Below are 288,358 nucleotides of genomic sequence, written 5' to 3'. Positions count from 1 at the left end.
TTAACGGTGCCTCTCTGGGTGCATTGCTCAGTTGAGAGCAAGTGTTGCATTGGCACATGCATGACTCTTAAGTCATGCATGCGCCACCACACATGGGATCTGGCCACCACACATGGGATCTGGCTGTAGCTTTCATCATTACTATGCCTGGGTGGGTACTGTGTAGGTCGCGTGTGAACGTTTCCCTGCCTTTCTTAGGCAAAACCACACGATTACCCCACAAAAGCCTGTATGGATGTTTCATCTTTGCGCCGCTGGAACGGCTTGATCTCTTCATGCAGCTCCCGTGGAGGACACAGTTTTTTAACCAGCGACAGTAAAGGATCCTGACTGGTCCAGGTCCTGATCTGGGGGGCCGTAACGGGTGACTTTTCGTTTTCAAATGCATCCATCACCAAGAGCAAGTTTGCAGGCTGTGCCATTTACACCCCGGTGGTGGGCAATGGTAGTCAACTGAGAGCATCAGCGCAGTTCTCTGGGCCTGGTCTGTAGCAGATTACATAGTTGTATGCAGACAGCGTGAGCGTCCATCCTTGGATGCGGGCAAAGGCATTGTTGTTAATCCCTTTGCTCTCTAAAAATAGCGATATGAGCAGCTTATGGTCAGTTTCTAGCTCAAACTTGAGACCAAACAGATACTGGTGCATTTTCTTCACCCTGTAAATGCCGCCAGAGCTTCTTTTTCAATCATGCTGTAAGCCCTTTTGGCCTTGGACAAACTCCTGGATGCATAGGCAACCGGTTGCAATGTCCCCGATTTGTTAGCCTGTTGTAACACACACCCAACCCTGTATGGTGACGCATCGCAAACTAGCATAATCGTTTACAAGCGTTATACAGAACAAGCAGTTTGTTGGAACATAACAGATTTCTGGCTTTCTCAAAAGCAGCCTCTTGTGATTTCCCCCATACCCACATGTAGAGGTTCTAGCAAGGTGCTTAACCCGGGTAGGAAATTACTGAAATAGTTGAGGAGCCCCAGGAACGACCGCAGCTCCGTCACGTTCTGTGGTCTCGGCGCGTTCTTGATGGCCTCCGTTTTGGTGTCGGTGGGTCTGATGCCGTCTGCCGCGATTCTTCTTCCTAAGAATTCGACCTCTGGCGCCAGGAAAACACACTTCGAGCGTTTCAACCTGAGTCCCATGCAATCTAGTCGACTTAGAACCTCTTTCAGGTTCTGCAAGTGTTCGATGGTGTCCCGGTCTGTGACCAGTATGTTGTCCTGGAAGACTATGGTGCGCGGAACCGACTGTAGCAGGCTTTCCGTGTTCCATTGGAAAATTGCTGCGGCCGACGAATCCCAAACAGGCATCTATTGTAGATGAACAGACCTTGGTGCGTGTTGATGCAGGTGAGGCCTTTCGAAGATTCCGCCAGCTCCTGCGTCATGTAGGCCGAGGTCAGGTCCAACTTGGTGAACGTCTTTCCTCCAGCCAGGGTCGCAAATAGGTGTCCTGCCTTGGGTAACGGGTACTGGTCCTGCAGCGAAAAACGCTTAATCATTACTTTATAGTCCCCACAAATTCTGACCATGCCGTCACCTTTGAGAACTGGAACAATAGGACTGGCCCATTCGTTGAATTCCACCAGCGCGATGATGTCTTCTCGCTGCAGCCTGTCCAGCTCAATTTCCACTTTCTCTCGCATCATGTATGGCACCGCCCGTGCCTTGTGGTGGATGGGCGTGTACCGGGAATCAAGTGGATCTGCAGCTTCGTCCCCGAGAAACTTCCAATGCCTGGCTCAAACAACGACGGGAACCTGCTCAGAACCTGGGCACATGAGGCGTCGTCGACGGACGAAAGCGCTCGGATATTGTCCCAATTCCAGCAGATTTTTCCCAGCCAGCTTCTGCCGAACAGTGTGGGGCCACCTCCTGGCACAATCCATAGTGGGAGTTCGTGCACTGCTTCATCATAGGAGACTTTTACTTCTGCGCTGCCAATAACAGGGATCAGCTCTTTGGTGTAAATTCTTAGCTTGGTGTGAATGGGGCTAAGCTTGGGCCTGTGTGCCTTGTTGCACCATAGCCTGTCGAAGGCCTTTTTGCTCATGATAGACTGACTCACACCCGTGTCCAGTTCCATGGATACTGGAATTCGGTTCAGTTCAACTTTTAACATGATCGGTGGACATTTCACGGTAATGGTGTGTACCCCGTACACTTCTGCCTCCTCGGTTCGAGTCTCTAGTTCAGTCTGATCCACCATGGATCGATCTTCCTTTGCAACATGATGGTTTGCAGGGTTTGCAGCTCGTCTGCACATTCGCTGGAGGTGTCCCATTGTTCCACAGCCTTTTCACGCATAGTTTTTGAAGCAGCATTGATGGGCTCGATGATCACCTCCACAGCACCAACAAGGTGTTAACTGCCTCACATTAACGATTGATGGCGGACTCTGGGTCATCTGAGGTCATGCAGCTGCTGGCGTGTACGTTCTGACATATGCATTCCTGCCTGAAAACGACATTACTTTTTGTACAGTACTAGCCGAAACCTCTTTATGCTGCGAAATTTGTTTGGTGTTATTGCTGATGGACATAAATGCCTGGGCTATCATTATGGCTTTGCTCAGATTCAGTGTTTCAACAGTCAATAGTTTGCAAAGAATAACCTCATAGCCAGTGCCAAGCACAAAATAGTCTCTCAGCAGTTGCTCAAGGAATCCATCAAATTCGCAATGTCCTGCCTTAGTTCGGCGATGTAGCTCGCCACTTCCTGGCCTTCAGACCGTTGACACGTGTCGAACCGATACCTTGCCATCAAAACGCTTTCCTTCAGATTTAGGTTCTCTCGGACCAGCATACACAGGATTTGGTTGTTGGTTTCACCGGAGCTAGAAGATTCATCATGAGGCCATAAGTTGTTGCCCCACAGACGGTAAGGAGGATCGCCCTTCGTTTGGCAGCATTCTCGTCCCCTTCCAGCTCGTTGGCCATGAAGTATTGGTCGAGTCGCTCCACGAAGGCCTCCCAATCATCCCCTTCTGAAAATTTCTCCAGGATTCCAACAGTTCTTTGAATTTTCGTGTGGTTGTTCGTTATCTCCAATGGTTATGCTCATAATAAAATGATACAACTGAGTACTGTATACAATGGATAAGTGTGACCTTAGCTCCTTTAATTAAACTCCAGAGTGTTGGTACAGCATGGAAGACCTGCTTATATACAGTGCTCCCAAGGGATGCTGGGAACACTTGGGACTCCAACAGGTAGGCCCTTTGGTGATGGTATGATACAGGTTGCCAAGGGTTACATATATAATATCACGCCCTCCCAAAGTCAATAGTACACTTATTTACAGAGTGAGACGATCTGGGGCTTTTCGCTCCCTTGTCGATCGTCTCGGTACAAATGCAGGTGTGCGATGAGAATACGAATCCAACGCAAAGATGCAGCAAATTGTGGGCATCCTGGAGAAGTTCTCGGAGGGTGAGGACTGGGAAGCCTATGTCGAATGGCTAGACCAGTACTTTGTAGCCAACGAGCTGGACGGAGAAGGAAGTGCTGCAAAAAGGAGAGCGGTCCTCCTCGCAGGGCACCGACCTACAGCCTCATGAAGAATCTTCTGGCTCCGGTGGAACCCACAGATAAGTCGTATGAGGAGCTGTATACACTGGTTAGTTTACTGATTGTGGTTTCTTGCTTACCGATTGACATGTTGTACACTGACAATCTCTCTCTTTGAAGCCATGAAAACAGCCTCCCAGGGTGTGGCAAAGGTTACATGTAGTTTTTGCTGAGCTCGAAGGACAGAAATTGTTCATTGTGATAGGTATTCATTCGAAGTGGTTAGACGTGTTTCCGATGCGGATAATAACAAGAAGTAAAACACTAGACAATTTGCAAAGATTGTTTTCTTCATATGGCCTCCCAGAAGAAATTGTGTCTGATTATGGGCCACAATTTTATCAGAAGGAATTTGCACAGTTTATGAGCAGAAACAGTGTGAAACATACCAAAGTTCCAACATACCATCTTGCAGCAGTGTGCACAGTATAAATTGTCAAACGTGCCCTCATCAAGCAAATGTTGGATCCAAATGCAAAGAAATGGCAGTTGTCATTGGACCACAAATTGGCAAATTTTCACTTATCGGAATACTCCTCATAGCACTACTGGTAGAAAACCAGCAGAGTTGTTACTCAAATGACAGTCATTGTAGGGGAGGACGAAAACCCCCTCATTTTACCCAGAAGGAAAAGGGCTGTGGGATCAGTCTCTGCTGTGAATTGAAACCGATAACAGTTTGACCTTGGCAGAGCAGTGATTGGACAGGGGAGGACACCAGAGGGCCAATGGTGAGACAGAGTCAGCCCGAAGCATGGGGCTTTCAAGCCAATGGGAGAGCACTTGCTCGAAAACTGGGACTGACTCACAGCCATTATCGGACTATTGTCTTCCCCATGTTTACACTATGGAAGGAAATTATGCAGATCTTCAGAAAACTAGGGAACCCAAAACAAACCAAGGACCTACACAATGGCCAACCCAACTAACACCTACTCAAACCTTGAGTAGGTTAGAAAAACTGAATTGAAGGAAAATTATGCAGACCTTAGAAACCAGGGAACCCAAAACAACCCAAGGGCCTACACAATGGCTACAGGAGGCCAATGCAATCAACACCCATTCAAACCTTGAGTAGGTTAACATCAATGGGAAAAAAAAACCCTGCAATAATCTAAAACTGCTGCATTTTTCAAAATCACAAAATCCACCAATGAGAAGAATCGACTTCAGCAGGAGAAGCAGACTGGATAATCTGGCTATAAAAAGGGGTTTCTGACGTAGTGTGTGTTTTTTTTCCCTGCCCTCATCATCCAACAACCACAACCAGCAAGACTCTCGACACTGAAGGAAAACCAGTGTCCGAAGACACCGAAGATAGAAGAAACAAACCACTAGACTGTAGAAGGTACAGTAGTGAGTATAACCTCTGGTCCCCAGAACTCCCAACTCAGTTAGGCCAGGAAAGGTGGGAGGTTGGGCATTGTACTGCTAAACTTGTGTAAGGATTTTCGTTGTGTCCGTTTAGTGGGATTTAGGGGGATTGTTTTGTTGGTGTATTGTTGTTTGTTGAGATACACCTTGTCAAATAAATTCGAAGCCTTAAATTCCTCTTGGAATCACCTTGTCTCAGTTCTATTGTATTACATCTCCTGATTGTGAGTCTTATGTCAGAACAGTGTAAGGGAAGCTAGGAGCGCCTCGAAAACGCTCAACTGTGTGTCACAGGCTAGGGAAGAAGGGGTTAGGAGTGCTTGACACTCACAGGTGCCTCACAGGCTAGGCATAAGCTGTGGGGATGCACGAGTCTCAAAACCCCCTTCATAAGCTGTGGACACAGTCTCTCCAGGGGTGCTCTTGCAGCACTCAGGGTACCTCACAGGCCAGGCATAAGCTGTGAGGGCAGAAGCCCAGAGAGAGACACCCAAGGCACAACAACACTCCCTGTGAAAACCCCTTACATCATGGACTGGGTTCTCATTGTTAAAACCAAACTTGGCACTCAGCAGAAGGGAACCAATCAAGGCAGAAAGAGATTCATGATAAAGGTGGAGTAGGAGAGAGAAGTGTGCAGTTTAATCAGAAGGTTAGAGTGAAGAACCATCACCATAAATGGTTAAAGTGGCTACCAGGAAGTGTAGTGAAGATATGTGGCCCTCGCACATATTTGGTCAAGATGTTTGATCATGGAAAGATTAGGTTTGTTCATATCTTGCCTGAAGATTTGGAAGGAGTTGAAAGTTGGGATGAATCCATTTATTCTGATGAGTCAGATAGTCTTGTTACAAGTAGAGTACCGGTAGCAAATCCTACATCAGATGTACTAAAAACAAGTCCAAGAGGAAGTCAGAATTCAAGTCCGAGTCCGAGTGAGGCAGACAAACAGTCTGAAAGTGTAGTGAGTCCAAATGTGGATCAAGGTCAGCCCTTGGAGAAAAACTCTCCTGAGGCTCAGCCTAGAATGAGTCACAGTCCCACAACATCAGAAAGTTCTGTTCAAGAAAGAAAGTATCCTCTTTGAAACAGTAAACAAGTGGTTAAGTTTAATCTGTAAATATGGAAAATAAGTTCATATCTTTTGTTTGTGTTACAGAATTCTAAAGTGCAATTTGGAAACATAAAATGGCTTCCATTTGAAAACTGTATATCAAGAGTTGTGTATACCATGCAAGTCATGATTATTTTGTTATGATTAACTTCTTCAATAAGGAGGGAGAAGTGTTGTAGAGCCCTCTAGTGGACTACTTCCATTTTTCATTGTTGAAGATTTTAAAAATGTCAATTTTGTTTTATCTTTCCATTGTCTCTTTTTTTCTCTCTCTTAATTCAATCTTGCTTTCCCTCTCTTTATTTCTCTTTGTAGCTGATTTGACATTGAAATGATTCACTCTAATTTACACTTCCTTCTCAATCCTTATGCTGTTAATTTCACAATCCTTCAATCTGATTGGTTAAGGAGATACACAGTCGCTTTTCCTGTTCACTCAGGTCCCAGATGTCTGCTTTCCCTCGCTGTGTGGGTAACAGGGCATGCTTTCAGCAACTTGCCATTCCAAAAATGGACAAACAGAAATGGGCCAGTCTAACTAACAGCAGATGCCATTAGATTCACTCATACAGCAGATTATGGCCCAATATCCTTCCAGTTGATGTCGCTATGCAAAATCATGGTTGATTTTGTGCAGGGTATCCTGCCCTGCCCAACTTATTAGCCAAGCTCATTCAATCAAGAACCAACTAAATTGGGAACATTCCAACTCCCGTGATGCACAATGTGTTATAATCAGAGAGAAGTATGTGACTTTGGAAACAAGCCTTTCAGGTACATTCCAACTCCGATGACTCACAATATGTTACAATCAGAGAAAGAGGTATGTGAGTTTGGAAACACCTAAGCTTTAGGGTAGGGAGACAAAATAAGCTGAAATGTAATCTGGACTTGGATCAGTGTCTGTAAATTACTTTTTCTCTATGCAACTTCCAGTGAAGAGAGCAGGCAACTTTCTTAGCCCAAGTACTAGGAAGAGTGTCAACAGCTTGGGCATGGGATTGAGAGCTGTCGGGGCTTCTGTATGGGTGGCTGAGTCTAAAGAAGCAATTTTGGGTTGTGATGAAACGGTGAGTGTGTGCACCAACACCCTACGCAATGGGTTAGATTTTCCATTTTAAAAGTACACAGAATTTTTTGCAAATCTTTTGACAATCCATAACTTTTATGAGTATTTTTATGAGAATGAGATTGACATACAAAACAGGCACAAAATCAAATGTTTTGCTGAATGATGAAATTTTTTGAGGGAAGTGATTTGAACACAGAAGAGTTGCCCTTCTCTTCACCACTATTGCTCCATGGAAGTACAGGTGGGTTGAATTGGAAATAAGTGAGAAAAATATTTTTACCCTGCTCTCCTGAAGGCATTGACTCTGTGGGATAGATGCCAGATGCCCTATTTTTCCAGTGGTCATCATTACATGTGAAGTGGAGTATTTAAAATAAACACTCGACACTAGGTCTGGGTTCGAAGATTCAATTAGTCTTTATTTTGCACCAGTGGGGAGATGACCTGCTCTGGGTCTAACCAGGTCACTGTCCAACGATACGTAATGCATGGGGTGCACACATTTTCAATGAAATATCCACCTATAATGCTGAACATAAAATTGAATGGCTTACCCATAGCCATGGAACTGGACACTGGCGCTAGCCAATCCATCATGAGTAAAAAGATGTTTGAGAGACTGTGGTGCAACAAGGCATTCAGACCAGCCCTGAGCCCCATCCACACGAAACTGAGAATGTACACCAAAGTCCTGGGCAACGCCATGGTCAAGGTCACCTATGAGGACATGGTGCATGAACTGCCACTCTGGATTGTCCCGGGCGATGGCCCCACACTGCTTGGAAGGAGCTGGCTGGGCAAAATCCGCTGGAACTGGGATGACATCCGACCGCTATCACATGTCGATGAGGCCTCATGTACCCAGGTTCTTCACAAATTTCCTTCCCTTTTTGAGCAAGGCATTGGAAACTTTTTCCGGGGCGAAGGTGCGGATCCACTTGGTCCCAGAGGCACGACCCATTCACCACAAGGCGCGAGCGGTACTTCACATGATGAGGGAGAGAGTGGAATTCTCAGCACACAAGTGCCAGCAATGTTCATAAATTAACTGTGTTTGCGAGCAGAAGTGTACAGGGCAGAACCCACGAGTCTGCAACTGCCAGCAGGCCTCAGGTGACCCAGATGACTCAGAGTTCCCAACAAAGGATGAATGCAAGGAAATTCACACCTTGTTGGCGTTGTGGAGGCTGCAACACGAGGGCATCATCTCCCCACTGGAATTCAGTGAGTGGGCCAGCCCGTTTATTCCAGTACTCAAAAGTGATGGCACGGTCAGGATTTGCGGCGATTATAAAGTAACTATTAATCGTTTCTCGCTACCGGACCAATACCTGCTACCTAAGGCAGACGACCTATTTGCAACGCTGGCAGGAGGCAAGACATTCACCAAGCTCGACCTGACTTCGGCCTACATGATGCAGGAGCTGGAGGAGTCTTCGAAGGGCCTCACTTGCATCAACACGCACAAGGGACTGTTCATCTACAACAGATGGCTGTTTGGAATTCGGTTGGCTGTAGCGATCTTCCAGAGAAACATGGAGAGCCTACTCAAGTCGGTACCACACACAGTGGTCTTTCAGGACGACATATTGATCTCGGGTCGGGACACCGCCGAGCACCTACAAAACCTGCAGGAGGTCCTCCAGCGACAGAATCGTGCAGGGCTGCACCTGAAGAGGTCGAAATGCGTCTTCATGGCAACAGAAGTGGAGTTTTTGGGGAGAAAGATCGCGGTGGATGGCATTCGGCCCACAGATGCCAAGACAGAGGCTATCAAGAACGTGCCCAGGCCACAGAACGTCACGGAGCTGCGGTCGTTCCTGGGACTCCTCAACTATTTTGGTAACTTCCTACCGAGGTTAAGCACCCTCTTAGAGCCCCTACATGTGTTATTGCGCAAAAGTTAGAACTGGGTATGGGGAAAAAAACAAGTAATTGCTTTTGAGAAAGCCAGAAACATTTTATGCTCCAACAAGCTGCTTGTATTGTATAACCCGTCGAATTATAGAGTCGGGTGTGTATTACAACAAACTAACGTTGCGAGGAAGTTGCAACCTGTCGCCTATGCTTCCAGGAGCTTGTCTAAGGCCGAGAGGGCCTACAGCATGATTGAGAAAGAGGCATTAGCGTGTGTGTTCAGGGTAAAGAAAATGCATCAGTACCTGTTTGGCCTCAAATTTGAGCTGGAAACCGATCACAAGCCCCTCACATCCCTGTTTGCTGAAAACAAGGGGATAAATACTAATGCCTCAGCCCACATACAAAGGTGGGCACTCGCGCTATCAGTATATAACTATACCTTCCGCCACAGGCCAGGCTCCGAGAACTGTGCGGATGCTCTCAGTCGGCTACCATTGCCCACAACGGGGGTGGAAATGGCGCAGCCTGCAAACCTGTTGTTGGTGGCGCAGCCCGCAGACTTGTTGATGGTCATGGAAGCGTTTGAAAATTATAAATCACCTGTCACGGCCCGCCAGATTAGGACTTGGACCAGCCAAGATCCTCTGCTGTCCCTAGTAAAAAACTGTGTACTGCATTGGAGCTGGGCCAGCATCCCAGTTGAAATGCAAGAGCCAATCAAGCCGTTCCAGCGGCGAAAGGACGAGCTGTCCATTCAGGCTGACTGCCTGTTGTGGGGTAACCGCGTAGTGCTACCCAAAAAGGGCAGGGAGACGTTCATCTCAGATCTCCACAGCACACACCCGGGTATAATAATGATGAAAGCGATAGCCAGATCCCACGTGTGGTAGCCCGGTATCGACTCTGACTTAGAGTCCTGTGTATGGCAATGCAGCATATGTGCTCAGTTGAGCAACGCGCCCAGAGAGGCACCACTAAGTTTGTGGTCCTGACCCGCCAGACCATGGTCGAGGATCCATGTCGACTATGCGGGCCCATTTCTCGGAAAAATGTTCCTGGTGGTGGTGGATGCTTTTTCAAAATGGATTGAATGTGAAATAATGTCGGGAAGCACCGCCACCGCCACCATTGAAAGCCTAAGGGCCATGTTTGCCACCCACAGCCTGCCTGACATCCTGGTCAGTGACAACGGGCCATGTTTCACCAGTGCCAAATTTAAAGAGTTCATGACCCGCAATGGGATCAAACATGTCACCTCGGCCCTGATTAAACCAGCCTCCAATGAGCAGGCAGAGCGGGCAGTGCAAATCATCAAACAGAGCCTTAAAAAAGTCACAGAAGACTCACTCCAAACCCGCCTGTCCCAAGTACTGCTCAGCTACCGCACGAGACCCCACTCGCTCACAGGGGTGCCCCTGGCTGAGCTACTCATGAAAAGGACACTTAAAACCAGACTCTCGCTGGTTCACCCCAACCTGCATGATCAGGTAGAGAGCAGGCAGCAGCAACAAAATGTAAACGATGGTCGCTCCACTGTGTCATGGGAAATTGATCTGAATGACCCTGTGTATGTGCTAAACTATGGACATGGTCCCAAGTGGATTCCGGGCACTGTGATAGCTAAAGAAGGGAGTAGGGTGTTTGTAGTCAAACTAGACGATGGACAAATTTGCAGAAAGCACCTGGACCAAACGAGGCTGCGGTTCACAGACTGCCCTGAACAACCCACAGCAGACACCACCTTTTTCGAGCCCACAACACACACCCAAAGAATCAACGACACCACGCCGGACCAGGAAATCGAACCCATCACGCCCAACAGCCCAGCAAGGCCAGGCTCACCCAGCAGCCCTGCAGGGCCAACAACACGCCAGCCCAGTGAGGGCACAGCCAACACACCAGAACAGACATTTGTACCGAGGCGGTCCACCAGGGAAAGAAAGGCTCCCGACCGCCTCACCTTGTAAGTAGTTTTCACTTTGATTTGCGGGGGAGAGTGATGTTGTGTATCTGTAAAGCATAAGAACATAAGAACATAAGAATTAGGAACAGGAGTAGGCCATCTAGCCTCTCGAGCCTGCTCCGCCATTCAATAAGATCATGGCTGATCTGGTCGTGGACTCAGCTCCACTTACCCGCCCTCTCCCCGTAACCCTTAATTCCCTTATTGCTTAAAAATCTATCTATCTTTGACTTGAAAACATTCAATGAGCCAGCCTCAACTGCTTCCTTGGGCAGAGAATTCCACAGATTCACAACCCTCTGGGAGAAGAAATTCTTTCTCAACTCGGTTTTAAATTGGCTCCCCGTATTTTGAGGCTGTGCCCCCTAGTTCTAGTCTCCCCCACCAATGGAAACAACCTCCCTGCCTCTATCTTGTCTATCCCTTTCATGATTTTAAATGTTTCTATAAGATCACCCCTCATCCTTCTGAACTCCAAGGAGTAAAGACCCAGTCTACTCAATCTATCATCATAAGGTAACCCCCTCATTTCTCGAATCAGCCTAGTGAATCGTCTCTGTACCCCTTCCAAAGTTAGTATATCCTTCCTTAAGTAAGGTGACCAAAACTGCACGCAGTACTCCAGGTGCGGCCTTACCAATACCTTATACAGTTGCAGCAACACCTCCCTGCTTTTGTACTCCATCCCTCTCGCAATGAAGGCCAACATTCCATTCGCCTTCCTGATTACCTGCTGCACCTGCAAACTAACCTTTTGTGATCCATGCACAAGGACCCCCAGGTCCCTCTGCACCATAGCATGTTGTAATTTCTCCCCATTCAAATAATATTCCCTTTTACTGTTTTTTTTCCCAAGGTGGATGACCTCACACTTTCCGACATTGTATTCCATCTGCCAAACCTTAGCCCATTCGCTTAACCTATCCAAATCTCCTTGCAGCCTCTCTGAGTCCTCTACACAACCCGCTTTCCCACTAATCTTAGAGTCATCTGCAAATTTTGTTGCACTACACTCTGTCCCCTCTTCTAGGTCATCTATGTATATTGTAAACAGTTGTGGTCCCAGTACTGATCCCTGTGGCACACCACTAACCACTGATTTCCAACCGGAAAAGGACCCATATATCCCGACTCTCTGCTTTCTGTTAGCCAGCCAATTCCCTATCCATGCTAATACATTTCCTCTGACTCCGCGTACCTTTATCTTCTGCAGTAACCTTTTGTGTGGCACCTTATCGAATGCCTTTTGGAAATCTAAATACACCACATCCATCGGTACACCTCTATCCACCATGCTCGTTATATCCTCAAAGAATTCCAGTAAGTTAGTTAAACATGATTTCCCTTTCATGAATCCATGCTGCGTCTGCTTGATTGCACTATTCCTATCCAGATGTCCCGCTATTTCTTCCTTAATGATAGTTTCAAGCATTTTCCCCACTACAGATGTTAAACTAACCGGCCTGTAGTTACCTGCCTTTTGCCTGCCCCCTTTTTTAAACAGAGGCATTACATTAGCTGCTCTCCAATCCGCTGGTACCTCCCCAGAGTCCAGAGAATTTTGGTAGATTATAACAAATGCATCTGCTATAACTTCCACCATCTCTTTTAATACCCTGGGATGCATTTCATCAGGACCAGGGGACTTGTCTACCTTCAGTCCCATTAGTCTGTCCAGCACTACCTCCCTAGTGATAGTGATCATCTCAAGGTCCTCCCTTCCCACATTCCTATGACCAGCAATTTTTGGCATGGTTTTTGTGTCTTCCACTGTGAAGACGGAAGCGAAATAATTGTTTAAGGTCTCAGCCATTTCCACATTTCCCATTATTAAATCCCCCTTTTAGTCACTCTTTTCCATTTTATATATCAGTAAAAGCTTTTACTATCTGGTTTTATGTTTTGCGCAAGTTTACCTTCGTAATCTATCTTCCCTTTCTTTATTGCTTTTTTAGTCATTCTTTGCTGTTGCTTAAAATTTTCCCAATCCTCTAGTTTCCCACTAACCTTGGCCACCTTATACACATTGGTCTTTGATTTGATACTTTCCTTTATTTCCTTGGTTATCCACGGCTGGTTATCTCTTCTCTTGCCGCCCTTCTTTTTCACTGGAATATATTTTTGTTGCGCATTATGAAAGAGCTCCTTAAAAGTCCTCCACTGTTCCTCAATTGTGCCACCGTTTAGTCCTTATTTCCAGTCTACTTTAGCCAACTCTGCCCTCATCCCACTGTCGACCCTTTGTTTAAGCATAGTACGCTCGTTTCTGATACAACTTCATCATCCTCAATCTGTATTACAAATTCAACCATATTGTGATCACTCATTCCGAGAGGATCTTTTACGAGGAGATCGTTTATTTTTCCTGTCTCGTTACACAGGACCAGATCCAAAATGGCTTGCTCCCTTGTAGGCTCTGTTACATACTGTTCTAAGAAACAATCCCGTATGCATTCTATGAATTCCTCCTCCAGGCTACCCCCTTCGATTTGATTTGACCAATCGATATGTAGGTTAAAATCCCCCATAACTACTGCCGTTCCTTTTTCACATGCCTCCATTATTCCCTTGATTATTGCCCGCTCCACCATGAAGTTATTATTTGGGGTCCTATAAACTACGCCGACCAGTGACTTTTTCCCCTTACTATCTTTAATCTCCACCCACAATGATTGAACATTTTGTTCATTGGAGCCAATATCATCCCTCACAACTGCCCTGATATCATCCTTTATTAACAGAGCTACCCCACCTCCTTTCCCTTCTTGCCTATCTTTCTGAATCGTCAGATACCCCTGTATGTTTAATTCCCAGTCTTGGCCACCTTGCAACCATGTTTCTGTAATGGCCACCAAATCATACCCATTTGTAATGATTTGTGCCGTCAACTCATTTACTTTATTTCTAATGCTGCGTGCATTTAGGTAGAGTGTTTTCATCCTAGTTTTTAAACCATGATTTTTAGTTTTTACCCCTCCTGCAGCCCTTTTATATTCAGTGGCCCTTTTTGTTTCTTGCCTTTGGTTTCTCTGCCCTCCACTTTTACTCATCTCTTTTCTGTCTTTTGATTTTGTCTCCTTTTTGTTTCCCTCTGTCTCCCTGTATTGGTTCCCATCCCCCTGCCATATTAGTTTAACTCCTCACCAACAGCACTAGCAAACACTCCCCCTAGGATATTGGTTCCATTCCTGCCCAAGTGCAGACCATCCGGTTTGTACTGGTCCCACCTCCCCCAGAACCTGTTCCAATGCCCCACGAATTTGAATCCCTCCCTGCTGCACCACTGCTCAAGCCACGTATTCATCTGTGCTATCTTGCGATTCCTACTCTGAACATGCACTCCCATGTTCCGCCACCAGGGAGCTCATCCCTTGAAGTCCCAAGGGATCCCAGCATCCCTTGGGAGCACTGTATATAAGCCGGCCCCTAAGGCCTGTTCGTCACTCTAGAATGTCTTATTAAAGACTGAGGTCACTGTTACTTTAACCTCCCTGTATGCAGCTTCATCTGCGTTAGGAACACAATAATGAGAACTAAATATTCCTGGCTATAATGTATTCGGGAAGAATAGGGAGGGGAAAAAAGGTGCGTGGCAGTATTGATCAAAGATACTGTTACAGCGCTGGAAAGGGATGATGTGCCTGAGAGTTCAAACACAGAATCTATTTGGTTACAGTGAAGGAGCAGAAGAGGAGTTATTACACTACTGAGTGTGTACAACATACCACCAAACAGTGGGAAGGAGATAGAGGAACAAATCTGTAAACAAGTTGCAGAAAGATGTAAAATCAAAGTGAAAATGGGGACTTCAATTATCCTAATATAGACTGTCAAGGGCAAGGAGGGGAAGGATTTCCTGAAATATGTACAGGAGAACTTTCTTGATCAGTATGTTTCCAGCCCAACATGGACGGAAGTAGAGCTGAATCTAATGCTGAGGAATAAACTGGGGCATGGAGAATGTTTCAATGGCCGAGTATTTGGGAAGCAGTGAGCACAATATTATTAGGGTTTTGAGTCATTGTGAAAAGGGACAAGTAACAATCAATACACAACTGGAAGAGGGCTAATTTCAGTGAGTTGAAAAGGGATCTGGCCCAGGTGGATTGAATACAAAGATTGACAGGTAAAACAGTAAATGAGCAATGGGAGATCTTCGAGGAGGAGATAGCTCGGGTATAGATTAGACACATTGCAATGATGGTGAAAAGGAAGGGCATCAAACAGTAGAGCACCCTGGATGACTGAAAATACTGGCCGTGAAATTTGGCACCTTATCACTGGTAATTATGGCCATTTTATTATTTTTATTAAATGGCGTCGGCCTCACTTCCGCCATCTTGGTGAGGGTGATAGTGCGGGCGGTACATGTGTGCGCCAGCAGTATGCAGAGTAAGCAAATCGTGAGGTCAGGCAGGTTGGAACACTAATTTGACGCACGACCTGCCATTTTCAATGTCGACACTTCATTCAACACCCTCTCCTAAACACGCACAGCTGAACGTGCGTTTAGCTGCAAAAGGAACCCCCCACCAGCTGTACTTAAAGGGATACATCCAACTTGCAGGTAAGTTGATTATTGCTCTTGTACTGGCTCTTGCAGAGTTTGTATGAATACTGGGTTTCTGAAAGATTTCAAAAATTGTTACAGTGTGCAGGGACTGCCGCTGGACGTTGGGAAGGCATTGACTGCTACTGGAAGGCCTCTGAATACACCACTTGCTCCCAGTCATGGAGGCTCTAGTTGTAATCCCCCTCATACTGCAGCATGACAAGGAGATGGAGCAGAGGCAGCAAAGCTGCTCACAGAGGGAGGAGGAGGAGGAGGGGGAGGAGGGCTATCAGCAGGAGGCCTTACCCACCTCGGGTCTTCAGGGATCACTTCCCTTACCTGCACCTAAGCCAGGAGCAGTGTATTTGGCAGCTCTGCTTCACCAATAAGCTGCTGACAGAACTCTGCCACCTCTTGGAACCAGACCTGCAGCTTCAGAGCAGGGCAATGATGGCGCTGCCAGTGGTCCTCAAGGTGCCAGTGGCCCTGAATTTTTTCGCCAGCGGATCCTTCCACACTGGAACAGGCAACATCATAAACATCACTCAGTTCGCCATCCATCGCTGCATCCGAGAGGTCACGGAGACTCTGTACTCTAGTAGAGAGCGAGCACGCATGTGGCTTTACCAGGATATTGGGCTTCTCCATGGTGCAGGTTGCATCGACTGCGCACACATGGCTTTGCTGATGCCGCATCTCAATGGTGAGAGGTTTCGTAACTGCAAAGGGTACTGTTATGTATGTGAACCTCACCTGTGTATAAAACTTGCCACTAGAGGGCATACCTGTGGGAGATCTATGGGTCGCCTGTGTACCCTGGTGCAAGCAGGCATAAAAAGTAGTCCACCATGCTGCTGCCTCACTTTGGAGTTATTTTAAAGAGACCAAGTTCAAAATGGTTTGAGCTTACAACACAGTCTCGAGGAGTTATTTTGAACCTAACAACTGGCGACAAGTTACAGATCACGAACTTTCACGTGGAAATGGCTGCCGTTGGTATTCTTGAGAGATTCGTTGAGGATGAGGATTGGGAAGCCTTCGTTGAGCGCCTCAACCAGTACTTTGTGGCCAACGAATTGGACATGGCTGAAACAGAGATCAAGCGCAGGGCGATTCTCCTCACCGTATGTGGGTCATCGGTATTTGGCCTCCTTAAGAATTTGCTGGCACCGGTCAAACTAATGGACAAATCTTACGCAGAGCTGTGTACGCTGGCTAAGGAACACCTCAAGCTAAAGGAGAGCATCCTGATGGCCAGGTATCACTTTTACATGCACTGTCGCTCCGAGGGCCAGAACGTGGCAAGTTTTGTTGGCGACCTAAGACGCCTTGCGGGGCAGTGCGACTTTGTAGGATCCTTGGGGGAAATGTTGCGGGACTTCCTCGTGCTTGGAATTGGCCACGAGGTCATCCTTCGCAAACTGCTGTCTGCCGAATCCATAGATCTGAGCAGGGCCATCACGATAGCCCAAGCCTTCACATCCACGAGCGATAACACGAAACAGATATCTTCACAGAATCGAAGCTCACCGGCAAGTACTGTGCTTAAAATAATGCCTTCAGCAGGCAGGACTGTACATGGTAGGGCCCACATGACCACAGAGGCCAGGCCCAGGGTGACTCACAGGCCAGGCCCAGGGTGACTCAGAGGCCGCTGGGGAGTGCTAAAGTGAATCCATTAACACCATGCTGGCGCTGTGGGGACAGTCACAGAGCCCATCAATGTCAATTCAAGCACTACATGTGCAAGGGCTGTGGAACAATGGGGCACGTCCAGGGAATGTGCAAGTGACCTCGGACTCACCACGTGGCAAAGTCAGCAGAGAGCGACCGACCCAGCGCGGATCACACTGAACGAGCAGGAGAGGCAACTCAACCTGAGGATGAGGAGGAAAAGTATGGGGTACACATCTTCACCACCAAAAGCCCTCCGATAATGTTAAAAATTAAACTTAACGGCATTCCAATCTCCATGGAATTGGACACGGGGGCGAGTCAATCGATTATGAGCCAGAAGGCCTTTGAGAAACTGCGGAGTAACAAGGCACAGAGGCCAAAACTGAGCCCGATTCACACCACACTGTGCACTTACACCAAAGAACTCATACCTGTTATCGGTAGTGCGGCAGTGAAAGTAGCGTATGATGGAAGGGTGCATGATTTACCACTATGGATTGTGCCAGGCGATGGCCCAACGCTGTTCGGCAGGAGCTGGCTCGGCAAGATCCGGTGGAACTGGGACGACATCAAAACCCCGTGCGCCCAGATGCTAAACAAATTCCCGGCGTTATTTGAGCCAGGCATCGGCAACTTCACAGGCGCCAAAGTGCAGATCCATCTTGTTCCTGGGGCATGGCCCATTCCTGGGGCATGGCCCGAGCAGTCCCATATATTGTTGTGTATGAATAAAGAGTCTGACCAGATACTGTGAGCTCAAAGTAAAGTGTGACAGTCTTTTATTACAGGTCTCCAGAGTGCCTCTCCAGCCTGTGAGGCCTCCTTAAGTACAGGTGCTCCCAAGGAATTGTGGGATCACTTGGGACTCCAGGGAATGAGCCCTCTGGTGGTTAAACCAAGGTATTTACAGGTTTACATATATAACAACACTACCCCCCCCCCCCCACCCCCCCAAAGTCAATAGTGTAACTATTTACAAGGTGAGTCGATTGGGGCCTTTCTTTCCCTGGTTGATCATCTCGGTGCAAATACTGGTTTTGGTGAGTCATTTGTTGGACCCTCGCTGGGCTGCTGTGCAGCTGGCCTTGCTGGGCTGCCTGGTGTGGTGAGTCCTGCTGGGCTGCTGCGGGTGATGCGTTCTGCTTTGTGGTCAACCGCTGTGTCGGTTGCCACTGGTGTGTGTGTTGGGGGGTCAAAAATGGTAGGCTGTAATGGGGGTTGCTCTGGATAGTCCATGAATCTGAGTTTGGTTTGGTCCAAGTGTTTCCTGTAGGTGAGTCCATTTGAAAGTTTGACCCGAACACCCTACTCCCCTCTTTGGCCACGACAGTGCCAGGAAGCCACTTGGAACCTTGTCCATTGTTCAACACAAATACAACATCATAAATCTCAATTTTGCTTGACACATTTACGCTATCATGATATGTACTTTGTTGAAGCCGCCTGCTCTTTACCTGTTCATGTAGATCAGAGTGGACTAACGAGAGCCTTGTCTTAAGTGTCCTTTTCATGAGCAGTTCAGCGGGTGGGATCCCAGTGAGCGAGTGGGGTCTCGTGCGGTAACTAAGCAGGACTCGGGATAGACGAGTCTGCAGTGAGCCTTCAGTTACCTGCTTGATTGTTTGCACTGATCTCTAAGCCTGACCAGTGGCTGCTGGTTTGAACGGGGCAGATGTAACATGTTTGATCCCATTGCAGGTCATGAACTCTTTGAACTCGGCACTGGTGAAACACGGCCCGTTGTCACTCACAAGGACATCGGGCAGGCCGTACATGGCAAACATGGCCCGCAGGCTTTCAATAGTGGCAGCGCATGTGCTTGCCGACATTATCTCACATTCAATCCATTTGGAGTACATATCTACAACCACTAGGAACATTTTACCCAAGAACGGGTCTGCATAGTCGACATGGACACTGGACCACTGTTTGGAGGGCCAGGACCATAAACTTAGTGGCGCCTCCCTGGGTGCATCGCTTAACTGTGAACATGTATTACATTTGTGCACGCAGGACTCTAAGTCCGCATCGATACCGGGCCACCACACGTGGGATCTGGCTATCGCTTTCATCATTACAATGCTTGGGTGGGTACTGTGGAGATCACTAATGAAAGTGTCCCTGCCCTTTTTTGGCACCACTACCCGATTACCCCACAGAAGGTAGTCTGCCTGTATAGACATTTCATCTTTGCGCCGCTGGTAAGGCTTTATCTCTTCCTGCATTTCCAATGGGACACTGGACCAGCTCCCGTGAAGCACACAGTTTTTTTACTAAGAACAGTAAGGGGTCCTGGCTCGTCCAGGTTCTAATCTGTCGGGTGGTAACGAATGATTGCTCACTCTCAAATGCTTCCATTACCATGACCAAATCTGCGGGCTGTGCCATTTCCACATCTGTGGTGGATAATGGCAGCCTACTGAGAGCATCGGCACAGTTTTCTGTGCCTGGCCTGTGGCTGATGGCGTAGTTGTATGCAGACACTGTGAGCGCCCATCTCTGGATGCATTCATATTTATCCCCTTACTTTCAGAAAAGAGGAATATCAGTGGCTTATGGTCAGTTTCCAATTCAAATTTGAGCCCAAACAGATATTGATGTATTTTCTTTACCCCATGCTGTAGGCCCTCTCAGCCTTAGACAGACTTCTCGATGCATAAGCAACCGGTTGTAATTTCCCAGATTCATTAGCTTGTTGCAATACACACCCGACACCGTATGACGACGCATCACATGCTAGTACCAAACGCTTACATAGATCATACAACACAAGCAATTTGTTTGAGCATAACAGTTTTCTAGCTTTTAAAAAGGCATTTTTTTGGCTTTTACCCCATACCCATTCGTCTCCCTTATGCAGTAAGGCGTGCAGTGGTTCTAGCAGTGTGCTGAGACCCGGTAAGAAGTTACCAAAGTAATTCAGGAGTCCTAGAAACAACCGCAGCTTCGTCACGTTTTGTGGCCTCGGTGCGTTCTCGATTGCCTCCGTCTTCAAATCGGTGGGCCACAATTTTTCTCCCCAGGAACTCCGCTTCAGGCACCAGGAAAATGCACTTCGAGCGTTTTAACCAGAGCCCCACGCAATTAAGCCAACTAAGAACCTTCTCCAGGTTCTGCAGATGCTCGACTGTGTTCCGATATGTAACCAAGATGTCATCCTGGAAGACCACGGTGTGTGGGATCGACTTCAGTAAGCTTTCCATGTTTCTCTGGAATATCGCCGCGGCTGATCGAATCCCAAACGGGCATCTGTTATAAATGAAGAGACCTTTGTGCGTGTTGATGCAGGTGAGGCCCTTCGATGATTCCTCCAGCTCCTGCATCATGTAGGCCGAAGTCAAGTCCAGCTTCGTGAACATCTTTCCTCCCGCCAGCGTCGCAAAGAGGTCATCTGCTTTTGGTAGTGGGTATTGATCCTGCAGGGAGAAACGATTGATAGTTACTTTGTAATCACCACAGATTCTGACGGTGCCATCTCCCTTGAGGACTGGAACAATTGGACTGGCCCACTCATTGAATTCGATCGGCGAAATGATGCCCTCTCGTTGCAGCCGGTCCAGCTCGATCTCCACCCTCTCTCTCATCATGTACGGTACTGCTCTCGTCTTGTGATGGATGGGTCGCACCCCCGGAATCAAATGGATCTGCACTTTTGCTCCTTGAAACTTCCCGATGCCTGGTTCGAACAGTGAAGGGAACTTGTTTAGGACCTGGGCACACGAAGTGTCGTCGACTCGGACGTCGTCCCAGTTCCAGTGTATGTTCCACAGTCCTTGCAAACGTACCCTTTGAAACGGCATGAATGGAAACGATGATCACCCCCGCAGTGCCGACAAGGTGTTAATGGCCTAGCATTCATCAAGGTGTTAATGGCCTAGCATTCACCTTGATGGTGGACTCTGAGACATCTGCGGACGTGCAGCTGCAGGCATGTGAGGTCTGCCCTGTAAGTTACGATTCGAAAACACCATTACTTTGTTCACAGTACTTGTAGCAGCACTCGTGTGCTGAGAGATTTGCTTGGTATTGTCACTGGTGGCGATGAACACCTGGGCTATCGCTATGGCTTTATTCAAGGTTGGGGGTCTCTACAGTCAAAAGTTTGCGAAGTATTACTTCATGGCCAATGCCAAGAACAAAGAAGTCCCTGAGCATGTGCTCCAAATGTCCTTCAAATTCTCAATATCGTGCAAGGCATCTTAGCTCGGTGACATAGCTCGCCACTTCCTGGCCTTTAGACCTCTTGTACGTGTAGAATCGGTACCTCGCCATCAGAACGCTTTCCTTCAGATTAAGATGCTCTCGGACCAGTGTGCATAAGTCATCATACGATTTCTCTGTGGGTTTCGCTGGAGCAAGCAGATTTTTCATGAGACCATACGTTGGTGCCCTGCAAACGGTGAGGAGAATCGCCCTTCATTTAGCAGCGTTCGCTTCTCCTTCCAGCTCTTTGGCCACGAAGTATTGGTCGGGTTGCTTAACAAGGTTTCCCAATCGTTTCCCTCCGAAAATTTCTCCAGGATGCCCACTGTTCCCTGCATCGTTGCAGTGAGGTTCGTCATCTGTATCTCGTCACCAGTTGTTTGTGTATGAATAAAGAGTCTGACCAGATACTGTGAGCTCAAAGTAAAGTGTGACCTTAGTCTTTTATTACAGGTCTCCAGAGTGCCTCTCCAGCCTGTGAGGCCTCCTTAAGTGTGGGATCCCTTGGGGCTCCAGGGGATGAGTCCTCTGGTGGTTAAACAAGGTATTTACAGGTTTACATATATAACATATATGATGCGAGAGAAAGTCGAAATTGAGCTGGATAGACTTCAACGAGAGGGAATCATATCGGCAGTCGAGTTCAACGAGTGAGCCAGTCCAATTGTGCCGGTACTAGAGAGCGATGGGTCGGTCAGAGTCTGTGGGAACTACAAGGTGACGATCAACCGAGTCTCATTACAGGACCACTACCCGTTACCCAAAGCGGAGGACTTATTCGCAACACTAGCAGGGGGAAAGTCGTTAACCAAGCTAGACCTAACCTCCGCTTACATGACACAGGAGCTGGCTGAACCATCAAAGAAGTTGACATGCATCAACACGCACAAAGGACTGTTCGTGTACCACAGATGCCCCTTTGGGATTCGCTCAGTGGCGGCCATCTTCCAGAAGGACATGGAGAGTCTGCTGAAATCGATTCCATGCACAGTGGTGTTCCAAGACAATATCTTGATCACTGGTCGCAACACCACTAAACATTTGCACAACCTGGAAGAGCACTGGACAGAGTGGGACTCAGGCTGAAACGCTCCAAGTGTGTTTTCCTGGCGCCAGAGGTCGAATTTCTGGGGAGAAAGATTGCGGCGATGGCACCAGACCCACGGACTCCAAGACAGAGGCTATCAAGAATGTACCCAGACCACAGAATATGACGGAGCTGCGTTCGTTCCTGGGACTCCTCAACTACTTTGGTAATTTTCTACCGGGGTTGAGCACTTTCCTGGAACCCTTGCATTTGTTGCTATGCAAGGGTGACAACTGGGTTTGGGGTAAATCTCAAGAAACAGCCTTTAACAAGGCCAGAAACCTGCTATGCTCCAACAAGTTACTTGTATTGTATGACCCATGTAAACGCCTAGTATTAGCATGTGATGCGTCGTCGTACGGGGTCGGTTGTGTGTTACAGCAAGCAAATGTGTCAGGCAAACTGCAACCAGTTGCATATACATCCAGAAGTTTATCCAAGGCTGAAAGAGCCTACAGTATGGTTGAAAAAGAAGCGTTGGCTTGTGTATATGGGGTTAAGAAAATGCACCAATATCTATTTGGTCTCGGGTCTGAGTTCGAAACCGACCACAAACCGCTTACTTCACTGCTCTCAGAAAGCAAAGGTATCAGTACCAATGCTTCGTCCCGCATCCAAAGATGGGCACTAACATTGTCTGCATATGACTAAGTAATCCACTACAGACCAGGCACCGAGAACTGCGCTGACGCCCTCAGTCGGCTGCCATTGCCCACCACCGGGGTGGAAATGGCACAGCCCGCAGACTTGCTACTGGTAATGGATGCTTTTGAGAGCGAGGGGTCACCCGTCACGGCTCGCCAGATCAGGACCTGGACCAGCCAAGACCCCCTGTTATCACTAGTAAAAAGATGCATCCTCAATGGGAGCTGGTCGGGTGTTCCCAGGGAAATGCAAGATGAAATTAAGCCTTTTCAAGGACGAACTGTCAGTCCAGTCGGTTGCCTCCTATGGGGGAATCGCGTGATTTTGCCCAAAAAGGGGAGGGAAACGTTTATACGCAACCTACACAGTACCCACCCAGGGATAGTCATGACGAAGGCTATCGCCAGGTCGCATGTCTGGTGGCCCAGCATTGACTCCGAATTAGAGTACACCGATGCGACACTTGCTCACAGCTGAGCAACGTACCCAGGGAGGCCCCCCTGAGCCTGTGGTCATGGCACTCCAAACCCGTGGTCGAGGCCCCTTTCTAGAGAAGATGTTTCTAGTAGCAGTGGACGCTTACTCAAAATGGATTGAATGTATAATAATGTCATCGTATACATCCACTGCCACCATTGAAAGCCTCCGGGCCATGTTCGCCACCCATGGTTTGCCCGATGTCCTTGTCAGTGACAATGGACCATGTTTCACCAGCTCGGAATTCAACAAGTTCATGACCCGCAATGGCATCAAGCATGTCAGGTCTGCCCCATTTAAGCCCACATCCAATGGCCAAGCAGAACGGGCAGTCCAAACCATCAAGCAAAGCTTGAGACACGTAACGGATGTCTCCTTGCAGACCTGGTTATCTAGGGTCCTGCTCAGCTACCGGACGCGCCCCCACTCGCTCACCGGGGTTCACCCTACAGGATTATTAATGAAGAGAACGCTCAAAACCAGGCTCTCCTTAATCCACCCGGACCTCAATGATCACGTAGAAACCTGGCGGCACAGGCATAACGTGTACCATGATCACGCGGCGGCCTCGCGTGGCATTGAAGTCAATGACCCGGTGTTTGTTCTAAATCACGGTCATGGTCCCAAGTGGATTGCTGGCACTGTCTTAGCCAAGGAGGGGAATAGAGTGTTTGTTGTGAAATTGTTGAATGGGCAAACGTGCAGAAAGCACCTGGATCAGACCAAACTGCGATTCATGGACTACCAAGAACAGTTTGAAGAAGACCCTACCATTGATGATCCACCAACACACACCCAACCAGCAATTGACCTCGCTGTCAGCCACGAGAATGAACCCACCTTGCCCGACAGTCCAATCAGACCAGCCAAGCTGCCGTGCAGCGATGATCCAACCAATTCACCCATGCCAGGATGTCAACTCAGGCGATCGACCAGGGAACACAGACAGATCGCCTCAACCTGTAAATAACTTGTGCTCAAGACTTTGTGGGGAAGTGATGTTATGTATGTGAACCTCACCTGTTTGTAAGACTTGCCACTAGAGGGCACACTTGTGGGAGACCAATGGATCACCTGTGTACCCTGGTGCAAGCAGGTATAAAAGGCAGGCCACTACGCTGCTGCCTCACTTTGGAGTTATATTAAAGAGACCAAGGTCACAATGGTTTGAGCTTACAACACAGTCTCGTGGAGTTATTCTGAACCTTACAGGTACCACTCATTTAATGTGTAGTTGGTGTGCGACCACGCCCAGCCCATCATGCTGGTGAATGCTCGGTATCATATCCTGGCAGCAGTTATGATGCCTTCATCCTGCACCAGTCTGGTGTGTCCGCAATCTTCCAGCCACCACGTTAAACCCAAGGGTAGCTGCTCAGAGACCAGGACAATCTGCTCTGCACTTGGCTGATGACTCCCTAAAATGACTAAAAAGGGAACAGCAATAATCATGGGTGATTTTATCCTCCATATTGATTGGACAAATCAAATTGGTCAGGGTAGCCTTGAGGAGGAGTTCATAGAGTGCATAAGGGATGGGTTCCTTGAGCAGTATGTAACGGAACCAACTAGGGGGCAGGCTATTTTAGATCTGGTCCTGTGTAATGAGACAGGATTAATAAACAATCTCCTAGTAAAGGATCCCCTTCGAATGAGTGATCATAGCATGGTTGAATTTCAAACTCAGATGGAGGGCGAGAAAGTTGGATCTCAAATCATCTCAAACCAGCGTACTAAGCTTAAATAAAGGAGACCAAAAAGGTATGAGGGCAGAGTTGGGTAAAGTGGATTGGGAAAATAGATTAAAGTGTAGGACGGTTGACGAACAGTGGAGTACATTTAAGGAGATATTTCATAACTCTCAAGAAAAATATATTCCAGTGAGGAGGAAAGGGTGTAAGAGAAAAGATAGCCATCCGTGGCTAACTAAAGAAATAAAGGACAGTATCCAATTAAAAACAACGGCATACAAAATGGACAAAACTAGTGGTAGGATGGAAGATTGGGAAGCCTTTAAAAGCCAGCAAAGAATGACTAAAAAAATGATTAAGAAAGGGAAGATGGATTATGAAAGTAAACTAGCACGAAATATAAAAACAGATAGCAAGAGTTTCTATAGGTATAAAGAAAGAAAAAGAGTGGCTAAAATAAATGTTGGTCCCTTGGAGGACGAGACCAGGGAATTAGTAATGGGGAACACAGAGATGGCAGAAACTCTGAACAAATATTTTGTATCAGTCTTTACGGAAGAGGACACTAAAAATATCCCAACACTGGATCGTCAAGGAGCTATAGGGAGGGGAGGATAATCACTAAGGAGGTGGTAATCAGTAAGATAATGGGACTAAAGGCAGATAAATTCCCTGGACCTGATAGCTTGCATCCTAGGGTCTTAAGAGAAGTAGCGGCAGGGATAGTGGATGCATTGGTTGTAATTTACCAAAAGTCCCAGCAGCTTGGAAAACTGCAAATGTAACGCTCCTATTTAAAAAAGGAGGCAGACAAAAAGCAGGAAACTATAGACCAGTTAGCCTAACATCTGTGGTTGGGAAAATGTTGGAGTCCATAAAGAAGCAGTAGCAGGACATTTGGAAAAACATAATTCAGTCAGGCAGAGTTAGCATGGATTTATGAAGGGGAGGTCATGTTTGACAAATTTGCTGGAATTCTTTGAGGATGTAACGAACAGGGTGGATAAAGAGGGAACCAATGGATGTGGTGTATTTGGATTTCCAGAAGGCATTTGACAAGGTGCCACAGAAAAGGTTACTGTACAAGATAAAAGTTGACAGGGTTGGGGGCAATATATTAGCATGGATAGAGGATTGGCTAACTAACAGAAAACAGAGAGTCGGGATAAATGGTTCATTCTCGGGTTGGCAATCAGTAACTAGTGGAGTGCCGCAGGGATCAGTGCTGGAACCCCAACTATTTACAATCTATATTAATGACTTGGAAGAAGGGACCGAATGCAACGCAGCCAAGTTTGCTGACGTTAAAATATGGGAGGAAAAGCAATGTGTGAGGACACAAAAAATCTGCAAAAGGACATAGACAGGCTAAGTGAGTGGGCAAAAATTTGGCAGATGGAGTATAATGTTGGAAAGTGTGAGGTCATGCACTTTGGCAGAAAAAAATCAAAGAGCAAGTTATTATTTAAATGGAGAAAGATTGCAAAGTGCTGCAGTACAGCGGGACCTGGGGGTACTTGTGCATGAAACACAAAAGGATAGTATGCAGGTACAGCAAGTGATCAGAAAGGCCAATGGAATCTTGGCCTTTATTGCAAAGGGGATGGAGTTTAAAAGCAGGAAAGTCTTGCTATAGTTATACAGGGTATTGGTGAGACCACACCTGGAATACTGTATGTAGTGTCCCTGCACCTTACTACAAACTCACACGAGGCATAGATATATCGGACACGGTGACTCTGTGACCTTCACCTTTATTCCCAGGACAAAGGAGTGCTGACCCTGGGTGGGACCTCTCCTTTTATACCTGGAAACCCAGGTGAGGAGTGTCTCCTGCAAGTTCACCCCCTGTGGTCAGGGTGTGCATTTCTAGGGTAAAGGTACAGTGTACATGAGTTACAGTTACATGACTATGTCATTGCAAGATGGTTAAATACATGACATCACCTCCCCCCTTAAGTCTTTTTGTTTCAGAGGTTAAGCCTGTCAGGTGGTCGACGCTCTCTCGTGGAGCGCCACAGTTGTGGCTCTGGTGGCTGAGCCTCGGCATGCGTCTCTGTCACTTGAGCCTGTCCGGGCTGGCCGCAGGGACTGTGCATGCTGAGGACTGTCTTTGTTGCTTGTCCGTTGGCAGTAGTGTGGGTGCCATCTCATGCTCTTCGTCAGGTTCCTCCGTGTCTATGCTGAACCTTTTCTTTACTTGGTCCAAGTGTTTGCGGCATATCTGCCCATTGTTTAGTCGAACCATCATGACTCTATTTCCTTCTTTGCCAATTACGGTGCTCTCAAGCCACTTGGGTCCCAAAGCATGGTTAAGAACAAATACCGGGTCATCTATTTCTATATACCTCCCCCTTGAGTTTCAATCATGGAGCTCGGTTTGGGACTGGCGCTTGCCCTCAACAATGTCTGCCAGGGCTGGGTGAATGAGGGGCAGCCGCATCTTGAGGGACTCCTGTGAGCGAGTGCAGGCCGGATCTGTAGGCCAGCAGGAGGCGTGATAGACGGTACTGAAGGGAGGGTCCTTGGATGCGTAGCATGCCCTTTTATATGACTTGGACCGCCCGTTCCGCCTGGCCATTGGAAGCCGGCTTGAACGCCGCTGTCCGGACGAGCTTGATACCATTGCCCGACATAAACATGGGCCATTGTCGCTAACCAGGATGTCCGGCAAGCCATGGGTCTCGAAAACCATACACAGACTCTCCACGGTGATGGATGTCGTACGAGTTCAATATGATGCATTCAATCCACTTCGAGTATGCATCGACAACGATCAGGAACATTTTCCCCATGAATGGGCCTGCATAGTCTTCGTGAATACGTGACCATGGTCTGGTGGGCCAGGGCCACGGGCTGAGTGGGGCCTCCCTGGGGGCATTGCCCAGCTGGGCACACGTCGTGCACCTGCGAACCCAGTGTTCCAGGTCTGAGTCATACCCCAGCCACCATACACCTGACCGGACAATGGCCTTCATTAACACGATGCCAGGGTGCTCGCTGTGGAGTTCCCTGATGAACACTTCCCTTCCTTTCTGGGGCATGACTACCCAGCTGCCCCATAGCAGGCAGTCGGCTTGGATGGAGAGCTCATCCTTCCGTCTCTGAAACGGCCTGACTTCCTCGGGGCACGCCTTGTGTGCGGGTGCCCAATCCCCAGTCAGGACACATTTCTTTATCATGGATATGAGGGGGTCCCTGTTGGTCCAGAGTTTGATCTGGCGGGCTGTGATGGGGGAGCCCGCAGTGTCAAAAGCCTCAACGGCCATGACCATCTCGGCGCTCTGCTCCGATGCCCCCTCGGTGGTGGCCAGTGAGAGCCTGCTGAGCGCGTCAGTGCAATTTTCAGTGCCTGGCCGGTGCCGTATGGTGTAGTCATACGCAGCCAGCGTGAGGGCCCAGTGCTGTATGCGAGCTGACGCATTGGCGTTGATATCCTTGCTGTCGGACAACAAGGATGTTAACTGCTTGTGGTCCATCTCTAGCTCGAACTGTCTACCAAAAAGGTACTGGTGCATCTTTTTCACACCATACACACACGCGAGTGCTTTCTTCTCAACCATGCCGTGTCCACGCTCTGCCTGGGAGAGCAACCAGGAGGCGTAAGCCACCGGTTGGAGTCGGCAGTCATCGTTACCCTGCTGTAACACACACCCAACCCCGTAGGATGACGCATCGCATGGTAAGACCAGTTTTTTACAGAGGTCATACAAAGTCAACAGTTTGTTGGAACACAGCAGGTTCCTCCCCTTATTGAAAGCCCGTTTTTGACAGTCCCCCCAAAACCATTCACAACCTTTACACAGGAGCATGTGTAACGGCTCCAACAATGTGCTTAAGTTCGGCAGAAAGTTCCCAAAATAGTTCAAAAGTCCCAGGAATGATCGCAACTCCGATGTGTTGCCGGGCCTGGGCGCCCGGCGGATCACCTCCGTTTTTGATTCAGTGGGCCGGATCCCATCTGCGACAACCCTCCTGCCCAAAAACTCAACCTCTGGGGCCAAAAACACACACTTGGCCTTTTTCAGCCGCAAGCCTACCCGGTCCAATCGGCGTAGCACCTCCTCCAGGTTGTGGAGGTGTTCTTCAGTGTCTTGACCCATTATGAGAATGTTGTCTTGGAATACGATTGTTCCAGGAATGGATTTGAACAAGCTTTCCATGTTTCTCTGAAAGATGGCTGCTGCCGAACGAATGCCAAACGGACACCTGTTGTAGACAAATAATCCCTTGTGCGTCGTGATGGTGGTCAGAAGCTTGGATTCTTCAGCCAGTTCCTGAGTCAAGTAGGCCGAAGTGAGGTCCAGCTTCGTGAACAGCTTGCCACCTGCCAGTGTGGCAAAAAGGTCCTCCGCTCTCGGAAGCGGGTATTGGTCTTGCAGCGATACTCGGTTGATGGTGGCTTTGTAGTCACCACAAATCCTAAAAGAACCATCTGCTTTGAAGACCGGGACTATGGGACTTGCCCAGTCGTTGAATTCAACAGTGAAATTATGCCCTCTCTGAGCAGCCTGTCCAGTTCACATTCAATTTTCTCATGCATCACGTACGGCACCGCTTTGGCTTTGTGGTGCACTGGTCTGGCGTTCGGAGTGATGCGTATCACTACTTTAGTGCCCTTGAACGTTTCGACACCAGGTTGAAATAGTGACCTGAATTTTTGCAGGACCTGTAAGCATGAACTTCGCTCCACGGATGAAATAGCGTGCACATCCCTCCATTTCCAACTCATCTCGGCTAGCCAACTCCTCCCCAAAAGCACGGGGCCATTTCCCGGAACGATCCAGGGGGGCAGCCGGTTCTGTGATCCATTATGTGTTACCACTAAGTTTGCACTGCCCAGCACTGGGATGATCTCTTTGGTATACATCCGTAGCTGCGTCTCAATGCGTTCCAGTTTGGGCCTGCTAGCTCTGTGTGGCCATAGTCTCTCAAATTGTTGGGTGCTCATGAGTGACTGGCTAGCTCCCGTATCCAGCTTCATGTGCACCGGGATGCCATTCAGTAAGACTTTCATCATCATGGGTGGCGTTTTAGTGTATGAGCTGTGGACGTCAGCCACATGAACCCACTGAACTTCAGCATCTATGGCTTTACCCCAGGTCTCATCCTGCATTGCAGACCCCTTGTCTGGTTCCTCTGTCTCGCAGATTAGCCTCGCTACAGCCTTTTTGCACATCCTGGCCAAGTGTCCACTGACATTACAAATCCTACAGGTATATTGCTGGAACCTGCAGCTTTTCGCAGTATGTCTACCCCCGCACCTCCAGCATGAGCTGAGATTGAGATTGCTGTTAACAAAAGGGCTATTACCAGGCATTCCTCTCTGATTGCCCATTTGGCTGTTTCTAAGCACGCTGATGGTGGGTGTTAATGGTCCCATCGCGGGATGCATTGTTCCTCGAGATGGTGTGAATTGCCGATCCCCTTTCCATTGTTCTTGTTGCGGGCCCATCCTAGAGCCTGTTGCTGCCTGGGCGGTTTCAAATGGCCTTGCCTGCCTGTGGGGTCCCGAGCCGCATTCACCATGTTAACTCCCTGGTCCGTCACCACATTTGGACCAAGGCTGCGCGTGTAAATTAGCTTGGTCTCCTCTTCCCCTGCCATAAAGGTCTGAGCTATCAACGCCGCCCCTTCTAAAGTCAAGACCTTGGTCTTTATGAGCTTCCTGAAAATGCCAGCATGATTAATGTCCTCGATGAAAACGTCCCTTAACATCTCCCCCCTGCAGGCATCGGAGAACTTACAGAGACTGGCCAAGCGCCGCAGTTCCGCCACGAAGTCCGAGACATTTTGTCCCTCCCAACGCCGGTGAGAGTAGAACCGGTGCCGGGCCATGTCTACGCTACTCGCCGGCTTGAGATGCTCACTGATCAGCTGGCTGAGCTCTTCAAAGGACTTGTCCGCCGGCTTTTGGGGTGCGAGCAGGTCTTTCATCAGTGCATACGTCTGTGGTCCGCAGCTGGTCAGCCGCTGTCTCTTCCAGCCAGTCCTTTGTGACAAAGCTCTGCTGGAGTCTTTCCATGAAGTCGTCCCAGTCCTCACCCACACAGTAACGTTCCTCTGTGCCACCGGTGGCCATCCTCGTGGTTCGGTGATTCCCGTTTCTCGTCGCCAAATGTAGTGTCCCTGCACCTTACTACAAACTCACACGAGGCATAGATATATCAGACACGGTCACTCTGTGACCTTCACCTTTATTCCCAGGACCAAGGAGTGCTGACCCTGGGTGGGACCTCCCCTTTTATACCTGGAAACCCAGGTGAGGAGTGTCTCCCGCAAGTTCACCCCCAGTGGTCAAGGTGTGCATTTCTAGGGTAAAGGTACAGTGTACATGAGTTACAGTTACATGACTATGTCATTGCAAGATGGTTAAATACATGACACTGCATACAGTTTTGGTTTCCATATTTAAGAAAGGATATACTTGCTTTGAAGGAAGTTCAGAGAAGGTTTACTAGGTTGATTCCGGAGATGAGGAGGATGACTTATGAGGAAAGGTTGAGTAGGTTGGGCCTCTATTCATTGGAATTCAGAAAAATGAGGGGTGATCTTATCAAAACGTATAAGATTATGAGGGGGACTTGACAAGATGGATGCAGAGAGGATGTTTCCACTGATAGAGGAGACTAGAACTAGGGGGCATAATTTTAATAAGGGGCCGCCCATTTAAAACTGAGATGAGGAGGAATTTCTTCTCTCAGAGGGTTGTAAATCTGTGGAATTTGCTGCCTCAGGGAGCTGTGGGAGCTGGGACATTGAATAAATTTAAGACAGGGATTTCTTAACTGATAAGGGAATAAGTGGTTATGGTGAGCGGGCGGAGAAGTGGACCTGAGCCCATGATTGGATCAGCCATAATCATGTTAAATGGTGGAGCAGGCTCAAAGGGCCGTATGGCCTACTCCTGCCCCTATTTCTTATGTTCTTATGCTTCCTCCGCAACCCTACCACTCATTGGGTTATATAAGGAGAGCCATGCTGCCATCAGAAACGTCATTGAGCAGACCATCAGGGTGCTCAAGCAACGTTTCTACAGCCTTGACTGCTCAGGAGGAGCCCTCCAGTACTCGCCAGAGCAGGTATCCCAATTCATGGTGGTTTGCTGCAACCTCCACAACTTGGCCATCATGTGGACGCAGCCCTTGCCACCATGGGCACCACAACTACTTCAGGAGGAGGAAGCGGGAAGGGAAGAGGGAGAGAGGAGGCAGCCTGAAAATCCACATTCAGACTCCGTTTCCCCTGAATAAGACCCGAGATCCCCGTTGCTCAATACCACTCCATCTTACCATCCCCCTGTCAAGAAACATCACAGCATCCTGAAATGAAAGCCATCACAAAACAAACATTCCAAACATAATTTATAAATGATTCATTCCAATACAACACAACAAAGCGCACTAATCACCTTTGTGCATTCCCTTAGTGCCTATCTTTCGTGTGCCTTTGCCTGTCCTAGTGCTCCTACGCAGTGCTACCTCAGTGGCTGCAGAATGGCTGGTGGAATGCTGCTGACTTTCAGTTGGAGTGGCTGCAGAACGACCTCAAGCAGCTCTGGGCCAAGAAGGCACGGCTGTAGACTACACCACTCAGCATGGACGGCAACAATCTGGTCTGGCTGGCTGACAGGCAACAGCAAGGACACTGGTGAAGCGGCAGTGGAGGAAGTACATATCCTGTCATCTTGAGAGAGGACAGCAGGTTCGTGCTCCACGGAGCCACTGGCACTCCCCCAAGGCGGTACCATAGCAATCCTCGTAATCTGTTGGACGACAGATTGCTGGACTGCTATGACACCCTGCAAGCCACTTTCCACACTGGTAAACGCAGCCACAATGGCAGCAGTCTGAGCTTGCGTGGCAGAAAGCTGAGCCTGTATGACAGAAATCTGAGCTTCCACTGCAGCACTCAGACGTTGAGTCGCTGCTGCTCATGCTGCAATGGAAGCTGAGACATTGGCCATCAGATCCCTCATCATGATTGGGTCCACATGTGCTGTAAAGGAGTTGCCCATCGCTTCCATCCTGGAAATCATGGGTTCCAAGCTGCTTGACAGTGACAACATGCTCTCTGGCAGGCCTGCCAATACACCAAGCATTTCTGTATGCATGCCCATCACCCTTTTTCTGAAGGCCGCCCCATCGGAGTCCTTATCTGACTCCTCTACAGCATAACTCGTGTGCGACCTCACCCTCCAGGAAGCTGGCACCTGCACTTCCATTTCCTGTTGCCCTGGCTGCACCCACTCATGCCTAGTAGCCCACTTCTGTACCCCTCTAACGTACATACAGTGCCAGTTTCTGAGCTGGTGCCTGTAAAAGTCAGATCAAGTGACGGTGTCTCTTCTTCTCCATCACTCTCCCCTCGTTCTTTCTGCACTGGCTGTCTTGTGTTCTTGGGTGTCTGAAAGGAAAAAAGTATGAAGGTAGGGTTGTGGTGATGTGCATGCTTACACCAACAGCAGTTTGTAAGTGATTGTGGAATGAGGGGGAAGTGGTCGGCAAGAAGGAAGATTGGGTCTGAGCATATATTATCATCAATGGTTTCAGCCTCGCTGATCCCCACAGCCTCAGTGACAGCCCCTCTAATGATGTCTAGCAGTCTCCTCCAGCTGGGTCAGGATGCGCAGCCATGCCAGTCCCCGCCTGTTAGCTGCCGCTGCCTGCGGTTATGAGCCACCTTGGCTTGCAAGAGAGAGGGAAGTGTGTCACTGAGTGTGGTGCCATGTGTTTGGGTGATATACCTGTTGTGGTTAGATAGCTGGCAGTGTGTGCAAGCTGTGAGATGTGGGTGTAAGGCTTGCAACAATGGTAAGTGTGTGAGCGTGAGATGAAGCTATAATTGTGAGGTATGAGTTGTGATTGCTAGAGATTGTTGATGGGGAGTGATGAAGGTATGGTGCATTGAGCAGTGTATGAGGCTAGTGGTGCAGTTGGTGGGATATGCCATTTGAAGAGCCATTCACTAATCTTGACCACTCATGTGAGGTCATTAAGCTTCTTTTGGCACTGGATCCAGTTCCTGAGAGAAAGACTGTTGACAGTGACCACTTCAGCAATTTGCTCCCACTGCCTTCTTACAGTCAGTCTGGAGGGCCTTCTGAGGGCCTGTCTCCTCCTTTTGCCCAACTGCACTAAAGCCTCCAGTGCTGCATCTGAGATTCTAGGTGCCCTTTCTCTGCCCTGTTGAGCCACAGCTACCTTACACATGCATTTACAATAATTAAAATTAGGTGCTTAATTCAGAAAGCACCTCCCCTTTAAGAAATGCAGACGGTGTTTCAAACTGCAGGCTAGCTTTAAATAGAGATCACTTCCCTCGAAATTGGTTCGCCCTGCTGAGCACTCAGCCACCCAGCAACACTCTCAGCGCTGGTCTCAATGCTTCAATCATGTTAATTAGCAGACAGCACAAATGTCGCGCGCTACCAGCATTACTTTCAATGGACGCAGATAGATTGGACATCGCGATGCTCATGCCTGTTTTGAGGCCTTATTGAATTTTTAGCCCCTTAAGGTTAAAATGAAACAGGAAATGGAGGCTGATGATAAATTTCAGGTTCATAATACAATGGCCCAGATTTTGTGATAGGAATAGCGGTGAAGCTATCAGTCCTCACCGTTATTAAGGAGTAAATCGGACAGCAACTTCCGGTGCCCGCACATGCGCAGTTAAACACTCAAATCAGGAAGTTGCTTTCCAATTTGCCCTGCTCCTCCACAAGCTGTGCTACACCGGAACCTCACAGATAGATTCGGCATTAAAATACATTAAGGGTGTGAAGTTGTGGTACCCACTAGATACCCACTAGGGCTGATGTATTCAGGTGTAAGTGAATTGATAAAATGTTAAGTTTTAATTACTGTCAAACAACCTCTCTGACAATGAAAATTTAATTTTACAAGCATGGAGTATTATTCCTTCAGAATTTAATCATTGTTGGAGAAATAATTTCTTTAATGTTTTACTTTTTCTTTCAGTCTCTTAGCTCTCTCTCGCTTAATTCGTTCCCACTCTTTATTTCGCTTTCTGTACATGATTTTACATTGAACTAAATATTCTAATTTATACTTCCTGGTTTGGACTATGCGGGGGCGAAATTCAGTAATGCTCAGAGCATTACCAGATGGGAGGCAGGACTTCCTGCACCCGTCACGCGCTCCACTTTCTCTCGGCGGCGGGACTGGGGTGCTAACTGCAGGAATTTTCCAGCACCACACGACTCTCTGCGAAACGCTGGCCGGAGCACAGAGCCCTCCCCTTCTGTTAAGGGGGAGGGCACGCTGCGGACTCTGCGTCGGGGAGAAGGGACCACCACTGCACCATTGGGGAGTGGGGTGTCGTGGCAGCAGCCTGGCACAGAAGCGGAGTGCTGGGCTGCAACATTGTGGCACGGACCCCGCGATTTCAAGAGGGCAAGGCCATTTTAAAAAACAGCGGCACCACACCTCCTCTTTAATTTTCGCCCCACGAGCAAACTGAAGCCCGGTTCGCAACCCATAAGGCTAGCACGGACATCACCCGCGGCAGCCTCACAGGGTGCTACCGAATTTTCGCTCTGTGGTGAAAGCGGGTTGCTGCGCACGGTGATGACATCGTCACCGCCGGCGCAGCGGCCCAGGTCGCTACCGGCAGGAGTGGGGCGCTACTGTTTAGTGCCTCCGTTAACTCCCGCGGAAATTTTGTGAGAGCTGGTAGTGGCATCAGGCGAGAAGTCGCCTGCGGAGGTGAAAACAACGTAAATTTCTCCTCCTGTTGTCTCAGTGAAGATTCTTCAATCTGATTGGTGGAAGAGCTAACTGTTGCTTTCCCTGCTCCCACATGCCACAATCCCTGCAGTGAGCACTGCGCTGGAAAGAATCTCTAGCAAAGCCCATGGAAAGTCTGTGTGCAGAATGAACGGCGAGCCCTGTTCCTTCGGCGCTGACCGCAAAATCCGGGTCAATTTAGCAGTGACTACACTTCAAAATTACTTCATTGGCTGTAAAGTGCTTTGGGATGCGATGAAAGGCGCTATATGAATGCAATATTTCTTTTTTACAGGAGAGAATCAAGCAGAGTACAAAAGTGCAGAGGAGAACTGAAAAAGAAAAAAAAGAGGGGCAGAGAGAGTATACAAGAAAAGAATAGCGGGTAATAAAAGGGGACACTAAAGTTTTTTATAAACAATTAAAAAGTAAAAGGTTAGCCAAAGGAAGAGTGGGGTCAAATTAGGGACCGAAATGTAAATCTTCTTGTGGAAGCAGAGGGCTTGGCTGAGGGACTAAATGAATACTTTGCATCTGTCTTCACAAATGAAGAGGATAGTGCCAATGTCACAGTAAAGGAGGTAGTAGTGATAAAAATAGATAAATAGGAGGTATTTTAAATGTTGGCAGCATTCAAAGTAGAAAAGTCACCCAGTCCAGATGGGATGCATCCCAGGTTGCTGAGGGAAATAAGGGTGGAAATAGCAGAGTGTCTGGCCACAATCTTTCAATCCTCCTTGGATACGGGAGTGGTGCCAGAGGACTGGATGATTACAAATGTTACGCCGCTGTTCAAAAAAGCAGAGCGGGATAAACCAGATAACTACAGGTCAGTCAGCCTAACATTGGTGGGGAAAACATTCAGAGTACCATAATCCAGGACAAAATTAATTGCCACTTTGAAAAACAAGGGTTAATAAATGACAGCAAGCAGCGATTTGTTAAAGGCAAATCATGTCTGACAAACTTAATGAAGTAACGGAGTGGGTTGATGAGGGTAGTACGGTTGATTTGTATCTGGGCTTTCAAAAGGCGTTTGACAAACTACCACATAATAGACTGGTTAGCAATATTGAAGGTACAGTGCCAACGTGGATTCGAAATTGGCTAAGAGACGAAAAATCAGAGAGTAGTGGTGAATGGTTGTTTTTCCAGACTGGAGGAAAGTATACAGTGGTGTTCCCCAGGGGGCAATATTGAGACCAATGCTCTTTTTGATATTAGTGACCTGGATTTAGAAATAAATGTAATAATTTCAAAGTTTACAAATGGTACAAAACTCGGAAATGCAGTAAACAGTGAGGAAGAAAGTAGGAGACCTCAGGAGGGCGCAGACAGACTGGTGAAGTGGGCAGATGCACGGCAGATGAAATTTAATGCAGAGAAGTGTAAAGTGATGCATTTTAGATGGATGAATAAGGAGAGGCACTGACAACGAAATAATATAATTTGAAAAGGGCTGCAGGAATAGAAAGACCTGGTGATTCACGTACATTTGAAGGTGGCACGGCAAATAGTTAAGGTTGTTAAAAAAAGTATACGGGGTCCTGGGCTTTATAAATACAGGCATAGAGTACAAAAGCAAGGAAGTAATGCTCTATAAATCACTGGTTAGGCCTCATTTGGAGTAGTGTGTCCAATTCTGGGCACTGCACTTTAAGAAAGATGTCAAGGCCTCAGAGAGGGTGCAGAAAAGATTTACTAGAATGGTACTAGGGATGAGAGACTTCCGTTATGTGGAGAGCTTAGAGAAGCTATGATTGTTCTCCTTAGAGCAGAGTAAGTTAAGAGGGGTGTTCAAAATTATGAAGGGTTTTGACAGAGTAAATGAGGAGAAACTGTTTCAACTGGCAAGAAGTTTGGTAATCGGAGGACACTGATTAAAGTAAACTGGCAAAAGAATCAGGGGGAGATGAGGAGATCTTTTTTTGCACACAGCGAATTTTTATAATCTGGACTGCACTGCCTGAAAGGGTGAAAGAATCAGATTCAATAGTAACTTTCAAAAAGGATTTGGATATATGCTTGAAAAGGAAAAATTTGCAGGGGAAAGAGCAAGAGAGTGTGCTTAACTATGTCGGTTTTTCAAAGAGCCGGCACACAGAATGGCCTCCTTCTGTGCTGTATGATTCTAGGTGAGAAAAAAAATGATTAAAGCAAGAATGACAATCTTCTCCTTCTGCATGTAACAAGTTTGATTCTGTTATGTTCAGAATAAATCTACAGGACTGTAAGCTCAAACTGTTGTGACCTTGGTCTCTTTATTCAGATTCCAGAGTGGAGAAGCAGCATGGTGAATCACCTTTTATACCTGCTTGCCGCAGGGTGCACAGGTGACCCTTGGGTCTCCCATAGGTGTGCTGCCTAGTGGCAAGTCTTACATATTGGTGAGGTTTACATACATACATAACATCACTCCCCCCAAAGTCTTATGTACAAGTTATTTGCAAGTTGAGGCGATCTGGCGCCCTGCATCCCCAGGTCGATCGCCTGGGTTGAAGTCCTGACATGGTGGGTTCATCCTCGTGGTTGACCGTGTTACTGGGTCGCTGGGGGCCAGGTCCTTTCACAATGGTTCCTGGTCATCAGTAGTTCGCAGTTTGGTCTGGTCCAAATGCTTTCTGCGTTTGCCCAGTACATGGTTTCACAATCAAATGCTCCATTTTCATCACACACACTCCATTCCCCTCTTTGGCTAATATAGTGCTAGCGGCCCAACTGGGGCCCTGAACATGGTCTACATCATTTATTTTGATGTCGCTTGGAGGAGCCGTGCAACCATGGTACATTCTCTGCTGATAGCATATGGAAGGCTTGGTTCTGAGTGCTTCTGTCTGGTGACTGCATAGCATCCGGGATAGCCGGGTCTGTAGGGAGTCTACCGTGACACATGTGGTGCTTGGCTTTGTGATTTGTGCTGCCTACTCCGGATTATTGTCGCTGACCCTAAGGTCTGGCAAGCCCAGGATGGCCGATATGGCCTTGAGACGTTCAGTAGTGGCAGGAGGCTGCGTGGTCCTCGTGGTTGCTGGGCCATGGTATGGAGGCCCCAGACCAGTGACTGTGTGTAGCCTCCCTGCCTTTCTTTGCAACGTTGCAGGGTTGCTCCATAGGAGGCAATCTGATGGGATGAGCCTTTCGTCTTTGCGACGGATAAGCTGCAACATCGCGTCTAGCGGTTCACCATTGGCGGGCGGTAACATGGGATCCTGGCTAGTCCAGGTCCTAAACTGGGGGGCCGTTAGGGTTGACCTCTTGCTTTCTAGCACTTCCATGACAACGAGTAAGTCTGCAGGCTGCGGCGTTTCCACCCCGGTGGTGGGCAACGGTAGCCAACTGAGGGCATTAGCGCCGTTCTCAGTGCCTGGCCAGTGGCGGATCATGTTACAGTGCACAGACAGTGTTAGACATTCTCGAAACAACGCATCGATAATGGTGCCTCTGCTCTCCAAAATCTGTGAGATTGGCAGCTTGTCTGACTCGAGCACATATTGGGACACTCTTTGGTACGTCTCTTTTGTCCCGTGAATACAGGCTATTGCCTTGGTTAACTTACTGGATACATGTACAACCGGTTAGGGCTCGCCCGCTACTTTGGCTTGCTGCACAACACGCCCGACCCCGTGTGGTAACACATCACTTGCTACAAGTACTTTGTCAGATACATATTGGTTGGTGTTCGCCCGCTACTTTGGCTTGTTGTAAGGTACCCCCGACCCCGTGTGAGAGTACGTCATTGGCCGCGAAAGAACGCTCACATGGGTTACATAGTGCAAACAACTTGTTTGAACATAGTGGGTTCCTGGCCTTCTCAGCGGCCACCCCTTTACCTTTGCCCCAAACCCAGTCATCTTCCTTGCTGGGCAATACATGTCTCTGCTTCGTAGCAGCGACATCCCATGGTCTGGACGCTCTCTCATCCTGTGGTCTGGACGCACTTTCATCTTGTGGTCTAGACGTACTCTCATCTCGTGGTCTGGATGATCTTTCGTTCTGTGGTCTGGACGCACTCTTGTCCATGTCCGTGATGCTGACTGCCACGATCTTCCTCCCCAGGATAGATGCATTTGTATCGTTTCGGCTGGAGTCCCACTCTGCTTGGTCGACCTGGAGCCTCTTCCATCGTCGCGAAGGGGTCGTCGGCTTCGGGTGGTGGGTACCGCGCCTGTACCGCTGCTTGGTTGATCTTCACCTCCTCGTGGCCTGTGACTCGGGGATCAGCAAATGGATCTGCACTTCGATGCCTGGTTCAGCCGAAGGTGGGGCTTTGCTCAGCCTTTGAGCAAGGGAGATGTCGTTCGCCAGAGAAGGTACACAGAGGTCTTCCCAGTTCCATCGAATCTTCCCCATCCACCTTTTGCCAAGCAGCGTTGGCCCATCATCTGGAACAATCCACAGTGGTAAATCGTGCACCGCTCCCTCATGGGATACTCTTATGTCCGCACAACCAATAACTGGTATCAGTTCCTAGAAGTAGGTGCGCAGCTTTGCCTGAATCGGGATCAGCTTGGGTCGTTGTACTTTGTGGCCCCACAACCTTTTGAATGCCTTCTGGCTCATAACTGATTGACTCGCCCCCGTGTCTAATTCCATGGAGACTGGAGTGACATTGAGTTCAACTTTTAACATTATCGGAGGGCTTTTGGTGGTGAAGGTGTGTATCCCATATACTTCCTCTTCATCCTCAGGTTGAGTTGCCTCGCCTGCTCATTCAGCGTGATCCTCGCTGGATCGGTCGTCCTCACCTGACTTTGCCACGTGTGAGTCACAAGTCATTTGCACATTTGTTGGAGGTGCCCCATTGTTCCACAGCCCTTGCACACATAGTGACATTGATGAGCTCTATGACTGCCTCCACAGCACCAACATGGTGTTAATGGATACGCATTAACGCCGGACTCTGAGTCACTCTAGGCCTAGTTCTGGCCTCTGCAGTCATGTGTGCCCTGTCCTGTACAGTTCTGCCTGCTGAAAACATTATTTTATACACAGTATTTGCCGGTGAGCTTCGATTCTGTGAAGATATCTGTTTTGTGTTCTCGCTCGTGGATAGGAAGGCTTGGGCTATCGTGATGGCCTTGCTCAGATCTAGGGATTCGACAGTCAGCAGTTTGCGAAGAATGACCTCGTGGCCGATTCCAAGCACGAAAAAGTCCCGCAACATTTCCCCCAAAGATCCTACAAATTTGCACTGTCCCGAAAGGTGTCTTAGGTCGGCAACAAAACTCGCTGCGTTCTGGCCCTTGGAGCGATGGTGCGTGTAAAAGCGATACCTGGCCATTAAGATGCTCTCCTTCAGCTTGAGGTGTTCCAGAACCAGCGTACACGACTCTGTGTAAGTCTTGTCTGTTGGTTTGATGGGTGGCAGCAGATTTTTGAGGAGGCCATATTCGGAAGACCCACATACGGGGGTCAAGTTTCGGGCTGCGCCTTGGACGCCCATTTTTCGCGCCTTAAAGCACGACAAAAATCTACCTCGTAATTCTCGGGCTCCTCGCTGGTCCCTGGGAGTTTGGCGCGGCGTGCAGACAGCAGCGGGGGGGGCGGAGCCACAGGGTCACGCCGATTCTGCAAGTGGAGGGGGCGGGGCTAAGTCAAATGAGGGAACGTCGTGCCGGCAGCCCTGCGTGTGCGCGTTGGAGCGTGCGCGCATGCGCAGTAGCCCAGAAACATTGGCACTCATCCATTTTTAAAGGAACTTAAAGAAAAGTGCTGATTTGTCTCGTGGACCTCTGGAAAGGCTTGGGATTTAATTTTGGTGATTTTTTGGTGTCTGAAGGAATGCTTTTAGCAGCACTGTTGAATAAATCACCTGCTGAAATCAGTAAGTGCTGCTTTTCACTGCTAAACTTCCAGAACAGGTGCTGCATAGGTGCATGCAAATTAAGGACAGTGTTTTGAAAAATAAGAGTGACAATTCAATACAGCAATGGAACAACGCCCACTAAGAACAAAGAATTTCTTGCATGAGGAAGTGGCGATATTAGTCAACGTCATTGAGCAGAGATGGCAGGAGCTAGATACCAGCAACAGAGGTCGCATAAAAGTGCCACCTAAAGAAATGAAGAAACACTGAACCAAGTTGCAGAAGATTACTGCGCAGTGGTGCATACCATAAGATCTGGAAGCCAGTGTAAAAAGAAATGGCATGACCTTGGTCAAGTAGTTAGTGCAAGTAATATTTTCATTTTTTAATGTAATCGTAATTGTAACGTGACTATCTGTATGTCCCACCTTGCAGAAAGACGCACTCTGTAAAAAGTTATATTTCACTCTTTGCAGAAGAAATTGGCCCACAACAAAAGGGAAACAACTCGAACAGGAGGAGGCACGCCCAATCTGCATCCACTGACACCCTTGGAACAGAGGGTATCTGCTATGATAAGTCGTACATGAAGAAAAGCAATCAGTACAGCACAAGCTGGGCCCACACGCAAGGAAGAGGGTAAGTCCTGAAAATGCATCGTGGCCCTTGATATCAACCTGCTGCCAGGCCTGCTATGTGTGAGAGTACTCATGCCCCTCCCTTGCTGTTAAACATTTGACTGTTCTGATGTATTTTGCTGAACATGATGATGATGATGCTGCCAACACTGAGGATCCTGAAGATACAGAACAAGAACCAGTACAACCAGATGCGAACGATTCAGACTGGATGATGGCGGCGATGACTGAAATGTCTACAGGGGAGAGCTTCCAAATTAATGTTTATGAGCCCCCATTAAGGGGCATCAGAGTTTCAAACCCTAGCATAGGTTCTGGTTCCACCTTCCATGGTTTTGATTCCGATGTTGCGGGTCCCAGTGGTGCTGCTGGTGTAATGCAGCAGTTTACAGCCAGTGCACCACCGTCCGAGCCTGCGCTTCCCACTCGCATAGATTCTGGTTCCACCTTCCATGGTTTTGATTCCGACGTTGCGGGTCCCAGTGGTGCTGGTGATATAATGGAGCAGTTTACACCCATTCACCCACCATCCCAGCCCACGGCTCGCACTCGAGTACTGTCGTCTGGAACACCGAGCGTCCCACCTTCCCAGCCCGCGCCTCTCTCTCTCTAGTACTGCTGTCTGGAACACAAAGCGTCCCACCATCCAGCCCGCGCCTCTCTCTCTAGTACTGCTGTCTGGAACACAAAGCGTCCCACCATCCAGCCCGCGCCTCTCTCTCTAGTACTGCTGTCTGGAACACAAAGCGTCCCACCATCCAGCCCGCGCCTCTCTCTCTAGTACTGCTGTCTGGAACACAAAGCGTCCCACCATCCAGCCCGCGCCTCTCTCTCTAGTACTGCCGTCTGGAACACAAAGCGTCCCACCATCCAGCCCACGCCTCTCTCTCTAGTACTGCCGTCTGGAACACAGAGCGTCCCACCGTCCCAGTCCGTGCCTCGCTGTGTAGTGCTGCCGTTTGGAACACCGAGCGTCCCACCATCCCTGCCCTCGCTCCCAATGCAGTGGTGCCACGAGGCAGACCCAGGCAGAGGAGAAGGAGATTGGATACACACGCTCTCCTGAGATGCAGCGTGCAACAGATGTGGCTCAGGTTGTGGCATTGGGTATGGAGACCAATGAGCTTACCCGATCACTCATCGATAGCATCAGTGCAGTGGGTGATGAGGTGACAGTCCTAATGGGAGAAATAGCAGTAATGACACGGGAACTTAGGGAGGGAATGTCCGAGGGAGTGCAAGCGACGGCACAGGCCCTCATGGAGATAGCTGCTGCAATAAGGGCACACAGCCCCGCCAATCAAATGACACCCCCATGAAGAAGTGAACAGTCACTGAGATATGGATGAGAGATGGTTGCAGCCTTTCTTTGCTGCTTTTATTCTTGTTCTTGATGTAGCTGTAGTAGTGTTTTTCAAATTTAAATTGTTTTGTAAGTTTTGTAACTTTACAATTTATAAGTGATCTTAGGGTTTTTAAGTGATCTTATAGTGTAAATGCTCTCACATTTTGTATCTTATTTAATTTTGCACCTAAAAGTGATCTTGAAGTTTAAGTGATCTTAAGAGTGTAAGATTTTTCACATTGAAATTGTTCTGTAACTTTACAAGTTTATAAGTGATCTTAAAGTTTTTAAGTGATCTTAAGGGTCATATTAAAAAGTAAAGTTTGATACAACAAATATTTTATTACAGTGACGTTAACTTTTCAATAAAATATTTTTTCATTAAAACTGAATCATCTTCCATTAACACAACACAACGTAGGAACAACTGCAAAGAATAAACATGTCCATGTGTAACAGTGGTCGCAGAGCCCTCAGGCATCAGTAATTGAAGCGTTCACGGATGAGCTGCTGGCGCAGGGCTCGAGCAATCGTTAAAGAAGCACGATGGACGGCCCTCCTCCGACCTCGTGTTCCGGCATCAGGCACTTGCATGCTTTCCTGATCGTCATCATCATCCTCATACTGCTCTTCCAAAATACTATCATCAGGCACTGTGTTGTGTCCTTACACACTACTATAAATTCACACGAGGCACATTCTGCAGACAAGGTCACTCTGTGACCCTAACCTTTAGTCACAGGACCAGTAGTGGGGAAAATGTTGGAATCAATTATTAAGGATGACATAGCAGCGCATTTGGAAAGCAGTGACAGGATCGGTCCAAGTCAGCATGGATTTGTGAAAGGGAAATCATGCTTGACGAATCTTCTGAAATTTTTTGAGGATGTAACTAGTAGAGTGGACAAGGGAGAACCAGCGGATGTGGTGTATTTGAACTTTCAAAAGGCCTTTGACAAGGTCCCACATAAGAGATTGGTGTGCAAAATCAAAGCACGTGGTAATGGGGGTAATGTACTGGCGTGGATAGAGAATTGGTTGGCAGACAGGAAGCAGAGAGTCGGAATAAATGGGTCCTTTTCGAAATGGGAGGCAGTGACTAGTGGAGTGCCGCAGGGCTCAGTGCTGGGACCCCAACTCTTTACATTATACATTAATGATTTGGATGAAGGAATTTAGTGTAATATCTCTAAGTTTGCAGATGACACTAAACTGGGTGGTGGTGTGAGCTGTGAGGAGGATGCTAAGAGGCTACAGGGTGATTTGGACAGGTTAGGTGAGTGGGCAAATGCATGGCAGATGCAGTATAATGTGGATAAATGTGAGGTTATCCACTTTGGTGGCAAAAACACAAAGGCAGAATATTATCTGAATGGTGGCAGATTAGGAAAAGGGGAGGTGCAACGAGACCTGGATGTCATGGTTCATCAGTCATTGAAAGTTGGCATGCAGGTAGAGCAGGCGGTGAAGAAGGCAAATGGCATGTTGGCCTTCATAGCTAGGAGATTTGAGTATAGGAGCAGGGAGGTCTTACTGCAATTGTACAGGGCCTTGGTGAGGCCTCACCTGGAATATTGTGTTCAGTTTTGGTCTTCTAATCTGAGGAAGGACGTTCTTACCATTGAGGGAGAGCAGCGAAGGTTCACCAGACTGATTCCAGGGATGGCTGGACTGACATATGAGGAGAGACTGGATCAACTGGGCCTTTATACACTGGAGTTTAGAAGGGCGAGAGGGGATCTCATAGAAACGTACAAGATTCTAACGGGACGGGACAGGTTAGATGCGGGAAGAATGTTCCCGATGGTGGGTAAGTCCAGAACCAGGGGACACAGTCTTAGGATAAGGGGTAGGCCATTTAGGGCTGAGATGAGGAGGAACTTCTTCACTCAGAGAGTTGTTAACCTGTGGAATTTCCTGCCGCAGAGTCGTTGATGCCAGTTCATTGGATATATTCAAGAGGGAGTTAGATATGGCCCTTACGGCTAAAGGGATCAAGGGGTATGGAGAGAAAGCGGGAAAGGGGTACTGAGGTGAATAATCAGCCATGATCATATTGTATGGTGGTGCAGGCTCGAAGGGCCGAATGGCCTACTCCTGCACCTATTTTCTATGTTTTCTATGTTTCTAAGAAGTGATGACCCTGCGTGGGACCTCCCTTTATATACCTGGATGACCAGGTGAGGAGTGTCTCCCACAAGTTCACTCCCTGTGGTCAAGGTGTGCATTTATTAGGTGTATACAGTATGCAGTGCTGTTACATGAATGTTACAGTTACATGAAGGTTACATACATGACACACTGGACCCTCACGTGGGTCTTCTGGTTCCACTACCAGCTCCTGCTGCCTCATGATGGCTAAGTTATGGAGCATGCAGCACACAACAGTGAAGTGACCGACAATCTAAGGAGAGTGTTGCAAGTGGCCTCTGGAATGGTCCAGGCATCGGAAACGCTGTTTCAATATGCCAATGGTCCTCTCAATGATGCTGCGTGTCGCAGTGTGCGCCATGTTGTATTGACAGTCAGCTTCTTTCCGTGTCACACGTAGGGGCGTCATGAGCCAGGTGGTCAGGCCATACCCTTTGTCTCCCAGTAGCCAGCTCTGCCCTTCTGGCTGCTGCCTAAACATGTCAGATATAATGCTGTTGCGTAGGATGAACGCATCATGGGTGCTGCCAGGGTATCTCGCATCGACTGACATGATGCGCTGCTTGTCGTCACACACGAGCTGCACATTGATGGAGTGGAAACCTTTTCTATTCCTGTACTGCTCGGAATCCTCCACAGGTGCTCGCAAGGCGATGTGGGTACAATCAATACAGCCCTGTACCTTTGGGAAGCCAGCAATCCTGAAGAAGCCCACAGCCCCCTCATGGATCGCTTGTGCGGTCATTGGGAAATTGATGAAGTCATTCCTTTGCGCATACAGTGCAGCTGTGACCTGGTAAACGCAGGCATGTATTGCACATTGAGAGATGGCGCACACATCTCCAATTGTAGCCTGAAACGATCCCGAGGCATAGAAGGCAAGTGCAGCTGTTACCTTCACTTCAACAGACAGGGCAGTTGGCGTTTTGCTTCTGGGCTGCAAATCTGCTCTCAGCATATCACAGATCTCAACGACAACTTCTCTGCGGAAACGCAGCCTTTTGACACAATCAGCCTCGCACATATCTAGGTACGAGCGCTTGGCTCGATATTGTCGACGTGGGTAAGGTCTCCTGCCCATCAGCCTACGGGCTATGATGTTCCTGGTGCGGTGAGCTCTAATCAATTCTCTCCTATGCAGTGAACTGTGGCGAACCATCGCATAATCCGTGGTGTTGACAATGCAGCACCCATTTTGCAATTACAAATTTAAGTTTCAAACTGGCTATCTGGCTGCCTCTCCCTATCCCGTGGCCGAATGGCCTCAACTTCCCTCGCAGCTCGAAGGCTGCTTGCTGTGTCTTCGGCTGCCGTCAGCCACTGCCGCCGTCCCTGTCTCCTACATGGAAGGCCTGCCTGAAGCACCGCAGCTCGAAGGCTGCTGCTGCTTCACACAGGTAGGAATATTCAATATTTTGTATTTGCTTTGTTTATAATTTTTTATTCAGGATGGCTCTTTATTTGTTTAAGTAAGACTGTTGAATGCTTGTAAAATGTAATTACTTCCCTTTCCCCCACCTCCCCCTCCCCCCATTCCCTATAACCTAAGCTTGATTTCTAAAGTGTAGGCAAGGTTTTTCTGAGCGTGCAAAAATCTAGACTTACTCCATTCTAAGTTAGTTTGGAGTAAGTTTTCATTGCCTAAACTTTCAAAACAGGCGTAAGTGGCCGGACATGCCCCCTTTTGAAAAAAAAAACCTGTTCCAAAATGAAACTGTTCTAACTGACTAGAACTGGAGCAAATTAAATGCCGAGAATTGCAATTTCTAAGACACTCCATTCTAAATCAGTTGCTGCAAAAAAATTGGAGCAACTGAGGCCGAAACTTGACCCCACGGTGAGGAGAATCGCCCTGCACTTGATCGCCGTCTCAGCCTTGTCCAGTTCGTTGGCCACGAAGTACTGGTCGAGGCGCTCAATGAAGGCTTCCCAATCATCACCCTCAACAAATCTCTCAAGAATATCAACGGCTGCCATTACCGTGTGAAAGTTCGTGATCCGTTACTCGTCACCAATTTGTTATGTTCAGAATAAATCCACAGGACTGTATTGTAAGCTCAAACTGTTGTGACCTTGGTCTCTTTATTCAGAGTTCAGAGTGGAGAAGCAGCATGGTGAATTTCCTTTTATACCTGCTTGCCCCAGGGTGCACAGGTGACCCTTGGGTCGCCCATGGGTGTGCCCCCTAGTGGCAAGTCTTACATATTGGTGAGGTTTACATACATACATAACAGATTCCTAACACCAGATTATGGTTTGCAATTAATCTCACTTACAGACTGCAGCGGTTCAAGAAGACAGCTCACCACCACCTTCTCAAGGGCAATTAAGGATGGGCAATAAATGCTGGCTTTGCCAGCGACACTCATGAATGAATTAAAAAAAAAATCTTTAGACATACAGAGAAATAAACCATACTACTACACGTTCTTTCCCCAGGTAGAGACTTGTGAATATTGTTCCTTTTTACTTCTGATCTTCTCTATGAATTGTTGAAGAAAATCTTGAGATCTTATCATCTGCTTCTCACAAAACACTGTCATTGCTGATTGATTATGGCATGATGAGTGTTATTATGGAATGGCAAGTGTTATTGTGGACAAAACTTCCAGAAAGCAACTGATGCCAGCTTGTTTTTATCCCGTTCATCCATTGTTCCATCTCTTATCTCAAAACTGCCTTGGCTAACAGTTTCCTAAAGTGGCCATGAAAAGAAGTCAAGAAACACAAATCTTACACATCCTGTGTTTCAGCAAACAATTAAACCCACAGTGTCAGCTAAATTGTTCCCTGACCATGAACAAAGTTTTCTCATTTCATTAAGTAAAAATAAACCAAACACTTTAATCATATGAGATTAAACCAAAGCCTTATCCTAAGTATACATAACTAGGGTATCTTGTATGTTGGTTGTCAGGATCCACCACAAAATGAGTTTGGATAGTTTCAATTTAGTTCCCAGTTGATATGGATTTGCAAGACAAGTGTCCCTAATTTTGGACTATATGGTCACTAGGATAGGTGGTGTGAGAAGTAAAAATGTCATACTGGTGGAATATGCAGTAGGAGGTACTCTTACAAGATGAGGGTTGAAGTAATGTACAGGGAACATCACCAGAACACCTCACAACCAGCATATTAATATTGTTTTCATTGAATTTAATGATTACACCCGATTCTTATAATTTTAAAAAATCACCCAAGAAAGAATAGCAAACAACAGTGACCTGCTGTGGGTATGGTTAATATCTACTAACCATAACTAAAAAGGATTTCACTCATGAGTTTTCAAGTCGGCTCTCCCATGGGATAATCATCCCTTAATCTCATAGCCTTAAAATTTCTTATTTTTCTTCTTTGCTCCAAGGAAGCTAACCCGACTTCTTCAATCTATCTCCATAAAACTTTCCTGTGAATCACCCCTCTGAATTTTCCTAGCTACTCTTCTGTGCACTGTTCCCAGAACATTTGTAATTTCTCTTCAAAATAGGATGAAAACACAACATGATATGTGAAATTCAGCCCTTAATCTTTAAGAATTAAATTCATATTCAATGACCAGTTGAAGGAAATGGTTGACAATAAATATTATTGATTCTTTCAAAATCTTGTAAGAAACAAGATATTTATTTAAAGGATAACTTCATAATTGACAATCCAAGTTGAGCTATCAACAAATAGTTTGAGGATGTGAGACAGAAAAGCATAAAAGAATATTTCCTGGCTTATCAAAGTTTCAGCTGGTAATTCATAGGACAGTTTAACTGGTTCAGTATTCTGAATGCAGAATATCAATCCAGTATTTTATTAGCTGTAGAGCAATATACCAGAAGCTGCTATATTTTGAAGTTCAATATATAGACACATAACAGAAAATGAATAATGCTTTTGTCTGCTGTTGTGTAATGGTACCATCTGTAGCTGAGATTTAAGCCCATTTATTTCATGCTTTGCCAATTTCATTTCAAATTCATCTGAATGAATCCAGGAATGCTCACTTAGCAAATGGAACTTTGATTTAAATTTCTACACATTACTTGTATTGCCAAATTCATCTGACTGAGACGCCGATGAATGGTGACTTAGGGAATGGAACGTTCTTTTAAACTTCAACGCCTAGTTTCACATGATTCATTCAGACCTTGAACTGAAGTCATGTCTGAACATTGAGTGGGGAAAAGTCCAATTTCCAATCTTCTTACTTGATATTGAAAAAAAACAAGAACTAAAGAACTTGCAAGATGTAGAGGTTTCATGGATTTTCTTGCATTTATCCAAAGTCCAACAACTCAGAACAACTGTCATCAACCCCTGAAAGAACATAATTAAATTTCTACACGTTACTTGCATTTCAGCTATACTAACTACAATATTTAACATGCTGGTATGAAATTCCTTTGCCTACATTATGAACAGAGGCTTTAATCACTTATTTTAAATAACTTGGTCGATCAAGAAATTTAAAATGGTTTGTTTTCTTAGGAACTATAGGGGGTGAAATTAGGTACCTTTGCGCCTCTCATTGGCGCCACCCGATGGAGCGCAAATGGCTTTGCGACCGAGCATGGCAACTTCGACTCCCGCCATATTCGTTAGCGCTTGGTGCTAACAGGGCGGTAGTGAATTTCTCCCCCTATATTTCTACTGTTGTGACACTTAGGGCAAGAGTATGGTTTCTGCAGAACCACCAAATCAGCTTATTTTGCCAGCTTAGATATTTGTGTACAATTGCTGCTTTTCTAAGTGGTGCTGTTTAATTTAGAACATTTGAATTCAAATGGGACCAATAACTGATATGGTCACAGATACAGATACCATTTAACCCAGTTATTTCCTCTAAAGCCTCTATCATTAAGATGCCTGAAAGACTCAGGTGATTAGGACACGAAAACTTCTTTTAGCTCTACTGAATTTAAGCTCCAATGCCTAAACCATTAATAGGTGTATGCAATAGAAGCTTTTCTGGTTGATCATATGAAAAGCTGAGAAAAAATGTAAAAGCAGTAATTTGTTTAATGAATCCAGTTTTATCAAGATCAAACATCGATCTTGTATAGCGCTGAGCAAAGGTTTTCAGGCACTGTGAGGCAAGATTAATTTATTTGGAACAATTCAGGTAGATGTTGCTAAAAAGGATAAGGTTCTTATTGTATTGGGCAAAATGACAAAACTGAAGAAATAATAGCATGTTATCTTGAGATATAATATATAGAGTAAGTGAAATCATATTTTTGATTCATATTAAACAAGCTGTAGATCACAGTCTATTCACATCATAGCATTAACCAGCTTTAAAATGATAACTCCTTCATCTTGCAGAATGAGAATAGTGCACTCTGTTAAACTTCTTCATGAACTTCAAACATTTCCAAGTACAACTTTAACTTCCCAGATAATCACAGGGTCGTATATTCATATGGACAAAGATGGACAGGAAAAGACCCCCTAGTATATCCAACCTCTCTCACACAACTGCAATGCCTTGTGCATCACAGCATACACAGTCCCCACTGTAAGATTTCTAAATCTCTCTGGGCTTACATTTGACAGTGAGACGATTCTCTTTAAAACAATTGGAACAGTTTATTAAAAACACACACATGCAGTTAACAGCAGTCGTCAAATATCCTACAGATCGACCTTAATTACAACAGAGATACAATGAGGTTAAAATAAAGAGTGATACATGTTACGTCCCTTTGGCTGGCTGGTTTGAACACACGGCTCACTGTTTCAGCTGGTCTTAAAAAGGAATGTCTTCTCGTGCCGTGTGTCCAAAAGAGAGAGAGAAAAGTCTTTGGCTGAGTTCTTTTAAACCTCTCAAAGCCATTGTCCCTCCAAAAGCCCCACAATTGCATCCTGGCTCCAGGGCAGCTCCTTATTGGTTCTCCTCACACATGTGGCTGTCTGGCCTGGCTCAGACATCTCTTGATTAGATTAAATGCTTTTCCAATACACAAAACCCATCCGGCAACTTGTGGGGGCTTTCATTTTGTTTCTTTTGTTTCAAAACTCAGCCCATGCTGGCAACCTGTGGGCTTCCATTTTGTTTCAACACAAACAGGCCTTTCCGTACAATCTACACCTTCAACATTTATACATACAGAGAATCAATTAATAAACACTTTTATTCTGACAGAATCCCCACCTTGAGGAGGAACTATCCTTATTGACCCCTCATATAGTTTATCTCCTCAGGGTTTACATATTGAGAGGGAGAGAAAGAAAAATGGGTGGCCTGTCTTGGTCCCCACCTCGTAAGGTGTAGGGGATTTATTATTGTCCATTAATATCTCTAGTGGAGACTCTTCAGTGCACCGTCGCTTCTTGATGATTGATGATGTTCGTGAGTCAAGCTGCAGCTCCCGCTTTTCCATCTTCCCTCGGCTTCGATCTTGGCCAGTGCTGTCCTGACAATCGTGAGGATCCGTAACATGGTTTGTGGGAAACGAGATTAGTGCAGTATTTACTCTTTGGCAGTTTTTAACTGATTAATGTGAAACCATTTCTTGTACTTAACACCCTTCTTCCCCGGTAACGTAATCAAATAAACCGTGGGGTTCAATCAGTCTATAATCGTATGCGGTCCCCACCACCCGGGCTCAAAGGCAGCTTCTTCTTCCCATAATTTGGAATCATTACTGAGTCTTCCACCTCGTAGTCAAAGGGACATACTTTCTTGTCAAAGTACTTTTTAATTTGTCTTTTTGACCTCCCCAATTTGGTGGCCACAAATCGATTGATCTGATCGGTGTGATCTATCACTTGTTCCAGCTATTTGGAATTACATGATTTCATTGTCAGGGGACTCATCCCTGTTAGTGTTAGCCGGCCTAGTGTTCTCATGAGCCTCCCCATCATGGCCTGATATGGGGAGACCCCTGTTGTTCTATGAGGTGTGGACCTCATTGCCATTAAGCACATTGGCAGCATGTTAGCCCATTGAGTGGGGTGGTCCGCGCACAATTTTTTTAACATTAACTTGAGGGTCCTGTTCTCCCTTTCGACCTCTCTGGACGACTGGGGCTGGTGAGCAATATGTAAGTTGTGTTTTGTCCCCAACATTTCCTGCAGGTGGGTAAATATTTTATCAGTAAGGTGTGAACCTTGACTGCTGTCCACTTGTACTGGTACTCTCCACCTACAAAACACATGGTTCAATAGTGTTTTGGCTGCTGTGATTGCAGTGTTGGAGCGGCAGGGAAATGCTTTGATCCATTTAGTGAATTGATCCACCACCACTAGGGCATGCTGAAAATTGCCTTCCGCCTGTGGAAGTGGCCCAATGAAGTCGATCTGGAGGTGAGTCCATGGCTCTTGAGGTGGGGGTGCGCTTTCAAGCAAGGCTCGGTTAGTGCATGTGGGAGGATTGTGTTGCAGGCACAATAGGCATCGTGCCACGTATTGGTCGATTGTTTCCCTCATGGTAGGCCACCAAGCTGTGGATGCTACCTTATAGAAGGTTACCAGGGCCAAATAGTGCCCTGCTGTGGGGTGGGAGTGAAAGAGGGAGAGCAGTTCCTGACCCATCTCTGATGGAACACACACCACCGGGAAGGCATTTGGCTTTCTTTTGAACATCAGCAACTGCTCATCTGAGTATGGTATGGTATTGGGAGCCCAGGCTGTTGGTTGAGGAAGGGGTCTGCCTTCCTCGTGCCAGGCGCTTACAACAGCATATGGCCAGTATTGCTGCTGCAGGGATTTTAAATCTAGGTGATCTGTTGGAGAGGCCTTGCTAACAGCATTGCAGGGCTCAACAACTATATCCTCGATCTCCCCATCGATCGCAGCATCCTTGGCTACTCTGTCTGCTCTGGAATTTCCCTCACTATGTGGACCTCCTTTTCTATGGGCTGCTACCTTTCCTATGAAGCAGGACTGGGATCGCTGTTTAAGGTATGACCAGAGCAGGCATAACCAGGGCCCATGGATCAGGGCCTTACCGTCTATCGTACAATAGTCATTTTTGTGGTATAGGGGCAAGGAGAGCATGGTGTTTATAGCATAGGCACTATCAGACCAAATATTCACGGGTCTATCTGAGGTTTCCTTCACAGCAGTTAGAAGTGCGGCAATTTCTGCATATTGTGAAGACTGTCTGTTGCATCTTCGCTGGATGGTTCTTTCTGGCAACACTACAGCATATCCGGTGTGATGGGATCCTTCAATGTGATATGAGGACCCATCAATATTGATATCTGGGGCACCCTGTATGGGCTCTTTCTGCACAGGATGGGTCTCAAAGTTAATCAAGGGTAACGGACATTCATGTGGGTTCCCCTCATAGATCGGAAATTGTGGCAGCAAAGTGGTGGGTTTGGAAATTGTATCAATGTCTCTTTCCATAAATTCCAATGTCCATTTACTGAGGCGCTGTGAGGAAACTAGCGAATCTCCAGGTTTCATCACTAGTTTCAAAGGTGTGTGTCTGCTGTACAGGATTGTAGCCTGTAACCCAGTAATAAAAGTAAAGTGATGTACCGACCAGGAGACAGCCAGTAGGTGGCACTCACATGCAGTATACGTCTTTTCTGCCCCCTACAGGATTCGAGATGCATATGCAATGGGCTGAAGTCGATCAGCTCGCACTTGGCACAGAACTGCAGTGAGGCTTTGCTCTGTGGCCCCGATCTCCAAATGGAAGGGCTGTGTGTGGTCAGGAGGGATCAGACATGCGGCCTGTATCACTGCAGTTTTTAATTTAGCCACAGAGTGGGTGTGGGTATCAGTCCATGCCGGGCATATGTCATCACCCTGCAGTTTTATTAAATTATATAGGGGCTTTGCACATTCTGCAAAGCCTGGGATAAAGTTCCTTTGGTACCCCACCAAACCCAAGAATGATCGTAAGACTGTTTTTGAAGTGGGTAATGGCAGTCGCTGTATTATCTCCACCTTGTGAGAGTCGGGAGATGATCCCTCTGGAGAAATGGACACTCCGAGAACAGTGACCCGTTCTTTTACTAATTGAGCCTTACGGGGATTCACCTTTAGTCTCACCTGAGCCAACAATGTCAAAAGTTTATGCAAAAGGGGCAGATGCTCCTCCATGCTGTCGGTTGCCAGCAGTAGGTCGTCTATGTGCTGCAGCAAGCAGGCAGGGTGGGAAAAGTCTTTTAAAATTGCAGCCATTCTTTTGTGGAATATCGTGGGGGCATTGTGGAACCCCTGAGGCAAGCATCTCCAGGTGTAGCTCTGGTCCTCAAATGTGAATGTAAATTTGTACTGGTCTTCCCTTTTAACAGGGATACTCCAGAATCCATTGGTGATGTTGAGGGTCGAGAAGTACTTGGAACCAGCAGGAATTTGAGATAATACGGTAGGAGTTTCTCTTACTACCGGTGAGCAGGCTGGTGTTACAGAATTTAACTTTCTGTAATCAATAGTCAGTCGCCAGCTGCTATCAGGCTTTTTAACCGGCCATGTGGGTGAATTGGTCATGAAAGTACCTGGTCCTAAGAACACCCTGCTCGACTAGGGATTTTATGGTGTCTCGGATGGGGTGAGGTACTGTGTTATGTTCAGAATAAATCCACAGAACTGTATTGTAAGCTCAAACTGTTGCGACCTTGGTCTCTTTAATCAGACTCCAGAGTGGAGAAGCAGCATGGTGAATCTCCTTTTATACCTGCTTGCCCCAGGATGCACAGGTGACGCTTAGGTCTCCCACAGGTGTGCCCCCTAGTGGCAAGTCTTACATATTGGTGAGGTTTACATACATACATAATCTCACTCCCCTCCCAAAGTCTTATGTACAAGTTATTTGCAAGTTGAGGCGATCTGGGTCGATCGCCTGAGTTGAAGTCCTGGCATGGCTGGTTCAGCCTTGTGGTTGACAGCAAGATCGATTGTGTTAGTGGGTCACTGGGGGCCAGGCCCTTTCACAGTGGTTATCTGTAGTTCACAGTTTAGTCTGGTCCAACTGCTTTCTGCGCTTGTCCAGTACATGGTTTCACAATCATACGTTCCATTTTCATCACATACACTCCACTCCGCTCTTTGGCTGATACAGTACTAGCGGCTCATCTGGGGCCCTGAACATGGTCCACATCAGTTATTCTGATGTCGCATGTAGGAGCCGTGCGATCATGGTAAATTCTCTGCTGGTAGCATATGGAAGGCTTGGATCTGAGTGATTCTGTCTGGTGACTGCGTAGCACCCGGGATAGCCAGGTCTGGAGGGAGTCTACCGTGACACGTGTGGTGCTTGGCTTTGTGATTTGGGCTGCCCGCTCCGGACTATTGTCGCTGACCCTAAGGTCTGGCAAGCCCAAGATGGCCGATGTAGCCTTGAGACTTTCAGTAGTGGCGGGAGGCCGTGTGGTCCCCGTGGATCCTGGGCCATGGTATGGAGGCCCCGGACCACCGACTGTGTGTAGCCTCCCTGCCTTTCTTTGCAACATTGCAGGGTTGCCCCATCTGATGGGATGAGCCTTTCGTCTTTGCGACGGATAAGCTGCAACATCGCGTCTAGTGGTTCACCTTTGGCAGGCGGTAACGTGGGATCCTGGCTGGTCCAGGTCCTAAACTGGGGGACCATTACGGTTGATTCCTCGCTTTCTAGCACTTCCATGAAGAAGTAGGTCTGCAAACTGCGCCGTTTCCACCCCGTTGGTGGGCAACGGTAGCCAACTGAGGGCATTCTCAGTGCCTGGCCCGTGGCGGATCATGTTACAGTGCACAGATAGTGTTAGACATTCTCAAAACAGCGCATCGATAATGGTGCCTCTGCTCTCCCAAAACTGGGATGGGCAGCTTGTCTGACTCGAGCAAATATTGGGACACTCTTTGATACGTCTCTTTTGTCCCGTGTGCCCAGGCTACGGCCTTGGTTAACTTATTGGATACATGTACAACCGGTTGGGGCTCGCCCGCTACTTTGGCTTGCTGCACAACACGCCCGACCCCGTGTGGTAACACATCACTTGCTACGAATACTTTGTTGATACATATACAACTGGTTGGGGTTCACCCACTACTTTGGCTTGCTGTACAACACGCCTGACCCAGTGTGATAACACATCACTTGCTATAAGTACTTTGTCAGATACATATACGGCCGGTTGGTGTTCGCCCGCTACTTTTGACTTGTTGTAAGGTACCCGCCACCCCATATGATAGTACATCATTGGCCGCGAAAGAACGCTCACATGGGTTATACAGTGCAAACAACTTATTGGAACGTAGTGGGTTCCTGGCCTTCTCAGCGGCCGCCCCTTTACCTTTGCCCCAAACCCAGTCGTCTTCCTTGCTGGGCAACCCCTTTCCTCTGTTTCGTTGTGGCGACATCCCGTGGTCTGGACACTCTCTCGTCCCGTGGTCTGGATGCTCTCTCGTCCCGCGGTCTGGATGCTCTCTCGTCCCACGGTCTGGACGTACTCTCGTCCCGCGGTCTGGACGCACTCTCGTCCCGCGGTCTGGACGCATGCTCGTCCCGTGGTCTGGACGCACTCTCGTCCCGTGGTCTGGACGCACTCTCGTCCGTGTCCATGATGCCGAATGCTGCGATCTTCCTCCCCAGGGATTTTGCCTCTGGCGTCAGGAAGACGCATTCAGATCATTTTGACCAGAATCCCACTCTGCTTGGTCAACCTGGAGCCTCTTCCATCGTCGCGAAGCGGTAGTCGGCTTCGGGTGGTGGGTACCGCGCCTGTACCGCTGCTCGGTTGATCTTTATCTCCTCGTGGTCGTGATGAGCGGCCTGTGCCTCGGGGATCTGCAAATGGATCTGCACTTTGATGCCTGGTTCAGCTGAAGGTGGGGCTTTGCTCAGCCTTTGAGCAAGGGAGATGTCGTTCGCCGGAGAAGGTACGCAGAGGTCTTCCCAGTTCCATCGAATCTTCCCCATCTACCTTCTACCAAGCAGTGTTGGGCCATCACCTGAAACAATCCACAGTGGTAAATCGTGCACCGCTCCCTCATGGGATACTTTTATGTCCGCACTACCAATAACTGGTATCAATTCCTTGGTGTAGGTACACAGCTTTGCCTGAATCGGGATCAGCTTGGGTCATTGTGCTCTGTCGCCCCCACAGCCTCCAGAATGCCTTCTGGCTCATTACTGATTGACGCCCCCATGTCCAGTTCCATGGAGACTGGGGTGCAATTGAGTTTAACTTTTAACATTATCAGAGGGCTTTTGGTGGTGAAGGTGTGTTTCCCATATACTTCCTCTTCATCCTCAGGTTGAGTTGCCTCTCCTGCTCGTTCAGCATGATCCTCGCTGGATCGGTCGTCCTCTCCTGACTCTGCCATGTGGTGAGTCAGAGATCGTTTGCACATTCGCTGGAGGTGCCCCATTGTTCCACAGCCCTTGCAAACATAGGGCTTGAATCTACATTGATGAGATCTATGACTGCCCCCGCAGCGCCAACATGGTGCTAATGGATACGCATTCACGCCCCATGGCAGACTCTGAGCCACTCTAGGCCTAGGTCTGACCTCTGCAGTCATGTGGGCCCTGCCCTGTACAGTTCTGCCTGCTGAGAACATTATTTTATGCACAGTACTTGCCGGTGAGCTTCGATTCTGTGAAGATATCTGTTTTGTGTTCTCGCTCGTGGATAGGAAGGCTTGGGCTATCCTGATGGCATTGCTCAGATCTAGGTATTTGGCAATCAGCAGTTTGTAAAGAATGACCTCGTGGCCGATTCCAAGCACGAAAAAGTCCCGCAACATTTCCCCCAAAGATCCTGCAAATTCGCACTGTCCTGCAAGGTGTCTTAGGTCGGCGACAAAACTCACCGCGTTCTGGCCCTTGGCGATCGCTTTTATATGCACATTGCTCCAAGGAGAACGTGGCGAGTTTTGTCGCCGACCTAAGGTGCCATTAAGATGCTCTCCTTCGGCTGGAGGTGTTCCCAAACCAGCGTACACAGCTCTGTGTAAATCTTGTCTGTTGGTTTGACCGGTGCCAGCAGATTTTTAAAGAGGCCATATATCGAAGACCCACATACGGTGAGGAGAATCGCCCTGCGCTTAATCGCCGTCTCAGCCTTGTCCAGTTCATTGGCCACAAAGTACTGGTCGAGGCGCTCAATGAAGGCTTCCCAATCATCACCCTCAACAAATCTCTCAAGAATACCAATGGCAGCCATTACCACGTGAATGTTCGTGATTCTTTACTCGTCATCAGTTTGTTATGTTCAGAATAAATCCACATGACTGTATTGCAAGCTTAAACTGTTGTGACCTTGGTCTCTTTATTCAGACTCCTTGTGGAGAAGCTTCATGCTGAATCTTCTTTTATACCTGCTTGCTGCAGGGTGCACAGGTGATCCTTAGGTCTCCCATAGGTGTGCCCCCTAGTGGCAAGTCTTACATATTGGTGAGGTTTACATACATACATAACATACTGTTTACTGAATGAATGGGGGGGGGTCCCTCAATAGATTCCTCACCTGCCATTTTTCCACAGTCATGCTTGCACGTGTGTTCCCGAATTAATTTCACCACAGCTTCATTTTCGCTCCCCGGAGGGTCATACTTAGATGGCTTTAATAGCAAAAACCAAGTGAGCATCTGAAATTTCTATCCCCCCTGCCTTATCTCATCCAAATCCCAATCCCATCCAAACATAGTCCTGATTATAATCTATCACCGCGCCATACTGATCCAACACATCAGTCCCTAAAATTCCCCTTCCGTCGGGAGTGGTCATCAGCATAGGTGCTGGAACCTTACAGGTGAGGCCTCCCAACTGAAGTTCAGTGGCCTTCCCTGTACATGTGGTGGTTGTATCACCGTTAAACCTTTTAAGGGTCATACAGCCCTTGCCCGCCGCTGCATGGCATTCAGGGTATGGGGTGTGGATGATGGTAACAGCTGAGCCAGTATCGATAAGCATAAACTGCTGCCAGCCCCTTTTTAAGACAACAGGAACTACTGGTTTCCCACTACCATCACGTCGGAACCCCACTACCGACCAATCTTTGGGGGCTGAACCCTGTCATAGGGTCGATTCTGGAATGGGTCTCTCTAATGAGTGTGCATTGTCGATTACGTGCACCGGTAAATAATTTTGCATCCTCCCCATGGCAATTTGGGTTTGTATAAGGGTTATCAATTGATCCAATCATTGATCTGTCCCGGAGGGCTTGGATTCATCCCTCGGGAGGTATCTATGTGTTGCATCATGGTTCAGTGCTGGTCTGGGTCTGCTGCAGTCTTTTGTTAGGTGGCCTCCCTTCTTACAATTAAAGCACTGTCCCTTAAAGGGGTAGTTTCGAGACCCCTCTGTTGTGTATCTGTAAAGCATGCACTCCCATGTTCCGCCACCAGGGAGCTCATCCCCTGAAGTCCCAAGGGATCCCAGCATCCCTTGGAGCACTGTATATAAGCCAGCCCCTAAGGCCTCTTCCTCACTCTGGAGTGTCTTATTAAAGACTGAGGTCACAGTTACTTTAACCTCCCTGTGTGCAGCCTCTCCTGTGTTAGGAACACAATACCTCCACCATTGACATTGGTTTATTTGCAGTGGGTGGTGACTTCCCCTTGAACTGGTCTTTTGCCACCTCCCAGGGTATTTGAGCATTGGTCTCTATATCTGTCCACTGATTGGTGGGCTTCATGGCTATTCCCAGGGTGGTTTTAACTAAAGGGTGGAGTTGGGTCAGGAACATCGATTTAAATTGTTCCTGATTCTTTCCTACTGTAGCATTTGCAGGTGCCTGGTTCTGCATCTGTTGATAGATATCGTACAGGTGATTACTGAAGGCTCTAGGGATGTCTTTTGGGTGCTGTTTGGTCTGATTAAGCAGAGCCACTAAGTTCAAGTTTCAGATCCCTAAATGGTTTAGGATCTTGGTCATGAGTACATCGGCTGCTGCGGCATCCCTGGAGGTCGACTTCTGGCAGATTATCTTTTAAGGAAGTGGAACAGGCCAAGAAGAGGACTCGGGTTAAGTCTCTCTCTTCCAACTCGGGGTGACCCCTCCTGAAATTTGCCCACCTCCTATTAACTTCCAGTGGGTCGTCCCCATCATTAATGGGCCCCAACTCGTGGCTACATGCCGCGGCGTCAGCGCCAGATATGGGCCGTGAGTCGGTATAGTAACTGGTGATGTTGCCGTATGCATTACATCGTGAAGAAGCAGTTACTACGGCTACGATTGGCTCTTATGTCTCCAAGGTATCCCATTCTACACCACTCTCCTGGGGATTATACTGACTTCCTTCCTCTTCCCAATCTGTTTCCCATTTTTCCCCTTCTGCTGTCTCTGTTATGGCTCCCCGTGTTGCTGCGGATACCAGGGCCTGTGCTCCCCTAACTTACTTTTTAGCCTCGCTATTTCTAGTTGGCACAGGGAGTGATCTGCCTCCCTATGTGGCTTCTTAATGACTTCTCTTAATGCCCCCTTCCATCTTCTATCTCTTGCTGGCGCCTCAGGTTTTCCAATTTATATTTTTTTAACTCTAATTTGTTTTCATTTGCTTCAACAACGGCTGCGGTGGCATTTAAGTTTGAAAGGCTTTGTTGCTGTAGCAGTGAAGCTGCCTGTTCGGCCCCTCTTTCAAATTGCTTAATACTGTGGTTTAAGTGGTCAATTTCTTATCTTAAATGCTGTATTTCTCCCTCTTTTAACTGCTTCACAAGTTGGAGGCCTTCTTCCTTTTGTTGTTTTATACCTTCAATCTCTCTTTCTTTTAACTGAATCTCTTTTACTTGCAATTCTTTCAAATCTTGTATCATTTTGGCGTCTTGCCTCATTAATTCCTCATTTCACCTGGCACAATAAAAAGCGCAAAACGCCACGAGACTGTTTGCCCGTTTTGATCTCAGCTCTCCCCTATCTACCCTCACCTGGATAATTTTCACCATCTCCCCAAATGACACAAATCTACCCTCGTGCTGTGCCTGTGTCCTTAATTGTTCTGCGTCTTGTATCGGGAGCTTTTTGGATAATCTCTCCTGATAAACTAGCTCAACATTACTTTTTATTGTTGGCTTTCTGTCCATGACCGATCCCTTCAACCTGTGTCTTTTGAATATAACTACTGGTGGGTCCCCACTTATACAGTTCCAACCCACCTCTCTCAAACAGTTACAACTATCGAGACGACTGCTCCCCTAAGACGCAACTCCCAATTTGTTTAATTGTTTCAATTATAATCACAACACAGGTTAGAATCGCAACTCCCGAGATTTCCAATTGTTCAAAAGAATCATCAAAAAGCTGTCTCGCCAATTGCCAGCATTCCCTACCAATTTTGTAAGATTTCTAAATCTCTCTGGGCTTACATTTGACAGTGAGACGATTCTCTTTAAAACAATTGGAACAGTTTATTAAAAACACATAAATTTAACAGCAGTCGTCAAATATCCTATTGATCTACATTTGGTCTTCTGGGATAGGCGAAAAAGCAGATTTAAAAATCTGGAAAATTACTCTCTGACCCCCTTAGGCAATCAAAACTAGTCCACAAAACCACTTAATATCCAGTTCCTACCTTTTGTAAGAGGTCATCTTCACCCCAGCCAGAAACAGGTCCAGTTCTCAATTTGAAGGAATTCAGTGAATCTGGGTCCACCGCACATGCCAGCTGTCTATTTCACAAGTCCACTATTCTCTGGGAAAAGAACCACCTCCTGACATCTAACTTAGTTCTGGCCCTTTATAACTTGAACTTGTGTTCCCTGGTCCTCCCCAACTTATTTAGTTTAAACAAGCTGTCTACATGAACACAAACTATTCCCTTGATCATCTTATAAATCTCAATCAAATCACCCCAATGTCTACGCTTCTCTAAAGTGTAGAGTTCCATCTGTTTTGAGCCGATTTTGATAACTTAGATGCTTCAAACTGGGAACTAATTAACTGACCCTCCTTTCCAAAGCCTCAATATCAGTCGCAATGGATAATTATGTGACATAATACATCTATGTACACGTGTCTGTTGGCTGGTCCTAAGAGCACCACTTTGCCTGGGCCCAAAGCACAAAGTTGCACTCAATTCAACAACAATTTGCATTTACATAGAGTTCCTCATACTATTCCTAAATCAATAATTGTCACTAAATTCTTACTTTTCACACAGAATGGCTGATGTCGCAAATAGAATGTTACCTTAGTGCTGTAGAAAATCTCTTCTGCAGTTTGGGTTGGGTAGACAGAGTAATACTTTACAACTTATCGTGTTTAAATCTGACCGGAGAGTGTTTGATGCTGACACTGCATGCAAGATAGGGGAGGGTGTACTCTGCACTGGTATCCCTCATCAGGTTGAGAAAAGAAAAAAAAACACCAAATAAGAGAGGAAAAAAGAACACAACAGGATTGTGAATTTTGCAGTTCAAATATCTTTTTTGTAAACCAAGCTGCTTAATTATAGAAACATAGAAACATAGAAAATAGGTGCAGGAGCAGGCCATTCAGCCCTTCTAGCCTGCACCGCCATTCAATGAGTTCATGGCTGAACATGAAACTTCAGTACCCCCTTCCTGCTTTCTCGCCATAACCCTTGATCCCCCGAGTAGTAAGGACTTCATCTAACTCCCTTTTGAATATATTTAGTGAATTGGCCTCAACTACTTTCTGTGGTAGAGAATTCCACAGGTTCACCACTCTCTGGGTGAAGAAGTTTCTCCTCATCTCGGTCCTAAATGGCTTACCCCTTATCCTCAGACTGTGACCCCTGGTTCTGGACTTCCCCAACATTGGGAACATTCTTTCTGCATCTAACCTGTCTAAACCCGTCAGAATTTTAAACGTTTCTATGAGGTCCCCTCTCATTCTTCTGAACTCCAGTGAATACAAGCCCAATTGATCCAATCTTTCTTGATAGGTCAGTCCCGCCATCCCGGGAATCAGTCTGGTGAACCTTCGCTGCACTCCCTCAATAGCAAGAATGTCCTTCCTCAAGTTAGGAGACCAAAACTGTACACAATACTCCAGGTGTGGCCTCACCAAGGCCCTGTACAACTGTAGCAACACCTCCCTGCCCCTGTATTCAAATCCCCTCGCTATGAAGGCCAACATGCCATTTGCTTTCTTAACCGCCTGCTGTACCTGCATGCCAACCTTCAATGACTGATGTACCATGACACCCAGGTCTCGTTGCACCTTCCCTTTTCCTAATCTGTCACCATTCAGATAATAGTCTGTCTCTCTGTTTTTACCACCAAAGTGGATAACCTCACATTTATCCACATTATACTTCATCTGCCATGCATTTGCCCACTCACCTAACCTATCCAAGTCACTCTGCAGCCTAATAGCATCCTCCTCGCAGCTCACACTGCCACCCAACTTAGTATCATCCGCAAATTTGGAGATACTGCATTTAATCCCCTCGTCTAAATCATTAATGTACAATGTAAACAGCTGAGGCCCCAGCACAGAACCTTGCGGCACTCCACTAGTCACTGCCTGCCATTCTGAAAAGTACCCGTTTACTCCTACTCTTTGCTTCCTGTCTGACAACCAGTTCTCAATCCACGTCAGCACACTACCCCCAATCCCATGTGCTTTAACTTTGCACATTAATCTCTTGTGTGGGACCTTGTCGAAAGCCTTCTGAAAGTCCAAATATACCACATCAACTGGTTCTCCTTTGTCCACTTTACTGGAAACATCCTCAAAAAATTCCAGAAGATTTGTCAAGCATGATTTCCCTTTCACAAATCCATGCTGACTTGGACCTATCATGTCACCATTTTCCAGATGCACTGCTATGACATCCTTAATAATTGATTCCATCATTTTACCCACTACTGAGGTCAGGCTGACCGGTCTATAATTCCCTGTTTTCTCTCTCCCTCCTTTTTTAAAAAGTGGGGTTACATTGGCTACCCTCCACTCCATAGGAACTGATCCAGAGTCAATGGAATGTTGGAAAATGACTGTCAATGCATCCGCTATTTCCAAGGCCACCTCCTTAAGTACTCTAGGATGCAGGCCATCAGGCCCTGGGGATTTATCTGCCTTCAATCCCATCAATTTCCCCAACACAATTTCCCGACTAATAAAGATTTCCCTCAGTTCCTCTTCCTTACTAGACCCTCTGACCCCTTTTATATCCGGAAGGTTGTTTGTATCCTCCTTAGTGAATACCGAACCAAAGTACTTGTTCAATTGATCCGCCATTTCTTTGTTCCCCGTTATGACTTCCCCTGATTCTGACTGCAGGGGACCTACGTTTGTCTTCACCAACCTTTTTCTCTTTACATACCTATAGAAACTTTTGCAATCCGCCTTAATGTTCCCTGCAAGCTTCTTCTCGTACTCCATCTTTGCATCTTATATATTTATATTGACTTATACAATATCAACATTCACAATGTAAATAATTTGAGCTGAACCTCAAAATGTTATAAAGGAATTGGTGTATGAGCAATGGTCATTGTACTGTGAAGTCCTTCACAATGTTTTGAAGTGCTAAGGGCCTATACAAATACAAGAATAATTATGAACGGTACTCCAAGAAAGAAAAATAGAAAGAAAAAAAGATAAAAACTGACGGGTTTTTTTTAAGTGAAATAAAGAACTATTGAACTTGTATTTATATAGCACCATTCACATCCCAAACCACATCACAGCCAATGAGGTGCTTTTGAAGAGTAGTCAATGTTGTAATGTAGACAAATGCAACAGTCAATTTTGGTACAGATCTCAAAATCAGTAATGTTAACCTAAGAGGACAAATGGGAGCTCAGTTTAATGTCTCATTAGAATGTCAGACTAGATTCTGTGTTCATGTCTCTGACTCAGAGGCAAGAATGTTACCACTAAGCTAAGGTTGACACTTTAGTAAAAAAATCTTATTTCTTTTCTTTGATTTAAACAACTAATTGTATTCATATAGCGTCTTTAATGTAGTAAAATGGCCCAAGGTGCTTCACAGGAGTGTTATCAAACCCAATTTGACACCAAGCCACAAATTATGATATTAGGCTAGATGACCAAAAGCTTGGTCAAAGAGTTAAGTTATAAGGAGCGTCTTAAAGGAGGAGAGAAAGGTAGAGCGGTGGGGAGGGAGTTCTAGAGCTTAGGGCCTTGGCAGCTGAAGGCACGGCCACCGATGGTGAAGCAATTTAAATCGGGGTTGCTCAAGAGGCCAGCATTGGAGGAGTGCAGATATCTCGGACGGTTATAGGGCTGGAGGAGATTACAGAGATAGAGAGGTGAGGCCATGGGGGGATTGAGAATTGAAGAGAAAATCCATGATGAGAAGTTCTGTCTTTTTCTCAGGGATAGCCCTTTTCTGCATTCATTCCCATGGTTTAATCATGGCATATATGTTCTAAAGTTAGTTGTCCATATTTTCTCATTTCATTTCACTTTACTCTTGCTCTGAAATTAAGTTATAGAACATTAGCAAACAGAGACTTAACAAAATGGTAAAGAGAAATTTCAGACAAGCATGTGAAACATTCAGGGGCGATTTTCCCTGGATACTTTAGGCATTAAAGAGCTTCAGAGGTGGCCAAGATGGGGTCTTAAGCTAAAACGTCAGCTTAGTTCACGTTTAGCACAAGGCGCCATCTTAACTCAAAGAGTTGAAGCCAGTGCGAGGAACGACCGTCTGGAGGATCATTAAGCAGCTGATTGCCACTTAAATTGCCTGCTAGCGCTCATTAAGGAGGGTGCATGGCATTTTGATGGCTTGTGCTTGAATTAATGCCCTCTCCTATCAGCGACCAAGCTGATTGGGAGTAAACAAGGATTTTGAGTGCTACTTAAAGGTATCTCACCTTTTATTGTTCACTTGCTGCTGGAAGTTTGAAGAGGATCTCTGAAACACATTGGGAGACTTTCTGGGAGACTTTGTCAAGACTTCACCAACACTCTTATCAGCATTTACTCTGAAAATTCTTTGAGAACTTTCCACCAAAACAGTACTCCACCTTATAGGAGTCACCAGGAGAAAGGGAGCGCTTGGTCATGAGCATCTTGCTAGGAGTCCCCCTTGGTCAAAATGAGGAATGGGAGGACATGAGGCCAGGCAGAGCAGCACCAGCATTGAGAGGGGGACAGGTTGAGAAGAGGGATTGAAAGATATACGGACATGAATAATGCTGCTTGATTTGTTTTCAGGGAAGCCATTTTGTGTTCCTTAAAACAAAAAAGGAGGAACAGTACATGGTAATGGTGTTGTGGGTAGGGAAGTCTATGATAGATTAATCTTAAATGGCACAGGCTTGATGAGCCAAAAGGCCTTTTTACATTCCAGGCCATACATAAGAACATAATATAAGAAATAGGAGCAGGAGTAGGCCATACGGCCCCTCGCACCTGCTCCACCATTTAATACGATCATGGCTGATCCGATCATGGACTCAGGTCCACTTCCCTATCCACTCCCCATAACCCCTTATTCCCTTATCAGTTAAGAAACTGTCTATCTCTGTCTTAAATTTATTCAATGTCTCAGCTTCCACAGCTCTCTGAGGCAGCAAATTCCATAGATTTACAACCATCTGAGAGAAGAAATTTCTCCTCATCTCAGTTTTAAATGGGCGGCCCCTTATTCTAAGATTATTCCCCCTAGTTCTAGCCTCCCGTATCAGTGGAAACATCCTCTTTGCATCCACCTTGTCAAGCCCGCTCATAATCTTATACGTTTCGATAAGATTACCCCTCATTCTTCTGAATTCCAATGAGTAGAGGCCCAACCTACTCAACCTTTCCTCATAAGTCAACCCCCTCATCCCCGGAATCAACCTAGTGAACCTTCTCTGAACTGCCTCCAAAGCAAGTATATCCTTTCTTAAATATGGAAACCAAAACTGTACACAGTATTCCAGATGTGGCCTCACCAATACCTTGTATAACTGTAGCAAGACTTCCCTAATTTTATACTCCATCCCCTTTGCAATAAAGGCCAAGATTCCATTGGCCTTTCTGATCACTTATATTTCATGCACCAGGACTCCCAGGTCTCGCTGTACCGCAGCACTTTGAAATTTTTCTCCATTTAAATAATAACTTGCTCCTCGATCTTTTCTGCCTAAGTGCATAACCTCACATTTTCCAACATTATACTCCATCTGCCAAATTTTTGCCCACTCACCTAGTCTGTCTATGTCCTTTTGCAGGTTTTTTGTGTCCTCCTCACACATTGCTTTTCCTCCCATCTTCGTATCATCAGCAAACTTGGCTACGTTAAATTCGGTCCCTTCATTCAAGTCGTTAATATAGATTGTAAATAGTTGGGGTCCCAGTACTGATCCCTGCGGCACCCCACTAGTTACTGTTTGCCAACCCGAGAATGAACCATTTATCCTGACTCTCTGTTTTCTCTTGGTTAGCCAATCCTCTATCCATGCTATTACCCCCAACCCTGTGAACTTTTATCATGTGCAGTAATCTTTTATGTCATCATCATAGGCAGTCCCTCAGAATTGAGGAAGACTTGCTTCCACTCTTAAAATGAGTCCTTAGGTGGCCGAACAGTCAAATACGAGAGTCACTGCCCCTGTCACAGGTGAGACAGATAGTCGTTGAGTGTAAGGGAGGGTGGGACAGATTTGCCGCACGCTCTTTCCGCTGCCTTTGATTTCTGCATGCTCTTGGCAATGAGACTCGAAGTGTTCAGCGACCTTCCAGATGCACTTTCTCCACTTTGGGTGGTCTTTGGCCAGGGACTCCCAGGTATCGGTGGGGATGTTGCACTTTGTCACGGAGGCTTTGAGGGTCTCCTTGTAACATTTCCTCTGCCCACCTTTGTCTCGTTTGCCGTGAAGGAGTTCCAAGTAGAGCGCTTGCTTTGGGAGTCTCGTGTCTGGCATGCGGACAATGTGGCCTGCCCAGCGGAGCTGATCAAGTGTGGTCAGTGTTTCAATGCTGGGGATGTTGGCCTGATCGAGGACCCTAATGTTGGTGCATCTGTCCTCCCAGAGGATTTGTAAGATCTTGAGGAGACATCGTTGGTGGTATTTCTCCAGCGATTTGAGGTGTCTACTGTACATGGTCCACGTCTCTGAGCCATACAGGAGGGCGGGTATTACTACAACCCTGTAGACCATGAGCTTGGTGGCAGATTTGAAGGCCTGGTCTTCGAACACTCTTTTCCTCAGGTGGCCAAAGGCTGCACTGGCGCATTGGAGGCGGTGTTGAATCTCATCATCAATGTCTGCTCTTGTTGATAAGAGGCTCCCGAGGTATGGGAAATGGTCCACATTGTCCAGGGCTGCGCTGTGGATCTTAATGACTGGGGGCAGTGCGGTGCGGCGAGGACAGGCTGGTGGAAGACCTTTGTCTTACGGATGTTTAACATAAGGCCCATGCTTTCGTACGCCTCAATAAATACGTCGACTGTGTCCTGGAGTTCAGCCTCTGTATGTGCGCAGATGCAGGCAGCAAGGAAGATTGAGAAGAGGCTTGGGCCGATGACGCAGCCCTCTTTGACCCCGGTCCGGACGTGGATTTTATGTGGCACCTTGTCAAAAGACTTCTGGAAGTCCAAATACACCACATCCACTGGTTCCCTTTTATCCACCCTGTTCGTTACATCCTCAAAGAATTCCAGCAAATTTGTCAAACATGACTTCCTCTTCATAAATCCATGCTAACTCTGCCTGACTAAATTATGTTTTTCCAAATATCCTGCTGCTGCTTCTTTAATAATGGACTGCAACATTTTCCCAACCCCAAATGTTAGACTAATTGGTCTATAGTTTCCTGCTTTTTGTCTGCCTCCTTTTTTGAATAGGGGCATTACATTTCCAGTTTTCCAATCTGCTGGGACCTCCCCAAAATCCAGGGAATCTTGGTAAATTACAACCAATGCATCCACTATCCCTGCCGTTACTTCACTTAAGACCCTAGGATGCAAGCCATCAGGTCCAGGGGATTTATCCGCCTTTAGTCCCATTATCTTACTGAGTACCACCTCCTTAGTGATTGTGATTGTGTTAAGTCCCCCCCCCCTCCACACACCATAGCCCCTTGACTATCCACTGTTGGGATATTTTGAGTGTTCTCTACCCTAAAGACTGATACAAAATATTTGTTCAGAGTTTCTGCTATCTCCATGTTCCTACTAATGGGTTTGAGTTGGCTCCAAGATGATATGCCCAGCAATGGAAGTTCAGAACCAAGGTAATCCTCTGTGGCTGGTTCAGCAATCCAAAATCTTAACCAGGTAGGTGCCGTTGATTGATAAATCTTGATTCTTTCCAGATATATCACAAGAACATGATTTGTTGTTCTAGTACTGAATTTTTAATAAGTCCCAGAGCCAATGAAATTAGCATATCTAAATGAAAATGGCCACATGATATCAGCAATATAAAAACACCTTTAATACTAACCGCATTGGAATGCACTTTTCTATATGATCCTCAAAAATCTGCATTATAGAAATGGTCCATGTATTATATTACAGAGTAATTTTGCATTATTTTATGTGTCCTCTGATTTTCTTCCCATTTCTCCAAAAGTTCTGACTTCTAATGGGACGTGGTTTCATGGACACCAGTACTCTGTGGCACCTCACCCAAGTGGCTAGTGTTCATGTTGGAGTGCATCAGTCGGCTATTAAACTGTGGCATTACTGATAAGTTTGGTCCTCACCCTTACCATCCATGTGCATGCACTTTCCAGTAGGAGATGAGTCCATTTCTCCCCCTTCTTATCCCAGGGATAGCAAAGTTAATTGAAGCACTTTTACTACCATTCCAGCTGAGATTACCATTGGCTAATTCAGGAAGGTTAGAATCATAGAATCTTACAGCACAGAAGGAGGCCATTTGGCCCATCATGCCTTTGCTGGCTCTTTGAAAGAGCTGTCCAATTTAGTCCCACATCCCAGCAACTTAGTCCTCTTCAAGTATATAATTCAACTGCCTTTTGAAATTTCCTATGGAATCTGCTTCCACAATCCTTTCAGCTAGTGCTTTCCAGATCATAACAATCCTCTGTGTGAAAAAAATTCTCATTGTCCCTAGAGTTCTTTTGTCAATTATTTTAAATCTATGACTTCAGGATACTGATCCACTTGCCAGAGGAAATAACTTCTCCCTACCTGCTCTATCAAAACCTCTCATAATTTTTGAATACTTCAATTACGTCTCTGCTTAACCTTCAATGTTCCAAGGAGAACAATCCCAGCTGCTCCTATCTCTCCACATAAGTGAAGTTCCTCATCCCTGGTATCATCCTGGTAAACCTCCTCCATACCCTCTCCAGGGTCTTCACATCCTTCCTAAAGTGTGGTGCCCAGAATTGTACACAATACTCCAGCTGAGGACTTACCAGTGATTTGTAAACGTTTAGCATGACTTCCTTGTTTTTGTACTCAATGCCCCTATTTCCTAAGCCAAATATCCAATATGTTCTTAACAGCCTTATCAACTTGCTACGATACTCTCAAAAATGTGTGAATATGCACCCCTAGGTCCCTCTGCTCTTGCACCCCCTCAATATGGTACCATATACATTATACTGTCTCACCATGTTGTTCCTCTCAAAGTGTATCACTTCACACTTACCTGCATTAAATTGCATCTGCCATGTGGCTGCCCATTTCACCAGTCTGTCTATGTCCTCTGAAGCCTGCTATCTTCCTCACGATTTACTATGTTGCCAAATTTTGTATCATCCGCAAGGTTCAAAGATATACTCACTATACCCAAATCCAGGTAATTTATACAACAAGAAAAGCAATGGTCCTAATACCGACCCCTGGGGGTTCCTACTGCAAACGTCTCTCCAGTCAGAAAAACATCTACTCACCATTACTCGCCTCTCTGCTTCCTATCCCTTAACAAACTAAGTAACAAGTTACTACTGTCCCTTTAATCCCATGTGCTTCTATTTTCCGAATAAGTTCATCAAATACCTTTTGAAAGTTCATATTTACATCATCTACTGCACTTAATCCATCAAGGCATTCAATCAGGTTAGTCAGACAAGATTTGCCTTTAACAAATCCTGTTGGCTGTCCACTATTAACCCCATACTTCTCGAAGTGAGAATTAATTTTGTCCTTGACAGTGGTCTCTGATAGTTTCCCCACAGCTAACGTTAGATTGATTGCCCTATAGTTACCCGGTTTATCTCTCTCCTATTTTTTGGATAGGGGTGTAGCATTTGCAATGCTCCAGTCCTCTGGCACTACTCCATATCCAAGGACGATTAAAAGATTGCGGTCAGAGCTTCTGCTATCTCTATCCTTGCTTCTCTTAACAACCTAGGATGCATCTGATTTGGACCAGGTTCCTTGTTAACTTTGAGTGATGCCACTCTATTTAGCACCTCTTTTCTGTCTAATTAAGGGAATTAAACTCGGATCCCCAACCCATCCCACCCACCCTAGACACATAAAGCTCCCCTGGTCTACGTGGCTCAATTACACACTGCACAGCAAAATTCCCAACTGAGCCATTAAAGAGTACAATACTCCCTTTACCTTAATGTAAGCCTTAGTTGAGTCTTGGGTTTCCCACTTTTAGTGATAAAACAAATTGTTTATCACTTTACAGTAACTTTGCTCTAGACATTTTCTTTGAGTAATATTGTTTTCTCATCAGGAAATGAAATGCAACATTTTTGGCACACAAGTGGGACTTAGTGTGTAATTTTCAAGTCAAATCCTTTTCCAACAGTATTCAATATCAGCCTCACTGGAAACCACATGATTTTTTTTAAATTAATTTCCTAATGTTTATGGAGAAAATTTGCTTTCATTGGCAGCATATTGCTCTTAGTCTGCTCATACAGGGGTTAGCATGAAAGTTCAACAAATCAGATCATGATGGGTCACTCCCATTAATCTCACAAACACTATAAAAGTGTTGAGGACTTGAAATTCACATTTATAAAATTACTGAGATGGGACTTCATCTATGGTGAGTACTTAAATTAATTAAAAAAATATCTACCTAATTCTATTGTTTCAAACATTTTAGCTTATTTATTAATATAATTCTTTGAAGTTAGTTTTCCTCAAGAGACTTATTTTTTTTAAAAGATACAAAGTTAATTTAGCACTTTCTCATGAGATGACATAGTGACAAGTTGTTAATCCAATTATGAGGCGAGAATTCTCCAAGTCAGTGGTGTTACAACATCATCAATACATTTGTGAAGATATCCACTGTTGGCAATTTTAGTACAATTATAAACCGGCTTCTTCTATGATTTCATTATAAAAGGTGAACAAAGGAAATGGTCATAAATGTACTTACAATACTGCTACATACCAGAGCAATTCTTATCTCCGCATTATTAATATAAAGACAGTGGGAGAAAATTTGTTTTTCATTTTAAAGTACAATTACCAATTCAACTATAATTACGTTTAATGAAATATATTGCTAGAATTAATTCTACCATATTCATTGCTGCTTTTTTATTCCTTAACTGAACGGTTGTTTTGTTTTAAGATATTTCTTACCATTGTTCCTATTAACACAAATTGCTGGACATTTGTTTGCTTTCTGCTATCATTATAATGTTTGGTAATGCTGAATCTAGAATTATATATTCCTGTTTTAGTGCACAGAATTCAATCGATTCTGTCATCATCAGATTACAATTAAAAATTAACTAGCGACCTTAGTACCAAGAGCTAGATTTTATTAGCACAATGAGTGACATTCAGTACAAGTCATTTACAATATACAGAGATACGTTTTAAATAAGAGAGAAGCAGGTTGCATGTTTCAATTAAAGATAGTCCTCAGTGCAAAAGACTAGATTTTGAAAGTGCATTGATGACGAATGGATTAAACCACTCTGAAATGTGTTTCAAATCCAGCTCAAATAAATCTCCTCTCTTCAAATGCCTGTTAAGGTTCCCAAATTAAATAAAATTGGGTACTTCCAAACTAGTGCCCAGAAAACATGACCCCAAATTTAAAACCATCACTGATTTCTTTGACAATATATTTTTTAATTGAGAAATCCAGATGAACGGCCAATACCATAATGCAAGCCACCATCAAGGTTGCAAAGAGAAGGAAAGATGTGATAAATGAAGTAGCCGTCATTAGGTGACACTTGGGTTTTAAAAGCTTGTAGATTGTGGAAGAAGAGAAGACTGAAGGTGGTAAGAAATTCCATAGTTTTGATGGCTTAGGAAAGAATGTGTTTGACTAAGAAACCCTGCAACGAGTCTGGTTTTCAACACAGAAAGGAAGCAAGAACGGAGAGGTAATGAGGATGGTTGGTGTAAGAAGTTGGACTGTCATGCTGATTTTGTAGGCAATGCTTGTCCGGTGTCAGCTGTGGCTCACTCAGTAGCATTTATCGCCCAAGTCAGAAGGTTGTGACTTCAAGTCCCAGTCCAGAGACTTGAGCGCAAAATTTCAGCTGCCACTTCAGTGCAGCTCTGAGGGAGTGCTGTAATGTCAGAGGTGCCATCTTCTGGATAACATTAAACAAGAAGACTATTCTAATTAAAGAACAAACTGATTTTTATTTTCATTGAAAAAGAAAAATTAAATCAGTATAAAAACTGCTGTACATTATATTTATTGCAAAATTGTTTTAACTCACAAAATCCTAATCAATTCTGCCAATCTTAAAAAAAATTTTATTATGTGCTGTCAAATATTTCAGTTTACAAGGCAGAACTCAAATTGAGGGACCTGTACTTTATGGGATGTGGTCACCAGAGTGCGGATCATTGTGTACTGCTACTGAACTTAACATGTCTTGCAAAAATTTGTCTCCCATAATGGTTGATTGGATAAGGGCCACCGTCTGGTGTTGTACTGAGCCATGCAGGGGCCAAGGACCACCGTCTGGTGTTGTACTGAGCCATGCAGGCGCCAAGGACCACTGTCTGGTATTGTACTGAGCCATGCAGGGGCCAAAGTTGACCCCTGGTCTGTGCTGAGTTAGCTAATCTTAATCAGGGCAACAGTAAGGTTGCTACAATTGCCTTGGATAAGCAGGTTAATAATCAATTGGAATTCTTACACACCATCACTATCTAATGAACCCTGCTGGAAAGTGTATGTCTTCAAATGTTACGCTGTGATACCCTCCACATTCAAATAGCCTGCCATCACTCACTGTCCGGAATGGTCATGTGGACAAGACACTGTAGAATTGCTGGGGCCTGTGGAACTATACCCCAGCATATACCTTTAGGAGAGATGGGGAGAAATTAAGCAAAAAAAGTTCAGCTTCTTTATAGGTGTCAGCCATGTCTCAGTGTAGCACTCTCGCCTCGGAGTCAGAAGGTTGTGGGTTCAAAACCCACTCCAGGGACTTGAGCACAAAATCTAGGCTGACACTCCAGTGCTGTACTGAGGGAGTGCTACACTGTCAGAGGTGCCATCTTTTGGAAGAAACATTAAACCAAGGCCCCATCTGTTCTCTCAGGTGGATGTAATAGATCAACATGGCACTATTTCGAAGAAGAGCAGGGGTGTCCTGGCCAATATTCATCCCTCAACCAACATCACTAAAAATAAATAATCTGGTCTTTTATCTCATTGGCCGCCACATTTCCTACTTTACAACAGTGACTGCACTTCAAAAGCACTTGATTGGCTGTAAAATGTTTTAGCATGTCCTAAGGTCATGAAAAGCGCTTTATAAATGCAAGTCTTTCTTTCTTAACTTCTGTCTATACATGGTGGGGGGGGGTGCGGTGACTGGAATGGCAGGGTCCAACTTTACATGTATTATAAATTATACTCTTGCTTTGTAATAAATTATGTTTCTTTCATGTAGTTATAAACAGGTGAAAATGGTCAGTCCTCAATCTCTCATGACATGGAGCTCAATTCTTCTAATTATATGCTCTTTTAGCTTGCCAAAAGGAATCGCAGCTCAAGGTAAGTGATGTGAATGGGATCAAATTAATTATAAACGAGAAGTGTTTTATTAACCACCTAGATTGCACAGGGTGCACAATATTGTTACAATTGGCCTGTATTGCCCTGGAAAAGCGGTTAATAATTCGTCACATTCCCTACTCCCAATGATTATCTCATGAGCTCTGCGGGAAAGCGGGCATCTTCAGATGTTGGCTCGGATTGTGATGCCCCAGTATTCAAATAGCCTCCCAACACAGTGTCATGAATGGACATTTAGACAAGGCACTGTGGAATTTCTGAGACCTGTGAAACTGTGGTAAAGTCCAAAGCTACAGCAGCCCCTGCACACACATACTTGTTAATTACTTATGAGCATATTGTTATTCAGTACATGGCCCATCAAGTGTGCCCTTTCCAAACACCAGGTACAATGTACCCTCACAGGGGCTTTAACCAACTCACCGGAGGGAGAGTTCAACGTAGATAGTCCCTCATTCACAAAGTTTATCATATAGAATCTACAATATTCATCCATCCTTAGATCTCTAGTCAATTTTGCCCTTCAATAAATATTCCACCCTTGGCTCCAGTAGCACTGAAGCTGTTGTGACCTGTACAGTTCATCTTAGTCAACAAGCACCAATCCATTTGCAAAATAAAGAAGTTTTATGCAAGTTGTTGATGTAGGTAAGTGTGTCAGCTTGGCTCAGCTTGTAGCGCTCTCACATCCCACCAAAAGCTTGTGGGCTCAAGCATCACTCCAGGATTGGAACATGCAATGCAATCGAATACTCCAGTACAATATGAGGAATTGCTGCATTGTCAGAGATGCCATCCTTAGGTAAAGGCATCAAACTGAGGCCACATCGACCTGTTCTAATGGCTCAAGTGAAAGTTAAAGATCCAGTAGTATTATGGATGCGTTTTCTTTGCATCCTGACCAATATTCCCCATGTGCCCGTCGTTCATCTGTGGGATGTGGTTGTGTGCAAAATTAGTGTCATAATTTGCTTTGACATCAGTGGTCACTGTATTCAAAATGCTTTCAGATGCTATGTACATAAATGCAACACCTTCTGCATTCCATCAGTAAATGAAAACTAACATTATAAATCAATAACTCAACAGATCCACAAAATGTTTACAGTCCTATGCAGACATAGAACCTGCATACTCATAGGCACAGGAGAGAACTCAGCTCATTCCTCAGTTCTATTACTGTTACAAATATGTGTTCTGAATGTGCTGTTTAATTATTTGTCCTGAAATAAAATGCAACAGTTTACATAGAGACTATACATTTATTCTTTATTGGTTCTATTCCTTTTATTTGTCTACTTTTTTGATCCTGCATGAGCTCAAAATGCAATAGCTTTATAATTAAAACTCTTGCATCCAGCATACACCTGTCACTTTACATCTTTCATAAATGTCAATTTAGACTCAAGCATTGCACCTCAAAATTTCATATCTCAGAGCACCACACATCTGTGGGGCAAAAATTAATGATTGGCTGGTATGAGAACTTATTTATTGTTAGTAATTCTGGTGGTGTGAAACATGAAAGGTCAGATACACGGTCATTCTCTTATCTGTCTCTGCTGTCTTCATGTTGCTGTTTCTCTCTTACTCTCCTTCTTTAGTTCTGTATCTCTCTCTTATCTTCCCTTAACTCTCCTTTTTACTTCTGTCTTTTTGTTCTTTCCTTTCCGGTGGTGGATGGTATAGCAGAGAAAGGAGCCACCAATAGCTGCTTTTATGTGGGTTTGCAGGGAAAGGTGGCTCTCAGCAAGTTGCCTTTGAATCCTCTGCTCCATCACTTGCTCTTCTCCCAAACATCTTCCTCCCTTCATTTCCACTACCCTTCACCTTCCCACTGCCCATTTCTCTTCCAAGCTTACTCCAAACACTACTACTACCTCTCCTGCTTTGAATTACCTTCTTAGCCGCTTTATCCTCTCTCTACTTTGCTCTGCTGTCACTCACCCGTAACCCTCCATCCACTCCCTCCAAGTGCAGTTATAGAACCATCCTCTCATCCTCAACCAGTTTCTCTCCTACCCTTGACACCTCTATTATGTTTCCTGCAAAGCCTTTGCTTACTTTCAAAATTCAACTTGCTTTAATTAAATTAAAATAAAGAAAGAATCTGCCTTGTCTTTCCTCTTTCTCCCCCCTCATTTCCACTGTGGCACTGAAAAAGATGGGACTCCAACCCATGAGTTAAAAAAAATATGTACCTTAAGTAACACATCAAACACTTTGAAATGTAATCTCACAGGTGTGAGAAATGAGAGCCTGTGTCTCACAGATGCCAGCTGTTATCGGTGACCTTTTCTAATTGCCAACAAAACACAGGTGAGGTCATTAGTGGGCTTCAAAATTCAACTGAGGTTTTTTTGTGAAAATTGAAATAACATTAGACCAAAGAAGTCAAACTCTTTCTCCCCTCACACCCCAGTCTCTCTTTCTAATCTTTTGATTGGACAATTAGAACGACACTGGATTGCTCCAGTATCAATCACATTTTTAAAATAATCTAAATGAAGTGCCCCCTTTTAAAGGGGCACAACTAATAGAAAATTAAATCAAAGGACACTTAATCAAATTAAATAAGAATTCTATTATGTATCGACCAATACGCTAGTTGCAAAAGGCCTCAAACATATCTGACACCCCTTGCCCCTTCTCCAGAGTCGCTCTTTCTAAGATTTATAGAACATAAAGCAAGAAGTAGCCATAAGCTGAATTTTGATTGTGCAGTCTGAGCATGTGCAGTGTACCTAATTTCCCAGGATGCTTCAGCACCATTTAGTCATCTTGTCCTGAGGAATATTTTTTCTTTTGCTTCTAGCACTTTCTGCTCAGAAGTTTTTCAAAATTATTCTAAGAAAAGCTAGAGGGAAAGTTTCAAAGTAATTTCTCTCTCTTTTTCCAGGACACATTCATACATTTGTGTTTCTGAAAAGAAATCAGTCAACCTGACCTCAAGTAAAGTTTTAGAAATTTGTATAAATGGTCTAAAGAGCTGAGGAACCACGAGAGAGATTTGGGTATTTCCAGCTTGAAGGGAAAGATCTGAGGAGTGATCTTCTAGAGATATATGTTAGTAGAGTATGAAAAAGATAAATCTGGAAAATTATTTTAAAGTAAATAATGGAAGTAGAAACTAGTAAAAGGCCAATTAATGCTGAATTCAGTTTTCTTCACACAAAAACTGATCAGCATATGGATGCTTTATTTATTTTTGTTTCTTTTACATTCATAAAATGAAGAGAGCTGCAGAGGGATGTGTGGTTCCAAGTATGAGCGAGGCTCCAAGTGCTACTGTGACATCGAATGCCTTCGTTATGGTGAATGCTGCAAAGATTATAGAGCTCTCTGCACATCAGGTAAATAGCACGGATAAAAGCAACTGCACACTTTTTTTTAAAAAAACAGTTACTAATTTATAAGGAAGGCCTATCCGGTATGAAACGGATAAATTCTTCGCTTATTCATAAATAAAATCCTCTGCTACAATTTCCAACTCTTGTGACTTTAAACTTAAAATGTGAAGGAATATCTACTTTCCTTCCCCTTCAATCTAATTAAAGTAGGCTCTGGTAATCCGTTACTGTCTTGTTAATAACCGTTAATTGACATACAAAATGAATTGCTCCACTGTCAATTTTCTCCTGTCCTCTGCGGAATGCAATGTCTTATGTTGGGATACAGTTCCATGGGGTCTCCGACACCCTTGCGTACCACGGCCAAGTGACCATTCTTTATGTGTCGGCAAGGTATTTGAGTATGGGAAGGCTTCAGTGGCAAAGTACCCGCGCATCCACACTTTCCAGCGAGAGTAGGTGGATAGTGATCAGGAGAAAGAACTATGATGGACTTCTGCCCTTCAGCAAGGCAGAGGCCAACAATTGTGTTCTTCCTCAACCTCCAATACTCTCCCAGCAGGGTCAACAGACCGGGATCTGTGTTGGTCAATACTATACTTGGCAGTGCATGTAACCATCCGACAGCCTGCACAAAATACACTTTGTATGGACTTCTTTCTGTGGTATTGTATAGTGTCTCTGTTTTGATTTTGTACAGCAATCTCATGCGCCGGACGTTGTTTCGAGATGCATGAGCGTGGTCGGAAATGTCAATGTGATTCCAAGTGCATGGAGTACAGCGAATGCTGCCCTGATTTTGTTGCAAATTGTCGAAAAGGTAGGGGAGAGTGTTCTGCACACGTTAGCGCACGTCATTTGTGTTTCCATTTTCCGTGCATTAAGCGGGACAGCAACATATTTTAACCAGAGACAAGTCACAAGGTCAGATAACTCAAACTGTGAAATCTAAAAACTAGCTGGGGAAAAATCTAGCTTGTTTTGTGTTGATACTTGTAAAGTTCACTCTCATTCTACTTCAACCTAACACAGGGGAGAGGAAGGAAATATTAGCATTCCAGGACAATTTTTGTCCATTGAGTGGAGCAGAATAGTTATGCAAATCCTTATCTTAACTCTACTACTGCTTATTAATACATTTAATTTGAATCTAGTTCTATAAAATTCAGTAAGCTTCCCCTCTTTTCACTGCAAAAATACAAATATAGATAAGAGGGCAACCTTTTGATCCTTTCTGTCTCATACATCCAAAAAAAGCTCAAGCTCCATCTCATAGCATTCAGCTGTTCCCCCCCCCCCCCCCCACTGATTGCAGGAATTGTGCTCCTGGTTTGAAGGGATTTATGGACACGCTTACTTCAGAATAATTACGGTATTTAAAAGTCAATTTCACACCTCATATTGGTATTGCTAGTATCAGACATTCTAACATCACTTGAAATTGTTTTCCCTTTATTGTTCTTTTGTTGGCCCAAGCTGTATTTTGATTATGAAACCTTTAAAATAATACTTTAGAAATAAAATGTCAAGTTTCACTCAACATATTGTTTTTAATCACAGATTCATGGAAAAGTCCAACAACATTCATGCCAGCTACCAGATCAACAACATTTTTCACCAGTTTTGCGTGGAAACCATCAACAACCAAACTACCTGAGTTCATCAACGATACCGCAGTTCAACAAGACGCTGCCAGCTATTTGGACAAAGAAACAAAAATCATGAAAGAACCGATAAAGCCAAGTATGAAGCAATTTGTTAACATACTGAAAGAGGGATACAGTCAACAGGGAGGAATTTAGTCATGTTATTGCTCTTTTGTGAAGGCTTTTTAAACAGTAATATTTATTGTGCAGGTTAGCATGGTCAGATTTTGTTTTTCAGGCTTCTACAGGTTACATTTTTCTTTTTTTAAACTCAAAATGGATTTACTGCATTGAAGTGCTTCATAGTAAATAATAATGCACAATATTTTCCACTGTGCTCAGGTTCCTTAATTGCCATGACAAGGAGACTATTTTACACAAGGCCAAAGACAGAGGACCATTCGACTGGACAGATAATTGCAAAAATATTTATAGTAATATTTTTCTGAACTGTTAGCACCTAACTCTAAGTAGCACAGAAGAAAGAGGAATAATTAATAATGCTATATTAACAAAGGATCTTGAGATGGATAAGGAAAATTGAGACACACAGGTAATTAATGACCTTTGAGACAGCCGAGAAAAATATAGAAACATAGAAAAACATAGAAAATGGGTGCAGGAGTAGGCCATTCGGCCCTTCGAGCCTGCACAACCATTCAATAAGATCATGGCTGATCATTCCCTTAGTAACCGTTTCCTGCTTTCTCTCCATACCCCTTGATCCCTTTAGCCGTAAGGGCCATATGTAACTCCCTCTTGAATATATTCAATGAACTGACATCAACAACTCTCTGCGGCAGGGAATTCCACAAGTTCACAACTCTCTGAGTGAAGAGGTTTCTCCTCATCTCAGTCCTAAATGGCCTACCCCTTATCCTAAGACTGTGTTCCCTGGTTCTAGACTTCCCCAACATCGGGAACATTCTTCCTGCATCGAACCTGTCCAGTCCCATCAGAATCTTATATGTTTCCATGAGATCCCCTCTCATCCTTCTAAACTCTAATGTATAAAGGCCCAGTTGATCCAGTCTCTCCTCATATGTCAGTCCTGCCATCCCGGGAATCAGTCTGGTGAACCTTCGCTGCACTCCCTCAATAGCAAGAACATCCTTCATCAGATTAGGAGACCAAAACTGAACACAATATTCCAGGTGAGGTTTCACCAAGGCCCTGTACAACTACAGTAAGACCTCCTTGCTCCTATACTCAAATCCCCTAACTATGAAGGCCAATATACCATTTGCCTTCTTCACCGCCTGCTGTACCTGCATGCCAACTTTCAATGACTGATGAACCATGTCACCCAGGTCTCTTTGCACCTCTCCTTTTCCTAATCTGCCACCATTCAGATAATATTCTGCCTTCGTGCTTTTGCCGCCAAAGTGGATAACCTCACATTTATCCATATTATACTGCATCTGCCATGCATTTGCCCACTCACCTAACCTGTCCAAGTTACCCTGCAGCCTCTTAGCGTCCTCCTCACAGCTCACACCGCCACCCAGCTTAGTGTTCATCTGCAAACTTGGAGATATTACACTCAATTCCTTCATCCAAATCATTAATGTATATTGTAAAGAGCTGGGGTCCCAGCACTGAGCCCTGCGGCACTCCACTAGTCACTGCCTGCCATTCTGAAAAGGACCCTTTTATCCCAACTCTCTCCTTCCTGTCTGCCAACCAGTTCTCTATCCACGTCAGTACATTACCCCCAATAACATGTGCTTTGATTTTGCACACCAACCTCTTGTGTGGGACCTTGTCAAAAACCTTTTGAAAGTCCAAATACACCACATCCACTGGTTCTCCCTTGTCCACTCTGCTAGTTACATCCTCAAAAAATTCCAGTAGATTCGTCAAGCATGAATTCCCTTTCATAAATCCATGCTGACTTGGACCAATCCTGTCACTGTTTTCCAAATGCGCTGCTATTTCATCCTTATTGATTAATTCCAACATTTTCCCCACTACTGATGCCAGGCTAACCGGTCGATAATTACCCACTTTCTCTCCCTCCTTTTTTAAAAAGTGGTGTTACATTAGCTACCCTCCAGTCCATAGGAACTGATCCAGAGTCGATAGACTATTGGAAAATGATCATCAATGCATCCACTATTTCTAAGGCCACTTCCTTAAGTACTCTGCGATACAGACTATCAGGCCCCGGGGATTTATCAACCTTCAATCCCATCAATTTCCCAAACACAATTTCCCGCCTAATAAGGATATCCTTCAGTTCCTTCTTCTCACTAGATCCTCGGTCCCCTAGTACATCCAGAAGGTTATTTGTGTCTTCCTTCGTGAAGACAGAACCAAAGTATTTGTTCAATTGGTCTGCCATTTCTTTGTTCCCCATTATAAATTCACCTGAATCTGACTGTAAGGGACCTACATTTGCCTTCACATATCTATAGAAGCTTTTGCAGTCAGTTTTTATGTTCCCGGCAAGCTTCTTCTCATATTCTATTTTCCCCCTCCTAATTAACCCCTTTGTCCTCCTCTGCTGAATTCTAAATTTCTCCCAGTCCTCAGGTTTGCTGATTTTTCTGGCCAATTTATATGCCTCTTCCTTGGATTTAACACTATCCTTAATTTCCCTTGTTAGCCACGGTTGAGCCACCTTCCCAGTTTTACTTTTACTCCAGACAGGGATGTACAATTGTTGAAGTTCATCCATGTGATCTTTAAATGTTTGCCATTGCTTATCCACCGTCAACCCTTTAAGTATCATTTGCTAGTTCACACCTCATACCGTCGAAGTTACCTTTCCTTAAGTTCAGGACCCTAGTTTCCGAATTAACTTTGTCACTCTCCATCTTAATAAGGAATTCTACCATATTATGGTCAGTCTTCCCCAAGGGGCCTCGCACAACAAGATTGCTAATTAGTCCCTTCTCATTACACATCATCCAGTCTAGGATAGCCAGCTCCCTGGTTGGTTCCTCGACATATTGGTCCAGAAAACCATCCCTAATACACTCCAGGAAATCCTCCTCCAACGCATTGTTACCAGTTTGGTTAGCCCAATCAATATGTAGATTAAAGTCGCCCATGATAACTGCTGTACCTTTATTGCATACATCCCTTATTTCTTGTTTGATGCTGTCCCCAACCTCACTACTACTGTTTGGTGGTCTGTACACAACTCCCACTAACGTTTTCTGCTCTTTGGTATTCCGCAGCTCCACCCATACTGATTCCGCATCATCCAAGCTAATGTCCCTCTTACTATTGCATTAATTTCCTCTTTAACCAACAATGCCACCCCGCCTCCTTTTCCTTTCTGTCTATCCTTCCTAAATGTTGAATACCCCTGGATGTTGAGTTCCTAGCCTTGGTCACCCTGGAGTCATGTCTCCGTGATGCCAATTACATCATATCCGTTAACTGCTATCTGCGCAGTTAATTCGTCCACCTTATTCTGAATACTCCTCGCATTGAGGCACAGAGCCTTCAGGCTTGTCTTTTTAACACACTTTACCCCTTTAGAATGTTGCCGTAATGTGGCCCTTTTTGTTTTTTGCCTTTGGTTTCTCTGTGTGCCACTTTTACTATTCTCCTTTCTATCTTTTGCTTCTGCCCCCATTTTATTTCCCTCTATCTCCCTGCATAGGTTCCCATCCCCCTGCCATATTAGTTTAACTTCTCCCCAACAGCACTAGCAAACACTCCCCCTAGGACAGTAGTTCCGATCCTGCCTAGGTGCAGACCGCCCGGTTTGTACTAGTCCCACTTCCCCAGAACTGGTTCCAATGTCCCAGGAATTTGAATCCCTCCCTTCTGCACCATTCCTCAAGCCACGTATTCATCTGGGCTATCCTGCGATTCCTATTCTGACTAGCACGTGGCACTGGTAGCAATCCTGAGATTACTACTTTTGAGGTCTTACTTTTTAATTTAGCGCCTAGCTCCCGAAATTCATCTCGTAGGACCTCATCCCGTTTTTTACCTGTATCGTTGGTACCTATATGCACCACGACAACTGACTGCTCTCACCCTCCATTTTCAGAATATCCTGCACCTGCTCCAAGACATCCTTGACCCTTGCACCAGGGAGGCAACATACCATCCTGGAGTCTCGGTTGCGGCCGCAGAAACACCTATGTATTCCCCTCACAATCGAATTCCCTATCACTGTAGCTCTCCCACTCTTTTTTCTGCCCTCCTGTGCAGCAGAGCCACCCACGGTGCCTTGAACTTGGCTACTGCTGCTCTCCCCGATGAGTCATCCCCCTCAACAGTACCCAAAGCGGTGTATATGTTTTGCAGTAGGGTGACCGCAGGGAACCCCTGCACTGCCTTCCTTACACTGCTCTTCCTGTTGGTCACCCATTCCATATCTGGCTGTGTACCCTTTACCTGCAGTAAGACCAACTCACTAAATGTGCTATTCATGTCATCCTCAGCATCGTGGATGCTCCAGAATAAATCCACCCGCAGCTCCAGTGCCGCAATGCGGTCTGTCAGGTGCTGCAGGCGGATGCACTTCCCGAACATGTCGTCGTCAGGGACACTAGAAGCGTCCCTGACTTCCCACATAGTACAGGAGGAGCATAATACGTGTCCGAGTTCTCCTGCCATGATTTAACCCTTAGATTAACTTAATTTAGCAACAATAATGCTAAAGGTTACTTACCGATAAAGGAAAGAAAAAGAAAAACTACTCACCAATTACCAGCCAATCAGTTATCCCTTGGTTGTGACGTCACCTTTCGATTTCTTTCTATTTCTTTTTTGCCTTCTCTCCCAGCTGCAGCTGCAGCGGCTGGCCTCTTGTAGGCCGCTCGCTTCCCGAACTCCCGCCTCTTGACGCTCCCCAGACTGCTCGCTGACGGGCCTCTTGTAGGCCGCTCGCCTCCCGAACTCCCGCCTCTCGACGCTCCCCGGACTGCTCGCTGATGGGCCTCTTATAAGCTGCCCGCCTCCCGAACTCCCGCCTCTCGACACTCCCCGGACTGCTCGCTGACGGGCCTCTTGTAGGCCGCTCGCCTCCCGAACTTCCGCCTCTCGACACTACTTGCGTAAATGGAAGATACTTGCCTTTTTTGTGGAAGAACCACCTTGTCAGACAGAGACCAGAATAGGAAGTCCCTGTACATATTGCATAGAATTTACAGCATATAAAACAGGCCATACGGCCCAAGTGATCTATGCCGGTGTTTATACTCAATAGAAACCTCCTTCCACCCCACTTCATCTAACTCCATCAACATAACCCTCTATTCCTTTCTCCCTCATCTGTTTATCCAGCATTCCCTTCAATGCAACAATGCTAGTCAACTCAACCACTCCCTGTGGTAGCAAGTCTCTCATTCTAACCTCTCTTTGGGTAAAGAATTTTCTCTTGAATTCCCTATTCGATTTATTAATGACTATCTTACAATTATGGCCCACAGTTCTAGTCTCCCCCACAAGTCTTAACATCTTCTCGACATTATCAAAATTTTTCTTAATCTGAAAGACGCGTATCCGGTCACCCCCAGTAAGAGCCCCCGCCTTTTCAATCTTTCCTGAAAGTTCCAACCTCTCAGTTCTGGTATGATCCTTGTAGATCTTTTTTGCACCTTCTATATAAGGCCGCCATAGTTTTGAAAACCACGCCTTGTGTCTCATAGATGTCTTCAGGTGCTTTACGCACAATGAATCAAATCGAACTGTTAAAAAAGATTCTTCTTGGGATGTTGGTGATGCCGACGAGGCCGCCACTTATTGCCCAATCAGAAGGCATTCATGTAGAACCAGAAGGCTTAATGGAAGGGGCAGAGAAAACAGGAATGGACAGATTGGAGGCAATCCTCTGTCCTGGACAGCTGTCAGCATTAGGCACATATCAACCAAGGCAAATCTTGCTCTCACACAAAAAAGAGGAATCCAGCAGTGGTGTGAGGGCATGGGAAAGCCAGCCATCAAGGCAGGGGCTACCGAGGCATCAGAGTCACCAGGCAGGAATAGGATCAATTGAGAGATGAAGAGATTTCAATGTATAATCTAGAAACACTTGCCCTGGAATCAGACATTAGCAAAAGACCATCTTATACTAAAACATGGAATTGCCAGACACCCCACACGCAGCTGTCCCTCAAATTATCAAATGAATAACAAGGAGCGGAAAGGAAGATCACCTGTTCAGGATGACAAGTCATTGTTATATTTGAGAATAATGCCTACAATAATTATGCAATATAATATATATATATATATATATATCAAATGTCAATGGTTTCAATGGGAGATGAGGGGGTTAATGTTAAGAGAAAATAAAAATGTCGTAGCAAGAGTAGTGAATTATAATTTTTTCGATTTGTCTCATACTTTTCCAGGAAATGGAAGTATTAAGGTAACTGAAGAATTTACCGCTACGAATCCCATCAGCCTCAAATTAGGAAAAGGCACGGATGTCTACAGGCTTATGGCAAACACTATAGAATACGGTCCTTTTGTGACTGAAGAATCAAGTACCATGGATACAAAATTAGAAATATCCATTATCCCTGAAGAATTTGTTCCTACGAAAATAAAAGATAGAACTACACAGCCTACTTTCCATGATGAATCAGTTACCATAAACCCAAGCAGCTTAGGCAAAGAAGCAGCACTGGCCAATGTTCCTGAAGGTTCTGCAACCATGGATCCTGAAATTTCACAGTCCTTTACTCCAAACAGCGATGTTACTGTGGATGCTGACAACATCGACAATGCAGCAACAATACAACACATTCCACCTGTAGAAGCTGTAACAATGCTCCCACACTTGGACACAGAGGGAACGATAAAGCCCACTGAGTCTGAAGGTAGTACCACGGAGTCTAAATCCTTGGAAAAAGTGAGAACGACAAAACCTTCTGCTTTGGATGAAGGTACCACGATGTCTAAATCCTTGGAAAAAGTGGGAACGACAAAACCCTCTGTTCCAGAAGATGGGACCACGGATTCTAAATCCTTGGGAAAAGAGGGAACGACCATACCCACTGTTCCAGAAGATGGGACCATAGATTCCAAATCCTTGGAAAAAGAGGGAACGACAAAGCCCTCTGCTTCAGATGAAGGTATCATGGAGTCTAAATCTTTGGAAAAAGTGGGAACGACCATACCCTCTGTTCCTGAAGAAGATGGTACCACGGATTCTAAATCCTTGGAAAAAAAGGGAACAACCATACCCACTATTCCAGAAGATGGGAGCATGGATTCTAAATCCTTGGAAAAAGAGGGAACGACAAAGCCCTCTGTTCCAGAGGGTTCTACAACCATGGATCCCGCAATTTCACAGTCCTTTCCTCCAAACAGAGATGCTACTGTGGATCCTGACAACATCGACAATGCAGCAACAATACCACACATTCCTCCTGAAGAAACCATAACAATGCTCCCAAACTTGGAAAAAGAGAGAACAACAAAACCCACTGTTCTGGAAAATGGGACGACGGAGTCTAAATCCTTGGAAAACGTGGGAACGACCATACCTTCTGTTCCTGAAGATGGGACCACGGATTCTAAATCCTTGGAAAAAGAGGGAACGACCATACCCACTATTCCAGAAGATGGGACCACAGATTCCAAATCCTTGGAAAAAGAGAGAACGACAAAGCCCTCTGCTTCAGATGAAGGTACCATGGAGTCTAAATCCTTGGAAAAAGTGGGAACGGCCATACCCTCTGTTCCTAAAGAAGAAGATAGTACCATGGATTCTAAATCCTTGGAAAAAGAAGGATCGACCATACCCACTATACCAGAAGAAGATGGGACCACGGATTCTGAATCCTTGGAAAAAGAGGGAATGTCAAAACCCTCTGTTCCGGAAGATGGGACCATGAATTCTAAATCCTTGGAAAAAGAGGGGACAAAACCCTCTGTTCCTGAAGAAGATGGTACCACGGATTCTAAATCCTTGGAAAAAGTGGAAACAATAAAGCCCTCTGTTCCGGAGGGTCCTGCAACCATGGATCCCGCAATTTCACAGTCCTTTACTCCAAACAGAGATGATACTGCGGATCCTGACAACATCGACAATGATGCAACAATACAATACATTCCTCCTGAAGAAACCATAACAATGCTCCCAAACGTGGACACAGAGGGAACAACAAAACTAACTGTTCCGGCGGAAGGTACCACAGATTCTAAATCCTTGGAAAAAGAGGGAATGACAAAGCCCTCTATCCCGGAAGAAGATGGTACCACGAATTCTAAATCCTTGGAAAAAGAGGGAACGACAAAGCCCTTTGTTCCGGAAGATGGGACGAAGGAGTCTAACTCCTTGGAAAAAGTGGGAACGACCATACCATCTGTTCCTGAAGAAGTTGGTACCACAGATTCTAAATCCTTGGAAAAAGTGGGAACAACAAAACCCACTGTTCCGGAAGATGGGACCACGGAGTCTAAATCCTCAGAACATGTGGGAACGACCATACCCTCTGTTCCGGAAGATGGGACCACGGATTCTAAATCCTTGGAAAAAGAGGGAAAGACAAAGCCCTTTATTCCGGAAGAAGGTGGGACCACGGATTCTAAATCCTTGGAAAAATTGGGAACAACAAAACCCTCTGCTTTGGATGAAAATACCATGGATTCTAAATCCTTGGAAAAAGTGGGAACGACCATATCCTCTGTTCCTGAAGAAGATGGTACCACGGATTCTAAATCCTTGGAAAAAGAAGCAACGACAAAGCCCTCTGTTCCGGAAGAAGTTGGGACCACGAATTCTAAATCCTTGGAAAAAGTGGGAATTACAAAACTGTCTGTTCCGGAAGAAGATGGGACCACGGATTCTAAATCATTGGAAAAAGTGGGAACGACAAAGCCCTCTGTTGTGGAAGTTGGTACCACGGATTTTAAATCCTTGGAAAAAGTGGGAACAACAAAACCCACTGTTCCGGAAGAAGGGACCACGGAGTCTAAATCCTTGGAACAAGTGGGAACGACCATACCCTCTGTTCCGGAAGAAGATGAGACCACGGATTCTAAATCTTTGGAAAAAGAGGGAATGACAAAACCCTCTGTTCTGGAAGATGGGACCACAGATTCTAAATATTTGGAAAAAGTGGGAACAAGACCCTCTGTTCCTGAAGAAGATGGTACCACGGATTTTAAATCCTTGGAAAAAGAGGGAATGACCATACCCACTGTTCTGGAAGATGATACCGGGGATTCTAAACCTTTGGATAAAGTGGAAACGACAAAGCCCTCTGTTCCGGAGGGTCCTGCAACCATGGATCCCGCAATTTCACAGTCCTTTACTCCAAACAGAGATGTTACTGCGGATCCTGACAAAATCGACAATGATGCAACAATACAACACATTCCTCCTGAAGAAACCGTAACAATGCTCCCAAACGTGGACACAGAAGGAACAAAACTAACTGTTCTGGCTACAGGTACCACGGATTCTAAATCCTTGGAAAAAGAGGGAATGACAAAGCCCTCTGTTCCTGAAGAAGTTGGTACCACAGATTCTAAATCCTTGGAAAAAGTGGGAACAACAAAATCCACTGTTCCGGAAGATGGGACCACGGAGTCTAAATCCTCGGAACATGTGGGAATGACCATACCCTCTGTTCCGGAAGATGGGACCATGGATTCTAAATCCTTGGAAAAAGAGGGAAAGACAAAGCTCTTTATTCCGGAAGAAGGTGGGACCACGGATTCTAAATCCTTGGAAAAATTGGGAACAACAAAACCCTCTGCTTTAGATGAAAGTACCACGGATTCTAAATCCTTGGAAAAAGAAGCAACGACAAAGCCCTCTGTTCCGGAAGAGGTTGGGACCACGAATTCTAAATCCTTGGAAAAAGAGGGAACAACAAAACCGTCTGTTCCGGAAGAAGATGGGACCACGGATTCTAAATCCTTGGAAAAAGAGGGAACGACAAAGCCCTTTGTTCCGGAAGAAGATGGGACCACAGATTCTAAATCCTTGGAAAAAGTGGGAACGACAAAACCCTCTGCTTCGGATGAAGGTCCCACGGATTCTAAATCCTTGGAAAAAGTGGGAACGACCATACCCTCTGTTCCTGAAGAAGATGGGACCACAGATTCTAAATCCTTGGAAAAAGTGGGAATGACAAAACCCTCTGTTCCGGAAGAAGATGGGACCATGGATTCTAAATCCTTGGAAAAAGTGGGAACAACAAAACCATCTGTTCCGGAAGAAGATAGGACCACGGATTCTAACTCCTTGGAACAAGTGGGAACGACCATACCCTCTGTTCCTGAAGAAGATGGGACCACAGATTCTAAATCCTTGGAAAAAGTGGGAATGACAAAACCCTCTGTTCCGGAAGAAGATGGGACCATGGATTCTAAATCCTTGGAAAAAGTGGGAACAACAAAACCATCTGTTCCGGAAGAAGATGGGACCACGGATTCTAAATCCTTGGAAAAAGTGGGAACGACAAAACCCTCTGTTCCGGAAGAAGATGGGACCACGGATTCTAAATCCTTGGAAAAATTGGGAACGACCATGCCCTCTGTTCCTGAAGAAGATGGTACTGCGGATTCTAAATCCTTGGAAAAAGTGGGAACGACAAAGCCATTTGTTCCAGAGGGTTCTGCAACCATGGATCCCGCAATTTCACAGTCCTTTCCTCCAAACAGAGATGTTACTGTGGATCCTGACAACATTGACAATGATGCAACAATACAACACATTTCTCCTGAAGAAACTGTAACAATGCTCCCCAACTTGGAAAAAGAGAGAACAAACCCCACTGTTCTGGAAGATGGGATGACGGAATCTAAATCCTTGGAAAAAGTGGGAACGACCATACCCTCTGTTCCTGAAGATGATGGGACCACGGATTCTAAATCATTGGAAAAAGTGGGAACGACAAAACCCTCTGTTCCGGAAGATGGGTCCACGGATTCTAAATTCTTGGAAAAAGAAGCAACAACAAAGCCCTCTGTTCCGGAAGAAGTTGGGACTATGGATTCTAAATCCTTGGGAAAAGTGGGAACGACAAAACCGTCTGTTCTGGAAGATGATGGGACCACGGATTCTAAATCCTTGGAAAAAGTGGGAACAACAAAACCCTCTGCTTCGGATGAAGGTACCATGGATTCTAAATCCTTGGAAAAAGTGGGAACGACAAAGCCCTCTGTTCTGGAAGAAGATGGGACCATAGATTCTAAATCCTTGGAAAAAGTGGGAACAACAAAACCATCTGTTCCTGAAGAAGATGGTACCACGGAGTCTAAATCCTTGAAAAAAGTGGGAACGACAAAACCCTCTGTTCCGGAAGAAGATGGGACCACGGATTCTAAATCCTTGGAAAAATTGGGAACAACAAAACCATCTGTTCCGGAAGAAGATGGTACTGCGGATTCTAAATCCTTGGAAAAAGTGGGAATGACAAAGCCCTTTGTTCCAGAGGGTTCTGCAACCATGGATCCCGCAATTTCACAGTCCTTTCCTCCAAACAAAGATGTTACTGCGGATCCTGACAACATTGACAATGATGCAACAATACAACACATTCCTCCTGAAGAAACTGTAACAATGCTCCCCAACTTGGAAAAAGAGAGAACAAACCCCACTGTTCTGGAAGATGGGATGACGGAGTCTAAATCCTTGGAAAAAGTGGGAACGACCATACCCTCTGTTCCTGAAGATGATGGGACCACGGATTCTAAATCATTGGAAAAAGTGGGAACGACAAAACCGTCTGTTCTGGAAGATGATGGGACCACGGATTCTAAATCCTTGGAAAAATTGGGAACAACAAAACCCTCTGCTTCGGATGAAGGTACCACGGATTCTAAATCCTTGGAAAAAGTGGGAACGACAAAGCCATTTGTTCCTGAAGAAGATGGTACTGTGGATTCTAAATCCTTGGAAAAAGTGGGAACGACAAAACCCTCTGTTCCGGAAGAAGATGGGACCATAGATTCTAAATCCTTGGAAAAAGTGGGAACAACAAAACCATCTGTTCCTGAAGAAGATGGTACCACGGAGTCTAAATCCTTGAAAAAAGTGGGAACGACAAAACCCTCTGTTCCGGAAGAAGATGGGACCACGGATTCTAAATCCTTGGAAAAATTGGGAACGACCATGCCCTCTGTTCCTGAAGAAGATGGTACTGCGGATTCTAAATCCTTGGAAAAAGTGGGAACGACAAAGCCCTTTGTTCCAGAGGGTTCTGCAACCATGGATCCCGCAATTTCACAGTCCTTTCCTCCAAACAAAGATGTTACTGCGGATCCTGACAACATTGACAATGATGCAACAATACAACACATTCCTCCTGAAGAAACTGTAACAATGCTCCCCAACTTGGAAAAAGAGAGAACAAACCCCACTGTTCTGGAAGATGGGATGACGGAGTCTAAATCCTTGGAAAAAGTGGAAACGACCATACCCTCTGTTCCTGAAGATGATGGGACCACGGATTCTAAATCATTGGAAAAAGTGGGAACGACAAAACCGTCTGTTCTGGAAGATGATGGGACCACGGATTCTAAATCCTTGGAAAAATTGGGAACAACAAAACCCTCTGCTTCGGATGAAGGTACCACGGATTCTAAATCCTTGGAAAAAGTGGGAACGACAAAGCCATTTGTTCCTGAAGAAGATGGTACTGTGGATTCTAAATCCTTGGAAAAAGTGGGAACGACAAAACCCTCTGTTCCGGAAGAAGATGGGACCATAGATTCTAAATCCTTGGAAAAAGTGGGAACAACAAAACCATCTGTTCCTGAAGAAGATGGTACCACGGAGTCTAAATCCTTGAAAAAAGTGGGAACGACAAAACCCTCTGTTCTGGAAGAAGATGGGACCAAAGATTCTAAATCCTTGGAACAAGTGGGAATGACCATACCCACTGTTCCGGAAGATGGGACCACAGATTCTAAATCCTTGAAAAAAGAGGGAACGACAAAGCCCTCTGTTCCGGAAGATTCTGCAACCATTAATCCCGCAATTTCACAGTCCTTTACTCCAAACAGAGATGTTACTGCGGATCCTGACAACATCGACAATGCAGCAACAATACAGCACATTCCTCCTGAAGAAACCGTAACAATGCTCCCAAAGTTGGACACAGAAAGAACAACAAACCCCACTGTTCTGGCTGAAGGTACCACGAATTCTAAATCCTTGGAAAAAGAGGGAACGACAAAGCTCTCTGTTCTGGAAGATGGGACCAGGGATTCTAAATCCTTGGAAAAAGTGGGAACGACAAAGCCCTCTGTTCCTCAGGATGGGACCACGGATTCTAAATACTTGGAAAAAGAGGGAACGACAAAGTCTAGTGTTCCAGAAGAAGGAGGTACTATTCATCTTAGCAATTTACATAACAAGGGACAAACACAGCCTACTATTTCCCAAGCAGCTGCTTTCAGTGATCGAAACTTAAACGAAGAGGGAAAGGAAATGTAATATTTGCCTTTATTGCAAAGGTGATGGAGTATAAAACTGAGGAAGTCCTGCTACAACTAGTTGGTGAGACCACACCTGGAGTATTACGTACAATATTGGTCTCTTTATTTAAGGAGGGATATACTTACAATGGAGGCAGTTCAGAGAAGGTTCACGAGATTGATTCCTGAGATGAAGGGGTTGTCATAGAAAGGTTGAGCATGTTGGGCCTATACTCATTGGAGTTTAGAAGACTGATAGGTGATTTTATTGAAACGTATAAGATTCTAAGGAGGCTTGACAGGTTAGATGCAGAGAGGGTGTTTCGTCTCATGGGGGAGTCTAGAACTAGGGGGCATAGAATAAGGGGGTCGCCCATTTAAAACAAAGGGTCGTGAATCTTTGGAATTCTCTACCCCAGAGAGCAGTGGAAGCTGGATCATATTTAAGTTGGAGATAGGCAGATTTTTGAAAGATAAGGAAGTCAAGGTTTATGGGGAGCAGGTAGGGAAGTGAACTTGAGGCTAGGCTTGGATCAGCCATGATCTTATTGAATGGCGGAACAGGCTCGAGGGGCCAAATGTCCTATTTCTGCTCCTATTTCTTATGTTATGACACAGCTCACTGTTCCTGTAGGAGCTGTTACCGGAGTTCCAATGTTAGACAAAGCAAGTATGAGCCAGCCCAATGTTTTGGAAAGAGTGGTGACTGTGGAACCTGCCATTTTAGACATTAAAGGAATGGGCAATACTGAAGAATCAATCGCCATGGATTCACCAAAAGAAACTGTAAAGCCCGTTCTTCCTGATAAATATATGGTAAAAGATCTTAACAATGTAAGTAAAAATGAAACTGTGCAGCCCATTATTTCTAAGATTCCTACACTAGCATTAATACAAATGATCATTTTTAATTATTGCAATCTCCAATAATACTCATGCAGAATATCAGTGGAAATATCTATCTCAATTGATGTGAACCTTACAACTGGGATGTCCAACTTGGAGGCTGACTTCAGCTCACTTTCTAATTACATTTTGTCAGAACAGCTCATTAAAAAAAATTGTTCTTGTTCAAAATCGCTTGCTCCTGCTCTCAATTAAAAGCCACAAAGGAGTGAGGCAAGAGCTAGTAACGAGAAGTTTTCACCTCTTTAAAAGAGAGCAGCTGATCAACCAGCCAGGAATAAAAGAATCAGACAGTGCTGCTGGCTCTCTCAGCAGAATTCACCAAGCTGACACCCCCGTCCTGTCCATCTCCAGCCAGGAATCTAAGACACTGCAAATCCCGACTGGAGGAAACCAACACTGCTGGCAGTGAGAGGTGGGCATTAGCCTGTTGTGCTTCCAGCGAGAGACAAATTTGTTTCATTCCCAACAGTGGATCAGCTGTTTCTAGCAACAGATTTTTTTTGGGAGGGAAGTGCCTTTCATAAAGAGTTCTCACATCAGCCAACTGAGACTCTTTTTTTAATGCGGGAGTGGAGGTTACTGTAAGGACTCATCGTCTTGGAGCAGCTCTTAAAAAAAGGCTCAAGTTGGAGTGCTAAGCATGCCAGCACCATCATTCTGCCCAGCTCAAAAACAATATCATACTGGGCCACTCAATAGCTGTGGCACCCTGTCCTACAGAACATTTCAGCTCAGCAGAAGATCATCCATTTTAGTTAATACATCCACAGCAGCTTGCTCCTCCATTAGATAAAAGCACTAAAATGTCTTTCATTTCCTAGGTGACCACTCCTGCTAACGTACCCCAAGACATGGTAACTAATGTTACGTTACCATCACCAGCACTCAGAAGTCAAACAACTATGAAAACCTTGTCACTTGAAGGTAGGGCATAATATTTACTGGCTGTAGTGCAGTGCACGCATTGAGAAAATCCATGCTGCACATCAATCAAAAAGTAATCTGATGCACAGATTACTGTGCTGATTACAGGTAAATCCCTTTCCACATATGATTCTTTCACGAATTGCATATCAGTATTATTCAAACATGATAATTAGTAGTGAGGGTATCCATTTCAGAACCAAGGCAGATAGGGCTTCTAGATGCACGCAAGAAATAAAATGAATCAAAGGAGTGAAATCAGTGAGAGATGAAAAATGTCATCTTGTGCTTGAGAATGAAGGAAGGAATTGATGCTTATTGATTACTGTACCTCACTTTTTTTTATATACAGAAGGAAGTCCTGTAACCTATTGATTATGATATGGACTAGCAACCCAAATATCTTGATTTCAAATTGCTCCCTGGCAAGTAGTGAAACGGAGTTCAATAAATCTAATAATTTGTGGGTTAGCACCAGAAAAATAACCATGGAAGTTGCTTTCTTTTTGTAGAAACACAACCTGTTCATTCAACCCTACATGCCCTGGCCTACATGTGAATCCACTCCCATAATATGTGGTTGATGTTTAATGCCCTCTGGAGCAGTTCAAGGAGAAGGCCCACCAGCACCTCTCATGGCAACTTGAGATGGGCAATAAATGAGGCCAGTGTCGCCCACATGCCGCGAACAAATTAAAAGAAAAATAGGCCTGTAGCAGTATCTGATAAGGATGTAGAACAGCCACTAAAGTTAATGGGAATGAAAATAGAAAAGTTACCAGACCCTGAAAACAAAGAAAGATTGGAAGACAAGATAGTGAATTCAAGATTTAATTTTTTTAAAAACCTTTGGAAATTGTAACTGCGCTGAAGAACCTGTTCATGGAAGGCAAAGGGATAAGAAAATTGTAGGCCAGTTAATCTTATCTCAGTTAGGAATAAAAGTTCAACCTGTTGGATAAAATTAGTGAACACTTAAAAAGGGGTTAATTGGAGGCAGTCAGCTTTCATTTATAAAGGGCAGGGAATACTTGGCTAGTTTAATTACATTTTTCAAACATATCACAGTGTATAGATGGAAGTGTAGTGAATGCTATATATTTGGCTTTTCAGTAAGTGTTTAAGACAACGTTATGAAAATTAAAGCACATGATATTAAAGGAAATATAGCAGATTGGCTAGAGATGGGTAGGGCTAACTGGATTTTTTTTTGAAGTTGCAGGATGTGGCTGATATTGCACCCCCATTATCTGCTAGGAACCCTTTTGTTTTCCATTTATATAAAGGAAGACATAGGCATTAGAAGATTTTTAAAAATTTGTTACCAAATTAGGAGGCACAGGAAATTGTGAGGAAGAAGTCATTCAACTCAGCTGACTGGGTGGGTAGGTTGCAGATACAGTTTAATACAAAGAAATGTGAAGCAATACATTTTGGGGAAAAGCACATAAGTATGCCTTAAACAGAAAAATTCATTATAATATTATAAGTTTTAACAGAGAAGGAACTGAGAGATGTAGGGATGCAGGAGGCATAAATATCTTTAGCATTGGGAGTACAGATAGAAAAAGCCACAAAAAAGCGAAGGAGATTCTGGGGTTTATATAAAAGGGACATTGGATACAAAATCAAATGTTGAATTTGTGCAAGACAGGTTTGGCCACAGTTAAAGTCTTATGTACACTGGAGGAAGGCTATTGACATCTAGGAAAGGATACAAAGATTCACTAGAATACCAAGAATGAGCGGTTATAGTTTGAAGAATGATTCAAAATATTGGGGCTTTTTTAAACTGGAACAGAGTTAAAGGGAATCTAATGGAAGCTTATAAAATTCTGAATGGCTTTAGGAGGGCGATTAGCAATTGTTTCCAGTGGACATTCGCTATTTAAGAAAGGAGGGAGAGAGAAAATGGGGAACTACAGACCAGCTAGCCTGACATCAGTCACAGGAAAAATGCTAGAATCTATTAAGGATGTGGTAGCAGGGCACTTAGAAAATAATAATAGGATTGGGCAGAGTCAACATGGATTTATGAAAGGGAAATCATGTTTGATAAATCTGTTCAGAGTTTTTTGAAGTTGTAACTAGCAGAATAGATAAGGGGGGGAGAACCAGTGGATGTGGTGTATTTGGATTTTCAGAAGGCATTCAATATGGTGCCACACAAGAGGTTATTGAACAAAATTAGGGCCCATGGGATTGGGGGTAATATAATAGCATGGTTTGAGGATTGGTCAATGGACAGAAAACAGAGAATTGGAATAAACGGGTCATTTTCAGGTTGGTGCCACAAGGATTGATGCTTGGGCCCCAGCTATTCACAATCTATATCAATGATTTGAATGAGGGGACCAAATGTAATATATCCAGGTATGCTGATGATATAAAGCTAGATGGGAATGGAAATTGTGAGGAGACTGCAAAGTGACTTCAAGGGGATATAGATAGGCTAAATGAGTTGGCAAGAACATGGCAAATGGACTATAATGTGGAGAAATGTGAAGTTATCCACTTTGGTAGGAAAAATAGAAAAGCAGAGTATTTTTTAAAATGGTGAGAGATTGGGAAGTGTTGGCATTCAAAGGGACCTGCATGTCCTTGTACACACATCACTGAAAGTTAACATGCAGGTACAGCAAGCAATTAAGAAAGCAAATGGTATGTTGGCCTTTATTACAAGAGGATTTGAGTATAAGAGTAAAGACGTCTTACTGCAATTATATAAGGCTCTGGTGAGACTGCACCTCGAGTATTGTGTACAGTTTTGGTCTCCTTACCTATGGAAGGATATACTTGCCATTAAGGGAGTGCAACGAAGGTTCACCCGACTGATTCCTGAGATGGGGGAATAGTCCCATAAAGGAGAGATTGAGTAGACTAGGCCTATATTCTCTAGAATTTAGAAGAATGAGAGGTGATCTCATTGAAATATACAAAATTCTTACAGGGCTTGACAGGGTAGATGCAGGGAGGGTGTTTCCTCTGGCTGGGGAGTCTAGAATCAGGGGTCACAGTCTCAGCATAAGGGGTTGGCCATTTCGGACTGAGATGAGGAGAAATTTCTTCACTCAGAGAGTGGTGAATCTCTGGAATTCTCTACCCCAGAGGGCTGTGGAGGCTCAGTCTTTGAGTATATTCAAGACAGGGATCAATAGATTTTTGAATATCAAGGGAATCAAGGGATGATTCTTATAACCTTCTATTCAGTTCATTAAGTGATTATCTAGCACTGCCTTAAATGGAGTGGGATGCCGCCAAGCTGCTCCTTCTGCTCCCCGGCCTGTGAGCACCATCAAAGCAGGCCAGGGAGCGGAAGGAGCAGAGTGGCGACATACCACTCCAGGGAGCAGCACATGCTGGAGCAGGAGAGCGACGGCAGTGAAGAGGGATGTCACCAAGATCCAGGGCGCTGATTGGAGTGCGGGCAGATAAAGCAGGAACAGCGAGAGATTGTAAAGAGACGTGATCGAGGCCCAGGAAAGGCGTGAGTTTGGGGCCCAGAAGAGGCAAGGGCCCAGGGGCAGCACAGGCCAGCTCACACTGCGATATGTGTGCGCACTAGGTCCATGCAGCAGAGCTGGTCTCCAGTCGTCCTGGTTAATCCTTGCAACTGGACCAAGACCTAGCTCTGTCAAGCCCGTATCTTGGCTGGTGTGCAGCGGTCAACACAAGTTTTTAAAAAATCCACGCACAGGCATCTTCCACCCTTCAACATGTAGTTCGGGACCTGGAATTTTAGGTCCTTCATTGAAACACCTTTGAACTTTTTGACGTGGAAGCAAGTCATCCTCGATTCGAGGAACTGCCTATGATGATGAAATGGTTATGACATAGCCAGGTTCTATGTGGGCTGGGGAAGCAGGAACTCCTAGTGTAAGGAGCCCCCAACCCGTTGCCTTTTCACATCAATGTCAGTGGTCTTGTAAGGGGTGGACAGGGGCTCCACCCCAAACAGGAGATCTTTGATCTATACAGAACATTGAATATTAAGGGAATCAAGGGGACCTTGCAGGAAAGTGGAGTTGAGGTAGAAGTTGAGCCATGATCTTATTGAATGGCAGAGCAGGCTCGAGGGGCCAAATGGCCTACTCTTGCACCTATTTCTTATGTTCTTATGACTTTAAATTGATAAGGAGGCATAGACTTTGGAAGTTTGAAGGAGAAATTAATGAAAATGTTTTCAGAGGGTTATTAGAATGAAATATTTAATCACAAATGGTCACACAGGCAAAGACAATCATTTTAAAAAGAACTGTATAATTATTTGATGATAAAGAATATAAAAGGATAAATGGAATCATGTAGATGGTTTCAGCTGAAATGGCAACACTCGCACAAGTGGTCTCCTTTCGAGATGTAATTCCTATGACTCTATGTATTTAGATATGTCATAATAGGGAGTTTTCCCTTTCCTAATTCTCTTCTGTTGGTTTGCAAAGAATGTCCCCACATCCACCCAATTCTTTATCATTCGGGGATCTTATGCTTAGACTGTTTAAACATTTTCGATTTTTACCCAGTGGTGACATTTTTCATTGCATGCTGTGACTGGGAGAATGCTACAGCATGGTAACACAACCAAACATTGAAGTTATCAAAGTGGAGTCATCAAAATCCTGCGTTGTACACATATATGGCTCCCAATGTGGCACAGCATATCAGTGCTCTAAGACATTGCACCACAGGCTAACCTGTAACAATGGCATTTGACTGTCCTGAACATTAGGCTGGGTTGTCCACAATATGTTGTCCAACTAAGTGTGAAATAACATGTGTTACTATAAAATATTAACTGTTGTCTCAATGAAATGTGGATAATTTATTAAACTTTTAAAGTGAGTCTCACAATTATTCATAATGCTTGCTATTTTAGACCGTCTTAATGATCCTAATTTGTGTAATAAGAAGCCTTCAGATGCTTTGACAACTCTACACAATGGGACTACGTATGTTTTTAGAGGTAAGTTGTTAAACAAACTTTTGTAAATATAATTGCTGTTTGTAATACGTAGGGTACAGTAGCATCGTGGTTATGTTACTGGACTAGTAATCCAGAGGCCTGGACTAATGATCCGGAGACATGAATATAAATCCCACCACTGCAGCTGGGGAAGTTAAATTCAGTTAACAAATAAATCTGGAATAAAAAGCCAGCATCAGTACCGGATTGTCGTAAAAACCCATCTGGTTCACTGTCTGTTAGAGAAGGAAATTTGCTGTCTGCAACCAGTCTGGCCTGTAAGTGACTCCAAACCCACAGAAATGTGGTTGACTCTTAACTGCCCTCTGAAACGGCCTAGCAAGCCACTCAGTTAAGGGCAATTAGGAATGGGCAATAAATGTGGCCTTGCCAGTGACGCCCACATCCTGTGATGAATTTTAAAAAATACAGTTCTGACAAAGGGTCTACACTTCAAGCATTGAACATTTCTCTTTAGATTCTGACAAGACCGGGTGTAGATTTTCTGCTTTAATTTCAGGTATCACACATTTGCAGTTTCTTATTAGTGTTAATATATACATAGTCTAATGGCTATGATACTGGACTAGCAATCCTGAGGTAATTAGTTCAAATCCCACCATAACAGGTTCTGTAATTGAACTCAATAAATTTGGTCATTTGTGGACTAGCACAAAAAAAAGCCACGAAAGCTGCTGGATTGTTGTAAAAGCCTAATGGTTTGGCCGCACCTCTGGGAACATGCCAGATCCTCACCTTTGGGCGAATGTCGGAAGGGAGACATCATTAAAAATAGTGGGACAGATCACAAGCCCACCTAACACACAGCACTGTGTTCATTTTTAAGAGTAGCTCATATTTTTAAACCAAAATGAGTGAATGCCACTCCAAATGATTGAGTTTTGATAGATCTGAAAAGTGCTGCAGCTCACCACTTTCCCAACTGAGATCAGTAAACTGTCAGGAGAGACTGGGTGGTGCTGCGCGATGTATTCCAATGGAATATTGGATTTTGTCAATTAGAATACAAATCCAACAGCCTTTGGCAATAAAGAAACACATCATTAAATGCTCACTGCTGATCACATTGTGGATCATTAGCCTAATAATCATAATTATAAAGTAGTAACCAGTCTAAACTATCTGTACAAACCAATCATTTTTCTATTTGAGAGCTATTCGCAAGCCAGCATGCACTGCATCAATTGACATTTGCTTGCATGTTTGTAGGTCATTTGTTTTGGATGATAAGCCAGAAAGGACAAGCATTAGGATACCCTCGTAGGATTTCCGACGTGTGGGGAATTCCATCTCCAATAGATACAGTCTTCACAAGGTGCAATTGTAATGGGAAAACATTTTTCTTCAAGGTAAACATCCCTGAAGTATACTTACAGTTCCTCTTTTCCATTGCTCACCTGATGAAGGGACCGAATTGACACCAAAATAATATTGCATTTAGTGGAGTTGATAATTGCTGTACTGCAGAATGGTTGTGGACTTAGTTTCCTCAGAAATTTTACTCTTAAAGTGGGACCCAAGCCCTCAAACCAAGACTTTCCACCTGTTTTTCTTCCTGCTGCTGTTTTAAATCATGGCTCATAGAATTATGCAGCTCAGAACAGACCATTTGGCCATCATGCCATTGCCAGCACTTTGAAAGAGCAATCCAATTAGTCCCATTCCCCTGCTGTTCTCCTCATGGCCCTGCAAGTATTTATCCAATTGTCTTTTCAAAGTTACTATTGATTCTGCTTCCACCACTCTTTGAAGCAGTGAATTCCAGAATAGGTTACTCGTGGCTGGTGACCTGCTGCTTGATAGAATCTGGTTTATGCAACTAGTTGTAGAAGACCTACGAAGATCTGAATTGGACAGCAACATACCTAGAGCGAAAGGCAACCTAAACTCATGGAAATAGGGTCAACAAGTGAGCTTTTGGGTTAAGGCCATTTCCTGTAGGCACAAGAAACTGGGCCCCTGCCTTTGAAATCTAATTCAGTTGGTTCTCTGCATTCACAGTTGAGGCTAGCACAACCTGCAACTGAAAAAGCAGTTGGGTGAGGAGGTAGAGGTAAATGCAGAGATCACTCTAGAAAATAAACAGTAAAAATTGACAGTGAAATAGCACTGAATACTCCACTCAGTGCAGTCGGTTGATCTGTTGTCAATGGAACTGCTGCTGTTGATGGTGCATTTACATTAGAAACCCCCACAGTTCAACACAAGTCAAAAATGCAACTACCACAGCAGAAGGTACTGTCCAGCTGTTTCCCCTGCTGCAGAGTACTCTGTTCAACACTTCCACTGGTTATGGGCTCAGCTGCTGGCTAACATTGGAAAGCACGTGACAAACCTACAGAAAAGTAGTGCACTGAAAAAACTACTGGGAAGTTGTCTGTGGAAATAGAGTTACAAACATAGTCACGTTTATTTCGAACACCAGATTTCTGATTGGTCCTCTTGGAGGACCAGGCACACCCAGCAGTTTATCTGCAATATGTAATTAGATTATGCCTACCTAAGTAATCAAGTACTTTGCAAAATGTAATGGAAACCACTGACTACCAGGCTCCAGCCAGAACAGAGCTCACATAGAACATACAGGGCTCACCATCACAGGTTAAGACCTTCTCCCACCCTGCAAACAAGTTCCTGAACTCTTTCACCTTCCCCCCCAGAGTTCCTGACCTCCCCAAGATCCTGACCGCTGCCCCCCATCCAAATTGTTGAACATCTCCCCTCCCCAAGTTCCTCCCCGCCGGTTCCCGACGTGCTCCCCAAGTTCCTGACCTTTCAACCCCTTTCCCCCCACATAGATGAGACTTTGTGGTTGGTCATGGATTGTTAACAGGTTTATTGAGTGTAAAATTAGTGAGTGATTTGTGATGGTCTCCTCCACCGCCACTCCCCCAGGTTCCTGACCTCTTCCTCTCCTTCCCCACCTCCCTCCCCCCCCCCCCCCATCTTCTCTCTAGACTCCGGTCTCCTGTCCCCAGTATTTCTCTCTCTTCCCCCGTCCCTCTTTCTCTACCCCACCCACCAACAGAGCAGGGTAAAGCATGGTCCATAGTGCAGACCACAACTGTTGGATTCTGTGCGGCTTCGGTAAACAGCGCATATGCACGGACGGCCACAAGGATGTTCTTGCAGATAATCACAGTGTAAAAACACCACTACGTAAAATGTGCCAGTACTCTGAAATTCAGATATTGTAAATACCAGGCAATGTTGAGGTTTTTTTTGTTCCTTCAAATCGCCCATTGTACAGGATGAATTTAAAATGAACCTACTGAAATATGTTATCAAAATGACAAGTTAATGTCCCACATTTAATTTGCATTTCCATTCTTGTTGAGTAAACATGCCAATTTCAAAAACCAGCATCCACACCTACTATTCTTGTTTTATTTACAGGGTGAATATTACTGGCGATTTCAGAATGGAGTCATGGACAGAGGCTATCCTCGAACAATAGCAAGTGGCTTTTCAGGGCTGAATGGGAAAATAAGGGCAGCTCTTTCAGTAGCTGCACACAATAATAGACCTGAAACTGTGTACTTCTTCAAAAATGGTTATTTCCTTTTTGTTTCCTTTTCCAACAAAATTTTTCTATTCATATTTATTTTGCTTGATATGATTTCATACAGGTAATCTACAAAGTTATAAACACATTTTTTATTACAAAATACCCAATATACATAAATGTTGGCTATGCATCAGAAATACTTAACTCTTTTGTTGCACTTTATTTTTGCAAAAAAATAGCATAGTTCAGACATCTAGTCATGATTTGTCTATGCACGGTTACATATTCTATTTAGAAAGCAAGACCAAAGTTTCTTCATTAACCAAAATACATTGTTTACTCTAGGTGGGCGATACCAGAAATATGTATACCACAGAACCTCCACAACTTGCCCACAACGACGCACTGCCACCTACACTTATCAGGCCTTAAGGCGACGTTTCAAACGGCAAACAATGGTGGTTATACAGAAAAGTACTAAACTATTGAGAACAGGTACAATTTTCTTATTAGCAGGTAGTGTTATCTTGCAATGCCACTCTGTGGAACTTAAGTTTAGTGTCAACTTTCCTGAAGTTTTTGTATCTGAATGTCCAATTGAATAATCATTCAGCTGTGTATTTTCTTTCAATGCCCAGGTTAAGGTTTAGGGGGCTTAGTGTTCAAGGAAAATTGAGAAATCAGTAAACACTTTTATTCATTTAACAATACAATTGTATTTGCCTCAAATTTGTGCAAATATAAAATTAAAACTTGAACCCATCCTATGTAGGCCATCATGCAGAACTAGTTTTGGAAATTGTGATCCTCACATAAAAGTAAAGATGATCAGATACAACTATTTCCATATGCAATGGCTTTGCACATGTTGTATTGGAGTAATTTGGTGATTATAATTGTGTACAGTAGGAAACTTGAGCTTCTTTCAATGAGGTTTTGATTTATTCAGCTGAAGAGCAATCGAATGACCTGATGCCAGGAAGGCAGCTCTTTGCTAAGTCAACCTCTGGAGCTTTTCATTCCAATGGTAATGCAGAAAAAGGGCACTTGACTGCAAGGCAGGACCGGAATAACTTGCCAAATTTATAGTGCTTGTTCTTGGACAGCAACTTTGTGGCTATTATTTATTCATTGCTACAGATGTGAGGAACATTTTTGGTGTAGAATGTGCAAATAATACTGTATTCAGAAGTTTGAACATGCTCGAAGGCAATATTTTGTCTGCAACATACAAATCTGTCAGACAAGAGAAACTAGGCCCACCTCTTTGAAATGGGCTGTTATTGAAAGATGGGTCCTGTGTTGGTGCAACTGATTTTCCTGCAGTTGGCCACAAATCCTAGAACACCACTAAGGTTTCAACACTCCTCTAGTGTCCACTGTACTGGCTGGTTGTACTCACTATAGATAATAGGGACACTGGTTAGAAACTAGTTCTGCAAGACGTGTACACAGTGCACGTCGCTTCCAGGCCAGATCCGAGACTGTGCCAACCTGTCGTCGAACTACAGTACGCAGATCACGCATGTGTCTGTGCAGAGTCTGAACTCTAAGTCATAGTCAACATCTTCACGGAGGCGTACGAAAGCATTAAACATCCGTAAGACAAAGGTCCTCCACCAGCCTGACCCCGCCACACAGCACTACCCCCCATCCACGGCGCGGCCTTGGACAATGTGGATCACTTTCCATACCTCAGGAGCCTATTAACGACGAGATTCAACACCGCCTACAGTGCGCCAGCGCAGCCTTCGGCCGCCTGAGGAAAAGTGTGTTCAAAGATCAGGCCCTCAAATCTACCACCAAGCTCATGGTCGACAGGGCTGTAGTGATACCCACCCTCCTATATGGCTCAGAAATGTGGACCATAGACATTAGACACCGCAAATCGCTGGAGAAATACCACCAACGATGTCTCCGCAAGATCCTGCAAATCCCCTGGGAGGAGACGCACCAACGTTAGCGTCCTCGGTCAGGCTAACATCCCCAGTATCAAAGCACTGACCACACTCGACCAGCTCCGCTTGGCGGGCCACATTGCTCGCATGCCTGACACAAGACTCCCAAAGCACGCGCTCTACTTGGAACTCCTACACAGCAAGCGAGCCCAAGGTGGTAGAGAAAATGTTTCAAGGACACCCTCAAAGCCTCCTTGATAAAATGCAACATCCCCACTGACACCTGGGAGTCCCTGGCCAAAGACCGCCCTAAGTGGAGGAAGTGCATCCGGGAGGGCGCTGAGCACCTCGAGCCTCATCGCCGAGAGCATGCAGAAACCAAGCGCAGGCAGAAGGAAAGTGCGGCAAATTAGTCCCATCCACCCTTTCCTTCAACGACTGTCTGTCCCACCTGTAATAGAGACTGTAATCTCTGTATTGGACTGTTCAGTCACCCAAGAACTACTTTTTGGAGTGGAAGCAAGTTTTCCTCGATTTTGAGGAACTGCCTATGATGCTGATGCAATGACCACATGAGCGAGTACGTGCATGAGTGAGCGAGTGAAGAATTTCATAGTGGCAGGCCACCAAACAAATGAGCCCCTGAACTGGGGAATGAGGCAGCTCAGCTGAAAAATAAAGGAAATTGCATTAACCGCTGTTCAGCTACAAAGTAATGGGTTAAGGGCTGAAAATTTGTTTACCTGGTTTACAATTACATTTACTTTCCATGACTAATTTAGGCATTATTCTTCGTTAACTTTTTTTCAGCACAACTTTCTGCAGAAATGTCAGTCAGAAAATATTGGCATGGATTTCCTGCAAGAATCACATCTGCCATTTCATTTCCAAATCCTCAACGCGCAGCCAGATACGAGTACTTTGTCGTTTCGGGTGGTAAGTTTCGGCTTGATTTATATTTGGGGACACCATGGTCAAAAGAGTATCAAAAGGTGCACTTTATTTTAATAGGTGAGAAAATTGTTGATGGATTAGTCATAATTTTCCAAAACTCTTGATTGTGCCTGTGGATCAGTAAATTGCAAATGTTATTCCATTATTTAATAAGGGAGAGGGAGAAAGCAGGTAACTACAGATCCTTCAGTTTACATCAACTGTGGAGAAGTTACTGGAATCAGATAGTGAATGAGCACTTGGACAATTATCAGCTGATCAGAGATGTGAGAAGTCATGTTTGATGATTAATCTAATTTTTTTGAAGAGATCACAAGCAGGGTAGATAGGGGAATGTATAGTCATGTTGTCTACATGTATTTCCAGAAAATTTTGGAAGGATTATTAGCAAAAATGAGCACATGGTATTGGAGGTAACCTTGTAATATGGTTGGGAGGTAGGAGATAGTAGGGATAAAATGGGAACATTGATTGGTGGGATGTGATAAGTGCTGTTCCCCAGGCATCTAAACTGGAGCTTCAGTGTTTAGAAACATAGAAAATAGGTGCAGGAATAGGCCATTCGGCCCTTCGAGCCTGCACCGCCATTCAATGAGTTCATGGCTGAACATGAAACTTCGGTACCCCATTTCCTGCTTTCTCGCCATACCCCTTGATCCCCCTAGTAGTAAGGACTACATCTAACTCCTTTTTGAATATATTTAGTGAATTGGCCTCAACAAATTTCTGTGGTAGAGAATTCCACAGGTTCACCACTCTCTGGGTGAAGAAGTTTCTCCTCATCTCGGTCCTAAATGGCTTACCCCTTATCCTTAGACTGTGACCCCGGGTTCTGGACTTCCCCAACATTAATAAGAACATAAGAATTAGGAACAGGAGTAGGCCATCTAGCCCCTCGAGCCTGCTCCGCCACCCAACAAGATCATGGCTGATCTGGCCGTGGACTCAGCTCCACTTACCCGTATACATTAATAAAGTTTACAGATGAAATTATGAGGCACAGCAAGTTGTATAAATGGAAGCAGGAAATTAAAAAATAGATGTAAATGGACAAAACTTATGGCAGATGAAACAGTTCAATGTGGGGGAAGCATGAAGTCATTCACTTTGGATCAGAGAAAGATGAATCAGAAGATTTTCTTCTTAGGTGAGACTAGGCACTGTGAAGGAACAAAGGGATTTAAGTGTCCGTGTACACATAACACAAAGCTAGTGCAAAGGTACAGAAAGTAATCAGAAAAGCTTATGGGAATGTTGATCTTTATCGCAAGGGAGTTGGCATTTAAAAGGGAGGAAGTGATGCTTCGGTTGTACATGGGTTTGGTCAGACCCCATCTGGAGTACTGCATTCAGTTCTGGGCACATCTCAGGAAGGATATATTGGCCTGGAAGGGGTTGCAGTGCTAATTCACCAGAATACCAGGGCTTAAGGGGTTAAATTATGATAAGGTTACATAAACTTGCCTTTTGCTCCATTGAGTTTAGATGGTTGAGGGGTTTAAAATCATAAAGGGATTCAATGCAGTAGGCAATCCAGAATGAGGGGGGCAGAATTTTCAAATTAAAAAAGTTAGCATTTTTTCCCCACAAAGGGTAGTGAAAATCTGGAACCCTCTCCCTCAAAAGGATGTGGATGCCTGGACAACTGAAATTTTCAAGACTGAGATCAACAGATTTTTGTTGGGTAAGGGTATCAAGAGACTTGGGACAAAAGCAGATAAACTGAGTTGGGGTACAGATCAGCAACAATCTAATAGAATGGCGGAAGCGCCAAGTTTATGTAACCTTGTCATAATTTAACCCCTTAAGCCCTGGTATTCTGGTGAATTAGCACTGCAACCCCTTCCAGGCCAATATATCCTTCCTGAGATGTGCCCAGAACTGAATGCAGTACTCCAGATGGGGTCTGACCAAACCCATGTACAACCGAAGCATCACTTCCTCCCTTTTGAATGCCAACTCCCTTGCGATAAAGATCAACATTCCCATAAGCTTTTCTGATTACTTTCTGTACCTATGCACTAGCTTTGTGTTATGTGCTCCTTCACAGTGCCTAGTCTCACCTAAGAAGAAAATCTTCTGATTCATCTTTCTCTGATCCAAAGTGAATGATCTCATGCTTCCCCCACATTGAACTGTTTCATCTGCCATAAGTTTTGTCCACTCACATCTATTTTTTCAGAAGGCTTTTGACAAGGTACCGCACAAGAGATTGTTGTGCAAAGTCAAAGCACATGGTATTAGGGGTAATATACTGACTTGGATAGGGAACTGGTTGGCAGACAGAAAGCAGAGAGTTGGGATAAACAGGTCCTTTTCAAAGTGACAGATAGATTTTTAACCAATAAGGGAATTAAGGGTTACGGGGAGCAGGCTGGTAAGTGGAGCTGAGTCCACGGCCAGATCAGCCATGATCTTGTTGAATGGCGGAGCAGGCTCGAGGGGCTAGATGGCCTACCCCTGTTCCTAATTCTTATGTTCTTATGTAACTGGCTCGAGGGGCTGTATGGCCTACTGTTCTTATGAAACAAGTTTGCAATTGTCAACATAGAAAGGAAACAAAATTGGATACAGTTTATAACAAAATGAAATAGTTCACAGGAGCCGATGTAAACCTATTTGTTCATTTAAATGTCATCAATCTTAAATAGGATTTTGGAATTACTATTGATTCCATCATCAATCAGTTGTGCAGAGAGAAAAATTGCTGGTCTTTACACTCAGGAGAACCAGTGGATGTGGTGTATTTGGACTTTCAGAAGGCTTTTGACAGGGTACCGCACAAGAGATTGGTATGCAAAGTCAAAGCACATGGCATTGGGGGTAATATACTGACTTGGATAGGGAACTGGTTGGCAGACAGGAAGCAGAGAGTCGGGATAAACGGGTCCTTTTCAAAATGGCAGGCAGTGACTAGTGAAGTGCCGCAGGGCTCAGTGCTGGGACCCCAGCTCTTTACAATATACATTATCAATTTGGATGAAGGAATAGAGTGTAATATCTCCAAGTTGCAGATGACACTAAACTGGGTGGCGGTGTGAGCTATGAGGAGGACGCTAAGAGGCTGCAGGGTGACTTGGACAGGTTAGGTGAGTGGGCAAATGCATGGCAGATGCAATATAATGTGGATAAATGTGAGGTTATCCATTTTGGGGGCATAAACACGAAGGCAGAATATTATCTGAATGGTGGCAGACTAGGAAAAGGGGAGGTGCAACGAGACCTGGGTGTCATGGTTCATCAGTCACTGAAAGTGGGCACGCAGGTACAGCAGGCAGTGAAGGCGGCAAATGGTATGTTGGCCTTCATAGCTAGGGGATTTGAATATAGAAGCAGGGAGGTCTTACTGCAGTTGTACAGGGCCTTAGTGAGGCCTCACCTGGAATATTGTGTTCAGTTTTGGTCTCCTAGTCTGAGGAAGGATGTTCTTGCTATTGAGGGAGTGCAGCAAAGGTTCACCAGACTGATTCCAGGGATGGCTGGGCTGTCATATGAGGAGAGACTGGATCAACTGGGCCTTTATTCACTGGAGTTTAGAAGGATGAGAGGGGATCTCATAGAAACATATAAGATTCTGACGGGACTGGACAGGTTAGATGCGGGAAGAATGTTCCCGATGTTGGGGAAGTCCAGAACTAGGGGACATAGTCTTAGGATAAGGGGTAGGCCATTTAGGACTGAGATGAGGAGAAACTTCTTCACTCAGAATTGTTAACCTGTGGAATTCCCTGCCGCAGAGAATTGTTGATGCCAGTTAATTGGATATATTCAAGAGGGAGTTAGATACGGCTCTTACGGTTAAGGGGATCAAGAGGTATGGAGAGAAAGCAGGAAAGGGGTACTGAAGGAATGATCAGCCATGATCTTATTGAATGGCAGTGCAGACTCGAAGGAGCCGAATGGCCTACTCCTGCACCTATTTTTCTATGTTTCTAAGAGAATAAACTCTCTCTGGTAAGAAACAGCTGATCAATGTAAACAATTAGTCTTAAAACCTAGCATTAAAGAATGAAATTGTCAAATGGCAATGTTAAAGATCTTTATTTACCTTTCCTCCCCATCAATCATATCAGTTTGAAAAATAATTTTCTTCAACTTTAAAAGTCTCATTTACAACATATCCAAAGGCTTGAAGCAGACTGGGTCAGGGCATCCTTGTACTTCATGATCTAGTAGTCTGGGCATTTTACTTCAAGACAGTACAATATAACCAAAGTTAAGCAATATATTTACAGTAGTTTTTTCAATTTTTATGTAAAACTAAATTGCTGCACTTGTTTGACATCTTCCCCTTGTTTCACTCTTCTCCATTTAGATAAGTACTATAATGTTGATCCTGTCAACCAGCAAGCTACCAGTATGAAAAGAAGCATATCAAAGGACTTCTATGCATGTCATTAATAACCATTAAAGAAAAATTCAAGCATCATGGTGTAAAATGAAACCATTTTATTTTTCAATGAAAAAACATTACATCGTGACGAGAATCACAAATGTTTCAAGTTCAAAAATTTTATTTTTATTGTAGTATCAAGCCAAACCAATGACAAGTAATCAATACATTTCAACTATGACTTCCTCTGTTTAATCCTCCTCTTCCTCCCATTGAATGGCTCATACCTATAATGAGAAACATGCAAGTAATAACCTGGAGTTCTGGAAAAGGTCTATCTAAAACTATTCTGCCGCTTTAACTTTGAAATATTTCTAGATGCCAAGTGATAAATGTTAGGTTGGAATGTACAGATGACAAAAAAAACCTGTACATTTTCTTTAAAGTTAATATTTTCTTCAAATCCTGCCTGCAAAATAATGGCATGTGGAACCCTGGGACATTTTTGCAACCTGAATGAAAATCAGTTGATTCTGTAAAAACTAATCAGGATTTGTACATAAACTGAAATTCAGATTGTTTGAATTATAATTCTGCTTTGGAAATGTGCAATACTGGAGTTACCTGCAGAGGTAGGGGAAGGGTACAGTAATAACATTAAAGCAGTATTTAAAACCCAGTCCTGAAAGCTGGCCAAGCTTAATCAGAATACATTTGGGTTCAAGCTTCTTTATATGAACACCCATTACCTAACTGGATCAATCACAAGCACATTAATTAAAATGCAACATACATAATCCAGAAATCCTACAAATCAGACTCCACTTTGAAAAACAGCTTGAAGTGCACTTTAGGTTGGGGTTAGGGAAGGCTGTATTTCAACAGATATTCCCATTCTACTTAAGTTACATTGGGAAATCAAATAGAATTCTTATACAAAGGGTACAAAGTAGCCTTCTACCAAAAATGTACAAAATATCCTTGCCCTATCTTATATATGTAACTAAATATTTGTTCTTAATGCTTTTTAGCAATGGTAACTTTGAAAATATAGTGTTTCCACCATACAGGACAGATTATCTAATGTTGATCTGTTAGCATTCAAAAAGACAATTTCCATATAGACAGCAATTTCTAATTCAACTTTATTTTATAAAACGGAAATGTTGCCTCAATGCTGTGTTATCACAATCTAATCTTGTATAATAAAAGAAAGCATAAACTACATACTGCCTTTTTTAAACAAAAAAAGTATACTATGGTTTGCACAGTGTGCCTAGTGAACTAATTTCAAAACCTTTATCATTTTAAAATTCCTGCAGCCCTACTTCCTAGTTTGAATCAGACAGGTTTTATTGCTTGTTACCGGTTTCCTCTTTCCCCCATCCACAGGTAGCAGAGGTCTGTGTCACCACTCCCCTGCTCTCGAAACCGTGCGACCTCACAACCTTCAAAAACATCTTAAAATCCATTTTTTGGACTATGCCTTCAGTTTCCAACCTAAATTCCTCCTTTTCCTGCTGTGTGTTCACCTCTCCCCTTGTAAAGCATTCCAAGATTTGCTTTTAAAAATGAGTGCTGTATAAATTGGAGAGCCTTACCCAATGTTCCCCCTAAGTTTTTTGGGGGTGTATGGCCCCTTTACAGAACTGCACGGCCCATTCACAGTTTCCCTGCATGCGCCAAGTTTAACATTGGAAAAGCCAGTCCCAGACTGCGCTGGACCGCCAGAGAGCTGCATGGCCGCGCAGTGTTGATCTTACCTCTTCGGCTAAGGAACTGTCTCCCTCGAACAACAGTTCTTCCCATCTGTGGATAAAGTCGTACTCTTCTCAAAGGTTTAGGCTGAGTGATACTGCTGGCATCTATCAAAAAAAAGTTTAAAAAATACTAAAATCCAGAGACAGTATTACATAAAACAGTGATGGCATGTCAAAGAATCCTGGCTGTTGCGGTTGATGATCAAAGCCCCATTACTGCTAGACCAGGATAAATCTTGGCACTGAAAGCAACTGTCCAGTTCAGTTAGATAGCACTTTAAAAAAAATCAGGTTTATACAGTAACTGAAAAATCATCAAGGAACTAGAGAAAGGGGGTGGCACAGTGACCACACATTGGGGTCAAGTATCGGGCCGCGCCTAGAACGGCACAGCCCCGACATGGACACCCGTTTTTCGCGCCGAAATGTGCAACAAAAATCTATCTTGTAATTCTCAGGCTCCTCGCTGGTCCCTGGGAGCTCAGCGCAGCGCGCAGACAGCAGCGGGGGGGCAGAGCCACACCGATTCTGCAAGTGGGGGGGGGGGGGCACCCCCAAGTCAAATGAGAGAACGTCGTGCCGGCACACGCGCAGTAGCCCAGAAACATTGGCACTCGGCCATTTTTAAAGGATCTTAAAGAAAAGTGCTGATTTGTCTCGTGGACCTCTGGAAAGGCTCGGGATTGAATTTGTGATTTTTTGGTGTCTGAAGGTGCGCTTTTAGCAGCACTGTTGAATAAATCACCTGCTGAAATCAGTGAGTGCTGCTTTTCACTGCTAAACTTCTAGAACAGGTGCTACATTGGTGCATGCAAATTAAGGACTGTGTTTTGAAAAATCAGAGTGTCAATTCAATACAGCAATGGAACAATGCCCACAAGAACAAAGAATTTCTTGCATGAGGAAGTGGAGATATTAGTCAATGTCATTGAGCAGAGATGGCAGGAGCTAGATACCAGCAACAGAGGTCGCATAAGAATGCCACCTAAAGTAATGAAGAAACGTTGGAACCAAGTTGCTGAAGATTACTGCGCAGTGGTGCATACCATGACATCTGGAAGCCAGTGTAAAAAGAAATGGCACGACCTTGGTCAAGTAGTGCAAGTAATATTTTCAATTTTTAATGTAATCGTAATTATGTGACGACCTGTATGAACCACCCTGCAGAAAGATGCACTCTGTAAAAAGTTGTATTTTACCCTTTGCAGAAGAAATTGGCCCACAACAAAAGGGAAGCAACTCGAACAGGAGGAGGCACGCCCAATCTGCATCCACTGACACCCTTGGAACAGAGGGTAGCTGCTATGATAAGTCGTACATGGAGAAAAGCAATCAGTACAGCACAAGCTGGGCCCACACGCGAGGAAGAGGGCAAGTCCTGAAAATGCATCGTGACCCTTTAAATCAACCTGCTGCCTGGCCTGCTATGTGTGAGAGTACTTATGCCACCCATCCTGCCCACTCCCCTGATGTTAAACATTTGACTGTTCTGATGTATATTGCAGAACATGATGCTGCTGCTACTGCCGCCGCCAACCCCGAGGATCCTGAAGATACAGAACAAGAACCAGTACAACCAGATGCGGACGATCCAGACTGGATGATGGCGGCGATGACTGAAATGTCTACAGGGGAGAGCTTCCAAATTGATGTTTATGAGCCCCCATTAAGGGGCATCAAAGTTTCAAACCCTTGCTTAGGTTCTGGTTCCACCTTCCATGGTTTTGATTCCGACGTTGCGGGTCCCAGTGGTGCTGCTGGTGTAATGCAGCAGTTTACAGCCAGTGCACCACCGTCCGAGCCGGCGCCTCCTACTCGCATAGATTCTGGTTCCACCTTCCATGGTTTTGATTCCGACGTTGCGGGTCCCAGTGGTGCTGGTGATATAATGGAGCAGTTTACACCCATTCACCCACCATCCCAGCCCACGGCTCGCACTAGAGTGCTGTCGTCTGGAACACCGAGCGTCCCACCTTCCCAGCCCACGCCTCCCAGTGCAGTGGTGCTGCGAGGCAGACCCAGGCAGAGGAGGAGATTGGAGACACACTCTCCTGAGATGTAGCGTGCAACAGATGCGACTCAGGTTGTGGCATTGGGTATGGAGACCAATGAGCTTACCCGATCACTCATCGGTGGCGTCAGTGCCGTGGGTGAAGAGGTGACGGTCCTGACGGGAGAAATAGCAGTAATGACACGGGAACTTAGGGAGTGCAATCGACGGCACAGGCCCTCATGAAGATAGCTGCTGCAATAAGGGCACACAGCCCCGCCAATCAAATGACACCCCCATGAAGAAGTGAACAGTCACTGAGATATGGATGAGAGATGGTTGCAGCCTTTCTTTGCTGCTTTTGTTCTTGTTCTTGATGTAGCTGTAGTAGCATTTTTCAAATTGAAATTGTTTTGTAACTTTACAGCTTATAAGTGATCTCAGGGTTTTTAAGTGATCTTATAGTGTAAACGCTCACATTTTGTATCTTATTTAATTTTGTACCTAAAAGTGATCTTGAAGTTTAAGTGATCTTAAGAGTAAGATTTTTCACATTGAAATTGTTCTGTAACTTTACAAGTTTATAAGTGATCTTAAGGGTCATATTAAAAAGTAAAGTTTGATACAACAAATATTTTATTAGTGACGTTAACTTTTCAATAAATATTTTTTCATTAAAACTGAATCATCTTCCATTAACACAACACAACGTAGGAACAACTGCAAAGAATAAACATGTCCATGCGCAACAGTGGTCGCAGAGCCCTCAGGAATCAGTAATTGAAGCGATCACGGATGAGCTGCTGGCGTAGAGCTCGAGCAATCGTTAAAGGAGCAAGATGGACAGCCCTCCTCCGACCTCGTGCTCCGGCACTTGCATGCTTTCCTGATCATCGTCATCATCCTCATCCTGCTCTTCCAAAATACTATCATCAGGCACTGGACCCTCACGTAGGTCTTCTGGTTCCACTACCAGCTCCTGCTGCCTCATGATGGCTAAGTTATGCAGCATACAACAGTGAAGTGACCGACAATCTAAGGAAAGTATTGCAAGTGGCCTCCGAAATGGTCCAGACATCAGAAACACTGTTTCAATATGCCAATGGTCCTCTCAATGATGCTGCACGTCACAATGTGCGCCATGTTGTATTGGCGGTCAGCTTCCGTCCGTGTCACGCGTAGGGGCGTCATGAGCAAGGTGGTCAGGCCGTACCCTTTGTCTCCCAGTAGCCAGCTCTGCCCTTCTGGCTGCTGCTCAAACATGTCAGATATAACACTGTCGCATAGGATGAACGCATCATGGGTGCTGCCAGGGTATCTTGCATTGACTGACATGATGCGCTGCTTGTCGTCTCACACGAGCTGCACATTGATGGAGTGGAAACCTTTTCTATTCCTGTTCCGCTCTGAATCCTCCACAGGTGCACGCAAGGCGATGTGGGTACAATCAATGCAGCCCTGTACCTTTGAGAAGCCAGAAATCCTGAAGAAGCCCACAGCCCTCTCATGGATCGCTTGTACATTGGGAAATTGGAGAAGGGGGGGGGGTGGAAATGAGAAGGGGGGGGGGGGGGGTGGAAAGGAGAAGGGGGGGGTGGAAAGGAGAAGGGGGGGGGGGTGGAAAGGAGAAGGGGGGGGTGGAAAGGAGAAGGGGGGGGTGGAAAGGAGAAGGGGGGGGTGGAAAGGAGAAGGGGGGGGTGGAAAGGAGAAGGGGGGGTGGAAAGGAGAAGGGGGGGGTGGAAAGGAGAAGGGGGGGGTGGAAAGGAGAAGGGGGGGGTGGAAAGGAGAAGGGGGGGGGTGGAAAGGAGAAGGGGGGGGGGGGGTGGAAAGGAGAAGGGGGCGGTGGAAAGGAGAAGGGGGGGGGGTGGAAAGGAGAAGGGAGGGGAGAAAAGGAGAAGGGAGGGGAGAAAAGGAGAAGGGAGGGGAGAAAAGGAGAAGGGAGGGGAGAAAAGGAGAAGGGAGGGGAGAAAAGGAGAAGGGAGGGGAAAAGGAGAAGGGAGGGGGGGTGGGGAGGAGTAGAGGAGGGGGAAAGGGGGGAGGGAGGAGAAGTGAGAGGGAAGCTGAACGGGCCGGGCCCAAGACTTCGGGCAGGGCCGTCCCCAGATTTACAGGCAGGTGGCGTTGGGTCGGGTCCGGGAGCACAGCGGGGGGGGGAACGGGGGGAGGTCGGGTCCGGTTCGGGTCGGGGAGGAGGGAGGTCGGGTCCGGGGGGGGGGGGGGAGCGCGGGTGGGGAGGTGGGCGGTCGGGTTGGTTTGGGTAGGGGGGAGGGTGGGAGCGCGGGTCAGGTCGGGTCGGGGGGGGGGGTTTGGTGGGAAGTCGGTTGGTCCAGTTTGGGTTGGGCGGTCGGGTGGGGGGGGGGGAGCGGGAGTCGTGTCGGGTCGGAAGAAGCAGGAGCCTTATGCACGCAGCCCCAGTGAGGCCATTCGGCCCGGGCTAGGGGCTGCGTGCTTTGGGCCTCTCCCACACAGTTTTGGGCGCCTGGAGCTACTGCACATGCGCACCCACTGTAGAGCGCACGCATGTGCAGAGGTCCCGGCACTGTTTTCAGCGCAGGGACCTAGCTCCGCCCCTTACAGCTCATGCTGCGCCGCGCCGAGGGCCAGAGGACCAGCACGGAGCCGGAGAATCTAAGTTTTTTTTAGGCGCACTTTGTGGCGCGAAAAACGGGCGTCCAGGTCGGGGCTGCGCCGTTCTTGGCGAGGCCCGAAACTTGGGCCCTAAATGTTACTATGGGAATCCATGTTTCATATCAGGCCAATGTTGTATACCTTCTCATAGACTAACTCAAACAGGCATCGACAGAGGTCTGGGACCAATTCACTGTCTGAGCAAATGGAGATAAGCAAGGACAACATCCCTAAAAAGAAACTCTGACACAAGTAGCTTCATAAACAATAGGGTTGGTTACATCTAGAATGAGTTATATAATTATATATACAGACATTTCTGAGAAGGTACAATTTTTACAGATTTTACAGATACCAGATATGCTTCCCATTACATTTCACAAAACTAACTTAATACTGCCCTCTCATCCATTTGTTGAAGTACTTTGCAGTAATTCACTGTATTAATGCATTAGTATTAATGTTCGTTAGGAACAGGGGTTCAGTGCACTTTGCACAATCATCTACTTGTACAGTTCAGTAAGAAAACATACACAAATCCACTACTGCCCTTATAAATTACATACCTGCTGAACTGGAAGGAGGATCCTGGCTAGTGGATGGGAGATCTGCCTCTTCAGATGGCTGGGCAGATTCTTCCTCCTGATGGCCTTCAATTTCCAGCATAACATCTGAACCAAGACTGAAAAAATAAGGTATGCGTAGTTTGTCAATTAACTCACTCATGGGGATGAACCACTTCTCAATTAAACACGTCATTGGGAAAAAAATGCAATTGAAAGGGATCAAAAATTAATAAAAGAAAGCTGTATAACAGTAAATAAGTATTTTTAAAACTCTTAATACAGTGGAGCACCAATATACTGTGCCACTGAGTACTCGGATGCTGCATTTCCATACATGGTTACTTATTCATTTCCAATGTGCCAGTACGGACGGATGCCTGATGCAAGCCATTCACACCCCCATAGAGAAAGAGGAAGGGAACAAAAAAAAAAAATAAGCAAGTGTCATTCCAGGCCACTAGTTTTTCATCAATCATTTAATTATGCAACAGTACAGGCCAAAGATCTAGATGATTATGGCTTCTCCCCCTCAGCCAGGAAGATACAAAAATTCTTGCAATGTAAAATTGAAGGTGTGTGATATATATAAATGGAAGAATGAATGAATGGGAAAAAAAGCACAAAGTGATGGTGCATTTAACAGCTGCTTGAGTGAATTCTAATTTTGAGATCCTACTGACATTTATACACTGCTCTACACCTTTGCTCCTATAGTTCTAAATAGAATCCAACTGTTGCTCAAGTACTAGCTATATGTCACAAATTTATTAATGTTTAAGTTGCTGTGCATTATTGGATTACATTGATAAGCACAGCACTTTATCACCAGGGTTTAATAAGGCTTTGCAGGAGATAGATGACCAAAATAATACCAGATCCTGGACTAGCAAAGCAAAATACTGCAGATGCTGGAATCTGGAATAAAAACAGAAAATGCTGGAAATCTCAGCGGGTCAGGCAGCATCTGTGGAGAGAAAGCAGAGTTAACATTTCGTGTTGCTAACGAAGGGTCATCAACCCAAAACGTTAACTCTGCTTTCTTTCCACAGATGCTGCCTGATCCGCTGAGATTTCCAGCATTTTCTGTTTTTATTCCAGGTCTTGGGCTCTGTGTTAATAAGATAGATAGATAGAATCAAGGATTCAAGGCTACTTTCATTAAAAACACAGGCTTAGAGAGGATATTGTTGAGATTTTTAAAATAATAGAGACCAGAATCTGTCCAGTTAGATAGCTTAAGGGATTTGGAGGGGGGGGGGGGGGGGGGGAGGAATAAAGGGCATAAGCATAAAATCCATACATTAAAAGGCACTATGCAAATTGTTGTGGAAAAGAATGAGATTAAATCTGGAAAGTACTTTTCAGAGAATCAATCAAAAAAACAAATGACTAAACATGTGATGCGTATGGTGAGCAGACAAGTTACACTAAGAGGTAAATTGCTGGTTAGCTGAAATTAGAAGGCTTTATGGATTGCCACAGTCTCCCAGAGATTTACTTAATTTCCTTAGGCAATTGCAAACAAATTTTCCAGTGTTTTTCTTAAATGAGCCTTAAGCTTTTTCCTCTCAGGAGATTGCGTGACTGGAGAGTGGGGTCACTGGCACAGCAGGCTGCATCATGTCTGGATAGGGAGGACGTATGGTTTTTTGGCATCTTTTTTTATTTTTTAGATAAAGTTAACATTCCACATGCCCTACATTACTCACCATAGTTGGTCAAATAAATTTACTGATCTTTAATGTAGAGTCAATTCAGAATTTAGTTACTATTCTAAAATCAATTGAAATTTATATAAAACCATTTCGAAGCATTAATAAAGCATCCGAGTTATTAATTTTCTTGTGCAATAGAAACAAAATAAAAGCAACTGTAAAAGAGAATTAATTTAATACATTTAAATGGCTCCTTAAAGTATTTAGAGTCCGAAGACTTACCCCTCTTGGTCTGCTCCTTCTACGAATACTTCATCCCCATCATCGCCACCTCCAGACTCAGCAGGGTTAGATAGACTGCCCGTGGATGTTGTAACCATGGGGACAGATTGGGAAGCATGCTCAGTTACATCTGATTGGGTACCCTCATTGAAAACAGTTACTGAAGGAAAATAACGTTGCAAAACTTTAGTTACCTAAACAAGCTGAATTCTCAGTGCCGCACTAAAATGCTAAAAATATCTTGTATGAATAGGCCAGCAAGTGGCATTGTCTGCCGGTTTAAAAAAATGTAAGGCCAACAACTGCTCTGTCTGAGCATTACTAAACAGGTATTGCTCCATATTACACTAAAGAGTGAAATCCCCAACAGCCAGTTCACGTGGTCAGAAGCATATCCAGTGCCGCACTTCAGTAACAAATTATATTGAAAATGTCATTGTATTATCCCTATATTTTAAGCAAATAAATTTTCATTTTCACAATTTGCTTTTGTTGTAATGTGCACATTGTTGATGCCCATAGTGCATGCATATCCTGGCTGGGGCTTCAACCAGCTTTGGAATCGCTGGATAATTAAAGAAATCCGAACACTGGTCTACACACCAACTGAGCACTCAAACACAAACAAGGCTCAGGTATCACGACAGTCCAAGAATTGGTTCTGTACTATTAAAAAAATTAGCATGGGGATTTGCAATTTTTTGTAACAAGACCACTTTAGAAAGATTCAATGAGTGAAGGAAAACCAGTTATTCAATTTTAAAACAGCAAGGAGCACAACCAGCATTATACAAACATGCAATTCTGTAAAATTTTAAATATAATTAATCACGAGATGCTTAGAATCAGTTTTGGCTTGTTCACAGATTTTCCATGTATAAGCAGCACAATTGCAAGACAGGCAATTTGCATTATACATCAGTTGCCACAAAAAATAAGTTGTTACTGAAACACGTCATTCGGCCCAACAGATTCATGTTGGTGTTTATGCTGCACTCGAGTCTCTTCCCACCCATCTTCATCTAGCCCATCAATATATCCTATTTTTTGTTATTAGAGGAACAGCACAAATGTAACCCAATTTTAAATGGAATTGATACAAAACAATTCAGAGGGAAAAAAACAACAAACTCTGAAAACACTGCTAAATAAATGGTTAGTGGTATTTCTACCCCCCACCCCATTTTTGTTTTAAACAAAGCTTAATGCTAAAGGCTAGAAAAGTGACAGACCTGTAACTGTTAAGTTGACCATTCCATTCACAACAACACCACAGAACAGTTCTATACATCTCTGCATTAAACGTGCTGAACAAGGTTTTGAAACATAAAATGACGACGACACTGGATAGTCTGCAAATATTTTCATTTTGGATTATTTCACAATCCAGCAGACATCTATTTTTCAAAGATCTGTCATTCAGCACCAAATGAATTCAGACTTCTGATAGAACAGCAGTTCTCACTAACAACTTGTATTAACATAGTAAAACATCCCAAGGCATTTCATAGGAGTGTTATCAGACAAAATTTGACACCAACCCCGAGAGATATTAGGACAAATGAGCAAAATATTGGTTAAATAGATAGATTTGAGAAGAGATGTGCAGAGGTTTAGGGAGGGAATTTCAGAGCTCGGCCTAGATGGCCGACGGTACAGCCACAAATGGTCTGGTGAAGGACGTATGGACACCATAGTTGGAGGAATGCATAATTTTCTGACAGTTGTAAGATGAGCGATAGAGGTGAAGTCATGGAGGGATTTGAACACAAGGATGAGAATTTAAAAATCAAGGCACAGGTGAATCAGGAGCCAATGTAGGACAGCAAGCATAGGGATGATGGATGAATGGGAACTGATGAGAGTTAGGATATGGGCAGTAGAGTTTTGATTGAGCTTAAGTTTATGCAAAGTGGAAGATGAAAGGACAGTCAGGAAAGCACTGGAATAGTGAATTTAAAAGGTAACAAAAGGCATGAATGAGGGTTTCAGCAGCAGATAGGTTGAGGCAGGAGTGGAGCCAGATGTTGTTATGGAGATGGAGTAGGCAGTCTTAAAGATGGAGAGGATGTGGGTGTTGGAAGCTCAGGGTCAAGTAGAATTTGAGGTTGCAAGCAATCTGATTCACCGAGACAGTGGCCAAGGAAGGGAATGGAATCCGTGGCTAGCCAATTGAATTTGCAGCGGGGACTGAAGATAAAAGCTTTGGCCTTCCCAATGTTTAATTGGATGAAATTTCAGCTCATCTGGGACGGGATGTCCAACAAGCAGTCTGACAATAAAAGGTAATGGAGGGGTCAAGGGGTGGTGGTGAGGTAGAGCTGGGTGTCATCCCACATTTTCCCAGATTACACTGCAGAAATAACAGTGAGGTCATCAGCGCTCACCGTTATTAAAGTGTAAATCAGACAGCGACATCCGGCGACCACACATATGCAGTTCAACGTGGATAACAAAGTTGCCATCCAGAGTGCTCTGCAACGCTATACCAGTATCGTAGAATGAGGCTTGACATTGAGATACGTGAAACGGTGTGATGTTGCCATACTTACCCAACCTATATCCCTTAAACTCAACTGGAAGGTTAGGGATTGTCCATTCTAATGTAATTACATTTTTAATGCTGTGATAAGTCTTAACAACTGCCAATCAACCTCTCGAGTACTGAAAATTAACTTGTGAATCTCATTCCTTCAAATTTTAATTATTGTTGGAGATTTTAAAAAACATTTTTTTCCTCTGTTTATCTCAATCCCATCTTTTTTTCCCTCTCAATTTTGATTTCTGATTTGACATTGAAGTCAATAATCTAATTGAACTTCATGATTCAGTCTCTGCTGCTCATTAACGATTCTTCAATCTGATTGGTTCAGGAGATACAGTTGCTTGCCCTGTTCACAGGTCCCAGATGCTCGGAGGGCGCCACACCGAAGTGGCTCTCTAATTACATCAAGTTCCAATGCAAAAGTTACACAAAGTCTGTGGGCAAGTGTAAGTGTAATGAACTGCACGTGCTGCTAGTTCGCCACAAAGCAAAATCCAGCCCGTTGTGTTTTCAGATGATGACGCCAAAGGCAGCATGTAGATGGGAAATAGGAGGGGGCCATGAATAGACCTAGCATTTTAAAAAGGCTTTATAGCTAGCACTGCCATATATCGCAACTTACAACAAATACAACACATTCATGACACTACTTTTAGCCTGCAGATCTTCCTTTGTGGAGGTTAATTGTAGAAAGACGGTCAAATGATGCAATTTCACATGGGAAGATGGCAATTCCTGTTTCCTAGAAATTCTACTATAAAAACCAGCTGCTCAAAATTGTACAGTATTGTCCAAAGAACCAAGAGAAACTCATCCTTTTACGTATTAGTCTAATAACACCAGAACATTATGGCTACGCTCCCAGAAGTGCAGTTGCTCTTCTTCCAATTAGGACCGATTCAACAATCCATACCCGGTGCATGAACCTGCAGTGGTGTAGTTGGCACACTGCGGCCTCCAGATTCATCTTCATGAACAGCAGCAAGGTAAATGGGAGTCTCGTACATTCCTAGCCCTAGAGACATGAAGGCAAGTTACTAGCACAATAAAATTCAACAAGAAGTCAGAAGAAGCAAATGTCCCACAAGTGACCTTATCTCAAGCAATAAGGCTGTGTGAGTCTGAATTATTCCATACCCAAGCTGCATTTTTTTCTTCATGTCATTAAAGGGTCAGTAAACAGCAGCACATCAGACCATATGATCCTTTTCTTTTTGAAGAATCTCTTACAGGATTTAATTTTTGGAGTAAACATTTTACTTGGGTGCTCTCTTTAATGGAGATGGAGGGTAAATGCCACCATAGCTACAGTACAGCACTATGGGGCAAGTGGCCCAGGGATTCATTTGATAAGTTTTCAGGGTCACTTTGGTGACATTAAAGACTTCAGTTTCGTGCAGCAAACCACTCAAAGAACTATACACCAAAGAATGATCAAAGAAAAGCACTACTTTGTCTAAGGACAAGTTCTAAATATTCAGTCAAACCAGGTTTCTCCATGTGAAAAAAGAATATATTACAAGTATTGTGAAAAACACCTAAATAGTTATTGATGCTCAATGATTTACCTAGTACAAATAGAAGCATTGCTTAATGCAACATAAAATGTCAGTGAAATTTACTACCAATTATCTCATGTACTTTTCCCCTTTGAGCAAAAATTGTAATTTCCACTGATGTTCAAAAGAGATTTTGAAATCTTTGTAAAAAATATTACCTCCTTGCGATGCCAGCTGTCCAAGGTCTGACTGACTTGAACTGGTTTGAGACATATCTTCGGGGGGTCCAAACCTGAACCGAGGGACTCCAGTAACCTGCGGAGAACTAACCACAGCTTTCAACATGAGTTTCTAATCTAAGTCATGCAAAAGAGTTGTACAAAACTCTATCTTCTACCTAAAGTTCTCCATGCACTACATGTGTCAAAACACTTGGTAATGCATTTATATCCAACATAAGAACACAAGAACACAAGAAATAGGAACAGGAGTAGGCCATACAGCCCCTTGAGCCTGCTCCACCATTCAATAAGGTCATGGCTGATCTGATCATGGACTCAGCTCCACTTCTCTGCCCACTCCCCATAACCCTTTATCATTTAAGAAACTGTCAGTTTCTGTCTTAAATTTATTCAATGTCCCAGCTTCCACAGCTCTCTGAAGAAGCGAATTCCACAGATTTACAACCCTCCGAGAAGACATTTCTCCTCATTTCAGTTTTAAATGGGCGGCCCCTTATTCTAAGATCGTGCCCTCTAGTTCTAGTCTCCCCCATCAATGGAAACATCCTCTCTGCATCCTCCTCATAATCCTATACGTTTCGATAAGATCACCTCTCATTCTTCTGAATTCCAATGAGTAGAGGCCCAATCGATTCAACCTTTCCTCCCAAGTCAACCCCCTCATCCCCAGAATCAGCCTAGTGAACCTTCTCTGAACTGCCTCCAAAGCAAGTATATCCTTTCGTAAATATGGAAACCAAAACTGCACGCAGTATTCCAGTTGTGGCCTCACCAATACCTTATATAGCTGTAGTAAGACTTCCCTGCTTTTATACTCCATCCCCTTTGCAATAAAGGCCAATATGCCATTGGCCTTCCTGATCACTTGCTGTACCTGCATACTATCCTTTAGTGTTTCATGCACAAGTACCCCGAGGCCTCGCTGTATTGCGGCACTTTTCAATCTTTCTCCATTTAAATAATAACTCGCTCTTTGATTTTTTTTGCCAAATGCAGGACCTCACACTTTCCAACATTATACTCCATCTGCCAAATCTTTGCCCACTTAGCCTATCTATGTTCTTTGCAGATTTTGTGTGTCCTCCTCACACATTGCTTTTCCTCCCATCTTTGAATCGTCAGCAAACTTGGCTACGTTACACTCGGTCCCTTCTTCCAAGTCGTTAATATAGATTGTAAATAGTTGGGGACCCAGCACTGATCCCTACGGCACCTCACTAGTTACTGGTTGCCAACCAGAGAATGAATTATTTATCCCGACTCTCTATTCTCTGTTAGTTAGCCAATCCTCTATCCATGCTAATATATTACACCGAACCCTGTGAGCGGTTATCTTGTGCAGTAACCTTTTATTGGCACCTTGTCAAATGCCTTCTGGAAGTTCAAATACACCACATCCACTGGTTCTCCCTTATCCACCCTGTTTGTTACATCCTCAAAGAACTCCAGCAAATTTGTCAAACATGACTTCCCCTTCATAAATCCATGCTGACTCTGCCTGACCAAATTTTACTTTTCCAAATGTCCTGCAAATGCTTGTTTAATAATGGACTTCAACATTTCCCGAACCACATATGTTAGGCTAACTGGTCTACAGTTTCCTGCTTTTTTTCTGCCTCCTTTTTTAAAAAAGAGAGGTGTTACATTTGCAGTTTTCCTATTATTGAATAGCTGGTTGCTTAGATTTTTATATTGTTATTTCAATAAACATATGAATGCAAAAGAAAAAAAAAGTCAGCTTCCCTGACAGTCATTTGAAATTTTAAAAAGGCGACCAAGAATTTCTGGTATTTGGCACCTCCAACTTCAAAATACACTGGACGAACTTCAATATAAAATCAGAACTTTTGTTTCTACCAAATACAAAAAGCCAGACCCTTGAAGCTACACCACTCGGAATTTTACATGCGATCTTACTGTGCAATAACATGCCTCTTAATATGTCTCTACTTATCTATAGAACTCCACGAGGCCTAGTGCTGTGCTTGAACTGCTGTGACCTTAGTCTCTTTATTGCAACTCCAGAGTGAGGCAGCAACGTGGTGACCAGCCTTTTATACAGCTCCTGCCTGGGCCTCCCACAGTTGCACCATCTAGTGGTACCAGCATAGTATATACAGAGTATACATATATGACAACATTCCCCCCCAAAGTCTTTGATGGGAGTTAGTTACAGGTTGAGGCGATCTGGAACTCTGCGCTCCCTGGTTGATCGTCTGAGTGTCACTTCTGGCATGGGTGAGTTGGTTGGGCCACTGCGGTCTTGCAGCGCTGTTGGTCTGACTGGACTGTTGGAGATGGTGGGATCATCCTCGTGGGGCAGCTAGGTCTGTTGCTGATTGTGTGTGTGTAGGTGGATCGCTGAAGGTAAGGTCCTATCCTGGTCGTTACTGGTTACCTGTAAATCGCAATTTGGTCTGGTCCAAATGCTTTCTGCACGTTTGTCCGTTAAACAGTTTGACAACAAACACCCTATTCTCCTCCTTGGCTAAAACAGTGCCAGCGACCCATTTGGGGCCATGGCCATGATTCAGCACAAACACCGGGTCATTTACAGTGATGTTGCGTGATACAGCCGCGCAATCATGGTACATGTTTTGCCAATAACGCCTGGTTTCCACCTGATCGTTGAGGTCAGGGTGGACTAAGGAGATCCTGATTTTGAGTACACGTTTCATTAGTAGCTCCGCAAGGGGGACCCCGGTAAGCAAGTGGGGTCGTGTCTTGTAATTGATCAGCACCCGGGATAGGTGGGTTTGTAAGGAGCCTTCGGTGACGCGTTTCAAGCTCTGCTTTATGGTTTGGACTGCCCGCACCGCTTGGCCGTTGGATGCGGGCTTGAATGCGACAGACCTGACATGCTGGATGCCATTGCAGGTCATGAATTCATTGAATTCCGAGCTGGTGAAACATGGACCATTGTCGTTGACCAGAATGTCGGGCAAGCCATGGGTGGCAAACATGGCCCTGAGGCATTCAATGGTGGCAGTGGACGTGCTGGATGCCATTATTACACATTCGATCCACTTAGAGTAGGCATCCACTACAACGAATAACATTTTTCCTAGAAAGGGGCCCACATAACCTAAGTGGATCCTGGACCATGGTTTTGAGGGCCAGGACCACGAACTAAGCAGAGCTTCCTTGGGGGCATTGCTCAATTGTTACACTGGGGCACGCACGACTCCAAGTCCGAGTCAATGCCGAGCCAACAGACGTGGGACCTCGCAATAGCCTTCATCATGACTATGCCTGGGTGGGTACTGTGTCAGTCGCGTATGAAGATTGCCCTGCCTTTTTTTGGTAGGACAACGCGGTTGCCCCATAAGAGGCAATCCAATTGGACAGACATTCCGTTTTTACGACAGTGAAACAGCTTTATCTCGTCTTGCATTTCTCTTAGGACAGCTGAGCAGCCCCCATTGAGGACGCAACGGGAATTGGGTGTTTGTTGTCCCACAGCCTCTCAAACGCCTTCTGGCTCATAAGGTGACTGACTCGCCCCAGTGTCCCAACTCTATGAAACAGGAATGCCATTTATCTTGACTTTCATCATCATGAGGGGACTTTTGGTAGTGAAGATGTGCACCCCGTGCACTGCTGCCTGGGGCTGAGTCGCCTCTTTAGCTTGTACTTTATGATCCTTGCTGGATCGAAAATCTCCTGCCGACTTCCTCTGCCACATTTTGAGTCACAGTTCTTCTGCACATTCGCTGTGGGTGGCCCTTTTGACCACAGCCTTTGCAGTGTCTGAATCGACACAGATGGGCCCAATGGTTACCCCCGCAACACCAGCATGTTAAACGATTCACGTTTACACCCCTTGGCGGACTGTGAGTTGGACTAATTCTTTGATCAAGTTATTTTCTGCACAGTACTTGCCAGTAAGTTTTGATTCTGGGAGAATCTCAATGTTGAGGTTGTGAACGCCTGGCTTAAGGTGATGGTCCGCTTCACGCCCCGTCCTGTCACAACACATTGTTGAGGAGTTAGTCAAATTCGCACGATTCCGCGAGCCATCATAGGTCTGCGACATATTCCACTAAATCCTGGCCCTCGGTGCGGCGATGTGTAGAAGCGATACCTGGCCAGTGAAACCAGAGTAAAGGCTTCACCCTCTGTAAACTTTCCTAAACTACCAACGGCAGCCATCTCTGCGTGCAAGTCCGTGATCTGTTCACGTCGCCAGTTAATATGTCTCTACCTATCTGTAGAATAACTCCACAAGGCCCAATGCTGTGCTTGAACTGCTGTGACCTTAGTCTCTTTATTGTAACTCCAGAGTGAGGCAGCAGTGTGGTGACCAGCCTTTTATACAGCTCCTGCCTGGGCCTCCCACAGTTGCACCCTCTAGTGTTACCAGCATAGTATATACAGAGTGTACAGATATGACACCTCTTGTTACCGAATGCATTTTGGAATTAGAAGTGCCTAACTTCAGAATTTGCAGTATTACTTACAGGCGACAAAAGAAATCCAACTAGAAACTTCAAGTTTTCATTTTGGTGCTTTAACCATCACTGTGCATCCTATCAGTTACAATCCAGAAACCTACTTACTGAATGGCTTCTGCAAACCCATCTGATCGGTGGGGCACAACAAGAGTTGGTGTACTTGGCACCATCCTGTCATCTTCATCAAAGAAGTGTTGCTGCTGAATAAAAACAACAGGTCAGAGGATCACGTTAACAATTGAAACTTATCGCATCATCTGATCAGGCACTTTGCATTATATTTTCAAATGACGACATTGCATTTCAAATCCCAAAATGTTAAATTACAAAATTACAAATATTACCAGAGTCTCAAAATTAGTGTTGCTAACATAGTGTTATCCAAACTAACATTGATAAAAATCAGGATTAGTTCCCAGGTTCATTTTGTACTAAATGAAAACTTTTGTTTAACTGTCAGTTTGCTGCACGATCACCTGAGTCAGATTAAAGCCCCAATCCAGAAATTGATCAGAGTCTAGGCTGATATTTCAATGTTGTGCTGCATCGTTAGACGAGAAGTGAACGGAGAGGAGGGAGGGGCCTCATGTTGGTGCAGGCAAAAAATCTACTGGCACTATTAAAAGGACATTCTGTGTTTTGGCCAACACCATCAAAACTAACTGGTCAATTAATTTGCTTGCTGTGCACATACTGGCTGATTTGTAAAGCCTATAAAACAGCGAGAGCATTTCATGTAATTCATTTGATATGGTGTGTTTTGGCATGTAATGGGCGTGTAATTAAGCACTATATAAATGCAAGTTTGTTCTGTTAACAAATTTAATTAAATTGAAGCATCTACAGTGGGAAGCTTAATTTTGGAAAACTATTAACCCAAAGGGTCAGTGATGGAGAGGAGATAAAAATCACAGCCTTGCAAATAAAGGGTTCAGATATATTGGATGCACCTGCTGCCAACAAACTGGAAGTAGTTGCACATGTGTAATTCAAATGTTATTTTTTGCTTGCTGCCGCCAGACTTCCCAAAATGTGGAGTAAAGATGCGGATTTAGAGAAATGTCTATCTTCTACAAGAATGAGTGACAGATTTTTTCCACTCCATTTTAGAAATTGCCTGATTGTCATATTGCACATTCCCGGTTGCTAGGAGTCGTCGCACAGCTTTCAATGTCAACCTGAAATGATCCAGCAGCTCATTGTATCTCAATAGAGTCTGAAGTTGCTGTCAACATCCAACCTGGGCCGATCACTCAACGGAAGTGAAACAATTTCAAGGAGCTCCTTTTTGAACTCAGAAAATCAGGTGAGTTGGAGGAAAGAAAACAATTGCCCAATCATTTTTTTTTTAAAAAGCGAGTGTTTAGAAAATCAAATTCCTAATGGGAAAATGATGCACGTTTTTTAATTTTATTTGCATTTCTTTATAATAGAATTATTTCCAACAAGGGAAAAAAAAACGCTCGAGTTGTCTTTTACGCAGACTTCAGTCTGTTGTGAACGTTATTTTTAAAATGTGTGATCTGATAGTTACGCGCAGAATGCTTCTGCACAGCGTCCAGTTCATTGGCAGGAGTCACTCCGTAATAGGTCTGCATAATTTTATTATGGTGCATCTTAACAATTCAGTTACTTACCACACCTCCAATGCCTGGAGTAAGTTGGATTCCTCCTCGGCTCGAAGAAGGTCGTCTAGCTGGTGGGAATCGCTAAACAAAGATAATTATTCCTAAAAATGTTGTTTAAGACTGCATCCTTCAAAGATGTACAAAGGTTAAATTATAGATATCTATAGCATTCAAAACTGATGAGACAGGCCAGATTTCTACTTGGATTTTAGAAGGTATCCATTACAACTATGAGAAACTGTTCTTGTGCTAAGTACCATTTTTAAATAAAATCTACTGACAACATACAATTTTCCCTTCAGCCTTTCGGTTGAAGTGGCCCTTGTCTTAGACAGCCTTCTAGTGCTACCCATTCTCAACATTCAAGATATTGGTGAACATCTCTCTGCCTTGTACACTATATTTGCCATTTTACTGGCAGAATTCAGTCTAATAGGGCAAGGGAGAGATATCTAGGTCGCTAAATAATCTAATAATGGAAGAAAATCTGGGAAAAGAACCTCAGCAATCACTATATGCAGTGAAGGGCACAAGTTGTCAACTCAAACTTGTATACTGAGTATACCACACAACAGAGAAGCTCCATGGATTTTCTTCCATTCTTAATGTCCTTTGACTGCATTATTTGTCCACTTTAGTTCTATGCACCTGTGCAGGTGGTCCCAGTTCTTGCGCTGGAGGCTGAATTGTTAGTCTTGGAGGAAGAGGATGTGGTGGTCTCCGTGGTGATCGCAGAGGTCGTGGAGTCTGTCTTTCAGCTATGGTCTGCTGCTCTCTTGGAGCTTCTGGAGTGTAAGAATCTGTAGTGGGAACATGACCGTCACCTCCAGCTGCTAAAAAAAAAGAAACCATTATACTAGCTCCCAGGCAGCCTTGGTCCAATACAGCACTTTATTCTACAATAGAGCAAGTACCATATAAACTAACTAAAAAGATTTTACAAATTCCAAACTTTACAAACTGAAATTTCAGGCATAATTGCAAGGATACAACAACCTGTGCCAAAAGCACTTGGAAAATGTTAAATAAAAAGATTTTCCATTGGATCCAAGATCAGGTGCAGCACAAAACTGACTTCCTTCTTTACTCCCTTATATGTTCATTGCATCACTCCTGATTTGTTTTCCACTTCTAATGAATCGCCCATTTTTTCCCCTCACTGCCATAGTTCTTTTCCCCCATCCCCAACAAGCAACAATCACATGACCTCCAAGTCTCAAAATTCCACTGGAAAAAAAATTAAAATGATAAAAATTAGTCAAATCTATTTCCATGCAAGCCGAAGTTGTAACTCATGCAGAGGCAATTTACCAATTCCTACTCGTCAGAACAGTCAAAAAGGAGATACAGTTCCTAGCACCATCACTACTCAGTTGATTAAGCACATATACTTATCAAAATAAACCGTTGAGATAAAAGCAGATGCATCCCAACATCACTGTCACCTTGTTCACTGCTGCGTAACCAACTGTATTAGTTTTTTTAAAATCACATCACACAACAGTGACAGCAATGTTGCAAAATTAATACACTACCAACCCGATCTTCCAACACCACAGTGACCAATCCTGTTGTGCACAGATCTTTCATTGACCTTAAAGGAGTGTGCAATACGGACTTCTACTGCAAGTTATGTAAAGACACAGGGTCTGAAATGGTGTCCTCCAATATTAACAAATGTTAATGGTTCGTATGAAACTCCACTGTCTGATATTTTAACGAAAACATCAATGGTTAATGCCCTTGTAGAATAGACGAAAAAGGAATTTCACAGAGATCTGTTACCAAAATTGAAGTGCAATTTTAACCCCAATGAACATTGACTACTTCAAATTGCACCCTTCAGTTTTCTTTATGAAAGGCATTTAGTAATACTTACAATTGTCTTCTGGCATTTGGGTACTTTCTCCTTCCTTAAAGTTGCTCGTACTTTGCTCATTGTCTGTGCTCGGGTCTGTCCCATCAGCCCCCTGCGAGAAAAATAGGCTCAATTAATAAAAGGATGTGGATCAGCAGCAATGTCATCCTACAGGCAGGATATCTTTTTAAGGCTCTTTCCTCATACAAAAAAATCTTCAAAATTTTATGTTTCCACCTCTGTTATATTACCCAAAATTCAGTCTGGCATTAACACCATCAAGAAAAGGTTACTGAACCAAAAATTCAGCAGCAGAGTCTATTAAGCCAATTACTTAAAAAGGGCAGTACAAAAATACGTGATTACATTTTCAGAACTTTTTTTTTAAAACTCCATAAATAAAGACGTTTGCAGATTACACCAAATTGGAAGGAACTTCAAACAACAGACATCTGGCTGAAAGTGGATACCTTTTTCTGCTAAAAGTTACTGAGAATTCCACACAAGTAAACTTTCTGCTGTCTTATATGGGGTGAACATTCTACTACTTGTGCGTCCTTGTGGGAGGGACACACAAGTCCAAGAGGTTGGGTGCAGGTAGACAGCTACCATCAAAAACCATTGACAGTCTTCCCACTGCCTGTACAGCTAGGACTGTTTTAACCTCTAGGATACTGGCCACTGGGTTAACTGCAAACCAGGGCCCTAATAAATAGGAGGATACTAACTGGACATGCAGCAACCCTAATACACCAGTTTCTGCAAGTCAAACCCTGCCGTTCCCATTAATGAGCCTGGCTGGCTGGTCAATCTTTGATAGCAGACTAGTCCGCCTCAGGTGTTGGATTACCAAGCCTGCTACAGATGGGATAAATGTTCCAATTTTACAACCTTAGCTGCCACCTCAACCCCAAAGAGTTCCCGCTTACACTCCTCACAAAAAGAGTCACTAATTGGTCAATTACAGGTTTGAGTTCTTGACTAGCTAATCAGCAGGTACCTGGTACTCTTTACAAACATCATGACTTCAAATGAAGGGAGAGAGATGTGTATACCCAAGTTTACAGATGATAAAAATTAGGAGAACAGTAAGTTGTGTACACGGGAGCAGGAAGTTACAAAAGCAAAAAAGACAGACTCGGAGTGTGAAAAAGTTTGGCAGATGAGTTCAATTGAGGCTGTGTACGGTCATCCATTTCGGATCGGAGAAATACAAATCAGTATACTCTGTTAATGTTAAGGCTAGGAGATGTGGACAATCAAAAAGATTTGATTGTGTACCTGGACAATCACAAAGCTAGTGCATAGGTACAAAAAGAACCCTCAAAAGGCTAATGCAATATTGACTTATCTCAAGGGGGTTGGAATTCAAGTCATACTTCAATTGTACAGAGCCTTGGTCACACCTCATCTGGAGTACAGAATTCAGTTTTAATCACCAAACCTCAAAAAAAGATCTATTGGCTTTGGAGGATACAGCACAGATTCATCAAAATGGTATCAGGGCTTCAAGTGTTAAATTGAGGATAGGCTGCATAAACCAGGTTTGTATTCCCTTGAGTTTAGACGATTGAAATGTGACCTAATTGAGGTGCTTAAAATGATCAAGGGATTGAATAGGACCGAACTATTTCCTCTGGATAGAGGAAATCAGAAAGCATTTTCCCCCACAAAGAAAAGTGAAACCTTGGAACTCCACCCCCACACAAAGCTTGGGGATGCTGGGTCAATTGCAATTTTCATTACTTTGGATCGCTAAGATTTTTGTTGGGCAAGGGCATCAAGGGATATGGAACATGGGTGGGTAAATGTAATTGAGGTGCAGATCAGCAATGATCTAACTGAATAGCAGAACATGCTCGAGGGGTTGAACGGCCTACTCCCGAACCCATCATGGTGAACAGAAAACTAACCTAGTATCTTAAGTGCATTGTGCTCAAATCTGAGCATTTGGGATAGACACATTAAAATCATGCACATAGCTCCAATCAGCCTTTACCTAATTGATTTCTTGGTCTCATCATTATTGGACATGAGGAAACTAACTTTAAAAAAAAGACTGAGTGTCTCTTCCAGAAACACAATGTCAGATCATGGCATTTTAGCTCATTTCACCCGTAACTATATTCACTAGCCTTGCTTGTTACCGAATGATCTCCAGACCTCAAACTTTGCATACCTCTGCATCGCCACCATCATAATTCTCTTCTCCATTAGGACTACCTTCATTACTATCTTCACCATCACCATCCTCAATTCCTGTATCATCATCCTCATCATCCTCTTCATATTCCTCCTACAAGGATCAAAAACAGTTAACGGGGTCAGAATCTTTAGTTCTCACCTCTGGAAGGCCAAAATATAAATTTCCAAGTAAACTTCTTCATAACATTCTGTTCTCAACATGTTCTTTCCTTTTTGCATCCCACAAAATGTGCAAGCTTTTAGTTGCAAAATGGCTGGTCTCAAAAGCTTTACATCTAGGAAACTGGCAAAATATCAGTTACGAGGTGGCAACCGGCAGGGGATAATTACGTGCAGAAAGTGATCTAAAAAATGAATAAAATTAGAAGGTTGCCAATCAGGCAGGATAACACCAATTTTTGTATTAAATTCTCTTTCAGACTTCATTGAGCTGCGAATGGCTATGTTTCTAATTCAGCACAATGACTACTGGCCACTTATCCAATTGAGCACTGAACGTTTATCCTTCCAAGTGAGCATTCTTAGTCATAATTGCTCAAATACTTTTATTACATGGAGATAAACTTACCATGCAAAGCTTTTCAAGTTGTGGTTTGTGCATTTTGTTTGGTATCTTAGCCTGTGTGGTAGTAAGCATTTAAATGCAATATACTTCATACTGGCCATAATAAATGGTGAAATAAATGCAAAATATGGCCTCCAAAAGGACCGAACAACTATACAACTGAAGATACTGAACACTGAACCAATTATGGTTGTGGCTACATCGAGTTGAATTAAATAAACCAATTGGAACGGGCAGGCAGGGTTAAATTTCACAGAGTGACTGCTGCCAACAACCGGAAGCTGCGCAGAAGTGTACTGCACATTAATCTGGAATGGGAAGCATGTTGTTTCTGGGGAAGGGGAGGGGGGGGGGTGGTGTTATTATACAAACGAGCCAGCTCCCTCCCCGGCATTTACCCCAGAGCCCGCTCCCTCTCCGGCATTTATCCCCAGGTTAAAATTTTTTTTAAACCAGCCCGCTACCATAATAAGCCGAAAGCGCGCACGCGCAGAACGCAGACGCAGCTTCCGGTTCGTTGGCAGCAGTCGCATCCTCAATTTAAATCTTAAACACTGTTAGTATCATGGAAAAATTACGACACAGAAAGAGGCCATTTGGCCCCATCGTGTCCGCACCGCTTCTCTTCAAGCCAAATCAAAAGCAAAATATGTCTTTGGGCAAATCCACAACTGAAATCAGTCTCAGTTCACTTATCAATCTCGCCCAGTTAGAAGGTCGCGGGTTCGAGCCCCATTCCAGAGACTTGAGCACATAATCTAGACTGACACTTGAGTGCATTACAACAGTGACTACACTCCAACAATACTTCATTGGCTATAAAGCACTTTGGGACGTCCGGTGGTCGTAAAAGGTGCTATATAAATGAAAGTCTTTTACTAAGGGAGTGCTGCAATTTCAGACTTTCGGATGAGATGTTCGCCACCTCATGTGATGTAAAAGGTCCCACAGTACTTTGCGAAGAAAAGTAATGGACTTCTCCCAGTGTGCTGGCCAATATTTATCCCTCAAACACCCAAAACAGATGATCTGGTTATTTATTTGGTTACTGTTTATAGGATCTTGCTGTGTGAAAATTAACTGTCACGTCCCCTACATTAGTCAAAAGTACTTCATAGGCTGTAAAGTGATTTGGGACATTGTAACATGGTGAAAGGCGATATACAAATGTCAGTTCTTCCTTCAATACATTCAGACACAATCTTGACCAAGTCAAAGCATTAGGTCCCAGTTAATTTAATGGCAAGATTGTGAAATAGTTGCAGAAACCCAAAAGATAGCCATTTGCATAAAATTGCTTTGTTCTAGGGAACAAGCGATAATGATTAACCAATTACTTAGTCCTCCCTTTTACTGTTCCCTCATAGTTCAAGAGATAAACTTGCCAAAAATGCTCAGACCACAACTTTAAACAGTCAATGCAGGTTTTCAAAGGTTCACACCTTAAGGTTAGAATCAGAATGGTTTACAGCACAGGAGGCAGCCATTCGGCCCAGAGCCCGTGCCAATCTCCAAGAGCACCTCAGCTAGTCCCACTCGCCCACCCTTTCCCCATAGCCTTGCATTTTTTCCCCCTCCGGGTACTTATCTAATTCCCTTTTGAAAGCCATGATCGAGTCTGCCTAAACCAGCCTTTCAGGCAGTGCATTCCATATCCTAACCACTCACTGCATAAAAGGTTTTTCCTCATATCGCCTTTGGTTCTTTTGCCAATCATCTGAAATGTGTCCTCTGATTCTCTACCCTTTGGCCAATGGAAACAGTTTCTCTCCATCGAGACCCCTTATGATTTTGAACATCGCTATCAAATCTCCTCTCAACCTTCACTGCTCGGAGAACAACCCCAGCTTCTCTAGTCTATCCATCATCATAGGTTTTTAGGTGACTGAACAGTCCAATACGGGAACCATAGCCTGGGACTGGTTTGCCGCACGCTCCTTCGTGGCCTGCGCCCGTTTTCTGCATGAGTCTCGTCGCCGAATCTCTAGGTGCTCAGCACCTCCTCCACAGAGGGCAGTCTTTGGCCAGGGACTCCCAGGTGGTGGTGGGGATGTTGCATTTTATCAAGGAGGCTTTGAGGGTGTCCTTGAAACGTTTCCTCTATCCACCTTGGGCTCGCTTGCTATGGAAGTAGTGTCAGGCATGCGAACAATGTAGTCTATCCACGTAACTGAAGTCTCTCATCCCCGGAATCATTCTCTTAAATCTTTCTGCGCCCTCTCCAAGGCCTTCACATCCTTCCTAAAGTGCGGTGCCCAGAATTGGACACAATACTCCAGTTGAGGCCGAACCAGTGTTTTATAAAAGGTTTATCATAACCTTGATTTTGTACTTTATGCCGCTATTTATTAAGTCCAGGATCCCGTCTGCTTTTTTTTTTTTAAATCACTTTCTCAACCTGTCCTGCCAATTTCAACGATTTGTGCACACATACCCTCCAGATTTCTGTATTCATGCACCCCATTTAGAAGTGTCCTGTAGTTTTATATTGCCTCCCCTCGTTCATCCAGGGGTATTCAATATTCAGGAAGGATAGACAGAAAGGAAAAGGAGGTGGAGTAGCGTTGCTGGTGAAAGAGATCAACACAATAGTAAGGAAGGACATTAGCTTGGAATATGTGGAATCTGTATGGGTAGAGCTGCAGAACACCAAAGGGCAGAAAACACTAGTGGGTGTTGTATACAGACCACCAAACAGTAGTAGTGAGGTTGGGGATGGCATCAAACAGGAAATTAGGAATGCGTGCAATAAAGGTACAGCAGTTATCATGGGCGACTTTAATCTACATATAGATTGGGCTAACCAAACTGGTTGCAATACGGTGGAGGAGGATTTCCTGGAGTGTATAAGGGATGGTTTTCCAGACCAATATGTCGAGGAACCAACTAGAGAGCTGGCCAGCCTAGACTGGGTGTTGTGTAATGTGAGAGGATTAATTAGCAATCTTGTTGTGCGAGGCCCCTTGGGGAAGAGTGACCATAATATGGTAGAATTCTTCATTAAGATGGAAAGTGACACAGTTAATTCAGAGACTAGGGTCCTGAACTTAAAAGGTAACTTCGATGATATGAGACATGAATTGTATAGGATAGACTGGCAAATGATACTTAAAGGGTTGACGGTGGATAGGCAATGGCAGACATTTAAAGATCACGTGGATGAACTTCAACAATTGTACATCCCTGTCTGACGTAAAAATAAAACGGGGAAGGTGGCTCAACCGTGGTTAACGAGGGAAATTAGGGTAGTGTTAAATCTAAGGAAGAGGCATATAAATTGGCCAGAAAAAGCAGCAAACCTGAGGTGTGGGAGTCATTTAGAATTCAGCAGAGGAGGACAAAGGGTTTAACAGGAGGAGGAAAATAGAGTATGAGAATAAGCTTGCAGGGGACATAAAAACTGACTGCAAAAACTTCGAGATGTGTGAAGAGAAAAAGATTAGTGAAGACAAATGTAGGTCCCTTGCAGTCAGAATCAGGTGAATTTATAATGGGGAACAGCGAAATGGCAGACTAATTGAACAAATACTTTGGTTCTGCCTTCACTAAGGAAGACACAAATAACCTCCCAAAAATAATAGGGGACCGAGGGTCTAGCGAGAAGGAGAAACGTAAGGCAATCCTTATTAGTCAGGAAATTGTGTTATGGAAATTGATGGGATTGAAGGCCGATAAATCCCCGGGGCCTGATAGTTTGCATCCCAGAGTACTTAAGGAAGTGGCCCTAGAAATAGTGGATGCATTGGTGGTCATTTTCCAACATTCTAGAGAGTCTGGATCAGTTCCTATGGATTGGAGGGTAGCTAATGTAACCCCACTTTTTAAAAATGGAGTGAAAGAAAACAGGGAATTATAGACCGGTTAGCCTGATATCGGTAGTGGGGAAAATGTTGGAATCAATTATTAAAGACGTAATTGCAGCGCATTTGGAATGCAGTGACAGAATTGGTCCAAGTCAGCATGGATTTATGAAAGGGAAATCATGCTTGACAAATCTTCTGGAATTCTTTAAGGATGCAACTAGTAGAGTGGAAAAGGGAGTATCAGTGGATGTGATGTATTTGGATTTTCAAAAGGCTTTTGACAAGGTCCCACACAAGAGATTAGTGTGCAAAATTAAAGCACATGGTATTGGGAGTAATGTATTGATGTGGATAGAGAACTGGTTGGCAGACAGGAAGCAAAGAGTAGGAATAAACGGGTCCTTTTCAGAATGGAAGGCAGTGACTGGTAGGGTACCGTAAGGTTCAGTGCTAGGTCCCCAGCTATTTACAATATACATTAATGATTTAGACGAAGGAATTGAATGTAATATCTCCAAGTTTGCAGATGACACTAAACCGGGTGGCAGTGTGAGCTGTGAGGATGATGCTAAAAGGCTGCAGGGTGACTTGGACAGATTAGATGAATGGACAAATGCATGGCAGATGCAGTAGAATGTAGATAAGTGCGAGATTATCCACTTTGGTAGCAAAAACAGGAAGGCAGATACTCTGAATGGTGACAGATTAGGAAAAGGGGAGGTGCAACGAGACCTGGGTGTCATGGTACATCAGTCATTGAAAGTTGGCATGCAGGTCCAGCAGGCGGTGAAGGTGACAAATGGCATGTTGGCCTTCATAGTGAGAGGATTTGAGTATAGGAGCAGGGAGGTCTTACTGTAGTTGTACAGGGCCTTGGTGAGGCCACACCTTGAATATTGTGTACAGGTTTGGTCTTCGAATCTGAGGAAGGACATTCTTGCTATTGAGAGAGTACAGTGAAGGTTCATCAGACTGATTCCCGGGATCGCAGGACTGACATATGAAGAAAGACTGGATCGACTAGGCTTGTATTCACTGAAATTTAGATGAATGAGAGGGGATCTCATAGGAACATAAAATTCTGATGGGATTGGACAGGTTAGATGCAGGAAGAATGTTCCCAATGCTGGGGAAATCCAGAACCAGGGGTCACAATCTAAGAATAAGGGGTAAGCCATTGAGGACAGAGATGAGGAGAAACTTCTTCACTCAAAGAATTGTGAACCTGTGGCATTTTCTACCACAGAAAGTTGTTGAGGCCAGTTCGTTAGATATATTCAAAAGGGAGTTAGATGTGGCCCTTATGGCTAAAGGGATCAAGGGGTATGGAGAGAAAGCAGGAATGGGGTACTAAAGTTGCATGATCAGCCATGATCATATTGAATGGTGGTGCAGGCTCGAAGGGCCGAATGGCCTACTCCTGCACCTATTTTCTATGTTTCTTCCAACCAAAATGTATCAGTTTGCACTTTTCTACATTAAATTTAATCTGCCACGTGTCTGCCCATTCTACCAGCCTATGTCCTCTATCCTCCATCACTATCCTCCTCACTGTTCACTATACTTCCAAGTTTTGTCTCATTTGCAAATTTTGAAATTGTGCCCCGTACACCCAAGTCCAAGTCATTAATATAAATCGAGAAAAGCAGTGGTCCTAGTACCAACCGCTGGGGTACACCACTGTATACCTTCCTCCAGTTCGAAAAACAGTCAGTCATTCACAACTACTCTGTTTCCTGTCGCTTAGCTAATTCGGTATCCATGCAGCCATTGTCCCATTTATTCCATGGGCTTCAACTTTGCTGGCAAGCCCATTATGTGGCACTTTGTCGAACCTCTTTTGGAAATCCATGTACATGTCAACCGCATTGCCCTCATCAACCCTCTGTTATCTCTTTCTTTACGTATCCTCTTGCTCCTAATGTATTTATAAAATATCTTTGGGTTTTCCTTGATTTTACTTGCCAAAATGTTTTCATGCTCTCTCTTTGCTTTCCTAATTTCCTTTTTAATTTCACCTCTACACTTTCTATTCTCTTGGGTTTCTGCTGTATTGAGCCCTCAGTATGTGTCATAAGCCTCCCTTTTTTCTTTATCATACCCTGTATGCCTCTTGACATCCAGGGAGCTCGACATTTGTTAGTCCCACCCTTTTTCTTTAAGGGAACATAAGTGCTCTGAACCCTCAGGTTAATCTCCTTGAATGCCTCCCATTGCTCTGACACTGATTTACCTTCCAGTAGCTCTTCTAGTCCACCTTGACTAAATCACCTCAGTGTAGTAATATCGGCTTTCCCCCAATTGAGAACTTTTATTCCTGGTCTATCTTTGTCCTTTCCCATAACTACCTTAAATCTAACTGAATTATGATCACTAGCACCAAAATGCTCTTCCACTGATGCCCCTTTCACCTGCCTAGCTTCATTCTCTAAAACTATGTCCAGAACCGCCCCCTCCCTTGTTGGGCTGGCTACATATTGGGTAAAAAAAAAAGTTCTCCTGAATGCATTTTATGCCTTTCACACTACTTCTATCCCAGCTAATAGGGTAGTTGAAATCCCGTTTAGATGCTTTTAAAATGTGCAGATGCAATCTGTCCGCACCAGGGGTTTTATCCTGAATTTGATTAGTTTATTTAATATTTCTCTTTTAAATGTGATTATCATTTCTAATCTCCTCTTCTGATGTCGTGTCCACCTGTACTATCGTCCTGTTAAATACTGAAGTAACATAGCATTGGTACTGTTGTGTGGAATTTGGGCCACCAACTGGTGGGATGGTTATAGAGGAGCAAATTTGTAGGGAAATTAGAGAGGTGCACGAACAATAAAGTAGTGATTGGGGACTTAAACTATCCGACTATAGGCTGGGGTAGTAATAGTGTAAAGGGTAGAGAGGGGGAAGACTTTCTGAAGTGTGTCCAGGAGAACTTTCTTGATCAGTACCTTTCCAGCCCAACGAGGAATGCTAGATCGGATTCTGGGGAATGAGGTGAATCAAGTGGAGTAAGTGTCAGTTGGGGAGCATTTAGGGGACAGTGACCATCGTATCATAAGGTTTAGATTCGCTATCGAAAAGGACTGGGAGCAATGTAGAGTAAAAATACTTAATTGAAGGAAGACCAATTTCAGTGGGTTGAGAACAGACCTGGCCCAAGTAAATTGGAATCAAATATTGGCAGGCAAAACTATAATCGAACAATGGGCTGCCTTTGAAGAGGAGATGGTTCAGGTACATTCCCACGAGGGGGAAAGATAGGGTAACCAAAGTCAGAGCTCCTTGCATGACGAAAGGTAGAGAGAAAGACGAAGCAGACAAGGGGGCGTATGACAGATGTCAGATTGAGAATACAAGTGTGAACCAGGCTGAATTATAAAAAGTTCAGAGAGGAAGTGAAGAAGAAAGTAAGGGGCAAAGCATGTATGAGAATAGATTGGCAGCTAACATAAAAGGGAAATCCAAAAGTCTTCTATTGGTATTTAAATAGTAAATGGACAGTAAGAGAAGGGGTGCAGCTGATGAGGGAGCAAAAAGGAGGCCTACGTATGAAGGCCTAAGACATAGCTGGGGTATTATGATTACTTTGCATCTGTCTTTACCAAGGAAGATGCTGCTGACAAAGTCCGAGAGAAAGAGGAGGTAGTTGATACTGAATGGGATAAAAATTGATAGAAAGGCTGGCTGGACAATAAGTCACCAGGACTGGATGGGATGCATCCTAGAATGCTGAAGGAAGTTGGAGGAAATTGCGGCAGTACTGGCTATAATCTTCCAATCACATTAGTTATGGGGGTGGTGCCAGAGGACTGAAGAATTGCAATTGTTACACCCTTGTCCAAAAAAGGGTGCAAGGATAAGCCCAGCAACTACAGACCAGTCAGTTTAACCTTGGTAGTGAGAAGCTTTTGGAAACAATAATTGGGGACAAAATTAAGTATGGATTAATTAAGAAAAGCCAACACGGATTTGTTAAAAACAAATCGTGTTTAACTAACAATTTTTTTTGAAAGGGTAGTGCCCATTAGAAACCATAAAGCTAATCTGTGTGTAGAGGCAGAAGAAGTGGGTATGGTTCTTAATGAATACTTTGCACCTGTTTTCACAAAGGAGAGGGGTAATGCAGACATTGCATTCAGGGGAGGAGGCATTTGAAATATTAGATGAAATAAACAGTGAGAGGGGAAGTATCAAGAGTTTGGCTGCTTTGAAAGTGGATAAAGCCCCAGACCCAGATGAAATGTACCCCAGGCTACTGAGAAGCAAGAGACGAAATAGCAAGAGGCTCTGACCATCATTTTCCAATCTTCTCTGGTTAGAGGTGTGATGCTGGAGGACTGCCAACATTGTACCTTTGTTTAAAAAGGAAGAAAGGGATAGACTGAGTAATTATAGGCCAGTCAGCCTAACTTCAGTGGTGAGAAAATTGTTGGAGATAATTCTGAGGGACAGGATAAATCTTCATTTAGAAAAACACAGATTAATCGGGGACAGTCAGCATGGATTTGTTCAGGGAAGGTCATGTCTGACGAACTTGATTGAATAACAAGGAGGGTCGATGAGGGTAGTACACGTTTGATGTAGTGTATATGGATTGCAGCAAAGCTTTTGATAAGGTCCCACATGGCAGACTGGTCATGAAAGTAAAACCTCATGGGATCCAAGGCAAAGTGGCAAGTTGAATCCAAAATTGGCTCAGCGGCAAGAAGCAAAGGGTAATGGTTTATGGGTGTTTTTATGACTGGAAGATAATTTCCAGTGGGGTTCTGCAGGGCTCAGTACTGGGTCCCTTGCTTTTTGTGATTGATATATATATCTCAATGATTTAGACTTGAATGCAGGAAGTATGATTGAGAAGTTTGCAGATGACACAAAAATTAGCTGTGTGGTTGATAATGAAGAAAGCTGTAGACTGCAGGAAGTTATCAATTAACTGGTCAGGTGGGCAGAACAGGGGCAAATGGAATTCAATGCAGAAAAACGGGAGGCAATGCATTTGGGGAGGGCTAACAAGGCAAGGGGTTACACATTAAATGATAAGACATGGAGAAGTGTTGAGGAACAAATGGACCTTGGAGTGCATTTCCACATATCCCTGAAGGTATCAAGCCAAGTACAAAACACTAGTTAAGCCACAGCTAGAGTACTGCATGCAGTTCTGGTCACCACATAACACTGATTACACTGGAGAAGGTACAGGAGGAGGCTGAGGGGAGACCTTATTGAGGTGTATAAAATTATGAGGGGCACAGAGTGGATAGGAAGGATCTATTTCCCTTAGCAGAGGGGTCAACAACCAGGGGGCATAGATTTAACGTAATTGGTAGAAGGTTTAAGGCGATTTGAGGGGGAAAGGAATTCACCCAGAGGGTGGTGGGAGTTTGGAACTCACTGCCTGAAAGGGTGGTAGAGGCACAGACCCTCACCACATTTAAAAAATACTTGGTTGTGCACTTGAAATGCCGTAACCTATAAATAAGGCTACAGATCATGAGGTGGAAAGTGGGATTAGGCTGGCTAGCTCTTTGTTGGCCAGTGTGGTCACGATAGGCCGAAATGGCCTTCTTCCATGCTGTAAACTTCTATGATTCTATGATAGGAGAGCTAGCAGAGGCACAACTACTACACAGATTTAATAATTTGTTAGTAAAGGTAAAGTGCCAGAGGACTGATGGATAGCTAACATTATATTTTGTTTAAGATGCAAGATAGAACATGTCCAGGGAACTATAGACCAGTCAGTTACCATCAGTGGCAGTAAAAGTAATGGAATCCCTACTAAATAGAACATCTAAAAATCAAAAATATAACAATGAATGGTCAGCATGAATTTCAAAAGAGAAAGTCTTGCTTGCCCAACCTCTTGAATTCTTTGAAGAGGTAACAGAGAATAGACAAGGGTAATTTAGTAGATGTAACTTATCTAGATTTCCAAAATGGCTTCGATAATGTGCCATATAATAGACTAACGAATAAAGTCAAAGCATGCAGAGTCAGGGGACAAGTAGCAGAATGGATAGCTAGCTGGCTGCAAGACAGAAAGCAGAGAGTAGGGGTAAAAGGTAGCTATTCACAGTGGCAGAAGATGGAAAGTGGGGTCCCTCAAGGGTCCAGTGCTGGGACCACTGTTCACAATTTATATTAATTTAGACTTTGGAATCAAAAACACATTTTCTAAATTTGCAGATGACACCAAATTGGAGGTGATAGTCAATATTGAAGAGGACTGCAATAAATTACAAGACATGAATAAACTTGCAGAATCGGCATATAATTGGCAAATGAATTTCAACACATTAGTAGGAGTTATTACATTTGGTAAGAAAAAGAGAGGTCATATATCACTTAGAAAATAAGAATCTAAATGGGGTAGAGGAGCAAAGGGATCAGAGTATAAAAATAGACAAGTCACAAATTACTGTTGCAGGTTAATAATGCATTAAAATTGATAAACCAAACACTAGGGTTTATTTCTCGAGGTATAGAATTGAAAAGTAGAGAAGTTATGCTAAACTTGCATCGAACCTTGGGAGTACGGTGTACATTTCTGGTCGCCATATTATGAAAAGGATATGGAGGGTTCAAAAAGGATTTACAAGGATGATGCCAGAAATGCAAGGTTATACCCAACAGGAAAGGATGAACAGGCTGGGTCTCTTTTCTCTTGAAAAGGGAAGGCTGAGGGGTGACCCAAGAGGTCTTTAAAATTACAAAATGTTTGGGAAGAGCAAAACTAGAGGCTATCAATATAAGATAGTCACCAAGAAATCAAATAGGGAATTCAGAAGAAACTTCTTTTACCCAGAGAGCAGGGAGAATGTGGAACTTGCTACCACAGGGAGTGGTTGAAGCGAATAGTATAGATGCAGTGAAGGGGAGGCTAGGTAACCATATGAGGGAGAAGGGGATGTTTCCACTGATGGGGGAGACTAGAACTAGAGGGCATGATCTTCAACTAAGGGGCCACCCATGTAGAACTGAGATGAGGAGAAATTTCTTTTCTCAGAGGGTTGTGAATCTGTGGAATTCGCTCCCTCAGAGAGTTGTGGAAGCTGGGAGATTAAATAAATTGACCACCAAAATAGACAGTTTCTTGAGCAATGGGGGGGGGGGGGGGGCGGTGGAGATGAGTGATTATGGGGAGTGGGCAGGGAAGTGGAGCTGAGTCCATGATCAGATCAGCCATGATCTTATTGAATGGCAGAACAGGCTCAAGGGGCCTTATGGTCTACTCCTGCTCCTATTTCTTATGTAAGGTTACGCTGAAAAGAGTTCAATGAGGAAGGTTAGGAGGATAAAGTGCATCAAACACACAGGCATGGACAGGTTGGGCCAACTGGCCTGTTTCTGTGCTGTATATTCTATATAATTCTATGTAGTATCTCCCAATCTCACCAAAACATCCATACTATCAAATATCATTGATAATGATATTCATCACGGGTACTATGCAGAGGTGTAGGCCGAGTAATATGGACTCAAACCCACCTACCTTTAGAATTTCGCAGTGATTGCTGCCAATGAATCGGAAGCTGTGCAGAAGCATTCTGCGCACAACTGTCAGCTCTCAAATTAAAAAAATGCTCACAACAGATGGAAGTTCTGAGAAGTGCTGAAGCACATCACTAAGTTTCATTAAGGTTACAGATTCCCAATCTACCATCCCTACAACTGTTACAGGAATCTCCAAATGCTTCGAGTCGCAGAACAGTAATTTTCAAAATATTAACAAACCCAACTACCCGTGAGCAAAATAAACGGTGCTGGGGTCAAACTATCCCCCACCTGAAAATTGCCGACTCTGACCAACCACAAGTTAGTGCGCAAACAAGTGGCTCATACCTGAATAAATTCCACAATTCACAATTAATAAATTAAACTACAACTGAACAAGATTTTTTTTAATCCACTTCTTTATTCCTCATTTTGGGATGTCTGGCAACAACAAAGAAAAACACTGGAACTGCACATGTGCAACTACTTCTGGTCTGTTGACAGCAGTCACATCCTTAGAATTTTTACCTGCTCTTGATCCTCTTCATTTTCTGCATCTTCGTCACTCTCTATTATAATATATTCAGTTTGTGTCTGAGAATTCTGTGATGACTGGGTATTCTGCTGATGTTCAGGCGGTTGAGGCACCAAATCCAAAGAATGAGATGGCTCTTGACTGTCCTCCATCAATTGAGAAGGGGGATACTCTTCAATAACCACCTATAAACAAACAAAATGTAACAGATTACAATCTATTTATTATGCAAATTATTACTGAAGTTTCATCAGCAGGAGTTCTATTACCTTATTAAAAGTGTTACATACAAGTGCATTCTCGGTCTACAAATTTAGTTCCCATCGTCACACTTGTATATCAACATCTCCCATTATAAACTCTTTCGGGTCAAATTCTTTATTCAGAGTGGCGAGAATATCCAACTTGCAACCACATGGAGTGGCTGAAGCAAACAGATGTCAAATCACCGAATTGTTTCTCCCAGCCCAGATGCCATCTTGGTATCTGTGCAGTTGTGAAAGCCATTTTTCTCAAGTGTATATTTTATATCAGTGTTTTATTATTGTGTGCGACTCCGATCCCATTTCTACCATTAATTTTTAAAATATAATACATCTTTATGGAACTCATTGTTCTGTTTGGAAAGATAATACTCTTCCAGCCCTGCTCCCGACTGTCTCAGACCTCATTTGGCCTACACTACATTGCACACCCACTTTACTCCTTCCCTCCAGCCACCCCAATTTTTCTCCAGAAAGCTGTGCAGCACACTATGCTGTTTCTCTCGAAGAGGACTTTTCTTTCTCCTTCTATCGTTCGCCAAAAGACATTGACAGATTGCAAAAGCCGGTTCGCGGCACATGCACATTGCACACCAAGAACCGGTATTTGCGAGACGTCTTCGCGTCCATGCGCACATTATATGCATCCGGAGAGGCTGCAATTTTCAGACCAATTATTTCCAGAGTTTAACTTCTATAAAGTTTCCTGTGGCGGAATACACAGTGAACTTTCCATCCTTTCTCGCCAGCCTCCAGCTGTAAAAAGCAAGGCCTGCCTCTCAAAGCTTTTCTTGCAAAATACACATGCGCCGTGAACCGGCTTTTGCGATCTGTCAAAATGTCCTTTGTGCTTCTCTGTTCCTTCTCATTACAGGGAGTAGGTCTTGGTTCCTCATCCTTACCCTTCCTAGCAATTGGTCAGTAAAAGCGACAATCAAGCTGTTACATAGAAACAGAGAATAGGTACAGTCAGTCATTCGAGCCTGCACCACCATTCAGTAAGATCATGGTTGATCATTCACCTCAGTACCCCTTTCCTGCTTTATCTCCATACCCCTCGATCCCCTTAGCCGTAAGGGCCATATCTAACTCCCTCTTGAATATATCCAATGAACTGAATCAACAACTCTCTGCAGTAGAGAATTCCACAGGTTAACAACTCTGAGTGAAGAAATTTCTCCTCATCTCAGTCCTAAATGGCTTACCCCTTATCCTTAGACTGTGTCCCCTGGTTCTGGACTTGCCCAACATTGGGAACATTTTTCCTACATCTAACCTGTCCAGTCCCGTCAGAATTTTATATTTTTCTATGAGATCCCCTCTCATCCTTCTAAACTCCAGTGAATACAGGCCTAGTCGATCCATTCTTTCCTCATATGTCTGTCCTGCCATCCCGGGAATCAGTCTGGTGAACCTTCGTTGCACATTCTCAATAGCAAGAACATCCTTCCTCAGATTAGGAGACCAAAACTGAACACAATATTCCAGATGAGGCCTCACCAAGGCCCTGTACAACTGCAGTAAGACCTCCATGCTCCTATACTCAAATCCCCTAGCTATGAAGGCCAACATATCATTTGCCTTCTTCACCACCTGTTGTACCTGCATGCCAACTTTCAATGACTGATGTACCATGACACCTAGGTCTCGTTGCACCTCCCCGTTTCCTAATCTGCCACCATTCAGATAATATTCTGCCTTCGTGTTTTTGCCACCAAAGTGGATAACCACACATTTATCCACATTATACGGCATCTGCCACACGTTTGCCCACTCACCTAACTTGTCTAAGTCACCCTGCAGCCTTTTGGTGTTCTCCTCACAGCTTACACCGTCACCCAGCTTAGTGTCATCTGCAAATTGAGCCCTGTGGCACCCCACTAGTCACTGCCTGCCATTCTGAAAAGGACCCGTTTATCCCGACTCTGCTTCCTGTCTGCCAACCACTTCTCTAGCCACGTCAATACATTGCCCCCAAGACCATGTGCTTTAATTTTGCACACCAATCTCTTGTGGGACCTTGTCAAAAGCCTTTTGAAAGTCCAAATATGCCACATCTACTGGTTCTCCCTTGTCCACTCTACCAGTTACATCCTCAAAAAATTCTAGAAGATTTGTCAAGCAAGATTTCTCTTTCATAAATCCATGCTGACTTGGACCGATCCCGGCCCTTATTTCCAAATGTGCTGCTATTTCATCTTTAATAATTGATTCCAGCATTTTCCCCACGACTGATGTCAGGCTAACTGGTCTATAATTACCGGTACCCGCTTTCTCTCTCCCTCCCTTCTTAAAAAAAGTGGTGTTACATTAGCTACCCTCCAGTCCATAGGAACCAATCCAGAGTCAATAGACTGTTGGAAAATGATCACCAATGCATTCACTATTTCTAGGGCTACTTCCTTAAGTACTCTGGGATGTAGACTATCAGGCCCTGGGGATTTATCGGCCTTCAATCCCATCAATTTCCCTAACACAATTTCCCACCTAATAAGGATTTCCTTCAATTCCTTCTTCTCACTAGACCCTTGGTCCCCTGGTATTTCCGGAAGGTTATTTGTGTCTTCCTTCGTGAAGACAGAACCAAAGTATTTGTTTAACTGGTCTGCCATTTTTGTTCCATTATAAATTCACCTGAATCTGACTGCAAGGGATCTATGTTTGTTTTCACTGCTCTTTTTCTCTTCACCTATCAATAGAAGCTTTTGCAGTCAGTTTTTATGCTCCCAGCATGCTTCCTCTCGTACTCTATTTTCCCCCTCCTAATTAAACCCTTTGTCCCCCTCTGCTGTATTACAAAATACTCCGTCCTCAGGTTTGCTGCTTTTTCTGGCCAATTTATATCTCTTTTCCTTGGATTTAACTGTATCCTTAATTTCCCTCGTTAGCCACGGTTGAGCCACCTTCCCCGTTTTAATTTTACTCCAGACAGACGCCACGCAAGGGAACGACCCCTAACCACGCCCCCCACCGCTTGTCCCAGAAAGCAAGGAAGGCAGCTTCAATGGTTTTGTCAGTTAATGATGGAAGCGAGAGGGTGGTGAAGGGTTAGTGATAGAAATGAGTGGGTGGGAAAAGCATGAGGGATAGTGGCTCTCTTCCCATCCTTCTCAAGGGCCACAATTTCATCGCAACACCCAAATAGAAAATGCAGCAATTCAAGCAATTCCTTATTTTACAATTAGATTGTCGGGAAGTTCAGTGAATTTAGCTCGTTGAATTTTTTTTAACTTCTACAACATTGTGTGCGTGTACTGCATCAGTTTCTCAACCACTTCGGGACTATACGGTGGACTGCATTTGGAGGTGGTGGTCAATTAATACTGCCTGGTCGGTTAGCCAGTCGGCCCTGTTTTTTTTTACATTTTCCACATCTATTATATACATTAAAAACAATGAATGATCTCAACATTCTAATGATATCACACCTTAGATGGTGTTGTGATCATATCATATAAAGCTACTTGACAACCAACAGGACTCAAGCCCTTTGTCAATTCTAACTGAAGTACTTACAATTCACTACAAGATGGTGCTGCAGGACTACATTTTCCAGAAAACATGAGATATCTTGCTAAAGATACGTAACAATAATCAGTGTTTCTACATATTGCCCCACGCCTGTTTGTTGAGTAGCATGGGTTTCATTCCTGTCTATTTAACTGCAGTGTAGCTGCTGTGATGCCTCTTTCCCGCCAGCGTTTGTTAAATGGCTGCCTGGTCGTTGGGCCATTTAGCCTGCCGCTGTTAGATTATAAACAGTCCTCACTTGCCACTTGCCCATCTTGCAGTATTATGGCATTGCCACCCCTGCCCCCCCTCCCTCCAATAATCCCATGTTAATCAGAGGAGAAAGCCAGTTGTTGGTGCTGCATCTTCCAATCCCCGTCAATCAGCCCCTCAACAGTATGGATATTTATTTTAATTAATTTCCCCCAGAATAGCCCAATTCTTGTTTAATTTCCACCAGCGAAGCTTCAATTCTTAATTATTTTTTGTTAACACCAGCCTGAATCTTCAATGTTGCTGATATGCAAGGGTTCTTTCAATTTATTAACCCCATATCATTAGTTAATTTTGTATATCTAAACCCTAATTTATTCAATTAATTTATCCCCAACCGTTACTAACTTTTTCATTTCTTTGTTGCCATTTCTCCTCATTCAGCTGCTTTATATTTATAAATCAATTTTTAAATTAAATTGACAACCCAATCCTGTCCCTCCTCTCCTTGCCCCATCTGTCCCCTTTCAACTCTTACAAGAATGGTTCCAGGGATGAGGGACTTCAGTTATGTGGATAGATTGGAGAAGCTGGGGTTGTTTTCAGAGCAGAGAAGGTTGAAAGATTTGATAGGTGTTCAAAATTATGAGGGGTCCAGACAGAGAGAGATAAACTGTTCCCATTGGCAGAAGGGTTGAGAACCAGGAGGACCCAAATTTAAGGTGATTGTCACCGTTGATTCTTCTGTCATGAGGAAAAACATTTTTTTTTTAAAAACGCAGCAAGTGGTTAGGATTTGGAATTCACTGCCTGAAAGGGTGGTGGAGGGAGAATCAAGTGGCTTTCGAAAGGGAATTGGCCAAGTACCTGAAGGAAAAAAATTGCAGAGCTACAGGGACAGGGCGGGGGATTGGGACAAGCTTAAGTGTTCTTGCAGAGAGCTGGCATAGGCTCGCATGCTGTAACCATTCTATGATTTTATAAAGTTCTTGCGTTGCTGTCTCTCACTATACTCCATCATCCAATCCTCCCCCACCTCCAACTCTGCTCTACCTTATTCCTTTTCATCATCATTCCTCTATCCTGCCCCACCACCACCCTCTTGCTCTGGCCCATTGTACCTTCCCCGCGCCCAGTTCTTGACCACCACCTTTAATGTCCTTTCTCAGCTCTGTTCTAGATCCACCTGCTAACCCTCCTTGACTGAGACACTCCCAGGTGCAACACCAAGAGATATTCAGACCAAATATATTTACTACATAAAATCTCTATGGCATAACGCTGGCAATTAACTAACCTGTGTGATAGAGTCTTGTGAATCCAGGTTGTCTGACCGCATCTCAGTGTCTGTTTCTGCATTGTCTTCTACCTCCTGCATATGTTCTTCCTAAAGTTGCAATACAAGGTTTAGTGCTGTTGATTCCAATATTCTAAGTATACAAACACTAATTCTACAAAAGTGAAATGTAATTCAGCAACTAGTTCCACTGAACAGTTCTGGAGCAAAAATTCCACAGAATACAGAGCCATTTTTATTTTTATTATTGAGACGTGACCAACATTACCACGGCCCTATTTCCCATGCCTAACTGACCCAAGGTGGTGGTGGTAAGCCGCCTTGAACTGCTGCCGTCCTTGTGGTGATGGTGCTCCCACAAAGGTATTGAGGGTTTTGAATTATGAAATTTTCCTTTAAATATTAATTTAACTTCTATTTTCCACTAGTAAATTTCTTTCTTGCAGTGAAAAAAATGCAGCCTATCAATGCTAGTCACTATGATGCTGCTCTATAATGCAATAATAAGGAGGGACATTAGCTTGGATGATGTGGAATCGGTATGGGTGGAGCTACGGAATACCAAAGGGCAGAAAACACTGGTGGGAGTTGTGTACAGACCACCAAACAGTAGTAGAGAGGTTGGGGACAGCATCAAACAAGAAGTAAGGAATGTGTGCAATAAAAGGTACAGCAGTTATCATGGGCGACTTTAATTTACATATAGATTGGGCTAATCAAACTGGTAGCAATGCGGTGGAGGAGGATTTCCTAGAGTGTATTAGGGATGGTTTTCTGGACCAATATGTCGAGGAACCAACTCGAGAGCTGGCCATCCAAGACTGGGTGATGTGTAATGATAAGGGACTAATTAGCAATCTTGTTGTGCGAGGCCCCTTGGGGAAGAGTGACCATAATATGTTAGAGTTCTTTATTAAGATGGAGAGTGACAGTTAAATCAGAAACTGGGGTCCTGAATTTAAGGAAAGCTAACTTCAACTGCATGAGGCGTGAATTGGCTAGAATAGACTGGCGAGTGATACTTAAAGGGTTGACGGTGGATAGGCAATGGCAAACATTTATAGGTCACATGGATGAACTTCAATTGTACATCCCTGTCTGGAGTAAAAATAAAACAGGGAAGGTGGCTCAACCGTGGCTAACAAGGGAAATTAAGGATAGTGTTCGATCCAAGGAAGAGGCATATAAATTGGTCAGAAAAAGCAGCAAACCCGAGGACTGGGAGAAATTAAAAATTCAGCAGAGGAGGACAAAGGGTTTAATTCGGAGGGGGAAAATAGAGGAAGAGAGGAAGCTTGCCAGGAACATAAAAACTGACAGCAAAAGCTTCTATAGATAGGTGAAGAGAAAGAGTCGTGAAGACAAACATAGGTCCCTTACAGTCGGACTCGGGTGAATTTATAATGGGGAACAAAGAAATGGGAGACCAATTGAACAAATACTTTGGTTCTGTCTTCACGAAGGAAGACACAAATAACCTTCTGGATGTACGAGGGGACCGAGGGTTTAGTGAGAAGGAGGACTTGAAGGATATCTTAATTAGGCCGGAAATTGTGTTGGGGAAATTGATGGGATTGAAGGCCGATAATTCCCCGGGGCCTGATTGTCTGCATCCCAGAGTACTTAAGGAAGTGGCCCTAGAAATAGTGGATGTATTGGTGATCATTTTCCAACAGTCGATCGACTCTGGATCGGTTCCTATGGACTGGAGGGTAGCTAATGTAACACCACTTTTAAAAAAAGGAGGGAGAGAAAACAGGTAATTATAGACCAGTTAGCCTGACATCAGTAGTGGGGAAAATGTTGGAATCAATTATTAAGGATGAAATAGCAGCGCATTTGGAAAGCAGCGACAGGATCGGTCCAAGTCAGCATGGATTTATGAAACAGAAATCAAGCTCGACAAATCTTATGGAATTTCTTGAGGATGTAACTAGTAGAGTGGACAAGGGAGAACCAGTGAATGTGGTGTATTTTGACTTTCAAAAGGCCTTTTGACAAGGTCCCACATAAGAGATTGGTGTGCAATATCAAAGCACATGATATTGGGGGTAATGTACTGGCGTGGATAGAGAATTGGTTGGCAGACAGGAAGCAGAGAGTCGGGATAAACGGATCCTTTTCGGAATGGGTGGCAGTGATTAGTGGAGTGCCGCAGGGCTCAGTGCTGGGACCCCAGCTCTTCAATATACATCAATGATTTGGGTGAAGGAATTGAGTGTAATATCTCTAAGTTTGCAGATTACACTAAATTGGGCGGCGGTGTGAGCTGTGAGGAGGATGCTAAGAGGCTGCAGGGTGACTTGGACAGGTTAGGTGAGTGGGCAAATGCATGGCAAATGCAGTATAATGTGGATAAATGTGAGGTTATCCACTTTGGTGGCAAAAACACGAAGGCAGAAAATTATCTGAATAGCGGCAGATTAGGAAAAGGGGCGGTGCAACGAGACCTGGGTGTCATGGTTCATCAATCATTGAAAGTTGGCATGCAGGTACAGCAGGCGGTGAAGGCAGCAAATGGCATGTTGGCCTTCATAGCTAGGGGTTTTGAGTATAGGAACAGGGAGGTCTTACTGCAATTGTGCAGGGCCTTGGTGAGGCCTCACCTGGAATAGTGTGTTCCGTTTTGGTCTCCTAATCTGAGGAAGGACATTCTTGCTATTGAGGGAGTGCAGACTGATTCCAGGGATGGCTGGACTGACATATGATGAGACACTGGATCAATTGGGCCTTTATACATTGGAGTTTAGAAGGATGAGAGGGGATCTCACAGAAACGTATAAGATTCTGACGGGATGGGACAGGTTAGATGCGGGAAGAATGTTCCCGATGTTGGGGAAGTCCAGAACCAGGGGACACAGTCTTAGGATAAGGGGTAGGCCATTTAGGACTGAGATGAGGAGAAACTTCTTCACTCAGAGTTGTTAACCTGTGGAATTCTCTACCACAGAAGAGTTGTTGATGCCAGGTCATTGGATATATTCAAGAGGGAGTTAGATATGGCCCTTACGGCTAAAGGGATCAAGCGGTATGGAGGGAAAGCGGGAAAGGGGTACTGAGGTGAATGATCCCATGATCTTATTGAATGGTGGTGCAGGCTCGAAGGACCGAATAGCCTACTCCTGCACCTATTTTCTATGTTTCTATGGATAAGTGTTGTATGAAATGTAATACAGACTGGTGCAGGAGCTCCTTGTTTCTCCTCCCCACATCACAAGTTGCTCAATTTGGAGAGATGAGAAGAGAACTTGGGGAAACATGGCATGCAAAGGAGCATCTAATACATGAAACACTGAAGTCAGATTCAAAATTTGGCTGAGCTGCAACCAGATGCTACAATGAAAGCAGTCAATATCTATTATCTAAATAGACAGATAACTGCAGTATAACACTACTTAAGACTTGCAACTTAATACAATGGAGAATTAAAGAGCAATTCAAAAAGTTAAATTACAAAATGACCGATTCAATCATAAAAGGGATAACAACAAAAAACAGGTTATAGTGACTGCAAACACAGAATTCATGCCAAATATGTACCTGTAAAGAAAAAGGGTGGGACTAACAAATCTAGAGCCCCCTGGAAAGGGTAGGATAAAGAAAAAAAGGGAAGCTTATGACAGATACAGAGGGCTAAATACTGCAGAATCTCGAGTATAGAAAGTCCAGGGGTGAGATCAAAAGGGATATTAGGAAAGCAGAGACAGTGCATGAAAAATTCTTGGCAAGTAAAATCAAGGAAAACCCAAAGATGTTTTATAAATATATTAAGAGCAAGAGGATAACTAAAGGGTAGGCCCTATTAGCGACCATAAGGGTAATTAATCTGTGTGCGGAGGCAGAAGATGTGGCTATGGTTCTGAATGAACACTTTGCGTCTGTTTTCACAGGAGGGGGGCAATACAAACAATGCTATCGAGGAGGTGGTGTGAGGAGGTATTAAGGGGTTGAGCAGTTTTGAAAGTGGCTACTAAGACCCCAGGCCTGGATGAAATGTATCCCAGGCTGTTAAGTGAGGCAAAAGAGGAAATAGCAGAGGCTTTGACATCATTTTCCAATCCTCTCTGGCTTCAGGTGTGGTGCCAGAGGACTGTTAATGTGGTACCTTTGTTTAAGAAGGGAGAAAGGGATAGACTGAGTAATTACAGGCCAGTGAGTCTAACCTCAGTTGTGGGGAAATTATTGGAAAAAATCCTGAAGGACAGGATAAATTTAGAAAGACATGGATTAACCAGGGACAGTCAGCACGGATTTGTTAAGGGAAGATTGTGTCCGACTAACTTGATTGAATTTTTCGAGGAGGTAACCAGGAGAGTTGATGAGGGCAGTGCATATGATGTAGTCTATATGGATTTTAGCAAAGCTTTCGCTCAGGTCCCACATGGCAGACTGGTCACGAAACTAAAAGCCCATGGGATCCAGGGCAAAGTGGCAAGTTGAATCCAAAATTGGCTCAGAGGCAGAAAGCACAGGGTAATGGCTGATGAATGTTTTTGTGACTGGAAGGAGGTTTCCAGTGGGGTTCCGCAGGGCTCAGTATTCGGTCCCTTGCTTTTTATGATATACATCAATGATCTAGACTTGAATATAGGGGGTATGATTAAGAAGTTTGCAAATGATACAAAAATAGGCTGTGTCCTGCAGACTGCAGGAAGATATCAATGAACTGGTCAGATGGGCAGAAGTGTCAAATGGAATTTAATCCAGAGAAGTGTGAGGTAATGCATTTGGGGAGGGCTAACAAGGAAATCATCACAGGCAGTCCCTCGGAATCGAGGAAGACTTGCTTCCGCTTCCACTCCCTTCGTGAGTTCTTTGATGGCTGAACAGTCCGATATGAGAGCCACAGACCCTGTTACAGGTGGGACAGACATTTGTCGAGGGAAGGGATCGGTGGGGCTGGTTTGCCGCGCACCCCTTCCGCTGCCTGCGCTTGGCCTCTTCACGCTCTGCATCGAGACTCAAAGAGCTCAACGCCCTCCCGGATGCACTTTCTCCACCTTGGGCGATCTTCGGCCAGGGTCTCCCAGGTGTCAGTGGCAATGTCGCACTTTACCATGGAGGCTTTGAGGATGTCCTTATAACGTTTCTGCTGTCCTCCTTTGGCTCGTTTACCATGAAGGAGCTCCGCATAAAGCATTTGCTTAGGGAGTCTCGTATCTGGCATACGAACTATGTGGCCTGCCCAGCGAAGCTGATCCGAGTGTGGTCAGTGCTTCAATACTGGGGATGTTAGCCTGGTCGAGGATACTGATGTTGGTCCACCTGTCCTGTGATTTGCAGGATCTTGCGGAGACGTCGTTGGTGATATATCTCCAACGACTTGAGGTGCCTTCTATACATGGTCCATGCCTCAGATCCATACAGGAGGGCGGGTATTACTACAGCCCTGTAGACCATGAGCTTGGTGGTAGATTTGAGAGCCTGGCCTTCACACACTCTCTTTTCCTCAGACGGCCGAAGGCTGCACTGGCACACTGGAGGCAATGTTGAATCTCCGCATCAATGTCTGCCTTTGTTGATAAGCGGCTCCCGAGATATGGGAAATGGTCCACGTTGTCGAGGGCCGCACCGTAAATCTTGATGATTAGAGGGCAGTGCTGTGTGGCAGTGACAGGCTGGTGGAGGACCTTTGTCGTATGGATGTTAAGCGCAAGGCCTATGCTTTCATATGCCTCAGTGAATACATCGACTATATCCTGGAGTTCAGCCTCAATGTGCGCAGACGCAGGCGTCGTCCGCATACTGCAGCTCAACGACAGAAGTTGGGTCGATCTTGGACCTAGCCTGGAGGTGGCGTAGGTTAAACAGCTTCCCACTGGTTCTGTAATTTAGTTCCACTCCAGCGGGGAGCTTGTTGATTGTGAGGTGGAGCATGATGGCGAGGAAGATTGAGAAGAGGGTTGGAGCGATGACAGCCCTGTTTGACCCTGGTCTGGACCTGAATTGGGCCTGTAATGGATCCGTTGGTAAGGATCACAGCTTGCATGTCACCATGAAGCAGGCGAAGGATGTTGACAAACTTTTGGGGGCATCCAAAACGGAGGACGCCGCTCCATAAGCCCTCACGGTTGACAGTGTCAAAGGCTTTTGTAAGATCGAAAAAGGCCATGTATAACGGCTGGTGCTGCTCTCTGCATTTTTCCTGCAGCTGAGCGCTGCAAAGATCATGTCTGTTGTGTCCTGTGGGGGACAAAATCCGCATTGTGATTCCGGGAGGAGCTCCTCGGCCACAGGGAGAAGTCGACTGAGAACTCCAGCTACAACTTTCCTAGTGGCTGATAGCAGGGAGATTCCCCTGTAATTGCCGCAGTCGGACTTATCCCCTTTTTAAAAAATGGTCACAATCACTGCGTCTGAGATCTCTCGGCATGCTCTCCTCCCTCCAGATGAGAGAGATGAGATCAGGTATCCGCGCCAACAGCGCCTCTCCGCCATACTTCAGCGCCTCAGCAGGGATTCCATTATTTTTCAGCTGTTTTATGGCTTTTCCTACCTCGTGCAACGTTGGATTTTCACTGAGTTGGTGGCGAGTCGCATGCTGCGGGATGGAGTCGAGAACACGCGAGTCAAAGACAGAGTCTCGATTGAGGAGATCTTCAAAGTGCTCCTTCCATCGGGCCCTGGCAGCCTCTGTGTCCTTGAGTGTATCCCCGATCTTGGCTAGGAGTGGGGTGGGAACCTTGGGAGTTTGGACCGTAGGTGGCCTTGACTGCAGTTAAGAATCCTCACATATCGTGGCTGTCGGCCAGTTGTTGTATCTCTTGTGCTTTCTCCATCCATCACCTGTTCTTTAGGTCCCAGGTTTTTTGGACCCGAGCCTTGAGCCATCTGTAATGTTGTTTTGCAGCTCCCGAATTGGGTTGTTGCTTGAAGCTCAGAAATGCTTTGCGCTTGCGATCTATTAGTTCTTCGATCTGTGATCTGCGGCCGGTAAATAACGCTCCTCCAGCTGACGCCTAACTGAAACATGACAGCTGAAGCTCCTCTGGTATCCCGGCGGTGACCTGCTCCCCCCACTACAGCACAGTATATCCAATACTCAGTGACAGAGAGGGGCCGCCAGGGAATACACAGTAAATGGTAGGACATTAAGTGTCGAGGAACAAAGGGACCTTGGAGTGCATGTCCAGAGATCCCTGAACGTAGCAGGCCAGGTGGATAAGGTGGTTAAGGCGGCATACGGAATGCTGATCTTTATTAGTCAAGGCATAGAATGTAAGAGCAGGTGTGTTATGCTTGAACTGTATCAAGCATTGGTTAGGCCACAGCTGGAGTATTGTGTGCAGTTCTGGTCACCGCATTGCAGGAAGGACGTGATTGCACTGGAGAGGGTACAGAGGAGATTTACGATGATGATGTCCGGACTGGAGAATCTTAGCTATCAGGACAGATTGGATAGGCTGGGTTTGTTTTCCTTGGAACAGCGGAGGCTGAAAGGAGACCTCATTCAGGTGTATAAAATTATGAAGGGCCTAGATATAGTGGATAGAAAGGGCCTATTTCCCTTAGCAGACAACAACTAGGGGGAATAAATTTCAAGTAATTGGTAGACGGTTTAGAGGGGATTTGAGAGGAAATTTCTTCACGCAGAGGGTTGTGGGAATCTGGAACTTACTGCCAGAAAGGGTAGTAGTGGCAGAAACCCTCACCACATTTAAAAAGTACTTGGATGCGCCGTAACCTGCAGGGTTACAGACCGAGAGCTAGAAAGTGGGATAGTGGCCGGTACGGACACGTTGAGCCGAAATGGCCGCCTTCCGTGCTGTAAACTTTTATGATTCTATATGCCATTCATTAACACACTCGATATAGGACCAGGAGCAGGCCATTCAATACCATCAGTGCCCTCAACTCCATGTACCCATCTTTGCTCCATATCTCTTGATAACCTTACCTAATTACAAAAAAATCTATTGATCAGTCTTGAAAATTTCAACTGACCCAGAACCCAGAACCCAGATTTCCACTACACTTTGAGAAAAAGTGACTTCTGATTTCATCCCTAAATGGAGCGGCTAATTTTATTATGCCCCTTTGTTCTTTACATAGTTTTCGTATGCACTCTATTCAATTTCTTTTAGCATTTTAATCACCTTTATTACATTACACCTCATCCTTCTAATTTCAAGGGAATTTAAGCCAGGTTTATGTAACCTGTCCTCAATTTAACTATTTAAGTCCTGGTGACATTCTGGTGCTTTTTAAAAGGCTCATCCATCTTTCCTGCGCTTTGATTCCCAAAATTGAATACATTACTTTAGATGGGGTCTGACGAAGGTTCTCGACATTAGTTCACTTTCTAACCAGCTTCGAGATAAAGCCCAACTTTCCATTAGCCTTTATGATTGCTTTTTGTACCTGTGCACTAGTTTTCAGTGATTTGTATAACCGGACACATAAATCTTCCTCCACAGTTCCTAGTCTAAGTGAAGAAAATATTGATCTTTTTTTCTCCGATCAAGTGTGGATGACCTCGCACTTTCCCACATTAAACTGAATCTGCCAGTTTTTCCCAAGTGACTTGGATACACAACTCTCAATTTACTTCATGCAAGCCATATGGTGAAAAACTGAGGGCACATTAAAGAAGTCAGGGGAACACCATTCGTTACATCCTGCCAATCAGAGAGCATGCTCTTTGCCCCTGTCTCCTAAGTTCCACCAATTACACAATCAAATATGTTAAAAATGCCTCACATACCACTCGGACAGCTCTCAATTTCTTCGACTGATGTTCCACAGACTCGTCCTGACCATGACCTGCATTATCTCCACTGGTCTCATCATCATCTTCACGCTGACGCTTGGTCATAGAAGTAGAGGCTGAAACTGAAAGACGGCATAACTTATTTGACAATTACTTCAAATTTTTTTTTTTTTTTTTAAAAAGAATCAAATAAATTTCAGCACATTTTTTAAAAACTGCATCAGGTACAATCATGGTCCAATAAAGACAACCAGATACCATAGAACAAGCAAGATACAAACTCACCAAATTGCAGGGAGAGGAGAGCCCCATGGCTTAAAGCAGTATTATTTTTTAAAGAAGTTATCGTTTTGCTTTTTGTGGTTATATATCAATGATTTAGATTTGAATGTTGGGGTCATGATTAAGAAGTTTGCAGATGACACTAAAATAGGCTGTGGTTGATAATGAAGAAAGCTGCAGACTGCAGGAAGATATCAATGTACTGGTCAGGTAGGCAGAATAGTGGCAAATAGAATTCAATCCGGATAAGTGTGAGGCAATGCTTTTGGGGAGGTCCAGCAAGGCAAGGTAATACACATTAAATGGTACGACACTGAAAAGTGTAGAGGAACAAAAGGATCTTGGCGTGCAGGTCCACAGATCCCTTAAAGTAGCAAGCCAGGTAGATAAGGTGGTTTAGAAGGCATACGGAATACTTGCTGTTATTAGTCGAGGTATGAAATACAAGAGCAAGGACTTTATGCTTGAACTGTATAAAACACTGGTTAGGCCACAGCTAGAGTGCAGTTCTGGTCACCACATTACAGGAAAGATGTGATTGCGTTGGAGAGGGTGCAGAGGAGATTTACAAGAATATTGTCTGGACTGGAGAATTTTGGCTATGAAGAAAATGAGCTGGGTCTGTTTTCTTTGGAACAGAGGAGGCTGATTGAGGTATATAAAATTATGAGGGGCCTGGATAGAATGGATAGGAAGGATCTGTTTCCCTTGGCAAAGGAGTCAACAACCAGGGGGTATAGATTTAAAGTCATTGGGGGGAGGTATGGAGGAGATAGGAGGGGAAGTGTCTTTACCCAGAGGGTGGTGGAGGAATGGAACTCACTGCCTGAAAGGGTGGTCGAAGCAGAAAGCCTCACCACATTAAATACTTGGATATGCACTTGAAATGCCATAACCTACAGGGCTACGGACCAAGAGCTGGAAAGTGTGATTAGGCTGGATAGCTCTTGGTCAGCCGGCACAGACACGATGGGCCGAAATGGCTTCCTTCCGTGCTGTAAATTTCTATGATTCTATGATCAAGTAGAATCAATCCCAACTTCTTGCTCAGAGGCCACTCTCTGGAATGTTACCAAGTTGCATCATGCAGCCATGGGGGCTTCGGTCTTCAAATTAAATTCCCCACACAAGTCTCCAATTGCAGTCAGGATTTTGGGCTAGAGTTTCCCTAACCTGTTTTTCTGGCGCCCTCACCCAAGGTGCGCTGCTTTTGTTCACCTCAAAGCAAGCCGAAAAAAAGACATCCGTATTCTGGTCGCTCCCCAGCCTCTCCTTGGCCGTGGCGTAGTGTGGCCCAATGGATTGGGGGACGGAGCCAGATTGCCGGGACCTCTGCACATGCGTGCTAGAGTTTGTGTGTATGTGCAGTAGCTCCTGGCAGGCCGTTTCTGCAAACGCGCGCTGCAGGCTGTGTAGGAGGGGCCCCAAAGGACGCCATACCTAGCTCTGGCCGAATGGGCTCCCTCATTGGCAGCCCGCTGCGTTCCCCAAGGTAGGATTTCTATTTTTTATTTATTTACTGATTGATTTTGGTGCTTTAGGTGCAGGGTTCCTTCTATTTTTTTTATTTGTTATTTATTGATTGGTTATTACTTTTTGTGCTTTGTTTGGTGCTTGGTGGTGCTTTAAATGTAGTCACTTGCGCTGATTCCTTAACTCTAGGTAAGGTTTTTCTGTGCGGACAGAAATGGCAACATACGCTGGCCTAAGTTAGTTTGGAGCAACTAATTGCAGAAAAATCAAGTTGCTCCAAAAAAAAAAAACAGTAGCAACTCCTGGCGAAACTTGGGCACACTGAATGTAGGAGCCAAGGTGGGGAGAGCAAGCACTTCTCCACAGGTAGAAAAAAAAACACTACTTTTAACTTTATGATGGATGCTGGGAATAATTTGTCTTGCATTCTTTTACTGAAACCGATCACAGTTTGATTACCATCTTCGCAGACCATAAATGAAGGCTCAGTGGCACTTTAGTAAGTAGAATGAGGGCTAGAGGTGAAATGAGAGCCACAAGCAAACATCCTTAGATTAAATTACTGAATTAAAGCATTGTTGCAAAATATAATTTAAGAGTTTGAAGGACTTCAAAGATCAAGTTTGACTCCGCAATTTTTAACAGCCGATCAAAATCTTGGAACACTTCACAACTGTCTTCACAGTAAAGGAAGAAGGAAAAATACCAGCAGTACAAGGGAAACTAAAAACAAAAACAAGAGGTAGGGCATGTTGGATTTAATACAAGTTTAAAACAAAATAGTAATGGAGAAAATAGTGAGACTTTAGACAAATCTCCAGAGTATTAAAAGAAGTAAATGAGTAAATTGCAGGTGCATCTTCCAAAACTCTCTTGATTTGGCAAGTGCTGTAGGGTTGGAAAATTGCAAATGTATTTCCATTATTTCAGAAGGTTAGAGAGAAACTAGGTAACTACCGACCTGTCCGTCTAACATCAGTTGTGGAGAAATTACTAGAATCCGTCATTAAGGACAAAGAGACTGAGCATTTAGACAAATTTGAGCTGATCGGAGTTAGCATGGATTTATGAAGAGTTGGTGACTAATCTTGAAATTTTTTTTTCAGGTCTATGGTGAATGTTATCTTTCGATGCTATCCATATGAACTTCCATAAGACATTTGATATAGTTCTCGACAAGAGATTATTTGCAAAAATGAAAATCCACTAAGTTGGAGTCGACATTGTGCCATGCAAGTTGGGAGGAAGAAGAGTGTAGGGATAAAGCATACATAGAATTAACAGCACATAAACAAATCATTCGGCCCAACTGGTCTACGGCATTGCTTATGCCCCACATATGCCTCCTCCCACCCTATTTCATCTAACCCAAATAGCATTAATAGTAATTCCTTTATCTAGCTTCCCCTTAAATACATCAATGCTATTCGCCTTAACTACTCCATTTGGTTGAACGTTTCACATTCTAATCATTGTGGGTAAAGAAGTTTCTGTTGATCTCCTTATTGGATTTATTTTAATTTTTTAATATTTATTTTTTTATATTTATGACCCTAGTTTTAAATATCCCCACAAGCAGAAACATTTTCTCTACGTCTACCCTACCCTTCATAATTTTAAAGACCTCTATTATTAAGGTCACCCCTCAGCATTCGCTTTTCTACACAGAAGAGCCCCAGCCTGTTCAGTCTTATCTGATAGTTATAATCACTGGTATCTGGTATCATCCACCTTCTCCAGTGCCTCTGTACTCTAATTGGCATGATGTGACAATCAGTGGTCCCCAGGGCCTCAGCTTTTCACCATATTAATGTCTTGGATGATGGAGTTGAAAGTTGCACATCTAAGTTTGTTGATGACACTAAGCTGGGAGGCACAGTAAGTAGTGTAGATGGGAACAGCAAGTTACAAAGGATAAATTGTGAGCGGGTAAAACTGTGGCAAATGGGGTTCAATGTGGAGAAGTGCGAGGTCATCCACTTTGGATCCAAGACAGACACATTGGAGTATTTTCTATGTGGTCAGTACCTCGAAACTGAGTAACAGATTTGGGGTCAAGGCATTAAGTGCTAACGGACAGGTACAAAAAGCAATCAAAGGCTAATGGAATGTTGGGCTCTCTCTCAAGAGGGCTAGAATACAAAAGGGAAGAAGTGATGCTCCTTGGTCAGACTCCATCTGGAGCAGTGCCTTCAGTCTGAACACCGTGTCTCAGGAAGGATATAGGCCGAGGGCCAGGGGTGGGGGAGCAGTGTAGATTCACTAGAGTGATATCAGGGCTAGAAGTAAATTATGAAGACAGGCTGCATAAATGTGGCTTGTAGTCCCTTGAGTTTAGATGGTTGAAGGATGATCTAATGGAGGTTTTTAAAATGAGAAACTATTCTCTCTGTTGGGAGAATCCAGAACAAGCGGGCATAATCTTAAACTTAGAGCCAGTCCATTCAGAGGTGAACTTCAGAAGCACTTCTTTACAGAGAGGGTAGCAGAAATATGGAATTCTTTCCCACAAAAGGCTGTGGATGTTGAATCAACTGAAGCTTTCAAGACTGAAATCGATGAGATTTTTATTTAATATCAAGAGAAATAGAGCAACAGCAGATAAACGGGGACTGAGGCACAGATCAGGGCCATACTCTAATTAAATGTCGGAACAGACTGGAGGGGCTGAATGGCCTATTCCTGTTCCTCAATCTCAATGTTATGAAAGATTGAAATGAATATTTTCAATTAAAGAGAAAACTGTCTTTTGAAACAGTCGATTTCACCATGCAACATAAACTAACCTGTTCCAAACACAGATGTAGAAGTGGAAGGTCGTTCTATTTGAGGGCTCTGCACAACATCTACCATGTTTGCTGAAGGCTCTTGATTTGATGGCTCTACCTGTTGAAGAGTCTGTTGAGTGGGTTGTACAAAGGCAGTGGCCTGTGTCTGCTGCTGTTGCACTGTTAAAATAGGCTGCGACAAGTTTGGGATATTTGGACTTGTTGAACGCACTGTTCCACTTGTGCTACCAAAAACTGTTACGTGTTCAACTGGTCCTTCTGACTGTACAGCTGCTGAATAAAGGAGAAAGCAAAGATATAAAGACATAAGACTACAACACTGGATGGTGCTTCTCAAACAAAATACTAACTGAAGTTGAAATGGAACTTAAAAAAAACATAAGCATTACAGTAAACTACAAAATAGCAGGCTGCACTTCAAATAAACTGTTTTTTTACCTTCTTGGGTTTCCACCTGTGTTGTCGGCATTACTGTTGCGGTTGGTGTTGTAGCTGGTCCAGTGACTGTCGCTGGAGTAACCATTGGACGAATACTGGCTCTTGGCGTAGACTTACTGCCAGGTACTGGCCCAGCAGCTACCTTACTGGGTGTTGCCACAAGAGGAGTTGGCTTTATATTGGCTGTTGGCGGATCAGATGTACTCGAACTAGGCACAATAAACAAAAAAACATCAATGTGGCTTTTGTTTCATGCCCAGAAGTCAAAGTATATCGTAAATAGAGGTTTTCACCCATATAAAAACGTACAGCAACTGAACAGTTTACAAGCAATAAATTGACTAATTATGGGAGTAAATATGCAACTCCACTGGAATGTTTTTACATTGTTAATGCTGCAATCTTCATTCTAAGATTTTTGGCGATATACACCAATTCTCTCTCCTTTGAACGGCAGAGTTAAATACCTGTCTCTATCTTTGATATTGCTAATTCTTATTGCTTCAAAAAAAGACAAAACCACTGAGTCTTTAATAGGTTAAACTTGAGAATTTAGTGACATTTAATTTTTTTTTATAATCAATACTTAGCTAGTTAAAAAAGGGCATAGAAGTAACGAATAATGCTTACCTTCCTCTGTCTGCAGATGCTGGAGTTTGTTTCAGGGTAATCTGCCTCGGTTGATCGAGTTGTCTCTGTGGTTCAGAAGCCTGATGTAAAACAGAAATAATTTCATCAAGTTCAATTTTCCATATTGTTTAAAACTATTAATTACATAAAAGTAAAGATTTTGCTACTGAATCAGGAAGTCACAAATGTCTACTTTTGATTGTTAAGTTTCAAACATTTGATAACCTGGAGAAATCAAATGTGTTCAATGAAAAATGCAGGAAGCAATATATTTCTGCATAGTAGTATTAGGCAGTCCCTCGTATCGAGGATGACCCACTTCCATACCAAAAAGGGATGAGTTCACAGGTGTTTGACTGACATTCTAGGTCTCGAACTACATATTGAAGGGTGGAGGATGCCCGTGCGTGGATTCTTTTAACGTGGGCTGGCCGTTGCACACCAGCCACCACACGGGCTTGACAGAGCTAGGTCACGATCAGTGACAAGGAGTAACCAAGACGACTGGAGACCAAGCTCTGCTGCATGGACCTAGTGTGCACACATGCTCCTACAATCCATAGATCATAGTGTGGGCTTGTCAGTGCTGCCCCTGGGCCTTCTCCTCTTCTGGGCCCTGATCATGACCATTGTACTCTCAGCAGCTCAACACAATCTGAAGCAGCAAATTCCTCATCCACTTTATCAAGCATCCAGAAGTACAGCACTGTTAAGCTGCAACAATACCTCTGCATTGCCGAAACAATTTGTCCAATATAAAATCCTTATTTTACCTGCTATACATCTTTATGGTCCAAGATAACTACACAATTAAAACTAATCCCGGATGAATTTGCATAAAGCAAGTCATCTCAATTCTCAATAAATGGCTACTGAGGCAGTTGCAACAATTATGTGCAGATTGCACAGATGAAAATAATTTACAATGTTAAACTGCTGGGACTTCCAGGTCAGATTGCTTCTAAAATTAGCTTCTTTTGTACCAGCTGTGGCTCCATGGGTAGCACTCTTGTCTGACTCAGAAGGTTATGGGTTCGAGTCCCACTAGTACAAAAAAAAAATCTAGGCAGATACTCCAGTGCAGTAATGAGGGAGCGCTGCACTGTCAGATGTGCCGTCTTTTGGATAAGAAGTTATACCGAGGCCCCATCTGCTCTCTCAAGTAGACATAAAAGATCCCATGGCAGTATTTCAAAGAAGAGCAGGGGAGTTATCCCCAGGATCCTGGCCAATATTTATCCCTCAATCAACATAACAAAAACAAATTATCTGGTCATTATCACATTGCTGTTTGTGGGAGCCTGCTCTGTGCAAATTAACTGCCATGTTTCCCAGATTACAACAGTGACTACACGCCAAAAATACTTAATTGGCTGTAAAGCGCATTGAGATGTCCGGAGATCGTGAAAGACGCTATATAAATCCAAGTCTTTCTTTCTTTTAAAGGGGGTGCATGAACAGAGAGACCAAGAGGTACATGTGCACAAATTGATGATGGCAGGGCAGGTTGAGAAAAGTAAAAAAAAAAGCTTACAGAATCCTGAGCTCCATGAATCAAAATAGACAGTGGCAAGTGGATTACAACTTTATCCATGGAATTCAGGACTTAACTACATTATTCGCCAAGTTTATTATCTTGAGCTTACAGATCACAATGCGGGATGAAGTAATCAAGCGGGAAATTTGCATCTCAAATTAGTTCTACGAGAAATACTTAAAAATGTAGGGGTTCCTAATTCCAGCACAAGATCCTTCCAGATACCTTGATAGTTAATTCCTGTGGTTCTTCACGCTGTTCATGCTGTCGATCGTGGTGTTCTTTCAGCTCTCGTTTAAGTCGAGTAATATGACCGTCATACTGTGATTTCAGTGCACTCATACGCACCTCCAGTTCCTCTCTCTGCTGATCTAAACTAGTGACGCGTTGCTTAAACTCTTCATTGTGCTTTTTCAACTCTTCGTTTTCTTGTGCCAATTGCTCCTTCAAACCTAAAACAACCCAACTAGCTTAATTCAAAATCCAATTAAATTCCTGGAAATTCTGTAATTCATATTACCTCACATTCCTTTTAGTCTTAAAAAAAAACAGATTATGGTCATCAGAAAAAAAAGGTTTGAGGGCAGGAAAAAGAGTGGGAGAGCGATAGGGGATTCAATTGTAAGGGGAATAGACAGGCGTTTCTGCGGTCGCAACTGAGACTCCAGGATGGTATGTTGCCTCCCTGATGCAAGGGTCAAGGATGTCTCGGAGCGGGTGCAGGACATTCTGAAAAGGGAGGGTGAACAGCCAGTTGTCATAGTGCACATTGGTACCAACGATATAGGTAAAAAAAGGGATGAGGTCCTACAAGACGAATTTAAGGAGCTAGGAGCCAAATTAAAAAGTAGGACCTCAAAAGTAGTAATCTCGGGATTGCTACCAGTGCCACGTGCTAGTCAGAATAGGAATCGCAGGATAGCTTGAGCAGTGGTGCAGTAGGGAGGGATTCAAATTCCTGGGGCACTGGAACCGGTTGTGGGGGAGGTGGGACCAGTACAAACCAGACGGTCTGCACCTAGGCAGGACCGGAACCAATGTCCTGGGGGAGTGTTTGCTAGTGCTGTTGGGGAGGAGTTAAACTAATATGGCAGGGGGATGGGAACCAATGCAGGGACACAGAGGAAAACAAAATAGAGACAGAAGAAAAAGACAGAAAGGAGATGAGTAAAAGTGGAGGGCAGAGCAACCCAAGGCAAAAAACAAAAAGGGCCACTGTACAGCAAAATTCTAAAAGGGTCAAAGTGTAATAAAAAGGCAAGCCTGAAAGCTCTATGCCTCAATGCGAGGAGTATTCAGAACTCAGGAGAGGGCTCTGAGCTAGTTAGAGTGTGAGAGAGCTCAGATCAACAGGACCCCAAGAAAGAATGCAAAAGGCAGGAGACAACAGAGCAGAGTAGCACTGGGGTAAGTGTAAGCCACAAGGTGATAGGAAAGGACAATATGTATGAATATAAAGGGCCTGCAGGAAGGGTCAAAACTAAAAATCATGGTTTAAAAACTAGTATTAAAACACTCTACCTAAACACACGCAGCATTCGAAATAAAGTAAATGAGTTGACGGCACAAATCATTACAAATGGGTATGATTTGGTGGTCATTACAGAAACATGGTTGCAGGGTGGCCAAGACTGGGAATTAAATATACAGGGGTATCTGACAATTCGGAAAGATAGACAAGAAGGGAAAGGAGGTGGGGTAGCTCTGTTAATAAAGGATGATATCAGGGCAGTAGTGAGACACGATATTGGCTCTAATGAACAAAATGTTGAATCATTGTGGGTGGAGATTAGAGATAGTAAGGGGGAAAAAAGTCACTGGTGGGTGTAGTTTATAGGCCCCCAAATAATAACTTCACAGTAGGGCGGACAATAATCAAGGGAATAATGGAAGCATGTGAAGAAGGAACGGCAGCAATCATGGGGGATTTTAACCTACGTATCGATTGGTCAAATCAAATCGCACGGAGTAGCCTTGAGGAAGAATTCATAGAATGCATACGGGATTGTTTCTTAGAACAGTATGTTACAGAACTGACAAGGGAGCAAGCTATCTTAGATCTGGTCCTGTGTAATGAGACAGGAATAATAAATGATCTAGTAAAAGATCCTCTCGGAATGAGTGATCACAGTATGGTTGAATTTGTAATACAGATTGAGGGTGAGGAAGTAGTGTCTCAAACGAGCGTACTATGCTTAAACAAAGGGGACTACAGTGGGATGAGGGCAGAGTTGGCTAAAGTAGACTGGAAACACAGACTAAACGGTGGCACAATTGAGGAACAGTGGAGGACTTTTAAGGAGCTCTTTCATAGTGCTCAACAAAAATATATTCCAGTGAAAAAGGGCAGTAAGAGAAGGGATAACCAGCCGTGGATAACCAAGGAAATAAAGGAGAGTATCAAATTAAAAACCAATGCGTATAAGGTGGCCAAGGTTAGAGGGAAACTAGAAGATTGGAAAAATTTTAAACGACAGCAAAGAATGACTAAGAAAGCAATAAAGAAAGGAAAGATAGATTACAAAAGTAAACTTGCACAAAACATAAAAACAGATAATAAAAGCTTTTACTGATAAATAAAACGGAAGAGAGTGACTAAAGTAAATGTTGGTCCCTTCGAAGATGAGAAAGGGGATTTAATAATGGGAAATGTGGAAATGGCTGAGACCTTAAACAATTATTTTGCTTCGGTCTTCACAGTGGAAGACACAGAAACCATGCCAAAAATTGCTGGTCACAGGAATGTGGGAAGGGAGGACCTTGAGACAATCACTATCACTAGCGGGGTAGTGCTGGACAGGCTAATGGGACTCAAGGTAGACAAGTCCCCTGGTCCTGATGAAATGCATCCCAGGGTATTAAAAGAGATGGCAGAAGTTACAGCAGATGCATTCGTTCTAATCTACCAAAATTCTCTGGACTCTGGGGAGGTACCATCGGATTGGAAAGCAGCTAATGTAACGCCTCTGTTTAAAAAAGGGGGCAGACAAAAGGCAGGTAACTATAGGCCAGTTAGTTTACCATCTGTAGTGGGGAAAATGCTTGAAGCTATTAAGGAAGAAATAGCGGGACATCTAGATAGGAATCGTGCAATTAAGCAGATGCAACATGGATTCATGAAGGGGAAATCGTGTTTAACTAATTTACTAGAATTCTTTTATATAACGAGCATGGTGGATAGAGGTGTACCGATGGATGTGGTGTATTTAATTTCCAAAAGGCATTCGATAAGGTGCCACACAAAAGGTTACTGCAGAAGATAAAGGTACACGGTGTCAGAGGAAATGTATTAGCATGGATAGAGAATTAGCTGGCTAACAGAAAGCAGAGAGTCGGGATAAATGGGCCCTTTTCGGGTTGGAAATCGGTGGTTAGTGGTGTGCCACAGAGATCGGTGCCGGGACCACAACTGTTTACAATATACATAGATGACCTGGAAGAGGGGACAGAGTGTAGTGTAACAAAATTTGCAGATGACAAAGATTAGTGGGAAAGCGGGTTGTGTAGACGACACAGAGAGGCTGCAATGAGATTTAGATAGGTTAAGCGAATGGGCTAAGGTTTGGCAGATGGAATACAATGTTGGAAAATGTGAGGTCCTCCACCTTGGAAAAAAAAGTAAAAGGGAATATTATTTGAATGGGGAGAAATTACAACATGCTGCGGTGCAGAGGGACCTGGGGGTCCTTGTGCATGAAACTCTTTTGAGTTTATCTGTGAAAACATAAAACATTAAACGGTGCCACCCGACCTGGGTGTCCTTGTGCATGAATCCCAAAAAGTTAGTTTGCAGGTGCAGCAGGTAATCAGGAAGGCGAATGGAATGTTGGCCTTCATTGCGAGAGGGATGGAGTACAAAAGCAGGGAGGTCCTGCTGCAACTGTACAGGGTATTGGTGAGGCCGCACCTGGAGTACTGCGTGCAGTTTTGGTCACCTTACTTAAGGAAGGATATACTAGCTTTGGAGGGGGTAGAGACGATTCACTAGGCTGATTCCGGAGATGAGGGGGTTACCTTATGATAGATTGAGCAGACTGGGTCTTTACTCATTGCAGTTCAGAAGGATGAGGAGTGATCTTACAGAAACATTTAAAATAATGAAAGGGATAGACAAGATAGAGGCAGAGAGGTTGTTTCCACTGGTCGGGGAGACTAGAACTGGGGAGCACAGCCTCAAAATACAGGGGAGCCAATTTAAAACCGAGTTGAGAAGGAATTTCTTCTCCCAGAGGGTTGTGAATATGGAATTCCCTGCCCAAGGAAGCAGTTGAGGCTAGCTCATTGAATGTATTCAAATCACAGATAGATAGATTTTTAGCCAATAAGGGAATTAAGGGTTACGGGGAGCAGGCGGGTAAGTGGAGCAGAGTCCACGGCCAGATCAGCCATGATCTTGTTGAATGGTGGAGCAGGCTCGAGGGGCCAGATGGCCTACTCCTGTTCCTAATACTTATGTTCTTATGAAAAGTAATGTATATACTTAAAAACAAACAATGGCACTGGTAGAATGGTTTTCACGGGATTCTTATAGCAGTACACCAACTATTGATAGTACGATTGCTAGTTTAACCATTTGTGCTTCATTGAATTAAAATAATTTTTTTTTAATTAAAATAATTTTTCCAATGTTACAGATCAAGTGATGTACAAATAGTTGAGCATGGGTTTACATTTATTTCCAAGTTCTCAATTCTGGCTGAACTGTTAGGGGAGACACCACACAGAGCTTCCCCACAGAACGGAAAAAAGTGACTCCATCACTTGCTGCAATAGTAGAGGCCTTGGAGCAAGTCTTTTCTTGGCTGGAGTCATATATTGCAAGGGCAGCAGAATTCTGAAATAATTCAAAATTTTTAAACTGAGTAGAATTGCATTCATTTAACTTGACCAATTGCATTCTGCATGTTGATCGAGTGAGTGGACTGCAGCTTGACCCCTTCACCACAGGAACCGAAGTAGACCATTCAGCTCCTTGAACCTGATCTCCAACTCAACTTTATCTGCATTTTCTCCATATCCCTCGATACCCCCATCCAACAAAAATTTGAGTTGGTTCATTACTTTCCTGCTCTCAGTCATGTCTGCCCATTAGGTTTCTTTTAACTTAATTTTTGCTCATCACATCTCAATGCTTTCCTACTTCAGCTTCGACAAAGGCTGCCAATGGATCGAGATGCCTTTTGAGCCATTTAAGAAGCTTTTAGAAGCTGAAAGAAGTTAGGACCTCCTATTCTGCCACTTCCCTTCAAATTTCATCGACACAAAATGTTCCACTCTAATACTAGGGTACTCCCTGCACCAGTCTAAATCCACAAGTACAGCAGACAAGCTCAAAGTACAAAAAGATGCAACACCTACCTTTTTACCTCCTCCCTTCCCACTGTCCAGGACCCCAAACACTCTTTCCAATTCAAACAGCAATTTACTTGTACTTCTTTCAATTTAGTATATTGTATTCACTGCTCATGAGACAGTCTCCTCTGCACTGGAGGCCAAACGCAGGTGGGTGGCCGCTTTGAGAACATGTCCGTTCAGTCCACAATCATGACCAAGCTTCCAGTCGCCGGTCAGTTTAATTCTCTGCTCCACTCTGGCCTCTGGCACTGTTCCAACTAAGCTCAAGGAACAGCACCTCATCTTTTGATTAGACACTTTACAGCCTTCTGGACTCAACATAGAGTAGTTCAGCAATTTCAGACCATAGCCTCTGCCCTTATTTTTTCACATGGCAGCTGTTGATGATTCTGCCATTCCCGTTTACACCTCTTCTACACTCATCTTTTGTTTCTTTATTTGGACCGTCTCATTTTGCTTGTACTATCATACCTTTTGTTATTTAATCACTCCTGCCTTCCACCCCATCACAGACCTTCCTTTTGTTCTTTCCGCCCCTCCCTCCATTCCCTGACCCTGCACTTGCTTAAAATCTTTTACATGTCTAACATTTTCCAGTTCAGACCTGAAACATCAACTCTTTCTCTCCAGATGCTGCCTGACCTGTATTTCCACCATTTTGTGCTTTTATTTCAAAAAGTACTCTACGTGACCAGGATACAAACGGAGGGAGAGGGGAGAAAAAACAACTCACCCAAGAAAGTATTTTTTTTAAAAAAACAAAAAGGGAATTGTTGACGTTAGTGTTTAGTTTTGGATTTCATAGTTAAATTTGGTAACCACTAAAAGTTGATTCTTAAATTCAATTAAAAAAACCACCAACACAACAATTTCACACCACAGCAGAATGTGGAAATTTTCTGTACTGGTGAGATGTGCAGAACCGGTGAGTTGGCAAACAGTGACTAGTGGGGTGCCGCAGGGATCGGTGCGGAGTTCTCAACTATTACAATCTATATTAATGACTTGGATGAAAGGACCGAGTGTAATGTAGCCAAGTTTGCTGATGATACAAAGATGGATGGGAAAGCAAATTGTGAGGGGTACACAAAAAATCTGCAAAGGGATATAGACAGGATAAGTGAGTGGACAAAAATTTGGCAGATGAAGTATAATGTGGGAAAATGTGAGGTTATCCACTTTGGCAGAAATAACAGAAAAGCAAGTTCTAATTTAAAAGGAGAAAAATTGCAAAGTGCTGCAGTACAGAGAGACCTGGGGATCCTTGTGCATGAAACACAAAAAGTTAGTATACAGGTACAGCAAGTAATCAGGAAGGTAAATGGAATGTTGGCCTTTATTGCAAGGGGGATGGAGTATAAAAGCAGAGAAGTCCTGCTGCAACTGTACAGGGTATTGGTGAGGCCACACCTGGAATACTGCGCACAGTTTTGGTCTCCGTATTTAAGGAACGATATACTTGCATTGGAGGCTGTTCAGAGAAGGTTCATTAGGTTGATTCCGGAGATGAGGGGGTTGACTTCTGAAGATAGGTTGAGCAGGTTGGGCCTATACTCACTGGAGTTCAGAAGAATGAGAGGTGATCTTATTGAAACATAAAATAATGAGGGGGCTCGACAAGGTGGATGCAGAGAGGATATTTCCACTTGGTGAAAATTACAACTTAGAATTTAAAACCGAGATGAGGAGAAATTTATTCTGAGGGTTGTAAATCTATGGCATTCTCTGCCCAAGAGAGCTGTGGAGGCCAGGTCATTGAATATATTTAAGGTGGAGAGACACAGATTTTTGAGCGATAAGGGAGTAAAGGGTTATCAGGAGCAGGCAGGGAAATGGAGCCGAGTCCATGATCAGATCAGCCATGATATTATTAAATGGCGGAGCAGGCTCGAGGGGGCAAGTGGCTTACTCCTGCTCCTATTTCTTATGTTCTTATGAAAAATCATAGCTACGAGCTTAAATTCTAAATATCTGCTCTTCTCTGCAATTATTTTCTCACTCATTATAATGGATTTGTGAAATTATAAATGGCTGACCAGCTAGCTGTGTTATCTTCTGTTTGGCTACCAATATTGCTTTCTTGGTCTTGTCTTCCTTCTCCAGAATCTGCTGCCGAAGCTGTTCTTCAAGGTTTGCTTTTTCCTGAAGTTCCTGGCGCAATCGGGAAAGTTCACCTTGCAACTGGGATACTTCATCTTGCAATTTTTTCACTTCAGATTCTCTCTCATTAACAGACTATATAAAAAAAAAAAGAGAACAATTAATGATTCAGAAGTTTTACTTATTTAAATTAGATGGTGATTGTATGCGACCACCCCAGTAATTTTGGGCTGTACTGGTTAAGAACACATGAACATAGGAATTGCTAGATTAAATAAATACGCTAATGGTGTCATTGACTAATCATGGCAATCAAACTTTAACAATTATTCTACAACAAACCCAGACGAGGCGAGGAAAACCCCGCAATGATAGAAAGTTTTGGAAACCGCAGTCCAGTCACCTGTTCCTCCTCAGCATGCTGCACATATCAAGTCATGTCTCAAATTACTCACGCACTACATCCCAAATATTTCCTGAAAGAAATCTAATTTGCATTTGAATAAATCCATACTATCAGCTTCTATGATCGCCCTTGATTTATCACTCATTCACTGAAATTATGTTTCTGCAGATTAGCTTCAAATTTACTCCCCACCTTCAAGGGCAGGTTGTGTCCTCTGGTTCTACTGCTCTGGACAAGGTGAAACAGTTCGTCATGGTCTACATTATCAAGTTCCTTTAGAATCCTAAAAACAGCAATCACATCACAACATCCCAAGGCGCTGCACAGGAGTATTGCAAGACAAAATATTTGACACTGAGCCACACAAGGAGAAATTAGGACAGGGAGAAGTAAGTTTTAAGGAGCCCCTTAAAAAGAGAAAAGAGAGGTAGAGTGACCGAGAGGTTTAGGCAAGGAATTCTGGAGCTTAGGGCCGAGGCAACAGCAGGCACGGCCACCAATGGTTGAGCAATTATAATCAGGGATGCTCAAGAGGCCAGAACTAGAGTGCAGATATCGCAAGGCTGCACAAGGTTACAGAGATAGGGAGGGGCAAGGCCATGGAGAGATTTGAAAACAAGGATAAGAATTTTGAAATCGAGGCATTGCTTAACCGGGAGCCAATGTAGGTCAGCGAGCAGTGGTGATGGATGAACGTGACCTGGTGCAAGTTAGGACACGGGCTGCCGAGTTTTGGATCATCTCTAGTTTACGTAGGGTAGAATGTGAGAGGCCAGCCGAGTAATATGGAATAGTCAAGTCTAGAGGTAACAAAGACATGGAATGAGGATTTCAGCAGCAGATGAGCTGAGGCAAGGGCCAAGACGGGCGATGTTACGGAGGTGGAAATAGGCAGTCTTAGTTATGCTGCGGATGTGGTCAGAAGCTCATTTCAAGGTCAAGTATGATGCCAAGGCTGCAAACAGTATGGTTTCAGCCTCAGTCTGATGTTAGGGAGAGGGATGGAGTCAGTGGCTAGGGAACGGAGTTTGTGGTGGGGACCGAAAACAATGGCTTCGGTCTTCTCAACATTTAATTGGAGAAAATTTCTGCTCATCCAGAACTGGATGTCGGACAAGCAGCCTGACAATTTAGAGACTGTGGAGGGGTCGAGAGAAGTGGTAGTGAGGTAGAGCTGGGTGTCATCAGCGTACATGTGGAAACTGACTGTGTTTTTGGATGATGTCATGAAAGGGCAACATGTCGATGAGAAATGGGAGAGGGCCAAGGATCGATCCTTGGGGGACACAGAGGTAACGATGCAATAGCGGGATGACAAGCCATCGTAGGTGATTCTCTAGCTAGGATTAGATAGATAAGAATGGAACCAGGCAAGTGCAGTCCCACCCACAAATCAGAAAGGGTGTCATTTGTGACTTTGACGAGAGCCGTTTCGGTACTATGGCAGGTGTGGAATCCGGATTGGAGTGATTCAAACATGGAATTGCAGGAAAGAGGGGAGCGAGCCAGAGAGAAAGAAAGAGAGACAGAGAGAAAGAAAGAGAGACAGAGAGAAAGAAAGAGAGACAGAGAGAAAGAAAGACAGAAAAATATAATAGGGACTAGGACAACGGTGAGGGTGTGGTTGAGCAATGGAATGTCAGTGAATGGAGGGCCATAGGCTGGCCAATTCGGAGTTCATAAGTGCAGTTGTAAGAGTCGGGAGAGTTTTTTTTCCCCAGGGGCGGACACAGAATGAAGTGAGTTCAGGGGTGGGAGATGTGGGTGGAGACCGATACGAGGAAGTGGTCAGAGATGGCCTTATCTGCGATTGACACAGCAAGGCCACGAGAGATGGCAAGGTAGAAGGGCTGGCTGCAAATATGTATTGGAGAGAGATCAAAGCAGGATAGGAGGCTTGTGAACTCAGGAGAGAGAGCATGATAAGTTGAGATGGAGTTTGAAAACACCAAGGATGAAAAATCATTTGGTGCAAAGGCTCAGGGAGGAAAGCAATGAAGATAATTAATAAATGTGTTATGGTACTTGGGTGGGCACTTCTGGGCCTTGATCGCCTAAAAAAATGTCAAACCAGTATTCAGAATATGTCTCCTACTTCTAGGGAGACCAGTTTTAAAAAGTTACGTGAAGTAGAATAGGTTATATACCATTTGGTACGAAAGTAAGTTTAAATTTACAGGGAAGAGGCAAGGAGAGAGAAATAGAGGGGAAGGACTGGAAAGCAGAAATGTCAAATTTTGCATTTACAATTCTCTTTTAGTTGACTCATTATACTTTTGTGACCTCACCTTCTGCAGGGCTTCAGCCTGAGACTCGAGTGCCTTAGCTCTGGATTCAGACTGGGACAATGTTTCCTGTAATTCCTGAGTGGCTTGAGCAGAGGACTGCTCTGCTTGCTGCTCGGCTGTACGTTGAGAGGATGTCTCAGCAACCATCTGCAAAAGAGCTTTAATTTAAAAAAAACTATGGAATAAAGGGTTGAACATGCTCCACTTAAGCAACAACTTGCATTTATGCTTTTAATGTAATAAACTGCCCTAAAGTGCTTCACAATGGTGAAAACTGATGCCAAGCAGTAGCAAAGTTAGGGGATGTGATGCAAATAATTAGGTTTGGTGGGGGGGGGGGGGGAAATAAGCTTATAAAAATATTTACTAAAAGTGGGTTAGTCACAGTTCATCCTAACTTGGATATGCAACCAATGTGCTCAGAAAGTGATGTGACCAACGTAATCAAAACATCTGACTTTCTTTTTAAAAAGCAAACACATCTTTAATAGGCAGAACAAACCAAGAATTTTAAAAATGCCAAGTATTTATGACCCCCCCCTGGAAAAGCACTTGCTCTATTCAAGTAGTTTGGCCCACATTACCTTATCATATTGTGCCTTCAGCTCCTCATACTGAGTCTTGTATCTCCGACCAATCTTTTTAACCTGGGTGATAGTTTTGTTCTTTTCCTGGATATCTGCCACCCTTGCCAACATCTCTTGTTTCAGTTTATCACGATCAACAGTCAATCTCGCGAGTTCAGTCTTCAAAGTCTGCACATCACGCTGCGATACAGAGGATGATGCATTCAGTCTGCAAACAAAACAGCATCAAATAATGAGCTACTTTAAAATGTTACAACTGCATTAAAATCTTGTCCAGACCCAGTTGCAGTACAGCACTGACATACAGCTGAAAAATTTCAATTTAATAATCTACACACTAGGCTATTCATGATGCGATTCAAGTAAACATGAGGAAAAAGTTTTATCCAGTAATTGTTCACCCAGATATCTTTAGCACCCTTTGTAAATCTATAACCAGGGAATGAAGATTCCTGAAAACTTAAGCGGTACATAACCACATAATTTGCAAGTAGCAGAACCAAGTTTATTTTTCGAAACACAATGTGGGGGGGGGGGGGGGGGGGAAAAGAGGAGAAAGAAAAGAGGAGTGTCAAAATAATGTCTGAGTATTTCATAATATGGAAGTTAGAGTGGGGTGGAGAAAGAGAAATGAAAAACAAGCCAATTTTGAGGAAGAGGAAAGCCAGAGAAACTGTGCCCAAGAAGGGAACATAGATGAAGCTGCAAAGACAGGAGCAGGAAAGCTGCAAATTATGTGGTTTCAGCATTCAATGTAAACACCATATTATGGTAGTATGCAAACATGTGCTGTTAACTTAAAACTGTACCAACCTTTACTCTTAAAGCAAGAGACTGGCCAGTATTGAATGCGAGAAATACAGAGAGAGATCATTCCTAATCCTAAACCATCAAATTGATGCTTTATCAACATCAAAACAAATATAAATACAAGCTAGTCACCAAATGAAATCTAGAACATTTTGCACACAAGGATTTTTAATCTATTTCATTCACTTGTCCTCACAATACAGAATACAACAATTCAAATCTCTATAAGCCTGTTCGTTGCTTTAAATGAAATCTACTGAAAAAAGACACCTATACTACAGGTGAAATTGCTTAAAATGTAAACTGATAAAATACACATGGCCATATTACGAGAAGGAAAACAAAAAACTGGAAATATTCAAGGCAGGAAACGTCGACTGACTTCGGATTCTTCATAGATGCGCCTGACCTGAGTATTTCCAGCTTTTTAGATTTAGACCTCCAGCATGAGATGGTGCTTTTGGGTGCATTATTAAGCGTTCTCATTAATCTCCACGTGTTTATTCACTTCTTCTGTTTAACTAATTGGAGCAGCCAATAAAGCATCAAAAGTCTTCACTTGAAGGGATATAAAGTATTCCAATCAGTTTTGTTTCAATAAATGTGGCATATTTGTTTACCGAGCAACTTCAGTCTTCAGCTTCCCAGTTTCTTCAGTCAGTTGTTGAATGCGTTTGGCATTTGTATCTTTCTCTGACAGTAGCTTCTTATACTCATCAGGATCAGTCTCCTTCTGCTGACTGATTAATTGCTAAAATACAAAAAGTCAACCAGAATATTGCTTTCAGTAATAGTCATCAGTGCAAATTTCTGTTGTAGATAGGTGTTAGAGTTACAAGAGCTTTAATTATTTCAAAAACATCAAGTTTGTTAGTTTCTGGTGATTTGAATAAACTGTTTACCTTTGAGTAAATAATGTAATTAGGAATTGAACTATATATTTATAAAAAGAAAAAAATTTGAAATAGTGAAGCAAGCAGTTAAACCAAGTAGCACAAGTTAATGCCAAAGAATATTCAGGGGAAACAAAGTTAGAGCACTTGGAAAGAAAATCATTATGGATGACTGCACAACGTAGATTGATAGTTTTTACTTCAGCGCCATCGATCTGGACCCAGAGGTCTTTCTGTGGCAACTGCAAAAGTCCCAAGTGAAGAGAGTTTGGTTTATCTCAATTTCATTTCAGAAAATGTCAAATTTAGCACCAATTGCAACTAAATAGGCTGACTAAGCCAGAGAGGCTCTACTAATGGCTGAAAAATGGAAATAATACGCTGAGGTTGGGAGTGTAATGAGCATCAAAGTGAAATTTAAGGAAATCTGCCCCATTGTACCTGAGCACGGGTCTTCCAGCGTTTGAGATCCTCATCCAACAATTTCTTCTCCGCTTGCAACATGCCACTTTTCTCACTGAGCTCAGTATTGGACTCCTGAAGAGGCAGGATATCAGACTCCAGCTTACGAATCTAAGAATTGGACATCAACATAGTGAACAAATTTCAGCTGACAAAAAAAAAATCGGACATTCAAGTTACCAGATTACATACTTAAAAGCAACTACCATATCTCTAGTGAAGCTTTACAAGAAACACACAAGCTAAATTAGAGATCTAGCAGAGCTACAGCACATCAGTGAAATGAAATGTCACATCATACTATTAAAAAACTTGTTAGTGCTCTTCCCCCACCCCAAAAAAAAATGGTTTGCTAAAATGAACAGATGTTGAATTGATTATAGCCAATAATAAAAGTAGTACGCAGGACTAGTAAAGACCACTGTAGTCCATCCTATAAAATACCACACGACACTTTCTCAGCGTCCAGTATTGTGCAAGTAAATACAGCATACAATACTTTTGGAAGTTTCTGATTGGGTTTCCAATTTTACACAGCACTGAAACTGGACTCCAAAAAAAAAGTTATTAATTGGATGAAATTTTGGTCTACTAATAAATCTAATAATGTACTCAGTTAATTGCTTTCTTGGGTCTGATTCAGAAGGTTGCAGATTCAAATACCACTCTTGGATGAACACAATCTATGATTCTTCACTGCAGTACTGAAAAGCTTCTTCGAAGAAGCCAGTACTGAAAAAGTGCTGTATTGACAGATATTAAATGAGACCCCATCTAGCTGCTCACATGGACGTAGAAGATATCAGGGCACTATTTGAAAAGCAGCAGGAAGTTCTGCCTCTGCCCTGGTCAACACTGCTTGCAATACCACCAAAAGACAGCTTAATTGACCATTCATTATTTCCTGGTTGTGCTGTGTGCAAGGTGTTTCAATATGAAGCATTTGGAGGACATCCTAAGAACTTTCTAACATAGAAAATAGGTGCAGGAGTAGGCCATTCGGCTGTTCGAGCCTGCACCACCATTCAATAAGATCATGTCTGATCATTCCTTCAGTACCCCTTTCTTGCTTTCTCTCCATACCCCTTGATCTCTTTAGCCCCAAGGGCCATATCTAACTCCCTCTTGAATATATCCAATGAACTGGCATCAACAACTCTCTGCGGCAGGGAATTTCACAGGTTAACAACTCTGAGTGAAGAAGTTTCTCCTCATCAATCCTAAACGGCCTGCCCCTTATCCTAAGACTGTGTCCCCTGATAAATAAATGCATTCTCTTCCTCAGTGGTATACTGAACACCATATGGAGGCTGACAAGTCCTGGAGTGGGACTTGAACCCCTAACCTTGACTCAACAGGCAAGAATACTACCACTGCGCAAACAATCATTGAACACTTGTATAGGTACGGAAATTACTTTTGCACCTCAACCGATTTAAAAGTAATTTTACAACTCGTGATGGTCGAGTGACAAATTGTTACATGCCTGCATTCATTCTCCAGTTTGCGTCAAACGCTTTGCTGCGCCCACTACAATACTGCTATAATGCACTTGATAGCTCTGAACAAATGAATAGGCTTTGTAGGTGAGGCTGAAGTGCCCAACAAGAACTGTGCTACACAAAATAACTAACAGAAAAAACAATCTAGATCAGAACTGCAATTCAGTTAAAGCGTCCAAAATCCGGAAATCGCAAGACCGAGGCCGTGCCGGTTTTCAGCTATTTCTGGATTTCGGAACATCTTTCCGATGTTCCGAATCCGAAAACGCCTGGGCCGAGAGTCGGCAGAGTGGAAAGTTGGCAGCGGTGGGTCGGCGGTCTGGTGGGTGGGGGGGGGTTGGCAGCTGAGAAAAGCCTGCATCTTGAAGACCTGCAAAAACAGGTAAGCTAAAGTTTTGATTGTTTTAATCAGTTTTCAGCGATTTAATAGGCAAGGGCTTTGTGAATTTTTATTTTTGGTGTTTTCCCCCCTCCCTAGGCCCAACTCACCGCAGTAATTGGTTTTCTAAAAATTTCACAACATTTTCCGGATTCTGGACGACCCCGCCACGGATCGGCCCAGTGTCCGGATTCCGAAACATTCCAAATTTCAGAACTCCGGATTTCGGACACTCAACCTGTATATTCAACAAATCAAACGATTATGGGTAGTGTATTGCACACTTGGAATGCTTTTCCTAATCATAACTACATAGTTGCCTTTTGGTTAGAAAAACACTACAGTTGGACAGCAATGTCAACCAGTGTGCAAGCAAATATTCTGCTGCATAAAAATTGCCCAGTTACATAGGGCCCAAGTTTCCACACGCGGCAAAACAGGCACCCCTCCGAGCTGGGCGCCCGTCTTTCGCGCCGAAAACGGCGCCTGAAAAAAAACGCGCTATTCTCGAGCGCTTTGCAGCTCGATGTCTGCTTGGCACGGCGCACAGGGGGCGGAGCCTACCACTCGCGCCGATTTTCTAAGTAGGAGGGGGCGGGTACAATTGAAATGAGTTTTTTTCGTGCCGGCAAACCTGCGCGTTGGAGCGTTCGCGCAGTCTGAAGTAAACATTGGCACTCGGCCATTTTAAAAAGTGCTGCAGAAAAAGTGAAAATTTGTTTACTGAACCCTTGCAAAGGCTTGCATTTTAATTTTCTTGATATTTCTGTGTGTGAGGGAGTGCATTCTGTAATTAAAGATAGACTGTGATAAACAGGACACATGCACTTGTTTGAGACTATTCAAATTCTTTGTAGCTGTTCAATTTTTAACATTTTTTAATAAAACCACATTGCCCTTCCATGATCAGCACTGAGGCTTCTTGCTGCTTTCTCCCCCTGCCGTCGGTCGGTCCCGACGGTAAACGGCTGCCTCAAGTACTGAGGCTTCCTCCCTCCCTCCCCCCACCGTCAGTCGGTCCCAACGGCAAACCGTTGCCTGAAAGGCCTGCCTGAAGCACTTTCACACAGGTAGGAACATGGTTTATTTAATCTTTTCTTTGCTTATAAATTTTTATTCAGGTTGGATTTATTTGTATAAGTATAACTAAGGATTTATTGTAGAATTTAATGACTTCCCTTCTCCCCCCCCGCCCACCTCGCTCCCGACGCCTAATTTGCAATCTGCGCCTGATTTTTTAATGTGTAGACAAGGTTTTTTCAAGCCTATAAAAATCTTCACTTGCTCCATTCTAAGTTAGCTTGGAGTACGTTTTCACTGTGGAAACTTTCAAATCAGGCGCCAATGGCCGGACACGCCCCTTTTGAAAAAAAAATTCTGTTCAAAAGTGAAACTGTTCTACCTGACTAGAACTGCAGAAAACTTAAATGTGGAGAATTCCGATTTCTAAGATACTCCGTTCTCCACCAGTTGCTCCTAAAAATCAGGAACAAATCATGTGGAAACTTGGGGCCATTAAGTGCTGGGAAATGTTTGAGTAAACGCTTTCACTTTTAATGGACCAAACTCAATCTTTTGTCTGGTTGATAACATTTCTGTACAGCATGATCATCAAGTCAGTACAAAGTTTGGGGTGGGGAGGGAGGAAAGAGATTTTTAAAATCTAATCCGCAGGGCAGGATTGGATTGACTGCCCCATTTTACTTTCCATTGACTTCAAAATTACCATCATAAATTTACTAATTATCCCGTCGATTTCCATATTGTTATACTACAAAGTGTGGTTGATCCTTCAGACTGGGAAGGATACAGACCTTTGCCCGTGATTGCTGGAGTTCTTGCTCCAACCTTTCTTTCTCATCTCTCAGCATCTTATTGGTCTCAATTAGAACATTCATGGTCTCAGTCTTCTTCATCAGCTCATCATGTTGTGCCAGTGTTTTGGCAGTTACCTGTAAGGAATTCAAGCCAACAACTGAACATCTGATGAACCAACACTACCCATGTTAAAAATATAAAAAAAAGACAAACTATTTAAAAATAATTAGATGATTTCAGGGTCAGTAGATTTTTTAAAAAACTGATTACATTTATATTGCTGTATCTAATCTTACAGACCACAAGAAGTAATCGTAAATTTGTATGAATATACAATGTATTTTTCAATTAATACACTTTCTGAATGATTAGCTAAATTTATCAGCATGACATCTGGAATATGAAGTGCTCGGCAATAATTTCCATATACATGGTTTACAACCAGGATTCAAAGTAATTCCAACCATTTTACCCTAAATTCTATATCCCCATCCTTAAAATCAACATCTTAGTAGGAGGTAGATCCAGTATTGCAATTAAACTTAGTATATCTACCTGCACCTTTTCCCTTTCGGAGTGGAGACTATCCTGCACTTCCTTCAGTTCTCTCTCTAAATTCTCCACTCGCTGGCGATATCGCAGTGACTCAACTTGGGCAACTTCAAACCTTGTTTCTGCAATTTCTCTTTCTCGTCGCACAAATCTATGGCATGCACAATTGGAGAAAACATTAAACATTTTAAATTCCTTCCAATGTAGACTTTTCTTTAGCATGTTTTATCCGCCATTGTAGATTTTTAGGTAGATGCAGGGTAACTGTATGTAACTACTAGCAAAATCCAGCTGCTATAGCAATACCAACTTAAAACCTTCTCGACATTCCACAAAAGCTGATGGTTCAAAGTAAATGTTCAGTAATGTCAAAGGCAATCTGTAGCAGAATTCTCAAATAGCATATCTAGACTATCAAATAAGTTATTATACGAGGGAGTTGGCAAGAGGTCAGGAGAAGGGAGATGAAATCGGAAGAGCACCTATGGAAGGGCAGAGGAACACACAGGGGGAGGGGCATAGAAGAGTAACGGAGGGGGAGGGTTCTTTTGAGGCCATGGAAAATCTAGGTGCAGAGACCAGAGCCCTAGTAATATTGATAAAGTGAATCAAGTGCAACCAAGAAACATCTGGTTTACAAGGCTCTTGTTTTACAAGGCTCTGTGCCCCCTTCAAACACGAGCAGATTTTTTTCTTTTTAAATCAATTCTCAACTACTTCAATATTAAAATTCTTCAATTTTTAAAGTAGAATTTATATAGCATCTTTAACATAGAACAATGTCCCAAGGCACTTCAGAGAGACATAATTAGCTAAAAATGGAAACCAAGACAAACATGAGACATTAGCAGGGTGACCAAATGGGTTTTAGGGAAGAGAGATTTAGGGATGGAATTCCAGAATGTGTCGTCCAGACTGCTGAAGTCAACGTTTAAATGGTGGGGTGAAGATGGGGCCATAAGCCAGAGTCAGAAGGAACTGGGAGTTTGTGAAGGGCAGGGGGGCAAGGCTACAAAGTTTTAAACAGGAAGTTGCAGATTTTAAAATCGGAGGTATTGGGGGAGCAGGATGGAGATCAGCAAGCACAGGAGTGATGGACAAGTGGAATTTGGGGCAATTTAAGATACGGGCAGCCAGTTGGAGACTGCAGGAATGGTTGAGACAGGAGGGGACAAAGGTATAGATAAGGGCTGCAGCAGCAGATGGGCTGTGGTAGGCCTGGGGAAGTTAGAAGTGGAATTCGGTGGTCTTTGCAACAGATACATGGGGTTAGAAGCTAGCTGAGCGGAGGTAGAATGAAATAGGACCCCAAGAATATATACAGCCTGTGTCAGCACGAGCCAATGGCCGGGGAAGGGATGGAATTGGTGGCACGGGTTTTATGGCTTGTGGCAGGGCTAAACAAAATGGATTCAGTCTTCCCAATATTTAACTGGAGGAAGTTATGGCTCATCCAAATCTAGATGTCAGACAAGCAGAAGGTTCAAGAGAGGTGGTGGAGAGGTAGAGTTGGGCACATGTGGAAACCGATTGTTACTTGGAGCACATCAAAACTGAATATTAAATAAAACATAGTTCTGCTGTCCATTAATTGTAAAACAGACAAATATTTAATGTCAAACTGACACCATTTCACCCACCTGATCTCAGGTCAACTGTAACTTTGTGGCATAAAAAGATCAAGGAATGTTTTAAGATAAAATCATAAAAATGCAAAAATGTTACAAAACTGCCACTGAAAAGAGTACTGACAATTCACATTTCCCACCCCACCCTTTCTGCTAAGAAAGCTTCTGCCAAACTCCATAGGAATTAATTTTGAACAACTAGCATCCTAAATTAAAACAAAATGCAAGCACTGAACAAGTTTCTCCACATTCTTGAAATTACCATTTCAATAGGTATGCTTACACTACTACTTTAATTACCTCAGAATTTCAAGTAGCTGTTCCTGGGACTTTCCCTCCTCATTGTAAGAGATATTTAAGCAGCTTTGGCTTGCTTCTTGCACAGTGGTCACCATCTTATTACTAAGGTTCTCCACCTGCTCAAGCAACAATTTGTTCTGTTTCTGCAGATCCTCACAACGTGTAGTCAGTTGAGAAACTTCATCCTATTCAAAATATATTTTAAATATGTTACGACACTCAACAGACTTACATTCTCCAGTTTCACTGAACTTAGCCTTTTAAAGTACTGTGCAGTTTATAAATTCACCACCATTCTCAAATGTAATAGTTCCACTTGCACGAAATGCAGAGACCACTATGGGTTAATCTTATTGCTTAAATTCTGAGATTTTTCACAATACAATGCCCAAATAGAATAATTTGCATAGGGAGTCATCATCATAGGCAGTCCCTCGGAATCGAGTAAGACTTGCTTCCACTCTTAACATGAGTTCTTAGGTGGCTGTACAGTCCAATATGAGAACCACAGTCTTGGTCACAGGTGGGGCAGATAAGTCATTGAGGGAAGGGGTGGGTGGGACTGGTTTGCTGCACGTTCTTTCTGCTGCCTGCGCTCGGCGACAAGCCTCAAGGTGCTCAGCACCCTACCAGATGTGCTTCCTCCACTTAGGGTGGTCTTTGGCCAAGGTGAGGATGTTGCACTTTGTCAGGGAGGCTTTGAGGGTGTCCTTGAGCCTGCTCTGCCATTCAATATCATGGCTGATCTGATCATGGATTCAGCTCCACATCCCTGCGCGCTCCCCCTAACCCCTTATTGTTTAAGAAACTGTCTATTTCTGTCTTAAATAGTCAATTTCCCAGCTTCCACAGCTCTGAGTTCCACAGATTTACAACCCTCAGAAGAAATTTCTCCTCATCTCAGTTTTAAATGGGTGGCCCCTTATTCTAAGATCGTGCCCTCTAGTTCTAGTCTCCCCCATCAGTGGAAACATCCTCTCTGCATCTTGCCAAGCCCCCTCATAACCTTATACGCTTCAATAAGATCACCTCCCATTCTTCTGAATTCCAATGAGTAAAGGCCCAAACTACTCAACCTTTCCTCATAAGTCAACCCCCTCATCCCCGGAATCAACCTAGTGAGCCTTCTCTGAACTGCCTCCAAAGCAAGTATATCCTTTCATAAATATGGAAACCAAAACTGCACAGTATTCCAGGTGTGGCTTCACCAATACCTTATATAGCTGTAGTAAGACTTCCCTGCTTTTATACTCCACCCCCTTTGCAATAAAGACCAAGATACCATTAGCCTTTCTAATCACTTGCTGTACCTGCATACTATCTTTTGTGTTTCATGCACAAGTACCCCCAGGTCCCACTGTACTGTGGCACTTGGCAATCTTTCTCCATTTAAATAATGAGCCTGAAATTCCGATTGAGGTCTTCCCACGGGCAAACCAGTGAAATAGGGAAAAAAGATGCGCACTTACCTGTTGCTGCTGTGCCCGTTTGAACTTCCGAGCCGGAGGGCTCTCGCAACTGCGCGTTGCAGCGCATGCGCAAGGAGACAGGCACAAGCCGGGAGCTGGAGAGAGCAGCCAATCAGGTTAGTATATTTTCTCATTCGTAATAATAGGAGTTCCGCAAATCCGGAACTCCTATTATGAATGAGAACCCCCCAAACACAAAAAATAGAAAATAAACTACATATTTAACATACATTTAAATTAAAGTGCTTATAAAACAATACTTTACTGGCTTTTTAAAAATAAAATGTGATTTTATAACTATTTTAAAATGTGTGTGTATTTTTAAACACTTGCACCTGTAAAAGTAGGCTATATGCCTGCTTTTCCAGGCGCAGGATATTAATGGACATTTGCAGGGCAAGATATTCGTAAATATCGGAAATCTTGCCCTACAAGAGTCCTCGCTCCCAGGCAGAAACTTGACAGATTTCAGCGCTTGCGCATTGCGCACTTAAACCCGGCTTTACCCGATGCCTTCCCGGGTTCTATAGAAACTTCGTACAGACCGGAGACATCGGAATTAATAACTTATCCGGTTTATATTCTTTTGCAGATTTTTTGTGTCCTCCTCACATTGCTTTTCCTCCCATCTTTGTATCATCAGCAAACTTGGTTGTTACATGGAGTCCCTTCTGCCAAGTCGTTATAGATTGTAAATAATTAGGGTTCCAGCACTGATCCCTGTGGTACTCCACTAGTTACTGGTTGCCAACCAGAGAACGAACCATTTATCCCGACTCTCTGTTCTCTCTTAGTTAGCCAATCCTCTATCCATGCTAATATATTACCCCCAACCCCGTGAACTTTTATCTTGTGCAGTCACCTTTTATGTGACACCTTGTCAAATGCCTTCTGGAAATCCAAATACCCAACATCCACTGGTTCCCCTTTATCCACCCTGTTCGTTACATCCTCAAAGAACTCCAGCAAATTTGTCAAACATGACTTCCCCTTCATAAATCCATGAATCTGACCGAATTTTGCTTTTCCAAATGTCCTGCTACCACTTGTTTAATAATGGAGTCCAACATTTTCCCAACCACAGATGGTAGGCTAACTGTTCTATAGTTTCCTGCTTTTTGTCTGCGTGCTTTTTTTTTTAAAAATAGGGGCGTTACATTTGCAGTTTTCCAATCTGCTGGGACCTCTGCAGAATCCAGGGAATTTTGGTAAATTACAACCAATGCATCCACAATCCCTGCCGCTACTTCTCTGAAGACCCTAGGACGCATGCCATCAGGTCTATGGGGTTTCTCTGACCCATTAGCTTACTGAGTACCACCCCCTTAGTGTTTGTGATTGTGTTAAGTTCCTCCCCCTCTATAGCCCCTAGACTATCCATTCTCGGAATATTGTTAGTGTCCTCTACCGTAAAGACTGATATAAAATATTTGTTCAGTTTCTGCCATCTCCATGTTCGCCATTACTAATTCCCCGGTCTAGTCCTCCAAGGGATCAATATTTACTTTAGCCACCCTTTTCCTTTTTATATACCATAGAAACTCTTGCTATATGTTTTTACATTTTGTGCTCGTTTACTTTCAGTCTATCTTCCCTTTCTTAATCATTTTTTTTTTGTCGTTCTTTGCTGGCTTTTAAAAGCTTCCCAGTCTTCTGTCCTCCCACTAGTTTTGGTCACTTTGTATGCCCTTGGCTTTAGTTGGATACCGTCCTTTATTTCTTTAGTTAGCCACAGATGGCTATCTTTTTTCTTACACCCTTTCCTCCTCACTGAAATATATTTTTCTTGAGAGTTGTGAAATATCTCCTTAAATATACACCACTGTTCATCAACCGTCCTACACTTGAATCTATTTTTTCAGTCCACTTTTCCCAACTCTGCTCTCATACCTTCATAGTCTCCTTTATTTAAGCTTAGTGCCCTGGGCGATCCAACTTTCTCACCCTCCATCTGAATTTGAAATTCAATCACGCTATGATCACTCATTTCCAGGGGATCCTTTACTGGTAGATTGTTTATTAATCCTGTCTCATTACACAGGACCAGATCTAAGATAGCCTGCCCCCTGGTTGGTTCGGTTACGTACTGCTCAAGGAACCCTTCCCTTACGCACTCCATGAATTCCTCCTCAAGGCTACCCTGACCAATTTGATTTGTCCAATCAATATGGAAGTTAAAATCATCCATGGTTATTGCTGTTCCCTTTTTACAAGCCCCCTCTATTTCCTGGTTAATGCACCGACCAACAGAGTTACTACTGTTAGGGAGCTACAGACTTCACCCACCAGTGACTTTTTCCCCTGATTGGGTGGAGATATGAGGAGCAATCTGTTTCAACACCCTTATCAGCTTTCCACTTGCTGACAAATGATAAAGCTTTCAGAAATCTGCCTTTGTGTGCTGTAAGCAGGTTGACCTGTAATCTGGGCACATACTGAACTGCTTGTAAAGGCAACTGAACTTCTAATACTTACCATTCAGACAACTTTAAATCACATTTTTATTTACCAGTAATTTACACCGAAACTATATTAATGACCATCAATATTCTAGGCTAGAAATGTTTTTTTCCCAATAGCAATACAATTCAACTGATCATACCAACTACCAATAGAATATTTAGTGAAAAATCACCATTTACTTCAGTGTGTACATAGTAGCTGAAAAAGGAATTTCCAGATATGTTTCAGATTTCAATTTCAGTGTTTAATGGCTAAATCAATTGGGGTCTCTTTTTGTCACTAGAAGGGGTAATCATTGGTTCAGCTATTAAAGAAATTGCTTTCACATTGCATCACCCAGGAATTTTAAGAGCTAGAATTTAAATGTAGATGTGAAATGAGAAGCTGCAACTCCAAACATGCACAACAAGGTTCCTGTACAATCCAAGAGCTAGGATAAGGTTAATTTCCCATTGCTATTCAAGTGAGACTTCCTCAGCTGGCGTTAACATGCAGCATCAGCAATGCGATGGGCCTCAATGTAGGTATTGCCTTCAATGAACAACCAAAGGCGACATGAGGAAAGAATTTTAAGCAGTTAGGATCTGGAACGCACTGCCTGAAAGGGTGGTGGAGGCAGATTCAATTGTGGCTTTCAAAAAAGGGAATTGGATAAGTACCTGAAGGAAAAGCATTTGCAGGACTATGGGGAAAGGGCAGGGAGTGGGACAAGCTGAAGTGCTCTTTCAGAGAGCTGGCACAGGCTCGACAGGCTGAATGGCAGCCTCTTGTACTGTGTAACCATTCTATGGTTTTTCACCATGCTTTATCTTGAGCAAGTTGTTCCCATTTATGGATGTCTAATTGGCTGTGATAATCACAAAGAAATCTCTTATTTATTACTGCGGCTATATAAACAAAGATTGTCTTATACAGAATGAAGGGTCAGATCAATGGAAATCTTTGAAGCACTTTGGTAGATTGAATTCAAATTCTTTGAAACCTGAGGGATATTCACTCTGCATTTTCCTTGTGTATAAATCAGATATATACCATATTGTGTCCAATGTGCATCTGTCCTAATGTGGCATTTAAAAAAGGTGTCACACTTGGGAACATCGCACCTTAAGACCTCACCCTTCCATAGGGGAAAAAAAAGTGATTGGCTGAAATAAGTACTTATGTTAAGTTCTAAGTGAATTAAATTAATGAAAATGAAAAGCAAGAAGTAATCATCAGAAAACTGACCAAACAATCCCTTATTTTTTTGTTCGTCTACCATTGATGTACTAGGAAATACCCCACACATTGGGCCCAAGTTTCAGCCTCAGTTGCTCCTGATTTTTTGGAGCAACTGGTGTAGAACGGAGTATCTTAGAAATTCAAATTCTTGCCATTTAGTTTGCTCCAGTTCTAGTCAGTTAGAAGAGTTTCACTTTGGAACAGAATTTTTTTTCAAAAGGGGGCGTGTCCAGCCACTTACGCCTGTTTTCAAAGTTTCGGCAGTGAAAACTTACTCCATACTAACTTAGAATGGAATAAGTGAAGATTTTTGTACGTTCACAAAAACCTTGTCTACACTTTAGAAAATCAGGCGTAGGGAATGAGGGGAGGGTTTAAAGGGAAGTTTACAAACATTAAACACTTCAGTTTTACAAATAAAGAGCCATCATCAATAATAAAATGATAAAAACATCAAAAATAATTAATAAGAAATATATTTTTTTTTTAAATCAATAAATAAAACATTTTCTACTTACCGACTGCAGCACCGGGAGCCCTCCAACAGCATGCTGGGATGCCCCCCCCAGTGTGTCTCACACTCTGTCTGTGTCTGTTTCTGACAGCGAGGAGGTGGAGTGGGGGAGGGAGGGAGGGGAGAGAAAGGAGGGAGGGGAGGTAGGAGAGAGAGAGAGAGAGAGAGAGAGAGAGAGAGAGAGAGAGAGAGAGAGAGAGAGAGAGAGAGAGAGAGAGAGAGAGAGAGAGCCGGGCCCAAGACTTCGAGCTTAGACTTACCGGATTGACAGGTAGGTGGCGTCGGGGTCCGGGACGGGACAGGGCGGAGGGGAGGTCGGTCGGTCGGGGTCCGGAGGAAGCAGGAGCTGGCCGTGGGAGGAGCCTTATTCACGCAGCCCCAGTGAGGCCATTCGGCCAGGGCTAGGGGCTGCATGCTTCGGGCCCCTCCCACAGTTTTGGCCACCTGGAGCTACTGCACATGTGCGCCCACTGTAGCGCGCATGTGCAGAGGTCCCGGCACTGTTTTCAGCGCAGGGACCTAGCTCCGCCCCCTACAGCTCGTGCTGCGCCACGCCGAGCTGCAAACGACCTGCAGGGAGCTGGAGAATCTAGAAGTTTTTTTTGAGCTGCAATTTGTGGCGCGAAAAACAGGCTTCCAGGTCAGGGCTGCGCCATTCTAGGTACGGCCCGAAACTTGGGCCCACGGTCTCAGCTGCTGTTTTCTTCCACCACTCACTTTGGTGCATACAATTAGAAGTAATATTCAAAACATACAAATTATCCAATCAAATAAATCACTAAACGTACTCATGAAATTGGTTCTTTAATACAAGTGCTTGCAAGAAATTTCTAATAAAATGAACATGAATGCTTTGATTAAATTATGCCTCAGTAATGTTTTTGAATGTTTTTCTATGTTAAATGTTACAAGTGCAAGTTGTTTACAAGATGACCTTCGCTTCCTTTATTAGCAACGATTAGATGATGCAGTTCTCCAATTCTACAAACAAGTTGTACGACAGAATGTGAAGATTTGTCCCTGTGCCTCCACTTCCTCCTTTTCTTAAATGACAGTCTTTGCCTTAATAGCCACACGTGATAAAGCATTCATTGTTCTAATATACTATGTTAGGTAGTTGTCCACTTGGAATGTCACTTCCTCAGAAAAATTAGGCAGGCAAGATCAAGCGTAGTGGAACATTTAAGCAATAGCGATCATAACATAAGGCTTAACATAATGATTGAGAAGGACATACAAATAAGACAAAGACCAAAGTAATAAATTGGGAAAAAAGCTGATTTGAAGAGGATGAGAATGAAACTAGGCACAATAAACTGGACAAAAAATACTGACAAACAATGCAATATAACAGCAGTGGGAAAGATTTAAAAGTGAGAGAGTCCAGGAGATTATATACCCAGGCCCAAACTAGATAGTACCTGTAATGACACACCATGGTTAAATAAAGAAATAAGGGCAAAATTGATACTGAAGAAAAAAGGCATACACCAAGTATGTAGACAAAGGAGAGGATGACAAAAGTGAATACGAAAAACTTAGGAAATAAATTTTAAACAATAATACGAAAGGCAAAGAGAAACTACAAAATTATATTATCAAGGAATATAAAAATAAATAGTAAAATATGCTACAGAAACACAAGTAACAGAAGAAAATTGGGATAGGGCCACTAAAGGATACTCACAATAAACTCAACAGATAATGACAGCGAAATGACAAACTATTAAATAATTGTGTTGGTATTTACCAAGGAGACTAATATGGTGAACACGACATTAGAAGAGAACAGAAAAATATAAAGACATTCAAGATAGGAGAGTGGCCGGGGGGGGGGGGGGGGGGGGGGGGGGGGAAGATAGTTGATAAACTAATCAAAGTTAGGATGAAACCTCTGGTCTGGGTGGATTACGTACTTGCCTATTTAAAAAGTTAGGAATGAGATAACCGAGGCATTATTACATCTATATAAAAATGAATTTGAAAAGGAAATAGTGCCAGAGGGCTGGCAGACAGCTAATGGAATTCCTATATTTAAAAAAAGTCGAACAAACCCAGGGAATTAGATTAATTAGCAATGTCATTGTAGGAAAGATAATGGAATCCTTACTCGGATGTGAGAGAAACATCTAGAAACTGAAAATAGAATAGTCAGCACGGATTTCAGAGAGGTGGTCATGCTTGACCAACATTATTGAATTCTTTGAAGTAACAAAGCGTAGATAAGGGTATTGCAGTAGATGTAATATACTTGGATTTTCAAAAGGCCTTCAATAAAGGTACTGTACAGTAGACTCATAACTAAGGTCAGAGCATGTGGAGTTCGGGGGCATAATCATTTTTTAAGTCATTCTTTGCTGACTTTTAAAAGCTTCCCAGTCTTCTGTTCTCCCACGAGTTTTGGCACTTTGTATGCCCTTGTTTTTAATTAGATACCATCCTTTATTTCTTTAGTTAGCCACAGATGGCTATGTTTTCTCTTACACCCTTTCCTCCTCACTGGAATATATTTTTCTTGTTTACTAACGTTTCCGCTGCCCACCTTTGGCTCGTTTGCCGCAAAGGAGTTCGGAGTAGAGCACTTGCTTTGGGAGTCGTGTCTGGCATGAGGACAATGTGGTTTGCCCAGCGGAGCTGATCAAATGTGGTCAGTGCTTCGATGATGCAGATGTTGGCCTGGTCGAGGACGCTAATGGTAGTGTGCCTGTCCTCCCAGGGGATTTGTCGGAACTTGCGGAGACATCGTTGGTGGTAGTTCTCCGGCGATTTGGTGTCTACTGTACATGGTCCATGTTTCATGTTTCTGAGCCATACAGGAGGGCGGGTTTTACTACAGCCCTGTAGACCATCAGCTTGGTGGCAGTTTTGAGGGCCTGGTCTTCGAACACTTTTCCTTAGCCGGCCAAAGGCTGCACTGGAGGCGGTGTTGGATCTTGTCGTCAATGCCTGCTCTTGTTAATAGGAGGCTCCAGAGATAAGGGAAGTGGTCCACATTGTCCAGGGCCACACCGTGGATCTTGATGACTGGAGCGACAGTGCTGTGCGGTGAGGACAGGCTGGTGGAGGACCTTTGTCTTGCTGATATTTAGCGCAAGGTCTATGCTTTCGTACGCCTCAGTAAATAAGTCAACTATGTCCTGGAGTTCAGCCTCTATATGCGCAGACGCCAGCGTCGTCCGTGTACTGTAGCTCGACGACAGAGGCTGGGGTGGTCTTGGGCCTGGAGATGGCGTAGGTTCAACAGTTTCCCACTGCTTCTGTAGTTTAGTTCCACTCCAGCAGGGAGCTTGTCGACTGAGGTGGAGCATCGCAGCAAGGAAGATTGAGAAGAAGGTTGGGTTAGGGCAATGACGCAGCCCTGTTTGACCCCGGTCTGGACGTGGATTGGGTCTGTAATGGATCCGTTGGTAAGGATCACAGCCTGCATGTCGTCGTGGAGCAGGCAGAGGATGGTGATGAACTTTTGGAGGCATCCGAAACGGAGGACGACACTCCATAGACCCTCGTGACAGACAGTGTCAAAGGCCTTTGTAAGGTCGAAGGCAGCCTGGAGTCATAGGGAGTCACACTGAACACAAGACGGCAGAAAATTGATCTGTTTTTGGTCCTATTCATTCCTCCTGAAACAAAGTCAGGAGTGGTAAGTGACCTTTTTGGATATTTTATATTAAGAAAATTCATTCTCTGAATTGGGCGTCACAGAAAAGCCAGCATTTATTGCCCATCCCTGATTGCCCTTCAGAAGGTAATGGTGGGTCTTCGTGAACCACTGCAAACAGTGTGGCAAATAACACTGGTAGGGATTTCCAAGAGACCTTGTGACAATGAAGGAATGGCAATATATGTCCAAATCAGGATGGTGAGTGATGTGGATGAAAACTTGGGAGGTGATGGTGTTAGAAACATAGAAAATAGGTTCAAGAGTAAGCCACTTGGCCCTTCAAGCCTGCATCACCATTCAATATCATCATGGCTGATCATGCAACTTCAGTACCCCATTCCTGCTTTCTCTCCATACCCCTTGATCCCTTTAGCCGTAAGGGCCACATCTAACTCCCTTTTGAATATATCCAACGAACTGGCCTCAACAACTTTCTGTGGTAGAGAATGCCACAGATTCACAACTCAGTGAAGAAGTTTCTCCTCATCTCAGTCCTAAATGGCCTACCCCTTATCCTAAGACTGTGTCCCCTGGTTCTGGACTTCCCCAACATCGGGAACATTCTTCCCGCATCTAACCTGTCCCATCCCTTCAGAATCTTATACGTTTCTGTGAGATCCCCTCTCATCCTTCTAAACTCCAATGTATAAAGGCCCAATTGATCCAGTCTCTCCTCATATGTCAGTCCAGCCATCCCTGGAATCAGTCTGGTGAACCTTCGCTGCACTCCCTCAATAGCAAGAATGTCCTTCCTCAGATTAGGAGACCAAAACAGAACACACTATTCCAGGTGAGGCCTCACCAAGGCCCTGTACAACTGCAGCAAGACCTTCCTGCTCCTATACTCAAACCCTCTCGCTATGAAGGCCAACATGCCATTTGCCTTCACCACCTGCTGTACCTGCATGCCAACTTTCAATGACTGATGTACCATGACACCCAGGTCTCGTTGCAACTTCCCTTTTCCTAATCTGTCACCAGATAATATTCTGCCTCCCTGTTTTTTCCACCAAAGTGGATAATCTCACATTTATTCACATTATACTGCATTTGCCCACTCACCTAACCTATCCAAGTCACCCTGCAGCCTCTTAGCATCCTCCTCACAGCTCACACTGCACCCAGCTTAGTGTCATCTGCAAACTTGGAGATATTACATTCAATTCCTTAGTCCAAATCATTAATGTATATTGTAAATAGCTGGGGTCCCAGCACTGAACCTTGCAGTAATACCACTAGTCACTGCCTGCCATTCTGAAAAGGACCCGTTTATTCCTACTCTTGACTTCTTGTCTGCTAAACAGTTCTTTATCCACGTCAATACATTACCCCCAATACCATGTGCTTTAATTTTGTACACTAATTTCTTGTGTGGGACCTTGTCAAAAGCCTTTTGAAATACACCACATCCACTGGTTCTCCCTTATCCACTCTACGAGTTACATCCTCAAAAAATTTCATAAGATGTCAAGCATAGAAACATAGAAACATAGAAAATAGTTGCAGGAGTAGGCCATTCGGCCCTTCTAGCCTGCACCGCCATTCAATGAGTTCATGGCTGAACATTCAACTTCAGTACCCCATTCCTGCTTTCTCGCCATACCCCTTGATCCCCCTAGCAGTAAGGACCTCATCTAACTCCTTTTTGAATATATTTAGTGAATTGGCCTCAACAACTTTCTGTGGTAGAGAATTCCACAGGTTCACCACTCTCTGGGTGAAGAAGTTCCTCCGCATCTCGGTCCTAAATGGCTTACCCCTTATCCTTAGACTGTGACCCCTGGTTCTGGACTTCCCCAACATTGGGAACATTCTTCCTGCATCTAACCTGTCTAACCCCGTCAGAATTTTATATGTTTCTATGAGGTCCCCTCTCATTCTTCTGAACTCCAGTGAATACAAGCCCAGTTGATCAAGTCTTTCTTGATAGGTCAGTCCCGCCATCCCGGGAATCAGTCTGGTGAACCTTCGCTGCACTCCCTCAATAGCAAGAATGTCCTTCCTCAGGTTAGGAGACCAAAACTGTACACAATACTCCAGGTGTGGCCTCACCAATGCCCTGTACAACTGTAGCAACACCTCCCTGCCCCTGTACTCAAATCCCCTTGCTATGAAGGCCAACATGCCATTTGCTTTCTTAACCGCCTGCTGCACCTGCATGCCAACCTTCAATGACTGATGTACCATGACACCCAGGTCTCTTTGCACCTCCCCTTTTCCTAATCTGTCACCATTCAGATAATAGTCTGTCTCTCTGTTTTTACCACCAAAGTGGATAACCTCACATTTATCCACATTATACTTCATCTGCCATGCATTTGCCCACTCACCTAACCTATCCAAGTCGCTCTGCAGCCTCACAGCATCCTCCTCGCAGCTCACACTGCCACCCAACTTAGTGTCATCCGCAAATTTGGAGATACTACATTTAATCCCCTCATCTAAATCATTAATGTACAGTGTAAACAGCTGGGGCCCCAGCACAGAACCTTGCGGTACCCCACTAGTCACTGCCTGCCATTCTGAAAAGTACCCATTTACTCCTACTCTTTGCTTCCTGTCTGACAACCAGTTCTCAATCCATGTCAGTACACTACCCCCAATCCCATGTGCTCTAACTTTGCACATCAATCTCTTGTGTGGGACCTTGTCGAACGCCTTCTGAAAGTCCAAATATACCACATCAACTGGTTCTCCCTTATCCACTCTACTGGAAACATCCTCAAAAAATTCCAGAAGATTTGTCAAGCATGATTTCCCTTTCACAAATCCATGCTGACTTGGACCTATCATGTCACCTCTTTCCAAATGCACTGCTATGACATCCTTAATAATTGATTCCATCATTTTACCCACTACCGATGTCAGGCTGACCGGTCTATAATTCCCTGTTTTCTCTCTCCCTCCTTTTTTAAAAAGTGGGGTTACATTGGCTACCCTCCACTCCATAGGAACTGATCCAGAGTCAATGGAATGTTGATTTCCCTTTCGTAAATCCATGCCGACTTGGACCGATCCTGTCACTACTTTCTAAATGCGCTGCTATTAAATCTTTAATAATTGATTCCAACATTTTCCCCACTACCAATGTCAGGCTAACCGGTCTATAATTCAGTTTTCTCTCTTCCCTCCTTTTTAAAAAAAAAAAAGTGGGGTTACATTAGCTACCCTCCAGTCCACAGGAACTGATCCAGAATGTTGGAAAATGACTACCAATGCATCTACTATTTCTAGGGCCACTTCCTTAAGTACTCTGGGATGCAGACTATCAGGCCCTGGGGATTTATCGGCCTTCAATCCCATCAATTTCCCTAACACAATTTCCTGACTCATAAGGATATCCTTCAGTTCCCCCTTCTCGCTAGACCCTCGGTCCCCTAGTAGTTCCAGAAGGTTATTTGTGTCTTCCTTAATGAAGACAGAACCAAAGTATTTGTTCAATTGGTCTGCCATTTCTTTGTTCCATCGTTATAAATTCACCTGATTCTGACTGCAAGGGACCTACATTTGTCTTCACTAATCATTTTCTCTCCACATATCTATAGAAGCTTTTGCAGTCAGTTTTTATGTTCCCTGCAAGATTACTCATACTCTATTTTCCCCCCTCCTAATTAAACCCTTTGTCCTCCTCTGAATTCTAAATTTCTCCCAGTCCTCAGGTTTGCTGCTTTTTATGGCCAATTTATATGCCTCTTTCTTAGATTTAACACTATCCCGAACTTCCCTTGTTAGCCAGTTGAGCCACCTTCTTCGTTTTATTTTTACGCCAGACAGGGATGTACAATTGTTGAAGTTCATCCACGTGATCTTTAAATGTCTGCCATTGCCTATCCACCGTCAACACTTTAAGTATCATTCTCCAGTCTATCCTAGCCAATTCATATCTCATACCATCGAACTTACCTTTCCTTAAGTTCAGGACCCTAGTCTCTGAATTAACTGTGTCACTCTCCATCTTAAATGAAGAATTCTACCATATTATTGTCACTCTTCCCCAAGGGGCCTCGCACAACAAGATTGCTAATTAATCCTCTCATTACACAACACCCAGTCTAAGATGGCCAGCTCTCTAGTTGGTTCCTCCACATATTGGTTTAGAAAACCATCCCTTATACACTCCAGGAAATCCTCCTCTACTGTGTTGCTACCAGTTTGGTTAGCCCAATCTATACGTAGATTAAAGTCACCCAGGATAACTGCTGTACCTTTATTGCACGCATCCCTAATTTCCTGTTTGATGCCATCCCCAACCTCACTACCACTGATTGGTGGTCTGCACATAACTCCCTCTAGCTTTTTCTGCCCGTTGATGTTCCGCAGCTCTCCCCATAAGATTCGACAACATCCAAGTTCACATGCACCTGCTATCCTCGTCCTTGTCGGTGGATTTGGGCTGCCAAAGAAGCCTCGTCTAGTTGCTGCAGTGCATTATGTGGATAGCACACACTGCAACCATGATAGAGGGCTTTGTACAATCAGGTGGTGAGCCACTTTCCACAGAATACCCAGCCTCTAACCTGCTCTCGTAGCCATGGCATTAATATAGTTGGTTCAGTTCAGTTTCTGGTCAATGTTGAACCCCAGGATGTTGAAGCCATTGAATATCAAGGGCTGGTAGTTATGCTCTCTCTTGTAGGAAATGGCCATTGCCGGACACATGGCATGAATATTACTTGCCACCTATCGACCCACCCTGGATGTTGTCTAGGTCTTCATGTGGGCATGGACTGCTTTACCATCTGAGGGTTTGCCAATGGAGCAAACTGGCCCTATGGAGGGAAGGTCATTCTGCTGAAAATTGTTGGGCTTAGGTTGCAGCGTTGTCCTGGGATGATTAGCCACCAACAACCTCAGTCATCTTCCTTTGTGCCAGATACGACAACAGCCACTAGAATGTATTACCCTGTTCCCCATTTACAAGGGTGCCTTGCTCCCAGCCTCGCTCAAATGCCACCTTGATATCAAAGGCAGTCACTCTCACCTCAGGAATTCAGCTGGTGTCCATGTTTGGATCAAGGCTGTAATTAGGTTGAGTCAAGTGGTTCTGGTGGAACTCAAACAAAGCATTGGTGAGCAAGTACCACTTGATAGCACTTCACTCCTTCCATCATTTTGCTGATGCTTGAGAGTAGGTTGATGGGACAGGTAATTGGTGGAGTTGGATTTGTCCTGCTTTTTGTGGCCAGGACGTCCCTGGGAAATTTTTCACATTGCCAGGTAGATCAGTGGTTCTTAAACTTTTTTTGATTACTAACCCATTTGAAAAGGGGTTCAATCAATCATGCCCCCCCACCCCATCTAAATTATACTATACTCATAATTAAAGTAAAGCGTGTTTTAATGATGATTCAAGAAAACACATATTTACTTAGGTATCAGAGATGGGTGTGCCTGCTTCTCACACCAATTCTGGGTATTTCATGGCAACAGATGGTCACTATTAGCCACTCAGTGCAGGGTAATTTTTAAAGCGGTCAGCAGAATGGCCAAAATGATTGAGGGCACGAGCACTCATGCACATGCTAGGATGCTGCTGGAACCATGACTCACTGCCATACTGTCCCACTGCTATGTTCTGCAACAGCTGCAAGGTGGGATTGTACTTGTGTGCCTGAACACAGGTATTTGTCAGAGGGACCCGCAGGAATTCTGATCACGTGTCGGGAGGAGGGCACAGGGTCGTGGCTCCAGGGAGAGGAATCGGCTTGATCAGCAGGGAGTGCTCGTTGCAAAGAGAGTCAGTGTGGGCCTCTGAGGAGGTGGGCCCAACCAGTGAGAATTCAAGAAATGAATCAATGTCGGTTTTATAAAAAGAGAAACAGGCTTGAAATTACCTCCAGTCGCGCCACCCCGTGGAAAGTCTCTACGAACCCCAGTTTGAGAACCACTGGGGTAGATGCCACTGTTGGCATTATACTGCAACAGCTTAGCCAACAACATGGCTAGTTCTGGAGCACAGGTCTTCAGCAGCACAGCTGGAATACTGTCAGAGCCCATAACCTTTGTTGTACCCATTGCTTCTTGCACCACATGCTGAGTTAGGCCAATGTGTAGCAGCGGGGTTTATGCAGAAGGGAAGATATTGCACTTGTTCTAATGACCCAAGAATGTAAAAACAACGGAAGGTTATACCTATAGGGGATAAATTTCACATGAAATGAAATTATATTACTCTTCATGTGGATAGGATAAATATAGCAAAGGGAAGAAGGGTTGAGGAAAGTTAACACGAGATTCAACATAAAAGCACACACTCGCACTGCACTTGAACTAGATCCAAGTTCAATGGGCATTGTTCAGCACTATACTTTTTAGATGCTCCCTTCCAGAAACAAAGAAGGGAGGGGGGGGGGGGGGGAAGAGAGAGAGAGAGAGAATCAAAGATAAGATATACAGAATTAGAATTTACACATTAGTGCCAAATATCTGAGGGTTTACTAACCTTCAATATTTTTTCAAGTTCAGCCTTGGCTGTCTTACACTCCAACATCTGTACCTCCGTCTTCTGAGCAGCATCTTCCAACTTCTGCCGTACCTGGGAGTTCATGCTTACTTGCTCTTTGGCAATCTGCAGTGCTTCCACATCAGCAGCATGCAGCATCAGCTCACGCTCATACTTATTCTGTGCTTCAGAGGCCACCCTTGCCTAAGAGGAAAGAGACACTAGTATGAAGTTTTAAAATTTACAGTAATGAAAGTGGCAGATCTTTTAAGCAGTTTCAATTAAAACAGTTTATAAGCCAAGTTTATAATAATTTTTCATAAATATGAAATTCACATTTTCAAATATTTTATCACTTTAAAAAAAAAAACTATTGTGCTGCAATAACCACTTGACAAGTTTGGCCCTTAAAGATTCTAGGGCACTCAAAACAGGTCCAAACGTTACAGGGTATTGTACTGACCTATTCCAAGAATTCTTGGTGTTAATCATCCACTACTAATACAAAACACTGAAACACAGTATCCATTGTAAACTCATTACCTCCATTGTCGTTATACATACCTGTTCTTGACAATCAGCCCTTGCTTGCTGTTCATTGGTTGCAGCAGCTGCTGCTCGCTGAACAGCATCTTGAAGCTCTGCCTGGAGACTGTTCAAATTCCTCCTTAGTTCAGATGTCTGTAATTTTAAACAACAACAAAGTTACATCAACTTTTTCTAGCAGATCCCAGAATCATCACCTTGTAACATTTGCATGATCAAGTCTGCATTGTGATCATTGTGTCTTTAAAAAAAAACCTCAAACACATACTCAAGCTTTTGTATATTTGTAACTATGAAACCTTAGTGGGTACAATTTCAAGCCAAATGTACACTTTAGGGCTCATGACCGTATAACAAACTCAAGATTCACTCTCCTGCAGATTGGGATAATCCCCTTTATTGCTTCAGCAAGCCATGCTATTTAACAAGTTAAATCACAAATATATGAATTACTTAGGATCTGCTAGTCTGCTTTTGCTGTTTATAAAGGAATACGGGTACAGCGTCGAGAATCCGGAGTTCCGGAATCCATGCTGTTCCGGAATCCAGACACTGGGACGATCCATGGCGAGGTCATCCGGAATCCGAAAAGTGTTCTGGAATCCGGACCCCCACTTCAGACCGCCAACCTCACCCCCACCTCGGCCCAGGTGTTTCTGGACTCGGGACATCAGAAAGACGTTCTAAAGTCCGGAAATACACAAGCCCAGGCTCAGGCGTTTATGGATTCGGGACATCATAAAAAGACGTTCTGAAGTCTAGAAATACACAGAATCCGGAGCAGCCTCAGTTCCGAAACTTCCAGATTCTCAACTCTGTACCTGTAATGCCGTGCATGATCAGTGCTTATAAGAGATACAGCTTGTTGCTGTCCAATTTTGGGCTGGGGCTAGAAAAACTCAATTCAAATCATTGTCCAACTGGGTTATTAAACAAGACAAAGCTGAATATTTAATAAACTTGGTAATGCTCATTATGACAGATTTGTTATGTTATTTGCAAAATTGTACACACCCTGCATAGACCTAACTCAATTTTAAAGCTGAGAGCAGCATTTTATTCTCTTTAGAGAAACTTGCAGCATTACGAACAAAGTAACTTAAAATGTTTTAAGTATAGAGAAATTCAATTACATTTTATGACAGATCATGATTTAAAAGAGATACCTTATTCATTTTCATAATCCACCCAATTTTATTTTTAAGTAAAAGATCGGGTTACATTTCTGTACCACTGCGATTTATATGTAGCCCAACACTCCCATTTTTCAGAAGTCAACATATACAGTAAGGAAAGCAAGTCGTAAAATAATCTGAATACAAAACAAACAAGCTCACTCAGTTAGGAATCAAAACCTTGTTTCCTCCTTTTTAAAATATGTACCAATCCATAAATAGGCACTCGTGTAACTATTTTTATAGTAGTTTCATTGCATTGGTCAACTAATTTCAAAGTTTATGTCTGTCATTTCGAATAAAGAACCATTACCTGCTGTTCCAAATTTTCTATAGCTTTGTGCTTCTCATCAGTGAGTGCTTGTTTTTCATTCTCAGCTTCCAACATACGCTTTTCTAACTGCCCCTGGTACTCTGCAGATTCTTTGAGGCGAGATTCTACAGCAGAACGTACCTCTTCCGTCACCTGAGAATGGACAATTGCAATAAATGGATCCAGATAACATTTCAATTATTCACAACATTTCAATCATTTAAATGAGTGGTATATTATCTTCAATCCCAGTCACTGTTCCCACAGAATGCCACGCAACAGAAATTTCAGTCTCAAGTACTAGTTTTGTGCAGAACCTGCTTGTGTTGGCTCATTAAGAAAGCAGCTTTTTTTTTTAATTGAAATATTACATGACACACAAAATGCAGTCATTCCTGTTCAACTGCAACTTAACAGATACACAGCTCAAATGACTGGAGGATCAGTTGGGATGATGTGTTAACTTGTAAATTAAAATGTGCAAATTGAAGGGATCTTTTGGACTACTGTCACATTAGCATTTCCTGAATTAACGAGTAGGAAAGAAAGCATTCTGCAGGTGTAGCAACCTGAATACCTGTTACAACTAATCATATATTCAAGGTAGCATGACTGTAGAAGTGCATCAAATGATATACAGGAAGGCAAAAGAATTACATCAGCCATCAGTTCATAAAGGTACCAATTATATCCCACTCCACATGCCACAGACAAAATGGTATTATCCAAAGCTGAAACATAGAAAATAGGTGCAGGAGTAGGCCATTCGGCCCTTCGAGCCTGCACCGCCATTCAATGAGTTCATGGCTGAACATGCAACTTCAGTACCCCATTCCTGCTTTCTCGCCATACCCCTTGATCCCCCTAGTAGTAAGGACTACATCTAACTCCCTTTTGAATATATTTAGTGAATTGGCCTCAACAACTTTCTGTGGTAGAGAATTCCACAGGTTCACCACTCTCTGGGTGAAGAAGTTTCTCCTCATCTCGGTCCTAAATGGCTTACCCCTTATCCTTCGACTGTGACCCCTGATTCTGGACTTCCCCAACATTGGGAACATTCTTCCTGCATCTACCCTGTCTAAACCTGTCAGAATTTTAAACATTTCTATGAGGTCCCCTCTCATTCTTCTGAACTCCAGTGAATACAAGCCCAGTTGATCAAGTCTTTCTTGATAGGTCAGTCCCGCCATCCCGGGAATCAGTCTGGTGAACCTTCGCTGCACTCCCTCAATAGCAAGAATGTACTTCAAGTTAGGAGACCAAAACTGTACACAATACTCCAGGTGTGGCCTCACCAAGGCCCTGTACAACTGTAGCAACACCTCCATGCCCCTGTACTCAAATCCCCTCGCGATGAAGGCCAACATGCCATTTGCTTTCTTAACCGCCTGCTGTACCTGCATGCCAACCTTCAATGACTGATGTACCATGACACCCAGGTCTCGTTGCACCTCCCCTTTTCCTAATCTGTCACCATTCAGATAATAGTCTGTCTCTCTGTTTTTACCACCAATGTGGATAACCTCACATTTATCCACATTATACTTCATCTGCCATGCATTTGCCCACTCACCTAACCTAGTGTCATCCGCAAATTTGGAGATACTACATTTAATCCCCTCGTCTAAATCATTAATGTACAGTGTAAACAGCTGGGGCCCCAACACAGAACCTTGCGGCAACCCACTAGTCACTGCCTGCCATTCTGAAAAGTACCCATTTACTCCTACTCTTTGCTTCCTGTCTGACAACCAGTTCTCAATCCAAGTCAGCACACTACCCCCAATCCCATGTGCTTTAACTTTGCACATTAATCTCTTGTGTGGGACCTTGTCGAAAGCCTTCAGAAAGTCCAAATATACCACATCAACTGGTTCTCCCTTGTCCACTCTACTGGAAACATCCACAAAAAATTCTACAAGATTTGTCAAGCATGATTTCCCTTTCACAAATCCATGCTGACTTGGACCCATCATGTCACCTCTTTCCAAATGCGCTGCTATGACATCCTTAATAATTGATTCCATCATCTTACCCACTACCGATGTCAGGCTGACCGGTCTATAATTCAGTTTTCTCTCCCTCCTTTTTTTAAAAAAGTGGGGTTACATTGGCTACCCTCCACTCGATAGGAACTGATCCAGAGTCAATGGAATGTTGGAAAATGAAACTCAATGCATCCGCTATTTCCAAGGCCACCTCCTTAATTACTCTGGGATGCAGTCCATCAGGCCCTGGGAATTTATCGGCCTTCAATCCCATCAATTTCCCCAACACAATTTCCCGACTAATAAGGATTTCCCTCAGTTCCTCCTCCTTACTAGACCCTCTGACCCCTTTTATATTCGGAAGGTTGTTTGTGTCCTCCTTAGTGAATACCGAACCAAAGTACTTGTTCAATTGGTCCGCCATTTCTTTGTTCCCAGTTATGACTTCCCCTGATTCTGACTGCAGGGGACCTACGTTTGTCTTTACTAACCTTTTTCTCTTTACATATCTATAGAAACTTTTGCAATCCGTCTTAATGTACCCTGCAAGCTTCTTCTCGTACTCCATTTTCCCTGCCCTAATCAAACCCTTTGTCCTCCTCTGCTGAGTTCTAAATTTCTCCCAGTCCCCGGGTTCGCTGCTATTTCTGGCCAATTTGTATGCCACTTCCTTGGCTTTAATACTATCCCTGATTTCCCTAGATAGCCACGGTTCAGCCACCTTCCCTTTTTTATTTTTACGCCAGACAGGAATGTACAATTGTTGTATTTCATCCATGCGGTCTCCAAATGTCTGCCATTGCCCATCCACAGTCAACCCCTTAAGTATCATTCGCCAATCTATCCTAGCCAATTCACACCTCATACCTTCAAAGTTACCCTTCTTTAAGTTCTGGACCATGGTCTCTGAATTAACTGTTTCATTCTCCATCCTAATGCAGAATTCCACCATATTATGGTCACTCTTCCCCAAGGGGCATCGCACAACGAGATTGCTAATTAATCCTCTCTCATTACACAACACCCAGTCTAAGATGTACAGAACTTCTCCAATGCAGAATATAATTGACAGGTCATCCAATTCACCTTAGTGGCATATTAAAAATGACTACTAAATCCACGGCTTTCCATTGCAAGATTAGGAACAGCAAGTCTTTTACAAGTTCCCCTTTTAAAGCAAATAGAAAATATCTAGCTCCTTGAATTGGTGCACTTAAGTTGCCAACCTGCTTCTCCTTACTGAGGGACTCCTCCAGACTAAGGACCATGTCTCTGTATTGTTCCACATTGTTTGTAGTAGTCTTGAGACGCTCTCTCAAATCATTTGCCTGCTCTTCAGCCTGTCGAAGCTGTGACCGGAGGTCATCAACATCTTCTTCTGTATTGGATTTCCCTGGAAATAGATCAGAGCTGGATATGGCTATCTAAAATTTCAATGAACAATCATTCCATATCCAGCAAGAGCTAATTTCTTCATTAAAACAGTTTCTTCAGGGTTCATCATGTAATGATTCTCGAAAAGGGGCTTCACCACAAAAAGTAGTCACAAATGGGGGCCAGGTTTACTTGTGTATGGGGTTGGGGAGTGGGGGGGGGCGTTTAAAAGAAAAAGGAAAGGGGGAAAAATATTTGGTAAGCAAATATCTTGCCTAACTTCTGCATTTTCCCACTTTTTTGTATGTTTACTAAATTCAACACCTGCCTGGTCACCAGTAATGCATGACTTAAGGCCATTTGAATATATACTGCAAAAACATTTTTACATATAGTTTTGTCTCTTAACTGAAAAGTAATAATAAAATCAGCCTTACTGAAGCAGTACAGAAACAAAAACCCAAATTAAATGTTGCACACAACCAATGTTTCCTTTAAACTGCACAGCCGTTTAAAGCTACCGCGCAGCTAGCTCATTGGCTTTTAACCCCTTAAAGGGGCCAGGCGGCTCAGAAAAAAAGAGGGGGAATATTGCACACAACTAAACATGCGCATTCACCTCACCCATAGACAACAATTTGGTACAGGCCAATTTCATAATCTTAAATAAGCCACAAGCGGAACATTCCAATCAAATGAAAGACTCTTTGCTACAGATGGCAGTGGGGGCGGGAGGAGGGGCTGGGGAAGAACTCTCGATCAACGTACGAAGTCATACTCAAAAATATGGCTTACCTTTGGAATCACTTCCCTTAGTCTCTGCCAGTTTAGTTTCAACATTGTTGAGATGTAGCTTCAAAGTGCTAATTTCTTTTTCTGCATTTTTCAAGAGTTCCTTTGTCTTCATGTGAAGATTAGATTCAGTTTCAAGCTGCTTCTTGATGTCCAGAAGTTGAATCTTCAAAAGTTAAAAAAGAACACTAATTAATACTGATGTATGGAGCAGTTTGCTCTTTACTTAAATTATGCTGATGCAAGCATTATGCTACTAAAGCAGAGTCTTCTAAATCAGTACATACCTTACAGGACTTGCATTCGGACTCTCCAACTTGTACACTCCAAATGTGTGTCTTACCTTCCTTCCACTCCCTACTCTTTCCTTCCTTCCTCCCTCCCTCCCTCCTCCCCCTGCAGTTTTCTGATCCTTTGAGCTACTTCAAACATGTGACCCATCACCAATGACATACCCTACATCAAGGGGTTAATTTTGATATACTTACTTCTTGGTTCCTGCCAAGTAAATGCCGCTGATCCACTTCATATTCAAATTTCTTTTTCAGTTTCTCTATTTCGCGCTCTTGTTTTTCAATCTGGCTGTTTAAACGTTGCCTGGTCTCAGTTTCCGCACGTTCCAGACTCAACTACATAATAAAAGAATTGTATATTAACATACAAAATTCCTTTAACCCCAGATGAACTGAACACCAGCAGGTATTTTTTTAATAAATAAAATTGATTACCAAGTATCCCTTAAGAAAATAGTCCCAAACTTACTCCAATACTGCATTCCAGGCTTGTACATACTTTTAAATACAAATTTTAATTTTTTTTTTATATATAATATATATATAAAATATATGTGCTCACCACCAATACAGAATGTTTATACTATTGTACAACTGGAAGAGATTTTAGAAATACAAATGCTCTTTTAAAGGTTGTAGCCAAAGTAAGCAGTGCCAATTAGAAAATAAAACGAGATGGTTGAACCGCTCGTGTATTATCAACATAACTCAGCTATTCTTAGCTCACCAACATCGAGCTGAACTATCCATGACGTTTCCATTTTCATACCTGGTCCAAGACCACAAATTCTGCACAAAGATGTCAAGTTTCAGCTGGCAATATTGCTTTCAGTTAGATTTCACACATTCAGGCCTAAACTAAAAGCTTAGCTTGCAATAAAAATCGCAATCCTGCATTTTGTACCTGAATAGACTGCAGATTTGTTAGCAGCAAGCTTTGTCCCCTGTGCTCAGCGAATTTTGAATCCCGCTCTTGGGTAAGACGTACTTCCACCATCTTCAACATATCTTTCTCTTTCCTCAAATTTTCTCCTCTAGTCTGTGGGAAGGAGAGTTAAAGAAAAAGAAAATGCAAAAACTGCTCAATGTCTCTGCTTTCTAAAATTATAGCAACTCCCAACTGATTTCAATGAAATTGATTCTTTCTGTAGCCATGAATCTGATGAAAACATTTGAGAAGCAAGTTAAAATAATGTAAAGCTTAATATAATTCATATGCAAACCATCCTGGTAAGAAACCCATTAATAAATCTTTTGATAAACAAGCATATTAGAATTTCTTCAATCCTCAAATAATATGCATCCTCCACACACCACAATCCATGGAATACTTCAAGGGAGATTGTAGGGGCAAGAAGTTAGATCACTTCAAGGCAAACCGCCCCCCCCCCCCCCCCCCGAAACTAGCTTGGAAGATGCACATTATTGGATCCAACTACTGGAACAGCAGGAAGGAAGGCTATATGCACCTATGGTCTCTTCCAGCCCGAATATTTTCTGCGTCTCCAGAAAACCAGAGTAAAGTTCGCTCACCTCCTCTATAGCTAACTTTTCATTTGATGCTCGCAAATCTTGAGTCATGCTGCTAATTATGTGCTCCTGTTTCTGAACAGTTGTGGTGAGCTTCTGACACCTATCACGTAACGATGCAATTTCACGTCGGAATCCATCGACATTGTTCTGCAACATCTCATATCTAAATTTAAAAACATATTTATTTAATTAATTTATTTTTAAGCCTTTTCCGTTCTGCAGCAACCCCCCAACCACCAAAATATGCTTCTGAGTCACAGTGAGTGAACCAGTGCTGGAGTACACTCTTTCGCACTCTACAATATGTGAGATATAGCATAGTAGTATAAATCAGAACAGGATAAAGCCTTCACTACACTGTCAGTGCACATGCTGTGACAATTTCCAAAGCTCTGAAGAGCGGACACATAACTTTATCTACATCATTGTAGCCTCGCAGCAATACCCTTGTACTTTGAGAATCCAGCCAAATCCAGATCCACTACTGTTTCATCACAGGGTAGTCAAATTCAAAAAAGGAAGTTAGCTGCTCAGTGTACAGGTTCCCAGTTGCAGTATGGTTGCAAATCAGTTCTGGTCCTGGACTGTGCACTCTAGAATGATTCTGGAACAATCCAACAAGGGATAGAAGAAATCACTTTCAAAATTTCAACGGGAACATGTTTTTGCACCTTTGGAACCAGAAAGTGTAATAGTAGAAACAGTTTACTACATTCGGGATAAATTGTTGAATTGAAGGTTTCTGAAATGGCAAAAGTTTATAGTCAGTTTTAGATTATAAATTAAGCTTCATTTAAAAAAAAAGGGGCAGGATATTGACATCACAACACAGCTATCTAATGGGAGTACTGTGAGCATCGCATACAGTTTCTAAATACATATCCCCTAAAATCTATAGCCTGGATTCTCAAACCATACCGTTTAGAAGCAAATTCCAGCTGTGTAGAGAGTTTTGTGTTTTGAGTTCGCAGTTGTGTCAGCTGATCCTGAAGTTTATCATTCTGCTCATTTAGCATTTTGTCATTCTCTGCCTTTTCCTTCTTGTACGTTTCAAAGTGTAACTGAAGCTGTAAAAGTAATTTTCTAAATATGATGCATCTTAAAATGTTAGCACCCCTGCATGATTGCATTTTTTGGCTTAGCTTACACAATTAATAGTTTTGTGTTAATTTTCACAACAAATTCTTTCCCTTAATGTATTTTTATTTGGAGTATATTACTGCAGATCAATTTAAAATCCTACCCTTCAGCAGCCAGGTAACTATATTAGGTTATTTCACTACTCACTACTCATTATGATGCAAGAGTTTCAATCCAAATCACAAGCAATATTTACCTCCTGACCTGGGCAACACATTTACTATTCGCCATCAGACCGCCTGGTACAAAAGAAGCCTTCATATACTCATTAATATCCTTTCGGATGAGCCAATCAAGAGGAATTTACAGAGAAGTCGGAACCTCAACCTCCAACATTACAATCGGGTGGACATATACACACACACACAAACATTTAAATTAATGTAATACTGTAGGAATATTGTAAATTCATAGATGGCAAGAGCTTTGTTTAAAAACCACACAATAGACAAGACTGGTTGAGAAAATACCCATGCAAGTTATTCAGGTCGCTACAATAAAACAATGTCGTTGTCCCATCACTTATCAATACATTAAAAAAAACAGAAGACAAAACCAATGTAAGTTTAGTCATGAGCCAGAGATTTTTTACCTTGTGAGAATGCACCAAGACCCATTCATCCATCGCATTAGAACACAATTGGAAGAGGCCAGATGGCACCTCGAGCCTACTCTGCCACTCAACAAGATCATGGCTGAACTAAATAAATTCTACTTTCCCACATTTCTCACCCAAATTCCATATCCCTGGATTCCTTGTGTGACCAAAATTCTAATTGGTCTTTGAATATACTCAACGACTCAGCATCCACAGCCCTCTGGAATAGAGAATTCCAAAGATCCTAAATGGCCACCAACTTATCCAGAGACTATGACCCCATGCTCGTTGACCTGCGTTGGCCTCAAATTTAAAATGCTCATCCTAGAAACATATAGAAACATAGAAAATAGGTGCAGAAGTAGGCCATTCGGCCCTTCTAGCCTGCACCGCCATTCAATGAGTTCATGGCTGAACATTCAACTTCAGTACCCCATTCCTGCTTTCTCGCCATACCCCTTGATCCCCCTAGTAGTAAGGACCTTATCTAACTCCTTTTTGAATATATTTAGTGAATTGGCCTCAACAACTTTCTGTGGTAGAGAATTCCACAGGTTCACCACTCTCTGGGTGAAGAAGTTCCTCCGCATCTCGGTCCTAAATGGCTTATCCCTTATCCTTAGACTGTGACCTCTGGTTCTGGACTTCCCCAACATTGGGAACATTCTTCCTGCATCTAACCTGTCTAACCCCGTCAGAATTTTAAATGTTTCTATGAGGTCCCCTCTCATTCTTCTGAACTCCAGTGAATACAAGCCCAGTTGATCCAGTCTTTCTTGATAGGTCAGTCCCGCCATCCCGGGAATCAGTCTGGTGAACCTTCGCTGCACTCGCTCAATAGCAAGAATGTCCTTCCTCAGGTTAGGAGACCAAAACTGTACACAATACTCCAGGTGTGGCCTCACCAATGCCCTGTACAACTGTAGCAACACCTCCCTGCCCCTGTACTCAAATCCCCTTGCTATGAAGGCCAACATGCCATTTGCTTTCTTAACCGCCTGCTGCACCTGCATGCCAACCTTCAATGACTGATGTACCATGACACCCAGGTCTCTTTGCACCTCCCCTTTTCCTAATCTGTCACCATTCAGATAGTAGTCTGTCTCTGTTTTTACCACCAAAGTGGATAACCTCACATTTATCCACATTATACTTCATCTGCCATGCATTTGCCCACTCACCTAACCTATCCAAGTCGCTCTGCAGCCTCACAGCATCCTCCTCGCAGCTCACACTGCCACCCAACTTAGTGTCATCCGCAAATTTGGAGATACTACATTTAATCCCCTCGTCTAAATCATTAATGTACAGTGTAAACAGCTGGGGCCCCAGCACAGAACCTTGCGGTACCCCACTAGTCACTGCCTGCCATTCTGAAAAGTACCCATTTACTCCTACTCTTTGCTTCCTGTCTGACAACCAGTTCTCAATCCATGTCAGTACACTACCCCCAATCCCATGTGCTCTAACTTTGCACATCAATCTCTTGTGTGGGACCTTGTCGAACGCCTTCTGAAAGTCCAAATATACCACATCAACTGGTTCTCCCTTATCCACTCTACTGGAAACATCCTCAAAAAATTCCAGAAGATTTGTCAAGCATGATTTCCCTTTCACAAATCCATGCTGACTTGGACCTATCATGTCACCTCTTTCCAAATGCACTGCTATGACATCCTTAATAATTGATTCCATCATTTTACCCACTACCGATGTCAGGCTGACCGGTCTATAATTCCCTGTTTTCTCTCTCCCTCCTTTTTTAAAAAGTGGGGTTACATTGGCTACCCTCCACTCCATAGGAACTGATCCAGAGTCAATGGAATGTTGGAAAATGACTGTCAACGCATCCACTATTTCCAAGGCCACCTCCTTAAGTACTCTGGGATGCAGTCCATCAGGCCCTGGGGATTTATCGGCCTTCAATCCCATCAATTTCCCCAACACAATTTCCCGGCTAATAAGGATTTCCCTCAGTTCCTCCTCCTTACTAGACCCCCCGACCCCTTTTATAACCGGAAGGTTGTTCGTGTCCTCCTTCGTGAATACCGAACCAAAGTACTTGTTCAATTGGTCCGCCATTTCTTTGTTCCCCGTTATGACTTCCCCTGATTCTGACTGCAGGGGACCTACGTTTGTCTTTACTAACCTTTTTCTCTTTACATATCTATAGAAAGTTTTGCAATCCGTCTTAATGTTCCCTGCAAGCTTCTTCTCATACTCCATTTTCCCTGCCCTAATCAAACCCTTTGTCCTCCTCTGCTGAGTTCTAAATTTCTCCCAGTCCCCGGGTTCGCTGCTATTTCTGGCCAATTTGTATGCCACTTCCTTGGCTTTAATACTATCCCCGATTTCCCTTGATAGCCACGGTTGAGCCACCTTCCCTTTTTTATTTCTATGCCAGACATGAATGTACAATTGTTGTAGTTCATCCATGCGGTCTCTAAATGTCTGCCATTGCCCATCCACAGTCAACCCCTTAAGTATCATTCGCCAATCCATCCCAGCCAATTCACGCCTCAAACCTTCAAAGTTAGCCTTCTTTAAGTTCTGGACCATGGTCTCTGAATTAACTGTTTCATTCTCCATCCCAATGCAGAATTCCACCATATTATGGTCACTCTTCCCCAAGGGGCCTCGCACAACGAGATTGCTAATTAATCCTCTCTCATTACATAACACCCAGTCTAAGATGGCCTCCCCCCTAGTTGGTTCCTCGACATATTGGTCTAAAAAACCATCCCTTATGCACTCCAGAAAATCCTCCTCCACTGTATTGCTTCCAGTTTGGTTAGCCCAATCTATGTGCATATTAAAGTCACCCATTATAACTGCTGCACCTTTATTGCACGCACCCCTAATTTCCTGTTTGATGCCCTCCCCAACATCACTACTACTCGTGTTCAAATCCCTGCATGGCTTTGTCCCTCCATCTTTATCTGCTCACATCCTTCAATCCTCCTAGAACTCTGCATTCCTCCAATTCTGCCTTTTGCACATCTCCCATTTCCATCATCTAATTAGCAGAAACTTCAGTTGTCTAGGCCTCAAGCTCTAGAATTCCCTCACTCAACTTCTCTGAAACTCCATTTCTTCCTCCTCCTTTAAGATGCTCCTTAAAACCAATTTATTTGACCAAACTTTTGGTCACCTGCCCTAATCTCTCCTTTCTTTGGCTCAGTGTCTTTTTGTCCTATTACATTCCTGTGCAGTACTGTGGGATGTTTTATTACGTTAAAAGCGATTACATAAATCCAAGATATTGTTGTACAGTACTCATGTATGTTGATGTAATAAAAATAAAAAGGTGACCATCACAGTTATGATTTATTATTGATTTAGCAGTGACTATTGCTCAGTGAGTCAGAGGATGTGCTGTTTTTAAACAATAGGAATGTTATGCCAGTGTATTATCAGGACCATTCATTACCCATGACTAAAAAAAGTCTGTTTTTAATTACATGGTACTACAGATTTATCATCACTGTTTGAGGATCAAATTGTGTAATTATTTTTCCTATGAAAATCATAAATTCTTGATTAGACTTCATTGTGTATATAATTTTTGGCATCTCTTGTAAAGCCCTGAATACACGAAGGCTGGCAGGTAACCTGTACCACATTGAATGTAGAGATTAGCATCAGTTACGGGGAAAATGTTGCCCCTTGACTATATTGGGAAGTAGTTCTGAAATATTGCAGTAATATGTACGAAAATCCTGGGGTTTTATAGCACTGGGAGAGGGGGAGAAATTTGATATATGGGCCAATTTGGGGGATTTTTACATGCAGAAGCTGTCAAAGTTTGAAAGAAGTGGTGGGGGAGAGGGAGGGGTAAAGAAAATTTTAAGAAGGTCCCAAGTCTGGCGAGTTGAGAGGTGGCAAGGGGTCCATCGGCAGTAGTTTGGGGATCGGCAATAAATGCTGGCTTAGCCAGCGACATCCACATCCCAGGAACAAATTTAAAATAAAATAAAAATTAAGTAGGAGAGGTAAGAGGATGCAGCAGCCCTGGGAAAGGTACAAAGGTCTAGAGCATTAGGGAGGATCAACGGAAGTATCAGAAGAGAGGGGTGGTACCTCAAGAGAATTAAACCAAACTATTCCCATTCCACCAGTATTTGAGCTCGAGCCTAAAGTTTTAAAGTGCATTTTGTGCCAATATTGTATTTGCCAACTGTGTGCGCACATAGCTACCAATTATAGCACTAAAGCGCCCCAAGAACGGTCAGCCTTTTTCTCTCTCCCTTCTCTAGCACAGCTGCCACTAATTCAAATGTTGATTTTTTTTAAATCTAAAAACAAACCGATGTAAGTAAAAGAAAAAACACCAATCTCACTATGCGTCTGTGCATCGGAGTCAAATGTCTGAGCTTTAATAGTTAATTAATTCTGCTGACAGCTTTTCCAACACAAGATAAAAGAAAAAAAGCCTTTTACACCATGGAGAAGTTCCACCTTTCCACCCGAGAGTCAGTCTACCTACCAAATGCCCTGTCAAAATCCTACTGATGCATAATGGGAAATTGTGCACATGCTCAGATTGTACCATCTCCCAGAAACTGAGAATATGGCTTTTCACAGCGAGGCTGAAGCCTTAAAAGTAAAAACATTAATAAAAGTGACAAACACAAAAAAAACAATCTTTACAGACAAATTTAATCATGCTATTCTGAAATATAGAACTTTTAACATCAGTTTTATTTCTGAGCTGTATTCACCACACTGGGGCAAAAAAGTCAGGAATTTTACATGAATAAGAGCTTTATGCTGTATATTTCCAGGGACATTGACATGCAACATTTGGGATGGCCCTGGAATCTGGAAAAACAGAAAAGGGAGTCAACAGTTTGGCAATACTGGGATGGAATCTCCAGTTCCAATGAGTGGGTGCTGGAACATGGGATGGGAGAGGAGGGGAAAGAGAACAGTCTGGCAACAATCGGGAGTTGTGAGGATCTGACAATATTGGGATCGAGCAACAGAGTGTTGGGAGCCAGGATGAGATCTCAAGTTCCAACCCGACTGTGTTCCTTCAAGCAACTCTTCCCACCGCCACCGCCACCCCCCCCACTTTCAATCAATCAAAGAAACCAAAGCTGCTCTAATCATCAGTATTGTTTGAACAGTTCGTAACAAAAACGTAGCTGTTTTACTTCCACAGGGAGCGCAGACAGGGGGTGTTCTGGTTTAACGTCTCATCAGACACATTAAAAGACTCAAAAGATCTCAATTACATAGAAAAATGGTGGCTGAATTTTTCTTCAAAAACTGCTGAGGAACTCAATTGGCACATTAATAATATGCAATGGTGAATATACGGGATTTTCTACATTATAAATATTTACATTAAGGTTTTTCCATTTTGACATGTTGACACACTGGTTGCATTATAAAATCATAAATGTGTATAGGAAATATGTGCCATATGTAAAACTCAGTTTAAGACATCTAAAACATTAGCAAGTTTCAGGAGTAAATTGTTCCTTTAGAAATTTTTTAACAACTTACACACTTCACTGCTGCATGACTTTATGCAATTCAAAACCTTGTGGGGTTTTGAAGATAAATTATATTTTCTAACAGTGAAATGTAACACACTTTCTACCTGTTTTAGTGCCGTCCTTGATTGCACAAGCTCTGTGGAATCCACTGAAGGAATTGGAGCTGGTGTGGAGGTCATTTGTGGCATTTGTTTGGTTTGTCCTGGAGACCGTTTTGGAGTGGATGAGATTAAAGATATATCTTCTGTTGCTGCACCTGGAGGAAGATAACAAAAGCTTATAGTACTTACATCTTCTAGCTTTTTTAAAAAACTTCACAAATAAAGAAAACTAACTAAGGTACTTGCATCACTAAGAGGAGCAGAAAGAAAGAATGCATTCAACCAATGCAGTTGCAGCTGAAACAAAACAACCAGTTTTATTGTCATTTTGCAAGAATCGACATAGCTTATATTTTAACAAATGAAAACTTAAGGGCATTGTAATACATCTTTGACCCCCATGGGGGAATTTCCAACCTCATATGCTCTCCATCACAAGGAGTGGTGGCTACTTCTACCTCTGCCCCTAAATTTTAGTCCATTTGCAGCTGAAACCTCATTTGTGCCTTTCTTAGCTCCAATCTTCTTCTGGTTGGCCTCTCATCCTCCATAATACTCTACTGCCTGTATCCTATCCAGCACCAAATCTTACTTGCCCATTATCGATGTTCTCGCCGTCTGACATTAGCTCCCGATGCTTCACCATGCCGACCCCTACCATTAACAGCAGTGTCTTCAGTTGCCTAGACCCAATGTTCTAGAATTCCCTCAAACCCCTGCATCTCCCTCTCCTCCTTTAAACCCCTCTCTTTCCCCGCACCCCCCACTTAAAAAGCGTATCTGACCAAGCTTTTGGTCACACCCAATATCTTCCAACTTTGGTTTGGTGTCCATTTTTTCCCCCCCTTATGCCGATGAAGTACTTTAGGATAGATTTCTGTCAGAGACACCATATAAATACAAGTTATGGTTATTCTTTTAATGCTTTCACGAATCAAACAGGCCTACAATGATTACCTTAAATAAACTCTCCTTAAAAAGTAGTTGTAGGGTTGAACAGTGCAAATACCATTCTGCGTTGAACAAGTCAAATTTTGTTTGATATTTATGAGTTGGCCTGTCAGAGTCAGATTAGTGGAACAACTGTTCAAGCATCTGGTTAAGCCAAACCTCACTATTAGAAGGATACATTACTTTTAGAAGGAATGCGCTCCTAATTTGTTCCAAGAGACAACATTCATAATCGATAAGACTGGATAGACCAGAGAAGTTGGGGTTGTTCTCTTTAGAACAGAGACAGTTGAGAGGAGATTTGATAGAAGTATTCAAAGTCATGAGTCTAGACAGTAGAGAGAAAAACTATTCCCGTTGGGGGAAGGATCGAAAACCAGAGGGCACAGATTTAAGGTGATTAGCAGAAGAACCAAAGATGACATGAGGAAAAACCACCTTTTTTTACGCTAGTTAGGATATGGAATGCATGGCCTGAAAAGGCAGTGGAGACAAATTTAATCATGACTTTCAAAAGGGAATTAAGCAAGTACCTGAAGAAAAAAGTTTGCAGGGCTACCAGAAAAGGAGCAGAGGAGTGGGATTAACTAAAGTACTCTTGCAGAGAACTGACACAGGTTTGACGAGCCAAATGGCCTCCTTCTATGCTGTAACTATTCTATGATTCTATAACATTTCTCTGAATTAAATTGTCTGGTGCATCACTCCTTACCCTGGATTGGAATGGTCACTCCAGTCATCTGTGCAAGTAGTATACGGTACATATCACGCTGCCGTACAATTGATTCCACTAGTTGCATCTGATGAGTCCGTGCTTCACGAAGTCGTTCAAGTTCATTCAAAGCTTCCGAAAGATTCAACTGAAGCTCAGAAATTCTAGGAATTCGAAAAGATTTGCTCAAAGTATTGAACTATTCTATCAGAACCATAATCAATCTTGGTTGTAAATTTAATACAATGCTACCTCTTGACTAGTGAGGGACAGAATAGAGCGCGAGACACGCACCGATGGGTGGGTATATGCATACACACACGGCTACGGCCATAATAATTGAATTGGTCTAGGCATCAAATTGGATGTAGCGTTAAAGACAGCGCCGCGGTAACAAGAAGCTCAAAATATGCACCAAGGCGCAAGGCTGGGAATGTTGATAGAATCAGGTCAAGTAGCACCAGAAGCATGCAGTGTTGGGAGAAAGATGGCTTTAGGTTTGTGAAGTGCCACATCATTCAGAATATGACAGGTAGAGTCAGTTACTTGTACAAGAAATTAATCTTCCTCATCCAAAGAAGGAGATGGAACAGACACATATTCATCCAGATAAATCTACAGGGAAGGGAAAAGGAAGGGAGAAGGAAAACAACCACCATCTGACTAGTTTGTATGAAAAACTGTTACAGATCTGTAGCTAACATTTTTTTAAAAAGTCAAAAGGATCTCAAATGGATCAAGTTCTAGCATTTACCGTGTAGAAGTTTTTTCCTGCTCTTCCCGTTCCTGCTGATCAGCAAGGTCCCGAATGGCCACCAGTAGCTGTTGATTCTGTTGCTGCAGCTCCTCAACGTTACGATAGGTTACCAAGTGTTGTGTAATGACTTCAGAGGAACTGCTAATGTCAGCAGAACTAACTTCATCTTCACGCAAAATATGGTTCCCACGTGCATCCTCCAGTTCCATCAAAAGAACTCTATTCTGAAACACACAAACAAATAGACTTAGCTAGTACATATTTAGGTCAGATGTGGAGCAGTTGGTGGTTCAATAATGAGGCAATAGCTGCTATGGAACAAACTTGTACCTGTTTTGATAAGAGTATTTTAAACAATATTGTGAAAGAAAAACAAAGACCTACATTTATGTAGCACATAAGTGCTTTGCAGCCAATTAAGAACTTTTGGAATGTAGTCACTGTTGTAATGCGGGAAACGCAGCAGCCAATTTACGCACAGCAAGCTCCCACAAACAGCAATGTGATAATGACTAGATAATCGTTTTTTTATGTTATGTTGATTGAGGGATAAATATTGACCCTGGGGATATCGCCCCTGCTGTTCTTCAAAATAGTGCCAGATCTTTTACATCCACCCAAGTGCACAGACGGGGCCTCAGATTAACGTCTCATCTGAAAGACGGCACCTCTCAGTGCTGCACTGGTGTTTCAACCGAGATTTGTGCTCAAGTCCCTGGAGTGGTACTTAAACCCACAACCTTCTGACTCCGAGGCGAGTGTGCTACCCACTGAGCCACAGCTGAAGGTACAAGTACACGTAAATAATTGAGGAAAAATGTTAAGTACCACTGCAGATGTACAGCAGCAAACTGGAGCACACAACATTCTCAATTTTAAATTTCCCTCAGTAAAAGTTTTCAGTACAGTAAAAAATTAACTGCAAAAGGCTACCAAGTGTAATGATTATGCAACATTGCAGACAATGTAGTACAGAATAGCCCAACTGAGATAAGCTAACGTAAGAGACGGAGGAAATCAAACCGGAAATCTTCCTATCTCCAAGTCTGCAGATGACACTAAACTGGGTGGCGGTGTGAGCTGTGAGGCTGCAGGGTGACTTGGGCAGGTTAGGCGAGTCGGCAAATGCATGGCAGATGCAGTATAATGTGGATAAATGTGAGGTTATCCATTTTGGGGGCAAAAACACGAAGGCAGAATATTATCTGAATGGTGGCAGATTAGGAAAAGGGGAGGTGCAACGAGACCTGGGTGCCATGGTTCATCAGTCGTTGAAGATTGGCATGCAGGTAGTGAAGACGACAAATAGTGTGTTGGCCTTCATAGCTAGGGGTTTGAGTATAGGAGCAGGGAGGTCTTATTGCAGTTGTACAGGGCCTTGGTGAGGCCTCATCTGGAATATTGTGTTCAATTTTGGTCTCCTAATCTGAGGACGGATGTTTTTGCTATTGAGGGAGTGCAGCGAAGGTTCACCAGACTGATTCCCGGGATGGCCGGACTGACATATGAGGAGAGACTGGATCAACTGGGCCTTTATACACTGGAGTTAAGAAGGATGAGAGGGTATCTCATAGAAACATACAAGATTCTGACGGGACGGGACAGGTTAGATGCGGGTAGATTGTTCCCAATGTTGGGGAAGTCCAGAAACAGGGCACACAGTCTTAGGATAAGGGGTAGGCCATTTAGGCCTCAGTTGAGGAGAAACTTCTTCACTCAGAGTTGTTAACCTGTGAAATTCCCTACCGCAGAGAATTGTTGATGCCAGTTCGTTGGATATATTCAAGAGGGAGTTAGATATGGCCCTTACGGCTAAAGGGATCAAGGGGTATGGAGAGAAAGCAGGAAAGGGGTACTGAGGTGAATGATCAGTCATGATCTTATGGAATGGTGGTGCAGGCTCGAAGGGCCAAATGGCCTACTCCTGCACCTATTTTCTATGTTAGTCTATTTTACATAGTTATGCACTTCACTCCCTCTGGCTCCATTTTAAACAGTAGTTGGGAAAAATAGTGGTCATCCATTTTTTTTCATATAAACATGTATATGAAAGCAAAACATGGAATCTCCAATTACCAACCTGCTGAGAGAGGTCTGACGCTTGCATTTTTAATCTCTGGTTTTCCCTGCCAAGCAAAGAAGAATGCTTATTTGCCTCATCAGTACCTTTTTGTAATCGGCGAATTTCCTATGAAGAAAGGAAGGCTTTATCAATATGGTAAATCACTTAATGCAGTGATCCTTCTAGATGTGGAAGACATCCACTGTATAATTTGTTTTAAAAAATCCAAATCTTTTATAGTATACTTTACTATAAAAGTAGAAATGCTTCCAAAAACAATACACAATGTGCTTCAAGATTTTAAACACAATGAAGGAAGGGTTTCTGCAGAATCTTCAGTAAACTCTTGTTAATCATGTTAACAGTCTCATGGTTTTTTTGTGTTATATAAAGCATAATGTAGGTGTGCAGGCACAGGATAGGAATTGCGGTCATTCTGTCCAACTTTCTTGCTGCTTGTGGATTTTATTGATTTATTAGAGAAAAGTTCTGAGGTGGTTATTCTAATTTTGTCTAATTTCACACCAACGCAGTATACAGAACACGTTCACCAATTAAAGAAAACTTTCCAAGCTATTACTCCATCAGGTTTGCCCAAGACACAGAACACAGGAAGTATTCATCATTATAGTAATAGATACAGTTAACAAGTGGATTATCAGACAAATGTCTTTCAAAGTGCTTTACAGTGAATGAATTACTTTTGAAGTGCAGTCACTTATGTAGGCAAATGGGGAATAAACTACCTGAATGAGAGAAGCCAGCTGTTATAACCAGTGCCATTTCTCCAAAGTTTGCAGACCACAGGAGTATTCAGACAGAATGGCTGGTACAGCAGTCTGGCTCAAGGGGGTTAAAAAGAAATAAACAAGAGGTTAACCACAGATTAAACAAAAGTTACCTTCATGGCATCTTCTAATTTAGCCGAGAGATTTGCCACAGCCTTTTGCACACGTTCATATTCTTCCCGCTGACGCTTCAAAAGTGGAGCCTTCATCTCGACTTCTTTCACAATTTCATCTAAGTATTTGTTTACCCTCTTATTTTCCTGTTTTGCCACTAGCAACTGATCTTGGGCTTCCACATATCCATTATATAACTGTACAGGCAGGATAAAAGATTATAGAAAGTATTTAAACTTTGTCCAAACTTACATTTGTGCATATTCCATTCCAGAAAACACCAAAATATTTAGCGAAGATATGAAGACAAACTACCCAGTTTCATTACAACAGCATTTACTAAGCTCTATCAAGATTAATTGTCTCCAAATCAATATACAGTCATTAATGTGTTGCAATATCATGATTGTGTTGGTGTATCTCCAGTATAATTAGTCACCAGCTTTCAACTATATCAGAGAAGATCTTATTGCATACTGTAGTCCAAGCAGTAACAAAAAAAAAGTGCCAATGCAGCTTGTAGTTACAATAAAATTCTGATTACTGGAGACGGTTGCAGCTCCAGAAAGTTTCCTGCAGTGGTAGCACAAGTTGAAACGTAATAGGCACCCACTTGAATCGAAACCTCAACTATAAAAAGAAACTACCACTGGAACTCAAGAAAAGGATGAGTCTGGGTCAGTCAGAATACCAAACTACTTGTCAACTCGATTTCCTTGCAAGTTAGCAGCTGGAAGGCTCCACTAGAGATGCAAGAAAAACATTTCAATATTAAAATGACAATGCTGCGCAACTGAAAATGTTAGACTTCCAAGTATAGTACAAAGCAATTTATTTTGAATCTTAAAAATGTAATAATCCCAGACTCAACAGCAAAAAAAGCTCCCTGAAGGTATTCCACGTGAGCATTTCTTAAAACACTTTCAATGTTCTATTCCCAGTGTTAGAACTGCAGAAGAGGAGAAAATTGGTGTGAAACTCAATTCGCAGCTTAATGGGGCCAAGTTTCGACATGATTTGCTCCTGATTTTTAGGAGCAACTGGTGTAGAACGCAGTATCTTAGAAATCGGAATTCTCGCCATTTAGTTTGCTCCAGTTCTAGTCAGTTAGAACAGTTTCACTTTGGAACAGAATTTTTTTTTTCAAAAGGGGGCGTGTACGGCCACTTACGCCTGTTTTCAAAGTTGTGTCAGTGAAAACTTACTCCAAACTAACTTAGAATAGAGTGAGTGAAGATTTTTGTAGGCTCGAAAAAACCTTGTCTACACTTTAGAAAATCAGGCGTAAGTTACAAATCAGGCGTAGGGAATGGTGGGGGGGGGGGGGGGTTTAAAAGGGAAGTTTACAAACATTAAACACTTCAGTTAGAGAGCCAGCATCAATAATAAATGATAAAAACATCAATAAATCAACCAATAAATCAATCAAAAAAAATTAAGAAGAAATAATTTTTTTTTTAAATCAATAAATAAAACATTTTCTACTGACCGACTGCAGCACCGGGAGCCCTCCAACAGCGTGCTGGGATGCCCCCTCACCCCCCAGTGTGTCTCTGTCAGTGTCTCTATCTGTCTGTGTGTGTCTCTCATTCACTGTCTGTCAATGTCTATGTTTCTGACAGCGAGGGGAGGGTAGAGGGAGAGGGGGGGGGGGGGGGGGAAAACAGAGGGAGGGAAGGGGGGGAAGGAGATATGGGGGGGGGAAAAAAGAGAGAAAGGAGATATTGGGGTGGGGGGGGGAGAAAGAGAGGAGAAATTGGGGGGGGGGGGGGAAGGGGAAGGAGATATGGGGGGGGGGGGGGGGGAAAAGAGAGAAAGGAGATATGGGGGGGGCTGAATGGGCCGGGCCCGTCCCCAGCACCAGATTTACATGTAGGTGGCGTTGGGTCGGGTCGGTGGGAGCGCGGGTCGGAGGGGTGGTGGGAGGGAGGGAGGGAGGTTCGGGTCAGGGGGAGAGGGAGGTCAGGTCGGGGGAGGGAGGTCAGGCCGGGTCTCCAGTCCGGGGGCGGGGGAAGCGGGAGTCGGGTCCGGTCCGGAGGCGGGGGGGGGGGGGGGGGGGTGAGCGGGAGTCGGGTCAGGGTCGGGAGTCGGGTCGGGTTCCTGTCCAGAGGCAGGGAGCAGGAGTCGAGCCGTGGGAGGAGCCTTATTCACGCAGCCCCAGTGAGGCCATTCGGCCAGGGCTAGGGGCTGCGTGCTTCAGCCCCTCCCACACAGTTTTGGGCGCCTGGAGCTACTGCACATGCGCGCCCACTGTCGTGCACATGTGCAGAGGTCCCGGCACTGTTTTCAAGCGCAGGGACCTGGCTCCGCCCCCTACAGCTCCTGCTGCGCTGCGCCAAGGGCCAGCAGGGAGCTGGAGAATCTGGAAGTTTTTTTTAGGCGGACTTTGTGGCGCGAAAAACAGGCGTCCAGGTCGGGACTGCGCCATTCAAGGTGCGGCTCGAAACTTGGGCCCTTGAATTCTCGGCATTTAGTTTGCTCCAGTTCTAGTCAGTTAGAACAGTTTCACTTTGGAACAGAATTTTTTTTTCCCCAAAAGGGGGCGTGTCCGGCCACTTACACCTGTTTTCAAAGTTTAGGCAGTGAAAACTTACTCCAAACTAACTTAGAATGGAGTAGGTGAAGATTTTTGTACGTTCGAAAAAATCTTGTCTACACTTTAGAAAATCAGGCGTGAGTTACAAATTAGGCGTAGGGAATTGGGGGGGGGGGGGGGTTTAAAGGGAAGTTTACAAACAGTAAACACTTCAGTTGTACAAATAAAGAGCCATCATCAATAATAAATGATAAATACATCAATAAATCAACTAATACATCAAACAAAAAAAATTAACAGCGTGCTGGGACGGCCCCCCCCCCCAGTGTGCCTGCTGTGTTGCGGGTCGAGGAAGAGGGAGGGAGGGAGGGAGGGAGGGAGGGAGGGAGGGAGGGAGGGAGGGAGGGAGGGAGGGAGGGAGGGAGGGAGGGAGGGAGGGAGGGAAGGAGGAGGAAGGGAAGGAGGAGGAAGGGAAGGAGGAGGAAGGGAAGGAGGAGGAAGGGAAGGAGGAGGAAGGGAAGGAAGGAGGAAGGGAAGGAAGGAGAGGAGGAGGAGGAGGGAGGAGGGAAGGAGAGGAGGAGGGAAGGAGAGGAGGAGGAGGGAGGAGGGAAGGAGAGGAGGAGGGAGGGAAGGAAGGAGAGGAGGAGGGAGGGAGGGAAGGAGAAGAGGAGGGAGGGAAGGAGAGAGGAGGAGGAGGAGGAGGAGGAGGAGGAGGAGGAGGAGGAGGAAGGAGGAAGGAGAGAGAGGAGGAGGAGGGATGGAAGGAGAGAGAGGAGGAGGGAGGGAGGGAAGGAGAGGAGGAGGAGGAGGAGGGAGGGAGGGAAGGAGAGGAGGAGGAGGAGGGAAGGAGAGGAGGAGGAGGAGGGAGGGAAGGAAGGAGAGGAGGAGGGAGGGAAGGAGAGAGGAGGAGGAGGAGGGAGGGAAGGAGAGAGAGGAGGAGGAGGAGGGAGGGAAGGAGAGAGAGGAGGAGGAGGGATGGGAAGGAGAGGAGGAGGGAGGGAAGGAGAGAGAGGAGGAGGGAGGGAAGGAGAGAGAGGAGGAGGGAGGGAAGGAGAGAGAGGAGGAGGGAGGGAAGGAGAGAGAGGAGGAGGGAGGGAAGGAGAGAGAGGAGGAGGGAGGGAAGGAGAGAGAGGAGGAGGGAGGGAAGGAGAGAGAGGAGGAGGGAGGGAAGGAGAGAGAGGAGGAGGAGTGAGGGAAGGAGAGAGAGGAGGAGGAGGGAGGGAAGGAGAGAGAGGAGGAGGAGGGAGGGAAGGAGAGAGAGGAGGAGTGGGAGGGAGGGAAGGAGAGGAAAGGGAGAGAAGGAGGCTGAACGGCCGGGCCCAAGACTTCGGGCTGGATTTACAGGAAGGTGGCGTCGGGTCTCCGGGGGGGGGGGGGGGGGGCGTCGGGTCGGGTCCGGTGGGAGGAGCCTTATCCACACAGCTCCAGTGAGGCCTTTAGACCAGGTAGCATGCATGTGCAGAGGTCCCGGCACTGTTTCCAGCGCAGGGGCCTGGCTCCGCCCCCTACAGCTCGTGCTGCGCCGCGCCCAGCTCCAGAGGACCTGCAGGGAGCCGGATAATAGCTAAGTTTTTTTTAGGCGCACTTTCTGGCGCGAAAAACAGGCTTCCAGGTCCGGGCTACGGCCCGAAACTTGGGCCCTATATTCTGGAACATGCATGCTACCGTGGAAATAATGCATGTTGCAACACGTCAAAAAGCTTTTAAAAAAAAAGCTAACAAATGATGTACAGGTATGGAAAGCTGGCAAGAGAATAACTTTTCAGTAACTTTGTATATTTGGGTTCAATGATAAAGTACTTCTACAGGCAAGATGACTTGACTAACACTTGCATCGTACCTCCGTAAGCTTCATTCCAGGCTTTACAATCTTAGCAACAGCTGCTGCAGTGGGCGACATAGCTGCCAGCTCCTCTTCCGAGAGTGGGGCCACTCCTAATCATGAAAAACAGTTAGATAATAAACAAACACTCATGCTGCCACTTAATAATCCTTCAGCATCAAACTAATATGTGCACCTTTACGCTTGGTAGCTGAAAGGAGATGGTTAGCATTTTCCAATTCTTTTTCAAGTTTGATAATCCTTTCATTCAGCTCAGTAGCTGCTCTTGTTTTGCAGGCCTCGATCTCTGTCAGTCGATCTTCAGTTATTTTATGGGCTGAAACACAATGTCAGCAAGTGCTTAATTTTCTAAGTAATTTACAATTAAAAATGCATACTACATATAATGCAATACAACCTTTGCTGAAGTAATCTTACCTTCATTTGCTTGTTTCAATAGACTATGAAGCTCCTCGACTGCTCTGGTGAGTTCCGCTGCCTTAGTTTCAGAGTCATTTGCAGCACCCTGCAATGAATCAAGGCATTGTATTTACATACTCTATAACTTCACTAAGTGCTTCATTATTTAAAAATCTAATCGATCTGCATTTAAAAACTCACTTAATGCAAATAAATTACTTTGGGTGGAAGTACACGTTGTAATCATAATGCACTACTTCAGAGTGACCAGGTTTGGGGGGGGGGGGAAAGAGAGGAGAGAAGAGAAAAGCTGGTGCCAGAGATGGTTCACAAGTTGAGTTATCAACTTTAGTCAAAGTTATGGGAAGTCCAAAAGCACTACAATCATGCTTTCCTTTCAAGTCTTCCATCAGTTAGATTAGGCAAATGTGTCCTTGCTCATGAATAGGAGAAACCACAACCATTTTCCATCTCTTGTAGGGGGGGTAGGGGAAAGAAGAGAGGAGAGAAAGGAATGATCAAACTTTACATTGTTGATTCCTTTCTTTAAAATAAATCTCCCACTTTTGCTATAAAGCCACTGTTAAAGAACACCCTGGGGAAAATGGTCGAGAGTGAAATTACAGGTTAACTGCTAATGAAGGCAGTTTGCAGATTGTCAGGTACTCTAAGTTTCAGGTGAATATGAAAACTTCCCTCACCAAGTAACCTGTACTTGACCCTCAGCAGGAAATGACTGCCTTAATACTTTAAAAAAAAAATGCATCTCCATCATAGGCAGTATCCTAGACCAATCAGGACACTTGCCTGCAACGCACGAGCAGACAGAGCAGGTCACATTCCCACAGAAATTAGGAAAAGGGGAGGTGCAAAGAGACCTGGGTGTCATGGTACATCAGTCATTGAAGGTTGGCATGCAGGTGCAGCAGGCGGTTAAGAAAGCAAATGGCATGTTGGCCTTCATAGCAAGGGGATTTGAGTACAGGGGCAGGGAGGTGTTGCTACAGTTGTACAGGGCATTGGTGAGGCCACACCTGGAGTATTGTGTACAGTTTTGGTCTCCTAACCTGAGGAAGGACATTCTTGCTATTGAGGGAGTGCAGCGAAGGTTCACCAGACTGATTCCCAGGATGGCGGGACTGACCTATCAAGAAAGACTGGATCAACTGGGCTTGTATTCACTGGAGTTCAGAAGAATGAGAGGGGACCTCATAGAAACATTTAAAATTCTGACGGGGTTAGACAGGTTAGATGCAGGAAGAATGTTCTCAATGTTGGGGAAGTCCAGAACCAGAGGTCACAGTCTAAGGATAAGGGGTAAGCCATTTAGGACAGAGATGCGGAGGAACTTCTTCACCCAGAGAGTGGTGAACCTGTGGAATTCTCTACCACAGAAAGTTGTTGAGGCCAATTCACTAAATATATTCAAAAAGGAGTTAGATGAGGTCCTTACTACTAGGGGGATCAAGGGGTATGGCGAGAAAGCAGGAATGGGGTACTGAAGTTGAATGTTCAGCCATGAACTCATTGAATGGCGGTGCAGGCTAGAAGGGCCGAATGGCCTACTCCTGCACCTATTTTCTATGTTTCTATGAAATGCTCATATTACAACAATGCAGAAAGTTTGAGTAACTGATCAACAGTAATGTTACTTTCCATGCACTAGAAATACTTGGTCAATACCTCAGTTCCAGGTTGAATGAATCAACGCAGGAAACATGTATTATGTCGAATTATGGTTAAAGACAAATGATTAAGATAGACGGCAGTTGAAAAAGAGGTGTGCAACTTTGTTGTGCCTTTGTATTTCTCACTGTTGATCACAATTGCTGCATAAATCTCAATACAACTTAAATGATAAATTTGATGGAGTGCATTTATCTAGGACCTTTGTGTACTAAAGTCAAAAAAATGGTAGTACCCTGTACAAAAATAAAAGTAAATAATAAACATGAACTGTGAGAAGACACAAGCTTATACATATCAAGCATTATCGAAATTTTTTAAAAATCATGCCCGTGAAGCACCTTGCAACATTATTTTCTGTTTAAGTCGCTATATAAATGCAAGGACGTTGCTGCAGCTGCAAACCATATTTTTAACAATACATCACTCATTTCCAAAGCATTTAAAAAAAAAGTGAATGAGCAAAAGAATGCATATTAAATTGCACAAAGGGCTGTACAAAAACAAAATGATACCTTGTACAAGTTTGACAACTTCACGTGTGCATTCAGTTCATTTCGGAACCGTTCCTCCATAGTTGCTGACTGCTCCTTGGACTAATCAGAAAAACATAAATGTGCTAACCAGTACATAAGTACACAACAGAATAACAATGTCTTCAACATTCATTTTCAAAGGAATTTAAAAACGACATATGGATAAGCAGTTGTCAAGATTCAACTAAAGTTCACAAAAAGTACTTTTCTATAAGCTCTACATACAAATTCGATCTCAGAATACTAGGCACCCAACGCAGGAGTGGTTCGATTTCTGAAATATGCTGCTGCGTTCCACATAAACAAGTGCAGCGAATTATTTGGTATGCTGAGTTCTTAAACAAAAATTAAATAACCAGTATTTTACACTTGGGACATTATTGGTAGAATTTCTTGGCTGAGAAGTAGCTTGGCACATTGAATGGCTATTTAAGAACTAAAATGAGAAAATAAAATGAGAAATACGACAAAGAAACACAGGAGAGTTTCTTGATGAACACAAACAAAAAAAATATAGCAATTGTACCTGGGCAACATGATCCATTATGAAAGATTCCCTGATGTGTTAATTATAGAATGGGATAAAAACTAACCTCTTTCAATTTACTCATTAAATCCTCAACCTGTTTCTCAAAGTTTTCCTTAGAAGCTTTTAAAGTGCGGATTTGCTCTTCCATGCTGCACACCTGTAAAAGACAATCATTAATATCATGGAATAAAATTCAACTGCTTTCAGTAAAAGATTGCAGTAGTGAAGTGAAAATTAATTATCTAGTAAAAAATAAAATACCAAAATGTCAGCCTAGCTCAGTTGGTAGCACTTTCACGTCGAGTCAAAAGGTCATAGGTTCAAGCCCCACTCTTAACTCGAGTGTATATTGTTGGAGTTTTCATCTTTTGAATTAAGTTTTGGAAGTATAGTGAGCAGTGAGGAGGTTAGTGATAGACTTCAAAAAGACACAGGCTGGTGAAATCGGCGGACAAGTGGCACATGAGAATTAACGCAGAAAAGTACAAAGTGATACATTTTGGTAGGAAGAACGGGGTGAGGCAATATAAACTAATGGGTACAATTCTAAAGAGGGTACATGAACAGAGGCACCTGGGATACAGGTGCACAAATCATTCAAGGTAGCAGGACAGGTTGAGAAAGCAGTTTAAAAAAGCATGGGGGATCCTGGGCTTCATAAATAGAGGCATAGAGTACAAAAAGCAAGGATGTCATGATGAACCTATATAAAACACTGGTTCAGCCTCAACAGGAGTATTGTGTCCAATTCTGGGCACCATACTTTAGGAAGGATGTGAAGGCCTTAGAAGAGGGTGCAGAAAAGATTTACAAGAATGATTCCAGGGATGAGGGACTTCAGTTATGTGGATAGACTGGAGAAGCTGGGGCTGTTCTCCTTAGAGCAGAGACGGTTGAGGGGAGGTGTGCTAGAGGTGTTCAAAATATTGAGGGGTCTGGACAGAGCAGATGGAGAGAAACTGTTCCCATTGGCAGAAGGGTTGAGAACCAGAGGACACAGATTCAAGGTGATTGGCAAAAGAACCAAAGATAACATGAGGAAAAATCTTTTTACACAACAGGTGGTTAGAATCTGGAAAGTACTGTCTGAAAGGGTGGTGGGGCAGACTCAATCGTGGCTTTCGAAAGGGAATTGGCGAAGTACCTGAAGGAAAGAAATTTGCAGGGATACGGGGAATGGGATTAGTTGAAGTGCTCTTGCACAGAGCTAGCAGGGCTCAACGGCCTCCTTCTTAAGCCAAGACCACTTTGCCAGCTCAGAGAAAAGATCCCACAGCACCTTTTCCAGAAGAGTACTGAGTTCCCCCTGTGTTTAGCAAACATTCATCCCTCAACCAACGCCATTCATCTCACTGCAACTACTGGGACCTTGATATGGCAAATAGGGCAGCCAACTTGGGTACAAGTGACTGTACATCTTTTTTAAAAGCAAGCACTTTGGGATGCCCAAAGGACAAGTGTGTATGAAGAATACTAGGCAAGATATAGAAATAAATTACCTCATCTTTTTTATTCTCCAGATTGCATCGGAGTTCAAGAATTTCATTGCTCTTTTCTCGACGAAGTCCCAGTAGCTCATCAGTCTTTGCTTTTAATTCTGCATTCAACCAACTGTTCTGACTCATCAATAATTCTTTTTCCTGTTCAAGGCGTTTTTCACGATACTGCAAAGAAATCATAGTTTAGCAACCACTTATTTCAGAATGTCTGACAGAAATACATGGGTAGTCATTGCTGAAATGAGCTGAGTATTAAGATTTTCTGCTCCTAATGTTGATATTTTGGATAATGTGACTAAATATAAAGATATCAGATCTATTGATAGACAATATATGTGTCAAACCCAACTAAACACACAAGCACAGTAGGATGTCAGATCCACCCTAACAAAGTTTGTACTTACAGATTACACGTTTTCAATAAAGCTTTTACAAAAGAACATAAGAAATAGGAGCAGGAGTATGCCATTTACCCCTCAAGCCTGCTCTGCCATTCAAGGTGATCATGGCTGATCTGATCTTGGCCTCAAATCCACTTTGCTGCCTGCTCCCCATAACCCTTGACTCCCCTATCATTCAGAAATCTATTTAATGACCCAGATTTACAGCTTGGAACAATCCAAAAATTGTGGGTTTCTTATTATGCATTAAGTAATGAGCCACAGTAATCTCAAAAGATTTTACTACATAAAGCAGCCTAAACATTATTTTCTTAAATGAATATAAGGAATGTTCTACATAGTTAGCTCAGGGTCTTCTGTTTATTGGTTGTATGGCTGATTTTTTCAAATTGTGCAATACCAACATGAAGCTTGGAACTGTCAAAGCAATCTTCTCTCTCTAGCTTCAACACCAACACGAACACGTTCAAAAAAAAAAGTAATTCAGCAACACGTAGCTATCTTTATGTATCTACTAACCTCCAAGTTTCAGTGATTGGAACTGTTAATTATCCATTAATAAATGGAAAATTACACTGTTTCTATTCCCCCCTTGTATTGCACAAAAGTAATCCATCACAGAACAGAAACTTCAAGTTTAAAAAAAAATTGAAAAGCAATTACTGCAGCACTTTCAACAAGATCAGGCCAGTCCTTCCTCGAGGACAAAATTCTGCTCTTCCATTAATCAGCCACCAAATTTCACATTGCCAAACAGAACCGATACCATTATTACAGGCTTCTGGAGATGGTGCTTCACTTGGCAATCATAGGTGGTCCCTCGAACGAGGATGACCTGCATCGCCATTCAATGAGTTCATGGCTGAACATGAAACTTCAGTACCCACTTCCTGCTTTCTCGCCATACCCCTTGATCCCCCTAGTAGTAAGGACTACATCTAACTCCTTTTTGAATATATTTAGTGAATTGGCCTCAACAACTTTCTGTGGTAGAGAATTCCACAGGTTCACCACTCTCTGGGTGCAGAAGTTTCTCCTCAACTCGGTCCTAAATGGCTTACTCCTTATCCTTAGACTGTGACCCCCTGGTTCTGGAGTTCCCCAACATTGGGAACATTCTTCCTGCATCTTACCTGTCAAAACCTGTCAGAATTTTAAACGTTTCTATGAGATCTCCTCTCATTCTTCTGAACGCCAGTGAATACAAGCCCAGTCGATCCAGTCTTTCTTGATATGTCAGTCCCTCCATCCCGGGAATCAGTCTAGTGAACCTGTGCTGCACTCCCTCAATAGCAAGAATGTCCTTCCTCAAGTTAGGAGACCAAAACTGTACACAATACTCCAGGTGTGGCCTCACCAAGGCCCTGTACAATTGTAGTAACACCTCCCTGCCCCTGTACTCAAATCCACTCGCTAGGAAGGCCAACATGCCATTTGCTTTCTTAACTACCTGCTGTACCTTCATGCCAACCTTCAATGACTGATGTACCATGACACCCAGGTCTCGTTGCACCTCCCCTTTTCCTAATGTCACCATTCAGATAATAGTCTGTCTCTCTGTTTTTAACCACCAAAGTGGATAACCTCACATTTATCCACATAATGGGCCCAAGTTTCCACATGATTCGCGCCTGATTTTTAGGAGCAACTGGTGGAGAACGGACTATTTTAGAAATCGCAATTCTCCACATTTTTTTTTCTGCAGTTCTAGTCAGGTAGAACAGTTCTAGTTTAGAACAGAATTTTTTTCTTCAAAAGGGGGCGTGTCTGGCCACTGACGCCTGATTTGAAAGTTTCCACAGTGAAAATGTACTCCAAACTAAAGTAGAATGGAGCCAGTAAAGATTTTTGTAGAACTGAAAAAACCTGTTCCACATTAAAAAATCAGGCGCAGGTTACAAATTAGGTGTCCAGAACGAGGTGGGGGGGAGGGAACTCATTAAATTCGACAATAAATCCTTATTTATACTTCTACAAATAAATCCAACCTGAATAAACATTTATAAGCCAAGAAATATTCAGCCAGAGAGAATTCTGCAGCCGTTCGTGCCACTGAGAGAGAGAGAGAGAGAGAGAGAGAAAAAAAAAGAGGGGGGGGGGTGGGGCGGGTCGGGTAGCAGGTGTCTGGTCAGCCGGGGGGGTCTCGGGTCTGGTCGGGGGGGGGGGTTGTCGGGTCGGGTCGGCGGGGGGGTGGTTGTCGGGCGGGGAGCAGGAGCTGGCCGTGGGAGGAGCCTTATTCACGCAGCCCCAGTGAGGCCATTGGGCCAGGGCTAGGGGCTGCGTGCTTCGCCCCTCCCATACAGTTCGGCACCTGGAGCTACTGCACTTGCGTGCCGACTGTAGCGCACATGTGCAGAGGTCCCGGCACTGTTTTCAGCGCTGGGACCTGGCTCCGCCCCCCCCCCCCCCCCCACCCCCCACCCCACAGCTCGTGCTGGCTGCGCAGAGAGCCAGAGGACCTGTAAGTAGGTAGAGAATACCGAGGATTTTTTAGGCGCCGTTTTAGGCACGAAAAACGGGCGCCCAGCTCGGAGGGGTGCCCATTTTTTTTCTTGTGGAAACTTGGGCCCTATACTTCATCTGCCATGCATTTGTCCACTCACCTAACCAAGTCACTCTGCAGCCTCATATTATCCCCCTCGCAGCTCTCTGTCACCCAACTTAGTGTCATCCGCAAATTTGGAGATACTACATTTAATCTCCTCGTCTAAATCATTAATGTACAATGTAAACAGCTAGGGCCCCAGCACAGAACTTTGCAGTACCCCACGAGTCACTGCCTGCCATTCTGAAAAGTACCCATTTGCTCCTACTCTTTGCTTCCTGTCTGCCAACCAGTTCTCAATCCACGTCAGCACACTACCCCCAATCCCATGTGCTTTAACTTTGCACATTAATCTCGTGTGGGACCTTATCAAAAGCCTTCTGAAAGTCCAAATACACCACATCAACCGGTTCTCCCTTGTCCACTCTACTGGAAACATCAAGTCACCCTATCACCCATCTCAAAAACATTGTATACTTGGTGCAGCTTGCGCTGGGCATTACTTTGCAGTTCTCAGCATGAGCCAATTCTCTCGAACTTTACCTCCACTCCCAACAGCCTTTTGCAAATGTATCTCCATTCTGTGTACAATCTTCATGGAGAAGGACAGAACAAAAAAAAAACAGAAGCTTGCTTGAGAAAATGCAAAAAGACCAGATACCAGATGACTATGCATCCAGAAGAGCACCTGCTTTAATTTGCAGGGAAAACAAGGTGATCTGCAGCCAATTCTGGTTTGCCCATGACACAAACTAGCCCCTCTGCACAGCAATCCATCTATCGGTCATGAGGGGCCCAAACATGTCCACTGTATTCCCTACCATCCCCCAAAGTTCAGGACCAAACTAGCTGCCTCAGTGCCCAACCCACCAATGATCAGTACATGCAGCCAAACAAACAGATACAATCCCTCCTGCAGACGCAATGCTGTCAGGATGCAGTGACTTCATAAATCATGGAAGGCAATGACAGATAAAATGTGTTCGATAACTTATAGAATCATAGAAATTTACAGCATGGAAGGAGGCTATTTCAGCTAATCGTGTCCGATCGGCTATCCGCTCTAATCCCACTTTCCAACTCTTGGTCCATAGCCCTTGTAGGTTACGTTACTTCAAGTGCCCATCCAAGCACTTTTTAAAATGTGATGAGGGTTTCTGCCTCTACTACCCATTCAGGCAGTGAATTCCAGACCCCATCATCCTCTGGATGAAGAAATTTCCCCTCAAATTTCCTATCAATTACTTTAAATCGATGCTCCCTGGTTGTTGGCCCTTCTAAGAGAAATAGGTCCTTCCTATCCACTCTATCCAGGCCCCTCAATTTTATACACCTCAATCAGATTTCCCCTCAGCCTCCTCTGTTCCAAAGAAAACAAACTCAGCCATCCAATCTTTACTCATAGCTAAAAATCTCCAGTCCAGGCAACATCCTCATATCTCCTCTGTACTCTCCCTCGTGCAATCACATCTTTCCTGTAATGTGGTGACCAGAACTGCACACAGTACTCTAGCTATGGCTTAACTAGTGTTTTGTACAGTTCAAGCATAACCTCCACGCTCTTGTATTCTATGCCTCAGCTAACAAAAGGCAAGTATTCCGTATGCCTTCTTAACCACCTTATCTACCTAGCCTGCTACCTTCTGTCGATCTGTGGACATGATCTCCAAGGTCCTTTTGTTCTTCTACAATGCTCAGTGTCCTACCATTTAATGTGTATTCCCTTGCCTTATTAGCCCTCCCCAAATGCATGAGCTCACACCTGTAGCCAGAGAGGATTGGAAAAAGATGGTCAGAGCCTCTACTATTTTCTCTTTTGCTTCTCTTAATAGCCTGATATACATTTCATCTGGGCCTGGAGATTTATCCACTTTCAAAGCTGCTAAGCCCCTTAATACTTCCGCTCACACTATGTTTATTTCATCTAATCTAACCACAATAGATATATATGTTAATGTACTCCATACACTGGCTTCATAGCATATGTATAATACCTTCATAAATTGTGAATGACATTAAAAGTTATGCATTTTACCCATAAACTGCAATTTAAAAAATAATTTGAAGTCTGAATTTGTACAGTTTTAAGTAAGTTATTGACAGATTCAGCAATTGCAGAAAGACACTCACCTTAATAGAGACTTCTGATACTTGAAGTTCATCCAGTTTTAACTGAAGATCTATCTTTGTTGCATTTGCTTCCACAAGTTTATCATTTAGACGTTTCAAATCCTCTGTCGAGACAAACATTTAAATCCATAGGTCATAAGACTTTTCTTCCTCCTTCAAAAAGTACTTACTTATAAAATAACAACCATAACTCCAGCTAGGTCCTACCTCCCATATCAAGTGGAGTGATAAGACATGACAGAATTTTTTCTATTAATCACTACCCAGGAAACAAAAAAGCAGGACTATAGATAGATACGAACATTCAATTGGCATCAGATCCGCTTCTCCAGATTTATACCTGTATTAATTACTGTAATTCAGCTGAAAAAAGTTTATTTTTGAAATATTCTTAGTTAGTGGTTGAAAAAATTATCAATTATTTTAACAAGTGCATCAGCAAATGTTTCATAAATATTAAAAACTGTTCTTTGGGGTATGGAGTGGCATAATGGGTTAGGACATTATTCTTTCAACCCTAGGGTCTGGGATTGAGCTCAAAGCAAGGTCACTGTAACATCCCACATAAAATGAGGTTTGGGTAGTCTCAAACTGGCACCTCAGAATGGATGCGAACAAATATAAAACTGTTAACAATTCAACATTAAAATTGGCAACCTCACTATCACCCAAGCATAGTTAGGTCAATAAAAATACATTTATACAGGTGTAATTAGGATGCTCTAATAAGCTACAATAGTGAGGGAGAATACAGGAACTTGCTGATGGTGGAAGTGTTCAATGCTGACACAGGGTTCCCAATACGGTTTTATTTTATGAAATTAATGCTTAGATCAATTTTAACACATTAACATTGATCTTTTGGTAAACAGTATCTAATGCAATGGGCAAGTGTACATCCATAACTTGGATGAACAGAAGTGTCCACTTTAGTTTTAAGAAACTATTCTTGATTACCACTTTAATCTAACCTATATTTTTGTTATTCAAAAACATTCCCCCATATTATACAGCTTCACAATTCTCACTTAAATTACTGTACATTAAAATCAACAAAAATTGTTGTTTAAAAGAATTATTTCTAACTCAAGTTGACCACTGACAAAAACCACAATCATGTGCACCAATTAAGACATACAAATCAGACAGTCCAATGTCAGATCCCCTGCCTATGCCAAGTTGATTGTTCTCAACCAGGGTGCAACAATCCTTGCCTCAGGTGTGGCATAAAACAAAACTCATCCACTAATCCTACTCTTAATCGCCATCTGGTGACAGCTGCTGGGAAGTGTTCGACAAGCTATCAGATGAGACATTACTGGGCTCCAATGACCTCCAGTCAAATAACCATTTTAAATACAAAGATTGGCAGTTGGACGAGGTACTGAAAGGTTGCTGGCACCCAGGGAACTACACAACACAAATTGACACCTAGAAGATATTCAGGGGGGGGGGGAAGGAAAGAGAAAGAAAGAGAGAATGATGAGGAATGGGAAGACTCCTTAAAAAAAAAAGTGCAACATTACATAACTCTCCATAGCTGGATATCACTGGTGGAGATATTTCTCCAGTTTACATACCACACAATACAATTTGTTCAAATTGTTTTCTAGCTTTGTCTATTGATCAAGATTCATAGGAAAGGAACATCTCATGTTATAACCTCTGCATCACTCCCAAGCTAAGTTGTCTAAGCTATATATGGCTGCATTGCTGCAATTTACATTTCTTGCACCCTAAAATCAGGTGAGTTTGATCTGTTCCTTTGATTATGCAATTTGTTCAAACTTTATACTTGTTTCAGTCAGTGGTCCAACTTCATTTTACATATCCAGACTCTCCCATACACCCACTGGGAAAAATGGTCTCCGATACACTGAAGGAACTGTTGGTTATCGATTACATTTCTGTTTTCTGACTCAATTTAAAAAGGATTCTAGCTTTAAAGAGGAAATAGATACATATGACATTTCAGGTAGGAAAAAAAACGTTAGTTAATTGAAGAGTGACTATGTACAGAAGTGCATTTATGAGCTTAATGATGTTGTTTTAACATTGGTTATTATTGATACATTAAAGCTTCTTGGAAAAAAAGTTAATATATAGATTACAGATCTGTCCAAAAATACAGCTGTAATTTCAGCTTTAAAAAAGTCAAACCAAACTTCAACTGAAGTTCCTCAATGTACCATTCAAGTGTTCCAGTTCCTGCGATCTACGCTCAAGCGTTCTCACCAGTTCTCGTTTTTCATTATCCAATTCATTTTTTGTGTGAGAAAGTTGGCTCTGTTTTAAAATTAAAAAATTAAATCAGCATTCCTTGAAATACACCAATTTCAGTAATTTGAACAGTACACAGCATTTTCCAACACTAGCACTAGTTGAAGACAAGTCTCTCCTCCTCCACCAATTTGTTCTCCTGTCAAGGCAGTGACTAATGCTGGAATATGGTTCCGACAAGTACTGTTAACACACAGTCTCATTGGGCCCAAGTTTCCACATGATTCGCGCCTGATTTTTAGGAGCAACTGGTGGAGAACGGACTATTTTAGAAATCGCAATTCTCCACATTTTCTTTTCTGCAGTTCTAGTCAGGTAGAACAGTTCTAGTTTAGAACAGAATTTTTTTCTTCAAAAGGGGGCGTGTCCGGCCACTGACGCCTGATTTGAAAGTTTCCACAGTGAAAACGTACTCCAAACTAAAGTAGAATGGAGCCAGTGAAGATTTTTGTAGAACTGAAAAAACCTGTTCTACACATTAAAAAATCAGGCGCAGGTTACAAATTAGGCGTCCAGAACGAGGTGGGGGGGGGGGGGGGGGAAGGGGAACTCATTAAATTCGACAATAAATCCTTATTTATACTTCTACAAATATTCTATTATTCAATTGAATAAACATTTATAAGCCAAGAAAAGATTAAATAAACCATCTTCCTACCTGTGTGAAAGTGCTTCAGCCAGGGAGAATTCTGCAGTGCCGCTGAGCGGGAGGGGGGGGGGGGGGGGGGAGAAAGCCATTCGTGTCGCTGAGTGGGGGGGGGGGGGGGGGGAGAGGAGAGAGAGAGAGAGAGAGAGAGAGAGAGAGAGAGAGAGAGAGAGAGAGAGAGAGAGAGAGAGAGAGAGAGAGAGAGAGAGAGAGAGAGGGGTCAGGTTGGCTCGGATCCAATCCGGGAGTCGGGTTCAGTGGGGGGGGGGGGGGGGGGGGGGGAGAGAGAAAGAGAGCAGCGGGTGTCTGGTCGGCAGGGGGGGGGGGGGGTCTTGTCGGCGGGGAGCAGGAACTGGCCATGGGAGGAGCCTTATTCACGCAGCCCCAGTGAGGCCATTCAGCCAGGGCTAGGGGCTGCGTGCTTCGGGCCCCTCCCACACAGTTCGGCACCTGGAGCTACTGCACTTGCGTGCCGACTGTAGCGCGCATGTGTAAAGGTCCCGGCACTGTTTTCAGCGCGGGGACCTGGCTCCGCCCCCCCCCCACAGCTCGTGCTGGCTGCGCCGAGGGCCAGAGGACCTGTAAGTAGGTGGAGAATACCGAGGATTTTTTTTAGGCGCGAAAAACGGCGCCCAGCTCGGAGGGGCGCCCGTTTTTTTTCTTGTGGAAACTTGGGCCCATTAAGTGGGCATTCTTCATATCTGAGGTGAGAGAGCAAGTGTTACAAGGCATTAGTCCAGGAGTATCAAAATTGAAGCCACACTGGCTCTCATGCACATGATCCAGCAAGGACTTCGAGACAATGATCAGCAGCAGGATCTTGGACTTGTGCTATAAATTGTTGTCAGAGGATAAGAAGTGATCATAGTGCATCAGATGGTTATCCTGATTGAGATCAGTTAATGCAAAAGAGATCAGAGGTCAAATGTTTGGCTTACCTAGTTTATATGGTTCAATATCCCATCAGACTGCATTTTTACTGAGGGTGCCATAAGATTTACATACAAAAACAGGAGCCAAAGTCTTGAAAAGTATCGTTCCAATCTTCCTAGATGCATTGTGCTTATAATTTCACGGCTACATTTGTTATAAATAGATGTGCAGAATTAGTTACATGCTTAACTTGCACAGATTTTTTTGGGTGGTGGTGGGGGGGGCGGGGAAATCAAGAGAATTTAGCAATTCACTGTTGTTTTCTATTATACAAGTTATTTTTAAACAACGCCAATTGCAGTCAAAGCTGGAAGCCCCACCTGGAATTTTACAAGCACTAAAAATATAGGAAGGTGTGGAGACCAGATTGGCTTCAATTTTGAAACACTCATGGCGACTAACCTGTAAAGACCTTGCTTCCATAACTTAGATCCAGTTTCTACAAATCGATCAGCAAACTAAGTGATTTTTCAAACAATCCTTGCTTTCCGTTCTCCTGGTGGTCACATGCCATTTTATCCACTCTTGGTGCTTATTATCTGGCAATCAGGAGTGGGTAAAAAGACAAATTCCAGGAGAAAGGGAGATGCGATTGTTAGTATATTACATACCTCTACACTCATCAGTTTTTCCTTAGAAAATTCCAGCTCCTTATTTTTCTCCTTTGTTTCTTTCAATTGTTTATCTGCAAGGAGAAAAAAAAAAGTTACTCAAATAATTGATACATTGCATTCATTACAAATTCCTTAAATAACTGGAAAAACAATTCGGCCTCTCCTGCAGGTAGTTTAATAATTTGATAATACAGTACTACACAAGCTCAGAACCAGGCCACAAACTCAAAAACAGTGATACTCATTCATTTCACTGTTGGCATAAACTAATCTCTCAAGCACCGACCCTTACCATACCCAGTATCACTACATCACCTTCTTGTAGTTTAGAAATTAAATTGTTATCTTACAATTTTAACATATGCAGTAGTACTTACCAAGTGTAGAAAGTTCCTCACGCAGCTTTTGACATTCCTGTGTCTCTGATACCAACTTCTCCTGGCTCTGGGATAGTCGCTTTTCCACTTCAAAGTACTGTTGCTCTGAAATATAAAACAAAATGTCTAAGTTGTACTCTCTGTAACTGTTATGGTCTACAGTCACTAATTATCTATATATTTTATTCGATGACGAGTTAGGGTTAGAACAAGTGATTCCGTGAGGTGCAACAAATGTTTTTTTTTTTAAAAACACATGTAACATGATTTACTGCCCGAGCACCACAATTTTCCATTAAAAGTCCCAGTCAGTTAAAATGCTAACTTTTAAACAAATCTAAGATAAACCACTTGTCACAACAAACCATTTCCCAAATTATGATCAAACACAAACAAGGTGCCCAGCTAAGAACTATTAAAAGGCAGCTAGTGAAGTTATTTTCATTCAGTCGATTGTGAGGAGAATCCAGCAGTCACAATTACTTTCATTTATTAATTCATTCTTGGTATGTGGGCATCGTTGGTGAGGCCGGCACTTATTACATACTCAAGTTCCCCCAAGGTGGTGGTGGTGGGCTTCTTAAACTGCTGAGTAGTTTGTTACAACCAAGAAGCTAGGTCATTTCAGAGGGCAGCAATTAAAAAGTCAACCACGTTCCTGGAGGACTGGGCAAGGACATAGAAACATAGAAAATAGGCGCAGGAGTAGGCCATTCAGCACTTCGAGCCGAAGACAGCAGATTTCTTTCTGGAAAAAGGACATTAGTGAGCCAGTTACATTTTTACAAAACCCCAACAGCTTCATGGTCAATTTGACCAATAGCAGTTTTGAGATTTTTTTTAATTTATTTTTAAAAACTGAATTTTAATTCTCACATTGCAACAGTAGGATATGAATGTGTTCTCTAGATTATTCGTCAAGAAACATAACCACAACACTACGGTCATGTATTCAACCAGCATTGTAAGCCATGTGTAATCTGACCTAAGTTGTACACTGAGAACAACGACCACTAGGTGGGAGACACTCCTAACCTGGACTTTCAGGTAAAAAGGGGAAGCTCCACCCATCTTGTCCACTTCAGTGCTGGAAAAAAGGTTACTGGTCACAGAGTGACCTTCTCTCCAGTATGGGCCTTGTGTGCATTTATACTGTATAGTAAGGACATATTATTGGCGACGAGAAACTGGAGTTTAAACCACGCGAGCATGGCCACTAGCAGAACAGACGAGGTACTGTGTTAAGGAATGGTTGGGACAGAGATTCAACATTGTTAACATAGAAAATAGGTACAGGAGTAGGCAATTTGGCCCTTCGAGCCTGAGCCGAAGCAGCACACAGTTCTCCAGGCAGACAGGTAGCCCCAACACGTAGTCGAGTCCAGAGGGGGAGTTCGACAGAGACAATGGCAAGTTGAACGGCGATTCACGCCATTGCAAAGGACAATGCGGCCAGTAATGGGGCCATCAACACCTGTTAATGGCGCACTCAAGGACAGTCACAGGGGCAGTCAGGGACGATCGACTGGCAAGGGACCTTTTGTTTCCAACACCAGCTCATGTTGGAGGAGTGGAGGCACACGCTCAGCCGGAATTTGCAGAGATGAGCAAAATACCTGCAGAAATGAACGCTGGGGGGGGGGGGGGGAAATCGCTGGAAGCTGAAGTTCACTTCAGCGAGTTCATGTGGAGCACGTAAACAGTTCATACACCAGGACGCCACCGATAATAATGAAAGTGCTCCTCAATTGCATCCCAGTATCAATGGAGCTAGACACAGGGGCCAGCCAGTCCCCGATGGGTATCAAACAGTTCGAAAAGTTGTGGGCGTCCAAGGCCAGGAGGCCAAAATTATCGCCGATTGACGCACAGTTACGGACTTACACAAAGCAGATCATTCCGGTGCTAGGCAGCGCCACGGTAGTCGTGACCCACAAAGATTCAGAGAACAGGTTGCCACTCTGGATTGTCCCAGGGGACGGTCCCGCACTACTGGGGAGGAGTTGGCTTGCTGTCATGAACTGGAAATGGGGCGATGTCAACGCAATTTCCTCTGTGGAGCAGAGTATCATGCTCTCAGATCCTGGACAAATTTGACTAATTATTTCAACCCGGCATCGGCACTTTCATGGGGGCCAAGGTAGTGATTCACATAAACCCGGACGCCAGGCCAGTACACCACAAGGCCAGAGCGGTGCCGTACGGGATGCGGGAAAAGATAGAAGGCGAATTGGACCGCCTGTTGAGGGAAGGCATCATCTCGCCAGTCGAATTCAGTGACTGGGCAAGCCCGATCGTGCCGGTGCTCAAGGCGGAGGGGTCGGGTCAGGATATGTGGCGATTACAAGGCCACCATCAATCGGGTGTCACTCCAAGACCAGTACCCGCTACCGAGAGCGGAGGACCTCTTTGCGACGCTATCCGGTGGCAAATTTTTTTCAAAATTGGACCTGACCTCAGCTTACATGACCCAGGAGCTGGCGAGTGAGTCGAAAAAGCTGACCACCATCACGACACACAAGGGGTTGTTTGAGTATAACAGATGTCCGTTCGGGATTCGCTCGGCCGCCGCGATCTTCCAACTAAATATGGAAAGCCTCCTCAAGTTGATTCCAGGGATGGTGGTTTTTCAGGACGACATCCTCATCATGGGTTACGATACTGAAGAACACCTCCACAACCTGGAGGAGGTGCTACGCAGACTGGACCCGGGTAGGGCTGCGACTGAAAAAGGCAAAGTGCGTCTTCCTAGCTCCAGAGGTAGAATTCCTGGGGATGAGGGTAGCAGCAGACGTGATCAGCCCTACTGCATCCAAGACAGAAGTGATCCAGAGAGCACCCAAACCCCGTAACACGACGGAGCTGCGTTCGTTCCTGGGGCTCCTGGACTATTTTGGTAACTTTCTTCCCAAATTGAGCGCGCTGTTAAGAGCCGCTACACGTGCTCCTACGCAAAGGTCGCGAATGGGTCTGGGGGGACAGCCAAGAAAGGGCTTTTAATCGAGCACGCAATTTGTTATGTTCCAACACGCTTAACACTATACGACCCATGTAAGAAACTTGTGTTAATGTGCGATGCGTCGTCCTATGGTGTCGGGTGTGTGTTACAGCATATCAATGTCAAGGGTCAGTTACAGCCAGTAGCTTATGCCTCCAGGAGTCTATCCCAGGCAGAAAGGGGTTACGGGATGGTAGAAAAGGAGGCGCGCGCATGTGTATATGCGGTAAAGAAAATGCACCAGTACCTGTTTGGCAGGAAATTTGAGCTGGAGACAGATCACAAACCCCTAATGTCCCTTTTGGCCGACAACAAGGCCATAAATGCAAATGCATCGGCCCGCATACAGAGGTGGGCACTCACGTTAGCCGCCTGTGACAATACAATTCGGCACAGACCGGGCACCGAAAACTGCGCCGATGCACTCAGCAGGCTCCAACTAGCCACCACTGAGGGGGCTACCGAGCATGCTGCTGAGATGGTCATGGCTGTTGAAGCTTTCGGAAGCGAAGGCTCACCCATGACAGCCCGTCAGATTAAAGTCTGGACAAATAGAGACCCGCTATTGTCTCTAGTCAAGAAATGTGTCCTGAATGGGGACTGGGCAGCGACGTACAGGGCATGCCCTGAGGAATTTAAACCATTTCACAGGCGCAGGGATGAACTCTCGATTCAGGCCAATTGCCTACTGTGGGGAAACCGCATAGTCATGCCCCAGATGGGCAGAGAGGTGTTCATCAGAGAACTCCAAAATGAGCACCCGGGCATTGTCATGATGAAGGCAATTGCCAGGTCACACATTTGGTGGCCAGGGATAGACGCAGATCTGGAACTTTGTGTTCGCAGGTGCAACACGTGCCCCCAGCTGGACAATGCGCCCAGGGAAGCCCCCCTTAGCCCCTGGCACGCAAAGCCTTGGTCACGCATCCATGTGGACTACGCAGGTCCTTTCATGGGAAAATTTTTTTGGGTTGTCGTAGACGCCTACTCCAAGTGGATCGAGTGTGACATTTTAAATTCAAGCACATCCTCTGCCACGGTAGAAAGTCTACGGGCAATGTTCGCCGCCCACGGTCTACCGCACGTTTTGGTCAGCGACAATGGCCCGTGCTTCACAAGCACTGAATTCCAGGACTTCATGGCAGGCAATGGAATTAACATTGTCAGAACGGCACCGTTCAAGCCGTCCTCAAACAGCCAGGCAGAACGAGCAGTGCAGATAATCAAACAGGGAATGCTCAGAATCCAAGGGGGTTCCCTACAAAGCCGCTTATCACGCCTCCTGTTGGCCTAGAGATCCCGACCACACTCGCTCACAGAGCTGCTAATGAAAAGGACGCTCAAAACCCGGCTATCCCTTACACACCCGACCATGAAAGACATTGTCGAGAGCAGGCACCAGCCACAATATGACTACCATGACAGGAATGTGAGGGCGCGATGTATAGATGTAAATGATCCTGTTTTTGTCCTCAACTACGCTGCAGGGCCCAAATGGCTCGCAGGCACTGTGATTGCCAAAGAGGGAAATGGGATTCTGGTAGTTAAACTTACCAATGGACAAATCTGCCGCAAACATGTGGATCAAACAAAAAGGAGGTTCAACAACCCCATAGAAGAAGCAGAGGAAGAACACGATGTAGAGTTCACTCCACCACAGGTGACCGCACACCGGAACCAAAGGGAGGAGAGCCCAATCACTCTGGGAAGTCTGGAGAGGCCTGAGGCACTGCAACAGCAGACACTCAGGCCAGCGCCCAACAACCGGAGCCCCGACTCAGGCACTCTACAAGAGAGCGTAAACCACCAGAGAGACTCAACTTGTGATCCCAACAAGACTTTGTGGGGGGGGGGGGGGGGGGGGGGGGAAGAGGAGGTGATGTCATGTATTCAACCAGCATTGTAACCCATGTATAATCTGACCCAAGTTGTACACTGAGAGAACAATGACCACTAGGTGGGAGACACTCCTAACCTGGACCTTCAGGTATAAAAGGGGAAGCTCCACCCACCTTCATCACTTGAATGACCTTCTCTCAAGCATGGGCCTCGTGTGCATTTATATTGTATAGCAAGGACGTATCAACTATCATACCCATTAATGTGGGAAAAAATGTTTCAAATATAGCACCTCATAGGATGTCTTCACCCGAGAGAACAGAACCATTTGGTAACTTACAAATGTCAGGATTACATATATTTCCACCATTAAGCAATTTTAGATTGATGAACAAAAACCTTTCATGTCGTCGGGACATTCCAAAATGCTTCACAGGCAAATAATTATTTCACAAGCAAACATAGTAGCTATTGTAGCCAATTTGTGAACTGCAAGGCCCCAAAAACACTAATGAGATCAATGATGCTGTTGGTCTAGGAATGTCCAGCCTGACACTGGAGAACTCCCTGCTGTTCAAAAATGTGCCATGGGATCCGCGATACATCCACCTGACCAGGCAAAAACCTTGGTTTAAATGTTATGAGCTCAACAATGTAGCACTAACTCACTACTGTTGTGACACGTTAGCCTCAATTATGTGCTCACATCCTGTAGGGATGCTTGAGCTAGTAGGGGTCTGATTCAGAGGTGAGCCTGTATCATTGAACCAGGCATATACTTAAAAGGTTGAGAAAAATATATATGAATGATACGCACTTACGGCATTTTGCATTTAAAATTAATGCAACAAAGGTGAATCAAATCAGGATTGTGTCTGATGTGGAGAATGATTTCATATTGTAAAGGGTTAATGATGGTATTTTTGAAAAGCAAGACATTTCCTTTTAATAGATACAAACACTGTATTTAACAATTAAAGTTTCCTACTTAAAGTTTCCATTCATCTTCTGTAGCATAGCACCGAGTTGCAAAATGAACCCCAATCTACTTATTTTTCAATCAATAATTGTTATAAACCAATTATAAATACTTCAACCCAACAAACACACTCAGCATCCCAAGAAAATATAATTAATGTTTGTTGAAAGAGGTGCTAAATGAATGAATGAATCATTGATGAAACTGTAAATGATGAGGGCTGATGCCAATCCACCTTGGAAATGATAAGAACTAAGAAATAGGAGCAGGAGTAGGCCATTTGGCCTCTCGATCCTGCTCTTCCATTCAATAAGATCATGACTGATCTGATCTTCGCCTCAACTCCACTTTCCTGCCCGCTCCACACAACTCTGTACTCCCCTATTATTCAAAAATCTGTCGATCTCCACCTCAAGTATATTAAATGACACAGCCTCCGCAGCTCTCTGGGGCATAGAATTCCAAAGATTCATGACCCTCAAAGAAGAAATTCCTCCTCAGCTCCGTTTTTAATGGGCGACCCCTTATTCTGAAACTATGCCCCCTAGTTCTAGATTCCTCCCCCCCTCCCCCGAGGGGAAACATCCTCTCTACATCTACCTTGTCGAGCCCCCTCATTGTCTTATACGTTTCAATAAGATCGCCTCTCATTCTTCTAAACTCCAATGAGTATAGGCCCAACTTGCCTTCATAAGACAACCCCTTCATCTCAGGAATCAACCGAGTGAACCTTCTCTGAACTGCCTCCAAAGCAAGTATACCCCTCCTGAAATAAGGAGACCAAAACTGTACACAGTACCCAAGGTGTGGTCTCAATACCCTGTACAGTTGTAGCAGGACTTCCCTGCTTTTATACTCCATCCCTCTTGCAATAAAGGCCAACATTCCATTTGCCTTCCTAATTACTTGCTGTACCTGCATGCTAACTTTTTGTGTTTCATCTACTAGGACCCCCAAATCCCTCTGTACCGCAGCATTTTGTAGTCTCTCACCATTTAAATAATTTTTGATTACAAATCAAAAATCTTTGTTTTCCTGTAGAGGTAGGATGCTGTGGCATCTCCTACTCTGATCACAATGTACATTATATTAGCTGGCTTAAAAGTGCCAAAATCCATTAAACTTTGCTTAGCATGCTGTGTCAGCTCAGCTACTGCTGCAAGTTACACCGGCAACTTCAAGAGAGCCAAACATGCACCTTAACCAATATGGTACCTAACTTCCAAATCTAGTTTCAGCTTCTCATTTTATATTCCCAGGAACTGCAAGAATGACTGACCAAAAAAGAAATAAATAGTGTGGAACATGATTAATGTGAATCTTTAAGCAACAAATCTATAAATTCAGCCACCCTATTTATTATGGGGTGAATATGAAAGCAATGGTAACAGTGCATTGCAGCTTCACTGGAAAGTGACCAAGGATGAGAAGTTTTCCCCCCTGAAGGTCTGCAAGAGGTCTTCAAGATTATAAAAAGTTATGGTCGTGACATATGATTTCATTAATTTGAGGGAATAATGTAAGAGGGTGCAAATTTATAATTAAAGATTATACAAAACTCTGCCACAAACCATCATTAAAGCCATGAATTCATTCAGAAGGGAAATATATGATGGGAGGAATATTGGAGGGTAGAGAGAGCAGGAGAGTCATCACCATAGGCAGTCCCTCTATACAAGGATGACTTGCTTCCATGCCAAAAAAGGATAAGTTCACCAGTGTTTCAATGAAGGACCTAATATTCCAGGTCCTGAACTACATGTTGAAGAGTGGAAGATGCCAGTTAATGGATTTTTTTTTAAAAAACATGTGGTGACCATTGCACACCAGCCACCACACAAGCTTGACAGAGCTAGGTCTTGGTCCAGTGACAAGTATTAACCAAGACGACTGGAGACCTGCTCTGCTGCACAGACCTAGTGCGCACACATATCGCTGTGTGGGCTGGCCCGTACTGTCCCTGGGCCCTCACCTCTTCTGGCCCCGAACTCACACCTCTCCTGGGCCCCGATCACATCGCTCTGCAAACTCTCGTCGCTCCTTCGCTCCGACCTCACCGCTCCTGCCCACGCTCCAATCACCGATCTGGACCTTGATGACGTCCCTCTTCACTGCAGTCACCCTCCTGCACCAGCTCACGCTGTACCACACTAATCCCGGGGCCCCTCGCCACTTCTTTTATGGCCCCAACCTGCCACTGATGGTATCTTGCAGGTCGGGCCCACCACACTGCTCCAGGGGCCGCTCGCCGCTCAGTACCATATAGATTTGATGTGCCAGTAATAAAAAGCAAGATTAATGGGAAGATCTACCTTAAGACAGTCCTAGCCATTGTTCAAAAAAGGTTCTTAATTAGTTTACATAGCACTTACTGCTAGCATCACACAAAATGTAATCAAAAAGTTCAAATGACCTGAATTTTCATAGGGCAAGATGCTGCTAAGTTAGAAAATGCAAATAAAAAAAATATACTCTCACATTTCAAAATTAACTCTCAAGACATTGATACTGGCTTAAGGCAGCATCATTGTCCAGGAAAGAACTTTGTATAAAGAGAGGAAAAGATAAAACTTCAAAAGTGGCTGTAGGAAATGTACAATAACTAAACATAAGCAAACAATTCCCCAACAGTACATATTTTTTGTGCGCTCAATACTAAATACAGCAGTTGGTTCAGAACAAGATATAATCTAGCTCGATATAGCAGCTGGCTTGAGAAAACTATCAATTTATGAGGTCAGATTTTATGTTGCAATAAATAAATTTTTTCCCTTACAAAATCTTCCACAGCCAATGCTTTGGATACAAAAGTCACCAGCTTACAGACATCCATTCAGGCTACACCAGCTGTCAAAAGGTACACAAAAAGGCACCAATTCTCCCTTTCATCTTCACTTACCAGCTTACATGGCTCACTTTAAAAGGAACAATTGTTCAAATGTATTTTACAGGCGATGAGAATGTTGGGCAGGGTCCAAGAAAGAAATCATAAGCAATCAAAGGCAAAGTCAATGCTGGGTTGAGGCATTCAGAAGTACATAAATAGGCAAGGAGGTAGGAAAGTTTATGGGGCAAATCCCAAAGGACACTAGCATTGTGGATGAACACTGCCATCAGTGGTAGCACAGTGCGACAACACACAGTAAACGAAAGTAAGAGCAGAAGATTGATTCTGGAAAGATCTGTTGGAGATTGCAGAGGTAGCATGGAAAGTGCTGTAAAGGAGAACAATTTTAAATTGTGCTGGAGATTAGGGAGCCAATACAAATCGACAAGAACAGGAGTGAATGCATTCTTAACTTGGATAACACAACCCTGATAAAATATTTGAAATAATTCTGAATACAAATGGCAAATTGAAATAACAATTTAAAAAAATGTAATAACATAATACATAGTGCTTCTTTAAAAATCCTGATCCTGATACTTATGAATGAAAAAGGGCAAAGTCTGAGCATAGATGAAACGAAACAAGCACGTCTTCTGATACTTAGGGCAACTCGAGGCCTAACTCGTTCTGGCTTGGCAAACATGCACTTCCACCCATTACTTACCACTGTCAACTTTAAAACGCTCATATTTGCTTTTGAGAACATCTATATCCGATTCTTTGTCGGTGATGAGTTTCTCAAGCTTGGTCACAATGCTTTTGGGGAGTTTGGCAAATTCAGCGCGATCTAACAACAGCTGCAACACAGCCGCCGCCATCTTACGGTCTGCGCCCCCAACTCCGGCCCGTCTGCAGACGTAACAAGGCGCTTGTTAAACGCGCATGTGTAACACGCATGCGTCACAAGCCGCGCAGCACCCTCTGGGAGTTATAGTCCTGTGTCGGTTTAGTTTCCTTTCTTAAAACACAGAATAAACTACAATTTCCGAGAGGCCTCGTGGGCCCTTTGTTTCCCCCCCGCCCCCAACTGTCGCAATCCACGCTAGAGAACGCGGGTAACTCAAAAAGTCCAGAAAAAGACAATAAGCCCCTGTGATCTTCCAACACTCAATCTAGTATCCATCTACTCGGAACACCTTCACGGCAAACGAGCCAAAGGTGGACAGAGGAAACGTTACAAGGACACACTCAAAGCCTCCCTGATAATGTGCAACATCCCCACTGACACTTAAGGCGGTCTTTAGCCAGGGAGTCCCAAGTGGAGGAAGTGCATCCAGGGGGGCGCTGAGCACCTCGAGTCTCATCGCCGAGAGCATGCAGAAATCAAGCGCAGGCAGCGTGCGGCAAATCAGTCCCACCCACCCTTTCCCTCAACGACTATCTGTCCCACCTGTGACAGGGACTGTGGTTCTCGTATTGGACTGTTCAGCCACCTAAGGACTCATTTTTAGAGTGGAAGCAAGTCTTCCTCAATTCCGAGAGACTGCCTATGATGATGATTAAGGATGTCAATTATTAAGGATGTCATAGCAGCGCATTTGGAAAGAGGTGACATGATAGGTGCTTGTCAGCATGGATTTGTGAAAGGGAAATCATGCTTGACAAATCTTCTGGAATTTTTTGAGGATGTTTCCAGTAGAGTGGACAAGGGAGAACCAATTGATGTGGTATATTTGGACTTTCAGAAGGCTTTCGACAAGGTCCCACACAAGAGATTAATGTGCAAAGTTAAAGCACATGGGATTGGGGGTAGTGTGCTGACATGGATTGAGAACTGGTTGTCAGACAGGAAGCAAAGAGCAAAGAGTAGGAGTAAATGGGGACTTTTCAGAATGGCAGGCAGTGACTAGTGGGGTACCGCAAGGTTCTGTGCTGGGGCCCCAGCTGTTTACACTGTACATTAATGATTTAGACGAGGGGATTAAATGTAGTATCTCCAAATTTGCGGATGACACTAAGTTGGGTGGCAGTGTGAGCTGCGAGGAGGATGCTATGAGGCTGCAGAGTGACTTGGATAGGTTAGGTGAGTGGGCAAATGCATGGCAGATGAAGTATAATGTGGATAAATGTGAGGTTATCCACTTTGGTGGTAAAAACAGAGAGACAGACTATTATCTGAATGGTGACAGATTAGGAAAAGGGGAGGTGCAACAAGACCTGGGTGTCATGGTACATCAGTCATTGAAGGTTGGCATGCAGGTACAGCAGGCGGTTAAGAAAGCAAATGGCATGTTGGCCTTCATAGCGAGGGGATTTGAGTACAGGGGCAGGGAGGTGTTGCTACAGTTGTACAGGGCCTTGGTGAGGCCACACCTGGAGTATTGTGTACAGTTTTGGTCTCCTAACCTGAGGAAGAACATTCTTGCTATTGAGGGAGTGCAGCGAAGGTTCACCAGACTGATTCCCGGGATGGCAGGACTGACCTATCAAGAAAGACTGGATCAACTGGGCTTGTATTCACTGGAGTTCAGAAGAATGAGAGGGGACCTCATAGAAACGTTTAAAATTCTGATGGGTTTAGACAGGTTAGATGCAGGAAGAATGTTCCCAATGTTGGGGAAGTCCAGAACCAGGGGTCACAGTCTAAGGATAAGGGGTAAGCCATTTAGGACCGAGATGAGGAGAAACTTCTTCACCCAGAGAGTGGTGAACTCTACCACAGAAAGTTGTTGAGGCCAATTCACTAAATATATTCAAAAAGGAGTTAGATGTAGTCCTTACTACTAGGGGGATCAAGGGGTATGGCGAGAAAGCAGGAATGGGGTACTGAAGTTGCATGTTCAGCCATGAACTCATTGAATGGTGGTGCAGGCTAGAAGGGCCGAATGGCCTACTCCTGCATCTATTTTCTATGTTTCTATGATGATAGTATCTGACTGGGACTCCGGGAGGAGATCCTCAGCCACAGGGAGAAGACGGTTGAGGAGGGTAGTCCAGAAAAAGACAATAAGCTCCCGTGATCTTCTGAACACTCAGTCTAGTATCCAATTCTATTAGGAACCCATAAAACTCCGCAACTCTCCTACTATGTCTGGCAGATTGGAAAAACCATATCATTTACATAGAAGCTGGAACGGGCCTTTCGGCCCAACCAATCTATTTTAGTATTTACCTACCATGCTCGCAAATAGTTTAAATCCCATTTACCCACCCTGTTTCCTTATCCTTTCAACGACCTAATCAATCTAATATTGAACGCTGACATAAGTGTCAGCCTTTGACTCATCTTTCGACCCGACTGCCTTCTTATTTTCCAGTGTCAGCTGTGGCTCAGTTGGGTTGTGGTTTCAAGTCCCCCTCCAGAGACTTCAGCACATAATAAAATCTAGGCTGACACTCCAGTCATCATCATCATCAACAATAAGATTACAAAAATTCCCAGTCTGGGGAAAAATAACTTGTTAAAACCAAAGTTATTAATAAGGGACAAGCTCACTAAAATTCTCCATATATGTAATGCAGAACTGTATGGATTGTCACATGGAAGGAGTAAGAGAAATGTGTAAAAATTGGCTGTTTGTAATGAGTATTTGGATTCATAAAGGCAAAATACTGAGCTCCGAACTGTGATCAGCCATAATTTGTGGCCGCTACGGGCTGCGCAAGTTACGGGTTTAGGCATGCGCTGTGCATGCGCTAAAACCTGGAATTTGCCATCTTCACAGATCACACACATCCTCAGGAAAAGGACCTCCACAGCTGGAGAGTTGAGCTATTTGACCACGTCTGCCCAGCAAATGCCCATGAAGTTATTACGCCCAGTAAAAGCAGGCATAAGGCCTGCTTTTACTTGGCGTAATAATTTAAAGAAACATAAAAATGAAATGTTTTCAATCATTTATAAAAAGCCCTGTGCAATGTTTATTTTTAGCCCTGTTAAAATATGTACATTTTTCAAAAAAATTACATTTTTGTTTTAAATATTTAATTAAATGCCATTTTAATTACTTTTAAATTTGTAATTTTTTTTATTTGTTTGATGACTAGATCTATTTTTTTATGTGATCCCCATTCATTCTTATAGGCATTCCGTACATATGGAATCCCCATAAGCTTGAATGGGGATTCCTTTCTTTGATTGGTTGGACCAGCCCACGTGATCCCAGGGGCGCTTGCGAACCCGTTGCGCCCCTGGGATACATGGGGCTCTATGCAAGCCTACGCATAGAGACGCAGGAGCACAATAGTCTCCGTGGATCCTGAAGCAGAAGATAGTTAGTAGATTTTTTGCTGGTCGGAGGTATCCGCCCGTGGGAAGCCTCCAACCGCAAATTCAGCCCCATAATGTTTGAATCCCCAACCAACCATTCGGTATGGTTGTAAACATGACCTTTTACGTGTATGTTTATGTACGATCACAGGTGCTATATTCTTAATAAATCTGTGATACTTGATATTCAATGTTTAGAACTTTTGATATGAGGAGTATATTATAAATAATAACACCTACTCTCTAACAAAAGGAAATAGGAAAAAAAGACTGGCAGATACTATAAGAAGAAATAGTGAGGGCTTTTATAAACATATTACAGAAACGGTAGAACCACTGAAGAATAAAGGAGGGAGTCTGATTGTGGAGGAAAAGATATATTTTACTTTTTTTTTAAACAAGTGAACATGGAAGTGATAAAGTAGTTGTACTGGAGGAGGATATGGAACAACTTAAAAAAATGATGAGAGAAAAGTAATTGGTTCTGAAAAATTAGCAGAACTTAGGGTGGAAAAGTCACCAGACGCTGATGGCATATACCTAAGTCTCTTGAAAGAAGTCAGAGAGGAGATGGTAGAGCCTCTGGCCACAATTTTACAATCATCCTTAAATATGTAAATTATGCTGTGGGATTAGAGAGTAAAGAAAGAGTTTGCATTTATATAGCGCCTTTCATTACCTCATTACAACAGTGACTGTATTCCAAAAGTACTTCATTGGCTGTAAAGCACTTTGAGACGTCCGGTGGTCGTGAAAGACGCTATATAAATGCAAGTCTTTCTTTATCTCAGGATGCCCAAAGTGCTTTACAGCCAATGAACTACCTTTGAAGTGTAGTCACTGCTACAATGTGTGAAACGTGGCAGCCAATTTGTGCATAGCAAGCTCCCACAAACAGCAATGTGATAATGACCAGATAATTTGTTTTGGTAATGTTGTTTGAGGGATAAAATCAACCAGGACACTGGGGAGAATTCCCCATCTTTTCTTAGAATAGTGCCATGTGATCTTTTATGTCTTCCTGCGAGGGCATGTTCAACATTTCATCCGAAAGTCGACACCTCTGACAGCCTTGATTATACTCCATAACCCTCTGACTCAGAGGGCTGAGCCAAAGGCTGACTCTTCTTACAGGCAATTGCCTTTTTAAAGATCAGCATGTGCCTTCTTTTTAAAGGAGCACAACAAATAAAGACTGTAACTTACCAAAAAAGTTGAAAGGAAACTTCACAAATTAATTTAAAATTCTATTCCTGGGGATGAGGATGCACTCCAATCTGTCAGAGTGACATTAAACCTCCGGTGCCTACCAGTCGCGGAAGGCCTCATATGTGTCGGTGGACACCGCATGCTCCATCTCCATGGATACCCGGGCGCGAAAGTAAAGAAAGATTTGCATTTGTATAGTGCCTTTCACAACCATTGGACGTCTCAAAGTGCTTTACAGCTATTGAAGTACTTTTGGAGTGCAGTCACTGTTGTAATGTGGGAAATGTGGCAGCCAATTTGCACGTAGCAATCGCCCACAAAACAGCACTGTGATAATAGAAAATAGGTGCAGGAGTAGGCCATTCGGCCCTTCGAGCCTGCACCACCATTCAATAAGATCATGGCTGATCATTCACCTCAGTACCCCTTTCCTGTTTTCTCTCCATACCCCTCGATGCCTTTAGCCGGGCCATATCTAACTCCCTCTTGAATATGTCCAATGAACTGGCATCAACAACTCTCTGCGGCAGGGAATCCCACAGGTTAACAACTCTCTGAGTGAAGACGTTTCTCCTCATCTCAGTCCTAAATGGCTTACCCCTTATCCTAAGACTGTGTCCCTTATTTCTGGACTTCCCCAACATCGGGAACAGTCTTCCTGCATCTAACCTGTCCAGACCCGTCAGAATTTTATATGTTTCTGAGATCCACTCTCATCCTTCTAAACTCCATTGAATAAAGGCCCAGTTGACTCAGTCTCTCCTCATATATCAGTCCAGCCATCCCGGGAATCAGTCTGGTGAACCTTCGCTGCACTCCCTCAGTAGCAAGAACGTCCTTCCTCAGATTAGGAGACCAAAACTGAACACAATATTCCAGGTGAAGCCTCACCAAGGCCCTGTACAACTGCAATAAGACCTCCCTACTCCTATACTCAAAACCCCTAGCTATGAAGGCCAACATACTATTTGCCTTCTTCATTGCCTGCTGTACCTGCATGCCAAATTTCAATGACTGATGTACCATGACACCCAGGTCTCATTGCACCTCCCCTTTTCCTAATCTACCGCCATTCAGATAATATCCTGCCTTCGTGTTTTGCCCCCAAAGTGGATAACCTCACATTTATTCACATTATACCTCATCTGCCATGCATTTGCCCACTCACTTAACCTGTCCAAGTCACCCTGCAGCCTCTTAGCATCCTCCTCACAGCTCACACCGCCATCCAGCTTAGGGTCATCTGCAAACTTGGAGATATTACACTCAATTCCTTCATCCAAATCATTAATGTTTATTGTAAATAGCTGGGGTCCCAGCACTGAGCCCTGTTGCACCCCACTAGTCACTGCCTGCCATTCTGAAAAGGACTCGTTTATCCCGACTCTATGCTTACTGTCTGCCAACCAGTTCCCTATCCACGTCAGTACATTACCCCCAATACCATGTGCTTTAATTTTGCACACCAATCTCTTGTGTGGGACCTTGTCAAAAGCCTTTTTAAAGTCCAAATACACCACATCCACTGGTTCTCCCTTGTCCATTCTACCAGTTACATCCTCAAAAAATTCTAGAAGATTTGTCAAGCATGATTTCCCTTTCATAAATCCATGCTGACTTGGACCGATCCGGTCACTGCTTTCCAAATGCGCTGCTATTTCATCTTTAATAATTGATTCCAACATTTTCCCCACTACTGATGTCAGGCTAACCGGTCTATAATTACCCATTTTCTCTCTCCCTCCTTTCTTAAAAAGTGGTGTTACATTAGCTATCCTCCAGACCATAGGAACTGATCCAGAGTCGATAGACTGCTGGAAAATGATCACCAATGCATCCACTATTTCTAGGGCCACTTCCTTAAGTACTCTGGGATGCAAACTATCAAGCCCCAGGGATTTATCGGCCTTCAATCTCATCAATCTCCCTAACACAATTTCCCGCCTAATCAGGATATCCTTCAGTTCCTCCTTCTCACTCGACCCTCGGTCCCCTAGTACTTCTGGAAGGTTACTTGTGTCTTCCTTAGTGAAGACAGAACCAAAGTATTTGTTCAATGGTCTGCCATTTCTTTGTTCCCCATTATAAATTCACCTGAATCTGACTGCAAGGGACCTACGTTTGTCTTCATTAATCTTTTTCTTTTCACATATCTATAGAAGCTTTTGCTGTCAGTTTTTATGTTCCCAGCAAGCTTCCTCTCATACGCTATTTTCTCCCTCCTAATTAAACCCTTTGTCCTCCTCTTCTGAATTCTAAATTTCTCCTAGTCCTCAGGTTTGCTGCTTTTTCTGGCCAATTTATATGCCTCCTCCTTGGATTTAACACTATCCTTAATTTCCCTTGTTAGCCACGATTGAGCCACCTTTCCCGTTTTATTTTTACTCCAGACAGGGATGTACAATTGTTGAAGTTCATCCATGTGATCTTTAAATGTTTGCCATTGCTTATTCATCATCAACCCTTTAAGTATCATTTGCCAGTCTATTCTAGCCAATTCACGTCTCATACCATCGAAGTTACCTTTCCTTAAGTTCAGGACCCTAGTCTCTGAATTAACTGTGTCACTATATTACACTCCAGGAAATCCTCCTCCACTGTATTGCTACCAGTTTGGTTAGCCCAATCTATATGTAGATTAAAGTCACCCATGATAATTGCTGTACCTTTCTTTATTGCACGCATCCCTAATTTCTTGTTTGATGCTGTCCCCAACCTCACTACTACTGTTTGGTGGTCTGTACACAACTCTCATTAGCATTTTCTGCCCTTTGGTATTCCGCAGCTCCACCCATATAGATTTCACATCATCCAAGCTCATGTCCTTCCTTACTTTTGCATTAATTTCCTCTTTAACCAGCAATGCTACACCATCTCCTTTTCGTTTCTGTCTATCCTTCCTGAATGTTGAATACCCCTGGATGTTGAGTTCCCAGCCTTGGTCACCCTGGAGCCATGTCTCCGTAGAGCCAATTATATCATATTCATTAATTGCTGCCTGTGCAGTTAATTCATCCACCTTGTTACGAATACTCTTCGCATTGAGGCACAGAGCCTTCAGGCTTGTCTTTTTAACACACTTTGCCCTTTTAGAATTTTGCTGCAATGTGGCCCTTTTTGATTTTTGCCTTGGGTTTCTCTGCCCTCCACTTTTACTTTTCTTCTTTCTATCTTTTGCTTCTGCCCCCATTCTACTTCCCTCTGTCTCCCTGCATAGGTTCCTATTCCCGTGCCATATTAGTTTAACCCCTCCCCAACAGCATTAGCAAACACTCCCCCTAGGACATTGGTTCCAGTCCTGCCCAGGTGCAGACCGTCCGCTTTGTACTGGTCCCACCTCCCCCAGAACTGGTTCCAATGTCCCAGGAATTTGAATCCCTCCCTTCTGCACCACTCCTCAAGCCACATATTCTTCTGAGCTATCCTACGATTCCTACTCTGACGAGCACGTGGCACTGGTAGCAATCCTAAGATTACTACCTTTGAGGGCCTACTTTTTAATTTAACTCCTTGCTACCTAAGTTCAGCTTGTAGGACCTCATCCCGTTTTTTACCTACATCGTTGGTACCTATAAACATCACGACAACTGGCTGTTCACCCTTCCCCTTCAAAATGTCCTGCAACCGCTCCGAGACATCCCTGACCCTTGCACCAGGGAGGCAACATACCATCCTGGAGTCTCGATTGCGGCTGCAGAAGCGTCTATCTATTCCCCTTACAATAGAATCCCCTACCACTATAGTTCTCCCACTCTTTTTCCTGCCCTCCTGTGCAGCAGAGCCACCCGCAGTGCCATGAACTTGGCTGCTGCTGCTCTCCCTTGATGAGTCATCCCCCTCAACAGTACCCAAAGCGGTGTATCTGTTTTAGAGGGGGATGACCGCAGGGGACCTCTGCACTACCTTCCTTCCACTGCTCTTCCTGTTGGTCATCCATTCTCTATCTGTCTGTGTAACCTTTACCTGCGGTAAGACCAATTCACTAAACGTGCTATTCACGGCACCCTCAGCATCGCGCATTCTCCAGAGTGAATCCACCCGCAATGCGGTCTGTCAAGAGCTGCAGCAGGGTACACTTCCCGCACATGTAGTCGTCAAGGACACTGGAAGCGTCCTGAGGTCCCACATAGCACAGGAGGAGCATGACACGTGTCCGAGCTCTCCTGCCATGACTTAACCCTTAGATTAACTTAATTTGGCAATAACAATGATAAAGGTTACCTACCGATAGTCTGTTGATCTGATAATTTTTTTTGTTATGTAGATTGAGGGATAAATGATCATAGGTAATCCCTCGGAATCGAGGAAGACTTGCTTCCACTCTTAAAATCAGTTCTTAGGTGGCTGAACAGTCCAATACGAGAACCATAGTCTCTGTCACAGGTGGGACAGATAGTCGGGATAAATATTGGCCAGGATACCGGGGATAACTCCCCTGCTCTTCTTCAAAATAGTGCCGGGATCTTTTACGTCCACCTGCAAGGGCAGGTTTAACGTCTCATCCAAAAGACGGCACCTCCGACAGTGCAGCATTCCCTCAGCATTGCACTGGAGTGTCAGTCTAGATTTTATTATGTGCTGAAGTCGCATGCAGGCCGTGATCCTTACCAACGGATCCATTACAGACCCAACCCATGTCCGGGATCAAACAGGGCTGCGTCATTTCCCCAACCCTTTTCTCAATCTTCCTCGCTGCCATGCTCCACCTCACAGTCAACAAGCTCCCCGCTAGAGTGGAACTAAACTACAGAACCAGTAGGAACCTGATCAACCTTCGCCATCTCCAGGCCAAGTCCAAGACCACCCCAACCTCTGTCGTCGAGCTACAGTACGCGGACGACGCCTGCATCTGCACACATAGAGGCTGAACTCCAGGACATAGTCAACATATTTACTGAGGCGCACGAAAGCATGGGCCTCACGCTAAACATCTGTAAGACAAAGGTCCTCCACCAGCCTGTCCTTGCCACACAGCACTGCCCCCAGTCATCAAGATCCACGGTGCAGCCCTGGACAACGTGGACCACTTTCCATGCCTCGGGAGCCTCTTATCAACAAGGGCAGACATTGACGACGAGATTCAACGCAGCCTCCAGTGCATCAGTGCAACCTTTAGCCATCTGAAGAAAAGACTGTTCGAAGACCAGGCCCTCAAATCTACCACCAAGCTCATGGTCTAAAGGGCTGTAGTAATTCCTGCCCTCCCATATGGCTCAGAAACATGAACCATGTACAGTAGACACCTCAAATCGCTGGAGAAATACCAGCAATGATGTCTCCGCAAGATCCTGCAAATCCCTTGTTATGTATTATTGCTATTCCACTAAGAGAAACTTTTAAATATAAGTCTGTCTTTTGTTCCGTACCATTTTGTGTCAATCAACCTAAATGTTTTCCTTTTGCAGAACTTCAGCTGCCGAGGCCCGAAGCTCTGGAATTCCCTCCCTAAACATCTCCGCCCCTCTACTTCTCTTTCCTGCTTTAAGACACTCCTTAAAACCAACCTCTCTTCATTAATATCTCCTTATGTGGCTTGGTGTCAAATTTCATTTGATAACACTCCTGTGAAGTGCCTTGGGACATTTTACTATGTTAAAGGCGCTATATAAATGCAAGTTGTTGTTGCACTTGATATCAACTGATTAAGTATCAGTATGCAAAGACGTGTCTTCTCGTTAGGTTTACTGATGTGACTAAACTGACAATTGCTTTACGGTCTAGTGCCACTTTAAAGTTATTATGTATGTCAACTGGGTTTTACCTGCCACCGGAGGGCGTAACTGTCGGAGTCCTCATGGTCACTGGCAGACAAGTGCAAGCCGTGTATATAATGTTGGCAGCCATGTTGAATCCTCACTTTGAGATTAAATAAACTAGAGTAAGGTCATGCTTGAACTAGCTCACCGTACTTAGCCTCGTGGAGTTATTCGATACTTAACAATTAGTGACGAGGTTAAAAATACGAACTTTCATGCAACCATGTCTGTTGGAATTTTGGAGAGATTTGTGGAAGGGGAAGACTGAGAGGATTTCACTGATCGCCTCGACCAGTACTTCGTAGCCAACTGATTGGAAGGAACCGACAATGCAATTAAGCACCATTTGTGGGTCAAAAATTTATGGCCTTATCAAAAATCTACTCTCACCGACTCGACCCACGGATAAGATTTAGGATGAATTGTGTACGCTGGTTCGGAACCACTTTAAACTGAAGGAAAGCATCATCATGACGAGGTTTCTATACGCGCAATCGCTCCGAGGGCCAGGACGTGGTGGAATTTGTCGCCGACCTGAGACGTCTCGCTGGGCCGTGCAACTTTACAGCTGCATTGGAGGAAATGCTGCGGGACTCTTTCGTGCTTGGCATTGGCCACGAGGTCATCCTTCCAAAGCTGCTGGCTGCTGAATCTCTAGACCTGAGCAGGGCCATCACGATCACCCAGGCATGCATGTCCACGGACGAAAACTCAAAACAGATATCTTCCCAGCATCAAAACTCACCGGAAGTACTGTGCATAAAATAATATCGTCGGCAGGCAGAGCTGCACATGGCAGGGCCTACCCGTCCGCGTTCGTACGACCTGTAACTGCTCAAAGTCCGCCATCGGGGATGAATCAAATCTCGCCTTGTTGGCGTTGCGGGGCTATCATCGGGCCCATCAATGCCGATTCAAGCAATACATGTGCAAAGGCTCTGCAACAATGGGGCACCTTCAGCGAATGTGTCCGCAACCGAGCAAGCGTGCTGCGACACATCACTTGGCTGTGGATGATCGATCCAGCGTGGATCAAGTGGCACAGGCAACTCAACCCGAGGTACAGGACAAAGAACTGTATGGGGTACATTCTTTTACCAAAAGTTCTCCGATACTGCTGGAAGTTAAATTAAATGGGGTTCCAGCATCCATAGAATTGGACACGAGTGCGAGTCAGTCAATAATGAGCCAGAGGGCTTTGGAAAAGCTGTGGGACACTAAGGCAAAAAGACCCAAACTGAGCCCAATCAATGCGAAGCTGCGTACCTACACCAAAGAGCTCAGACCAGTCATTGGCAGCGCGGCAGTAAAGGTATCGTATGATGGAGCTGTGCATGATTTATCATTGTGGATTGTTCCAGGCAATGGCCCAACGCTGTTCGGCAGGAGTTGGCTTGAGAAAATTAAATGGAACTGGAACGATATTAAAGCCTTATCATCAGTGGATGACGCTTCGTGTGCTCAAGTGCTGAGCAAGTTTCCCTCGTTGTTCGAACCAGGCATCGGCAACTTCACGGGAGCCAAGGTGCAGATCCACCTAGGCCCAGATGCAGGACCCGTCCATCACAAGGTTCAGGCAGTTCCGTACATGATGAGGTAGAAGGTTGAGATCGAACTGGACAATCTTCAATGGGAAAAAATCATATCACCAGTCGAGTTCAGCGAATGGGCCAGTCCAATTGCCCCGGTGTTGAAAAGTGATGGCACGGTCAAGATCTGCGGCGACTACAAGGTAACAATCAACTAAGTCTCGATATAGGATCAGTACCTGTTACCCAAGACTGACGACCTCTTTGCAACGCAAGCAAGGGGGAAGTCATTCACCAAATTGGACCTGACCTCCGCTTACATGACATAGGAGCTGGTCGAATCTTCAAAAAAACTGTCGTGCTTCAACACGCACAAAGGACTGTTTATATACCACAGATGCCCTTTCAGAATTCGCTCGGTGGCAGCCATATTTCAGAGAAACATGGAGAGTTTGCTGAAGTCTGTCCCGAGAACCACCGCGTTCCAAGGTGACATCCTGATCACCGGTTGCGACGCCACTGAACACCTGCACAACCTGGAAGAAGTTCTACATCTGGACAGAGTGGGACTCAGGCTAAAACGCTCCAAGTGCATTTTCATGGCACCAGAAGTCGAATTCCTGGGGAGAAAGATTGCAGCAGACGGCATCAGGCCTGCGGACTCGAAGACAGAGGCCATCAAGAATGCACCCAGACCCCAGAGTGTAACAGAGCTGCGTTCTTTCCTGGGTCTTCTCAACTATTTTGGTAACTTTCTATCTCGTTTGGGCACATTGCTAGAGCCCTTACACATGTTGCTGAGAAAGGGTAATGACTGGGTTTGGGGCAAATCTCAAGACAGAGCCTTTGAGAAGGCCAGGAACCTGCTATGTTCCAATAAATTACTGGTACATTATGACCCATGTAAGCGGTTAGTGCTGGCCTGCGACACCTCATCATATGGGGTCGGTTGTGTGCTCCAGCAAGCCAAGGTATCAGGTAAACTCCAACCAGTTGCATACATGTCCAGACGTCTGTCTAAAGCTGAAAGAGCCTATTGTATGGTAGAGAAAGAGGCTTTAGCATATGTATATGAGGTTAGGAACATGCACCTATACCGGTTTGAGCTTGAAACAGACCACAAGCCGCTCATTTCATTGTTTTCTGAGAGCAAAGGTATAAACACCAAAGCCTCGTCTCACATCCAAAGATGGGCACTAACATTATCTGCTTAAGATTATGTCATCCGCCACAGACCAGGCACTGAAAACTGTGCTGACGCGCTTAGCCAGCTACCTTTGCCCACAACCGGGGTGGAAATGCCGCAGCCCGCAGACTTGCTGCTGGTCATGGATGCCTTCGAGAGCAAGGGGTCACCCGTCACGGCTCGCCAAATTAGGACCTGGTCCAGCCAGGATCCTGTACTGTCAAGCGTAGAAAGGTGTATCCTAAATGGAAATTGGTCTGTCATTATCAAGGAAATGCAGGATGAAATTAAGCCTTATAGCCACCGCAAAGAAGAATTGTTTACTCAATCTGATTGTCTGTTATGAGGTAATTGTGTTGTTATGCCAAAAAAAGGCAGGGAAACTTTTGTGCGAGATTTACACAGTACCCACCCAGGCATTGTCATGATGAAGGCCATTGCCAGATCTCATGTTTGGTGGCCCGGCATTGACTCGGACTTGGAGTCATGCATGCATCAGTGCAACACTTGCATGCAACTGAGTAACGCACCTGTGGAGGCTCCACTGAGTCTGTGGTCATGGCCATCCAAACCGTGGTCAAGGATCCACATAGACTTTGCCGGCCCCTTTCTCGTCAAAATGTTTTTAGTGGTAGTGGACGCTTATCCCAAATGGATTGAATGCTTAATCATGTCATCCAGCACATTCACAGCTACTATCGAAAGCCTCCGGACCATGTTCGCCACCCATGGCCTGCCCGACATCCTTGTCAGCGACAACGGACCGTGTTTGACCACTTTGGAGTTCCACGAGTTTATGACCCGTAATGACATCAAGCATATCAGGTCTGCCCCTTTCAAACCCGCGTCTAACGGTCAAGCGGAGCGGGTTGTCCAAACCATTAAGCAGAGCCTAAAACACGTGACTCATGGTTCCCTACAGACCCGCTTGTCCTGCATTCTGCTCAGTTACCGGACCAGACCCCACTCGCTCACCAGGATCCCTCCTGCCGAGCTGTTAATGAAGAGAGGCCTCAAAACCAGGCTCTCCCTTGTACACCCGGATCTCAATGATCAAGTTGAAACCAGAAGGCAACGGCAGCAATGGTACCACCATTGCGCGGCCGTATCACGTGACATTGCTGTTCATGACCCTGTGTTTGTCCTGAATTATGGTCATGGTACAAAGTGGATTGCTGGCACGGTTTTGGCCAAGGAGGGGAACAGGGTGTTTGTAGCCAATCTGTTAAATGGCCAAGCGTGCAAGAGGCACATCGACCAAACCGAACTGCGATTTACTGACAACCCAGAACAAATTGAACATGACATCATCAACCAACCAACACACATCCAACCATCAGTTGACCCATGTGTCATTCAGGAAGACAAACCTATCATCCCCGACAGTCCTGTCAGACCAACTGCTCTGCAATGCAGCAATGGTCCTACTATCTCACCCAAGCTTGGGCTTGGGTTCGAACTGAGAAGATCAACCAGGGAGCGGAAGGCCCCGGACCATCTCAACTTGTAAATACAACCTGTACCAAGGACTTTGGGGGGAATGATGTTATGTATGTTAACTGGGTTTTACCTGCCACCGCAGGGCAGGACTGTTGGAGTCATAATGGTCACTGGCAGACACGTGCAAGCTGTGTATATAATGTTGGCAGCCATGTTGAATTCTCACTTTGAGATTAAATAAACTGGAGTAAGGTCATGCCTGAACTAGCTCACCGTACTTAGCCTCGTGGAGTTACTCGATACTTAACAAAATTGGCTTAAATTTCCTTGCTTAACAGACAAAGATGAAAGGTTACTATTATTACAATATAAAGAGAATTCAATCGCAATACAACATAAGCAGAATTCAGGGCAATCTGATTAACCATTTCCTCACGGTCCCCCCTTTATTGGCTTTAGAGTAGTTAAGGCCCACATTAAATATTATTTCATCAGCATCATATATCTATCTCAATCTATTCTATTAACATAAGAACATAAGAAATAGGAGCAGGAGTAGGCCATTTGGCCCCTCGAGCCTGCTCCGCCATTCAATAAGATCATGGCTGATCTGATCATGGACTTAGCTCCACTTCGGTAGTGGGTAAAATGATGGAATCAATTATTAAGGATGTCATAGCAGCGCATTTGGAAAGAGGTGACATGATAGGTCCAAGTCAGCATGGATTGGTGAAAGGGAAATCATGCTTGACAAATCTTCTGGAATTTTTTGAGGATGTCTCCAGTAGAGTGGACAAGGGAGAACCGGTTGATGTGGTGTATTTGGACTTTCAGAAGGCTTTTGATAAGGTCCCATACAAGAGGTTAATGTGCAAAGTTAAAGCACATGGGATTGGGGGTAGTGTGCTGACGTGGATTGAGAACTGGTTGGCAGGCAGGAAGCAAAGAGTAGGATTAAATGGGTACTTTTCAGAATGGCAGACAGTGACTAGTGGGGTACCGCAAAGTTCTGTGCTGGGGCCCCAGCTGTTTACATCGTACATTAATGATTTAGACGAGGGGATTAAATATAGTATCTCCAAATTTGCGGATGACACTAAGTTGGGTGACAGTGTGAGCTGCGAGGAGGATGCTATGAGGCTGCAGAGTGGCTTGGATAGGTTAGATGAGTGGGCAAATGCATGGCAGATGATGTATAATGTGGATAAATGTGAGGTTATCCACTTTGGTGGTAAAAACAGAGAGACAGACCATTATCTGAATGGTGACAGATTAGGAAAAGGGGAGGTGCAACAAGACCTGGGTGTCATGGTACATCAGTCATTGAAGGTTGGCATGCAGGTACAGCAGGCGGTTAATAAAGCAAATGGCATGTCGGCCTTCATAGCGAGGGGATTTGAATACAGGGGCAGGGAGGTGTTACTACAGTTGTACAGGGCCTTGGTGAGGCCACACCTGGCGTATTGTGTACAATTTTGGTCTCCTAACTTGAGGAAGGACATTCTTGCTATTGAGGGAGTGCAGCGAAGGTTCACCAGACTGATTCCCGGGATGACGGGACTGACATATCACGAAATACTGGATCAACTGGGCTCGTATTTACTGGAGTTCAGAAGAATGAGAGGGGATCTCATAGAAATATTAAAAATTCTGATGGGTTTAGACAGGTTAGATGCAGGAAGAATGTTCCTAATATTGGGGAAGTCCAGAACCAGGGGTCACAGTCTAAGGATAAGGGGTAAGCCATTTAGGACTAAGATGAGGAGAAACTTATTCACCCAGAGAGTTGTGAACCTGTGGAATTCTCTACCACAGAAAGTTGTTGAGGCCAATTCACTAAATATATTCAAAAAGGAGTTAGATGTAGTCCTTACTACTCGGGGGATCAAGGGGTATGGCGAGAAAGCAGGAATGGGGTACTGAAGATGCATGTTCAGCCATGAACTCATTGAATGGCGGTGCAGGCTCGAAGGGCCGAATGGCCTACTCCTGCACCTATTTTCCATGTTTCTATGTTTCCCTGACCACTCCCCATAACCATTTACTCCCTTATTGCTCAAAAATCTGTCTATCGCTGATTTAAATATATGCAATGACTCAACCTCCACAGCTCTGTGGGGCAGAGAATTCCATAGATTTACAACCCTCTGAGAGAAGAAATTTCTCCTCATCTCAGTTTCAAATGGGTGGCCCCTTATTCTAAGACTATGGGCTAGAACCTGCACCCTGCACATTTTTTGCATACTTGACGTCCAATTAATGCCCATTTTACCACTGAAATGACATATAACGCCCATATATCGCCCATTTTGGCACAAAATGGAAACTGACGGGCATTTTTAGAAAACGCATCGGCGTGCGTTACTTTCCCCATGTGCTTAACGCAGGAAAAAAATATTACCGCTCGCCCACTATTTTTTGACGGCATCAGCAGAATGAGCGAAATCAACACCCATAATATCGGCCAGCTTTACTTTCCGCACGGAATAAACGCCGAGATTCAATATTAATGCCCGCCCACTGTTTTTTGTCGTAAAGAGCATATTTACCCAAACTAGCGGCCATGAGATCACCCAGTGTCAATTTCACCACCTCGCACGCATATCGCCCACAATATCGTTCGCCCAAAAAACTGCCCACAAAACGTGGAACTAACCGGAACGAATGCTATCGGTGTAGCTGGCATTTGTTAAATCCCATTCTTATGTGAGGAGCTGATATCTGAACGATTTGCCTGAAAGAACGCTGATGTGAGTGACAACGCTTACAGACTGCTGTGTGTGCAACTCAGACATCAATGGTGCCCATCACCTTGGTGCCAGTTAAAGTTTACATTGATTGATGTTAAGTTGTATTTAACCCTTTCATGGTAAGGAATCACCAGTGTGTAATGGTCCAGCGAACTGAGACAATGCGCAACAAGGTTATGTTCAATAACAAAAATTTAATACCAATATTGGTCTGAAATCATAAGTATCACAGCCAATAACACCCAACCCCCGCCCACACACCACATTTTCCACCATTGACATAAATCACATGTTCAACATGTCCAACAACACAGAATACAAAGGCAAAGCAAGAGCGTGATCCCCAGCCCCCATACATTAGAACAAGTTGCATACACCCAGATGGAGATATAACACAGCTATCACCCGCGCACATGCACCTCACTTTCCTTCTCCCCTCTCCTTCTTCTCTGCACCTCTAACCCTTCCCTCCTCGCTCCACGGTGCCTGGCCGAGGAGCTCCTCAGGTAGTGCCTCATTGGGGGGGATGAAGGCAGATGTGGTGGTTGCACGGGTACGGGAGTGGGAGTGGTGCCGAAGGGGCAACATTCTCTGATACAGAAGCAGGATCTTGGTCCTTGCTCTCATCAGTCATTCGCAGTGGTGGTGCGGGACCTAGGGGTGCCGCACTCGGGGACCACTGGGAGGCCTGTGGCAGCAGGGTTCCTGGTTATCACATCCAGGGACTCCGCGGTGCGTGGAACATACTCGGTCATGATTGCCAGCTATCAGGATATGCCCCCCACTGCTTCGATGAGCTGGTCACCAATGTCTACAGTCCTGGATAACTGTACCATCTCTCCGCTCTCGTGTCGCGCTCGTGGAACAGACCTGCCGCGTCCACGAGGCCTCCACGGGGTCGGCGCCGTTCTGGGGACAAATGGGGTGCCCTGTGGCGAGGTGCTAGGGGCCGGTACCTCCAGAGTGGAGGTGGGAATGACCGGAGGACCTCTAGATAGCCTTGGGGTGGAATGGCTTCTGGAACATGGCTATGCAAGTTCTTCGAAGTCCGTGCTCTCATCCGTCGAGAACAAACCCAGCGGATTGATGGACAAGAGTCGGAGCTCCTCAGCACCAGATGCAGTAGGATCGTCCGCTGACTCACGCCCCGCACCCCCACCCTCTGGCCTCTGTGGTCTTGCCTGGGGCTGCGGCTGCTGGCTGAGCTGCAAAACACAAATGAGGTTATTGGAGGAGAAGGGGGTGCGAGGGTGACAAGGTGAGTCCAGTGCTACACACAGCATATGCACGACAAAAGCAATACCTCTATCAAAATCATTACAGACATCACATTTCATGACCATCAACACATTTGCATTGCAATGATTTTCATTAGGCCAGCATTATTTATATGACACTTTTAGAAATCATCTAACATATATGATTGTTCGGATATGAGTGGGTGTGGCATCTATAGACTTTACATGATGCAATGGTGTAAGCTTTTCTCACGTGGCATCACTTCAGGGTCTGCAGATGCGTCCGAGGCTGTCCGGGGGTGCTTCTCCATGAGTGCGAGCACACGCTCCTCCATCTCAGTGATGTCGCAACCCCCCCTCACCCGTTCGCCTCTACACGGACCTCATCATCGATAGCTTCTTCTATAAAAGGTGACAGGACGACATGGCATGAGATCATTGCTAGGCACTGTCACAGAGACTGATACAACATATAACCGACAGATATAATCATGATTATTCTGATAATTATCATTCTTTATCTAAAGACGTACACCGTGACCACAGGCTTTGAGTAAAACATTCCCGGTAAAAGTGCAAGACCTCACATCTGCTGATAGTCACTCATGACTGTTAAACTCAAATCAAATTATATAAATACATAAGAAATATAAAAACATAGAAAATAGGTGCAGGAGTAGGCCATCCGGCCCTTCGAGACTGCACCATCAATCAATAAGATCATGGCTGATCATTTACCTCAGTACCCCTTTGCTGCTTTCTCTCCATACCCCTTGATCCCTTTAGCCGTAAGGGACATATCTAACTCCCTCTTGAATATATCCAATGAAATGGCATCAACAACTCTCTGCGGTAGGGAATTCCACAGGTTAACAACTCTGAGTGAAGAAGTTTCTCCTCATCTCAGTCCTAAATGGCTAATCCCTTATCCTTTGACTATGTCCCCTGGTTCTGGACTTCCCCAACATCGGGAACATTCTTCCTGCATCTAACCTGTCCAGTCCTGTCAGAATTTTGCATGTTTCTATGAGATTCCCTCTCATTCTTCTAAACTCCAGTGAATACAGACCCAGTCGATCCAGTCTCTCCTCATATGTTAGTCCTGCCATCCCGGGAATCAGTCTGGTGAACCTTCGCTGCACTCCCTCAATAGCAAGAACGTCCTTCCTCAGATTAGGAGACCAAAACTGAACACAATATTCCAGGTGAGGCCTCACCAAGGCCCTGTACAACTGCAGTAAGACCTCCCTGCTCTTATACTCAAATCCCCTGGCTCTGAAGGCCAACATACCATTTGCCTTCTTCATCGCCTGCTGTACCTGCATGCCAACTTTCAATGACTGATGTACCATGACACCCAGGTCTCATTGCACCTCCCCTTTTCCTAATCTTCCGCCATTCAGATAATATTCTGCCTTCGTGTTTTTTCCACCAAAGTGGATAACCTCACATTTATCGACATTATACTGCATCTGCCATGCGTTTGCCCACTCACCTAACCTGCCCAAGTCACCCTGCCGCCTCTTAGCGTCCTCCTCACCACCACCCAGCTTAGTGTCATCTGCAAACTTGGAGATATTACACTCAATTCCTTCATCTAAATCATTAATGTATATTGTAAATAGCTGGGGTCCCAGCACTGAGCCCTGCGGCACCCCACTAGTCACTGCCTGCCATTCTGAAAAGGATCTGTTTATCCCAACTCTCTGCTTCCTGTCTGCCAACCAGTTCTCTGTCCACGTCAGTACATTACCCCCAATACCATGTGCTTTAATTTTGCACACCAATTTGGGACCTTGTCAAAAGCCTTTTGAAAGTCCAAATACACCACATCCACTGGTTCTCCCTTGTCCATTCTACCAGTTACATCCACACAAAATTCTCAAAGATTTGTCAAGCATGATTTCCCTTTCATAAAGCCATGCTGACTTGGACTGATCCTGTCACTGCTTTCCAAATGCGCTGCTATTTTATCTTTAATAATTGATTCCAACATCTTCCCGACTACCGATGTCAGGCTAACCAGTCTATAATTACCCGTTTTCTCTCCCACTCCTTTCTTAAAAAGCGGTGTTACATTAGCTACCCTCCAATCCATAGGAACTGATCCGGAGTCGATAGACTGCTGGAAAATGATCACCAATGCATCCACTATTTCTAGGGCCACTTCCTTAAGTACTCTGGGATACAGACTATCAGGCCCCGGGGATTTAATAGCCTTCAATCCCATCAATTTCCCTAATACAATTTCCTGCCTAATCAGGATATCCTTCAGTTCCTCCTTCTCACTAGACCCTCGGTCCCCTAGTACCTCCGGAAGGTTAGTTGTGTCTTCCTTCGTGAAGACAGAACCAAAGTATTTGTTTAACTGGTCCGCCATTTCTTTGTTCCCCATTATAAATTCACCTGAATCTGACTGCAAGGGACCTACTAATCTTTTTCTCTTCACATATCTATAGAAGCTTTTGCTGTCAGTTTTTATGTTCCCTGCAAGCTTCCTCTCATACTTTATTTTCCCCCTCCTAATTAAACCCTTTGTCCTCTGCTGAATTATAAAATTCTCCCAGTCTTCAGGTTTGCTGATTTTTATGGCCAATTTATATGCCTCTTCCTTGGATTTAACACTATCCTTAATTTCCCTTGATAGCCACAGTTGAGCCACCTTCTTCGTTTTATTTTTACGCCAGACAGGGATGTACAATTGTTGAAGTTCATCCACGTGATCTTTAAATGTCTGCCATTGCCTATCCACCTCAACACTTTAAGTATCATTTGCCAGTCTATCCTAGCCAATTCACATCTCATACCATCGAAGTTACCTTTCCTTCAGTTCAGGACCCGAGTCTCTGAATTAACTGTGTCACTCTCCATCTCAATAAATGGAGAGTAGTTACCATATTATACCATATTATAGTCACTCTTCCCCAAGGGGCCTCGCACAACAAGATTGCTAATTAGTCCTGTTGTGTATCTGTAAAGCATGCACTCCTATGTTCCGCCACCAGGGAGCGCATCCTCTGACGTCCCAAGGGCCCCTAAGGCCTGTTCCTCACTCTGGAGCATCTTAATAAAGACATAGGTCACTGTTGCTTTAACCTCCCTGTGTGCTGTCTCATCTGTGTTAGGAACACAATAACTGGCGACGAGTATACGAATCCAACGCAAAGATGCAGCAAATTGTGAGCATCCTGGAGAAGTTCTCGGAGGGTGAGGACTGGGATGCCTATGTCGAATGGCTAGACCAGTACTTTGCAGCCAACAAGCTGGACAGAGAAGGAAGCACTGCAAAAAGGAGAGCGGTCCTCCTTACGGTCTACGGGGCACCGACCTACAGCCTCATCAAGAACCTTCTGGCTCTGGTGAAACCCACAGATAAGTCATATGAGGAGCTGTGTACACTGGTTGGGGAGCATCTTAACCCTAGGGAGAGCGTGCTGATGGCGAGGTATCGGTTCTACACGTGCCAGCGATCTGAAGGTCAGGAAGTGGCGAGCTACGTCACCGAGCTAAGGCAGCTTGCAGAACAATATGAGTTTGATGGCTACCTGGAGCAAACGCTCAGAGACTTTTTTGTACTGGGCATTGGCCACGAGACAATTCTACGAGAACTTTTGACTGTAGAGACACCGACCCTCAGCAAGGCCATTGCGATAGCACAGGTGTTTATGTCCACCAGTGATAACACCAAACAAATCTCTCAACACATAAGTGCTAGCAATATTCATAAATTGACTGGAACTGTGTTTGCGAGCAGAAATGTACAGGGCAGAAACCACGAGTCTGCAATTGCCAGCAGGCCTCAGGTGATCCAGATGACTCAGAGTCCGCAACAAAGGATGAATGCAAGGCAATTCATGTCTTGTTGGCATTTTGGAGGCTTCCATTCAGCCTATTCATGCCGCTTCAAAGGGTATGTTTGCAAGAGCTGTGGAACAATGGGGCACCTCCAACGAGCTGCAAGCTCTGCAAAACCTGCTAACCACCACATGGCAGAGGAAGATCGGTCCATGGTGGATCAAAGCAATTTCGAGCCTGAGAGAGAGGAAGCAGATGCTGAAGCACACGGGGTGCACACATTTTCGACGAAATGTCAACAGATTGAAGGCTTTGGCCAAAATACACATCGAAAGGAGAAATCTGCAACCCGGATGGCGGCCAACTGAGCGGCGAAGCAGGGCGTCCGAAACACCATCCGAGTGACGGTAAAGAAAGTGGATGGACAGACAACGATCAACCGGGACCTTTTTGTGAAGAAAATCCTGCTGGGAACATGTGGCATGAATGTCGCCGACGCCTTCGCCTTGCAGGACCTCCCGAAGAGAGGTTACTTCGATGTGACCTTCAGAACCGTCACCCTAGGCCTGAAGTTCCTGAAGGGACTGAAGGAGGCGAGTGAACCGCTGCGCTCAGTGCTGACTTGGGAGCCACTGTTCACCCTCCCGTCGCAGAGAAGACTCACTATCACAGTGCAGATGTACAACCCCCACATCCCGGTCATTGATGTGCTGACTTTCCTCGCCAGGTATGTTGATGGGACAGGAAACAGCAGTGACTTGAAAGACTTGCACGGGATTTGGACCAGCAAGCACCAGATCTAGGTCACCATGAAGGTCGACGCCAGCGGAACCATCCTGCACCCCCACTCCAGCTTTGCCATCGGAGGAAGTTGGGGCTACATGGTATACGCTGGCCAACCCAACGTGTGCCGCATTTGCGGGAAGGCAGGCCATGTGGCGGCAAGCTGCAAATCTGTCATCTGCCGAAACTGCAAGAACGAAGGCCACCAGACAAAGGACTGAAAGGAGACCAAGTGCTGCAGCCTCTGTGGTCTGGCTGGGCACCTTTACAAAAACTGCCCCAAACTCAACTTCAGCTCTGCGCAGGCAGCAAAGAACATTGCACAAGAGGAGGAGGAAGCTGAGGAACACAACGCTCCAGAGGAGACCCACACCCTCCCACCGACCAACGCCCTGGGCAAAGAAGCAACCGCCCCCGTGGACTCGGAACAAGTCGGCGAGGAAGAGAAGCCTGCCACGGCGAGTTGCGAGACACCAGCAGCCAGCAGTGAAGCTCTCCCCCAGTGCACCAAGTCCAGGAACGAGGAGACAGCAGACAATGAAGCGGGATGGTAGACCGTCAAGAAAAAGACCCGCAAGCGTAAGGAGAACAGGCGAGCAAGGGCCCCTGCGGAAACGACAGGGAAGAGGCGGCTAACAACCACGACAGACAGCAGCGACGGCAGCTCGTCTGATGAGGAAATGTGAGAAAAAGCCCCTTACTATTGCCACCAAAACAAGAGGCAATACGCCAACCCATAGCCACAGGCGACCGGGAGCAGTGAAGAGACCAGCGCAGCCCCGCTCCAGGAACCCGCGAGCAGCGAAACGCCCAGCGCACACGAGCTCCGGAACACCGGGAGCGAAGAAGCAACCAACGCAGACCAGCTCCGGGAGAACGGGAGCAGCGAAGTGCCCAGCACACCCCACCTCCGGAATACCGGGAGCAACGCAGCGATCGAAGCACACCAGCCCGAGACCGCCGCAACTGATGAAAAGAGGGAACCAACAACGCCAGGCGAGGACAGTGCAGAGGACATATCGGACCTTATAACAGCACTGCAGCAGTCCCCTGGTCAAAACACTCCCACGGCAGAGGATGACGAGCACGCCAGCCCAGGTACAGTAGACTTGTATAGTTTAAACCTATGCATGACGGAACTGGCCACTGGGCAGACCTCGGACTTAAAGGATGATTTATTTGAAGTGTAATGTTTGTAAGTGTAAACAGTAACTTAAAAATGGATTTAAAAATAGCTACTATTAACATGCGTAGCGTAAAATCCACTACGCGATGTGTTTCTACCTTGGGGTACCTCGCCAAGGTCAAAGCGGACCTGCTGTTCTTGCAGGAGTGCGGGCTGCCGCACTTCAGCAGTTACCGGCAGTGGTCACGATGGTGGGCCCATGGACCATCCATAAGGTCAGGAGGCAACGACTGCCGGTCTTCCTGCCTAGGCATTCTGCTGCGGGGAGGCCACTCCACCATCACCGAAGTTAAGGAGGTGGTGGGCAGCCGCCTCCTCGTAGCAGATGTAATGTACAAAAATTCCCCTCTAAGGCTAATTTACGTGTATGCCTCGCCTCTCAGAAGCGAGCGGCTGGCCCTCTTCCAGCATCTCCCACTGCTGCTGGCGACGTCCAGGCCGGTCATTCTGGGCGGTGACTTCAACTGCATCATCGATGCGGCTGGACGATTCAGCAGAGCCGACAGCAAACTGGATGCCACGTCCAGACTCCTGATGGATACGGTAAAAGATGCCAAGCTGTGCGACGTCTTCAGCAATCCTGCAGACGGAGCACCGCTCAGATACATCTGGTCGAGACCAGACGGGTCCTCCGTTCCAGAATAGGCTTCCTGTTTGTGTCCCACACGCTCAAGGTCAGATCCACCGATGACACGCCGGTGTTCTTCTCTGACCACTGCCTCCTACTGGCTGACTGTCACTCACAGGAAAACCAGAAAGTTGGCAGAGGGATATGGAAGCTGAACGTGAAACTGTTGACTCCGGAAAACGTTGCGGGACTCAAGAGGGTTGGAGAACCGTAAAACCCCTCTGCGATTCCCCGATGCACTGGTGGGAAACAATCAAGACGAACATCAAGAGGTTCTTCATCCTCAAAGGTGTTCAGGAGGCGAGAGGGAAACAGAGGGAATTGTCCCAACTCCAGACGAATATGCAAAACCTGCTCCTGCTGCAGTCGATGGGGGTCGATGTTGCGGAGGAACCGAAGAGGTGATGGGCCAGCAAGCCACGCTCTTTGCCTCAGAGTCCTCCAAGATCATCGTCCGCTCCAGAGTCCGCTCCGTCGAGCAGGATGAGACGTGTTCGCGCTTCTTCTTCCAAAAGGTACACAGGGGGAGCTCTGTGATCACCAGCCTAAAAGGAAGAAGACGGTTCTGTGACGTCTTCGCAGCCTGACATGCAGAGGATCAGCAAATCCTTCTATGCCGGGCTGTACGACGTCAAGCCCACAGACTGCGCGGCCTCCCGATCTTTCCTGTCGTCTATTTCAGAGGTCTTAGACGACAGCAAGCGGGAGAGTCTGGACCACCCGCTAACTCTGGACGAGCTGACAAAGGCCGTCCGATCCTTCGAGATGAATAAAACTCCTGGAAGCGACGGCTTACCGGTCGAGTTGTAGTCGGCTCTGTGGGACTGGATAGGCCCAGACCTGCTGGAAGTGTACAGGAGTATGCTTCTGGCCGGCAGCATGTCAGAATCGATGAGGAAAGGCATCATCACCCTCATCTACAAGCAGAAGGGGGAGAGGGAGGAAATCAAAAACTGGCGGTCCATTTCGCTGCTCAATGTGGACTACAAGATCCTGTCAAAGGTCATCGCCAACAGGGACAAGTCTGCTTTTGAGCTGGTGATTCACCCGGACCAGACCTGCGCTGTCCCAGGCAGGAATATCTCTGATAGCCTGGCGCTACTCAGGGATACGATCGCCTACGTGCGGGACAGGAGGGTGGACACCTACTTAATCAGCTTAGACCAGGAGAAAGCCTTTGACAGGATATCGCACACGTACCTGATGGACGTGCTCTCCAAAATGGGGTTTGGGGAGGATATCCGCAATTGGGTCCAACTGCTCTACACAGACATCAGTAGTGCAGTTCAAATCAAGGTGTAGGAAACTGAAAGCTTTCCAATCAGATCTGGAGTCAGGCAAGGCTGTCCTCTCTCCTCTGTCTTGTTTGTGTGTTGTATCGAGCCCTTTGCCAAGTCCATCAGGAGGGATGCGGGCATTCGAGGGGTGATGATCCCAGGCAGCAGAGGTGCTCAGGTCAAGACCTCCCTGTACATGGACGACGTCGCCGTCTTTTGCTCGGATCCGCAGTCGGTCCGCAGATTGCTCGCAATCTGCGACCAGTTTGAACTGGCCTCGGGAGTAAAAGGTCAATCGCAGCAAAAGCGAGGCCATGCTCTTTGGCAACTGGACCGACCGATCCTTTATTCCCTTCATCGTTAAACCAGATTACCTGAAGGTGTTGGGAATATGGTTCGTAGCGGATGGGGCATGCACCAAAAACTGGGAAGAGCGTATCGCCAAAGTGAAGCAAAAACTGGGATGGTGGAAGCTGCGCTTCCTCTCCATGGCAGGAAAGAACCTGGTCATCAGGAGTGAGGTGCTCTCGGGGTTGCTACACGTGGCACAGGTCTGGCCCATCTCTCGCTCCTGTGCCACGGCAGTTACCCGGGCCGTCTTCCACTTTGTCTGGAGGTCCAAAATGGAACATGTCCACAGAGACACAATATACAAACCTCTGGACAGTGGAGGAAAGGATGTTCTGAATGTGGCCCTCATTCTGATGGCCACCTTTGTGTGCGGCTGCATCAAGCTGTGCACAGACCCCCGGTACGCAAACACCAAGTGTCACTACGTGCTGAGGTTCTACCTGTCCCCTTTGTTGCGAAGGATGGGCCTGGCCACGCTGCCGCGAAATGCCCCCACCAGCTGGACCATGCCTATCCACCTGTCCTTCGTGGAAAAGTTTTTCACAAAAAACCCCTTTGACCACAAGGCCATAAAACAGTGGTTAGCACGTAACATCCTGGAAGCCCTACGAAAGAAGGAGAGGGTGGACCCTGTCGGGTGGTTCCCTGAGCGGACTGTCGAACTCGTTTGGCAGAACGTCTCATCGCCAGACCTGTCACACAAGCACCAAGACGTAGCTTACCCATGCCTTCCCCGTCAGAGCGTTCATGCACAGCCGACATCTCAGCAGCACGGCACGGTGCCCCCGAGTCGGCTGCGGGGCGGACGAGACTGTCACCCATCTCCTTCAGGATTGCGCCTTCGCAAGGCAGGTTTGGAAAGAGATGGAGTGGTTGCTGTCGAGGTTCATCCCAAGCAGCTCCGTATCACAGGATTCTGTGCTCTACGCACTGTTCCCAGGGACACACACCGAGACAGACATCACCTGCTGTTGGAGGGCCATTAACTCGGTCAAAGACGCTCTTTGGTCTTGCCGAAACTTGCTGGTCTTCCAGAACAAGGAGATGTCCACGTCTGCGTGTTGCAGACTGGCGCAAATCAAGATCCAGGATTACGTGCTGAGGGACGCACTTAAAATTGGTGCAGTCGCCACAAAGGCACGATGGGGAAGGGCCACAGTTTAAAGCCCTTCTGCCACGGTAAACCTGGGGGCAGGAATCAGTACAAAACTCCCCTCGAGCCGTACTTGTAACTTCTTTTTTGTGTACATGGAGCACCATGATCTGTAAACACCTATGTAGTGCCATGTACAATGCAAGGTCTGTTTCGTGATGCACGTTGGAAAGGAAAAGTGTAAATGTACCGTCACCCATTCCGTGTACTGTATAGTGACACATGTAATGTAATTTGCTGAATGTACTGCAATGTATCCCGTATTGTACTGAATTGTACATGAACTGAAAAGCAAGGAAATGTATCGAACAGAACTGCCGTCAGCACCCAAATGTAGTGTATGGGATTGCTGACCGCAGCTAAATGTACTGAACTGCTTTTGAATGTACTGTACAAATTTTTATATGAATAAAGTATATTTTGAAATTAACATTTTTTTTTGACGAAATGTCCACCTATAATGCTAAATGTAAAATTGAATGGCTTACCCGTAGCCATGGAACTGGAAACTGGCGCTAGCCAATCCATCATGAGTAAAAAGATGTTTGAGAGACTGTGGTGCAACAAGGCACTCAGACCAGCCCTGAGCCTCATCCACACGAAACTGAGAACGTACACCAAAGAGCTTATCACTGTCCTGGGCAGTGCCATGGTCAAGGTCACCTACGAGGGCACGGTGCACGAACTTCCACTCTGGATTGTCCCGGGCGATGGCCCCACACTGCTTGGAAGGAGCTGGCTGGGCAAAATCCGCTGGAACTGGGATGACATCCGAGCGCGATCACATGTCGATGAGGCCTCATGTACCGAGGTTCTTAACAAATTTCCTTCCCTTTTTGAGCCAGGCATTGGAAACTTTTCCGGGGCGAAGGTGCGGATCTACTTGATCCCAGAGGCATGATCCATTCACCACAAGGCGCGAGCAGTATCTCACATGATGAGGGAGAGAGTGGAAATCAAGCTGGACAGGCTGCAACGCGAGGGCATCATCTCCCCAGTGGAATTCAGCGAGTGGGCCAGCCCGATTGTTCCAGTACTCAAAACTGATGGCACGGTCAGGATTTGCGGCGATTATAAAGTAACTATTAATGGTTTCTCGCTACAGGACCAATACCTGCTACCTAAGGCAGATGACCTATTTGCGACGCTGACAGGAGGCAAGACGTTCACCAAGCTCGACCTGACTTCGGCCTACATGACGCAGAAACTGGAGGAGTCTTCAAAGGGCCTCACCTGCATCAACACGTACAAGGGACTGTTCATCTACAACAGATCCCGTTTGGAATTCGGTCTGCCCCAGCGATCTTCCAGAGAAACATGGAGAGCCTACTCAAGTCGGTACCACGCACAGTGGTTTTTCAGGACGACATATTGGTCACAGGTCGGGACACCGTCGAGCACCTACAAAACCTGGAGGAGGTCATCCAACGACTGGATCGCGTAGGGCTGCGGCTGAAGAGGTCGAAGTGCGTTTTCATGGCAACAGAAGTGGAGTTTTTGGGGAGAAAGATCGCGGCGTACGGCATTCAGCCCACAGACGCCAAGACAGAGGCTATCAGGAATGCGCCCAGGCCACAGAACATCACGGAACTGCGGTCGTTCCTGGGACTCCTCATCTATTTTGGTAACTTCCTACCGGGGTTAAGCACCCTCTTAGAGCCCCTACATGTGTTATTGCATAAAGGTGAGAACTGGGTATGGGGAAAAAAACAAGTAATTGCTTTTGAGAAAGCCAGAAACATTTTATGCTCCAACAAGCTGCTTGTATTGTATAACCCGTGTAAAAGACTTGTGCTAGCATGTGATGCGTCGTCGTACGGAGTCGGGTGTGTATTACAACAAGCTAAAGTTGTGGGGAAGTTGCAACCTGTCGCCTATGCCTCCAGGAGCTTGTCTAAGGTCGCGAGGGCCTACAGAATGATTGAGAAAGAGGCATTAGCGTGTGTGTTCGGGGTAAAGAAAATGCATCAGTACCTGTTTGGCCTCAAAATTTGAACTGGAAACCAATCACAAGCCCCTCATATCCCTGATCGCTGAAAACAAGGGGATAAATACTAATGCCTCAGTCCTCATACAAAGGTGGGCACTCGCGCTATCAGCGTATAATATACCATCCGCCACAGGCCAGGTACCGAGAACTGTGCAGATGCTCTCAGTCGGCTACCATTGCCCACCACGGGGGTGGAAATGGCGCAGCCTGCAAACTTGTTGATGGTGGCGTAGCCCGCAGACTTGTTGATGGTCATGGAAGCATTTGGAAATAATAAATCACCTGTCACGGCCCGCCAGATCAGGACTTGGACCAGCCAAGATCCTCTGCTGTCCCATAGTGAAACACTGTGTACTGCATGGGAGCTGGGCCAACATACCTGTTGAAATGCAAGAGCCAATCAAGCCGTTTCAGCGGCGATAGGACAAGCTGTCCATTCAGGCAGACTGCCTGTTGTGGGGTAACCGTGTAGTGCTACCAAAAAAGGACAGGGAGACGTTTATCTCAGATCTCCACAGCACACACCTGGGTATAGTAATGATGAAAGCGATAGCCAGATCCCACGTGTGGTGGCCCGGTATCGACTCTGACTTAGAGTCCTGTGTACAGCAATGCAGCGTGTGTGCTCAGTTGAGCAACGCGCCCAGAGAGGCACCACTAAGTTTGTGGTCCTGGCCCTCCAGACCATGGTCGAGGATCCATGTCGACTATGCAGGCCCGTTTCTCGGTAAAATGTTCCTGGTGGTGGTGGATGCTTTTTCAAAATGGATTGAATGTGAAATAATGTCGGAAAGCACCACCATCGCCACCATTGAAAGCCTGAAGGCCATGTTTGCCACCTACGGCCTGCCTGACATACTGGCCAGTGACAACAGGCCGTGTTTCACCAGTGCAGAATTTAAAGAATTCATGACTCGCAATGGGATCAAACATGTCACCTCGGTCCCGTTTAAACCAGCCTCCAATGGGCAGGCAGAGCGGGCAGTGCAAACAATCAAACAGAGCCTCAAACGAGTCACAGAAGACTCACTCCAAACCCGCCTATCCGGAGTACTGCTCAGCTATCGCACGAGACCCTACTCGCTCACAGGGGTGCCCGCGGCTGAGCTACTCATGAAAAGGACACTTAAAACCAGACTCTCGCTGGTTCACCCCAACCTGCATGATCAGGTAGAGAGCAGGCGGCAGCAACAAAATGTAAATGATGCTCGCTCCACTGTGTCACGGGAAATTGATCTGAATGACCCTGTGTATGTGCTAAACTATGGACATGGTCCCAAGTGGATCGCGGGCACAGTGATAGCTAAAGAAGGGAGTAGGGTGCTTGTAGTCAAACTAGACAATGGACACATTTTCAGAAAGCACCTGGACCAAACGAGGCTCCAGTTCACAGACTGCCCTGAACAACCCACAGCAGACACCACCTTTTTCGAGCCCACAACACACACCCAAAAGACCAACGACACCACCCCGGACCAGGAAATCGAACCCATCACGCCCAACAGCCCAGCAAGGCGAGTCTCACCCAGCAGTCCTGCAGGGCCAACAGCATGCCAGCCCAGCGAGGGCACAGCCAACACACCAGAACAGACATTTGTACCGAGGCTGTCCACCAAGGAAAGAAAGGCTCCTGACCGTCTCACCTTGTAAATAGTTTTCACTTTGACTTTGCTGGGGAGTGATGTTGTGTATCTGTAAAGCATGCACTCCCATGTTCCGCCACCAGGGAGCTCATCCCCTGAAGTCCCAAGGGATCCCAGCATCCCTTGGGAGCACTGTATATAAGCCGGCCCGTAAGGCCTGTTCCTCACTCTGGAGTGTCTTAATAAAGACTGAAAGACTGAGATCACTGTTACTTTAACCTCCCTGTGTGCAATCTCATCTGTGTTAGGAACACAATAAGTCCTTTCTCATTACACATCACCCACTCTAGGATGGCCAGCCCTCTAGTTGGTTCCTTGACATATTGGTCTAGAAAACCATCCCTAATACACTCCAGGAAATCCTCCTCCACTGCATTGTTAGCAGTTTGGTTGGCCCAATCAATATGTAGATTAAAGTCGCCCATGATAACTGCTGTACCTTTATTGCACGCATCCCTAATTTCTTGTTTGATGTTGTCCCCAACCTCACAACTACTGTTTGGTGGTGTGTAAATAACTCACACTAGCGTTTTCTGCCCTTTGGTTTTCCGTAGCTCCACCCATAACGATTCCACATCATCCAAGCTAATGTCCCTCCTTACTATTGCGTTAATTTCCTCTTTGACCAGCAACGCCACCCCACCTTTATTTCCTTTCTGCCTATCCTTCCGAAATGTTGAATAACCCTGGATGTTGAATCCCCAGCCTTGGTCACCCTGGAGCCATGTCTCTGTGATGCCAATTACATCATATCCATTAACAGCTATCTGCACAGTTAATTCGTCCACCTTATTACGAATACTCCTCGCATTGAGGCACAGAGCCTTTAGGCTTGTCTTTTTAACACACTTTGCCCCTTTAGAATTTTGTTGTAATGTGGCCCTTTTTGATTTTCGCCTTGGGTTTCTCTGCCCTCCACTTTTACTTTTCTTCTTTCTATCTTTTACTTCTGCCCCCATTCTACTTCCCTCTGTCTCCCTGCATAGGTTCCCATTCCCCTGCCATATTCGCAAACACTCCCCCTAGGACATTGGTTCCGGTCCTGCCTAGTGTAGACCGTCTGGTTTGTACTGGTCCTACCTCCCCCAGAACGGTTCCAATGCCCCAGGAATTTGAATCTCTCCCTTTTGCACCACTCCTCAAGCCACGTATTCATCTGAGCTATCCTGCAATTCCTACCCTGACTAGCACGTGGCACTGGTAGCAATCCTGAGATTACTACTTTTGAGGTCCTACTTTTTAATTTAGCTCCTAACTTCCTAAATTCATCTTGTAGGACCTCATTCCGTTTTTTACCTATATCGTTGGTACCTATATGCACCACGACAACTGGCTGTTCACCCTCCCCTTTCAAAATGTCCTGCATGTAACTGTCCTGCATGTAGATGTAAATCAATGTGATACTTACTCTTGCGGATCTCACAAGGTCGTTCCATCGTTTGCGGCATTGGTTGCCCTCATGCATCTCGTTGATCGCCGACGAGACCTCCTCTGCTATCTCAGTCCATATCCTTTGGCAGGCCTTTGGTATGGGCTTCCCATGCCCTCCCTGTGTCAAATCACCCCAGCGTAACTCGACCTCCTGGAGGAGGGAGGCATTTACCTCGTCTGAGAACCTCCTGGCTCTTTTGCTCCAATGTGCTCCTCTCCCAGCTCACTGCTCTCTCCTGCTTCAGTCTTCCCAGCGCGCTGTGATGCCTCCTCCTCGCTCTCTATTTTCGGCCAAATTCGGTCAAACATGTGGCTGGTAACACCTACTTTTTGTTTGCCTACTTGCTGTGAAGCTCTAAACTCTTCCCCTTTCCTCTCAAAGCAGCCACACCATACCCAACCAAGTCTTCAGTCCATCTGAGCTCCTTCTCTCTGTCTCCTCTTCTGCGCATGTCATGGTGACCCTTGACCTTCTGAATCGAGGGAATCGAGCGTTGCCAAGCCGTTACAAGGACAGCCACACTTTACGGCAGAAGGTCAAAAAAATTCATTGCTACTGCCCATTTTATATCGCTCGCGGTAACGTCCATTTTCAAAAGTGGAGACTCAGTGGTTTGAGAATGGGCGAGAAGTCGACGATCTGAAAACCCAATTTTACCGCTCACGCCGGAAATATCGCCCATTGGGCAATAACCACAAAAGTGGAGGTTCTAGCCCTATGTCCCCGAGTTTTAGTTTCCCCTATGACTGGAACAGTTCTCTATCCATTGTCTTTACATAACTTATCAAAAATATTATGAAAATCAGTGTACATAGAATTGTAAACAAGGTTCAAAATCTATTTATCCCCAAGTATTTCCATTTCTCAAAAAGTTATCACTTGCACTGAAAACATCCACCAGTACTCTTTTACTGTTATCCATATAGTGGATCATTTTAATTTCAGTTTTGGAGGGTCACGCTGAACTTGGAATTTCCAATTCTATGTTCACTATTTTAACGTCACTAATCCTATCCTGGATGATTCATTAACCTTACTGATGATTATGGTTCCACTATGGAGCATATCTTACAGCCTTGAGTAAACGTTTTAAATTAGTAGTGATACAGTATATGTTGTCACTCACCTCAACCATGTCAACCATTTCCTGTACTGCTGTCAGTGTGACTGACCATGTCTGAGACCCGTAATTCAGTGCATCTTCATCATTCATTCTGCATACTAGTTGCTCCACGCACAACACATCACTTTTTCACACACTGCAGTATCCCAAGATCATGCAGCACAAGATATAAGAACATAAGAACATAAGAAATAGGAGCAGGATTAGGCCATTTGGCCCCTTGTGCCTGCTCCACCATTTAAGAAAATCATGGCTGATCTGCTCTTGGACTCAGCTCCACTTCCCTGCCCGCTCCCCATAACCCTTCACTCCCTTATTGTTCAAATTTCTGTCTAACTCCGCCTTAAATTTGTCATGTATGCAAACTCATTGTATTCACTATGTAACTATGTACAATGTACCACCTGACGGCGCTGCTGTTGGAGGTCCTTGGGGTTACCTGCCCAAGTGTACAGGGGTTTATAAAAGGCGGTCAGCTATGCTGCCCCTCACTTTACAGTCGTATTAAATGGATTGAAGTCACACAGCTCTTACTCACAGTACAAGGCCTCGTGGAGTTATTCGATGGTAATTTCAGACATAACAACTGGCGACGAGTTCCATATCACAAACTTTTATACAGTCATGGCTGCCGTTGGTGTTTTAGAAAAGTATGCAGTGGGTGAAGATTGGGAAGCCATTATCGAGTGGCTTGACCAGCACTTCATGGCCAACAACCTGGATGGGTGAGGCACTGGAAGGAAAACGCAGGGCAATTCTTTTGACCAGCTTCGGGTCCACGGTCTACGGCCTCATCAGGGATCTGCTTGCACCAGTGAAACCAACGGAGAAGTCATTTGCAGAGCTGCACACGCTGATTCGGGAACACCTCAAACCAACGGAGAGCATCTTAATGGCCAGGTATCGCTCCGTCACACACCGCCGCCCGGAGGGCCAGGACGTGGCGAAGTATGTCGGTGACTTAAGGTGGCTCGCAGGACCGTGTAAATTCGCGGGATTTTTGAATGATGCGTTGCGAGACGCTTTTAGGCCACAAGGATATCCTTTGCGAGTACTGGCTGCCGAAACCGTTGACCTGAAGAATGCTTCCACCATAAGCCAGGTGTTCATGTCGAGTCACGAAACCATACAGATGACTTCCTACCAGAATCACTGGCAAGTACTGTATGTAAAATAACGTTGATTGCAGGCAGAACTGTTGAACTAATAAGAACTGTACAGAGCAGAGTCTACATGCCTGCTGCTGCTAGGGTTGTAAATGCAAAATCATTAACACAATGCTGGCGTTGCGGGGGTAATCATGGAGCCCATCAATGTCGATTTAAAGCAAAAGCTGCAGAACAAGGGGCCACCTCCAGCGAATGTGCAAACGTACTGTGACTTACCACGTGGCAGTGGAGTCAGCAGAAGAGTCCCGATCCAGTGTGGATCACAAAGGACAAGCTAGAGGCAATTCAGCCCGAGGGAGCAGTGTACGGGGTGCACACCTTCTCCACAAAAAGTCCTCCCATGATGATAAAAGTCAAATTAAATGGTGCTCCTGTATCCATGGAGCTGGACATGGGGGAAAGTCAGTCAATTATGAGCCAGGAGGCTGTGGGGCAACAACAAAGCACAAAGACCCAAGCTGAGCCCGATTCAGATAAAGCTGCGCACTTACACGAAGGAACTGATATTGGCTGTACGAACGTAAAAGTATCCTATGATGGAAAGGCACACGAGCTGCCACTGTGGATTGAACCAGGCGATAGGCCAACGCTGCTTGGCAGAAGCTGGATGGGGAATGTTATATCTCAAATAAAGTAATGTAACTGAGTACTGTAGACGTGAGTAAGTGTGACCTTAGTTCCTTTATTCTAACTCCAGAATGCTGGTATACAGTGCTCCCAAGGGATGCTGGGATCCCTTGGGACTCCAACAGGTATGCCCTCTGGTGGTAGTATAATACTGCTTACGTAGGGTTGCCTACATAACATCACTCCCT

The 288,358-nt window shown here is 44.3% G+C and overlaps 1 protein-coding gene across 5 annotated transcripts; it reads right to left on the bottom strand.

Annotated features, from left to right (window-relative positions):
• Window positions 1-111,694: 111,694 nt before the first annotated feature.
• tprb (translocated promoter region b, nuclear basket protein) lies at window positions 111,695-252,558 on the bottom strand. 5 transcript variants are annotated; one of them, XM_070887144.1, is made up of 51 exons: window positions 252,360-252,558; window positions 242,990-243,094; window positions 242,610-242,683; window positions 240,329-240,425; window positions 238,140-238,243; window positions 233,064-233,228; window positions 231,629-231,721; window positions 231,015-231,095; window positions 228,832-228,919; window positions 228,590-228,730; window positions 228,412-228,506; window positions 224,035-224,232; window positions 223,152-223,259; window positions 221,069-221,295; window positions 220,315-220,478; window positions 218,655-218,806; window positions 212,227-212,375; window positions 211,309-211,471; window positions 210,680-210,814; window positions 209,971-210,111; window positions 209,486-209,648; window positions 208,543-208,709; window positions 205,326-205,478; window positions 203,856-203,972; window positions 203,292-203,495; window positions 187,522-187,706; window positions 185,597-185,744; window positions 185,038-185,175; window positions 181,322-181,453; window positions 180,608-180,738; window positions 179,175-179,385; window positions 178,591-178,737; window positions 175,833-176,031; window positions 168,667-168,893; window positions 166,905-166,984; window positions 166,275-166,483; window positions 165,834-166,109; window positions 161,287-161,414; window positions 152,583-152,672; window positions 147,293-147,484; window positions 134,880-134,996; window positions 132,722-132,812; window positions 131,491-131,675; window positions 130,852-130,923; window positions 129,320-129,414; window positions 124,737-124,843; window positions 123,933-124,034; window positions 120,475-120,634; window positions 118,538-118,653; window positions 113,357-113,458; window positions 111,695-111,880 (listed from the first exon to the last, which is right to left on the bottom strand). In XM_070887144.1, the coding sequence occupies exons 1-51, from the start codon at window positions 252,511-252,513 to the stop codon at window positions 111,825-111,827; spliced, it is 7,134 nt and encodes a 2,377-aa protein (XP_070743245.1). In that variant the 5' UTR covers window positions 252,514-252,558; the 3' UTR covers window positions 111,695-111,824. The 5 variants fall into 5 exon arrangements, with proteins under 5 accessions (XP_070743245.1, XP_070743246.1, XP_070743248.1 ...); XM_070887145.1 differs by having other exon boundaries at window positions 129,320-129,411; XM_070887147.1 differs by having other exon boundaries at window positions 131,491-131,672.
• Window positions 252,559-288,358: the final 35,800 nt, after the last annotated feature.

The sequence above is a fragment of the Pristiophorus japonicus genome, chromosome 8 (assembly GCF_044704955.1).
Source record: "Pristiophorus japonicus isolate sPriJap1 chromosome 8, sPriJap1.hap1, whole genome shotgun sequence".
In the NCBI taxonomy this organism is placed as follows: domain Eukaryota; kingdom Metazoa; phylum Chordata; class Chondrichthyes; family Pristiophoridae; genus Pristiophorus; species Pristiophorus japonicus.
This window is presented reverse-complemented; position numbering and strand designations above follow the sequence as displayed.

Coding starts and splice junctions, on each gene's coding strand:
- tprb (XM_070887144.1), bottom strand. CDS start 252,513: ATGGCGGCGGCTGTGTTGCAGCTGTTGTTAGATCGCGCTGAATTTGCC. Junction 228,920..231,014: donor AGTTGTCAAACTTGTACAAG/GTATCATTTTGT, acceptor GATTCATTGCAG/GGTGCTGCAAATGACTCTGA. Junction 113,459..118,537: donor TCCTCCTTCCAGTTCAGCAG/GTATGTAATTTA, acceptor TTTTTTTGATAG/ATGCCAGCAGTATCACTCAG.